The 275,500-nt window shown below is 42.7% G+C and overlaps 3 protein-coding genes and 1 pseudogene across 4 annotated transcripts; 1 reads left to right on the forward strand and 3 right to left on the reverse strand.

Annotated features, from left to right (window-relative positions):
• Positions 1 to 11,168: 11,168 nt before the first annotated feature.
• FAM169B (Protein) lies at positions 11,169 to 51,937 on the reverse strand. The gene is made up of 11 exons (XM_077786012.1): positions 51,815 to 51,937; positions 51,643 to 51,717; positions 40,862 to 41,027; positions 40,660 to 40,793; positions 37,899 to 37,998; positions 31,815 to 31,900; positions 30,262 to 30,436; positions 23,522 to 23,704; positions 21,036 to 21,164; positions 18,347 to 18,417; positions 11,169 to 11,491 (listed from the first exon to the last, which is right to left on the reverse strand). Exons 1-11 carry the CDS (start codon positions 51,935 to 51,937, stop codon positions 11,270 to 11,272), a joined length of 1,464 nt encoding a protein of 487 aa, XP_077642138.1. The 3' UTR covers positions 11,169 to 11,269.
• Positions 13,048 to 14,756, reverse strand: LOC110482960 (crooked neck-like protein 1 pseudogene; annotated as a pseudogene).
• Positions 51,938 to 58,245: 6,308 nt separating the features above from the next.
• On the forward strand, positions 58,246 to 68,282 carry PGPEP1L (pyroglutamyl-peptidase I like). Its single transcript, XM_077785809.1, is given in 6 exon segments — positions 58,246 to 58,278; positions 58,281 to 58,320; positions 60,002 to 60,054; positions 66,170 to 66,286; positions 66,748 to 66,977; positions 67,906 to 68,282. Coding segments are annotated over 6 exon segments (666 nt in total). The 3' UTR covers positions 68,099 to 68,282.
• Positions 68,283 to 76,051: 7,769 nt separating this feature from the next.
• IGF1R (insulin like growth factor 1 receptor) lies at positions 76,052 to 241,143 on the reverse strand. 2 transcript variants are annotated; one of them, XM_021552605.3, is made up of 21 exons: positions 240,738 to 241,143; positions 210,622 to 211,167; positions 113,959 to 114,271; positions 111,353 to 111,498; positions 109,759 to 109,903; positions 105,334 to 105,548; positions 103,265 to 103,391; positions 101,790 to 102,028; positions 101,159 to 101,326; positions 100,786 to 100,990; positions 96,365 to 96,651; positions 94,797 to 94,933; positions 94,338 to 94,497; positions 93,218 to 93,323; positions 91,802 to 91,872; positions 90,279 to 90,508; positions 89,890 to 90,000; positions 89,104 to 89,263; positions 86,815 to 86,944; positions 83,094 to 83,228; positions 76,052 to 77,067 (listed from the first exon to the last, which is right to left on the reverse strand). In XM_021552605.3, exons 1-21 carry the CDS (start codon positions 240,829 to 240,831, stop codon positions 76,701 to 76,703), a joined length of 4,092 nt encoding a protein of 1,363 aa, XP_021408280.1. In that variant the 5' UTR covers positions 240,832 to 241,143; the 3' UTR covers positions 76,052 to 76,700. The 2 variants fall into 2 exon arrangements, with proteins under 2 accessions (XP_021408280.1, XP_021408281.1); XM_021552606.3 differs by having other exon boundaries at positions 93,218 to 93,320; positions 240,738 to 240,886.
• Positions 241,144 to 275,500: the final 34,357 nt, after the last annotated feature.

The following is a 275,500-nucleotide window of genomic DNA, read 5'->3' on the forward strand; positions in this document are numbered from 1 at the left end:
TTCACTTTGCTTTTTTCTGAATGCGTGATGTCTCCACTAAGCATTGTTCCTTTTTAGTTTGAGGAGTCCCAGTGATGAATTCCTATCCATGTATTATTCAAATGAAGGCAACCATCTGAAATTCTCCACCTGAATTTTGAGGTATCACTAAAGATTTTCCTCCAATTTCTCCAGAGTATTCTATCAATTGCCAATTATCTCTGTAATTTTTCTATTTTGTTTGGCTTTTTATCCATTAAATTGATAATGCAGTATTTTAAGACCAATCCATACACACAGGACACATGCAGGGTGCTTATGAAGACACCTGAGATAAATCCAGGCATGAGCTCAATGAACAACTGAGATGACTCTACAGAGAGTTAGGAGACTGTGGCTGGAAGAAGAGGAACCAGGGAAAGTTAAGCATGATCAAATGGTCTGACTCAGGCTCTGGGTATGCATTTTCAACACAAAAACTGATACTGTCACACAGCAGGGCTGACAGTGAGGCTGAAGAGCAGCAGGTGTAAGTCCTGGCCTAGCCTGATGTTACTGGAGTGCTCTGCTGCACAGGAGTGACTCCTCACTGCTTTGGAGACTTCAGTATCCAGACAGAATAGATGAGACTTTTCCATCAGCAATGCCTTCTTACAGCAGCACTACAGCTTGCTTTCAAGCCAGGCCCCAGGACTCACTTGGGGGAGCTGTCCGAGGCCACAGAAGGCATCCTGCTGATCTCTTCCCTGTAGCCTTTTCACCCTGCTTCTGTCACATTGACACTTTCTTGGCAAATCTTCAAGGAAAATACACTTCTGACCCAAAGCTATGTGGACTTTCAATGCTTCTCCCACATCACAAAGAGCCAAACTGCTGGAACCAAGGAGTTCCCACCAATAGCAAATAACCAGGCTGAAGTTAAGACCTCACAACAATCCTTTCTTACATTAAATGCCCTACAATAGCATCCAGTCTTGAAGTATCAGTCAGCAAAAGTCAATTGAGAGGCTGTTGACAAGTTCCCCCACAGTCCTGTTCTGCGTGCCAGCTTCTGTGCAACACTGGAAAGATTTCAGTTCCAATAAAGTCTTTGTCAACTTGAGCAAAGTTTTTATTAGGCCAGTGAAGCATGAATTTTGTAATGCATGCAGGGTAGCACACTGTTGTTGAGGGGCAAATGCAGATTAAGACAGAGGTGGAAATTAAGAGAGTGGGGAACACACAACCCTTACTCACCTGATGGCCTTAGAGCCACTTGCTATTTCAACTGGTCACTGTTGAGCTTGGAAATTGAACCCTTTCCACTCAAACCATTTCCTGCCCTGCTTTAATAAAGACAGCAATTCCTGATGCTGGGCAGCTTCACCTCAGTGTTTTGTTCCACATCAAATACAGCTGGCTGAATTTAAGGGAGGGTGGCACAGAGCACTCCTGTTCTGTAAAGGTTTCTGAACCCTTCAGGATAGAACACACTACACATTTTAAACATAAACACACACACACTACACAAGTCAACTACTGACATTTTTCTCTAGTTTTCAATCTCTTGCAAGACACTGTTATTTTATAGAGAGCTGAAAAATACCCCTAAGTTGCAGACAAATAATAATACCCATTCAGCTCCATACTAGGAAACCCTACAAAGATTTTCTCTTTCCAACAGACCCAGCAATATCCTGCAGGAGAGATGACCCGCTGCTATCATTTTAGAGGTGCAATCTCTTATTTTTTCTTTTTTTTTTTCATCCTTCCTGCTGCAGAAAATTCTTCATCAGCCTCCTGATAAATACTGTTTCTGTTCTAGCCTGTTGTGCTACATGGGGAAAAGCAGTGCTGGGTGCAGGAAGTTCCTGGTATCTATTTTACACCTCCAGGAGTTTTCCAGCAGCCAGCAATAATATAAAAGATCACCATGGGCTGTGATATGACCAATTACAGCAGACAGCAGTTATTTATAGAAAAGTCAGCAGCACTGAGGCTTTAACACCAGCCAGCACACCCCTCTGCTTCTCATCACTGGGTGTGAGCACCAGCATCCTGCAACACCCTGTGTGGTGGGGAGTTTGCAAGGCAGTTACCTTGGTACCTGCCAGGACTGTGGAGACACATGGCATGTGTCCCACAGGACAGGGAAGGAGTAGCACTTTACACACACTATAGCTTGGAGCTGCCACAGCAAATTTCATTTTCATAAATCCCTGACCCCAGATGTCACCCACGTTCTGAAATCCTTGTCTGCCTACCGAGCAGCAGAGCACTTAGGGCACAGCACAGCCAGTGCAAGACCCTGTAACACACCTTCCCCCATCCTGGCTCTTTGCTAAGTGTCTCTTCTCTTCCTCTCCAGGACTTGCTACAAGGTCTGGTCAAATATTACAGCTGAAAGGAAAACAACATGTGAGCTACAAACCACTCTGGTGACCTTCCCCAAATATGATATAAACTAAATTAGTTGATTCAGCTTTCACTCCCTTGATGCAAAGGTGAAAAATTCACTGAAAAGGTATGAAAGTCACCAAAACGGAGGATGAATCACAAAAAAAAAAAAAAAAAAAAAAGGTTGAAAAATTGAAAAATTACCAAAAAAAACTAGACAAATGACAGTAGGCAAGTGGGAGATGTTACTTCCAGGGGTCAGATACTGCCTCATTGAATCTCTGCCACAGGACAGACAATGCTGATGGTCCCTACCATGCAAATGCCCATTCACAGAACTGACAATAAGGATCAGGACTGGCTGGGTCCTGCAGTTCATAGCTCAGGTACTTGACTCCAGTCACTAAAGAAATTGGTGTTCAAAATGGAATTTTGAATAATTTCCCTTCTGGAATACTTAATGTAGACTGTAAGTGTAAACCTGCTCTTGGAAGTTGAGGGGAAAAGTTCATGGCCCCTTTCTGAGGTGAGCATTTCTCGCAGAGCAGCTGCAGAATGAAATGCAATATTGCCATCTACTGCCCTGCCATGCAGCCAGCCCCTCTCTGGCTGACACAGCCAGCTGGAGATGAGATCAATGTTTCAGGACAAGGAATCTTTTAATCATAATGAAAATGTGATCTTGACTGATCCGAGGTCACATTACATTAATACAGTCTTCAAAGCTTTTTTAATAATACAATTAATGATTTCTGCCATACCATTAAGAGAATTAAAGACCAAAAAGCTTAAGGGGTATTGACCTATTCAGTTTCAGTTTTTAAAATAACCTCAAAGCAAGACAGACTTTTTTTCCTTTTTTCACTCCCTTCTTTTAACTCCCACATACATAATTCTTGGATGCATTTTTCTATTTGTGTTCACGGATATCACACTTTTACTAAAGATTTGGATAAGCCAATAGAGGGGATCTCCATTCTGATGAGTTAACCCCTTTTATCTTGTGAACCAACAGGTCAGCCTGGGACCACTTGCACTGCAGTAGAAGAAAAACAACAACATTAATTAGAAAGGTCAAAAACTACAGTTTGATGCCGAAAGAGACTTACTTACACAAAGACACTGTAATTCCTCACCCGCTTTCCTTCAAGTCAACATTCTCATTCTCTTCCTTAACCACCATCTCACTGAAGCTCTCACCCATGTCTCTGCAAATGACTTGGAAGCTTTAAAGGAATTTAATAAATACAATTAAAATACACCCTGGGTAATTTTCCCTCCAATCAGTTCACTCCTCAGCACCAGAAGCCACAGATGCAACTGGTATTTCTCAACAAGTGGTGCTATTAGATGGCCTCTCACTGTAGCCTGAGCATCCCTGGGTTCAAACTGCTCCCTTGGCAGCAGTGCACGGTGTGGGATGCTGGCTCCCAGGAATACCCAGGACATGGTGAGGCTCAAACCACCCAGAAGCTGTGATCAAGCAGCCAGGACTGATGTGCCCTGGTATGGCTGCTGAGCAAGCAAGGTCAGCATCAGAAAGCAGCAATATTGTGACTTTCACCCTGGATGAGCTCCAGCATTCAGGAAAAGACTTTAGCCAAACTGGCACTATATTGTTTGTCCTAACTGGGTTCTCTTCTGTGCTTCCTTGTTTTCTTTTTCTTTCTTTCTTTTTTTTTTTTTTTTTTTGGGGGGGGGGGCCTTTATCTATAAAAGCTATCAGTCCATGCTTATGTTATAGGACAAGTGAATCCCAGGATTGTCGTTTTGAATTGATTGCAGACGCTGGCATGGTTCTGTGAGGGAGAGCAGCCTGCTGTAAGGATCTGTGTAACTCCTGATAAGGATACAAGAGGGGAAAGCAGAACTGTGCCTGAGAAGCAAAAACTGCAGAAAAAATCAGAGGGCTGTGAAAACTCTGTAGCAACAGTGAAGAACACAGCTCAGCCCATGCCACCACCATATGAGTTCATTGTCCTGACCAGGGGATTTGGCAGAGAGGATTCTTTCTGATCAGAGTTATACCAACCCACTGCCATAAATACAGGGAATAATCCAGTATCAAAGCTGCCAGGCTTGTGCTTCCCTGCATTTCCAGGTCCTGAGCAATAGGATTCTGCCTGCCTCCTAGATTTCTAATACCAATGACCTTTTTGCTTGACTAGGAGAGGCAATACTGGTTGTCCTGACCCTGCTGCGTTGAGAGGTGAACTATCCACGCATGTGTTACGTCCCCTTCAGATCCCATTGCTGGAATCATCTCTGCACTGTAATTACACTGCATCAAAGAGACTGACTGGTCTGAGAGTAAGCCACTGCAAGGCTGCAACAAGTCAAAAATACAGAGGCAAAAATCAAGCACTTCTATTGCTGGGAACTGATGCCAGCTGTGTCTTTGGTAGAAGCCTGCCTTCCCCTTCCTCTGCAGGCCCACAGCACCACTCCGTGAGCTTAGGCCTGTAAGTCAAAAGCCAGGCAAGGGCAGAGCACAGCATGGAATATCCATCTGTGGAAGCAAAGGCTCTCTGAAGCTCTCAGTCTCAGTTACCTCAATGACAAGAAAGACACAAGGTCCCTCCCTCCCATGCCCAGCATGGCAGAGCAACGTGCTTTGCAATCTATTTGACAACTCATGAGGATATTACCTATCGAAGTGCTCATGTCTTTGATGCCTTAACTGTTCAGGCAGGACATGCTAAATATCATCTTGCAGAAACTTCTGATGTCTACAGGGAGCAAGACCCCTTCTTGACCTTTTCTCTTGCTATTTTGCTGGTTTTGTTCTGTGCTTCTCAGAGCTGCTCCTCCATCCCAGATGCACAAAAGGGGTCAAACTAGCAGAGGTGGCTTGTGCCAAAGGCTTTGGCTTCTACCAAGAGACACTTTAAAAGGAAGATATTTGTGCTTGTGACATAGAGCAAAGAGGGACAATGCGTCTTTCACTCCAATTGATTTACCCATCAACCTTCTACGCAAACAAGGATAAAAGCAGCATTTCAGTCTGTATTACAGCAGATGGGCTCTGCATGCAGCACAAGAGAAATAGCTTTAAAAAAGATTGAACCAGCCCCAAGATCTGGAGAGGGCGGGGGAATCAGAAGGCTCTTTTATATCGTGAGGCTTGAAGACAGCATTTACCAAAAGGCATCTTGGTTAAGATACTTATCAAAGGCCTGGATGAGAGGGGACATTCCAAGCAAGGAGAAACTCAGAAAATTAGTCAGTTCAACTAATCCTTCTAGGAAGGGTGTCTGTGTTCTCTCTCCCCACTCCTTGCAGAAAGCTGGGACAGGATTACTGGTTCCAGGTAGGATGATTGAAGGTATGCTGCACATCTGTATCTTTTAAAAGCAGCATGACATTAAAGCCATTAAGCCAAGGCCACTGTGCTGACCAGAGGGCACACACAGCTCTGAAGTTTCTCCTCTCATGGTCACTGACCTTTAACATACCACAGTCCAGAGAGGCTGAGCTATTAATTTACAAATCCAGTGTTGGTGAATGAATGCCGACATCCCCAAATGCTCTCATCATGGTGAATGCAACCTCTGATCTCCTCCCTGAGAATGCAAAAAAAAACAAAAAGAAAAAAGTTCAACTTCATCTAAGTGTCAGGTGGCTGGGAGAAAAGAATTCTTCCAGATGGAGTTTATTGATCTCCCAAAAATGGAGCCTTCAGTTTAAATTAAAACCAAAAAGACTTCTTAAAAGAAACACCACCAAAAAAAAAAACAACCAAAAAAAAAAAAAAAAAACCCCAACCTTCAAAAGAGAAAAAGTCAATAAAGCCTAGTGCAAATAGAGGAGATTAAACTGTGACTTCACCATCAAGCTGGACTACAAGAGGAAATAAATAGCAAAGCAAGCTAATTACAAACTCCTAATTTGTTTTCCCATGTACTTTAATTTTATTGCATGCTCATCTGTAACAAGAAACACATAAAGAAAGGCCTAAGACAGTAACAAACAATGAACTACAGAGGGATGCATTCTTTGTTTATGCAGTTGAGCAATAGAGTTGACAGAGCAGAAATTAAATTTGGAAACATTACTTTCCCCTTTTTCTGCAACATCCTTAATATGCAAATATTAAAAAGTACCCAGGTTGATGAATTTTACACTGTTTCCTCCCTTCTTCATCCATAGGAAAGGACACTAAAATGTGAATCTGAACATCCATGATTCTTTTCTACTTTGACACCTACTTGTCTGGCAGACTTTTGGATGGCTCACTTCTCAGGATCAAGTCATACAAGTCAAAGCAGTTATTGAGCACTAATTTCTATTCCAAACATCTAAAAATTTTGCACAACAGAGCCAGAATCATCTGCTGGGAAACAATGAGAAACAACATAGAAAGTCACACCCAGGGTTCCTGATGAGACGAGGGCAAAATCTAGGTGCAATTTGCATTTTGTGCTACTTTGACTTCACAAATGTTTGAAAAAATCGTCCTGGAGCCCACTGGAGACAAACGAGCCTGAATAACAAACACAAGACAAGCTTTACCACATCCCCATCCTCCTTCCCGGGCAAGCCAAGCCAACCCGGGATGTACTTAAAGCCCGGGCAGGGTCTCCAGCCCCGAGAGATGACGACAAAGTTACGCTGTGTAATGGTGCCATCTCGTGGTGCTGAGACAGGGGACGCTGCAAAGGCTACAATTTCACTGCAGATTATCACAAACCAGACACCAAAACAGATTGGTTAAGTTTTACCAGTTATGACCTTACCAAGGGCATGGTCATCCAAAAGCACAAGGGAATTCCGTGATGATTTACAAGCACAGGTCACAGCAGCCCCGCATTGCTCAGTGTGACCAGGACCAGAACAGGGGCTCCGATGATGTTTCTGCTTCTAAAAGGAACTTGAAAAAGTGAAATCTATCTGAAAGGACAAGAAGAATGCAGCAAGGTCAGGAAAAGCTGCCTCACAGAGGCAGATCAAAAAAACAGTGCTGTTCACTGATATCATGACAGACCACAAGCTCTCCATCCCCACATTTGAAAGCATATTGACAGCACCAGAGCCACAGCTGAGTGTTAAACAGAAAACCAAAATCCATCACAGGAGGCTGAAAGAAAATTAAATCAGACTAAGGAAACTGGATGCACTTGTAAAGACAAAACTTTAGAACAACTTGCCAACAAACGTTGGGCAGTGGGAAATCTGCTACATCTGAAAATCAAAACTGCCAAATCAAAACAATCCCTCTAAAAAATGGATTGTTTCAACCAAAACCAATGATTTTTTGACACAGCAACCATGCACGAAATTGTCTGGCTTACATTATGTGAAACATGACAGATTAACCTAATGAAATTTCTAGCCTTAAAATCCATATGTTTACTTGTATTGAGAGTGAGTCAAATCCTTTTTTCAGTTGGCACACACCCACCAGATGACTGCTACCATTAATTTTGATGTTTAACATCTTATTTGCAGGCCAGACTTCAGTGTCTCTGCTTGTAAGAACCGTAGATACAACCTCCCTCTCAGCACATCTGCCACCCCTCACACACACACACACACACACACACACATTCACCTCCTTGTCTCCTGAGCAGAACCAGCACCGTGTCTCATCAAAGTGTAGATTAAGAAAGAGATTAAATCTGAGCTTTTGAAAACTTCCCTCCAAAAACTGGAATGCTCTTTCAAGCCTTTGCCAACTTTTTCAGCATACTGAAACAATCCTATCCCTATGTAAATGCAGATTTGTTCAAAATAAAAGATCTTCCACTGAGAGAAAAAATTGTGTTTGTGCTATTGGGTGTGTTTTTTCTACTCTGTTCTATTAAGACAGTGAAAATACTGGATTTGTTTGTGATTCAGACCCTCTTAGGATTCTTCTGATCTCATCAAGCAGTGTTTCAGACTGCTAAGAATGAGCTGAAGGTCCTGCATTAATCAGATACCTTAAAGCACTAATATAACAAAATCAAAAAAAAAAAGGGGAAACAAAATCAATATTCAGCCTAATTGTTCTGTAAAACAGCATTTCTGAAATAACATGGAAGAAGTCTATGCCCTCCTGGAACCTGTAGCCCTGGAGTTTAGTACAGTTAAGTAGGAGCTCAGAATTCCTGGCTCTATTTTTCACAAGTTTTGATGAGAAGGATGATCTCTTTATTTGATTAGAGAGAACCAAGCACCTGCAAGCACCTGCCACCACAACCTCAGCAAATATATTTTTACTTACTTCAGTTGTCATCATGAGAATTTTTGGTACCTAGAAAACAAAAATGCTAACCAAAATCAAGGAAGGAGGTTTGTACAGAGGAAAGAAGCAACTTTTCTGTGAGAACAGCCAGAAGTGTGTCCCAGATTGCAAAGCAAGATGCATTCTATTTGCCATCTGCATGGCAGTTGTCCCGTGTTAAGTGGGCAATTGTTCCTTATCTCTTCCATAATCAATCCTCCCTCTGGAGAGACATCTGCTGATAATGGGCTATTGAAAGTCACTGCATGACTGATGAGAACTAGAACATCCCATTGGGAGATGCTCCACCCAGAGGAAGGAGCCAAGCATTCCTACCTGGATATAATCTTGAGTTTCTGGAATCATGGCTTTTTCTGCACTGGATTTTCCCAGAGGAACAGCTGCCTCTTCTACTGCAGGAAGACTACACACCTTTTTTACAGGATCTCTGCTCCAACAGAAGCACATCTGACACTCCAGGAGGACTGCAGCCACAATTCCAACAGGACTGTTACCAACACCCTGTCCAACACGGTGTCTGGCTGTATTCTGACTCTGTCAGTGTTGTTTTGGTTCACTACATTGTTTATCTTATTTTTTTATTTTTTTATTTTCTTCCCTAATAAAGAACTGTTATTCCTGCTCCCATATTTTTGCCTGAGAGACCCCTTAAATTTCAAATTTATAAAAATTCAGAGGGAAGGGGTCTACATTTTTCCATTTCAGGGGAGGCTCCTACCTTCCTTAGCAGACACCTGTCTTTCCAAACCTAGACAAAGTGGCTGATAATGTAGCTGTGGATCACTGGCTAATAGGTGAAACAGAAATTAATTTTGGAGATTTTGAAAAATTGATGGTTTTACCATCTAAGTAAAACTGTCTCCAGATATAGAATGGATTTAATCTAATTAGTCATCTGCCCATTCCAGACACTACCTTATATTTCTCCTTTATCCTCATATAAATTCATTTAGAGTTTCTGGGGATTTCTTAGATAAAATTTTATTGAAAGACTTAATCCAGATTAAAATTCTTAATGCTCCTCACGGACTGGAACAACCCCAGTTTTCTTTACTCTGCCATTATAATATAATGTGGAAACTGGGCATGAGTTCACTTTGCCAAGCCACTGCAAGTCCAGACCAGCTTTCACGAGCAGAGATATAATAATTTTCTATCATATTTCAAAGCAACTGATATTGCAAATCTTCACAAATTTATTTTTTTTAAGTATGTATTTAACCATACCTTTAATAAGAATATAGGCTGTTCCACAGGCAGACATGGAGTTTCAAGAAGTCTTCACAGCACAATCTTGGTGACTTTTTAACAACCTTAAGATCAACTGACTTGAAAGTTAGTCCTAAATGCACTTTCTCTGCAACAAGAGAACCATAGCAACGTGATTAATGCTGGCACACAATCCAGTGTTTTAATTCTCTTGGCAAAAACTTGTAAGTTCCAATTATAGCATTTCTTTTTTCTTTTTCTTTTTTTTTTTTAAGAGATGCTCAGGAAGGTCTGATTTCACTGTGTCTCAGGCATATGGTTTACAGAGCAGCTCAACAGGGAAGGAGTTACTTGGATACATTAATAAATGCTACATTAAATCACAACCTTAAACAAAAACAGGGTAATGGGGCTATGTGTGAGCAATTGTGCTGTACAGGGAAAAAATATACATCTTCACAGTGTACCTACAATGCTGGCCCACAGATCTGTCTCCCTGGAAGAAACAACTACCTCTCCTTTTCCAAGGCAGCCACTTAAGAATTACAGGTTGTTGGATCTGTTCAGGATAATCAGGACCCTCCTGCTGTTCACCTCTTTGCAAAGCCTCCTCTGTCACTGGACTAAAGATCTGATCCTTATGAGTTTCACCTGAAATTCATTAACACAACATTCAGGCTTTTGAAATTCCCCACTAAAAATAAAATTAAAATATTCTAACACAGAACCAGCCTGTGGTAAAAGAGCAAAATTTCTTTATCAAGCCACAGCATGGTAATCTAGTGAAGTATGTTATATTTCCAAGCTAATTGAATGCAAAACACAAGGAAAGAGCCTCTAGGAAATAAAACATGCAATATGGAATCTACTTGAAGTTCCACACCCTGAGCTTGCACACAGAATTATCACAGTCCCTGAACTGAAAGGCAGTTTAATGCCTGTAGCTTGTTCACTCTTCTTCTCCACACCAAACTTTTTCTGCATGAACGGCTTTTGTGTGCCATCCTGTCCACCACAGGGTTCAAGGCAGATTTTTCTGCTACAAAAACTCAAATGAAAGCAATTCAAGATCAATTGTTTGCTCTGAAAGGAAGGTTACAACTGTCATTCTGATACCAATGTGTGTTGTGGTATCTCTCTTCCATAATGCAGGATGTGGTTTCCATAGAAATATCTTCTTACATCAGTACCTACAAGCCCTCCAATTATTCCCCTTTGGACACCTCATGCAATCCAATAAAATCTTTTCAGAGCAGGGAAATAACTAAGCTCAGCTACTACTTAATTACTTTGTGAGAAGAAAAAGAAAAGCACACTTATTAAACAAAAGCTTTATTTAAAACAAAACATAAAATGAAAAATGCCTACTGCAAAAAAATTTCATCATACCTGGAGAAATTTATTCACTGTTCCAAATTAAGAACAGTCAATTACAATTTTTAAGATCATACTGAATTTTTCTGATTTCTGAAATAGTAATCATGGTGTAGTTTTAAATTGTTTGGTGGCCTTGTCTCCAACTAAGTCCCCAGGACCTTCTCTTTTCCTGAGTCCTTTATGTTGCTGAGCATTGCCTGCACTTTGTTCCAAGTCCTCCTCTTCAGGACCTTGTGAGTTTAGAGTCCCTGCTGCTGTTGTGTCATCTTTTTTCTCCATGGCATCTCCTGCCACTTGCCCAACTCCAGGAAAGCAGTCAACACCCTGAAATTAGAGACAAGACAGAAGGAACAGCAAATTATACACAAACAAAATAAACAGTGACTTGATCCTATCTAACACTTCTGTTGGCCACAGCTGCCATCAACATGCAAGGCAAGAAACTCAGCTGCATTTTTTGTATAGAACAGCTTCATTCCTGCTGCTCTGCCTCCCTTCCCAAAGTGTCAGCATAAGGAAAACTGGGAGCTCAGGGAGCCTTGATCTGGCTGGGTGGGCTCTGAAGCTGTGGCCACAGCACACAACAAGAGCATGCACCACAGGGGCTGGAGCCATCACAGCTCCCCTGCGACACTCAGAGCTGAGGGAAACAAACTGATTTAATTGTGTGTCAACCAAAATGTGCTGGGGAAACAACCCCTGTAGCTCTCTGTTGTGCTTCCACTCATCTCGCCTTTTTCTTTATTACTTGAAAAAGCTTCATTCCTGCGATTTGTTTTCTCAAATACATGGCTTAGGCTTCATTTAAACCTCATGGCCTGTTTTAAGCCTTGGTGAAACAAAAAGCTAAACATGGCCAGATCGGCAGCTCAGCAGTGAGATAAAATAATTAGGACAATAAAGAGTTAGGCTTATTCATTCTGAAGTCACACTCAAGCTTCTTCACAGAAAAGATCACAAGTAGAGTACAGAAAGTTATTCCATATGCAAACAGAATTCACAAACTGACTAAGTTGGAAGAGACCTTCAAGATCAAGTCCAACCCATGCCCTAACACCTCAACTAAACCATGGCACTGAGTGCCACATCCAGTCTTTGTTTAAACACATCCAGGGATGATGACTCCACCCCTCCCTGGGCAGACCATTCCAGAACTTTATCACTCTTCCTGTGAAAAACTTTTTTTGTAATATCCAACCCATATTTCCCTTGATGCAGCTTGAGACTGTGCTCCCTGGTTCCGTCAGCTGATGCTTGGAGAAAGAGACCAACCCCTCTTGACTACAACCACCTTTCAGGGAGTTGTAGAGAGAGTGATAAGGTCACCCCTGAGACTCCTTTTCTCCAGGCTGAGCACCCCCAGCTCCCTCTGTTGTTCTTCACAGGGTTTGTGTTCCCAGCCCCTCACCAGCTTTGTTGCCTCCTCTGGATGCACTCAAATATCCCAAAATCCTTCCCAAACGGAGGGGCCCAGAACTGGACACAGCACTCAAGGTGTGCCCTCACCAGTGCCAAGTACAGGGGGAGAATGATCTCCCTGCTCCTGCTGGCCACACCATTCCTGATACAGGCCAGGATGCTGCTGACCACCTTGGCCACCAGGGCACACTGCTGGCTCATGTTCAGTCAGCTGCTGACCCATACCCCCAGGTCCCTTTCTGCCTGGGCACTGTCCAGCCACACTATTCCCAGCCTAGAGTGTTGCAGGGGGCTATTGTGGCCAAAATGCAGAACTCAAGCACCAGAACAGCTTGGCCACTGCAGCTCTGTCCTTTTTTTTTTTTTTTTTTTTTTTTACTAAAACTCTTCAAATACATCTGTTTATCACCAGTGAAAATACTGTACAATGCCCCAGGAAAAAGGATGGAAAAGGCAAGGTATTAAGTTTGATGAAAGCCAATGTCCTTGTCAGGATCCATGGCTGCAACTTCGCTCTCCTGCTGCTGCTTTTTCCAGAGCTTTGCCATAGCCAGGAGTTTCAGGTTGGGCTGACTGGCAGTGTCTTCTGGGAAAATATAATCATAGTACTCCTCCCATCCAGCAACAGACCCATCTTCGGCCTGCAGCTTTCGCCTCTTCTTTATTTTCTAGGCATCCATTTATCTATCCTCTCCTTAGTGGCATCAGTGCCAAACTCCTCCTCAAAGCTCCTCCAGGACTTGAGCAGCATGACCCTCTCCTCCTTCTCCTCGCAGCTGCGCGTGGCCTCGTTGGCCTCCTCGTAGATCCACCGGCAGCGCGGCAGCCGCTCCTCCTGCCCCGCCGACAGCTCCAACTGCGCCGGGCTGATCCAGACTGTGATGTGCTGCGTGCGCTGCAGCAACCACCAGTAAAGGCTCCTGGTTTTCTCATACTCCTCTTGCTCAATCTCAAAGTCAATGTAGGATTTCCAAAGCACCTCTGGCATGTCCAGCTGGGGCTGGTCGATAGCCAGCTCACAGATGGCCCGGGCACAGTCGGTATCCCCAAGGATGGTTTCCAGCTCAGCAAACTTAATCCAGGACATGCAGTTTTCTGGTGCAAACTCCAGGAATTTTTCATACAACTTTCGGCAATGGTCAAATTCACGGAGCTGTAACTCCAGCTCAATGTAAGCTTTAAACAGTTTGTTTTTTGGACATTTACCTATGGATGTCCCCAAAGCCCTTCTGGCAAGGGGGTGGTTTTTCTGGCGAATTTCAAACTGTGCATACAGCAGCCACATTTTGGCAATTGTAAATTTCTTGTGGGGCAGGAGCTCAAGGCATGCCTGGTACACCTGTCTGGTTCGCTCTGCATCCTTGGCCTCTAGCTCTTCATAGAGTGCATAGTTAATCCAGAGGTATATGTACCTCTTCCAGTGGCATTTCTCCTGGATGGGGGGCACGTTGGTGATGGCTCTTTCAAACACCTCCCGCACGGTCTCGGCGTCTGTGTCACTCTCCATCAGCCGCAGGTAGTCAAACCACACATCATAGTTGTGGGGGTTTGCCTTCACCTCCTCCTCATACTGGAATCTCCTCTTGCTGACAATGATGTCTTCAATTCCCTTCCCGTCTCCAAACTTCTTCTCAAAGATGGTGTAATTCTTGAAGAGATTCTGGGCATCCTGCTTTGGAATTCTATCCAAGGCATACTTGTAGATAACCCTCACTCTTTCAAATTCTTTCTGGTCCTCCTCAAACTTGGCAAATGCCACGTACAAGTGCTCATCCAGATGCCCCTCCCCAAAGAACTCCACTACTCTCTCATACACCTTCCTGACATGGGCAAAGTAGCTGTGCTTCTCCTCAAAGAGCGTGTAGTTGATCCAGTTCTTCACATTGGGGTGAACAAGGACAAATCTCTCATAAATGCTTTGTGCTCTGTCCACCTCCTTATATCTGAGCTCCAAGTTGATGTAGAAATGCCAGGCTTGCTCCTCTGGCTGCCACTCCATCCACCGTTCAAACACCTGGCGTGACCCAGCAACATTCCCCAGCATCTCCTCCATGTATGTGTACTTGTACCAGAACTGGTTCACCCTAGGCAAGATGGTGATGGCCCAGTCCCAGATGTTCCTGGCGTGATTCACCTGGTGGTTCTTCATCTCCATCTCGGCATACTTCAGCCAAAGAGTGACATTCCTGTAGTCCACATCCAGGGCACACTCGTAAATGGAATGGGCTCTCTGGATTTTCTTCAGGCTTTCCTCCCATTGTGCATACTTTATCCAGTTACTGATAATAGTCCTGTTCTTCCTTATGTTATCTTCAAAAGTCTTCCTCTTCTGGAGTTTATAGTCATTTAGCTCTTCAGCATCTGTGATCTTCTGCTGCGGAGGTGGTGGGAGAAGCTCGAGCTCCCTCTCCTTTGCCTCTCTCAGAAGCTGCTCCGCTGTGATCTGAACTTTGGCGAGTGCCTTGTTTTTCACCTTTGCCACTTTGGGGATGTGCTGCTTCCCAGCCGCTGTAGATGCCAATCTTGCTGCTGCTGTGCGTGCAGGACCTGCCCCTGACTCTCCTCTTCTCCCAAGATTATTTGCAGCAATTAATTTTAAGTTCTTAACTAAGTCCTATAACCTTGAATTTTTCCTAAAGCAGTTCTTTAAAGTTAGAAATAATTAGCTCATGAAAAAAAATTTTACTGCTCAAGCAGACAAAGTCAGCATACAACCTGACACCCTGTTGCTCAGGGTGTTGGTAGCAGTCTAAATAAATGATGGCTGCAGTCCTTCTGGCATGGTTCTGTTGTAGCAGTGATACTTAGAAGTGTGGAATTTCCCCCTGAAAGTCCAGTGGTGGTGTAGAAGTGTCCAGTCTTCCTCTGGGAATGCAGTGGGAAAAGGCTGTTGTGGTGTTCCACAGCTCAGATTATATCCAGGTAGGAATGCTTGGCTCCTCCCCCTGGGCAGAGCTTCTCACAATGGGATGATGGAATTTTATCAGTCATGCAGGAAGGCTAAATGGCCCATTAGCAGAAGATATCTCCTGGAGAGAGGATGGGTCATGGAAGAGATAAAGAACACTGCCCCACCTGGTTTTAACAGATATTGATAAATATATTTGCTTACATTTTACATTGCAATCTAATACAGTTAAATATTACTTTTCTATGTTGTAAGATATATAGTTGTTTTCTTTTAAGAGATAAAACAACTCTGACTAAAACAGCTGTGATGAAACAATGAAAAACACCTGTTTGTGGATAAAGAAGATGCAGTGTATTCACCCTTGATTTTGTCAAAGATTGTATTGCTTGTTACAATCTCTGCTGTTTTATCTTCCATAGATAACACAGAAGAGTCAGTGATGATTCTACATTATTGCTGTTATTGATTGTAAGGTCTTTTCCTTTGTTTCATTTTACTGTCATAGGTATGTGACAGTTTAGAAAGGTGTTATCTCAACTTCCTAAGACTGTTACCACTGATATATCAATTACATTAAGTGAATTTACTTATTTTAAAATAGGCATTATTCATAAGGTATTTCTGTATTTATAGCCAGCTTCTTATATACTTTAACATCTCTTTGTGTAATTATCTAAAAGGCACATGTCATTTCAGGATCCTTCTTTTTTGTACTCTAGCTGCTTATGCATCTCTTAGACCAGGTTAGCTCTCTGGCTAGTCCCTGCACTATGATTTGACCCAATTCTGCCTCATAATTTTAAGTATTTTTCAGAGTTCCAAGAAAAGACATCTGAGCTTTGTTGAAAGCCTCCTCCAAACTGCTAGTCCAGTGGTTTTTCCCAATTATTACAGAAGCACTCCAGCCGTTTGCTGTGTTTGAAGCATCTCTATCCTGAAAGAAACTTCAGAGGGATCCAACTGCTAGATGGTTTGATTAGTCTTTAACTCCAAGGCCTTTACTCATAACTGCTAATCTTAAGAGCCTTGTTTTAAAATGTACTTAGGGAATTCCCTCCCAGTTGGAGCTTGAGTAGTGGCCAGGCCTTGGCTCTACCTGGATGGAGAATTTCCCAATAAACCCAGATGTTTTCTGCATCAAAACTAGATTCAAGTCACTTTGATTTGGCAATTTGACCCTTTTTATATGACAGCTGAATCTATTTTTAGAGTGAGTTTGGGAATTATTATCCAGAAATAACTATCAAGTCCTCACTAAATTGAGGTTTGTCAGCTGTTTGCAGACTCTGGGAGGATGGTACAGAATTTCAGAGATTCCTAATTACCTAATTTCTCATGTATTATTAATTATGCATATTATCTGAAATATTCTTAATTGCTATACCTGACTTATTCCTGATTGCTGTCAGGTTTTTTTGGCTACATGTACTGTTTTGCCTTGATATTTCTTCATGTTCATAACCAAAGACATGCATCCCATTTTTAAAAAACTAAAAGGGGAATTTAGTGCCTTAAGAACTTCCAAATAACGTAATACGTACATTAGAAATTTAGCCAACAAAACATTTTGAATAATGCAATATTTATATTAGAAATTTGGAAAAAGAGATCATCAAATCTAGATCACAATTGAGTGCGCCACAGCAAAGCCTAATTGATTCACTGACTTGAAGAGAGGGTGTGCTTGTGTTTTATCATCAGCAGGTTGAAAGCGATCACCTGTTCATTCAATCGGACACCGATGGCCTCTGAGAAAATGAGGCTCAGTGGAAAGAGAAATAACCAAACCACCATACAGTCTTCATGGCCAGAACAGGAACAGAAGTAGGACTACCAAGACACAGTTGTGTCTGCAAACTACAGAGCCCATTTACTGACAAAAGCCTGATCTCATCATCATGGTACTGTGCTCCTACTAATCTTCATCAGTCATTCCCTGTTCCAGGATCCAGGAGGACATTCAGTGATGTCAAACATCAACATTTACACCTAATACACTTTCTCCTGAGTCTCAACTATTTGGACTTTAAACAATGGTCATTTATTTCCATTTCCCTAAGAGACATTGGATATTATTCTTTTGTTTTCTCATGCTGTGAAAATCTGTGTCAGCGACATGATAGAATTTGATAAATTTTGTTGATTGTAATCAGTCTTTTATGTCTCTTATTCCATATCTAACAGATAACCAGTGATAAGGTTAATGAGATAATAGCCTCCTAAGAGCGAACTGTTTTAGCATCAGAACATATGAGCATTTTTTAAATTAATGAAAAGGGACGCCATAGACAGGCAGAAGAATTATAAAAGAAAGGCCTTGTGAAATCAGGCCCCACTCTGCTAAAATTGCCAAAGGTGGCCTGTCATTTCTTTTAAGTGCAGCTAAAAAGCAATTTACAAGTTCCTATGTGAAGTTTTTTTGAGAATGAGAAGTTTTTTTAACACAACAACCTGTTCTGAGGGTGAAGAACAAATGCACCTGTATAAACAATAAGATTTGTCCCATGAGAACCCACAAAGGAAAAATGCAAACATATTTAGAGAGAGAAAATTTGATAGACATATACAATAGCCCTTACTGTCCAATGAACTGAATTTCACTGTATTGCTGATCAGTTAGGTTTAACACAGTGCCTTCTGATATTCTTATAAATATGAACTTTGTGAATAAAGAATTGGCTTTCTGCATGGAGTCTCAGCTGATTTATTCCAACAACTACCTACATAGATAAATGAGTCAGTAGCACAACACACCTATGGAAATCTCTCACATTTAAACCTCTCCACTGAAAAGGGAAAAGGCCACCAATGGAAAATAAGGTCATAAGATAGCATATTAGTTACTGTACCTTATTCATCTGGTCCAATTGTCTGGGTTTGGTAGTTGGAGTCTTCTCCATACAAGAGCCCACTTCAGCCTCTGGAGAAATTGGGGGAATATTTTGCCCCAGAAAGAGATTAAAAAGGAAAAAAACATGATCATACTTCCATGGCTATTTCCATTAAAAAAAAAAAACCACCAGAAAAAGCCACCTGACTCTTACCTACAATCCCACTTGCCTTGTTTTTGTTAATTAACCAAACCAGTGTGCCCCATGACACTACTACAAAAACTTAAGGTGAACAACTATACTAGAAACAAAATGTCTGTGGATCTTGAAAGTGCTGCTAAATAGATAATCTGCTCACCTCTTACACCTGGAAAGCCTATATCCCTTTCTCCTTCTCAGAAAATACAGCTACTCTGACCAATTCTGATAAAGCAATCACTTGAAATTTATTTTAATTCTTCTCAGCCTGCTTGGTTTTGCATTAGCTTCACATTTACATGCTTTATGTATTTTACTAAACTACTTCAAAACAGCTCTGTTCACTGCCTGGTAGATTTAGCAACCACGACCAAACCATGTGAAATGATTTCTGTTCCTCCAATCAGTCCAAGAAATATCACCATGTTCCTGTTGCTGAGATTATTTGATGAAACTAAATCTCCTAAATTTTTCAAACAGTAAGAATAAATGACTTCAGCTATGTGTGACAACATGCTAAAAAGCTTGATTTTTATAGATATATGTGCATGTGCAGACAGAAATGTGCATGTGTGTGTACATGCCTATGTATCTGTGCACATCCAAACTGAAGTATCAGCTGCAGCAAACAGAGGGCTGTAGTTTATATGAGCTGCCACTAGATGCAGCCACACCACCTTGCAAAATTGAACATTCTGACCTCAGGATTACAGAAATCTGTTTTGGAATATGTATAACTGTAGATTCCTACAAGAACATTAATGGTATTCAATCCTGAGTACTGCTGTGGGGAAAAAAAAAACCATAATATGAGCAAAATATTCAATTTTTCTTCTCAGTGATTTTGTTCCAAAACACAGCATTGCATAGCATTGCAAATGTCAACAGGAATCTAAGAAATCAGAACAGAATAAGACTTGTCTATTTTCACAGTTGTTGCCATAGATCCTGATTGGAGCTGACAATATTGAATTACATTGTGTTTTGCTTTCTGCATAACGGAGAAAGTAGGAATGAAGACCTTGTTCCCAAGAGACACCCCTAAAGATAGAATCATGGAATCATAGAATAGTTTGGATTGGAAAGGACTTTTAAAGGTCATCTAATCCAACCCCCACCAAGGAGCAGGGACATCTACAAGACCATGTTGCTCTGAGCCCATGCAACCTGACCTTGTACATTTCCAGAGATGGGCTGCCACAGCTTCTCTAGGCAGCCTGTACCAGGGCCTCAACACCCTCATAGTAAACATTTATTTCCTTATATCTAGGCTAAATCTATCCTCTTTTAGTTTAAAATCATTATCTCTTGTCCTGTGGTAACAAGCCCAGCTAAAATCTTTAGCCCCATCTTTCTCAATGTCCCCCTTTAGGCAGTGGACAGCTGCAGTCAAGCCAGTTTCCCAGCTTCATGTGTATTTTTTGCTGACAGTAATTCTGGTGGAATGATATTTCCCCATTCTTTGGGTCATTCATCTATTTGTTTTTCTAGAAGATGGCAAAAAGAAGAAAGAAAAAAGAAAGCATCCTCTCCCCCAGGAGCTGCTGAGTTTTGATCTGATCATAGTTTTGTTCAGTTGCCATTAATAAACTTCACTTAGTGAGATTAAAGGTTTTGCTGGTTTAAAGCAAGAGGAACACAGATATAATGGCTTCAGAGGAACCCAGCCTAAGGCTAAAGTCTGACTTAACTCTCCTGTGAGTGCTGCAGACAAGATGAAACGTGGTGTCTCAACAGAAGGTTCCCGAGCCAAAACAGAGCAGGATGGATGTGGGAAGGCATGGGAGAAATTTGCTGCACTTCCAGAAAGAGACAATGTGTGCCCTTTTTTTGGAGCCCAGTGCTTATCACAGCTTCTGTGCATGCAGCAGAGGGGCCTGTCTGGGTCCTCCAACCACCTGAACAGATTACATCAACGAGATCCCCATATGAACTGTGAAAAGGTTTCCCCATTCTGTCACTATCTTTTGTGAAACAGGCAGAAAATGCTCCCAGCAAAAAGGATTTACCCTGTAGGAGAGTACTTGGAATCTTCCAAAACCCATAATGAAAACCTTTGTGTTTCTATCCAAGAATGGTATTGGCAGCAATGAAGGTAATTAAACACACTGCCCACTGGCCATACAATTTTTTTCTTTATAACAATTTCAGAGAAACAAACCCCTGTCTATAACCCAGACAATGTGTTGTGCAACAGGGACGTTTTGCGCTAACTTCTACCCTGCTCTAAGTGCACTGCAACAGGAGTTCCAGTCACTTTATGCCAAGGCTGTGCTTTGTTCAGGATCTCTCAGATGCTCTGTGGTTCCAGTTTCATTACCTCATAATTTCTAAGAATTGTCCTGTTTACTGTGAAAAGATTAGGAAACTGACTGCACACTCAGTAGTTTCTCCATGTGCAAACAACAGAGACAACACCTCTCCATATTCACTACCTAACCCTTGGTTACATTTCTTATCTTTATAGAACTATTACACAGACAAGTTCACACTGCTTGTTTTAACTCACTTCCTGTAGGAGATGACTCCATCTGAATTTTCAACCAGACATTCACTCGCTGGCCCCAATCTCCTGGTGCTTCCACTTCCCACAGTCGCTTCTGCTCCTCAGGATGAGCCTGCAGGAATTTCTTGCATACTGAAAGGAGAAACCAAAGGGTTAAAGTATGAATGAGTGAAAAGTACATTGGAAGAGGGAGCATGTTCTACCCCAGAAATTCTCTCAGACTGACTTTCATTAGTTCCTTTAGAAATCTTTCTTCTCCCTTCTCATCTTCCTCCTCTTTGTTTTAGCTGGAACTTTTAGTAAAAGTCTATGTGAAATGGCCTACACATTCATGAGTGCATCCTGCCATCTGCTTTAGTCTAGATTATTTCCTTGTGAGTGCAGAAATAAAGAACTTGAAATTATTGCTGAGCACCTTCTACTGGCACTGCAGCACAGAACAATGTCCAGACACTCAGTAGGTTTCACAGCTGTGTGGGGTTTTTTACCCTAACTATTCTGAAAGGAAAGGTGTTCCTCTATCTTCCACGTTTAACCATTCAGAATGCTACTTTATTTTTTGTTTACAAAGAAAAGCTCTGCTTCAGTTTGGTTTTGGGCCAAAATCACCCTCCTTTTTGCTACTACTATACCCTACTCCCCACTGCTAGGTTCATTTATTTCTTTGGATGTGGGAAAAAAAACTGGGAAGAACCAACAGAAAAATTACAGGATATGTGTGACAGATGTACAATCACTTTTAAAAAACATATTGCCACAGATTCCTATCACTGTCAGTACACAGTGACCATCCAAAAATTTGGATAAACAATCAAATTTAGATCTGCTTATGTTATCAAACTGAAGTATGTTCTATTTAGTGGTATACTTAGGATGCGTGCAATGTCAAGAGGAGGCACATACTCTAGAATAAACAGTTCAAAATATTTAAAGGGCATTTTTCAACTTCCCTTAACCACCACTCTATCAGTTGCATCAACTGCACTAAGATAGTGATCTGTAAACAACAAAATTACTATCATGCTCTGTCCGCTGTAGTTCATCATACTACAGAATGGGTAATTCATCTTCAACATTCAGTTGAGTTTAACAATGGGATGTCGAAACAAAAACCCTAATTCTGGTATGTAAACATTTGCCTTACACTAATGAGCAGATTGCAGACATTAATTTTATCCAAGGATATCCAGATTCAATTAATCATTCCAACAAAAGCTACTAAAACTAACATATATACTAAAATCCAGGTATCTGCTACACAGCTTTTTCCTTCCTTCTAGGTCTCTACAGCAGCTTAAATACCATGTCCATGTTAAATAAACTGTCCACAGCTTCAGAGATTTAAGTACTGAGATTTAAAGGTTGCATTCATTTGTCAAAGCATGAAAATGTGGTTCCAATGAAATTAAAAACAGACAGTGACTTCAATACACTCAAAATTTAACTAACAGTATTGGTATTTTTATAAAAGTAAACCTAATTAAAACATGATGCAAGTCAAATTTATTCACTACTAGCTCTAAGCTTAATTGAGACAAAAGCACAGTCTTCCAATATACTGCTAGTGTTAACACATAAGAAATGTAGCTTTCTCCTCCAGGCTTTCTAAAGTCCTGAGGTCTGCCAAAGGAAAAATGGATATTACTGGGAGAAGGAATGCTGTCAATACTATTCCCCCCTGAAATCAGAAGCATCAATACCTGCTCGGGTGTTTTTGAATACATTCCAGGGCACACAGTAAGAGAAAGAACAGATGGGGCCAATATTTTGTTGACACTTACTAAGAAATAACTAGAAAGCTGTAAGTCAATCAAAACATCTCCCCAAAAACGATGGTGAAGACTGCACCACACAGAGAGCAACCTCAGAAAAAAAGTACTTTTCTAAAGAAGATGGTTTTATAAATAATGTGAGCACAGATTTCTTCTGTGAATTTTACTAGCAAAACTAGAGTTTTGACCTGAAGACAGAGAAGATACATGACTATTTTGTGATCTTTTAAAAGTGACAAATGTTCAAAGACAGTTGACACAAAACAAGTGCTGATGTAACTGTATGACTGAGTAAAGCCTGGGTATTTGGCTTATTAAATGTAATTTCTTAAAAATGCAAGATTTACCACAGCGTTATGTGCACAGTGTAGGCTTGAAAAGGTCTTATGAGTCTTTTCCCTGTGGTGTCAAATAAAATCTGTAAGTCCCTGTCTAGGGCAATGACAGAGTTCTAAGAGAGAACAGTTCTAGGAACACAAGCTGTCAAACAGGGACCATGAGTTTTGTGCTTCTTGCTGTCTTACATAAATATTGGCCTACCTTTCCAAAGGAAATTCCAGATGGCTCCAGAAAAGGAACCAGTGGCAGGCTAACAATGGTTTGGTTCAGACAAGGGCACCGAACTCTTACACAGTGAGGACAATCTTACCAAGACCATATTGAAAATTATACATTATACATGACCCTTACCTAACGTGTCCACATCAAAGGATTTACCTTGATACATGGCAGCAGAAATAGGGCAGCTGATCCCCAAGGCATCCTCAGCCAGGAAAGACTGACAGAAATCATGCAACATTTTCATCCCTAGGCCACCTCTTCTGTACTTTCTCTGGACAAATATAGTATCCAAAACTGGCAGCAGGTAACACTGACTGGTTGTACCACCACACAGGCTCCCTAAAAACAGACAGGGAAAAACACATCCATTTGCAAACAAAATAGGAATTGCACCAGTAACTGCTGTGTGATTTCAGCCACGCACACTGCCCTGGTACCTTTCCACAAGCTGTGAGGGTGATCCCAGCTGAAGTGTATTTGCAGACAGTGAAACACTTTGCAGGAGGATGATTTTTCCATGAAATGGAGACGACCTGCCTAATGTGGCTGACAAGTCTCACTAGAGCCTTTTCCAGGCTCTGATTCTTCATCACACTATCTTGGTACACAGGCAATGTATACAGGAAAGCTCACTGCCAAGATTTAAATGGTCTAAAACCAAAGACATATAGATATTCTGAATGCAATGTTGGTATACTCCTTTAAAAAAACAATTGAGTGGTGCATTTTAAGAAAGCACTGTAAGAGCTCCTTTGTAAGTCACTCCATTTCCACTGAGTGATAATTTATAACACACATAGGTGCTTCTATTCCATCACTTGAACTACCACTGCCAGTGTTAAGCCAGAGGTTTCACCCAAGGACAGTTCTTGCTAACAAACACATTAAGTCAGTTAACTGAAATCACGGGGTCATGACATAATGATCTACATGTGGACAAAATACAGACTCAAGCATAAGCCTCCAAACTATTACAACTAGTTCTCAGTGAAAAATGTCCAAAATAACCCTAAAACATAGAACCAAGGGATTTATTTTGCAATCAGAAATCACAAACTCAAAGTGTAGTCAAGAGAGAATTAAGAACAGACATTCAGCATCCAAAATTTTGATGTTCACCCTAACTAACCAAGGGTCCTATTGCTGCATGCAGAATACCCTAAAAATAGAACTTCAAGCTATTTTACAGCATAAGCACTCAGTCCTGAAATGAATAACCAACATCAGTTCCCCAAGCACCTATATAAATGAGAAGACTCCCATAGGCAAACCTCACAAATTTATTTGAATTTTTAGAAAATATTTATGAAGATTTTATCCTGCTTCTGAGCACATGGGAGGTTAAATGGATACCCAGACGTTTATAACAGAAAATGGTTCCATTTTCATATTTTGCTGCTTAAGCCTCATCAGGACCTTCTCAGTTTGTCTTTCTCCTAGTGGACCTGACTCGGTCTAGTTTCCAGTGTTTTGCGACATGAAGCTTTCATCACTTCACTAAGACCTATTTCACAGTTTTAGCAACGCCTATTCCTAAATTTCAATAAAAGACTTCTACTTAACAGATCCTTTTTTTTTTATCCACATTCCCACAACTGTCTTAAACTGGGGTCTATTTCTGCTCCTTCAATTGATGTCCAGCACCCTTCACCAACACTGGACAGGCCTGGCTTTTATTACTCTCTTTTCTAGGATGCCAATTCACCACAGTATACATGAATATTTTTTAATTCTAGACCCTGATTTGTCAAGCTCACCATTTAGCAAGAATCCACATCTCATAGACTGAGCCATACAACAAGAGTATGTAGCTACATAACCATCCATTCACATCTTGATTAAGTTTGGTTCACTCCTGCTTAATCAAAGCTCATGCTTAACTTCAAACACATGTTCCAGCACATTGTTGGAAGAGGGTGGGCTGTGGTGGTGTTTATAACCTTCCAATATTTGTAACACATGATGAGTAGTTACTCTTTTTGTCATGAGCCAAAAAATTGAGTATATCCTCAGTCCCATTGTTAGCTGCCAACGCAACAGAGATGTCAAATTCCAGCAGAATTGCACCATACGTTCTAAGGGACACAATTTTCCTCATGAAGTCTTTAAGAATTCCTCCATGTTATAAGGGTTCTTTTCAGTTTATTATTATCTCATATAGTCTGTCTCCTATAAATCCTGATGAGAGTGCTGTGCAGCAATCCCAGGAGCTGAGTGATTTATGTCTGAGCTCCTAATTTTGTGTTGAGAAGATGACAAAAACTTGTCATGTCTAAAGGCACTATAAATAAAGAAACCATGAAGCCATTCTTCACCTTGTCCCTGGGAAACACATTAGGAGAGTCACAGCCCACAGGCATTTGAAATAAAATAAACAAACAAACCAACCTTTGGAACAAAGGCCACTTTGTCCCTGTTTCCCATCAAATAGCACGAGGTTACTGTAAGCTAATGGTGGCCCGGAGGTGGCCACTGGGTTCTCACACATTTGGTTGAAAGGTTTGTTTGGAACACACAGGCAAAATTTTGAGGTGAGGGAGGAGACAGGGAAAATAAGGGCATTGGTGATGGAGAGGGAAGCATTCATGCAGCCTGCCCTTTGAAAGCCTTTGATCTGCTTGGTTAGGTCACGAGTGCCAAATGACCAACTTAGGAGCCAGCAAAATGGCAAACAGATATTGCAAGGGCAGGAAAGCAGACAGCCATTAGCATTCCCAAAGAGCCACAAACCAGAAAAAAAAACAATCCGGTCCCCACATCCAACAGACCCAAACAAAACAAGGTTGTGCACGCTGACTATTTCCCTGCTGAACAACTTGGCTTGGCACACACATGTTTGGACAAGCCTGGAGCAGGCTGAGCACTTGTGTAAAGGGTGGGGAATATTTCTGCAGAGCAGAACCCAAGGTCAACCCATTGTGTGAGTTTGTATGTGAGAAGACGAACAAAGGTTCTGGCTTCAATAAAATTAAATGAATTCATGTCTGGACTGGTAGTAGTCATTTCATTTTCATTACAGCCAGAACCTTCAATCCACCTCAGAAATGCACATTAAAAATATTATTGCTAGCAAACAGAGGGAGACAAAAGCAATTATTCAACAAGATTTCAGCTAATTGTCTGTCAGGTTAACTTCAATGCTGATTTTTTTTTTTACCTTAAATAAATGTATGTAATCGATGAAAAAATAAAATCCTGTTATCTTTTTAAGGATCTCTTTCTCCAGAATAGCACCTGGGCCACCAAAATCAAAAGGTATTTCTAAAGGCTTGTATGAAGAAAGGTGTGAAATGAATTTGAGCTCAGGAAGCCACTTCCAAGGACCATCTCAAAGGCTCTGGTGTAGGAAAAAAGCTGAGATAGGACCAGGGTTGCTTTTTTGCCTACTCCATGTCTGTTTTAGAGTATTTGCCATCAGGTGTTCCCAAACTGAGATTTGTGGAGCATTTCTAAAGAATGAATGAGAAGCCAACAATGCACTTACTCCTGACACACCTGTATGTTTTACAGCCTTCTCAGAGGACTCAGTTTGGTTAAGGCTGGCTTGATTCACATCACTCCACACTTTTACTACTAAGATTTGTCAGGAGGGAAGGGGCAAGCTTTGACAATCTGACTCTTTTGTTTTTCATACCACAGACAGCTTGGTCTGCAGCTGGGCAGCTCATATGTGTTACACAGACAGTAATACATAACAATAGGGGGGAAAAAATGGTCTATAAAAAAGGGATTTTGTTCTGATTTGTTCTTAAAAGCACTAAGACACTCATTGCATCCTCCAACTTCCTCATTGATTTATTTGCATCATGAATGTTCTACATTCTCCTGGCATTTATGTGAAGGTGGTAAAGTCCATTTTCAGTAATTACTAGTCCTCAGTAAATAAGAAAGGAAAAACTTTCAGGGAATTACATGGTCTCACTGCACAAGAAACAAGTGTCAGTAACTGTGGTAATTAATCCTACATCACTACACAGAACACATTCTTTCTGAGGTTTTCACACAGAGCATGAAATAAATATTTTAAACAACATAAAATAGATCCCAAACCCCAAGTATCTATATGAAGGCTGTCTGCAAAATATTTCATTTTCAGGCTGCTGCCTGCAGAGAAAGGTACAGGAAGAGGGACTGTCATTTCCTATTGTACCTTTAAGTAGCTCCATTTAGTGAGGTCTAACTGCTCAGCTGTCTGATATGGAAGCTGCTGACATAGATAAAATTGGAGACATTTATCTTGGCACGTGACAAAGTGTCTTATCAGCCTCATTAGTGGCTTAGTACATCTCATCAATCTTTAGTACACCCAGTGGTAAATGCTGCATGCCTGTCATTGGACAGGAATAGGCACATTCCAGAGAGGCCAAGTTGATGATCTGTGCAGTCATGAATAAATTTTGCTTTAATAAAGGTGTCTAATGCTCACGAAAAGTGATAGCCTTGAAGAATGAGACTTTATCTACACAACAGGTGCAGGGTGGTCAGTGCCAGAAGAGGCCAAATTGTCTCAAAACCTTGACTTGCAGTAGTTACTGCATCTCTGAGCAAGGCGGGTGCTCGAGACCATCTGTGCCTCTTTAGCTGGACTATTAAAAGAGATCCAGTTAAGGATGGTCATAAGATGGATGGAAGCATGGAACTGAACCAAAATTACCAAGTTCACTTAGTACAGGCCACCTAGGAACTGGCAAATGGAAACGACATTACAGAATTGCCAAGATAGTTAATTGGAATCACTGAAGTCCACTGAAAATTTAGTTTGCATAACGACACATTAAATCTGTAGCAAAGATAGAACAGACTCACTGCTCCTTGGTCACCACTTCTGTAATTCACCCAGAAGACTTATGTTTGAAAGAGCCATGCTTCACAGACCTTTTCTGGCTTATTTGCCTCCACTGAAGCATGTTTTTTGTCATGCTGTAGATAATGAAAAATTCACAGACGAAAAATACAGTTGAATACAACATCAATATGAGAATCTCCATTACGCAGTGAAGAAAATCAAACTGGAAAGAATGGTCACATAATTCCAGAGCATGGAAATAAAGGGAATCAGAATCACATGGTGGGCACAAAGGAAAATAATTTTTTCCCAGGACCAGAAGCTGTAACAAGGGTCCAGCACAATTTGAAGTCCAATATAAAGCTGCCTCTACTAAATGTTCTGACCAGGGCAGCAAAAGGAAAAAGAACTTACATTATGATTTTAAGAAGTAAATTATGAAAATATGTAAAACAACCTTGTGAAATACAGCTTCTGAGGGAAGATATTTATCTTAGTCTGTTTTGGGCCTAATAAATCCAGGGCTCTTCTAAAAAATAGAGAGAATAGAATCAACCACAGCATGGCTGCTATGAAATGGAAATCACAGAACTTCAGAAAGAGGAATTATTTTCTAAATGCGTACATCAAATAGCAAAAAGCAGCAAAAACAATCAGCTCCAAGGTTCCCGAAAGGTTTGGCAAAAGACTGCAGTAATTTGTGACACAGGCCAAAGACTAACAAATATAGCTGCCCAGAGAAAAAAAAACACTGGCAAGAAAAGGCAGATGCTGACAAATCTGGACTTGAAGGATTTGTATTTTATGTGGACCTGGTTTAAAACCAAGCTGTGACTCTCAGCTTACTCAGAAAGAGTTTCAACTTAGCTAATACTCCACCCATAACAGACTACTGTGCACATTCATTTTACTGGAGCATGAATCATTACAGCCCCTACAAGTGTTTCTTTCCAAAAGCTTTGCTCAGGAATATTTATGGACTTAAAGGAAAATGCACTTGTGTTTGGCATTACAAACCAGTTCATCAGCATAATCAGAGATACAGACAAGGCTCCTTGATCATAGGCTGAGTCCTGATTCCTCACTGATGGTGCTGTACAAGCTCCACCTCTGTGTGTATCAGGATTTTTCCATTCCAAGGAGCAGAACATCCATTGCTGCTGCCTTTGGCATTGCAGCAGAAAAGGCACCTTCAGAGTGTCCTCTGGAATACAAACCAACCCATCTCTCAAGCTGCTCTCTTTCTCCCATTTTGGATGGATAGCTATTGAGTCCTGACTTGGGCAATATTTTACTTCCAAAGATCCCACCTTCTCTGTGTTTAAGCTGCTGGTATCAAGGTAATTCCCATGAGTTTTAAGCACAGGCTGGTAACCAGCTCCCACATGGGAGCACAGGCTCAACTGCATAACTGAAGTTATTCCAGTTAAGCCTTTTCCACTCCAGACTGGTTAACAGCAATTATTTGCATTAATACAGACTCTGTGTTTAATAAGACCTTTACTAAAGTTAATCAGGTATCCCTAAGGAATTAAAAACGCATTTTGTTTCTTTTCTATGTCACTTAATCAATTAATTATGAAATCAATTAATCATCATCCTTTAAACTGTGAGTACCACAACTGCCCAAAGAATTCCAGGACTGACCTAGTGCACATACCTTCCTCTACACAACGCAGCCACTGCTCCTCACACATCCAAGGATCCTTTCTCTTCTTGCCCCCACCAACCCCCAATATGTTTTACCACTGGGAACTGCACTCCTTTTTCAGGTATGATTCTTTCCAGGATGCAGTTCTGCATCCTGTGGATAGGCCCTACATTCTTTGTTCCTAGATGTACAACCTCCTACTTGGCTGCATTAAGCACATTTTATTGGAGTAAGCCAGTACCTCAGATCAGAATAGGGTTTGGAACTATCATGTTGAAATGAAAGTAATATGGATGGCTTCCAAATTCTGGGAAGGTTTGTTCCCCAGATTAATTCTGAGGGAGATTTCATATAAAAATGTAGATGAGAGACAGGATTATTTATACTGAAAGATAAACAAAAGGATTACATTTCTAGCTATTAGGAACCAGTGGAAATGTGTCTCTAAAATGACCTTACCTTTCATCTTGACCGAGTAAAAGGCAGCAGCCTCGCCGTTTCTCCAGAGTATCTTGGCACACTCGGTGGCAGAGTGAGGTAAAAAGAATGCATCATTAGCTGAACTCCCTTCCAGCATTCCAAAAATAATGCAGTTCAGAACAAAGAGGACAATCCTTTCTCCAAATGTCTGGACCTAAGAGAACAAACAAAAACAGACCAAAGAAAAATGAGGCAGAGAATAGTATTTTGCATCTCATAAAAGGTTTCAAAATCAAAAGAGGCTGGGAAGGAGGAGGTCAGGAAACACATACACTTAATTTGGGGAAAATACCTCCTGAATTGGTTCAGCTAGAATAACAAAAACAGTTTTTCCTAGTGTTTCACCCTCTATCCAGCGGGCATAGAATAATTTAGTAACTATTTATAAAGCTTGACATATCTCTTGTTGTCACAGAGAGGAATTCTAAAGCAGCAGAAGTATCTTGATTGCAGCCACAGATTTGGAACTAGGATCAAGGCAATCTAATCCTGCTCAAAAGTGAAATGAAGATTGGATTCACACTGTGGGCCTGGTCACCTGGCCTTCTTAGGAGACAACTGACAGGACAGGGAGATGAAGGAATATAAAGGAACAAGATTATATTGATAATTGAGGTAAAAACTGCTGCCAACAAGCTTCACACAAATGCTGAAAAAGAAATGAGAGTTTCCACATATAATGGCAATTTACCTTTTAGCAATGAGCTAGAGGGGGTAAGATTTCTCTTTTCAGACATTATTTTCATTCTCTGTTAATACAGAGATGCTTGAAAGCCTGAAGGCCTGTGTCCCTGCTCCAAGTTCTACCTTGCAAGGATTGGTATCTCAATATCCCTCCAGTTCAGTTACCCATAAAAAGCCTACTTAATTCTGCAAATAATTAAATACTATGTGTGACAGGAAAAGATGATAAAGGAATGGAATCATTAAGGACCAGAGATACCGAGAGCTGAATAGGAAACAAAACTGACAAAGCTCATATGCAGCAGGCATCTGACTTTTTGGTTGCAAATAGACTCCAGGCTACCCAAATTCTTCAAATTATGAAAAAGTAGTTCTATCTTACCAAAATAATTCATTTGGAAAAATAATTATGGATATAGAAATTACTAAATAGCAACCATTTCATAAAATGAATATAATATAAACATTAACCAAGGAGAAAAGAAAAATCAGAACAAGACATTGTTCCAAAGGGTAGTAACACCTCCCACCAGACAGTTAATGTGAGAAATTATTGCTAATGTAGTAATTCAGTTTATGATTATTCCTTTAGTAGGCAGCAAGGGTAAACTAAAAACCAAAAGAAAATAAATCCCACAGATGAATCATAAGCTGCATGCACAGAATTGTTTAGAGAGGGCTAATGTGCATGTCACTGTGTCCTGGAGACATGAAGCACTTGATGAGCCACAGAGCCGAGATCCCACAATTTCAGAGCAGGAGCTGTTTGAGACCAAAGACAATTCCATATGATTGCTCTGACTGGGAAGCTCCAGGGTAAAGGCAACAGTTCAAAACAGCATCCTCACCAAAATGAGCCCATCTCTAGCAGGATCAGCTGTCTTCACAACATCTTCCACAGGCCACCAACGCTGGCTCAGATAAACTGCCAAAACTACAACAACAAAAACAGGGGAACATGTTACCTGCAAATACAAAGTAGGTTCTCAATTTTTTCCACAGGCAGCCTCAGATCTACTTCTCCCTCCAGCTGACTCCAGTCTGCTCTGCTGTGAGACAGAAGAACAACAATTGTATTTCAATTTCACCTCTACGTCCCTTGATATCCAATTTTCAGCGCTGCACGAGGCATCAAGTGAAGGTAATTTTTCTCAGGAATTGATGTGACTTTGGTGTGACAGCCTGTGTTCCATATGAATAAAGCACTTCCTGCTTAATACTAAGTTCAGTAGCAAAGAAGGTTTGAGTGGCATTTAGGACAGTGGAGCTACCTGGATAAAGGTTACAGTTTTCAAGTTTCTTTCAAACTTTCCCCTGCCCACACACACATATTTGCATATATTTGAGTGCACATATTTGCACTCATGCAAGTCAAACACGAAAATTCTCATATCTGCTTTATCAAACAGCTTTGCAGCTCTCTCTGTGATTGAATTTCTATCTGTGGGTAGCTTTAGAGTACAGATTCCTAAATCTCTGCATGGACAGATATTCTCCAAGGTTCAAATGCACACAGAGAGGTTCCTATCAACAAAAGACAGACATAGACACACATAATAAGATAGAGTTTGCCCTAAGCAAAAGTGTTATCAGCAACCCACGTAAGTCAAGTCCTCATGTAGGTGTGATGCAAAACTTGCACCCCACTTCTTCCCATCCTTCCTCAATTTTTCACATTTGCAGGAACAAGTATTTAAACCCTACTCCTACATGTTCATCTACAAAATTCATTGCCTGCCAATAGATTTATAAGGAAAATACTTGAAGCAGCAACAATGACACTGAAATTACTTCCAAGCCTTGTTCAGAAAGAAAAGCTTTGACATGGGGTCATTCCAAAGGATAGGGAATAAATTTTAAGGGTTTAGGTGAGGTTTTGGAACAAACACATCAAACAGCAAGTATTTCAGCCAAAAGAACTTTTAGTATCTGTACAATGGTGACATTCACCTGAAGTACATTTCCATGATTTCAGGACTGCTAAAGAATATCAGTATTTTTAATATCTCCAAATAGGGCACCTACCATGTTCATTTCTGTATAGAAAGATAGACTATAATATAGGAGGAATGTTGCAAAGAGCAGTAAAGAGTTCACATGCCTTGAGTCCTAAAAGAGTGCTCCAACAACTGGCTCTAACCTACTCAGCTAGGGACAAATATAAGAAAGTTCAAAACCATCTGTGAGTTAGCAACAAATTCACACATGAAGAAATGAAATGATTTAAAGGACAGGATTCATCATTTACCTGTTTTAGCCTCAGGTTATACGATTGTCACTGATGCACACAGGTTAATTTCCTTTTTGCTCCAGACTCTATTAATCCTGCTGGTTTTAAGGCTGGAGATTCCGCTTAGCTAACTTATATTTCCCATAAATTATTAAAGCATGTGCCAAAAAGCATTACACATTGTGTGCTGGTTTAACAAGGAAGAAGTACTGCACGCAAGGGCAGATGCCTGTTTATAGCAGCAGACTCAATTCATTAAATATTATGCACTTACTTGCATGGGATTTTCATACTCTTTCTGTGATGGATTCAATCTGTTCCCTCAAACCCTTCCCTCTGCTTTCAAATGCAGCAGACACTGCTCCATTACACATCCATGAAACATGCAGCTACAAAGGGAGCTGAGTCACACAAAGGGGACATAATGGGCCAAATGCTGACTTTAATAAGAGCTGCAAAGGGGTTTGGCACACAGTTCAGACATACAAGACACATAGTAAAGGTCAGAAAAGTTTTTAAAAGCTTTGAGGAAAACAGGAAGATGCATAACCATGTTAGAAGGAGTTGCTTTTATAGAACATTTACTGTGCTATTCAATAATTTAAATGTGTGGAAGGGAACACTAGTTGACATAGCAACTGTCACATCACATTACTTGAGCAACCTTATCTATATGGATGCCTTCCTTGAAGGAAAAACATTTCTCCAGATTTCACACAAACATATGTACTTTGCTTTTTGTTATCATTTTTCAAGTCAACATCTGGTCCGCAGTTAAATCCATCCATGCTTCCCCATATTCTCATTTTCATTTTATAATCAACTTTGAGGAACACTACTTCAAATGCAAACATGATTTGTAAGACCACATGCTCCCTCTCTCTCCCTTCCCAGTCTTGTTATTCTTTCCAAAACATCCAGTTCACCTGATCACAGGAGATGGAGTTACTGCCAACACACATCCCCTGAACCCTGTGAATCATGATGTGTGTGACTACAGTGACCTTGCAACTGCAAAACCTGATGTGCTTGATGGTGCAGTTGCAAGGCCAGGTTGAAATGCATTTCAGGTCACAATTAATGGGGTTTACACATGCTCAGGTGTGTGGCTTGCTCTGTAACACCAGCTTGCTAAACCTCAGCACTTTCATCACCTGCACTCAGACAAACACAGAGTGTTGCAAGAAGCTGACAGGCAGTGGAGCACAGGATTCCACAGCACAGGGTGTTTGGAATCCAGGACTGAACTGAATTAGGCACCAAGCATAATGCAATTGTGATTATGAAATGTCTACTTTTGCTGGGCAAACATGGATCCCTTCCCAACTCAGGCCTGGATTATATTTTTACTTCCTAGGCTATGCTGGCCAAATGTTCCCACACTGGTGTGCAACTACTTAAATGAAATGTGCACATCAGGATTCTACACACAGAGCAAAGAAGAAAAAAATAAAGCAACATCCTGCTTGGCTCTTCTTTTTCCCCTGCCTCATCTGAACTGCTGAAAGACATCCCTCAGTTACAAACTAAATAAAGGTGATGTTACTTATGAGAGATGTAATTAGAGTTTATTTAATAAATATCTAAGATAAAGTAGTGGCACTTCCTGTAAAGTCAACTTTAGCTTAATCCTGTCACAGTTTCAGATTGCTGACAGACTTAAAGAGATCTCATTTGTAAGACTTCCATTGTGGAAATACTCTGATACTGGAGCAAGGTAAATCCTCTGAAATCCTACTCTGGACTGCATTCTGCAGCATTGACATACCCTGAACTAGCTGGGTCCCAGAGTTCCCTGTCCTTAAAATAGAATAAGAGCATTTCTCAGTCTTTTCTAGGAATGCTATCAAAACAAATACATTAAAGCTTGGGAGGCAGGCAGATTCCTGCTGGAATGGCAGCCATTCAAGTATCTCAGATAGATCTTTCCTGCAACCAGTTACATTTTCTTCTACAATTCAAGCTTCACTCCATGATTTGTTGCAAATGTCTTGTGATAAATGTTCCAAGGCATCTCACAGTTATTGTGAATTATTACATGCAGCATACAGAAAATGCCACAATAAGGTATGTTTATTTAGTGTTATAAAGATGTTAATCACCCATGTTATGCTCTGTAAGCTCTTACAATGCAATTTACATTCTCATAAAAATATCTGTATAGATATACTAATAGAACACAACACTCAGCCCATCAAAAATAAATTTAAAATGCTTCCAACCAAGACCAAGCCCTAGAGAAAAGATGCCATACCCATTTTCTCTTTGAAATATGCAGATCATTTCAAACCACAAGCTACACATCACTTCAGGACAACCCATCTTATCAAGATGATCAGAAATAAAACTCAGTGCTGGAATCCACCCCTCTTTAAACCAGTATTCAATAATTACATATCATCAAACTGAAACACAGTATCTGGGGACAACCAGGAAATTTGCTTCTAAGAGTGCTCCTGCTGTGGAAAAAAACTAAAATGCAGAGGCAGTGGACAGGTAGAGGAAGAGAAAATATCAACTATAGCAAAACTGTTTCCCTCTTCCATCTGGATGAAATTTGTTTCACAAGAAAAACTCAAGTCAGGAAAATAAAATTATATAACTTGCTAAATGTTTTCATTTTCTGCCCTTAAAGTCAAATGTCCTTAAAGTAACAATGACTAAGTTAAAATATATTGCCCTTCTCTGAAGGAATTTGTTTTGAAATAATTTGATCTGTTCACTGGTCAGAACAAAAGGTCATGTAGGTGAGCAAATCCAGGTGGAGTTGCACCATTAGCACAGTCTGCCACCCTAAGAGTCAATTCCAAATCTGCTGAGCTGTTGGAAAAATTTTAGGACAAAATACTTCTAAAGTATATACCCATATGTATAGGTATGCACACACATCCCAGCAGTCTTTAAAGAACTAATGAAAATTTATTAACACTCATCTGAAGGAAAAAAAAAAAAAAAACCACACCAGTCAAATTTGATGTATGCAGGAAGACTGGCCACATATTTATAGTATATAAAATCCAGAAACAAAGAACTTCCAGAAAATCCTTTAAATCACACTTTTTGACAGCAATATCAAAAGCCAGGTGATGTAGCAGGCTTAGAGATCTCTCTGCACCTCTGATTCTGGACTGGTAACTTGAGCTGAAATTTTGCAAGGGGTGGGGTCACAGCAGTCAGTTAGGCTGTTGTTTATAATATAATAAGGTGTTTATTCTGCTATGTTTAAGCTTTTAATGAAGACAGCTATCATGTAATTTAGGCTCCAATTGGACTTGACTTGTTCCTGTGAGAAATCATTTTTCCTTCTGTGCTTTTATCTCATTAATACTTCTTGTTCCCAATACTAAATGAGATCATGTAACTGAAGAGCTGTGCTAAACGCACTTTCACCTGCATCTATTTATTAAGTCTTTATTTCTGCACTGGATCCCAACTCCTCTTGTGAAGCCTAAACTACCTCAGTGTTGTTTTCAGCCACGTTCCTTTGAACATGAGTCAGGAGATGAGCACAACTTCACCAAGAGCCAGTCTGGCCTCTGGTGTAGAGGCTTCTCCCCTTTATCACACCAGTGTGTATCTCTCTTCAGAAAAACACTAATGGAATATATAAATTAGTAATTTATATAGGAATAATTCTACATCAATAGTTTTAGAGGGACCAGAAAGTCTTTTGACTACACCAGGAGCTTGGAAAGGTCTCCTACCTTCTCCTGTGGACCATAGTCCATTAGCAAAGGTCCACCTGAAATCCTGTGTAGAAGGAGCTGGAAAACTGCAGAGTTCAGCTGTAACCACAGGTAATCTTAATCTGCTTTTTGTTCCTCTGAAGACATTTCCTGCTTACAGGGTAGGACTGAACAATGAACACTTACACTAACAGAACCTGTTCCAGGAGTGCAAGATCATTACCTGCCACACTTAGAAGCGAACAGAGAATTTTGCTCTGCCTTTGCTTTGTTATTAAGAATACTGGCTATTAATGCCTTTCAGGCATAATTTATAGCTTACCCTTTAAAAAAAAGTACACTTTTAATGACAGATGTTGTTAGTTTGACGCCACATTTGGAAGCTGGAAGTTTAAGAGGTTTCATGTGTTCTGTATTTCCTAAGTGACACAGTGAGTCAAAAAAAAAGTTCATGTCCTTGTTGCAGATATGTCAAAAATTCTACAACTCATTGCTTCACAACACCAACAGTCCTCACTTAATCTACACACCAGTAGATAGCCCTCACACACCAGTACTGGGAAAAAAAGGCAATTAAACCTAGAACTGAAAAAAAAAATCATAAAATAAAAAAATTAATATTAACAAGAATCAGTAAGAAGCAATACAATTTTATACCTGTATTTTATTGTTTAAGGATTTCAGGATTCTATCCAAACCATAATGTGTTTAAATTTCACATCATTCTGAATTAGAAAAATATTATCCTGTTGAATAAAGTCAGAAAGAATAAGAGATTTACCCAAGGTGGTTTTTCAGCTACCAGCAGAGAATTTATGCATAGAATTTAAAAGCCCTGATTGTCAAGTCTTCCATCTAATCAGCAGCCCACTGACACAAATTCTTGACAGATAAACTGAAACCACTTCATATTCAAAACAAAACCCAGAATATTTAAATACATAAACAAGCAGACCATCTTAAAAGTAAAGAAATTACAGCTACTCAAATTTCAAAATATTTTGACCAATTCTAACCTGTCTCTTTATCCTTTGGATCAGTTAACAGCAACAGTTTGCAAGTAGGATTATTTCGGTAGACAGGGACAAAACACACACAGGAATCTTCAAGTTTAACCTAAAAAACAAACAAGCCCTGTAGCTCTTTGTACTGTAAAGCTCACAATAAGTACTTCACATATCAGATGCACTTATGTTTTATCGACATGCTTTGCTGACATGCATGGTACAAGCTTAGCACAACACCCTCTCAATCCTCAACTTCAAGGTACTGAAATACACATAATATTCTAATATTATCCATAAGGAAAGTTAATTTAAAAGAAATCAAGCTACTGATGTTAGTGAAGACCTTTATGCTGACTTGCCCTGGTTAGTACATAACCTGGCTTTGAGCACTGCCACACGCAGACAAATGGTGTTATGAAAGACCAGACACATAAAATGAAAACAAATACAACTTGCACTTCTTACAGCATCCTCCAGCTGAGTTTTTGTGGTGTTTTGCAAACAATGAATTAAGCCTTGGGGTACAGGGAGTATCAAAGCATTAGGGCAGTGCCTGGGCAGTTTATCTTCGAGGCACAGCGAGGGTAGATAATTGGCACAAGGTGGTTAAGTTGAAGGCAAAGCTAAAATCAAAATGCAGCTCTCAAGCTTCTGCTCTTAGACTAAACTTTTAAATGATGTGACACATAAACACAAAATTACTGTGCTCAAACAGCTCTATATGCATAGAAATGACGATTTCCATATGAATATTGCAAATGCTGTCATGTAAGTTTAGGTACAGGCAAAGAGCGTGCATGACTTAGCACAGTATGTACTGTACTTTCCAAAATCTGGTCCATTGTGTATGTGTGGGTGTGCCTCTCTCTCTAATTGCACCCATTTGTCAGTTTGCTATGAAACTCAAATCAGTCACGTGTTACATTTAATATTTCTTGATACATGGAAGAAATATGAATATGGATAATTCAGGATAACAACTCTAAGCTGAAACCAGTGTTCACTAGTTATGAGTGCCAGAATCCTGGAAGCATCTATGCAAACACTGGACTCCAGTGGGAAAGAAAAAAAGTTGAAAACTGCTTGAAATCTGTATTCATGAGCTTGCCTAAATCTGAGGATTCAGTTGCTCTTTGCATGCTTCAGACATAACAGCATCAATGTCATTATGGCACCTGGGAGCATTTCCATAATGAAAAGGCCAGGACTACTTCCAATACTGCCATGATTGTTATTTTGTTTGATAAGGTAATGTGCACTTTCACAGGTGTTAACAAGAGCAGCATGAGCCAAGCACAGCTTTGTGTGTGGCTGCTGCCAACCTGTGGGGCTCTCATCCTGACTTGCAGTAATCCTTGCTATTTGTGTCCTGAATGCTTGACCAAGCCATACCAAAAAGTTCTGTGACCTCAACAAGTGGGCTGACAGCCACTTAACTCCTGCTAAATGATTATACACTGCTGCCACTTGATACCTGCTTTAATTCACATGCAGAAGGGGGAAAAAATGTTTGGTAATGCAGACATTATTCACACACCAAACCCCCCATCCTTCAGGCTGTGGGTCTATAAGAGACTGCTAGCTGGGATCTTCACTGGGAATGAATGGAAGCTTTACCTTATAATGTTTGAATTCTTTTAAATTACAAAACATCAACATTCTTTGAGCTATTTATTACAGGCTATAAGGAAAAAGACAATACAGCAAGAACACTACCATTACTTATGCCCTTGACTGGCTGACTAGCAGATTCGATTATACCTGAATTAAATGAATCCAAAGAGAAATGTGTTGCTATGAGACTCAAATCAGTCACGTGATATACTTAAGGGCTGGTGACAAGCCACAAAATCAAGACAGTTGTGAATCAGAAGCCAGAAGTCCACCTTTAACTGATCTCAGTGTGTGTGGCTTTTGCAGGAACACACAGAGCTCTGCCTGGGACTTTAACCTCCTCTCCCTCCTACTGGAACAGCAAAGTACAAGCAGGCATGGAAGGTAAGGACACAGAAGCTCTAAACTGGGGGATCTTTGCATGTTCACTCTGTATTTAGCCCCACAGGCTCCACTAGAGGGCATTAAAAGAGTATTTAAACCACGTTACATTCCCAGCTCAAAGCTGAAGCTGATCCCACCTGGAACAGCATTCTTCTGGAAACTACTGCATCATATTTTCCTAAATTGCAGAAAAGCTACTGTATTCCAAACAATCATTTTAACTAATCCAATTTCTGCTTTGATAACATAATAACAGGTACCTCAGCACACCTTTTATGATCTACAAATGCCAGAATTAAAGGTTTCATAGGTTGACTGCAGTAAAAATGTTTAATAAGCCTGTTCAGTCATCTCTATTCCACCCAGGTGTCTTAGAATTCCTTTGGAAGAATCCACATCCAAAATTAACAATAAAAGTTTTGTAAAGAATGGAAACAAAAGATAGACTGTGTAAACTGCACAGCAGAGGCAGAATACAGAGCAGCACCATGGTATAAATCTCTAAAATACACTTTTGATTTAGTCCTGTAAGGAGGCAGGTCAAGATGCAAAGTTCACCAAAGTACTTCAAACCCTCTTCAACACTCTGACTTGGAGTTTAAGCTTATCTCTCATTTACAGCATGCAAATTATTTGAAATAATGCAGGACTTACTGATTTTTTTTTTTGCAATCTACCCATACCAGTTTACCCCTGTTAGCATATATGAGCACAACCAACAAACTAATTTGCAAGAATCTAACTAGCAGCATGAGAAACATCAGCCTACTACCTCTCCTCTTCCAGGGATGCAAAAAACATCAGGACTGGACAGTGACTTCTTCAAGAGTTTTTCATAGTATGTTTCAGCATCTGCTTGCAGAACCTCTGGATCTCCTGCTACTGTATCAACCAAGTAAAGTCGACCTGTGATTAAAATAAAACACAAGATATTTTTACTTTTTATATTAAATACGAAACCTAAGTCTTAAAACCTCTGTTTCCCCAGCAGCTGCTTGGTGTTCCTGAAGAAGCAATAACCTCCTTCTGATATAACAAATCAGACTCACTATCACCAGCCCAAGAAGAACAAGACAAGACACCCAAATAGTGTCCAGCCACTGTTCTATCACAGGAATAAAGTAGCTTCAATTTAAGGGGCTTTCAATCAACAAGCTACACCTCCAACTCTTGTAAGCCCAAGTGAGGACCAAATCTTCTACCACAGAGTTGTAGTTGGCATCTTAGTTCTGAATCCTCCTTTTTTAATTATGGTTTCGTCTCACATGGCACTGTCCTTAGTAAGTTAAATGTGAAATAACTGCACTGGTAGTAAAGTATATGGCTGAGACAAGGAAGAGTCTTGAAAGGACCAGTGCAAGACCTGTCTATACTAAGATTAACAAACTATGAATCATATAGGTACCATACTGAAAATGATACCTTTCCACATAAAAGTAGGAGCATGGGATTTGTAGTACCAGCTCAGACTATTCACCCATGGTCCCTCCACTCTCCCTCCAGCAGTGATCAGTATCTGATTCTTCAGCATACAGATAAGAAAATTAAAATGCTTAAAATGCTTTAAACACTATTTTCCTGCCCTTTGCAAGCAACCAGCTTCCATCTCAATGCTTGGCAGCAGAGCTGTGTACTCAGAATGCTGAAGAGAAGCTACTCTGTAGATGGGTTTCATAGCATGTTTGTTATGTGACAAAATGGGAGAGAAAAGAGCATAGCAGCACTGGCAAGTCAAGTTACATTATAAAACCCCAGGCAGAACTTAAACATCACTGAGCAAAGAACTTATGTCAGGAGAGAAATTAAAGATTATTATTCAAAACTTTGGTAATTCACAAAAGCAAATTTACTAGTAAATTAATCCTTTACAAAAGAGCAGCATGTAAGACTTGAGTTTAGCACAAAGAAAAATATTTGCCATGCTAATAAATACTGTTCATGAGGTGCTGCTTACAGGGCTGCCTCCTGCCATGGTTCAGCCAATGCAACTTAACAGCACAGTCGTGTCTCCTCCTCACTGAACTGAGCAATTAACTTTCTGCTACATAATATGCTTGTACTCTAGGTAACAAGGACCACTTGAAGGACAAAATAAGGTCACAGATTAAATAATGAGGCATTAGAGGAAACTTCTGACCAACTTTCCATCAATACAGCTTTGAATAGAAGTAATCTTTTCCTTTAAAAGATGCTTTTAGGTTTCCAGTGAATTTGTCTTTCCTGTGCAATACACTGAAAAGGCTGAAGTCAGTTAGGAGCATATGTTCCTATGCAAACAGAATAAAAAATTTCTTGTGAAGAAGAAAATTGTTGATGGGGAGAGAGACTGAAGTTGTTTTCAGAACAATATGGAACAGAAGTGTCACCTGAATTTCTTTTTATGTTAACTAATGTGCTTCCCACTTTTTCCCAGTATAAAGTGACAAAATAACATTTACCCTGCTGTATATGTCCCTTTTACCCTTCCATTGTATACAGGCACAAGAAAAAACCCTCAAAGTGTATCCATAACTATTGTTATTAGGCATTCAACTAAAGCCATAATTATTGCTGGATAACAAGATGTTATAAAGGTTGCTAAATCAAATGCAAAATAATATAACTTTGCTTTAGAATAAAAGCAGTGCCGTTCTCGCAGGAGTACTTCAGTCTGAGGCCCAATCAGCATCTTGGGATATCAAAATTATAATGTTCCAAGGACAGCCTTTTGACCTAATTGGAGTTACAGGATTTTGTTTGAATTTGATCTTACCTAGCAGCAACAAAAGAACACATGGTGGCAGCCAGCCTGCCAGGACCTTGCCAGCAGCTCCTGCAAGGGGCTCTGTGCACAAAGGGTTACCCGAGGGGCCTCCTGCTGCAGCCACAGAGGAGGGACCATAAAGCAGGAGAGTAAATTTAGAACGGGAGGCCTCCTGCACCAGAGAGATTCCTGACACTGGACTGACATCTCAAACAGCCAAAGCTGCTCAGCAAGGTCAAGGCATCCTCGAGGTGAATGATGCAGCAGCAATGACAGGGAGGGGATGACAGACAGGTACCAGCCTTTGTCTTCTGCAGGGCACCTGCTTTCAGGGCAAAGGACATGGAAGCTTTGCAATTCCACAGGGAAAAATTATCTAGAGACAAATAAATGAGAAACCCAACGAGCACATTTCCATTTCAGGCGTGCAGTAGAGATTCTAAAGTAAAAACTAGCAGCGCATCTGCTTCTCTCTTTTGTTTCCATGGAGCAGTCTGGGCCACATTCTCAAGCGAGGATGTGCAAGTACATCTCCTCTCACTCTGGTGATCTGTCATCAATTTGCACTAAGAATTTGATTTTTTGAAGTGAAAAGCTACAGCTAAAACCAGCTATAAATATCAGCATGCACTGCCCATACAACTCAGTCATCTTTAGGAGATTCTACCCTCTAAAACCTCAGCCTAAAACATTGTCCAACTCTGACAAAAAGGAATAAACCAAGGCCCTTGCTTCAATTTAGACCCCTAAATTCAGCTTTTTCTGCCCCCACTGCTATTCTATCCCTTGTCCCCTCTAGACAAGAGAACTGAATTTCATGGGAGTTTCATCAAGTGGACAAATATCCTTCTTGAAAGGTAAAAGTCAGACAAATTTTACTTCACTTAGGACCCAAAAAGATCAATATGTGGGAATCCAGATATATCTCATCAGCACACACATGTTCTGCATCAGGTAAATAAATGCAATCACAAAATGGAAGACAAAATTCTACCCTAAAGTAGAATTACTTTTTATGAATTAGAGACAGACCACCATCACTACAGACTCAGCAAGATTTCATTATACCAGTTAAAGTAAGCAGGAAATATTTTTCCATGGGCAAAAGAATTTATTCTCAGTACAACAGAAAACACATGGTGCATACAAGTCATATGTGAAATTCCAGAAGTGAAGCTACAGACTGTTGAAATGTCCAGAGGTAAAGGACATCCTTCCATCTAATCAGATACTCTGAAGCTTCTTTGCAAAGTTAATCTTGACCATGAAGACAATACACAATTTACTAAACAAGAGATATTTCCTAGAACCACGAATGGTGTGGGTGGAAAGTGACTGTAAAGATCACCTCATTCCAACCCCCTGCCATGGGCAGGGACACCTTCCACTAAGCCCTGTCCAACCTGAACTTGGACACTTCCAAGAACTGGGGGTATTTGCTTTCATTCTTAAGAATCTTCTATTCCTGCATTCACTTGTAGGTAATTAATATTGTTCCTTTAAGCCAACAAAGTTGGTAATGCAGATTTTTTTCCAGACTAGACACACCACTGGCTTGACTAAGATGCACTGAGGTATTGCTGGTCCTTCCAGGAAAGTCAGACTTGTTGAAATGCCCATTTCAGAGTAAGGGCATTTAGGATGCAGCCAGATTGTAAAGCAAAATACATCAACCTCACTGTAGATGAAGCATGAAAAGTGTTATGTCTGAAGTGAATTAATCATTTATCCTACAACTACTTTTTCATGTTCTACAAACACAGAGAAGGATACTACATGCATCCATTAAGAGCTGTATGTTTACAGAAGAGCCATCAGTCACCACAGGGCTTGTATCTGGATTTTGTACATTTGCACAGATTTGTGCATAATTTTACATGTAAAAATATGAAAAATACCTCAGTCAGATTTCTAGTGGTGTAGGCACAAGAGAGATAAAAACTTAACATTTCTAATTTTCAAGTTTCATTATTTTTTAATTCAGTTTTGCCATTTCTAATGCTTGCAATAGCAGCACTGGCTTTGTTTATTTGCTTTATTTTCATGCCAATATATTTCACAATAACAAAGAAAGAAAAAAAGAAAAAACAAAAACAAAAACAAAAAAAACACCCACCTTTAGCAGGTTTTAAGTGTTTCTGATGATATTCTGAGGGGTTTTGTCCAAGAAGTCTTTTCCTTTTTTTTCTTTTTATTTCAAAAACCACATTGCAATATGAGACAAACATGCACCAAAACAATATTACAGTATAACATGTCAATATTTAGGAGGGAGTGTTGTAATTAAACCATGCAACTAAGACTAGAAGTCCTAAGTTTTATTCTTAACACAGGTGTGTTTTTGTGGCCCTTAACAAATCACTGCATCTTCTGTCTGGTTCCTTATCAGTTAAGTCTATGTCTTATCTACCACTTCAAAAGGGTGTGAGGTTTTCCTTATAGGTGCCTCTGAAACTACTATGTAAAAAGACCAAGAAGTCACATAACATAAATTGTTCTCACTTCTCCATGGACTGCCACTGCCATACTACAGAAGCACACCCAGGACAGTGTCCAGGATTGAATAACTACTTTTTTTTGCCTTCTGAGCCATACACACATGACTGAAATGCTGTCTCTCACCCTCTCACGGGAGCAGGAGCTCTGTGATGAACAGCAGGGCTTCACATCAACTCTTCTTCCCTTCCCATGAGCCTGAACAGCTCCAGGCATGTGGTTATCGTTAGACAACCATATTTGTTTAACCTTTCAGAGGAAGGAAGAGGTCTTTGGCACGCTCCCGGGAGTGCACACAGAACCTGACTCTCACATCCTGAATTTCACTGAGCAAATACATGCCAAAAACCCAAATTCTGGTGGAAGTGAAAGTGCAGTATCATAACAGCATGTGGTGGCAGCTGAGCCAGCGGGCGAATGCCGAGCTGTGGTATCTGTCCAGCACAGCAAGGCAGCTCTGCACTACGTGCTGCACATCATTTATGAAAACACTTCCCACTGCTCTGCTTTCCCCCATTTCTGATAGAACAAGAACTCTTGGAATAGTCAGGATGTAGGTTTCAAGGTTGTATGTTTCAATCCCAAAATTCCATTAATGTATCACTTAGTATTCTGTCACAAGTCAGATGGCCAGAAGGGCTTCAGGAGACAAAGTAAATAAAAGTTTGTCTGTAAATAATCTTCAACTGTGGAATCAATACTTTAAGGCAGGGGGGGAAAAATAATCCTAATGCCACTCACAATCAAGAAACCTGTTTGATTAAATAGATGAGCTTTGCTATATATGTCATTACTACAAATTTTGCCACTCAAATGGAGAGCAAACCAAATCCTGCAATCCCACTCACCATGCCATTCCCACAAACACATTTTTACTACTGATTTCAGAAAAGAGAAGAAAAAAGCTTTAGGTATATAGATATTTTTAGCTGAACATAGATGAGAAAAAGGAAAACATCTTCAATTTTCACACTTCACCATGAGCTCTGAAGGCCTTCTGAACCTTCTATTACCAGGTCTATAAAACACATGTTTTTCATTTCCCAAAACTTAAGGTAATCCACAATTTTTGAAATGAAAAAAAAAATAGACAAGGAAATTAAATAACTGATTTAATTATTTAGCTTTTTAAATAAAAATATTTAGCTGAAACCACATTAATTAAAATGTTTTGAAGGCTAGAAAAGCAAGTGCATATTAAGGAGACTCACGTAATGGTGAGTTCATACTGAAGGGATATTTCCTCCACTCTAACCTGCAGTAGTCCCACAATGAAAGTTCCAGCAAATAAGTTCCAACTATATCTGTTTTTTCTCAGATGGCTCTTTAGCACTGTTACACTTAAAAATATAAAGCCACATCCTACTCATAGTACAAATAAACTAAAATACATCTGTGTAAACAGGCTACCCCTGTCCTATTACACACACAATGCACATCTGGACTGGCATGTTTAGCACAAAGTTTTAACCCAATGTAATTTAAAAAAGCTGAGGTATTACAGCCCAGAAACAGACTTTACAAATAAAAACTGCAGCATACTGTTAAACCATGGAAGTACTACCAGCTCTAGCTATGACATATCAGAATTCATATTTCTGCACATTTAACTTTGTTTTTCACAGAGCTTAGATGTAAAAAAGAAAGAGGCAGTTTACAGAATAATTCAGGGGAAAATGCTGGAGAAAAGGGAGATTCAGGACTGTCATTAATTCAGGCTTTGAGGTTCACATTTACATCAGGTTTTCCAAGGATATTATAATGATTCAGTGTGATTGTTGCTAATACCTCTGAACTTGTGAACATCAGCATCAAGTTCTTAATAAACTCTAACTTTGACTACTCAGGGCAGAGGTATGGATTTTGGAATTATAGAATGATTCAGGTGGGAAGGGACCTTAAAGATCATCAATTCCCTGCCATGGGCAGGGACACCTTCCACTATCCCAGGTTGCTCCAAGCCTGGTCTAAACTGGCCTTGGAGACTTCCAGGGATGGGGCAGCCACAGCTTCTCTGGTGTCAGACTTGTCTTTTCTTGCATATGGAAGCAAATACTCAAATGGCAAGAATTTGTCAACTTAATTATTTGCCTATCCCCTAAACAAAATCCAGAACAACTGGAAAGAGGCTGATTTGAAAGGAAAATGGCAGGAAAGGTTCTTTGGACAGCAGTAGATCTTTTATGAAGCACAAGTGTAAATGCAGATAGTGGCAATTCAATCCTCTACAAAGATGGAAGGTAGAAAGGAAGATGCATTGCTTCAAAAGCATCTTGTAACTTGAGGGAAAGAGGAAAATAATGACCCCCATTGTGATGAACACCGAATGGTGAAATGGCAGGAAATGACAACTGAGTTTGACAAATGGTCTAGCATGGAGATGAATTCATCCCATGGGGAGAAGCCAGACAGACTGACAAGACACTTTCTGAAAATGGCTGTGTTTGAGTAATTAAAAGTTATTACCGAAACACACATGGTTACAACCTGGCACCAGGGCTAGGATTTAAGTACCACATCAAATACATTTCCCCATTACTACCATTACCCAAAGGAAGTGTGAGAAACCTAAAGTCATGCCACACACAGCCCTTAACATCACCTCATACAAACCACAGCAGAATGTGGCACACCAGGAGCACGTGAAAGCCCTGCTTTGCTATCAGAAAGGATAATATTCCCCAAGCAAAGTAGCAATGAAAATATGAGACAACTGTCTAGATTTTCAGAGATACCAGCTTCAAATACCACATAATTTCAGCTGCAAATTCTTTACATGTGACACGCCTACTGCTCCCACCAGCAGAGAGCATAAGTCTGCCTAAGAAAGCCTAGCAGCCTTTCTCCAAATTACTTGCAAGGACCAATTTGCACAGCCAGAATAATTTCAAAATAAAGCAATTAATTTGAAGGGAGGGGGTGAAGGGGGGAAAAAAAGGAAAGAAACAAAAATCAAAATCCCTTCCCCCACTAATTTCCCCTTTGCTAAATTTATTACATGGCTGCAAATTAATACATCACCTGCACCAGCTATCACAAGGCTATCTCAGAACTTGCTTTAATAAACAGCTGCCAGTAGTGGAGGAAATATGTAAACATCGCTCTTGTTCCTCTGTGCCATTGTGTCAGCTATTCTACATGTCTTTGAAGGTGCTCCAAAATCAGCATGGCTCTGCTTTTCCCTTTTTCTCCTTTTGGGAGGAGGAAAAAGCAGAGAAGGAAAGACAGGCTAGCAACAGAGGGCTAACTCTGCGCTTGCTGTGCTCTTGATAGTGAGGCTCAGTGTGTTCAAAGTCAGTTTACACAGGCTCTTCTGTAAGGACAAAAGAAACCACTGCTGGTGGTTAAAAATGCAAAAGGTTTTGATTGCAATTGCTTGACAATCAGCCAAAGATATGACTAGGGAGAAAAACACAGCAAGGCAGCTATGACCAGAATGGAAGAAACAAGGAAAAACACATGGCTTGACTTCAGAGCAGAAAATTGACTTAGGCTTTGCATAAACGACAGCATACCTCCAAGCCTGCCTTATCCACAGTCTGCCTGGTATGGGAACATGTAGGCTAAAAGCAGAGCCTATTAAAAGGCATAATGTTTCTAAACGGCATCTGTTACGTCCTAATAAGCATTACTTAAAGGACACAGGCCTTAAAGTTGCTACCAAACGTGCACTTATCTGAAACTGCTGCAAGGCAATCGTTACCACAATGTCACATGACACCATTGGAATCCGAATAATAGAAAATGTTTCTATTTAGTTTGGCCTGAAATCATTATGCAGGAAAAATATGGAGGCACTTTCTGAGATTTTGAAACTGTGCAACTTCACAGGAATGAAACACCAGCAAGAATTACATCAGCAGAGCCATTTGCCATCTGTTGTCAGTAATACTATAAAGCCCAGCCACCAGACAGCAGTTTCAAAGGTTACAAACACAACGTTTTTAAGCATCCACAGACCTCCGGGTAACTGAGCAGGACAGTTTCCTTCAGAGATATGTGCAACCTGAGGGTCTGCCAATCATTCTGCAAAGCCAACACGCCAGGGCTGGGAATTGCCAGGCGAGACGTTTGGAAGTCTCTCAGTATGCAACCTTTACACAATGTGGCAAATACATACCAGCCTCATCACGTAGGTTCCTATAACACACTCACAGCCATAATGCCTGCACACCTCCCACTTGCAAATTGAAACCGGCCAGACTTTCTCCTCTGCTGTTTGTTTTCCCAAACTTTCCCTCAAGGGAAGGAGTGTGTTCACTGAAACGCTGCTATGGAAAGGGACTCTGGTTTGCTTGCTGGGTTTGGGCTGTAATTTTCCTTTGAGGGAAGTAGTTAGGATTTTGTTTCCTGATTTCTTTTCTTTCTAGAATGTAAGTACATATTTATGTTAAAGACAGCAAGGTTTCAACACCTTGCATTAGCTGTGGCAATGTTATGGCAACCCTTACCTCTTATGTACACACAGTCTGAGCAAAATTCTACCTGTTCCACACACGAGATTTTAGTTTCACTGTAGGAGTCTGGTTGTTAATCAGTCTCACCTTAGAGCTCTGAGAAGCTTTTTTACATGCAGAGGCCACGTTCCTGACAGTGCCTATATACTACCTGAATTTTGTGTTTCCACCTTCCAGGCTGCTGACCTCCTTCCTATAAACTGATTAACACGGATTTTATGGGTGGCAGGGAGATTTCCATCTTCCTAGAGAGACAGATGGAAATTTAAGGCTTCATTAATGCAATTACCAAACTAGATATACAGGTTTCTCACTCACTATTTCTCAGGCTCCAGAGCTGCATATACATGGTTGCTCACTGCTTCTGTTAGGTGGTTAATACATACAAACCTGACTTTCAAGGTGTTCTAGAATCAAAATGAATTTGCAAGAAGGCTGAATTTAAAACAAGTACCTCAAGTTCCAGGTCAACAGCTGGCCTGCTTCTTAACAGCAAGGTTTGCCTGGGACCTGTAAAGGGGCTTAGAAACCTGGAAGTGCAAACAATCTTTCCCTGTGAAAAACAGTTACAGGAATAGCCAGAGACCGAGTTGTAGCATCTCAATTACAGCACAACATGAACTGAAAAGCAGTATTTGCACAAGAGCTAATGGCTGGCTCTATGTGCTCTTAAAGTGTACTGCATACTCAACTCGCTTATTGACAACTGCTCCATAATTATTTTAAACATAGACTTATGCAATGACATAACTACACCAAAACTCAGACAATACTTAAAAACGTCAGTTGTCCTAAAAGAGGAAGGGGATGGAAGAACAACTATTCTAAAAATTCAACCTGAGGGTGATGAAAAAGGGAAAAATCTAGACATTAATCAAACTGCCCAACACTACAATGCTTCCTTGGACATGAAAACCCAAGTTCTATTCATCTAGAGATATTTTATTCAAGAAAATCAGTAGAACTGAGAGTCTTTCCTCACTGTCCCCAAAAAATAGCATTATTACAAATGTTTGATTTCCATAAGTGGTTGATAGGAGGGGGAAAATAGAGCAATCTGACTGCAGTGCATTTAGCCATGAGCAGCTAGAGGAACTAATGAACAACATCATTATTTTACTGAAGGGGATGAAGTAGGTGCTTTAGATAAATGGCAGCAACTTAAAATGTGTTTCAGAAGATAAATTCACTTTCTCTCCATTTACCTGCTAGCGTGACAAATTAAGAAAGAAGAGTATAAAACCAGAGCAGGAGGGAAAGCAGTGCAAAAGCTAACTGATGTGATGCAACGGGCCCTTATCCAAACAAGTGCATGAACAGAGATCGTTGGAAGTCCTCCTAGGCAAACACAAACCCAGAACACTGCACATGCCAGACTCCTCTGGAAATCCATGGTGGTGTATGTGCAAAAGATCCACCTGTGCTAAAATCACGTCCCTTACCAAGCACTGGGAGCTTGGCCATTTGGGAACTGACACGATGTCTGTTAATTTCAAAGCACTGTAACTCCACCAGGTACTGAAGGGCTGAGTTCTGCTGGGCAGAGCAGCTCTTCACCCACTGCCAGGAACACCAGCAAATCAACTCCTGCTGAAAGGAGACGAGGGGAGAATGGCTTTTTCACAAGGAAGTTCATCCTCTATGTCTACGCGCTTCTTGTTCTACTCACCTCGTCAATAGCAAAGAAAAGCTTTAATGAGTACTTTTAAAAGGAAGGGTACTATATAGTATATGTATAAGCAATATATTAGTATACTATACTTTGAACACTATTCTGCAGTATACAAAGTCTTTTACATCTCAAGACCAAAACAGTCCAACTATTTTTGTGTAGTCAAGAACCAACGTGTTTATGGCTCCTTTGTCCCTGTTAAACCCTGCTGCTTTTGTTAAACCCGGGTTTTGCTCAGTTTGGATAAACAACTGCCGATGGTGCCTTTGAAAATGGATATTTTTATGCAGTGCTCCTTAATGGCTGAGTACTTAAGATCTACTGAAGTCTTGCTGAAACCCCGAACACACACTGCAAACAGGAGGTCGGGGATCATCCTCTCCCCACCATCACCTGCCGAACCACAGCGGGCAGGACCCTCTCTGGGCAGGCTTGGACTAGCCGAACACCTGGAAAAGTCACCTGGACGCAGGAAAAGGGGAAAATAAACGCTGCTGTGGGGGACCCTGTGCGCAGGGCTCGGGCTGCCCGCTCCCCAGGCAGGGACCCGGCCTCTCACGGCGCGGTACGGCCGCGGGCAGAGGTCCCGGCAAAGCCCCGAGTGTTTCGCGGCGCCTCGGCCGCCCCGAGCCGCCTCCTCCCTCTTACCCACGGCGGCTCTTCCTCCTCCCTCGGCCGCCATCACTTCCTGCGGGGCGGCGCGGGCAGCCCGGAGCGGGCCGAGGGCGGCGGAAGGCGGCGAGCGGCGGGGCCGTGCCCGGAGAGGCGAGGGGCGGCTGGCGAGACCGGCTGTGGGCTCCGGGAATGCCCACGGGCTCCGGGAATGCCCATGACTGCGGGAATGTCCATGAGCTCCGGGAATGCCCTCGGGCTCCGGGAATGCCCATGAGCTCCGGGAATGCCCACGGGCTCCGGGAATGTCCATGAGCTCCGGGAATGCCCTCAGCCCCTGGGAATGCCCATGAGCTCCGGGAATGCCCATGAGCTCCGGGAATGTCCACGGGCTCCGGGAATGTCCATGACTCCGGGAATGCCCTCAGGCTCCGGGAATGCCCTCGGACCCCGGGAATGTCCTCGGACCCCGGGAATGCCCATGAGCTCCGGGAATGCCCTCGGACCCCGGGAATGCCCTCAACCCCCGGGAATGCCCTCGGACCCCGGGAATGCCCTCAACCCCCGGGAATGCCCTCAGCCCCCGGGAATGCCCTCAGGCTCCGGGAATGCCCTCGGCCCCCGGGAATGCCCTCAGGCTCCGGGAATGCCCTCAGGCTCCGGGAATGCCCTCAGGCTCCGGGAATGCCCTCGGACCCCGGGAATGCCCTCGGCCGCCGCTATCCAGGCGCTGCCTTCGTGAGCTCAGTTGCCCACGCCGCATCTGAACTCACAAAACTCCCGTCAAAAATTTCAGCTTATTTCTTTAAAAGGCACAGAACGACAAACCATAAACCTAGCGCCGGTTTGTGTTAACGCGGCGTGGCGTGAGGCAGAAGGTTTACGAGGGGAAAGGTTGTACAAAAGTAACATTTTTATAGCATTCTGCAGTGACCACTGTTACTCTGAAAGAGGCTTTTGGAAAAGCTAGGCAGCTGCCTGCCGTTCATTACCACAAACCATAAAACTGAGGTACAGGGACTAAAACCAATACACAGTTGTCAAAATTTAAAGTAAAATTCAGGATGGGATTCAGGGCAGCCTTAATAACCCCATAGTAGGGTCACTCAATTATATTTAAAATAATAGACACAAATATCAGAGTCATAGAGGTCTAAGATACATAGAAATAAGAGTACATTTGCAAAGAAATAAACTCATCTTTGCACTTTGAGCTCCCAGGTACGCTGCTGTGACCTGGAGACCCAACTCAACAGGGACTCCATTGCCTGTCAGCACAACAACCAAAAAAACCCCTTAGCACTGCTCCTCCTTTCAAATGCTTTAAAACACACGATAAATTTGATTTTTTTTTTTTTCCCCTGTACAGGACAAAGTTTTAGCCCATCCAGTGATGCTCCAAAGAGCAGATGTCGCATCACCCCACCTTAGAGACCATCAGTGGATTTCAGCACATGCTCGTGATCCCTCGAAGCTTTGTACATTCCAGCTCTTCCCATGTCACCCACACCCAGAAATTTGGTCCTGGGCTAAACCTGGTCCAAGGTCTCATTTGATACAGCAGGAAAGACAGGAAGCTGAAACCACACAAGTGCTGTTGGTGGGCTGACAATAGCTGGTAAAAGATTCAAGAGAAAAGATACAAAAGAAGAAAAAAAAAAAAATTATCAACCAGAAAACATGATGATAACTCTAATGGTGAAGATCAGCCCATACCAATAAATATCAGAGACTTTCTCCAGCCTATTAGAAACTTCCTGGCTAGCTAAAACTCATCCATTTTCTTATCACCAGAGGTAAGCATGTTATTGTTCAGCCCAGCAATATGTTAGTTGCAGCTATTTTACATATTAGCTGATAAACAGTTAATTAAATTGTGTGTATCCTGCTTGCAGAGGCTCTTTGTGCTGGTAAATGACATCTGAAAAAAGCAACCTGTTGATCATGGATTGCATGTGCCCTGCTAAATCCTTTTTCCCCATAATAAACAAAAAATTAAATTAAAAACCTGTCCATACACAGCTATTAGTTTTGATAATACTGCAAGAAGACTAGAACTGATACTGTAAAAGCCACTCAGCAGCATGTCTATATTCAACTCATATTCAGTTGCAATTTTCCCCATAAAAATAGGTGTATACCAATGGATTCAATTGCTGAAGAACTAAAATAAATAATCAAATGGCACAAAACACATGACAGTTCCTCTCCAAAAACAGACCCTGGCACAGCTTGCCCAGGGAAGCTGTGTCTGCCCCATTCTCTGAACTGTTCAGGGCCAGGTTGGATGGGGTTTGGAGCAACCTGGGATAGTGTAAGGTGTCTCTGCTAAAAAAAAAAAACCCTGAATGAAACTACCATTATATTTTTCAATTTACCATTTCCATGGATTTTGCTGTAGAAGAGGCCTCATTCCACAGGGAACAGTGAGCTTTACACTGAAATGTTTGTATCCTCTCTTTTTGTGACATCGCTTTCTATCTACATAAAAACCAGATTCAGACTTTCCTGAGGACCATTTATTTTTATTAGAATGGAAAAGAAATATGGAGTTTTAAATCCTGAAATTTCTATTTAAAGTCCCATTATAGTTTAGTGTTAAATAGCATAACAGCTTGATTTCTCCCTCCTCTCAATTAAGTGTTGAACAGCTGAGATAAAAATTGGAATATATTACAGTCCACTTCACAGTTTAAAACATTGGTCAGTGGCTGCCAATAACAAGAAATAAAATAAATATATGTAAGTAATAATAAAAGATATAAAAATTAAAGAGCAGTTTCTAAATGAAGGGCCATATTCTGTTCTTCTTGCCATTTACTAAAAAGCTACTCAAGCAGTGTGCTGCCAGCTCTGCGGTGTGGTCAGAATGCATTTGCAGAAAATTTATTTTTCTGTTACTCAGCAGCAGTTCAAACAATTTTTGAACGTATCAGATAAATGTGGAGAAAAATATTCAAGGTGATAACCAGGATTTTCATAGTTGAATTGCCTCCATTTCTTCTGTACCTCAAGATGACTGCCATGCCAATCACATCTGTGTGTAGCAAGAAGAAAAACAACCAGTGTTTAGCTGAGTCAGCTGTGTCTGTGACTTGCCTTCAAATAGCGAAGGCTTGGATTCTTAATTATGGATGGAGAGATTAATTTGCACAGACCTCAAATATCCAGTGACCCTCAAATCCATTGTTTTGGGCACAGATACCCATGGGAGTGCTAATATTAAAGCTACAATCATATTTTAACAAAAACTTCAAGAGCAGCTTCTGCTTCAACTGAAGAAATGTTAGGAAAGAAGAGGTTTAATTTCATTTCTGAATAATTTCTGAGTAAGGCTCAATTCAAATATTTCAATTCTTTTTTAACTGTGTGGCACAGCTGCAATAAATGCATTATTACTCCAAGTATACTGCCATCCACAAAGCTTGGGAACATGAGCAACCAATTAAATCAGTGCAAAAATTAATTTCAGTGGTCTCTGTCAAATTCTGGTTTATTTCAACCACTAGCATTCCTCCCACACTTGCACAAGCATTTACCAACACTGAATCAGAATCAGGTCTCAGAATCTTTACTTCCAATTCAACAAAGATCTCCTTAAGAAAAGGGAATAACTTAACTTTTCAAGACAATACTTCTCCCCACTACAAATTTCTACTAGCTTCTTCATAAAGACTTAGTGAATTAATCTTTTCTACTCTGTATTTTCTTCTACTCCCTTTTGCCAGCTGTAAAAACTTTAAAAATTAGTACTACATTCCAAAAAGATCATATCAGTTGTTTCAGAGTGCATGGAACTAATAGACTTACATCTCCCCTCTGGAAGAATATCTCATGAAATACCTAATATTTTACAGCATTCAAGCAATACCCTTCATATATATGTGTATAAAGCAGCTCTCATGTCCCAAAGAAAATAGAAATTCTCACTCTGGAAATTAATTAAGACTTTAAATCTTGCCTTATTCCTTACAAATTCTTTGTTCATTAGACCACCCTGTACTTAGATTTTTTTCCTAAAAAACCCAGCATAAATCAAAACTATGAGAAGACTGGTATGTCACTGCCCTGTTCAGAATCATAGGAAATGTTTTAATGACTGGTCAAACATAAAAATTAATGGATAAAAATCTTTGACATAAGAGTATGAAGGACTGTAAGATTTTAAAAGTAATTCAGTGCTGCCAATGGCAGATTCTGCCTTATTTAAAGCTGTTTCCTCTATTAGAAGCTCCTTCAGCCCCAGCAGCTAGCAAAAGTTAATTCTGCAAGTTGTGTTAGGGGAAGAAATGGATGGTGGAATAAATGGATAGTGGTCTTTTAAATAAATGGATGGTGGTCTTTTAAATAAAGAGAGCCCACACATCTTTTTGTGTTTCAGCACGGGACAATTTAAATGACAGACACAGGTCATCACTCCAAACCTCATTCAGCCACCACCCAACCCAAGGGATTTCTTCAGAGATTTTTCTTTTTTTTTCCCCCTAAGGTCTCTCAATTAGCAACTCTCTTGAGATAATATAGTGGCTTTCTATTCTTAGCTTATTTCTCCCCTCCCTCTCTCTCACACACACATACACACACACACACTTCCTACTCAAAACAAGACCCAGTGAAACCCTCTGCCCACATAGTTATAATTCCCAAGAGAACTTGCATATGCTTTTGTTTTGGGCAGTGACAATGTGCATATGTTTTGATTTCAGGCCCCCCCATTGGCTCTCAGGCTCCACTCTAATGAAGACAGACCAGCTATTAAACTCACCAGTTTCAGCAGGCTATAACCCAGCTTCTAGAGTTCCTCTGACCTTGCAAGTTGGAGTGAGATTTTCTAACATGTTGCCTGCTAAAGGATATTACCAAGTAAATGTTTTGGGCTAGCAAATACACACATTTTCCTGTTGGTGTTTTGTTTGAAAAGTGTACACTGCTTGGACTCTTTCATAACAAGCCTGAGATAAAGATCAAGAGTAGTAAATCAGATAAGTGCTGTGAAGAGGAACAGCAAAGTTACCCCTGAGCTTAAGCTGGTAAGAAAAAGTCCAAGAAGAGTGGAAATGGAGAGATAAGTTTTTGTAGTTGTCATTCCTCATCATTAAAGTGAGTTACAACTGCTAAAAACAGAATACCCACAGAGCTATAATCAAACTGATTCAATTAATTTTCTGTTTACTTGTACATAAACAAGTGATGAAAAATATTGCTGGATATTTTGCAAGAAATTTCTTAAAGCTTTTCCTCTTCTTCCTAGATACTCCACACCCGGGAATGGAAAGAGCTTGGGCAGTCCCAGTCAGCCAGTCAGTCAGACTTCTATCTTTAATAGAGACATAATCATTTCTGCCTTTAAAAGTTACATGAGTCACAAATCATCCCTGCCATGTGAAGCCAGACACATCACAGTTGGAAGAAAATAGGTGCCCCAAATGAAGTTTGCTACAGATACCTGAATTATAATACTGTTTGAAACTGAAAGACAAGACGATTCCACCTTCTGGAGCATAGATGTCATGGATTCAAATTCCAACACTGTGGTGGTGACTGGTAAGATTTGTATTTCATTCTTTGAGCCAGAGATGGTATGCACGCATGCTTGATCTTTGTCATAAACAGTTTCCTAGGGGGAAGAAGAGTGGCAAATGCTCATACTAACATTTCCAAATGGAAAAGAACTTGCTGTGCCTTCCTAAGAAAAATCAGATGCATGTCAGAGGAAACAGACTGCAGTCTGCCCTCCTTACTGCCGTCCAGTTTGGTTTGTTGTTCATTCTCTCCATGTTTTAATCTTTGTTGACATTATCTCTGATCCAAACCACATAGCTCAAGGCAGTGCAGGCTACTATTAGATAAAGCTTACCCTAAAGAAGCTCTGAAGCAAGAAAACCAGGTTGCATCACAATGTCATACAGTCAGTGTCCAGAATTAGAGCAGCACATGGCAACTTTCAGGGGCTCAGTTTCATGGCAAGGTAAGGGAGTTTTAAACAGGAGATGCTGCCTCATCACTGCTAAACTAAACCATTCCATTTAAATATACCAAAGGAACATGCCTGAACATGCAGCACAAGGGGACCAAATTTGGAGTTTCTCTTGTTGGCTCCAACAAGTGCAGCATCACAGAGGCAGAACCAGCAGCTCAGAGAGTGCTGAGCTTTAAAAGGTTAAAGCTCCTAAGGAATGCTGCTGCTCGCTGTTCCTCTTGTTGCCACTGGCTCATCTAAGGGCAATCATTACACATATCTTGACATGTGAGTTGCTGGATAATTTTCCACTGCAGGTCATCTGAGGATATAGGGACGAGGGTGAAGCTACATCAAAGAGATTTGCATCTTGCTGTTTTCAATTAAACACTTTTTTTTTTTTTTTTAATAGCTGCAAGATGGGCAGAACTAGTCTGGCTTGCTCCAGCTGTAACTGCAGATGAGCTGGATGGGAGTGCAGGAGAGGGCAGGAGGTATTTGCTAACCTCCTAAAAAGCTGACAGTCTGGTTCTCTCCTATGATATTTATGGCACATATCCTTGTTGGGAGGACTTCTTAGCACCCTGTTTGTTTTTTCCTCCCTTTAGATCACCATTTATGTCCAGAAATCTCCTTGGTCAAAAAGCTTTAGACTAGTTAAGACACATGTGCATCTTTAATCTACTAGATAGATTATCACAGCATGTCTCTGTCACATTTTCACCTGCTCAGAATACAAACCTGCTGGCAGGGAGCCCAGTTTATTTTATGGAGCCCAGTAACATTCAGCCAGTTACCTCTCCACATTGCTGTAGGTATTGCAGTAAAACACTAATAGATTTAGTTATTTTTCATAGCAATTTTATCCTAAGCAGTAGTTTCTTAGGACCACCACTGACAGAAGTGTTTCACTGTGAGCTACCTAATAACTTCATTATAATTCTGAATTTCTGCACACACAGGCACAGAAATTTGTACAACTACAGCTCCAAAATGGAGCAGGTGCCACCCGAATTTTGTTCTCAAAGCAGAGTGGGATTAATGAGGTTTTGTGTTTCCTGGAAATCTGAAATGAGCACCATTTTCTTTGTTCCCTCCCCATAGAAGAAACTCAAACCTGGGGAAAATATTGTCAAAAATATAAGCTTTTCATAACATTAAAGAGAAAAGATGGAGCCGTTATGAAATAAATACTAACAAATTAAGAAACACTTACAGTCTAGCACTAATTAAGCTGTCACAAGCTTCCATTTAGGCTTAATTGTCTCCACATACAAGTAGCTTTCACTGTGCAAAATGGCAATCATGTGCTGTCAAGTATTTACTTGTCCATTTAAGGATTTTAAATATTTAAGAATTATAGCATTAAAACCATTTCACAAAGTCATTTTCCTGACACCCAGTATCTAGGACTTGGCAACACTCTGGATTGAGAACATTAATTGAGATTAATAAAGATAGTGGGAGTTTTCCATCAAACTTTTTAATGACAAAATGCCCATCTGCTCAAAATTAAGTCTTTCCCCTTTTTATTAAAAAAAAATAAACTAAAAAAGAATGCATAAAATTGAATGTAATACTTTGGAGTCAAAGTGTTATTTCCCTTTTCTTCTCTCTTTTCCTGGGGGGAAAAGTGAAGACATTTTTCCCAGCATCACAAAAGAAGCACATTTTCCCAGATAGAAAACTGTAAGTTTTCATTACTTGTGATTAAAATTAGTCCCAGATTAAATAAATTTTACTCTTTCAAACATTTTCATTAAATATGCATATCTTCATCTTCACGAGTTTTAACAATAAGAATGATACATTGACTGTGACCCGGGAGTATTTAATACCATAACTTTTAACAGTGGTATTTCTATGGATGCTGACCCTCCCCCAAAATCAGCATTTACATGATCTGTCCTACTGGAGGTACATTTAACCAGCTCCAGTTAAGGCTCTCTCATAAGAAAGCCTTGACATGAATGAAGATTGCAGGATTAGTTCTTTGATCAGTGAATATACAAATTGAAAATGTTAAGTGTTATAAAAGCTAAATCCTATCTAAAAAACTCAACCTCCATAACCAAAAATAGGAAGATAAAGATCAAATATGTGTGTGCACACATCAGCACCTAATCTGCAATTGTAGAGTAAGCACAGGTTAAAACCACCTTTCTTTCTTTTCAGGTTTTGGTCCCTTCAGACAATACCTGGTTAATTCCAGCTGGGAAGCAGTGAAGGTAAGCATAAAAAAAAAAAAAAAAAAAAAAAGAAGGGAGGTGTTTTATTTTTTAGACATCCCAACACAAACTGGTTTTAGGATTTCCATTCCTTTTTCATGACTCATTAAACAGAATTGTGCCTCATGGAGCAGACACCCAACATAGAACAAAGAGGATAATTAAGTGAAATATTATTTTACTTGCTTTATTTTTTGTGCTCTTTAAGCACTTTAAAATATTATTCTTTATTTTAAAAATTTATTTTTACTCACGGTGCCTTCTCTACAACTATTGCATGTGCCACAGGTTATGTCTGCCTTCAGTGAACCATCATTTTATCCTGTGTGAGGTGATTTCCTTCTCACACAAGTGTAGCCTATTGAGATCTCACTGCCTGCTTCAGGAACACAGAACTTAAACTGTGCCAGCTCTAAGTGTGAGTTCACATTTCAGCTTTGGCTTCCACTTTCAAATGACAGTGAAGTCTACAGTTAAATTGAAAACAAGGTCATTCAGAGGAGTTTTTTCCTCCATACACCTTGATTGGCAGTAACAAGTCTCAGATGCAGTCTTGAAACTTCCTGCTTGTTTCCTGAATCTGTGTAGTAGAACAAATTTAGCTGGAGGATACAAAGGCATGATTGGATACCTGGCTTTCAGCATCAACTGATTCATTCTCCCTGCCGCAGACAAGAGCCTTTCCTGGCGTTCAGTTATTCTCATAAGGTACCAATGAACAGAGTTATTGTGAGAGGATCATCAACGTAAGTTTTTAGCAATCCCAAGGTAGAAAGAAGGGTACACAGTGAAATCTGAAACTAGTGGGGGAACAGTCAAAGTAGTAAAATTAAATTGGAGCATTGGTCCAAAATATATAAGAAATGACAGATAATATAGGTAAAATGGAAAGTAGGACGTGTAAAACAAACTAAGGGGACTGTGTTCTATTATGAAGGCTGAAACAAGTCCATATATTTTTTAATGCTTTTCGACACTGAAATGAGAAAGTCAGCTATAGGAAAGCATTAGTAATGACAGAAAGGTGATGGCTCTACAGGACTATAATAATAGTACAAATTTTGGTGACAGCTACTGAAGATCTGTTTTGAAAGTGAAGTGCACTCAAGTTAAGATGATTGAAAAACAAGGACCCAGTATGTTTTCCCAAAGACCAAAGCAATAGCAATTCCACCAAAACACACATCTTTTCCATTCTAGCTTTGCTGGGTGAAGAATGCTGAGTGCAGCTTGGTGTTTGGTAGAATAAATCTATTGCCCCTTCCAAGTCAAGAGGGATGTTATCCCTGTAGGCTAAAAAGAAACAGAAATATTTCTCTGATACCTTTCCACACCCCAGTCATGACAGGAGACCCATAAATTATCTTAACTCCAAGTCAACATGTACCCTAAACCACAAATATTTGTCAGTTGACAGTGTTCTTTCTCATTATTTCCTGATTCCTATTGGTTCTAATTTTGGGTGCAAGATCATCCTCTTCTGGCTGAAAATAGAGCATGTTCTTTATCTGCAAGCAAAACAGCCTCGAGCGAGAACACACCAATGGGATGAGTTTTCTGTAACAATGCCATGAGCTGGCTATGCCTGGGAGTTACGTAACAAGGACCACAGCATTCCACAGCAAAACAGATGTCAGTCCTTGTGTATGGAGGAGAACAAATCCATTCCCTCTGATGTGGCACCCTCTATGTGAAATTAATTTGTATTCAGACTGGAGATGATGCTTTGGTTTCCTACTCCCTGGCAAAGGTGGTTAATTCAGAGAAATTTGCTCCAAATCTGGAAGTACTTTGAATTTTGATAGGTTTCTCCACACTAAATAGCAATCTCACAGTATTGTTCCATTGGCCTCATTCATAGGAGTGATCTTCAGGAAGCCTTCCTGTGATCTTCAGGAAGCTTATGCACATGTATTAAAGATAACAAAATTTAGTATTTACATCTGGAAGTAATCCTGGCTTGGCTTGGGGTACCTGCATAGATCACCGGAGTGACATAAAAGCCTCCTGCCAAATCTCTTTGCTGTGAACCATGCAAGCGTGCACTCACATTCAGCCTCAGGAACACGCTGAACAGCCAGAACAGACATACTAAATATCATTGGTCAGGCTTAATGCCTTTGTAGCATTACCCAGAACTATCCTAATTATCACCCCAAAATTAAGTAGGTGCTTATCAAAAGCCTGGATAGCCCCTCAGTGATGATGTAATGCTGATACACACAGTCTTAGAAGTTCACATCCCAGAAGGGTCCTCATACCAAAAACATCTGAAATCCTGTAAAAATACATTTAACAGTTGCAGTGTCCTAATTCCAAAGTATAGCCTCACTCTCCATGCTCTTGAAATGGATCCTTGGCCAAAGAACCATGGCTGCCCTTCTATGAGCAATACTTGCTCTAAACTCACAACTGCTTCCTTAAGCTCCTCCACAAGATGCTGCTGATGTGATCAGCTGTGCCCCTGAACCTCTTTTCTTGCTGTAGAGAGGATCAGAGATTGATCCAATGAGCACAGCCCATTCCAATGCCTCATCCCTTCTATGTCCTCATTGGGCACACAGAAAAATATTATTTCTCTTACAAATTAACTGTGTACTACTACTGCCTTTTTGGTGAATAAGCCAATTTCCCTTGAAGTTCCCAGGAATCCAATGATAAATGTGAGTAAAACTCTACAAATCTCTATATCTACTGGTTTAAAAAGGGTATTTATCCTGAATTTCCTCTTTAAGAATATGAAGATGTAATTTTCCAAAAACTTGAGGAATACCCCATTGTTTTTGCATGGATCTAAGTTCTCATGACAGAGACTCTCACACATGGCATTCATCAGCATTGCATTCTTCACCCATGGAGATTTTGTTCCTCAGCAGGTACCCCTCGAGTGTTCAGGGAAAAGGGGATCAAATGTACCCAAAAGCACAGACAAACCTGTCAATTCAAGGACGTGGAGAAAAGCTTCAGCACTCTTACAGCACCATCACCTGGCCCAGCATGGTTGTCTAGCACCAGAAAGACAGCTGATCTTTTAGAAACCTGTCTCACTGAGTTTTTCATGGTTCTCATAACTTCATTCACCTGAAATACCCTCCTAAAATATGCACGAAAGCTCTGCCAGCAACACTTTTAACTCTGGAAGTGCAGGACATTCTCACTAAAGGAAAACACCACCAGGTATTTACTCTGCATTTTTTGACAAATCAAAGAGTTACCACAATGTGTTAGTGCTGCAGCACCACATGGGACCTTCAGAATCCTAGATCCCCTGATTTATTTATTCCAAGCTACAGATTAATGGTCCCACCTAATAACCCTTGGTCCAACCCTGTTGCAGTGTCTCCTCCAGAAAGTCCTGTCTGCAGCTTGGCAGCAAAATGACCTATCAGGCCACTCCACCATCAAGGTCAGAGTCCCCAGTTAATAGGGCACAAATGTAAGTTGAGTGACAACATTCATAGTAATTAAACTGTTAGTGCAAAAAACAGGTCACATTTCCAACTGCTTCTGGGAACTATGTCTGCTATCAGGAGATGAGGATCAGATCTCCCAGCACAGTTTTTCATCCTGCCACTGACCATGTGATCTTTGGAAATCTGTCATTTAATCTCTCTCCCTCTCTGCTTTAGTTTCATCATCTGTGAAACTAAGACATTGCTATTTAGTGCCTTCATTTCTGTGTTGGAACTTTCTTACATCCCTGAAATTTTAAGAAGGTTATCTACAGGATTAGAAAAAAACCCAACAACTTAAAACAACCAAAAACCCAAAACAAACACATAAACAAAACCCCACTAACCAGCCACACAAAACACTTTGTTTGCAATGTACTTGCAGTCTGGCTGGGCCAATTGAAACCTTCTGGTTTCCTTTCTGCACCAGCACAAGCAGTTCACAAAATTAACACATGCAACCACCTTCCCAGCAACCCAAACAGTGAAAACTCAGGCAAAATCAGTGATGTTTTCCAGTGTTTTCTAGAAGTTCAAGCTATTTCTAACACACAGTTTCCAACCTGAGGACAGTGCTGTGCAAATCACTTCTCATTGGACCAGAACACCAATGGACTTGAACTATGACCACAACTCACAACAGCTCAAGGTCAGCAGTGATAATGCTGGATTTCTTCTCCTTTCTAGAACTTCCCAAAGAGAAAATTTTCATGTTTTCTTTTCAATCACTTTTCCCACAAAACAGACCTCCAAATTTTTTCTCTTTCTTTGAAATTTCCTTTCCTGTTTCAACTACAAAAAACAGGCACCTGTTTACTCACCAGTGTGAGCTCTGGTTTCCAGGTGCAGTCACCCTCCTCTAACCATCTTCAGTCTCCCACCTTAAAAGCAAAATTGGTTCTGGTTAAGTCTGAGACATGGAGCCTTTTTTCATTTTGCTCCATGTTTACACATCTGGTCTAATGGGGTGTAAGCCCATGGCTGGGATTGTTAGACAACACAGTAATACACATTATTGACAACACGCTGAAATTGCTTAGGACATAGAGAACCATCTTCCTTTGACACAAATCCTCAGCCATTTGCTATTGGCCAGCTTCAGTTTGGTCCTGCACAAAAGTATTTCTGTGTGTTTCTGCTGTGACAGCTGGTGACAACAGAATGCCTCGACCCAGAGAGCACGAGAGGAGAACAGCATTACAGCTGGCTTTGGGTCTCCATGTTCTGCACCAAAGTTTGGGGTAGTCAAGTCCTCTAAGCCTTATAGTTTAAGAGAAAGACTCTCATTAAATGTAAAAATTTGAAATGCTTCGGAAAAGAAAATGCTAATTGTGAACCAGCTGGGGTTTTCTTGTGTGGAGGCTCAGGCACAGTACAGCATTCTTCAGCAAGATGATGCAATGGGCTCTCAAAGACTGTCAGCGCCCACAGGAAAAAAGGCTGGCACTGTTCTCCAAATGTGTTTACTTCCCTGCAGGCATTGTTTCCTTGCTTTTGTCAAATAGTTTATTGAGCACAGCTAATCAATGCTTCCGCTGACAAGAAAATTGGAACAGTTTATATAGGAAGCAAGTGTTGAAGGGCAAATTTCCCAGAACTCTGGGCCTCTCTGCATGGGTATCCTGAGTGAGAAACAAAAACCTAAGAAGACAAAGACACTGATTGCAGTTACAGGTCTCCTGGGCTAATCAGACACCTCTACTTTTGCCTGTGCCCCCTTAAAAACTTAACCTGTGCCCTCCTTTGGTAGTGGAACAGGGATTTTCAACCACCATTCTATTTTCTGGGACAAAGCTTCCCACCTCAGATGAATTCCTTCTGCATCCTGCCACTGCAGCTGCTTACCTTCTGCTGAGGCCTAGGCCTGGTTTGTTAGCCCTGTTCCACTGACAAAATCCTTTCAAGTCACTTCCATGTGACATTTATTCTCCAGACCATCTTCCAACCACCTAGCCAACCTGCTGCTTTGAAGGGTGCCTTTGTTCCATTCACCTGAATTCTGGGCATAATTATTTCTTTGGGAAATTTGGTCCTGTGTGGAGATTCAACTGTACATAATTAACAGAAGTAACATCTCAGTGACATTTCCTTTTACTAGAGAAACATTCTAGACCGAAAAATAAATTAAACTCATTCTAAATGTGACATCCTCGTGTTGACAGTGACGTTCAGCACAGCTTACCTGAACCTGGTCAAGCCAGCAGATCTCATGACCCTGGAGTGAAAAAGTTATGCTTAAGGTGAATTCTCCTTGGTTTTGTCTCTTGGCAGTGCAGTTTTTCTACCAGCTCTTACCTACAGCAAAGCCTATTTAGATGCTTTCAAGGGTGGAGCTTTTCTGAGATGCTGTCTCATGGCTCCCCAGGGCAATAACCCCTCCCACCCACTGAAGACAGCATCTCCTTGGAAAAGACCACAATGGCTCCACATGGACGGATGTGACATTAGGAAATTGCTTAGCACATTTTAGCCTCTTCCAGCTAAAAGAGAGGCAGCAACAATAAAACAAATCTCATTCAGAAACCATGGGCTAAGGTGTAGCCCTTTCAGGTGTTTTCTCAGTTGAATCAGCCCAGTTTCACAGTCAGAAATCCAATGCTTCTTTGCTGCGTCCTTGCCCTCCACACTCCTTCAAGTCCTCAATGGCTTTTTTGTAAACACAGGAGCTGTCCAAGAGGGGTCTTGGAGAAAACATCAATCTCCGGATCATGCAGCTGCCAGTGGTTTACCAAAAAGCAAAGGAGCAAGTCTGCAAGATCTGGACAACTCTTCAGCCACTGGTGGGTAATGATGAAGTTAAACAATTTCTTCCCCTCCCCTGAATACAAAGAAAAATTCTCCAAGAGAGTATTGCAAAACATCAAACAACTCTGGAAAGTGACTATTGAAACTGTGATCAAGGTTCTAAGCTGAAATTCGGAGCACACACTAATCAGCATGCTGGTTTAACCCCGTGTCAGTTAAACAGCATAACTGATGCTGAACAAATGAAAAGAAAATATCTACCATAAACTGAAAAACAAGTACTGCTGCTCTGCAGTCCTGACTAAACACAACAAAAACTACAGCCTAATTTGGTTTTTATTTATAATACCTTATCAAAATTTTCTTTAGACATGAGCAAGGCTCCCCACCTTGAAGCCAGTAATTCACATAATGCTTGGCACTTTTGCATCACATGTTTTTAAAAAGCAGGTCTCATTTCTGATTTCCTATTATTCACTCTGGTAGGAAAAACCAGCTTACAGTTCACGTTGGGCTGGCTTCGTCCACCACAGCACTCATCATCCTGGAGCAGTGTGGGAAGAACAAAGGCTACCGGGAGAGGGATGCTTGTGGTTTTCACCCAGAAGGTTCCTGCTGCGTGCTAGATGGCCCAGAAAAGATTGAATCTACAATTAACATGAAGACTCTCTGGAAGAACATCTCAGTGGAAGGGATTGATATCATCCTTTCCAGAGATGCAGGAAGGTAAATGTCATGTATCAGGGCCTCACAAAAACAACTCAATCAGCTCATTTAACCCTGGAGAATCTTTGCCATGAGCTCTCCTCCAACAAAAATCATTCAGAAGCAAAATCTTCAGAGAGGCACAAATATGAAACTGGGATGATTTTAAATTTTCTGTAAAGCAGCCTCCATGAAAAGCTACAGGCAGTAGATATTTTTCCATAGATTTATAAATTCCAAAAGAAACAAGTTCCAACATAGAACACACTGTGATGAGCAACTCCCGTAAACCTCAGCTATTAAGAGAGTCTGAAGGCAATACAGACTAGTAGCAGATTTTAATCTGTTTTTCTCAACCGGGAGGGATACAAAATGTAAATACATACACTGGAGAACAGCAATTACAGGTACTGTTAGAACCAGGCCTGTGATCTCATTATGTATTCTAGTAGCACTGAAGCAATTTTCTACTATGCTAGTCTTCATTGGAAAGGAAAACAAACCAGTAATTTTTATTTTATTTTAAATAAAAATCATATAATATTGGCCCTTAAATTCAAGATTTTGACCCGAATTTTAAAAGGTAGAATGATTAGAAAAATCTCTTTAGACAGAGAGATTTTATGACTTAGACAAAAACTGTGTTACATGGTTGTAATTTCCAGCAGGGTGTGTTACTTTTCCCACTCCACAAGAATGCCTGCCTTGTGATATTTTTTTTACTTAAAGTTCTTTGTGGGTGGGTGTCTGAGAAATCAAACCATCAGATAAGCAACATTTGTTTCTCAAACTTGGTTTATTCCAGCATTTCCTTTATTCACTTAGCAAATATGTTCTTAATAATTTCATAAACCAGATCTGGTTTGGCTACTTAGAATATTTAAATTTAATCAAGGTTTACTGAGCCTTAATTCAGGTTTCTGGTTTTGTTTTGTTCTTAATATTGCAGGTACCTTTGTGATTACACCTACTACATTTCTCTGTATTATGGCAAGGGAAGAGCTGCTTTCATCCACGTCCCTCCATTATCCGAGTCGGTAACAGCAGAATTTCTAGGAAAAACATTACAGACCATTATTTTAGCAATGTTAGAACAGTGTGGGAAACAAAGAGAGATGGATCACAGAGGGGAAAAATTATGATTTCTTAGAATGCAACTCCTTACCTCTGAAATGAAGTAGATATAAAGATTATTTAAAACCCACACACAAAGGATTTTATAGCCCACGTTATTTTCAGTGAAGTTTCCTTGCAAAACCCAACCAACCATTTGTGTCTCTTAGAAAAGGCTTGAGGGGGAAAAAAACCCAAATGATTGGTGGTTCATAGTGCTAACAATAAAGTTGTTCAGATTTCAGAAAGTGTGAAACTGGACTAAAAACATTTTAGATGTTTAATCCTGGTTCTGTTGGTTAAAAAGACATCAATAAAGACTTGCTGACCCCAGATGGATGCTCAGCTGTAAGGACTCACCATGGCATGGATGTAACAAAGATCCCCCTCAGCCCCTGTCTGAGTCCAGAGTTAAGCCCACAAAACACTTGGCTGTGGGGGAAATCAAAACACACTTGGGGAATCTGGTATGGGAAGTTTTACAGTTCTCTCTTACCTACCTGCTGTAGATGCTGCTTTCCACATCAGCAACGGGCTCTGACCCAGAGTGACCAGAGAACACAGAAAACTGGAAACCAGCAGGATCTATAATGCTGTTGGTAACTTGAGTTTCAACCCAAAACAGCCACCTCCCCCAAATTCTCAGTGCCTGTCACAAGGGAAAACCCTATAGTCCTTCCACAAAGCCCAGCCCAAAGGCAAATCCAACAGCTAACCTGTCCTGAGAAAGGCAATCCTGAAGCACTGTGCTGTGGGGAGGGCTAGGGCACGAGGTTACCTACAGAACAGGCACCAAAGGAGATTCCAAATTGTAAAATATAGGAGCAGACTCCTCCACATCTCAAACTGCTCCATACAGAAGTGCTGGGTACCACAGAGGTCACAGCACTGCCCTTCAGCACACAGGGAATGTCCACGCTCTCCTCTGAAATCCTGCTGCCAGCAGAAAAGGACAAGATGAAATCACTCAGGAGCAGCACAGCAGCAGCTCAATCTGGACACCTGGGATTTCTTGAGGGAAACAAAAGCCTCTTCCTCAAGCACCATCAGTAAAAAGCACAAGAGACAAACACAACAGCACAGGCAGCTGCTGGGGCTTCAGGCCACCTCTGAGCTTTGTTTTAGTCAACATGTTGATGCCAAGAGTCTGAGGAAGTGGAAACACCAAGCTAATCCTGGTTTTTTGAAACCAGGTGCTGGCTGGCTGAATGCCTCACATGGGGATTGCTCTGTAGGTAAATAAATAACAATGCTCACCTTATTCATAGGAACGGCCTCGTGCAAAACTGCTCAAATCTCAGCCATGAAGGATCCAAAAGCTCAGTGTCTCTGGATGAAAATACTTTTGATTTCAACCAAACAATGGCAGTACTAACTCTAATTAAGAGTAGCTCAATTAGATGCAGCAAGAAAGGGCAGAGGAAGACCAGAGCAGCTTTTCTGAGTTTTCTAACCTGTTCTTGCTTTGCATAAGGAGCAACAAAATCAGAAACAAACAAATGCATACAGAATTCTTTTATTTAACTTAAATCATGTAGTACTGAAACTACTAGAAAAAAGCAGAGTAAGAGAAACTAAAGGAGCCTTAGCTTCAGCCATTCAAAATAGACAAAGTTTCTTCTTTTCATAATGTAAAGAATCCCGAGTATATCGCAATAACAGGAATAAATTCTTACAACAGAATATACAAAAACATTTTGAAATTTTTTTTATCTACTGATTTTAATATAAACACAGGAATTTCTTTAGGAATAATTTATACACAGCAAGTCTTTTTATGTAGTAAATTGGCCATGTTATTGTTTAATTTTCTCTTAAAAAAATTTAAACAAGAAAAACTGGAAAATGTATTTGCAACTGCATCCATTCCTTAGCACTTTCTAGTTTTTTTGTCCCAGAGGTAGACAAACTCTGGCCAATCCTTTCATCTCAAACCTCACTGGTTCAGAAAACAGAAGAAGATAAAGGTGTCCCTGTCCACAGCAGAGAGGTTGCATCTTCAAGATTTTTAAATAACAATAAATAGGAACTCTGCCTTGCTCATTTCAACAAAGCTTCCAATGGTGCTCAACAGCTTCAGAAGCTGCACACAAGCATTTAAAGTGATAAGAAATTTGCAAAGAATTCTTCAATAGTAATTACCAAAACCACCTTTCCTCTTTCCCTGATGCAGTTGCATCCTTCAAAGCACGAGGCCCCCGTGGCACAGGTGCTGAGCGCCCCGAGAGCCTGGGGAGCAGCAAACCCCGCTCTGTTTCCCGACCAGTGAGGTTCCTGTCATCCGTGAAGGTAACTGCCCTAGACAGCAAAGTGAAATGACCAGGTAAGAGGATCCCACCCCAACCAGAGGGCTCTGGAAGACCAGGATACTGAAGATACAGAACATTTTCCCACCTCCTTTACTCACTTGCTGTATACTGGGTCACAAAGCTTGGGCGGGACTGGGGAGAGGGACAAGCCATGAATTGGACAAGTCAGCGATTCCTTTTTGGCATATTGTAAAGCTAACTAATAACTGGTACCATGGAAAAACTGATCACAGACAGACACACCCACACACGGACACAGAAAAGTGCCCTTAAATTATATTTTAGGCATTTATAAACTACAAACATTTTATAAAATTATTCTATGTACTTACAAAATGCAATGAAACATTTAGTTAGTTCTTGTAAACCAGATCTTCGTCAACTGACTACCCGTAATCTACTGGACTTAAAGCCCTATTGAAAATGCTAATTAATGGTTACTAATCAACAGAACGCATACCCAAAAAATATATATGAGCACACACACATATGCACACACACAAACTAGTGAAGTCCTAAGCTACTTGCAGAACAGGCCGGCTGTAGGTGAGACCGATCCGCACAGGCCAATGACCAACCACTGCCACACTCCTGGTAAGGAATTTACTGCTCCAGCTGCAAAGTCCAGAGGTTCATTTACAAGTACCAACAATCAGAATTGGGACACCTGAGCGCAGATGCTGTCCCACAGATAAAGCTCAGGATACTACCTCAAACTTCTGCCAAGCCCTGTGTCTCTGTAAATCCCCACTGCTGCGTCCTTTGTTGTCAGGTGTCTCCCCACAAATTCCTCTGTGCTGACTGACCCAGCTGCTCCATGTCAGAGGCTGTTCAGCACCTCTAAGCAACCAGTTCTGAACTGAGGTGCCCTTTGAAGCCCTCCTGTCTACTTGAGTTCTGTATCTTCAGCACCCCTGGCCACTTGTGTTGTTTCTACATATCATTCTTCAATCCTTGTCTGCACATCTACTCATGGGTTAAGTTGCAACATCTGGCTTTATCACTGGTTAGTAAGGAGTGGATCCCTTGCACCTTCCTCCACTGTTGTTCAGCCCAGTGATTGAATACACGGTTGACAAACAAAATAGGAATAACAGGAAACAAGTGTTACTTGTACTAATGGAATGAAAAGGGTTTAAATATATATATATCTATATTATAAATATACATATGCAGATATATATATGTATATATAGATATATATGTATGAAGTTACACCAACAATAGGAGCATTGTTCACTTAGACTTGGATTGAACCCAACACCCCTCAGCAGTTCCCAGAGGGGATGACAGCAGCTCCCTCTGGTCACAATTGTCCTGGGCAAACTGGGCTTTCTTTCCTTTAAAAGACCAAGAGGAGCATCAGTGCACCTGGCACCAGCTGGGAGGAGCAGGGGCAACACACAGGGAGGCTCCACACCTTGCCCCGTGCTGGGCTGCCACCTCTGGTTTATCCTCCCACCGAGGAGCACCTGGTTGAGTGCCACGGCTGTGTCTGCACAGCAATCGTGTTCCCTGCAACCAAACCACCTCCTCTGCCAGGGCACTGTGTGGTGCCACTCGGGAGAGACCCAGAGCCGAGCCCTGGGTCCCGCTGCCGCCTGCTCCCCTCGGCGACGCCAGCTCGTTATCCCACCGCATCGGAACATCTCGGTGCCGTTCCTCAAAATGCTGGTTTTCAGGGCTCGGTGGGCTTTTGTGTTTAATTTATAAACAAACTGGATTACTTTAACTTTATTCAAACATAGCTGAAGTTCTAAATAAATTTTCCATACCAGACAAGCCAGTGGTCTCAGGGAAGAACAACATTACAAACCATATTATGACTCTATCAAGCCAACATTAATTCTCAGTTGTTCACATGCACAAACAACTCGATTTACTGTCCAAGGGAAGTCTGCATGAAAAACCCATGTGAATAAAGCTATTCAAAATGCACAAAACACAACAAAAAAAGCTATGGAAACAAACAGAACAAAAAAGGAATTAAGCTTGAATTGCAAACACAGAATGCAATGGTATCATGAAGGTGGTTTGGTCCAGGAGAGCTGACTGCCATCACACACGGACACGAGGCCTCGTGGCTGTCTTCTACTGAAGTGCTTTTTGAAATGCTTCTTGTGATGCTATGTCATTAGTGTTTCTTCCTAATGCATTGTAAAACCACCTATGTACAATTCTACAAACCAGTTACTCGGACAGTTTTAACAAAACCCTCCTAGCCAGCTGAAAGATCTGAGGATCTCCAGTTGTGGTAATCAATATGTGCAAGGGAGGGGAACAGCCACTGCACCCAAAGGTCACTTGAACATCAGACATGGAAAACCAAATGAATCTAGTGAAAACTTCCAATTTTGCTGGTTTCTCAGGACTAGGGAGAAAGTCGCCCCAAAGCCAAACTCTAGTAATTAACCACAGCGCTGTGTATCCAAGAGGCCGGGTACAACTCCAAGTAGCCAAGCACCACATTACTCAGATACCACAACCAACACCTGCACGAACAGCTGCCAGAGCTGGAAAAAAGGAAACATTATACAGCAAGCTGATGGCAAGCTCGTGTTAGTCCTGTGTGCTTGTAAACCACTTACATGCTGTCAGAGGGCAGTTAAAATTTGATGGCTGGTCCATCAGAATCCACAGTTATAATGCATATAAACTGGGGAAGAAAAGGGAACTGACTTTTTACTGGCACATTAAAAAAAATCAATTCAATGTTAGTTTTGAAAAAAAAAATGAAAAAAAAAAAAAATCAGTGCTCTCATCAAACAGAAGCAGCAAAGATCAAAGCTTTAAATTTGATGTATCAGCCAGTGACAGGTTTTGGTCAAGAAAGCAATGCCATCCCATATGAGCCAATTTATTTTGGGGATCTGATTCAGCCAAATATCTTTTTGATGCTTGTGACATCTGAGCAAGAACTGGCAGGAACGACAGTCCATTCTACAGGACAAACAGAAAGAACATTCCCTTTAGTATTTCTTCTGGACCTTCAAACATTGTAAACATTTGATTCCTGTAAAAGATTTCAGGAAATACTCACAATTTCAAGTTCCTTTATCAGGTCAGCTGCATTTCCACTCATCCAAACACGCAGAATTTTGCTGCTGACCCAAGGGCTGCTGTGACAGCATATTAAAAAGCCTCTGTGTTTCCTTAAAGAATGGTCACCCTAAGTCAGACAACTCTTGGGTTTCTCCTCACAACAAATTTTAAGAAAATCTCCTCACAAATGTTAAGAAAACAGAGAAATCCCTTGGAATTGAGGCAAATATTCTGAGGTGACCGTCTGTGGCAGGCAGTGACTGTTCCCCTCCAGAACCTAGAGCATGTGGTATATGGAGTGAGAGGTTACCAGTATCAACGGCATTTATTGGCTGCTGAGAAATGTGAGATGTATTTTTTTATATACACACATATAAAAAATTAAGAGTGAGGTAGATAAATGTTTGAAAAAAAAAATCAAAAACTGTCCCCCTGTCATACTCTAAAACCCTTATCTCAGTATTTAAATTCATTATGGGGCATCTCTACAGTGATTTAAACTGATATCACAAAAATAAATAAAAAATCCTACATAGAATACCTTCTTAATTAACTTTTTTGTCTTTTTCATTTTCAAAAGGGAAAAATAACTATGGGACAGAGGCAAGAGAAGATAATGGGACCTAAACTACACAAGCAAAAAGCACTACAAACTTTTAAAAATCTCCAGTCAAAACTAGCAATCAGTATATTTTTACCCATTGTTCTTACTCGAAAGATTTGAACATTTCCATCCCAGAACCACCTCTTCCTGCCATCGTTTGGTTGGATCAGTGCTAAACAAAGGCCTAGACTGGAACTAAGGTAAGATGAGCGACTGCAGCGACTCCTTGGGCCTCGACTTCCTGACGGCCCCTCCTTCCCCTCTCACCAAGGCTTCTGCAACTGAACAAACAAGCTCACTCGTCTTCTTTTGTTCTGAGGTTTGGTCTGTGATTTAAGCCACAAGCTTGGACTTGTACAGGTTTCCATAGCTGCCAACACTTCACTGTCTGCCAGCCGAGCCGCCGGCCCCAGCTCCGCGCTTCCCACCGGCCCCACGGAAACGGCGTGGGGGCTTCCCTTTGCTTGGGGGGGCTTTTCTTCACCAGGGCTGGGAAGCACAGCCCAGGTGCCCTCCACGAGGGCTCCCTCCACGAGGGCTCCCTCCACAAGGGCTTCCCCATCAGGAAGGTGAAGAGCTGGGGTTGGCTGGAGCCAGGTGATGGATGGCTACCCTAGGAATGCCTGGCATCAACAGCTGCACCTGGCACAGCTCTTGTTCACAGGGTGGAAGGGGTGAAAGAATTGTTTTAGGGATCAGTGACCCAAAAGCCTGGTGTCTGCTGTTGTACCCAACTAATAATTTAAAAATAATACATGTGTGTGTGTGTGTGTCTGTGTGTGTGGGGATGGGCGGGTGGATGTGTGAACAAGCAGGGAGGGCAGGAGGGGTAGGACCCTTGTACAACAATGAATAGAAACACTGAACAAGAATGCACTAAATAGTTAACCTTTTGTTTCTGACCTGAGTTTGTATCACGCCTAGCACTGTAAGAGACTCGCGTGCTGTCTGGGCAGAGGTTAGTGGGAAGGAAGGAAAACTGGGGCTTAAAAACACCACACCACAGCACTGCCAGAGTGTTCCTGTGCGGGGTGTCCCTTCTTTCTCCTCATCCCCCTCCAAAGCCCTGTAGCCCACACAGCCAAGATGTTGTAAAACAACTAATGGGAAGGAAAATAAAATTAAAAAAAAAAATTTAAAAAAAAGGAGGAAATGTATTTATAAAAAGGCATTAAACAGTTCATGGCAAATCATATGAAAGGTATCAGTTACTGGGAAGGAGGAAGTAAAAGTTACACACTATAGTACAAAGCATAAGAAAATTTGTTGAAGTGGAAGGGAAGGAGGGCAGACCTGAAGGTTTTCATAGATTAAATCCACAAAGATAAAGAACAAAAAAAATAGCAGCTTTTTTCTGTACAGACATATAGATGAGTATCTGAACCGTAAGAAAGTTATAAAAGTGACACAAAAGACAATGTGTATGCAAATGATCCATGGTCTAACATAGAACTGCAAGACCCTTCGAGAAGTCTTAATAATAAAGAGAAAAGGTCAACAAAGCATCATATACTTGAATCCGGTTACTGCTTTTTTTTGTCTTCTCCAATTTATGTTTCTAGGTGTTTTTTCCTTGCAAGCCTGGGAAGGAAGGCAGGCTGCAACGATGGCGATCTCGGCCGCTTATTTTCAGGTTTTTCGTAACTCATTTTTGGCGGGCGGTTGACTTTTTTTGTACGAAATGCACATGTTTGTTTAGCTCACCACTGCCAGTTTTGTCCAGAATTCACTGGGATGGGGACAGGGGTGGAGGGAGGGCTGGTTCTTTACCCCATCCCTTTTATCTTCTCCATCACAAGAAAAAAAAAAATAAAAATCACATTTTGTCCAGTTTTGAAAAAGGATCTAGACAATTTGACTTTTTAATTTTTTTTTTTAAATACCAGTGCATGACTGAATAGAACATATTGGTCAGGATCTGTTTTGAACAGAGCAGTTGATTACTGTGCTCCTTCCATGACTACAAAAAAACAGAAAAGTAAGCAAAAAAAAAAAACCAAACTAAAATAAAAAACAAAGAGTTTTTTTTTTTTTTTTTTTTTGGCAAAATTTGGCAGCATTGAAAATGGTAACAGCCTTGGACGAATGATGGCCCTTTTTTATTCTTTTACATGTTCCTAAAAAGATTAAAGAGCAACATTAAAAATCCAGTCATTTTTAGTTTAGGGTTTTTTTGTGTGTGTTTTTCTTTGTTTGTGTTTTTTTTTTTATAAAGACCTACAGTGTTAGGCAGGTGCTTGCAGGGGTACTGGGAACCACCTGGCCTGCAATATCTTTGATCTGATAAAAGTGCTGTACGGTTGAACTTGCACGCAGATATGTTTCCCATTATGAAGCAAAAAGAGAGACAGAAAGAAAGAGAAAGGAGAGAGAGAAGAGAGAGAGACATCAGATCTCAAGTTTTCTGTTGCTATTAAGTGCTAACATTAAGAGTTTTAAAAGGCCAACTGTGTGCCCCATGACTGGAGTCCTTGACTGAAACAAACATCTGCTTGCATATTGAAAAAAAAAGAAAAAGACGGTAACTTGTTTACTGAAAAAAGGGTTCTCCCAAGTGCAGCTATGGCAGTTCTGAAGATCCACTGAGGTACAGTAGGCTTTTGAATATATTGTGATTTTCTTTCTTTCTTCCCCCAATGCCTGTGTGTGTGTTTTGTTTCTGCGAGGCTCCGCGGATCAGCAGGCCGAGGACTGGGGCAGCGGCAGGGCCCTCTCGTTCTTGCGGCCCCCGTTCATGTGCGCGTAGGGCTGGCGCTCCTCGAAGCTGGCCCGCAGCACCACCACGCCGGGGCCGTTCTCGGCCTTGTGTCCTGAGTGCTTGTCAGTGGGTTGCAGGGTGGAGGAGGGGTCTAAAGGAATGCTCTCCATGTTTTCAGTCTCCAGGTCAAGCTCCTCTGTGTCCGGAGGTTTGTTCTCTTCACTGTAGAAGAAGGAGACCTCTTTGAAGGCTGGGTCTAGCTCGTCTTTGATGCTACCAATGATTTCCAGGAAGGAGGGTCTCATTTTCGGGTTGTACTGCCAGCACATGCGCATCAGTTCGAACCTGGGCAGGGAACACACAGGAGAAACTTTTACTGTGGGGTTTTAGAGCCATGACTGGGTCAGACCACACGTTTTAGAGAATCATCCCACCCTGAGGGAAGCCAAAGTGACAGAACTTTCACAGGCTGAGATCCCCAGGGTTGTGGGTTCAATACCTACAACTCACCATTTACTTAAGAGTTGGACTGGATGATCCTGGGGATCCCCTCCAGCTCACAATATGCTGTCAATCTCTGTGTCACATTTCCACCTTCCTTCTCATCACCCGTTCACTCCCATACCTCCTGCCTCACCTGTTCTGCTCCCTCACACACACCTTCCACACCTTGTGTCTCGCGGGTACCTGACATCCAGAACCATTGCATACTCTTATTCTGACTTGGTATTTCTCTTTTTCCCCTAAATTACCCTGTGCTTACTCAGCCATAAGCTACATTGCACCTCTTGGAGTATCTTTTTCAAACAACTCATCCCATCCCATCAATACTGACTTGGAAAAAAAATTAAAATAGGAAATACAGGCAAGGTAAAGCACTGCCTTTTTCCCCTGAAAGAAGAAAATTACATTAAAATTAATTGTAATCCCCAGCAGACATTTGGCAATCTCAAAGACATTCTCTAATCTTTTTATTTTAAAATTAGGTTGTTTTCATTTACGGCCAGGGATGCATTAATATTTTACAGAGTGTGAGATCATCTGTTTAAGCACATCCATGATTAGATCTGTACAATGTCCCATGCTGGCAAAACAAAACCACAAAATGAAACTGTAATACAGACATAATGAAAACAGCATTTTCATGACACAGCAAAATTGGATATTCCCAAGAGATCGCCCTGAGCTTTAAACATAACACAAGAAAGGATTTCACCGTCTGTGAAGGTGGAATAGGGATGTCTTCTGTTAACACAGCACAGTAATAGGACAAATTTAAATAAGAAAAGGAAGATTAGCATTAATTCTTTGAGCCAATCCTCTGTGTACACAGCGCTCAGAGGAACACGCTGTGTGGAGGAAGTCACTGCTGGCCAAAACTACTACTCTGTGCTAGAGTAAGAATGCATCTAAAAATAAAATAAAGCCAAGAAAGATCTCTCAGTTAAGGTAATGCACATCTCTGACTCACCTGCCAGCACTGGGACCTGCAGCCCCAGTGAGACCCCCTTGGCTTGCTGGGGTTTATTACCCACCTCTGCCAACCTTCCCTTAAGCCAGGTCAACCAAAATTTTAATTTCAATTCTAGATAAAAACACCGTATTTCTAACTTCCACAGATTTTCAGGGCTCAAATGAGCAATTCTATTTGAACTTTTCATTAGCTCTCACTGCCTTGTGCCCTCAGTTGACCAGATCTCTGCATCAGTGTGAAAAAAAATTATTTTTAAATTAAACAGACAAAAACAAACAAGCAAACAAATTCACTCTCTTTTTGTATAGGACCTAAATTCATCCCAGAGTAATGCCCCTGTTGTAGAACAACCCTTTTAATAGGACTGACACTGAGCTGGAGAAGCCTGGGCTCTGCAGCCCATGGTGGGTCTGGAGAGAGCTCAGGAGCCCTGGCCTGAAACAAAGCCCCAGCAAAGAAAGCCCCTGCCCAGAAACTCGGGAAATTGGGAAATACTGTTGCACCTCCACTGTGTTCTCAGCTGACGTGAGCCAGCAGAGAGGGCAAGTGGCTGTGTTTGGGCTGCAAACACTGCTGAGTGCTTCAACCAAACCCAAAGCAATCTTCACTGAAGTGCATCTAAAGTGCCCAGTATCCCTGCCAGAGCTCCACTGGCACCGCTCCGCGTGAACAAACGTCAGCCACCTGAGAATGGCCTTGTGACACCCAGCAAGAGCTGGCAAAACCAGTCTGTGCTGGGAGAACTCCCCGGGTACTCAATGCTGCATTGTAACCGCACGTAGACACGTAAACACTGCCCAGCTCCTGCTTGTTTTTGAGTCTGTGAAAAGCCTTTCAGAGCAAAAGCGCAGCCAGGCTATAAAACTGCACCGTACCCTCGCCCACAAGGGTGAGGAAAGCTTGAGACATAAATATATAAAATCCATTTCTGTTACTTCATTGCTGTTTCCCTTCCAGCTGACTGCTGTGTCCCTGAATAGAAGCTTGGCTGGAGCCAGGAACTCTGGATATTCGCTGGCGCGGCGCCCCGAGGCCTAAGGGCAATGCTAAGGAGATACCACAAGCAGCGGAGTAATGCATGTGACATCAGCACAAACAAGGACATGTGATGTTTCTTTTAAGCCATTCCAGATTTAAAAACCCTACAGAGTTCCCATAAAAGGATTTTTTTTTTTCTTTTTAATTCTGTGTGTTCGCAGGCCTTGTTTACATTATCTTAAACAAAATAAAAACCTTTCCAATAGACAATGGAGGAATTTACAGGCTGTTAATACAACCTGAGCAGATTTATAAAGTACGTTCCTGACTGGTGGCAAGTGAGCTCCAGGGAGCTGGAGGCACCACCGTGGGTTAGGGGAATAGTCAACATCCCTCTGTGCATCTTTTGCTTAAGGAACTGAACAGAAACTGAGTTCTGTTTGTACTGAGACATTAAAAAAACCCAGAAAATGGAAAGTTCCTATAGAAGCTGCATTCCATTTGTGCTTTGCAATACACTTGATTTGGTGGGGAGAAGCAAAAGGACCTCCCCTCCCCTGCTGGTGCCGTGTGCTGCCAGTGCCTCTGCAGAGCAGACCCCGGATTCTGAGCAGGAACAAAGGGAAATCAGCACTGCGTAAATAGTCTACAATGCATGTGGGGGAAGCAATCCTGCTTCAAAAACAGAGTGGAATTCCAGCCTCCACAACTTTTAAAAGCCCCATGGGAACACACTGTCTGAGAGCTTCAGCTGTACCAAAGCTTGGTGCCACGCAGCCGTCACCTGATGAGCAGTGCCATAACAATGGGAGGACATAAAAACATCACTGAGTGCACAGGAAGAGGAGAAAAACAGCAAAGCTTCTCCTGGCACTGTCTTACTGAACCATCTGTCTTATTGCATGGATCTGTCTGCAGAGCCACGCGAGCTATGCCAAGAGGGTGTAGCATAAACACAACTGAGGCTTGTTTCACCCTGTACAACAGTAAAGAGCCTCCAGAAATACCCTCCCCTTTGTGCTTTGCCCTTTTCACAGGAATTCACTACCTCCCAGCCACAGGACAATCCCCTGTAAAATCCCCCTTTGGCCAAGCATCCTTTGCCCTGCACAGCCACACTGTAGAGAGAACCTTTCTGGCTCCATCTAAAAGCTGCTGACCCACTGTGCCAGGGTAGGGGAGCACAGGCACTGACCAGCATGATCAGCTTGGCAGGGATGGAGACACAGCCTGCCTGCACCCTGCAGAATTCATGGGGGGATCACGAGGTCCTGAGGGGATCTCCTGCTCTGTGGCTGGAGAGTGCAGGGCTGTGTCACCATCACATCACCTGCATGGCTAAAAGTAGCAGATTTGGTGACAGCAAGACTCTTCTCTCTGTTCTCATCTACACTTCCCCACAGCAGTTACCTCCTCCACCTGTTCTGGAGGTTTCTCTCTGTCAGCACACTCCCCTCTCTCCACAGACAGCTCCGCTGATATTCTGACCAGAATTTCACCTGCTTCCAAGCTGAGGAAGAACAAAGTTCTTGTGATTTTGTAGCCCATGAGACTCAGGAGCACAGAGCTCCCCTCCTCACCTGCCTTCAGGCAGCAGCAAGCCCAAGTGACCTCCCTGCAGCCAAGCTTTGCTTTTGGGACATCTGGAGTTAATATTAGGAGTCAATACTAAAGTATCACAGACCAATCTCCACCAGCAAGAATTTGTGCTACCTAAAAAGTACCTCCCACTAGCACAGACATGCCAAGAAACCTGCCTTTAAACACAATCTTTTAGCAACCTCCACAAAGAAGAGGATCCCTTGGTTTACAAAGGGTTCCATAAAGCACTGGAGAAAGCAGTGGCCTGGAACATGCTGGGATGCAGGGTAAGATCCATGTGCCATTTCAGGGCTCTTAGACACAGTTAGAAACACTCTTCTACCCATGTTCTGATCTTCCTGCAGATCCCCAGCTGAGAAGGAGGTTACTGGGCCCTGGAGAGGATCTCTGCCTACAGAGCAGCTCTGGTCCTGCCAGCAGGGTGTGGGTGAGGGCTGGGAGCAGTGGGGAGGTCACCGAGGGTGGCACAGCACGGTCACAGCTTCCTGGGCAGGGAAAGAAGTGAAAATGTGCAAAGAATAAAGCACCACAGGAACATAAGAGGTTTTTTGATTGCCAAGTGCATGTGCAGGAACAAAGGTGAAGGTTACTCTTGGAGCTCCCTACTGTTATTCCTACAATTGCCTACTTGAATTTCAGCAGATTTGGGTGTCTGTACTAAAAGAAAGACAAAACAAGCTGAAGGGGAGCAAAAGCAAGTCACAATAAGGTCATACTTTTTTTTTTCTTTTTACATTTGGGATAAAGCCAAGATGTTTTTTATCACTAAAAAAAAAAAAAAAAAGGGCAAAACAAAAAATCACCACTAATGTGGATGTGCCTTAGGTCGGAGTTCAGCCTCATTCTTTTTTCTGACAGAGCAAAGCAGCACAATTCAAAGGCAGATTTTTTTTTTTTTTATTCTGCACCTCTGCTGGGCAGAACCAGCATGTGAACAGCTTCTCCACGAGGAGCACCACAAGAAAGGCCTTGGCTCTTACACACCAGTGCAAAGATTTGCTCTGCCAGACTTTAACCAAGTTCTCCCAGCTCACAAGCCAGGACCTTGAAAGTGGATTCATCCAGTAGCAACAGCCCTGGAGCAGAGGAGATTCCCTGAGGAGGGGGAGGAAGGAGAACTGGGTGGGCTGCAGCAGAGAAAACTTCTGGCCTGACTCCCCTCCCACCCCTGCTCATACCACACACACCCCAGCTTAACAGGAATTTCTAATGCTGCATCTCTCCCCAGTGAGGCTGTTCTCACTGCAGAGGTGCTTTCTCCTGTGAACCCATCACATCCCTGTCCTTCCCCATTTGTGCCCACCCCATTACACAGCTCTGACCGTGTTAAACAATGTCCAGTCAATCCAACTGCCAGGAATTCTGCACAGCATCTCGAAAGGGAAAGAATGTGAAACCAAGGAATCACATGGCAGCTACACCTCCCCCTGCATATACCACCCACCCCCCTCAAACAACAAAACAACACTGCCTGTCATCTGAAACCACAGCCAGGCTCCGGCCAAAAAAGCTATTTTCCTAAGAATCCCAAGCAGCTGAGGCCCTTAAGTGATTGTATCCCTTCTGTGGGCCTCCAACAAATTTCAATAACTGCAAGATGCAGTATTTCCTTCCCAAAAGTCAGTTTGGGAAGTATATCAAAGCAATAAAGTCTGAACAATTGAAACTGCTGTACACAAAGGCCAGCAGAAGTATTTCAGCAATGTAAAGCTAAAAACTGAAGCTGCTGCACTGCACATCCTCTGCTGCTGTGAGGCTTTGGGTCAATCCTGGGGCAGGGAGAGGTTTTTCTGTGGAAAACCTCACCCTGTGCTTGCAGGGAAGGAAACTGTTAGCAGGGGGGATTGGTTTATCTTAATGGGACAAGTGCTGTGCCTGAAACAGTAGATCAAATCCAGCTTCAGATACATTGATTTATCTGTATGCTGAACTAAAAAGTTTAATTCCAGTGTTTACACACATTTCAGCTTGTCCCATGCTCTCTTCTCTCTTTATGCTCAACAGAATTACTTTAAGCAGAAGAGATATGATTTAGGCACAGGGCCTCCTGATTATGTAGCAAATGTCACTTACAAAGTGACATTTTTATTAAGCCTAATTTTATTCAGTAACACAAAGCTTGGATTTTGTTTGCTTATTAGAGGAGATAGCCCAACATGAGATTCTGGCCACAAGCAAAGTTTGCCTGGAATGTCTCACTACCATGAAACACTGGATTGACAGAGACTGAGCAGCCCCTCCTGAGGTAGCTGGCAAGAGCAGAGCCTGCAGGGCTCAGAGGCAGGAGCTGTGCCCACAGGGCAGTGGTGGCACTTACAGCATGTCGGGACAGTTGTCTGGCTTTTCCAGCAGCCCCCCTTCCATGACGAAGCGCAGCACCTGCTCGTTGGTCATGCCCTGGTACGGCTGCTCCGCCAGCGTCGCGATCTCCCACAGCACCACGCCGAAGGACCTGCAGGAACAGCACAGCTTCAGGGCTCCCAGCCATCCCAGCCAAGGGTGCACTTCTTACAACATGCTGAGCCTATCCACGGGTATTTTCAAGGTGTCCATGGGTGTTTTCTTTTAGCAAAGAATTCTGGTTACTCAAAAAACACGTGCCTGTGGTGACAGTCACAACTCCTCCCTCAAGAGACTGCTGACTTCAAACATCTCCACTCTAGTGGGAGAAGGGCTCAGTGAGGAAAAACCCCTTTGTGACATGCATGTAACTGTGTTCCTGAAATACAACTTCCAGCTCCTTCCAGATAACTACAAAGGACGGCAGAAGTGAAAAAAGCAGTTTGTCTAATAATAGGAATTGATTACTGGCAAAGGAAGATAAGCATAGTTATGTAATTGGGTAGTTTGAACATAAGTATTGACACTTTCTAAAAATATCTCAATTTAAAATTAGATTATTGAGCAGACACAGCTCAAATTGTCTGCCCTGCACTGAAGAGTCATCTACTTTTAGAGCTGCTGGGCAAAGAAGGAAAATCTCGATGCTGTGTGGTAAAATGCTGAGTCAAGCTGAGTGAAAAACACGCAGTTCCACTGGGGGGGTCTTATGAAAACAGGAGTCCAGTGTCATTAGCTGGTTATGGCCCTGTGGTTTTATCTTTCAGATATCCCTGGGATCTAAACTGGTTTGCATCTGGAGCCAGAAGCCACAAACTGCCTTGCAATTGTTTTCCTTTTAGGGGAGGGAGGGACAGGGGTCAACTCAACATTTGGGTGCCTTTGAAGCTTCTTTGATCACCGCAGGGATAACGAGGACAAGCCTTGCACACCTACTCGTCAGATTATCCTAACAAATAAACTCAGATTGCTCCTTCCAGGCAACTTCCAGCCTTGAAAGAATGCAAGATGCTGAGGATTTATTTATAGAAATCCACCCTCACCCTGAACAGTATTACATTAATTTTAAAATGTCCTCCTAACTACAACAAAACCAGCCCTGTCTAATTACCTCATTCTTCAGCCTGAAAAGCATTAAAAGAATGAGTTGCTAAAATAAAGCTCCACCCTTCAAACCTCCAGACACTCTTCCTTCCTGCAGTTGCCATTTCACCTTACAGCTTATAAATCCTGGACTCCAACCACTCAACAGGATTTTGTCTTATTGACATCTTGGCTTCTAAAACTGATCTCAAAGAACGTGGAACTACTATGTCACAATATCTGCCCAGAAAGGCAGGAAAAAAAAATCACAACCTTTTGTTTACTGTTTGATGCAAATAAATGGCCCCCAAAACAGCCAAGCTCCACAGTTTACACTGAGCAGCTTCAAATCTGAACCAATAAAAGGATTCAGGGAATTTTTCCTGGCATGAAGAGATCTCAAATGTATAGTGTCTGGTGTAAAAGTCACTGAGAAGGAATGATCCTTTTAGCCATAAGCAGATCAAGTAAATAGACAGTATTTCATGACATTGTTAAGTCAAGTTCCACTACATTTGGAATTTAGATTGAAATTTCTCTGTAGCTGTGGATACATGTTCTAAACAAACAGCAAATTTCTCATGTTGAGCCTGGTTTTTTGTGCCTCCAGACAAGTACACCAAATTTCAGAGTAAATCACTTCCAACAATTAAGATGCCAAACCATCCCAAGGAGAAACTCTCTGAAATACCCATGAGTACCTTGAGCCTCCTCTCCATAAGATAATTAATTTCCTCTCTATGCTTACAAGTAAAAATCCAAGAGTCAAGATTTTACTGCTCCCTTCTCTTCAGCTTTCCAATCCTGTAATCAGTAAACTACTTCCCAGGCCAGGGTATTCACTCAGATTGTCCCACTGATGAACTGCAGTACCATTTGCACAATCCTGCTTTGGACTGAGCAACCAACAAATGCCAAATCATGGAATCCCAGGATGGGGCTTGGGCTGGAGGAAAACTTAAAGCCCATCTTGTTCCACCACTTGCCAAGAGCAGAGACACCTTCCACTATCCCAGGTTGCTCCAAATCCTGTCCAGCCTGGCCTTGGACACTTCCAGGGATGGGGCAGCCACAGCTTCTCTGGGGAACCTGTGCCAGGGCCTCACCACCCTCACAGGGAAGAAATTCTTCCCAATATTCAATCTAAACCTCCTCTCTTCCTTGTTAGGGAAGCACTCAACATACTTCCTGCAACAACTACAGCACTAATTTACATCTGACACCTTATTTGGCATCACTTGGGTTTTATTGTTCGGAATTTAAGTTATTTTTAAAGAATAACATAACTTAAGAGGCCCAGGCTAAAAGAAAGCACGTGGAGAACACACATGGGACATCCCCAGTGCTCACCCCTGAGCTGCTGAAGAACCCTTTGGAGGCAATGGCTGGACCTGAAAATTCCTGTTGTGGGGTTGGAACAGGCAGCTCTGCCAGCTCCTCACTCCAGGCTTGCTCAGTTTGCACCTGGGGATTTTTTTGTGATATAGTCCAAATTTCTGACTGCTTTGTGAAGCCATTACAAGTCCCAAAATTCTTTTATTGGGGGGACTGCCAAAAGCATGCCTGCACTGTTCAATGAGATAAATGGCTAATACAGGGCTTCCCTTCCACTTAATGTGGTTGTTTTCATCTGCTTCCAAGTCTGAGGGTTACTGGATTCAAAAGTAAGTTACTAGCCATATGTAAAATAAAATTTAAGCATCATTCTAGTGCTTTGCTTTTTCACTTGAATTCCTCTTAGGAACTTTCTGTTCAGAGCTGGTGCTGTGAACTACAGACCACTGACTCCAAACTCCTCAAGCTGCTCACAGAAAATGCAGTTTACTCCTAAAACACCATTCCTACTGACTTGTAGACATTTGGAGGCAATCAGCTGCCAATTCTGTAACAGATCAGCAGTAAAAACATCTTGTTAGGAAGGCAGAGAAACCATAAAAGACAGAGGAGAGGTTTTGCCAGTACACAACCATCTTCTGCCAAGTCCTCTCTACCTATCTCCAAAAACTGAGGGGTGTGTGGGGAATTGTTCCAGGGGATTACTTCTCCTAAGTACACGCCTCTATTAATATCTGCATAGATACAGCAAGCATGCAGTGTGCTTTGAAAGAAAACCCTATTTCTGCATCTTGCAGTATATAAACCAAGCAAAAAAAGCTCCAAATAGAGAGGGATATGCACAAGAGAGAACTCCCCCAAAAAAGCCTGGGGAAAGTGATGTTATTTACATAGAAGGTTTTGATGGAAAAGCAGGTCAGCATTAGGTAAACCTTTCTATATTCTTGGAAACTTTTAATGCTTTTTTTGAAGGAGGACAATTTTAAAAATGACAACTTGCTCTTCCAGGTGAAGGTAATTTTTTTTCACTGCACAACTGATTTTACAACTAACAGCAGGAAACATGCTGCCACCTCCAGTTCTGGAAATCCATTTAATTCTGCTCTCCCTGAGAGCAAAATTCAACCTCCTGAGTTCTTGCTGAAACACGAACTCACAGAACAAGAGAGTTACCTCTGAATGGACAGCACATGCAGTACATTAGTTAAGACTACTAAAACAAGAAGAGAGGCTGGAAAGAAGGAGGTTTAAGCAGTTTTTCAGAGCCCCGTTTTTGTTACCAGACGTCGGAGTGCGTTGTGAAGACTCCATCTTTCAGTGACTCCGGGGACATCCAGCGGACAGGCAGCAAACCCTTCCCTCCTTTCCGGTAATAATCTGTCTCGTAGATGTCTCTCGTCATGCCAAAATCTAGAAGGTAGAAATATTCTGAGTTTGTGTGAGAAAATGATGAGCATTTCCCCTTCCTACAAGGCAGAGAATCACACTTGGATGTGAGGAGTCTGTGCTGCGTTCCCACGCCACTTGGCTTTGCAGACACTTCAGCTGCTGCCTCAGGGCTGGTGACCTTCCCTCCCAACACCGACAGGCTGTGCCACTGACTTCAGGGGTGACAAGTCTGAATGGTTTAAAAATAGGAATGTGAAAATTACACCATTTATGCTTAAGCTTTGCAATAAGATGAGTGTTCTGAAGGTCATATAATTCACTAATTGTTCCCCAAATCCAGTGATTTTATTTTTTTTTTTAAGGAGCTCCCTTAGTACTTATAACTATTGGGTTTAATTGAACAATCTCACATGCTGAAGGAAATACTTCTCTTGGTTTTCATTTTCCTATTTCCAAAGGTAATTCTCAGTTTCTGTACAATATTCCATTTCAAGTGCTACAGAGGATTATGCTGTTCATTTGTGATTAACACACCCAAGTACTAAAGACATACTTCCGGTTTATAGCCATGCTTAGCTGTAAATTCGTAAGCATTTGCAAGACTTGGATCTAAAAATGTTCATCCTCCTGACTATAACTTGGATTTATTCCAGTGGTTTTTCTCTCTACAATCAGCCTGAGACAGAATTTCTGGGTTTCACACTTGCCTATTGAATCCAGTCACTGTGTTCTCAAAAAGTTAATACATTAGAGGTCATCAGTCCTCTGACTGATATTAAATGCTGTCTCATGGCACACAGGACAAAATTCATTTCACCAACACAGACCTGTAATTGCCCCTTTTTTCCCCCAGGAAACTTGCACAGAACTCCCCCAGCTCTCTCAGTTATCACCAGTCTGTGGTGAGTGACCAACCAGGGGTACCAGGGACACCAGTACCCAGGGTGACTGTGACTGAAATCCCATCTGTGCAGCTCTTCCATCACTCCCACACACCAGGGTGACTTTATGCCGGCTGAATGGAAGATTCTTTCAAAATGTAATGCAAATAAGAAACAGACACGCAGTGAGCACAGGGTAGTGTGGCATAAAGCTCTTCCTCTGAGATCTGAACAGTCTGAGTTGGTGTATTCCAGCCAAGATGCTCCTAAACTGTTTCAGCATGAGGGGATTTTCAATGCTGCTACATAAACAAGAGCAATGTAGCACGTTTACAAAATGCTTTTGGGGTAACCATGAACATGTTAAAGGGAAGAAATGTACCATATCTTCAGTTTACAGAATTGTAAAAGAGGCTGATGGGGGCATGAGTAGAAAACTAAAATGGGAAGGATTTAGGCTGACTTCCCACGAACCTGCAGAAAATACACAAAATCCCCAAAAGATCTTATTTCCTAATTAACTGACTCAAAATGAAATCATTTTTTCTTTCTCCCAAATGACAGGATTACTTACACAAATTATCAAAATAGCTGAGTTAAGCTCAGAGAAAAAGAATTAGTTTCCTACAGCAGAAGGCTGTTGCTATACATGTTATTTTAATATGCACAACTCAAAAACAGCCAACAGCTTAAAATCACTCTCTCTGGAGAGAAGACTGAAAAAACTCATCTGACACTATTTTGGAGGGATGGTGAAAGGAAAAAAAAAAAGGGTGATCTAACAGCAGAGCAGAAGAAAAGCCATTCAGCTGTCTGGGAAGCAGAACTCCAGTTTAGACTGGAAAGCACCCAGCTGAAGTCATTCCACTTCCAACTCAGATATGATTTAAAATAATCCTAAAATTCTCATTCTTGAATCAATAAAAAGGAGGCAGAATTATTTTTGTGCATTGTCAGAGACATGAATGACACACCAGTGATAACTACACCATCCACCCAGATGTCTGCAGTACCTGAACCTAAATCACTGCTTCTTTTTAAACCCACATGCTGCACTGTTGGCTCACTGGAACAACAGCAAGCAGAGGTATTCCAGAGGTTTCAACTCAGTGTTAACCGCTCACAGGTCTTAAATCACAGCAAATCTTTACAAGGAACATATTTCATTCTGCAGATATTTCAACTAGAGCTGAGTTTAAAAAAAAAAAAAAAAAAAAAAAAAAAAAAAAAAAAAAGCCTTCCAAGACACTGATTTTCCAGGGTGATTCTACGAGCTGTGTCAGGGTCAGGACAGCCCACCTCCAATTTTGACTGTGAAGTCCTCGGCCACCATGCAGTTCCTGGCGGCGAGGTCCCTGTGCACGAACTTGTTGGCGTTGAGATAGGCCATGCCGTCGGCGATCTCCCCCGCCATCTGGATCATCTTCTTCAGCGTCGGGGGTGCCTGCCCAGGGTTGTTCTGAGCAAGATGAAGATCAGTTAACAGACCACATCCATTCTCCTGTGCACATACTGTCCTCATGCGCTGTTCCTTTAATTTATCCACACTGGAATTTCTAGATCAAGGGCAAAAGCTGCTGAGCTCATTTTCTACATAGGCTGCTGTGATTTCAGTGGCAAGTGACCTGTGTGTCATCTTTATCCTTCAGCCTCTGCATCATATGAGACAATTTTAGCTGTTAGACTGATGGCCTATGCATGAGAGTTTGCACAGGAGCTAAGATAACAGATATTTACTTTTCAGCAGGGGCAATGGGCAGGACACACAACATGAAACAATTATCCTAACATGTGTTCTTAAACCAGCCAATTTCTGTAACATCTTGATGAGAAAGTAGATCTGACAAGAGACCTAATGCAAATCTGGAAAAGAGGACTCGGTGGCTAAAGAAGGGACCTATTCCATGTGGCACCCTGGGCTGCCTCACGAAAGAGCTGCTGGAGATCATGCAACAGCTCATGTTTTGTCCTTAGACTGAAGGAGAAGGGCAGGAAAGGCTAATTGCCTGCTGCTTCCAACGTGAGGCTGTCTTGTTCAAGATGATTCAAACTGAAGAAATAAACATCCAGCGACTCATGACTCACCTCTGTGTCTGGCCTCAATGATCTCAGGTAACTTTTGAGGTCCCCACGTGTCATCAGCTCCATGATAACCAGTGTAGGCTGGCCCTGAGAAACAACACCAAGCAGCCGAACCTGGCAGAGGAAAAACAAATGTTCAGTACAAGTATAAATGTTAAAATTAACAGTTTAAACAGCTAATTATCAGTTATTCACGTTGATATGTAGCCCTGTGGGAAAGGTCTGAATGTACATTTGGTTCCTCTTTCTAACTGGGGTTTCATGATAATATTACAAAGCTGCGCAAAGTCAAAGCTAAAATCCCAAATTCCCACTTCAGTCCCAGAACAGCCTCATGTCCATGAGCACCAGGGCTGGACGAGTCACAGCCTCATCACATCTTTAGGACTCACCACATGGTGACAGTTGAACTCCTTCATCACCGAGGCCTCGTTCAGGAACTCGATCCTCTCGCGCATGCTCGCGGACTCATTGACCGTCTTGATGGCCACCCTGGTCTCTGGCTCGTCCTTCACCACTCCCTTGGCTATTCCCTCGTACACCATTCCAAAGGAGCCTTGCCCAAGCTCCCGACACATGGTGATCTTCTCCCGGGGCACCTCCCACTCGTCAGGAACGTACACTGAGGGGAGAGAACAGGCCCTGATGTTCCACAGCTGCCCGTGCTGGGACCGCTCCCTGCCCCACGACAGCAACTGCCCCGACAGCTCTGGGGCTCCAGCTCCACACAGAATGTTGGGACCCTGCACCATGTGTGCAACCAGGGCAGGGGCTGTCCCATACAGAGGCAGGGGGATGGTGGCATACAAATAAATCTGAAAGAAAGGTGGACTTGAAGCGGCTTCACTATGGTACTGACATACAGGGATAGAAATAAGCAACCTCAAAGCCAAAACCAGGGTGGGAAGAGGCTCAAATCAATGCTTTAGGTAAAATCTTTTATTGGAATCCTTGCTCTCCTAACTCTCCCAGACAGCATCAAACATACTTGATCATCTGTATCAGTTTAGTGTCTGCTGTATTCTCTATTAACACTGATTTTATGGCTAGAGGGAAGCAGACTCTGATCCAGCAGTTCTTTGCATGGCACTATTCTGATCCCTTGCACACACACCATTGCACCAGCAAAGGCAGAACTCGCTGCTGCTGCTGCAGGTCTTTGATCTGAGGCAGAAAAGAGCTCTCAGAAGGTGACTGCCAGGAGGCAGGACTGCCTCAGGCAAGAAGACATCCGAGTACTCACTGATGCTGCTGCCTATCAGTCACCAAAGGAGGGGACAGTTGTGTCACATGCTCTGCATGGGTGAAATGACAGGATGAAAACAGAGGATTATAGCATGAACACTGACAGACCTTTAACCTTAATGGTGTTGCTACAAAAAATAACAGAAAAATAATCTGCTGCCACTCTGGGTAAACCCATTACTCTCCTGGGGGCTTTTGGAAATACTATTCCAGCAAGAATTCTACAACAACAGCACCAAACTAAACCATAAACAGGAAAACTGAGGTCTCAAGGACACCTGTCTGGTGTTGTGATTTCTTCAAGTAGTGGGTTTGTTTCAATAGGGCAAAAACAGAGCTTAAAAAAGGCAAACATGAATGAAAGACCACAAATTCATTCATTCTTTTTTCATTCCAGTGAAAACATCACTGGATGAGTAGATGTTAATCTGAAAGTGAAGCTAGTGAATCTGAACTTGCCTCACGTGGATGAAACTACAGGAAAACAATTCAAAACCTCCCCAGTTTCAATAGAGAAGTGGCATTTACGTATTAGCAATTGTGGATTCCAGGGCTGTCCTAATAGGGCAAGTGGCTTTACAACATATCTTTTAGGGTTTCATACCTTTCAAAGTCAGACACCAAGAGAACACAGGGCAGTAAAGGCATCACAAGTTAAGGTCACACTCACCATCTGAGGCACTGAAGTACTCGGGGTTCACAGAAGCATAAAGTACTCCATTGCCCAGTCTGTCACTGTTCCTGTAGAAATATTGGGGTTTATTTCTTTTATCTTTAAATCTGAGTATATTTCAGACCATCTCTTCCACAGCTTTTCCACCACTTGCTCAACCACAGAATATTATTTACTGCATGTGGAGTTTTTCAGACAAAGGGACAAACTGAGATCTTATCTACCTGACATAATCAATGGGAACGCAGTCCGGAACAGTTTGTCAGGAATTCTGGAGTCTTCTCTATACCAAATGAGCAGCAGGAAAATGTAAACACAAGGTACTTCTAGCTGCCGGGTAAACTTCTTTTAAGAAAGGCAACTATATTTTTATACAACCAGGAGAGAATGAGAATGCTCTTTACCATCATCAGCTCTGCGACGAGAGTGAAGTTTCTTAGCAAAAGTGGGGGATTCCATTCAACTATTTCCCAAGTGTTTATAATACTTTATTTTAAAACCACACAATACCACACCTCCCAATTTTACTGGGGTGATTTTCAGAATAATAAATATAATAAATGCACTTTGAGAGATTTTGCAGGAGACAGGCTCACTGAGAAAATATTCTTGCATTAGAACAACAGTTTAAAACAGGACAAAATTATCAGGAATTTCACCTAGGAGAGCCTAAGGAAGGCAAAGCAGGTGTTGTAATCACCAGAGACAAAGCCCTGCCTGGACAGCTTGAGCAGAACTGGTACCACTGTCTGCAGTACTACCAGCAAATTAGAGCTGGAAATCATGGGATACCAATGAGCATAATTAATGTGAAAGTAATAAAAAACATCCACAGCTAGGAAGTGGCAAGACTGAACATTTGTACTGCTATTAAGTTCTCGTTATGTATTTCAATGAGATAAAAAAAAAATAAATCATTAGCTACAAAAAACAAAACTGAAGAAAACAAATTACCAGAATAGTCCCAGTGATAGCTCTCTTGGCCAGAATATAATTTTTTGGGTGGATGTAAGACTTCAAAAAACCCTCCAGAATTTGAAAAAAATCAGATTAACTTAAATGGACCTAAATTTTCATAATTTATATTGACACATATTTCAGTCAAATCTTCTTGTTATACAGGTCCAGCGTGTACCACCAGTGCCTCACTGATATGTTCCTCACAAGCCTTCCTCTTCCCAGTCAAACATGATACTGCAATAAAAACCCTCTTCATATCTCCAGCAGCAGCAGCCAGATGCTGCTAACCCTAAACCACCTCCTTTTCCATGCCAACAAGGCAGAATCTACCTCAGCCTCTCAACTCCTCTGAATGTCATTTCTCTTTTTAATTTCCAACTCGCTCCATGGGCACGGATTTGAAAATAAACAATTCCCCTCCTGCAGCTTTAAACACCAGCACATGGAACTCACCTCTTTTTGTTAACGACATAGAGCATTACCAGCAATGCCCCAAGGATGAACAGCAGAACAATAGGGAGCACAATTACCAAGTGCAGGAAGTTTCCATAGTTTGCTGCTGCAACCAACAAGAAAACAATTGTATCAGGGTTTCTGTAAAACCTCTGTTAACAAAGAAACATTCAAAACCCACTCAGTGTATTTCCATACAGGGAAGAAATCAAAGTTTTCATTTTCTTGTCTGATGTGGAAAAATGCACTCGGAAACCCTCCCTGACTGCAGATGAGTGAAACAAGAAAGCAGACACTGAAAGGCATTAATTTTGTACAGAACAGTGTCTGTCTGGGCTTTGTTTTCACAAGTTATGCTTAAAGGACTTGCATTCCTCAGTGAACAATATCCAATTGTTCACTTGAACATTCACCTTTTTTTCCACCTTTTGTTCACCTCGCAGCTGCTTATATTCAGAACATACATGCGCTGCTCTTCACTTCAAATTGTTCGAAGTTCAGCAACCAGAAAACCAAAAAGGTATAAAAAGGTGTTGCTGCAGTTTTCTGGGGATATACCTGCTTTACAACTAAACACAGAATGTCTTAAAGAGGGTCTCTGTGGTCATGTTCTTCCAAAATATCAATTTACTCCCATTGTCAGGACCAGCATCACCCTTTGATCAGGACACTTTTTATCAAATGTCACTCAGAACAGGTCAACCTGCCAGCCAAAAATCTACACAAATGATTTGTTTCTCCAATTATTTTGCAATTTTAAGCAGGTTTGCCTTTTTGCCACAGGTTTTGTACATGGCAGCTCCCAGCTGTTGTAGCTAACATCACATTCCCAACATAGCTGCACATCCCAGGAAGCCACAGCAGGGTGTTCACAGTCACACCTGGCTGCACCTCTCACAGACACCCAAAGCTGCAAGGAAAGGACCACACCTCACATACCCCTCCTGGTTGTCAACACTTGCCAAAGAAATGGACCAGAGAAGAGCTCCCAAAGAACCATCAGCAAGTCAGAGGAGAGTTCAGAGGCAAGAGGCTCAGATACCCACTTACATCAACATCAGGAATTATTAAAAAGACAATTAACCCCCAATTTGACAGAGACTATAAACATTTGTCTTACATTTGGGCTGCACATAGAAAGAGATGGGCTCAGTCCAGGACCCATTCCCAGCTAAGGAAGTGGCCTGAACTCTGGCAGAATAGTTTCCAGGGTTCAAGTGAGTTAGTTTAGCTCCTCCAAGCTTCTTGTATTCCTGTCTGGAAACACATTCCCGCTTCTCCTAGAAAAAAAAAGCAATTTACACATGTTATTAACTTTATATTATGGAGAAAGCAAAATAGCTGTAGGATAAGCTCATTTTTATAACTAAAAGCCCCACCTGATCAGTTTTACTTCAAACACCATAAGGAGATATGTGGAATTTAAGAACTCAAAGGAAATGAAGGAAAGACATGATGGCAAGTGCTGGGTGCCTGAAATCACAATTTCTGTTTGTGCAGCACTGCACAAAAGCATGTTAAGAAAGATCCTTTTTTGTGTATAAATTAAGAGTTATGAGCAGTAATGTCAAATCCTCACCTCACCATGCTGCCCATATTTGATTTCATACATCAGGATCAGCCCATTTGGATTTGCAGGCTCCAACCACTTCAGGTAGACAGTATTTTCCTCTTTTGCTTCCCATGATACCGTTCCTGGAATGTTGTCTGCTCCCTCTGTAAAATATTTACAGGTGATGTGAGAACAACACCTATGACTGAAACAGGAACTTCAGCAAGAGTGGAGGAAAATGGAAGGTTCACAATATTCTTCAGGTGCAAAAGCTCAGCAACAAAAGCCATTCAAATCCAGGGAACAAACTCCACTGACCAAGGGCCTGCTGGAGATTAGCTCACTCTGAACTACTGGTTCCCAGAAAATCAGTGCAGAGCACACAGCTCCACCAGGCATGGGCTCTGTGTGCCAAAAAACCCTGGTTATTAGCACCTGATTCTTCCTTCCTAACCCCCCCAACATCAAAACAGTGCAGGGAGCTATTCCCACCAAATGGCTGCAAACAGCTGTAAACACACAACATCTGCCCCACTGACAGCCTTTTCCTAAAACTGTCATAGGAAATCCATCCCCATTTAAAACAGAATCTCAGCAGCAATTCAGGAACTGCTTTATCCCTGTTTAGTTCCTAATAATTTTGCGTGACTTATTAAAAACTTAACAGGACTGTGAAGCACGTTTCAATCTGGACTGAAAAAACACCACCTTCTCAAAGATCTCAAAGATAACACAAGAAAACGGGATTGTTTAGCTTTTAATTTTCAGAGCATGAGAACACTTCTTTCCTCTTCTCTGATCTCACAGATTTCCATATTTCCTTGAAATAAGCAATACTTTTTGCCTTTTTTACTGACACAGCTGGATCTGGATTATGATAGCCTTTCCTTCCAGAAACAAAACAAAATTGCTACCATTCTGCATCCAATATCCCCAGACATCTGCTGGAGTCAGAAGCTCGTTGCTGGATGCATATGAGCTTACACTAAAATCATCTCTATTCTTCTCAGAAGTACAATCTGCAAAAGTCCCAAAGACGAGCACAGCATTCAGTGCTTCCTATTTGAAATAGTCTAGAGGCCAGGGAATGGGCACAAAGAAACACAGTATTCCTCCTGTTCCCAGGCTGGACAAATGCATGGTCGTTCTGTGACAGAAGAAACATTTGGCAAACATTCCCACCAGCAAAACTCCAACATCTGCAAACAGTTCTGAGCAAACACAGCAAAACCAAACATTAGCAGAGAAATGTTGCTGTGGCCCTATTCAGCACACAGGGAGCTGAGGAACAAAACCTTTCAGCCCACCATGTCTGGGGGTCTCACTTCTATTGCTGGGAAACAGAGCCTCTCCTAATGATCCTGGCAGTCAACTTCTCCCTTTCTCCAGCTCCTAGCACAGACTCAAACACATCACTCGGTACACACACCAGTCAAGGATGCAAAACAAAAAAATCTATGCAGCTCCAATTTATCCTACTGCATGGAATTTTTTTTACTGTACCCCAACGTAATTCTAAGTGGTTTGGGAGAGCTTGTCCCCCCCTGAGCTTGCTCTCTGCCCAGGAAAGGCAGAGCTGCCCCGTGTAAGCATACCTGAGGGCATCGTTCTGGCAAACACGAAGTTGGAGGCGCTGCAGCCGAGCGTGTCGGCCTCGTGGTTGCAGCTGTGAATATCGATGCGGTAAAGAGTGAAAGGCTGGAGATGGGAGATCACAGTCCTCTCCTTGCCATCCACCTTGGTCTCAAAGAAGGGATATTCCACCTCGCTCTCCTCCGTGTCAGAGGCGTTGGTGAAGTGGTCGGTCCCGGTTGCGTTCCGGCTCCGAGTGGCCAGGGTGGCGTTGGCGATTCGGAACACGTCCCTCCGCTTCCGGTCAGGCCTGGGAGCAGACAGAGGTACAGAAAAGGGCTCTTTAGAGAAAATCCACTTCTCCAGCTTCAGGAAAACTGTGCCAAACACCCCAGCCAAACAGGCAACAGCTGATAAAAAAGCTAAATAAAGGAAACTGCGAAACAAGAGGAAAACTTTCTCTAAGTCTGAACCACCATATGCCAGCACATCTCATGTCTCTCTTTTGGTCAGGAACCAACCAAATCTCTGAAGCTCACTCTGTTCCCTAAGATGAACATGCAAACTTCTGACCTCACACAATAAACGAACCAGCAAAGAACAGATTCAACATTATTCAACAAGCATCCTGGATTTGTGTTTCAGCGATGCTGATGTTTAAAATGAAAATCAGATGCTAAAGGTTGAAAAGGTTAGGGGGGAAAAATTGTTTTGAAGTTTGCTGGATTAGCAAAGGAAGATGAGCCTACTGAGAGTTAGCTTTGCAGTTGTGATGAAATTAGAATGCATTGCACTGACAGGAGAAACCTTGGAATGCAGCTGAAGGCCATGAAGGTTCACCACCACTCCGGTGGTCATCTGTGTGTCTCTGCTTCTCTCACCCAAACAAAAGATCCTGCAAATCCTCCCACGTAAGAAGACTTAGTACTAATATTGTGTAGAGGCAAAAGTTCAATGAGCAGCTTTGCCTTTACAGGCATTAGGGTGAAATTTAGGCAGCGTTAAAAAGTTGAGGATTTACAGCCACACCATTGCCTCCTCAAGCCCAGGGAACTGTCGTAGTGGACAGCCCCAAGTGACAGGACAAGGATCACTCTCAGAACCACATGGATCAGGTAACCAACACCCTGTGGCCAGACACTGGACCTGTCCCTTGGTCCTGCCCCAGATCTGAGGCTGTTCTGTACAGGAGCACCAACTACACAGGGCAGCCTGGCTTTACTGCTCCTGCTCCTTTGACTCCAAGGGCTGCAGGAATGCCCACGACCAGAAAGCAACACCCCAGGGGAGATAAAGGAGAAAGGTAGAAGAGTCACACTACAAAACTTATTTGGGCTTGGATCCTACCCCTGAAATCATTTCACTGCTGCCCCATGGAACAGGTACCAAGGGCATGAGGTCCAACAGCTCTACCAGAGAGCAAACTACAAACCAGGCAAATGAGGCCTCCCTCGAACACACAACAGGGGGAAAGATGACTCAACAGGAGAACTTAATTCACTGTCAAATATATCATCTGAGTACATGCAGCCACAGAGCACACTGCAGAGAGAGCCAAAAACAGGCTCACTCAGTTTTGAAACCTTCTGGCAGAAGTTGGATGAATTTTTTTTTTAGGAGCTCACTAGAAAAATTTTCAAAATCCCTTTACTACGTAGTGAGTAGTCGTTTTGACACTCTAACCACCATGTAAACCACGTCACAGAAATAAACACAGACAAGAAAGAATTTCCTAGGTTAGCAACAAATTGTTTAAGCAACACCCAAGTGAATATCTTGTCAGTTAAGGTAATTTCATAGGACATAAGCATTTGTGCCTTGTCTACACTGGTATCTATGGAAGTTACTAAACCTATTCACCCTGCTTACAATGTGTATTGATTTACTGCTTTAGCTCAGTGGAAAGAACAAACTTCTCATCAGGAAAAAGTTGGATTCCTAGCCCTGACCTGATGAACATTTGCACACATTCTGTGGTTAAAGCAGTGAAAATAAAAAGTTTGTTTTTAATCAACCACAAAAGCATGTGCCAATGCAAGAACCCAAAAGGCCTGACTTTTCACTGGTTTTCTGGGATGCATGGAGCTTCAACTATTTGGTGGTATCTGGGGGTGGAAGAGGCTACAGCCCTTCCTTGTCTTTGGAGGAAAAGATAAAGGAACACAAAACTTGTTGGGGAAAACTATAGCCATGTCAGGAAGAGAAAAGAGCTGCAGGGATAACCACAAGGCAAAAGTAATTAAAACATCATGAGATTTGAGCTCGGTGCTTTTCCATCATGCAGCTTCCTGCATTCATGAAATGCAGAGATAAAGACAAAAAACTAGTATCCAAGGAAGTAAGGAAAATTCTCGAGATAAAAACTTGAAAAATCATTTATTCTATTAAGGGAGAAGAAGGAAAAGAAATGCAAGAGAAAAATTAAAAATAACACTATAAAAAAATCAATCAAATAAAAAAGATTTTTTAAAAAAGTTGGGCTCTTTAACAGCAAAGCTCACTCTTTCTGTATCTCATGGCAATTTTATTGCTCAGACTACACACAGAGCCTGTCCCATCCTGCTCATTTGGGAAACAAAAACCTTGAAGAAGAAACTCATTCCCCTCTGGTAGTGAGTGTTTCTTCAAGACTAAGCAGAATCCTGTCTGAAATGCATCACAGCACTAATACACATGAGGTCATCCAGAAGTTGCACAAGAGATTAGATCAATTGACTTCTTAAACAATCTTAAAACCTCCCAGTCAAATACTTTCATGCTGTATTACACACAGCAACTCTTTCATAATAACCTGGACACAGGTAGAACACTAGAAATAAATACTACTATTGAGGTTTACACTAACACATTAATTAACTTCTCCCTTGGGAAAGAGAGAAAAAAATGACATAAAGTAACAAGCTGCTTAGATTTGTCCCATGGAGATGTCTCACCAGCTCATAAACTTTAATTTCCCTGACATACAGTCTCTTAAAAGTTGCTTGGCTATGCAGCTATTGCTGAGCATTGTCCCTTATCTGCTCCTGCTGTTACAAAACACCCTAATGACAGTAATTTAAGAGAAAAGGACAAGCTTTCAGGAAATTCTCTATGAACTGATCAGTTTATTTGTTACTGAGTTCAAGGTTCTGTGAGTTTTCTTGGAGGGGGGCAGGACTGCAAAAAAATTTAGGAGAAGACAACACATTCTGATTTACAAATGACTGGGGAAACAGAAAAACTTCCTTTTCAACAGACTTTCAAGTTGTTTACACTTGACTCATGGCTTTCAAAACTCCTCGCTGTGCATTTCATGAAGTCCAAAATCAGATGTTGTGATTTCCCATGGCTCATGATTTCCATCATGATCAGACATGGAGGCTGCAACTTCCCTGTACCTGATCTTGGCTGCTGCTTCTCATCATCACTGCACAAATGCTCAGTGTGACCCAAACACAGCTCAGATAACATACTTCACACCTCCCAAGAGAGGCAGGATTTAGCTCCTCATTTTTTGGATAAAGCTAAGAAGCATTGCAAATAGCAAGGTCTCAAGGCCAACAAGTCAATCCAACACATCCTTGAATAAAGGTCCAAAAAATCACAATGGAGAATGATATGAACCAGCATCAATGAGCAGCAATGCCACACTTTAGAGCTCTCAAACACAGGATTTGACCACAGACTTCCCCTGCCAGGAGGGAGAATGAGACAAGGTGCACCACTGAGGTCTAACAGTGCATTAAAAACTGTAACACAACAGCTGCACACTGCGTGCCCTGCCCTGCATCCAATCCCCCAAAGGAACGACAGCTTACCTGAAAGATAAATTGGAAACTCAAGGATCAAAATCACCAATTAATTCAGTAGGATCTACTCTGTGTAGAGTATCAGCAGCACAGAATCATTACAACTCTACTTAACATGTAAGCAGGTGTTTATTCTGGGAGAGTGGAAATATTTAATACCTCTCTGCAGTGCTGACCCAGGAAACACACAGGCCCTTTGCAATTAGTGCAGTGAGAAAAAGGAAACCAGTTTCAATTCTGTGAGGCAGCTGTGCCCTTAATTTCAAAGATAAATTCAGATTAGGAGCACAAGCACTTAAATGGTTATTTAGAGAAAAATCACATCTGAAGCCCTCTGTCTGCCTCATGTTGCTCGTCTCTGAAACCCTTACAGACAACGAGCTCCTTAAGTGACTCTTGAGTCTGAAAAGAAACCATCACTGAAATCCTTGATCAATATAGGTAAGAACCCTTACTTATGGGCTAGAATTGAAAGAAAGAAAGGAAAATTGGCAAATAAGAGAAACTGCAAAGTAAGGCTGGGGATTGTCTCACATGAAAGGAAAGTGTTTCAGTTGTTTCTGTGTGCTTTCATGTCCAGGAAACCTCCGCTCTAGGGAATGTTAAAAGATGGAATTATCAGCCCTACTTCCAAAGAAGCGTCCAAAACCCATTACCTGGGGACAAAGATGGAGTTATGAAGGAAGTTCTCAAAGACTTTCCGGTACTCTGCTTCCTCCTTCTCCGCCTGCTTTTCTGCCTCTGTCTTGGGACAAGCACAACAAGGTCCTTTTTCTCCCCCACAGCCCTCTGGCTTGGTGGGCTCAGTGGCTTCTTCTGTATCAATGGTCCCATCAGCATATCTTCGAATTGGGACTTTATCTTGAAAGAAAAGAAACAGAGCTGGTTTCTTTCTCTCCAGATCATGGACACAGCAACAATTCCTATTTACCCATCCCCTCTACTGGCTGTTATTTAGCTCTTGCCAGTGAAGAGCCCTGGCAGGCAGAGTCCCAGGCATTTCAGCACAAGAGCACTCAGCTCGCCTACCTTTGGAGCAGTAATTGTGTCTGTACAGGTAACTGTCCTGAGGCTGCTGCTGCCAGCGCACAATGTAGTAGGAGAGGTTCCCATTGGGAAGAGAGGGAGGATTCCATTTCACAATCAGCTGGGATGAGGAGTTGGATGCTGAAATAACATCCAGGGGAATGGATGGCACTAGAGAAGGAAAAAAGAATGAAAAAATAAAGATATTTAAATCTAATATAACCCTAAATGTATTTCCATGTAAGCTGTTGAGTGAATCCAAATGCATTTCTACAGTGCAAGGAGAAACACCACCTAATTTCAAATAAAGGATTTTCTACTTATGCCAACAGTTAAAGGTTCAACTGCAAACAAGTCCCAACCCAACATTGTACTTAAATTAATCTTTACAATGGAACAAAGCCTGTGATTCTAACTTCATAAACCTCCCATAGTTCCTAATGAAAGTGATATCTAGAAAAACAGTTTTAATTCAAATTTTAATCCTACTTTCATAATTAGTGAAACTGCTAGCACTATGCATATCATCTGCACACAAAATTTTATTTCTGTATCAACAGCAAAACTTGCACAATAATGCACTAATCACACCTGCAGCATTATCAACCTCTCACCCCAGAGTCCAGCATCTCACCTGCAGCATTGGTTCGAATATATATAATTTCACTTTTTGCTCCATGAATATGATGATTTTCCATCATTGTGAGTGTAACAGCCTTGACATAAATGGCATACTGAGTCCAAGGTTTCAACCCCTGCAGCAGAATTCCAGGATTGTTCTCCTTGTTTGGTGGCAGGTCAACATCAACCATGTTCCAGCTATTGGAGCCACAGGCATCTTGCCCGTCATACTCTGTCACATTTTTGAATGGTCTGAAATATTCAAAGAAAGTAGCACAAATATTTATTTTCTCCCAAAGATTGTCATACACATATGAGAGTGCCTCACTTCAAAGTTGCTCAATGAAACAAATAAAGCCTACTTGTTTTCCACAGCAGAATATACCAGGAAAAAAAAATCTGTATTTCCAAGAAGTACAAAATTCAGAGTTCAGTTTTAGTCATGAGCAATAAAGCAACATTCTCCAAGAGAACACTATATTTATCTTTTTTTTTTTCACTCAAAACAGTCAGTGAAATGCTTCAGACATATTTAGACTTTAAATAAACATATATTAAACAGAAGCAACTCAAAACAGTTATTGATAGTGGCCAAGCTTTTTACCATAAAGAACCCAAAGTTCCAAGACTGGCCTTGACCAGTCCAACGGGCTTTTTACCCTTTTATTTCTACACAATACAAACACATTTATACAGTTCTACTTTTCAGAAGTTGCAACACTGGTGCAAGAGCATACAAACTCTTGTTATTAATATCTGTAATCTTGCCAGAGCTGGCTTCTTTGTAGAACAACACAATGACCTTTTTCAAGTGATGCTGGACATGAACCATTTGTGCTTCCATGTCTTACATCTTTGCTCCATGTATCATTATCAGCATTCCAAACCTCCCTTTCACATCTCCACACTGCTTGGACAGTTATTTCCGTGCTCATTTGTTGTTTTTTATTATTTTAAATCTGAGCCATTACAAGGACATGCTAAGGCAGAGGCATCTCCTGAGTAATTTGGATTTCTCCAGTAACTGCCCCACACTTGCATTATCAAGAGATACTAATGCAGGAAATTACCAAAGCTGTACAGTCTAAATAACCCCAAACCCTGAGCAGACAATTTATCCACGTGGCAGGGCAAACACCTGACCTGGGACGCCCTCCAGTCAATACTCTGACTACAGAAAGCAAGTATCTCAGTAAACATGATTATATAGGAGGAGCTCCAAATCAGACCCCTGAGAAGAACCAAGCCATCCACCTTTCTCTTTTTTCAAATTTGAAACTTCCTGATAGATTTGCAATCCATTTGTAGGACTCATTCAAGCCAGTCCTCTTTTTAAAGGAGGCTTGTGCTCCACCAAGAAAAGAATCAGAACAAAAGCAGGACTTGAGGAAGAAATACACAAACTGGATGAGCCATCCCCACTGTAGGAACAGAATCTTCTGCTCTCTCTTGGACTGCCCTGGTTCATCTCTGATGACATCTACTTACGCCTCTTTGTAGTAAACGGTGAAGCTGATGAGGTCTCTGTAATCTGGAGGGCGATACCGCTCCCATGTCAGTTTAATCCGGTTCTTGAGCGTCGTGTTGGAAACAAAATGCAGAATTTTGCTTTCACCTGCAATGCAAAAGGACAGGACATGCCAGAGTTGGCATCACATCACCTGTCAGTGTTTTTTGCTTCTTAGATATTGGTTTTAGCTAAGGAGCCTTTCCAGTAGCACCTATGACACCACAGGATACCAACAGCCTTTGCAGAGCTTCCTCTTTCCTCCTACTACATTTGAGTGCGTAAGGGAAAGCAGTGGCCTTGGCAATCAATTTAAAAAATGCTTGAGCCACTTGTTATTAATTTTTTGAGGTGGATTTTCTTTTAATACATCATCAGAAAGCTCTTGAAAACTACTTCATTCTCTCCCTGAGGGAGGAATGGAAGCCCTGTTTATCCACAGGACTGGTTTTGGAAGCCCTGAATTCATCATCCGGCTCCAAAGCACGTGCAGAGCAGTCACTGGCCTCTGTGTGCTCACTCTCCAGGACAACTTTTGACAACTACCATTTGTTTTTCTGGAGACTGGACAACATGGAAAAGACAAAGGAGTTTACATTCCTATTCATCAGAGGCTGGACCAAGAACTCCAAAACCCAGTTCATATACAGCACAACCATTTGATGGCAGCAACTTCCAGCTACTCTTCTGAACAGACCTGGATGGAAGCCCACAGCTTTGAAATGAATGGCTTCCCATTACCAACTCACTGAGCTTTCCAACCCAAAACAAAATAGCATTTTAAAAACTTAATTCTTGGATGAAGAAATTGTGTTCTGTCAACTGTGAGCTGGTTTCTAATGTTCCATAGAAGTTCTGAAAATAAAGAGGTTTTCACCCTCGTGTACACTGGCACTGTTGGTGCTATCTTTGCAAAGGCAGTTGAGCTTTTGTTGATTCTTTTGCCCTTCTCAGAGTCAGAAAGCTTTCTGTACTGGTTTCTTAAAAAAGCAGGCAGCAGCTGGCACTGGCCTCAGTGGTAGTAAGGCCTGGCTGTGTGTCTGTAACTCCTCCAGGACTGCAAGGCTTTGCCCTATTGAACGTGCAAAGAATGGAGGGTGCTTACAACAAGGATCTGGGCCATCTGCGTGTGCATCGTGCCCAAAGAGACATTCAGCAGACTACGTGTCCCAGTTTTGTAAGCACCATCCACAACAAGGGGACTTGACTTATACACAAGATCCATTTTAGTTTACTCAGCTCCAAAAACTCTACGAAGCAACCAAAGGAAAAATGCATTGCCAGTTTTAAGGGTTTGAGGTGAAACTTGTAGGCATTCTTCATTCCTAGAAGAGAGATTGCTTTAAAGTGTCCTGTTACACCTGCAGACCTGATGTGCAGACCACCAAAGCCAAGAGAGGATTTTCCAATAACCCTAACCATTGTAGAATCCAAAATTAAATGCAGATACGCTCAGGCTTAAGAATATTTCAGAACATTAAAAAGTGTTCTCAATTCAAAAGCAAGTAATTTGAAAATGAAGCAGAGCAAACTAAGTTTGAAACAAGCATTTCTAGCGACCAGGTACAATATTTGGCAGGAGCTTAAATGAAGTTGAATGTAACAGACACAGTTTGTTTTGGTGTCCATGGAATTGTTATTCAGCAGTTTAGTATCAAGAAAGAATAAGTATCAGAGAGGGGAAAACCCCTATAATGATGCACAAAGGAGACAGAGAAATTGCTCCTTGTTGGAGACATCAAACTACTGGATTTCATTTCTCATGCTTCTATTGTTATCTGCTGCTGTCACAAAACAGGGCATGTGGGAAGAAGTCATCTCCTACAAGTGGGTTTTACAGATGAAATAGGTAACCACATCATTTTCCACTCATGTAGAGGTACCTTCACAGCTACAGTTTAAAGCCTGAACAAGCAGAAGGCCTGAAAACCTCCTGCAGATCCTAAACTCTAAATACTGCAATGGTCAGCAATGTGTCAGCATGTTGGGTTTGCTCTTGTGACAACCGCCTATGCAGCTGGCATTGGGATTTTTTTGTTTGTTTACTTACAAGAGGCTCTCTCCCCATTGTTCCTTGGATTTATATCTCCTTTGCTCTGTCGTCCCTTGGTTCCTGAAACCTCCTCCATACGGTAAATCTCAGAAACACACAGTTTAGGATTAAATGCAAAGTACATTTTCCCCTCACTGATTGTCAAGTTATGATGGTTCCAGTCCCACAGCTGCTGAAGATTGTGGTTGTCAAGCACGTAGAAGGAATAATTCCTAGAAGGAAGTTTTTGAAGAAAAAATACTCATTTTAATTCACAGCTCATTCCAACAAAGAATACCTTACTACAAGAAAACTTTGAAACACTCTATTTGTTTCAGCAAAGAGCTTTCTTCTCTTCCATGGAGCAAGTTAACCTTGACTGTTTAGGGGGCGAGGAAATGAATGTGACACAGGACTCCAAAGGTGACACCACACCATCTAAACCCCACTCCAACGTGTTTTAGGAGTTGTATAGGAGTGCTATGAGGAACACACAAATTTATGTCTTCTGAACAGCAGGTCTCTACACTGGATTTTCCATTTGGTGGCAAATGGGAAGCAGTAACCTTAGATACTTTATGGAAGGAAAAGCCTTCTGGAGTTTTGAAAATAAAACAGTCATTAACACAGCTCTTGCTTATGTTTACAAAAACAACTCTAAAAGTTTGCATAGTGAGGCTTCCCAGCCTCTCTGTTCTACCTCTTGGCCCTATAAAGATTTCCTACATTGTGCCAAGAACAGTTGCACCTGCACATCAAAACCCAACAGCAAACAGTTGTACTGACTGCAGAGGATCCACACTTCAGAGCACAGAACTAAATACAGGCAGCTGTGCTGAGCCCACTCCCTAAGCACTGCCCTGGAATAACATGCACATCCTTTATTTCCACAGATACTGTACACAAAGCTGTATGCAAAAGGCCTATTAAATATTATGAAAGCCCTATTAAATATTATGAAGAAATTCCTGGTACTACTCAATTGGGCTGAATTGGGGAAAAAGCCATACATGCAACAGAAGCAAGATTGTAGGCTCTACATCAGCTGCAAGACAACACCTGCAAGGACACTGATACTTTAGGATAGTAGAGACAAGAATGTACTGGGAAATGAGATAAAGGTCTGTGTAGCTGATGAACCTAAATCAAGATAACCCACCATGGCAGCATTTATTTCACTCTGCTGGGAAGTTCCCCCATCATTAACTACAGCAACACAAAATCCACTATTAACACTATGAAGCCCATCTTACATTGCTAAGCTCTTGTCAACAGAGCTACACCGGGCTTTCTACAAACCCTTCCAACAGAGTTTCTGCAGGGAAATGTGCAAACCAACCATAGGGTTAATAAAAATCTGCCATATTATTACTCATTTATGGTTCTCCATCAATTATTCCATTTTAAATTTAGCATTAATTCCTCCCTCACCAACCTGAAACAAAAACTGTGCATTCTGGCTCCAAACTGCACAGATTTTCCATTTCTTGTAATGTAGAGTGTATTTTCAGAATAATGTGAAAGAAAAGTTGTTTCTCTTACTTCCATCTGTCCCCTAATTACCCAGGACTTGATTTCTAATGAAGTTGCTATACCTGGTACCACTTCACACAGATGCTGAGAAGAATGTGCTCAGTTAACAAAGAAGCAGAGACATGTTTGTGCTTTAAATGCATTCTGCCAGGAGAGAACAAGGATGTTGAAGTGCCTGTGGGATTTCACAGACATCACCAAATCATGTGTTGATTTGAAAGTACCACACCTTAGTGAAGTTCAGTGTTTCCTTGTTTGAAAAGCTAAATATAAGAGCTTCTGAAACCTCCATACAAACCCAGCCTCACATCTCAGTGTACAAGCTACCCAACTTTTTCAAACTTGACTCACACACAGGCAACTGAGAAACCTCCCCCAAAATCAGGGCCGAGCTGAGGAGCATCCCCATGGGAGCCTGCACTGCAGCCAGGTGTCACCACAGGTCTGGAGAGTGTCATTCATTCCCCACCCACCCTCGGCACAGGGTGCATGCTCTGCTGGAATGCTGTGGTTACATCAGTCCTTGCTGCTCTCCTGAAGACTGTCTGAATTCACCACACCCTGACAATAATGATCTCAGGAAAACAAGCCATAAATTCCTCAGTGAGGAACCACACAACAGGCCTGACAGCTGATGCCTCTGCTTCAAAATGGTGTAGAAAACAGGGGGGAGGTTGTTTTGATTTTATAGGCTGTCCCCCAGTTTGCTGCAGAGGTTGAAGCACAACATCAGAGCAGGTCAGTGCCACAAATGAAACTCCTCCTCAGTCATCATCTCACTTGCTCCTGAAGGCCACACACTGCTCATTTTCCAGTACCCAAGCTGGGATGCTCTGGGATGTGCTGCCCATACACCATCCATACACACAGCAGTGAACACAGGGATCCCAGCTGAGGATGGTGGGGCCTGGCAGAGTCAGCACCAGATGAGAGCATAAAACCCTGCAACAGACACTGAGACCCCTCTGGCAGCACATCTCCACCTCAGTTTCCCTATTTGCAAGGAGAAAGTACTTTCTTGCTGTGGAAGCACGTTCACTACAGACATGGTTTTCAAAAGAGGCAATGAAAACTCTAAACACAAACAAAGCAGATTTCCCTCTAAACTTTCCACTTTCTGTGATAACCAAGGCAAGCAACAGCAACTGAATAAGGACCAAAGAACATCTGAAGTGCTGTTTTGTCAGTCCAGTTCAATAAATAAAAGGACAGTGGCTGTGGGGTCAGTCACGAAATGAGCAACAATCATAATTGACCTTAAGTTACCCTCTCTGTCACCCCTAAAGGCACTGCTGACACAAACAGCTCTTGTTCCAGCAGCCCACTGCTTTCCAGGTTAAGATCCCACTCCTTGTTTTTCATAGTTCTGCCCAAGTAATTGTTCAGGCTCAGTCCTTCCTTGTCAGGTGCCTACTTCCACCTAAGTATTTTTGGACATGTTATTTAGACTGTGGTAATGTCTAAATTATGCCAAGCATTTTCCAAGCAAAGAGACTGCCCCTGGCCCTTAGTATGTCACTACAGTCATTTCCTAACACAGGGGAATTTCAGCACAAGCAGCTCTTTACCATAGATGTGTTCACCTCCCCACTCAGCCCCGTTTTCTTCTTTAAAGCTGCACCTACTTGCTTCTCTGTTTGGGAATCTGACTGGTAAACCTCCCGTCTCCTCTCGGTTCAGCTCTGTTTGCTGACAGACAAGGTACTATAAACACAATCACTACCTGAGACACAAAGCTAAACTCAAATTCAAAGAGGTCAAGGGAGAGAAGCAAAGACAAGTCAATAACTGCAGTGCCTGTGAGGGCACGGCCAATCCCACGGGATCTGCAGTTGGAAACAAACTCCACGGAGCCAGTGCCCTTCCTGGCACACAGCATGCTCTGCAAGGACAGCAGGCAGAGCTGCCCTCGCACTCACGCTGTCAGATGCTGGAATTTTAACTATTTAAGGCTGACAAAAAGACTATCCTGAGAGAAGGAGGAAGGCTATGAAAAATCCCTGTTGCTTTAACATTATACAGTCAGGGCAGATGTCAGACATGAGCAACCTTTCCAATGACCCTCACATTTCCTGTTGTTCTACAATTTCCCCCAATTCTTCATTTAATAGTTCTGTCATTATGGAGGGGACTGATTTCTTCCACAGAACACTGGTTTAAACTTGGGATGGCTACTTGATTTGGGATGAGAAAGAGCAAGACAGTTTGCTGGAGGACCCTCGCCACACCTCAGCATACACACTCTGCAGGAATAAAAACTTTTGCCTTGAGAAACTTTCACCATAACAGGAAAACAGAAGTTATGTGCAGCAATAAGCATCACATGGTGAGTAATTATAGAAGCAATATAATCCACAGCAAACATTTCAAGGGATCAACTTTTCCTGACCAGTCTTCTGCATGCTTAGTAGATAATCCATGTAATGCTAACATTTCAGGGAGCTGCAAACAATTGCAACTTGCACTGTTTTTCACTTCCAGTTGCACTCCCTGGCCAGTAAAACTCATATTTTCTTTCAGCTGAGTTCTCCACAAAACCCAACAGTAAAGAACTACAAAGAAATCCAATTGTTTCTGAAGATGCTCTTTTCTCAAACAGAGCAAAAATAACAAGCAAAACTGCTTTATTGATGTAAAGAATCTATCTAGAAAAACCTAAAGTGAAAAGCAACAGTAAAGGTACCATAAAATAATTGTCATATACTCAATATAACATGCTGATTTGGACAGTAATGCAAATGAGCAATGCTATGCAGAGATGCTCATGAGGAGAAAAACACTGAATAGTGAAAAACACTAAATTTATGGAAGAGGCAACTCCATAAATGAAAGTGAATGGGTTTTAGGAGACTTATTCTCCACAGCTTTGTACTAAAGTGAAATTGCAGTCACAAATATCTGAACACTTACCCATCCACCTGTTCCTCTCCCAGAATGTACCGCAGGTTCTTCAGGAAAGACAGGGAGACCAACGCATGGGAATGACGAATCTTCACATATCCTGTTACTGTCTCAATCAGACCCATAAAATTCTCCAGTTCTGAGGCAATGTTATCTACAGCGAGAAAAAGATAATGGTTATTTTAACAGAATTCACAGCTTTGACTAATATTCTGCTTTGTGCAGCATTAGCTCAGTAAAAGAAAATGTTTGTACTTGCTACTTTTGAAAATGAGAGACACTGGTTTTCCTCCCCCAAAACAGTTGCCTGTGCAACCAGATGGTTGAAGGGCAAAATAAAGCCACAGAGTAACAGTGGGAAACCAGTCTTGCTTTTCCATCCTGGAACACCTGATTTTTCCATGGGCATTGCCCTCTGAAGCCAGCACCAAATGGTGAGCCAGCACTCTGGCAGGGATGAAAAGACCCTTGTGTAAATGTACACACCATGAGATGGAATTGCTCTCTAGATGTGGAGCAAAGGTCAGGCAGAAAGCTCCACTGGAAAGCAGAGAATGAGATTGAAGATAAACAGGAGAGGGTATGTTCCTCATCTGCTCTGGGCCACAGAGCATTGCTTTCCATGACCTGAAAAGGTACAAAACTGAACCAGTTGATGAAACAGCAAAGATAAAACCATCAGGAAATCCTTCTGCCATGGATCATGTTCCAGACAACTCACTTTCCCAAGCCAAATAATTTGATGCTCTTTGGCACTCTAAAATAATGCTTAAATAAAATAAAAAAACCCACATGCTTGCCTCAAGTAACTGGAACATCTCCCCTAAGGGAAGATTGTACCTGTAGCAGTGTTACCACAAATTTAAAAATCTACATGCTGCTGTAACTAAACCCTGGAACTTTGATTCAGCATGAGGTAGGGAATCAAACAGATCCCAATCTTTCAATCTTATTCATCAAACTAAAAGTGACCTTCCATAGGGACATACAAGTCCAATAAAAACTAACAGCAATTTTTACTCTGCTTTTAAGAGCTCATCAACTGTCAACACCTCCCTGGCTGATGAATCACTGCTCTGACAAATTTAATCCATTGCTTGCTCAAGACATGTGACAGAAGTGGCCAGCTCACTAATGCTGACCATCTAGCAGCATAGTGTTAGGCTTTATAAGAGCTCTCAGCACTCTGGATTCCCTGTTCTAGCAAAACACCACACCTTGCCTCAAGAAGTGAGGCTCTGCAGTCTTACAGTGCCACATGACAAGTTATTTACCTATCCAGACACAAGGATTTTAAACTTTTCCACCTTCTTGGGCCTTTATTACTCCTTTGGGACCACTGCTTGTCTAACTGCCTAATCCTGGTTCCTTGTCCTGCCAAAAAACCTAACAAAAATGCCAGCTTTCCCCAGGAGCTGAATACCCAATCCACCCGCGTGGGGCAGGACAGGGCTGCAAGGGCCAAACCAAACAGGAGCACTGCTCTGGGCCTGGAAAGCAAACAGCCTGCTGAGTTTTTTCATGTTCTTATCATTACGCTGACGACAGAAGGAAAAACGTGAAAAGCCTTATCGGGGTTCCGAAAGGGAGGGCGATCACTTACTGCCACGGCGGATGTTGATCAGCAGATTTCCCTTGAGAATTGTGCATCCCTGCAACATTTGTGCTGATGTCACTGAGTCAATGGTCTTTGTTTTCCCATCCTCACAGATTTTGGGGCAAGGCCCCTCACAAGGGCTGCAGAACATGCTGTGAGGAAAGAGGGGGATATTAAAAATAAACAGTGATATGCAACTCTGAATACACAGACTGCTCTGAGTTGAATTTTGGAAGATAATTCCCTCTAAAGCTTAGGCAAATCCTCCAGGCCAGAATGAAAGCTGCCATGCTTGTTCAGGATACTCTTGCCTGCTGCACTCCAGAGAAGCTGGAGCATTGTACCTCATACAGCGGCCCATACCCATGGTGTGCCAGCTTCTGGAAGGCTCTGTGGTCCTTCCAAAGTCAAAGGCACTTCAGGTAAAACCCAGCGCCCTTACAGCTGTGCATTTCCTCCAACTGAATTGCTCCCCTCCCATTTACAAAGGCAGCCTCAAAGTGCAGGGAGGTTTCATGCTAATCCAGGCCCAACCTCACAAAATAGGCCAGCCAGGAACTGGAGATGGGAAAATACTGTTCACATTCTTATAAAGTTGTCTGTGTCCATGTCCATAAACCAATATTCAAAGCTCTGCACTGGGGAATTCCATGTTCCTGGCCATTTAACTCAGAAAGACAGGTGTGGGGACAGAGCGAGGAGGGATGTGGAGAAAGTGAGCAGTCAATTAGTCACTACTTCTTACAGCTTAAGAGGCATTAAAGCAGCAAGTTGAAGGAAAGAGAAGATTGTGTCTTGATGCAAGGACAACTAATTGGCAACAGAAATCGGGAGAGGAAGGCCAGAAGTCTAAGCAGGTTCAAAATGAGTGATACAGATGGAAACATCAAGAAATACACACCCCCAAACACAGAGCAACCAGACTGCCAGAAGCTGGGAGGCAACACTGAAACACAGGCTCATTTCTCCTTATAGGCATTCAGATACATTTTTAGCAGACAAACTCAAACAGCAAGAACTCAGCCTTTGGCTGCAGGAGCTTTTTAAATGCTCCATGTTTTTTCCTACATATTCATCTCAAAGTTGGACACTTCATGTGTGCACAACACAGGCCCTCTGATCACTCTTCCTGGTAAATGTCTTTCCTCGTTGAAGGTAATTTTTATTTTCCAATTTATTCTAGCCATTTTACTTAGTATTTCACAATTACTTACTGCACCTAGTATCACTTTAGAGAGGAAAAATAAGAATTACAAAAACCCAAACCCAGCTCCAAAGACAAAGGCTTCTGCTGACAACACTGACGGACAGAGGCTTACTATTAATTTTTTTAGAAATAAAGTGAACCCATGTTCCTCTGAGGCGTAAAGAAACGTGTAAATTGGTAGCAGTTTTCCATGCATAAACCATAAGAGAAAGAAGCTCCTTTTCTAAGTAGTAAGCTCCTATTTCAAAATCCTGCTCTTTAACATGCCACAAACCACTAAAAGCTGCAGACACAAGAAAGAGGATTCAACTAAATGTACAAAGAATGCTGGAAATGCTTTCCATTTGCAACTATTTGTTAACAGCACCTCTGGGGAACAGAACATTCACTAGACTTGAGTTACAGCTCCTTTCAATGTCTGCAGAGAGCACAACACCGAGATAAGACAGGATGGCCGCGCACTCCAGCGTAAGCGGCTCAAACAGCTGCTACTACAAGCTCCAGGAGATAACAAAAGTTGCATTTCTCAGGTGAATATCTGGATTTGGGCAAAGGCTGTGTTAAGTTGCTTGTATCCAAATGCCAACTGGAGACTGCCTGGAACAGATGGATGACACGCATGCAGAGACACACAACTGCTGCATCACCACAATCACCTTTCCAGAAAACACAGCAGCCTACAAAGATCTTTTAGCATAATACTGAAGCACTACAAATTTTAGAACACTGACTATCCTTTACTGAAAGACCATGATTTCCAAGGGACAGTAGGCAACGAAGGCTGCTTGCTTAAGCCACTGGAAATTACAAAAATCACAAGCAAACATTGCTCCACCTCTTAGAATTAAATAACAGGAGGAGAGTGACACTCTTACAAGGAATTATTCTGTGTGATACTGTTGGCTGCTGCATGATTTTTGTCACCATCTATATGATTACTTCTTTCTAAAACACCATTTTTATCTCCTGGAAATAGTGAGAAAAGGGAAATGAAATACACTGAAGAATACACATGTCTAAAATGCAGGCACACATAAAGCAAATAATATGCACGACAAGATAACTCCCTATGGCTTGTTCTGTGTCATAATGGTCATCAGCCAACTCCAACCTTGGGCTTCACATTTGCTTTGTTACTCTCTACTTGAAGACCTGGTTCTGCATTGCATGAGCTCCTCCAGCCCTTTGAAGAACCACAGCCCACTGACATTGCACAGGACTGCACACACCCATCAGGTGGATCCCTCATGGAAAGTTCTAAGCTTCTACCAGGAAGCCACCTAATCCCCCACGGAAATTCCCCCTCCTACATCCTCCCCTCTACCCCAAATAGTTTGCACCCCAAGCTGGCCCTGAACAGGGAGTGGCAAGCCCACAGGGGACAGGCAGACGGAAGCCGCGTTACCTTTGGCTGCCGTTGCGGATGAAGCCCGAGGGACACTCGGCCATGCACTCGTCGTTGTGAATCACGAACTTCTCGTACTCGCTGGCGTCCGTGGCGGGGACTTTGGAGCAGAACTCCCTGGTGACACAGCGCCAGCCCTCGAACTTGTAGGTGTTGGGGGGGCAGGTGGGCAGGCACACGCCCTCGTAGTAGTAGTTGCGGCAGGCCACGCACGCCGTGTTGTTGTCGGGCGCCGTGCAGCTCCCCAGGCACTCGGGGTGGCAACACTCGTTTTGGTCTGTGCAGGCTCGCTTCCCACACGAGCTGGGGCACACTGCAGGACACAAAGAAAAGGAGCATCAGCATCACCTGCTGAGGGTGTGGCACTAAAGGAAAACTCTGCTCTATGCGACTCTGTGGTGATTCATTCCGTGAGATCTAGAGCATCTCTAGAAAAGAAAAACAAACCCACTACTGTAAAAAAATTATGGTTTTCTCAGCTTTAGTTGCCTGAAAGTATCTTTTTCTCAGATCAAATTTATGACATGAACCAAGTAAGTAAAAAGAAAACTGCTGAAAGCAAGATCAACATAAGGATAATGGAAACAGGCAGTACTGGAACCTATTCCATAGCCCCAGTATTATGGACAATTTTTTTTTTGGCATGCTGACTTATTGTCTTTCTAAGCATTTCTTGCCTTTCCTATCTGTACTTCAAATTGGTCTTTTATTGGCAAGAAAACAAGCTTCCTTCAAAACAACTTAATTACACTTGTAGAAGGAAGCACTGATCTGTGCAGCACACATGGTTGGGCTGACCCCAGTGCAGCATCCCAATGTTGCTTATGTGTGCAAAATGCGGTTTAATAAAGTATCAAATCATCATCCACATCAAATACCGAGGAATTACGGAGCTACTATTTTCCCCTGAAGAGCATAACAGTTCTGCCTTATCCTCAAATTCTGGGTTCACAGAACAAAATATGAAAGGGAGGGAAAAAAAAGGGGTACAAATTTATGGAGACATTTGTTTTATGTGAAAGCGTTTCAGCTTGGAAGACACGAACAAAGAGCAGAATCCTCAGCAGCCGAGCTCACCACTGCTAGATCAAAAGAAGTGGCAGCATTATATTTATGTAACAACAGGATTTTGATTACAGCACTCTATGGCCTTTTAGCCACACGAGTCGTGTGCCAGAGGCTCTGGAAACACACAGATTGCAAATCTGGTTTGCATTAAGTAGCTGTTTGCCACTTTCTAACTTAGCTAAAACACTGTATCAGTAACAACAGCAGCAAACTGGATTTCAGTGGTGCCACTACAGAGAGATCCAAGTGAAGCAACAGACATTTAAAGTGAATGATTTCAGCGGAAAGCAGAGAATCAGGAGAGAAGTTAACATCCCAAAATGACCATGCAAGCAGCTGATGAAATTCCACACAAGTTCTTCACTGTGATTTATCTCTCAGTTTGCAGCTACAGTATTGTTTTAATGCAGGACTAAACACTCTAAAATTTTAACGCCCTCCTCTTCCCACTAAGTCCAGGCTTTGCAGTTTTTACAGTCCCATTCAGCAGAACTCCACCACCTTGACACAGGACAAAATGCTCAAGACTGCTATTAGGCAATAATAATAACAACAACAATAACAATAATTCCCCCACAAAAACAAACAAAAACCCACAAAAACCCGCTTGCTCACAGCTCTGCATTCAGGATGTTGACATCTTACACTGACTTCTGATTATAAAGAGCCATTTTCTGACAGCTTTAAGTAGTGTCCACCTTGAAAAGGACTTGTCAAAATGCTATTGAAGAATTTTGCATTTCTTGTCAGAATGATTCTATATTGACTCTGATTAATTTTAATCACCTTGTTTTGAAATAGATGGAGGGGGGAGACTGTGAGAACAAGGAGGTGGGACCATAAGCACTGCTGGTGCCTGCTCAGGGACCAGAACTACTACATGAAAACCAAATTAAGAAATTTTTTGCAGAGCCTGTAAGACTACAGAGAGCAGGAATGTAGAGGCAATCACTGCTAAATAATTCATTGTCTGAAGATGCTGATGATTTTTTTTTCTTGAAAATAAAACAAACTATATACACCAAACCCATATATTAAAATAAAACATGCATGCAGGTGTGTATTCTCTTTTTGACTGTAATCTGCACCAGTGCAAAAGAAGTCTGCCCAGATGCCACCTTAGTAAGGCAGCACAAATTGCCTCGCACCTTACGCTACACAGGACTTGCATCTGGCACTACTAAGGGATTAAATAAAAAAAATAAATCAGTGTGTCTTGCTAGCAGATGGACTGCTGTGCTGAGTGGGTGCCAAAACTCAGATTTCATGTGGTAGCTACATTTCCAGTTCAAAGCCCTACTAAAAAAAACCACACACACCCCACTCTATGCCTCCACAAAGTTCATTACTGGATGTATTGATCAAATACATGATGTCTTTGTTTTCATCTGAACAATTTGCTGGGAAACAAACACTGCTGCACTAAGTATTGGGATAAACATAGATTAAGTTTATTTCATTCCTGGGAAAGACTCCTGTATTCCCTTAATGCCTCTGTCATTCATGAGCAGTCTGCTATAAAAATAGGATTCCCTGCATCTCCTGCTAAATCTGCTGACTCTGGTCTATGGAAATATAAATTGGAGCACAGAAGGATGCACAAGTTCACATGAAAAAGGCAATCAGTGAAACAGGTTTACAAAACTATTGTAATATTTTAATCACAACCATTTTAACGTGAACTTTTGAAAACTTTATAAAGATAATTTTTTAAAAGCTCAGCAACCTCGCTTTTTGCTCAGTCCTATTTTCTGCTTGTTCTTGCTAACGTTGGCAGAGTTTTCAGCCTGGAGACAATACGGGCATCCTGTTTCTTTGAAGAGGCAGAACAAGAACTTCTGTGTGTGTGTGTAGGACATATTATCAACAACAAAAAAAGCCTTATCTGCCTTACATGCCAGCTCCCTCAGATATCCCTGTTCTAAAAACCTTACTAAACAACACATGCTGACCTCACAGTCCAGACCCATCTATTCTCCCCCCACCCTCCTGCTAGTTGGGCTCCTAGATTTGCACCAAAACATGTAAAATGCAGGTTCCAAAGACTTTAGCCAAAAAAAAAAAAAAAAGTGCTCTGCAATACACTCAGTAACTTTTTGACTTTATTCTTACATTAGAGGTACAAACAGGAGAAAACAGTGGGCTGACATTTGGGGACAGAACTTATCAGCCAGGTACAACAGAGTCTCAGAACATGAAGGCTGATGACGATAGACAAAAAAAAAAAAAAAAACAACCCTCGGAACAAATCCTTGCTGACAAGTCCAAGGGCAAAAAATGCTTAATTGTCATCACATGGAGATACCAAAATAATGGAAAATTTCAGAGACCTTGGAGGGCAGCCATGGGAGGAGGAAGTCAAAGCAAGATGTGGAGAAGGGCAGACCCTTAAGCACTTTAATAAAGACATGATGGAGGCCTGACTAGACCAGCATCCATTTACATTTTAGGAGTGAAAGAAGTGTCAGATCTTCAGAGAAAGATAGTACAAGAGTATCAGTAACCACTAATCCAATTTCCCAGAGCAAAACCAACAACAGAACTTTCCTTTTCTATCCGTACTTCACCTTCTGATTTCTTCAAATGAGTTTTCCCTGCCAACAAAACATTCACTAGATTTTCCAAATACTATTAAGATACTGTGATCACTGATAGAAAAAAAAAGGCAAAACTTTTCAATCCAAGATGCCTGTTTACTAAGCAAATCAGATTTAGACCTGACATACAGCAAGGGGACACCTTAAAACAAAATGCAAGAAACATCTTAGAAGCTCAAGGAGCCCCAAGAAAATCTGACTCAGAGACTCATTATCCTCAATTAAAACCCCCAAGATGCTAAACCAGAACTGCAAACACAAAGCAAGGTTTGGAAATCCTCAAACACAGCTCTAGGGAAAAAAAAAAAAAAAAAATTAAAAAGCAAGCAACAAATCATCTGCCTGCATTTACAACAGCTCCCCTTTGGACAGGCTCAGGCTGAGGAGGTGGCAGTAAGTTTGTCTGACATCTAATCCCTCCCTGCTATGCCGAGCGTGCGCCACGCCAGGGCTCGCTGCAAACGCCCCGCGTTGACATCATGGCCATCGCACAGTTTGGGCAGACAAAGTGTTCTTATCATCTCCAAGACACCATGAGTTCAGCCATGCTGGAGCACAAAAATCAGGTGAATAAACAATCAGTCACAGGGAGTGAAAATGCAGCCAGAGGAGGAAGACTCCTGGCAAGCAGAGGCGCCGGCCTCGGCCAAGGATGGCACCGCGCCAGTCACATGCGGGCAAGCAAAAGGTTGCCAAGTGTGGGATAAATATTTTTTAAAGATTCTTTCTCTCCTTGTAAAAAGATATTTGATTTTTTTTTTTTGGTATACTCTTTTTGGCTTTTTTAGAGCATCCTTCAGATAAAATAATGTTTCAGAAAAAAAAAAAAAAAAGGGGGAAAAAAACACCTCGTTTTGAGCAGAAACTAGAGGAGGAAGGGAGTGTTTTCTTCTAGCCAACTACTGAAAAAAAGTAGCTGTCTAAATTTATCCACAAAGACAGAAAAATATAGTCACTTTTGGAATGTTAATCCTTCTACATGACAGGATTTTTAAAATATTGCATTTTAATGGGCTAAACTTTGGTACGGCCTTTCAAACAGCTGACTTCAAATGCTCAAACAGCCTATACAAGACCTGATTTCTTTTGCCCAATATTCTGTTAGAATAGAGAGACTGGAGAGACATTACTCAGAAAATCCAGTTCCAGTGATTCATGGTCAGGGCTGGAATCAGAAAGTACATAATAAAAGGAAATACACATATTAAATACATGCAGTAGTGTGTTCTGATCACAGAAATATGGGTAAAAGTCATCTCCAAGGCACTGAAGAGGCCACTCAGAGCAGTGGTGTAAATCTTTATATTATCACAGAAACAACTATTAGCAGCTTATCAACAATGGTGTAGTTTCTCTTTTCTGTTCCATCTCATATTCAGTGAAAATCCTGAAGGTAAAAAATGCTGCCATGTTGAACCACTTTCTAATAGTTAAAGCACAAAGTCTGGCAGCTTTTGACATTAACTGCCAGGTCTCAAAAGTTCAGTTCAACCCAGCACTGATCTAGGATCTGAAAGAGATCATCTCCTCCTTTTAAACCTCCAGTATGTAGAGTCATGTCCCCCAGCAAAATACTTGGATACATACACACACTAAGAGGGCATGAAGTCGATGGCCCACAAGCTATGTCTGACTCGAGATCAGTCATGTATTTCCACATTTAAATCCTAGTCACTACCAAGCCATTTTTATCCCTGGGACCTTTCCAAGGATCCTGAAATTATTCTGAAGTTGTTCAGGGAATTATTTTCTTCCCACTACACCTGGTCAGCCTCCACATAAGGCTTTTTGGTCTCTTGCTTTTTGGTATTTCTGTTTGTCATAAATGCCTTTATCCCTGCATGAAGGAGTGGGTGTGATGAAGCATCCAGAACCTCAAAATAACCTCAGTGGATTTGCCCAGCCTGATATCAGCCCACTAACTGCACAATTTTTAATCATATGAAAGATTGATCAGGGAATCTGTTCTTACATTCCCCTCCTCAGGATTTTACAGGTGAAAAACAATACACAGCCAGTTGTGCAGCAGCTGGAGCCAACTGCTCAGACAGAAGCACCTGTAGATGATTCTGAAGCAAAGGAAGTGGAAGAAAGGAGTGGGAGACAGGTTAGGAGAGGAAGGTCCAGCACCATCCAGCACCTGGAAACTCTCAGATTCCACCAGATGCAATGAGGAAACGTTCATCATCCAATGAGCATATTCCAGTTGGATGCCCTGGAGTTTGATGACCCCACACATCGCTCTTTTGGCCACCTCTCATTCATTCCTTACCCTAGAAGTTGTACCAAAACAGCCTCCAGGCTTCCCAGCTGTGATACAAAACAACATGTGTGCCAGATCCATTTTATTCAGAGCCGAGGACTTGGGGACACTCTTTGGCACCACAAAACTCCCAAATCCCTTCAGTTTTCTGCAAATGAAGCAATCAACTCTGCTAAATGCTCCAGCAGTGTTACAGGAACTCCCATCACACCGAAATGAGAGCGAAGTGAAGAAAACAACCACCTTGTCCCACAGTCAACAGGAACCCATGGACAGCACAGGTAGTGTGCATCTGCTCCCAAGTGCGTAAGGAAGGCGCAAACAAACACGAGTTACTGACTAACCCAGGCAGCACAAACTGCATTCTCTTTCAAAACAGTTTATGTTGCCCAGCACAGCCCAGACTGGCATCATTGCAGCTGGCACTCGGGAGAATGAGGAAAAAAACAAGTCCATTTAGTTCCTTCCACGCCAGTATGAATTCAGCACATAAACAAACCCACGGAGGCAGATACACAACCATCTCTGGGGATTTGGGGCCAGTTGCACTCTATCTTCAACACTGGGTAAACAGACTGGCCAGGAATGTTTTACCATCAGTACTGCACTGTTCCAGAAACATTTCCTCTATGCACGAGGAAATTTCCCACTGGAAGATGCAAATCAGAACAGTAACATTGATCAGAGTAGGGATGAAGGCAGGAACATGAGGGTCCCCCGGGGTGGTAAAAGCTGCTCCCCCATCCACTGCCATCCCCCAGCACTCACTGTCACAGATTTCTCCACTGAAGTTCCTGAACTCTGCAGTAACAGATAAGGAAAGCAAAGTGCTGCTGAAGAACAGCTCTGAGGCAAATTATTTTTCTTTTTTCTGCAGATTACGAGCGATATATTGGGGTTTTACTTGTTCTTGCTTAAAGCTAGATTTAATCTGCCTGTCTTCCAAATGCTGCAAGTGTAAGGCAATAAGCTTTACAGGATTTAATTAATATACTGCAAGCAAGGAGTGCTGGTCAGCCATCTCCTGGCAAAAGCCCAGCTGGAGGAGGACTACTATTCACATTCCAGATTTATTCTAAAGGAGGAAGACAGGCTGATAACATTATCACACTGGCCTAAATTATGTAGTTCTCTTAATGCTGAAGGATCACAGCAGTTTAATCCAGGGCAAACAAGAGTCACTGGTTTGGAGGGATTCAGCTCCTGCTCCATTTCAGGAATGCCCTTTTGCTTTCATGCCTCTACACCCATCAACAGCTTAACCATTCTGGCACCAGCAATGAAACAGAATGTTCGTCTTGGAGGCTGAATCAACACGGCTCCAGCCAAAGGCTAATTACACTAAAATTAAAGGGGAAAAAAATGCTTCAGGAAAACTGTTCATAATACACACAGTGGGGCAAACCTAGAAAGTTTTTGTTCATCTCCAATTCAGAGACGACAACAACAAATGACAAAACCTGTTGAATTCTAAACATCAGAAAGATGAAAATTCAAGGAAACAGCCAGAAAGACCAAGAACATTCAAACTGCTTTACTACAGAGCAAGATTTTTCAAGCTGTTCACCTGTTATTGAGATAGGCCACTAAAACCAGGATTAAGATCCAGATGTTCAGGAGCCTGAGAAAAGACCAGGATGATACTGGAAGGGCAGAAAAAGATGGTTTGCAAAGTTATCAGAGACACCTAGTGCATTTGTTTTAAATAAAAACTACTAAATCTGGGAGTATGGCATCACTTATGATATTTGTACATTGCAAGTGAAAGGCACCCTGCTAACAACAGCAACGATGATCCGAACAATATTAAGGCAATTATGCCAAAATGATCACATAAAGTATTTCCTTCAGGACTTCCAGAAATACAAGAGTGTAAGCAAATCTGACAGCAACTGAAGATTGTGCTCTAGAGATCCACAACAATCAAAGGGTGAGCTCTTTCCTTGGTTTTAATAACTATGGAATATATTTTTCATTCTAAAACATCCTCTATTATAAACGCAGAGGGAATACAGAAAGTTCCAAAATTTCTAAGACAGGAAGATTGTGCATTAATCCATTTCTTAATGCATTTTAACAAATTTACAGGCAACACTGACAGTGGGAAAGATACAGCTGACTTTAAAGCTGTATTAGAATTACTTTCCTCTCATACACTACAACCATGGATGGAAGCGTCCCAGAGGGAAATGGGAAAATGTTATCTTTTTAGACTTGATGCAAATTGCTTTAATAATCTGTAAATCACCCTGAACTATCTGGATCTAAACTTTTAACTCCACCCTCCCTGGTCTGATCTGCAAACAACAGAACTGCTGCAACAGTTGCCTGTGTGCACAGGAAAGCTGGAGCTGGGCTGCAGAACCTGCTTTGGGAAGTGCAAGGATGCTCCCAGTCCATTGCGGCACTGGGCACGACCACAAACCCAAAGCAGGGCCCAAGTGAACTGCTGCAAGTTCAGCAGCTCTGAATTCCCAGAGAGCTCAAACCAAGCAAAGGACTCAAACACCTGAGCCAGAAGGCACTGGGAGAAAGTGCCTTGGGTCAGCAAGGAGCAGGGATGGAACAGCAGCAGCTGGGAGTGCTCAGTGCTTCCTGCTAACCCAAGTGAGGGATGACAGTGTCATCCTGCCTGTGCTCAGCTCGCTATCTTTAAAAACCTCCTCCGTTGTGAGACTGAACTATTTCAGTTCTTCCAACAGCTTGATAAATAAACTGTTTGACTGTGACATCCCCCAGAAACTGCAAACACACAGGAGATACTCACGGGACAAACGGCGCGCACAGCGCTGCCGGCCGCGCGCTCACGCACAGCTCAGCCTTGGATGCTTGAGTTGTCTCTGCTGATACATTTCCACACGCTTTTGAGGAATTCCTGCTAGCATGACTGGGAAAAAATAATAATGACATTGCTTCGGACTTTCTAAATCCTTCCCTGTAGTAAGGATTTGTGATCAGATTAGGGAGTACCAGAGGTTTATTTATTTATTTGTAGGAAGGACAGCCAAGGTGAGCTGTATCCCGGGATCTGACAGGGGCTCCAGGCTGCAGCAAAGCCAGCTCAGAGACACTGCCTGGCTGCTCTGAAGCTGGAGACGGCATCAGACAGCACTTATTAAAGTAAAAGAGGGGATTCATGTTTTTGATATTGGCACAAAGTGGGAAGCACGCTGCTTCCCACTCTGTTTTTGCTCGAGTTTGGCACGTTTGAGCTACGCTTTTCTTCTCCGGTACCTTTTTTTGTCATCTCAAGTCACATTCACATGAACATATAAATACGCAGATCCTTACGCTCTGTGTATAGCGTACTTACAAGGATGCTCTCAAAAAAGAATATTCTTTTCACACACTAAAAAAATTATACAGAGTTATTTTAAATTCAGAACTGTTTGTATATTCCTTATAAGTTTATAAAACTCTCACTGTCCTCCCATGACTAACGAAACTGGAATTGAGAGAGTATTCTATATTTATAACTCGTCTGGTTGCTCATGCCTATGGCCCTATTTCCACCCTCCATTACTGTACACAGAGCTATGTGAGGTATTGTGGGTTCCCAAACTTCACCGATTTCCTAACAAGGCAGGCCTGTGTCCCGGAGGAACAAGCTGGGGGCTGTTTCATTCGAGCATTGGCCGAACTCAGAGGGAGAGGCCTTGAGCACTGTGGTTTTGGCAGCTCATCTTGAAGCTGGTATTAGAGGCCGTGTCTGGGCAGTGACACGCCGAGCTGGCACCGGGCTGGGGATCGATGCTGTGTCTGCAGCACAAACCCTCTGGGATTCCTACACACTCACCCCAGTGACTGCAGCGCTCCGCTGAGCAGCTCCTGGGTCACCTACAGCACAGACACACCACAGACACCAGGCTAAGCCTGACAGAATCACTGGCCCCTCAAAATCCAAAGGAGGCAAACCCTCAAATTTTATCCAGAACACCCTTGAGAGCATGGTGTGTTCACTGATGTTGGCCCACTACAGACCTCCAGTGGCTGGCAGAGAAAGAGACTCTATCAGGTATCTAAATGCAGCAAAATAAGGAAAAAACTGGATTACATACAAATGAGGGCTGGGTGGCATTCCTTATCCATATGAACACCATAGACTCATGCAATCATACCCCTTCTTTTGAACAGAAACACTTTTCTAGTTCAAAAATCCCAGCAAGAAATCTGAGGTTTTGTCATTGCAGAGGCGCCTCATAATTCATGCATTTTTAAGTCATGCCAGGCACCTGAGGGACACAAAACTTTTTAATTCACAGCTTCTATATATGCTCAATATAAATAAATATTTATCCAAAAAGCAGAGGGAAAATAGATACAGACATTTTTTTAGAATTCAAAATATGTTGGTGGTTGGGATTAGGGTCTAACACTTATGGAGGTGGATTCACTACAAGGCCAGGATGGATAAAGCCTTGAGTAAACTGGTCTAGTGGAAATTGTCTCTGCCCATAGGAGGAGGTTTGGGATTACATGAGTTTAAGGTCCCTTCCAACCCTTGACATTCTAGGCTTCACTATTCATTAGAGTACTAGAGCTATAAAAAGCCCACAAAAAGCAAGAAACCCACAACTCTTCCAAAGAGGTTTTGCTGAAAACCAAGTTCAGAAGAATTTATCTGGGGGTCTAAATGCTTCACACACAAAAGCAAGGCAAGATCTGGACTATGGTTAGAAAGTTTAGAGCTCCAAAAAAGCATTACCAGGAAAGCAAATGGTGAACATGGACTACTTTGTGTAATTGAACTGAGAACGTCTTCCCCTAGGAAAATAAATGTTCCCTTAGAATGCTGTAGCTGAGAGAGTGACAGCTCCTAAATCCTCCTGGAAGGCAAATCAAGAACACCTGCCCCTCCTTCCCTTTAATCCCAGGGTCACTGTCTCTGCTGTGGGTAGGCAGTGGTGCTGCAGCTTTTTTCCCCTGAATTTATTCAGCCGCTCTCTTTGCTTTGCAATAAAGCTGTCAGGATTAACAGGCAGCTCTGGTGAGTCAGATGTTCAAAGAGAAAACATGATCTGTACCTCTCCCCATCGCTACAGCAATTCTACTGGTGGAATTGTTTTCCATCACTTGCCACACAAGACAAACTTTTAAGAGCTATTAAACACTCCTCCAGCTTAGCAAGAAGAAAAATTATCTAAATTTATCAAAGGAGCTAAAGTTCACTACACTTTGAGGAAAGGATTTAAATATGGATTATGCTTTCATCCAACTAGACCACTGAGTAAAATCATAAAAAGGTTTTTAAAGAACTAAAGAGAGCAAAGCTTAGTATGACATTTAATTTTTTTTAAGTTTTGTATTATTTACATACTTTAAAAAATGTTTATGCTGAAGTACAGCAATGCTGTTTTTCCAGAGCATGTGATAACTTGACAGACCCTTTCCTACAGTTTTTAAAAATTCTCTTTTAGTGTTAAAATTCCACTAAGGATTTAATTAATTCTGCAGAGAGCTAGTATTAGTTACAGGAGAAAACCCAGGTTTCCAAAAGAAACAAGCTTTACAATTCAGTAATATCAGTATTTACAGGTTCTTCATGCAGAATGTGCAGACTTCAGACAGACCATAAAACTTTCCACAACCTCGTTTACCCCAGAAATTATTGGATTTATAGGACACCCACAAACACCTACAAATGGAAAATTTATCGAATTCTAAGCTTTATTTCTCAATAATACCATAGTAACAAGCTGCAATTACCTTTTCTTCCAGTTACAGGTCTCTCTGAGCCAGTAACTGCAGGTATCTTTGGTTATAGAGGTCAAAGGGGTGAAAGCTTCACCACACTTCCCATTTTCCACCTCCTCATGATCCTACACTGTGTTTTCAGAGGTACATACTCCTCCTTCTACTGATCTATTCTGAACACACCAGCCATGCCATTCCTACATTCTCCAGTTGTATATTTACAGAACACAAAGCAGAACAAGAACAAAATATTTCTGGCCGTGCTGCAGATATCAATCCCGTATCACCCCCACAAACATTTAATGCTGATGATGAGAAATGTTGTGACAGTTATGTACCACCTCTGGTCCAGCTGGTCCTCACTATAAAAGGGGACCAGTGGCTGCTTTTGGCCAGCTGGAGGGGGGACAGGGCTGTATTGCCATCACTTAATTTGAGAACCACTTTCCTATTCCATCATTAGAAATGGTATTTCTCTTCCAATGTTTACAAGTGCAACATAAAACAACAAATGGATGCGTCTCTATTTCAAGAAGGGCAGGCTCACCCTGCTTTCTCTGCAGTTATGTGAACCTCAACTTCCATACCCATTAAATGAAGTTTTCTGTAAATTATGCAAACACTAGCCAGAACACACTGTTTAAAAATCACACTGGTTAAAAAACAAACAAATCCCAGACAAATTCAAATTTGCAGACAGAACCTTCACTGAAAAACAATGAAAGGGAACTACCAAAAACAGTAGATCCTGCTTGTTGATGGCTCTGAAACAAGAAACTGGGAGGGGAAAAAATAATTAGTATTCCAGGATGTCCCACGCACACACCCAAAACTAAAAGCATTAAATTGGGTGGGAATAGAATAGCTGATCTTGCCTGCAGTCAAATACAGAAGTATCATTTAAATTGCAAATTACAGAGCAACAGATTTTTGCACAAAGTTCAAGGCTGTTCTATGGTTTGTTTTTATGAATTAGGAATGACGTGGGGAAAAATTAAGGGGTTGGGCCAGCTACTACCCTTAATACATATTTCAGCTTAAATATTTCTCAGATTCATTTGATGCACTTTATCCAGGCACCAGGGCTCGTTAAAGTGATGACAGAAAGCAAAGCAGCTTCCCAGAGATCATCCCCAAGGATGCAGCATCCGCTGCTGGCCGCGCTGCCGCTGGAGGATTAACTGCTGCAGAAGGATCTCCAAACTCCTAATTACTCCCTCCTCCCCACATCATGTCCTTCCCCACATGGGAAACTTTTAATCCATTTATACCTTTCCTGGGCAGCTCTTTTCAACCAATAGTTCATCTGACAAAGCTTCTGCCTCCCTTTCCCAGGTTTTAAAGAGCTTGCTCCTACCAGCATCAGCTTCTTGGCATTGGCTCCCACAAATTAAACTTGATGAATGCTTAGTAACAGAAAAATACATACTTCACATTCATACAGTGCTTCTTAATCAGCAGTTATCAAAATGCTTTACAAAGTATGAAATCTAATCAAGTGGCTGGTTTTGATGCAAAGTTTGGGGGGATAAATACAATTAAAAAAAAAAAAAAAAAGCTGAGTTGCTCCATGTTACAGCAAAAGGCAGAAGATTTAGGAACAGAAGAAGCTGTTTGACTTGATATGCAAAAGCCTCTGACACTACGTGACCATAACTTTCTTTTAAAATGCAACCAGTCCTGAATTACAGACTTCAGCACACAACTACTGAAGGCTATTCAGAGGGCCTGGGGCTCAAGTATTTTCTTGCCAGGCTGTTAGCATATAATAGAGAAAAGACTAAGTGATCTTCTAAAAATTATTTTTGAAATCAGCTTGCTTTGGGATTTTCTACTAGTGAATATGTCAGTAGCCACAAAAAAACCCCACATATTTCACTCTAGTAATGGACCCCAGCCTAGTCTATAATGTAAAATACCCTTGAAATATCCAACTTGGGTCTTTTGAGACAAGGACAAAGACTCTGGTGAAGATTCTGAAGGCTTTAAGGAATGACAACAAATGGCAACACCTTCAGCATGGAAAGAAGTGAGGTAGTCTGACCAAAGAGTATTGAGCCAAAGTCTTTACAGTGACACATGACAGATCACAGTGTCACAAAAAAAAAAGGTTGGAAAGGACCTCCAAGATCATCAAATCCAATCTTTGACCCATCACCACCTTGTTCACTAAACCAGAGCACTGAGTGCCATGTCCAGTCACTTCAGGGATAGGGACTCCACCGCTTCCCTGGGCAGTCTCTTCCAATGCCTGACCAGTCTCTCAGTGAAGAAATTCTTCATGTCCAACCTGAACCTCTCCTGGCACAGCTTGATGCCATTTCTCTTGTCCTGTTGCTGCTTGCCTGAGACAAGAGCCAAACTCCCTCGTGGCAGGGAGTTGTAGAGAGCAACAAGGCCATCCCTGAGCCTCCTCTTATCCAGGCTGAACACTCCCAGCCCTCTCAGCTGCTTACTTGGTCCAGACAAGTCAGCACCACATCACTTAACCCTAAAATTCAGCTGAAAGGCTCATTAAAACCTGCAGTAGGGTAAAGAATGTAAGCAGAATCTTGGGATTCTTAAGAAAACGTGCATCAAGTATCTTCTCCAAAGGTTTCTGTCTTAGATATCTGAACTCAAGGACTTTTTGATTTTTTTTTAAGGTTTCCTAATTAATAAGCCAAATGGCTTTACAAATTAATTTCACTTTTTAAAATACATTTTTTTTCTTTGTTTTGTCATTCTGGATTTTTTAATCACACATGCAGATGGTGCCACCTGGGAAAATTTACACACTTACATCATTAAGTGTCTTTGAATTAACTTCATGCCAATAATTGTTTTTAAGACATAACAGTGCCAAATTTGTCACTCGAGAAAAGTTAATCTAATTATTTTCCTGCTCACTGGAGAGAGATGGTGAGTTCTTCCATTGAGAAACAGACACATATGGACAGAACTTAGCCACTTCCCGACCATCTTCTTATCTCTGGTCCCCACTTGACTGTCCAATGTTTGATGGAACCTCCACTACACAACCAGTGTCAGCCACAACTGGATTTTCTCAGCCAGCAGCCCCAGTACCCTGCAGTCACAGCTGGATTTAACAACACACCAGTGGGGATGTGACAGGACTTCACCCACGGCACAAAGATGGAACCTGGAGTCTCCATGAGCTGCCCACAGCTGCACTGCTTGGGACACTGTCCAAACCATCTGCATCTGAACCTGGAAGATTGCTCCAAATGGCCTTTTTTTAAGATTAACAAATGCATCTGCCTTAAAAATTATAATTTAGGGGATGACATTACCAGGTCAATGTGTTCCTGAGCACTATCTTTAAGAAAAGACAATTTAAAAAGCATTTTGTGGCTGTTGGTACAATGGGTAACAAAATCCAAATAGGCTCAGAACAAATAACTTAATAGCAATGTCTGTGGAAACCAAAATCTTTTTAAATGCAGTTTGAAATCTGCCAAGTTACACTTAAAATAATCTGTACAAGGCCACAGGCCCCTTTGGCCAGCTTCTGATTCCCTCAGATTTCACCTCACCTGCACAGCTTTGCTCACCTTTCTCATCGTTCCTGGGTAGATGAACACAGGATCCTGTTCCCTCTGCCATCTCCTGCTCTACATTAGCTTTCCCTCTGCTCCCCTGTTAGCCTAAATTATCCTTCCGGAGCTTGCACACTCTGCAGCCTCTTCCTTGAGCTCTTAAATCACTCCTCAAGCCTTGCTCCTATCCAGACTACTAAAAATGCAACCTCATGAGCTATTACCCACAAAGCATTAAAAAAGTATCCTCATGAACCTGGTATTCCACAAATCTTCACACAACCTACTGGGCACCCTATCGAGAACCACAAGCTACCAAGTTGATGCACATGTGAATCTAGCTTTTGTTGATTTATATCAGGGTTACCTTGATAAAACAACAATGTTGACATACATCCAACAAATTACAGCTGAGCCCCAGTATCTAAGGATGAAGATCTCAGCTAAGAAGTATTCAGCAGCTCTAAGTCTAATCTCATGATCCAAGTTATTTTCTTAGCGAAGTCCTGCAGTGTATATGGTTTCATGGACAGCATCCTACTCATTTATAATGTGCATGCTGTCAATCAAAAGACTTAATAATTGAGCTACAATCACATTTAGAGCTAAATGCTTTTGAAGTCTAATCATTCCAAATCAAGGCTCAGCAGGCCAGTCCAAAGAATCGTGTCACATTCCAGAGCGCTGCGGCTTCCACCGGGTACACAGTGGGTCTAAGTAATTATGTGCCAGAGAATCCATTTTTAATAAAAACTCTACTGGTTAAATAGGGAAAAAATATGCACAGAACAAATTTTTTTAAAAAATTGATGTATAATCATTATTTTAGCTCACTTATTATTTTATCTCTACACGTTCTCACGTGACAGTAAGCGTGGTGCTTGCTCCTGTTAGTGTCTTGCTGTCAACAAAGAAGATCAGCCTGCACTGCAAACACCTGCATTAGAGAGGCTTCTTACAGGTTCAATGACTCTTTGTGTATCCTAAACCCCACAACTGAAAAGAGCCCAAAAAATAAACAGGAAAAAAGGGGAGGGGGCGGGGAAGCAGCGCCGTGCGCGGTTTCATTCAGCACCGCTCCCGAGCCATTCGGAGGAGGCGCGGCTCGGGGCCGGCTCCCGCTGCCCGCAGCGCCGCACGCCCACGCCAGGCTTTGTTTATGAGTCTGGAGCAGCATCACGAGCATCCCTGCCCCACGGGATCCACAGCCACCGCCCCCACGGCACGGCTCCATGGAAATAGCCCTCCGACATATCCCTTCTTCCCAGCCCGGCACACGCAGCCCGTGCGCTCCTGGCGCCGCAGCGCTCCGGCGCGCAGCTCCCGACTCCAGCCTTCAAATCAAAGCCAAGCTGGAGCAGCAGCCATTCAAAGCGCGGAATAAAAGCTCTTTTAAGAGCTCACACGCACAAAACAAAGGGAAATTTAAAGGCAGAGCTTATCATAACCTCAGTCGGATTCTGCAGGTATAGATTTCTCTTCATAAAAATCAATAGAAGATGATTTTAAGCCGTTTGATTTCATTACTGTGTATCAAATCTCGGCTGTGAATGGAACATCTGAATCAATCTGCAAAGCCGCTACAGGCTACGCTGTCACAGCCTTTCACGTGCCTTCTCTCTACCACTCTCACCACAAAGACAGCGAGATAAAAACCTCACACTGGAGGATATTTGATATTTCTAAACAAGTACCAGCAGCAGACTGGGTTTTTCGCTTTAGCCCTCTGATTTTTCACACTCATGTTGCAGGTGGAAAAGAACTAAACACGAACTGCACACAACACACTAGTTTGCTGCAGTGGTGACTGGAGAGCTAAAATGTCCTGTTTCCAGTACTGAGAGATGAAAACATGTTGAACTAAACAAATGCACATGTGCATTCTTCATGCTGAGGCTGTGGGGTTTCACCACAAAAGAAACACACTATAGAACATTTAATGCATTAAAAAAAGATGGCACAGTGGATTTCTATGCTGTGCTCTGAATCATGACGAGAGGCTTGTTAAAACCTGAGCAGACACACAAAAACAAATGTCGTGGCAATAGGATTATTTTTTATATCTGCTTTAGTCAATATGTCATAATATAAAAACCTGGAGTTTCAATCTCTGGACTTCTCCGAGTCTCAGCACCTAAATTATGTCCCTTTAGTTAAATTGCTGCCTTCATAATCCAGTCAGCACATCCCAAGCTCCACATTCAGAAAGGTTGTGATCCCATTTGTTTCCCACTCGTAAGACTGCCAGTGAGAGGGAGCGAGAGGCACGGCACAGCCTCCCACACGTATCCTGAACACCCCCAATCCATATGCGAGTCACTCCAACACCCAGCTCTGCACCTCAAAAGCTGCACTGCTCACAACTTCAAACAAATGTCTCATCTCTCCTCCATGCATCGTTGTCAGAATTACTTAAAGAGTGAAAAATGGGAATAATTTGCTCCTTTTGAGCACAGACTACTCCTGACAGGATCAGTGTGAACAACTTGCAATTTGAGAAAAAGAGAAATAATTCAGAAAAAGTACTGTGAATAAAGTATCAGGCTTTGAATCTGTTAAATAACTGCTATGAAACATATTACTGATATTTTTTACACTTTTTTTTTTTTTAATGGCTATTCTGGATTACTGTAAGACTTCTTTGTTCACTGAATACAGACACTCCTATTACCTGCCTGGTGGATGGTACCACACCCCCTCTAAATCCTCCAAATCATGTATCTGCACATGTATTGACAGTTTAGGGGAGGCAGGACTCAGCAGGACCATGGGGGGGTTGTTTGTTTTCTGTATTCAGAATCAGAAAGTGAAAATGAATGCAAATACCTCCTTTCTTGGCAGCAGGCAGCGCATTGTGAGCATCTCAGCCTCCCAGACTGAGCACTGCAGCTGCAGAGCGGAAGAAATAAATAAATAAGAGCCCAACCCTACCAGTGAGGTATTTCAAAGGACAAAGGATATAAAAAGAAGAGCTGCAATAGAGATTTCAGCGCAGCCACAAGTGACACATCCCAAATTCCTGTGCGTTGTAGCTGCTCTCGGATTACTCCTTTATTTTTAAGCTCCTTACAATAAGTCTTGCTTATCAGTCATTCACATCCACCCCTCATTTCCCACCCTGTTGTGATCTGCTGTGAAGGCCATCCCCCATCCATCACCCCTTGGTGGTTGTTTCTTTCACCGCACAGACATCCCATCAATTTGAAGATCCAGGTAGCAAACCCCATGGGCTCTAGATGCACTCGTATTTTAAATGCACTGAATAATAATTTATCCTACCGCTTTTCAGAGCTGATCTTGAGGTGATGGACTTGAGGTGTTTGGCTTTGTTTTTGAAATCAGCTGAGCAGCCCAGATCCCTGTGAGTGATGCAGGAGCAACAGGTACTGTGACCTCCTGCTCTGGGCTACAGAACCCAAAGAGATGGAACCAGCTACTCCAGTACTCTCAAAGTTTGCATTTTGTTTCACTTGGGTTGTCTCACCAGCCAGGAACAAACATCAGCTGGGAAGTGATGTGACTTTTCCCCTTTCTGGCACAGTGAAGAAACAACAAACCCGAAGATGCAGGTCACAGCCTGGAGCCTGCACAGGTAAAAGGACCCATTCCCAAGCTCTCAAAACCCCAAGTCTGCTGAGCTCTGAAGGGAACAGGAAGCCCATCAGCCCACACAGCTCAGGAAGACAAAGTAAAAAACATATTTAAGCTTTTCTTTTTTTTAAAGCAGCACTTCATTCCTGACTTCTGAAAACTAAAAATTTTGGTTTAGAAACTGTGGCAATTAGGATGGTTACCTGGGGTAGAAAGGATCTATTTTTGCAGACATAACTAAACAGAAATTATTTTCTTCAAAACTTTTGCTGTTGATTTTGAAAGCCAAAAATATGACCACAGAATAACACTGTGCCTTTTCACAATCATTGCAGAAATGTGATACTTTATATACAGGCACCATACAGCACAAGAAAACCATTTTTCTGGTAGAAGAAGAAATTACATGCCTGTATTATTTAATCAGAAGAGAGCTTGGGAAATCAGGAGATTAACCTCGGTGATATAATTCTGCTAGCAAAATTCACTCAGTAGAAATATTAATTGCTACACTTAACTTGTTACAAGTTGGGCGTAATTCCCTAGAAGCATTTTATCAGATCCACAATAGTCCACATATTTGAAAAGATCTGCTACAAAATACGTTGGAGCACAAGTGAAAGGGATAAACACCAATATAATTCTTCAGCTTCTATCTAAAGACCTGTCAGGTTTGCTTCTCAATAAACACGTGAAGGAACTCTTCATACCCTGCCTGCTGCTCTAAGCCATGCATTTCACTCCTCACAGGAAAACACATTTCAAAAGCCACTGGAAAACTGCCACCTCGTACTACCCATGATTTGAATTTAACTTAAAAAAATTAGTTAAGTACATCTGTCCTAGAAAGGAGAGCTATCACAACAAAGCAAGATTTCTCCATATACATGTTGCCTCTGGAATCTGCTGCTTCCCCTGCACCACGTGCATCGTTTCTGCAACACGATGAAATTCAGAGCGAACAAATAATTCCAGCAGGAACTCATAGAAGTTTCACAAAAGGCAAACATTGTTTTTTGAAAATCAAATCCTAGTTGTGAAGTTAATCTTCACTACAGAAGACTACTGGAACAGTAAAGCAGGGGAAAAAAGCCCTTACTTGAGCAAATACGTATAGAAAGGTGGTTAGCTGTGGGGCTTGGAAACTTGAATGGTCTAAGGATATGGCAAGAGATTTTTGCAGCAGAAAATCTTTTAATAGATACTCTTGGAGAGGGAGGAGGGAAGTAAATTTTGGAGCACACATGTAATTTTTCAGGTCAGATGCATCTGTTCCATTAACGGATTTCACTAGCACTGGTTTTCAACACAGTTTTTCCCTAGCCAGAAGTTAATGCTTGTCCCATTTGACCCTGGAACAGAGCAGACAGTAAAATATTTAGAAGAGTTGATGAAGCTGGTAACAAGAATAAAGTGCTTAAAATGAGAGAGTGCAATTAAGCCACCAATAAACTAGGTCAAATTATTGGAGTGCAGAGTACCCTGAAATACAGTAAAAAGTAACTATTATAATTGTAATTTCCATCCCAGGTCATTTAAATGATTAATAGCAGGAGTTAGAAAAAAATTAATTAATTCCTGCTACTAATTCAATTTTGTTGTATTTCCTTGGGTTGTCTGGACTTCTAAGCTTAGTACTCAAAGTCCTGTATGCTTGTATTAAAATAACCTGATGGACTTGTACTTTTACACATTTGTTGGGGCCTAAATCTCTTTCATATTATTCGTATTTACCAACACCTGCACTGAAACTGTATTTCCACCACGACCTGCATAGAGGTACCTGAAGAACAGAGTTGTTGATGTTGGAAAAGATAAGAGTCATGTAAGATAAGAGTCCAACCATTAACGCAGGGATGCCAAGGCCACCGGTAAATTATGCCCCTAAGTAAGGGCAGGATGCAGCCACACTTGGGGATGCTGCCATGCCTGGAATTAGCGAGGATCATGGAGCACACGGGCGTGGAGGCTCTGCCGGTCACTGCACCAGCGCTGGCCGTGAGCAGCAGCCCCAGGCAGAACAAACACCGGGTGCTCCGGCCCCCTGAGCGCCACATCCGCAGCCAGATGTGCCCCACAGCTGTCTGCACATCCCTGTGCCCCTGCCAGGCAGAGCTGGGTGGCAAACACCTCCAGGAGCCCAGGGAAGGTCTCCAGGCGTGTGACAGGGCCAGCGCCAGGCGTGTCCCTGCAGGAGCGGCAGCCCGGCTGCCTTCGCCGCCCGTTCCCACGCACTGCCAGCAGCCCCGACACGAATGATTCCCATCCACTACTCCTCCATCACACCCGCTGCGAGCTCTCCGTGCCGCTGCGATGGGGGAAACCTGCCTCGGGTCACGGCAAAAGGTACAAATCCGCTTATTTTAACACGACGCTGCCACGCTTCCTTCTCCGCGCTCTCCCGAGACGGGGACAAGCACGTCCCTGCAGAACGCCCGAAGGCTGCCTTTGCCTGGGGAAGGGAGGTGGAAACACCATCGTTTGGGTCGCCCTGGCACGGCAGAGGCTCCTGCCCCTCTCTGCAGCCGTGCCCGCCCCAGTGCCCTCGCTGGCAGGCAGAGGAGCTGCCCGTCCGCAGTGCCCCCTCCGCACCCGGCGGGAGGTGAGCGGCGAGCGCGGCTCCCGCACAAAGGAGCTCAGAGCACGGACCCTCCCCTCCGCCCTCCGCCCCTTCCTTCACCTTCCCTCGCCTCCAGCCCTCCAAACAGACCTCGGCCTTTCATAAAGGGTGGAAAAAAAACCCCCAGAATAACCCACCCTACAGCAACCCCATGTTTTTCTCTACAGGGCGACTGAAACAGCTCCTGTATTAATGAGGAGAAAACCAAATTTAGAAGAGGAGCAGCATCCAAATATAGGCTCCAACACACCTCGCTCTTGAAAAGGGTCTCACTGTTTCCCTCCCGCCCTGAGAGGAGCCATGGGCTGAGCTCACAGCGCCGGGGGCTGTGCCTGCCCCGCAGCTCAGCAGCATCCTGCATCCCACCGCAGCATCCCCACGGGAATGCAGCATCCCGCTGCCCCACGGTCACCGGAGCCCCATCCCAACATCCCCCAGGACAGCAGCCCGCCGCCGCCCGGCCCGGCACAGAGCTGGTATTTTGGCAGATGCCAATAATCCTGCTCCCCAGGGAGGATCCCTGGGACTGGCCTGTTATTCCAGGCTGAAAGTAGTAAACAACCTCCCAGGGGCTGGAGACAGAGGTAAACCCCAAAGATGCCGTGTCCTTGCTGGAGCGAGTGCTATTACAGGACAAAAACAACATGGAGCTTCTCAGGCTGTGCTAAAAAAAAAAATGTAAGGCAAAAGTTAAGAATGCTGCTCCTATAAGAGGAAAAAAAAATTAAATCAAAGTCATATGTTTCTCCAGAGGATTTTATGAGTTTGTTTACGACAAACTGTGTTCATGAATGTTCTGAGATTCAGAAAATAATTTTACTTATTTTCTACCCAGGTAGATTTTATAAAGATCTTTCTCCTCCTTTTACAAACATCTACTTTTTCTGCCAAAGGGACAAAAGAAAACAAGGTGGGGAAGGAAATATCAATGCACTCAAATCAGCCATGGTTTTTCCTACACATATAGAAACATGCTAGCAAAACCAAGGCTTGGTATTTAGCTTGATAACATACAGATGAGAACATTCCCAATAAATCTGCCCCACAGGGGAGGATTTTAAAATTTGTTAAAAATGCTATTTGACCACATTCTGTTGCTATATTTGAGTGATGTCACACTTGTTGCAAGACAAAATGTGCCGCTCAGAGTCACATCTAAGGCAGCTCTAAGCAGGATGGGGGGATTAGTTTGGCCTCTTTCAAGAGAATAAATTATTGCTGAAGATGTTTACACAATGCAGCTCCATGAGCTGAAAGGTTGCTTTCAGAAGAGGCCCAGGCCCTGCTGGAGGAATGCGAGCACAGCCCAGGGCAGGCCGAGGCTCAGCAGCTCCATTTCAGCCTCTGTCTCTTCCTTCAGGTGACTATTTTTGGGAGGCACAGAGTTGTGTGTGTTGGGGCTGGAACCAGCCAGCTCTGAAAACATTTGGAGTATTTTAGACACGACAGTCTCAGCATCGTATTCTAAAAGCAACCTGCACTGTAGGAAATGTTGAGAGCAAAAAAAGGGGAAAGTGCAGCAGCAGTAAATAAGAACTGGAATCTAAAAATCAGATCACAGTGAAAAGTTGTCCTTCTTGCTACCACTGCACAACTACAGCAATCAAAAAACTCACTGTTCTACAGTCACAGAGCATCATAAGGGAGCACAAATTCGGCCTCCATTTACTCCCCTATAACACAGTATTCCCTAATTTTTACACAGCTGTATGCAGACATCCCTACATGTCACACATCAAGAAACACTAAACACAAATTTAAATGAAACACCATTGACATTTTGTTTCCGTCTTCTCAAAACAAAGAATAACTAGACTGAACCCTTTGACAACACTCAAAATCTGTGTATTAAAAAGAGAGGGGGTGGTGCAGGGAGGAAGAAAACGCTCTCAGATGTGTGCCCAGCTCCTCACTACTGAATCTTTTGTCCAAATACACAGTAGAAAATAAAGAGACATGGGGATTGTCAGGGTGCTGAGATTCAAAACAGAAGGGCTTGGGAGGAGGGACAAAAGACCTGCTGTAAAAGCATCTGCAAAGTAAGCAGGAACTGCAGTCCACCCAGTACCCACTTTCATGTCTTGCCATTAAATTCCTCATGTAGAGATGACAAAAAAACCGTGCACTGACTTGAAGACTATGAAGAACCTACATTAAACCTCATGGTTTTACCCCTGCTTAAAATTAGGAAATAACTTCAGGATCTTGACCAACAAAGCCCAAGGCCCCAGGCTGCTGTACTGAGCACAGTGGATGCCCCAAACCCTCCAGAGCAGGGAATGTGAGCTGGGAATGCAGAGGCTCCAGTGAAAAGCAGTCTTAATAACATAGCAGCAGCTAGCTTACTGTCAGTAGGCTTAGTAGAGTTTGCACTTCCTCTGTGTTGTGGGGGCTTTGTGTATGCTTGATTTGATTTTTAAGGAGGACAGAGCCACCAGGAAGGCTGAAGCAATTCCACAGACACTACACAGCAACAGCTGCACTGGGAAAGAAAAACAGATGTCAGCACACCGTGTTTCTATACCTAGTAATAAAATATTTATGGATCATTCTCCTTTCTTCCCTCTCCCAGTTTCCTCTGCTCTGCTGGACATACATTCTCTGAAAACTCACTTTCAGCTGCCTAAGCCTGACTTTTGCTCCACTTGGCAGTGTTCTGTTTATGGTTGGATTCAACGACCCCAAAGCTCTTTGCCAACCTAATGACTCCATGATTCAGGTATCTCTTGTTTCCCAGAGACCCACTGCTGAGTCCCCACAGCACACTCTGTGTGAGCCATCACCTTCCATTCCCAAAAGCCAAAGCCACTGGAGCCACTGTCCTAACAGGTTCCTCCACCAGGAACCTTGGAAAAGCAGGATGACAGTTCCTGGGGATCAGGCAAGGTTAGACATGCAGAGTCACTGGGGAGGAGTGACACTGTAGCAAGTAACAAAAACCTGCAGAGTTTCCTGCATCCACCTGGTTGCCAGCAACACTAAGCACCTGGCTTTGAGGTGTAACCTTTCATTATGCACCCTACACCAAACAGTACAGCTCCCTCCCTCATCCCCACACCTCCTTTTAAAAGGGGAGAAAATCTCCCTTTGCAAGAGGAAAACTTCTTTAAAAAACTTAAAAAATAAAACATCATTTAGGCAAGAGAATATTCAGAATTTATGGCTTAGATTTGCATGCCTGCAGGCAAATCAGAGGCAAGACATCTCTGATCAACGATGCAGTTCTTATCTCCTGTAGACAAAGCAACACCTCCATCAAGCATATGGATCATCAACGTGCCTCTTGGAAGGGACAGGGGAGATTAGGTATCACCAGTTATACAAGCTGCACTTTACAAATCCCGTGTCAATTAAAAGATGCTGTGTATTCTGAAACTCCCACACTCTCCATGCCTACACATCTTCTGTAGGCTGTATTGGCAGTGAAAGTAGTGGCATTTGGCCCAATAACTGAGAGGATGCTAAAGCTTAATTCAATCCTCTTCCCTGCACTCTGGGTGCAAACAAAACTAACAAACAGAACATGTCAAAGCTGGCCAAAAAGTTTTTCCAAGTACTACATCATTCATGCACAACAAATGCTCCATCCAGCATTTTCTGTCACATAACAGGAAGCTGCAGTGCTGAGGCCCCCCAGAACACCTCTCCTCATCCTTCACACAGTTGCATCCTCCCTTGGGACCCAGAGGGGTGACCTCACCAAAACCCACCCTAGGGAGGACTTTAAATTGCAGATATTTTACTGAAATACTTAAAAAAAAAAAAAATCCTAACACTGTAAAAATGCAGGTTACTCACATCTCAAATACAGACTGCAACTCTGAGGCCTTCAGCTCAAAAAGGATGGAAAAAACTAGAAAAGGCACAAAGCAGCATAAGAAAGACCCAGAACTATTCACACATGCATGAAAACAAAGACTTGTCTTCAGTACTTCAGCCTGAAGAAAAAAATAGAATTAAAAACCAGTTACTGTCAGAATAATTGCAAGCAAAATGCTTAAACCCACATCTAATTCCTACTAATAACTGGACTGCTCCTCCACATTCCTTCTATTACCCAGAGATACTGTTAATGCACTGAAATTAATTCTGCTTTTGAAGCACTCCGAGTATCCAGACCCCAAAATCTTGTGGGTTGCCCAAACTGTCCAACATCCTCAAGGTTACACCTTACACCTCCTCAGAAATTGCCTCTTCACTTGTAAGTTTACCTTTTTTTACTGAAGGATCTCTCAAATCCTATTTTCATGTTCTTTTGCAAAACATTCAGATGTTTAGTTCAATTATGGTTTTTTTATCCTGCTACAGTTAAACTAAATGTTCTCATTAAAAAAGAACACATTCAATTATGAAATCTGCAATTTTAATTACAATTTTCTATCCCCATCTACTTTGAAACTCAAACCAAACCAGGACTGTTGTTTGTTCATGTCTGAACAATGTTTTTATTTACCGTGGATAAACGGAGCCTTATCTAATACCACTTACATGGAGTTATAAATTGATTTTTGATTAATGTTTAATCAAAAACAAAGAGATCCATCTGTGCAAAAAAAGTAGGAAGCAGAAAGCCCTGTCCATAGGAATTCCTTCTGTGTCAGCTCTCCCAAGCTCTGTGTATCAACATGAGATCCTTCCTCTTCTGCTGCTACGAGGATGCAGCTCTGTTGACAGAGCACTTTACAATAGCCAGATAGCTTCCTTCAGGAAACACTAATTTAAAACAAGATTATTTATTTTAAATACAAAAGCTCTACAACCGACAACATGGAGTAAACATTTTAAATCTCAAAGGCTCATAAAAATTAAGAGCATTAATGACAATCGTCCCTACTTCTGGCAGGCAGCCAGCTGCCAAAGCAGACAGTGAGCAAAGCTCAGGTACCTCCAGGTCCCTCCTGCCCAGCACTGGCAGCTGGCAGGGCCACAGGTGAAACCAGCATTCAAATCCCATGCTTCCCTGAGGATGAAATCACAGTTCTAATGAAAACTGAATATTCAAGTCTTCATTGGAACACACGAGACTTCTCCATCAAGGGATCAAAGTCCAGGGAAGCACCAGCAGCACACAAGATCAATACAGTGTAATAAAATAAAAAAAACCCAAAAAAACAAGAAGGATGAACATTTCTAGCTGTAATCAAAATAATAAAAGAGGTTATCTAACCTCAAAAGGAGTTTCAGTCTCTCTCTTTCAAAGCAGAAGCACATATTCCAGTTTGGTGGTGTAAATGCCCTGACAACATGTCCTTGGGAGGGATGGAGTGGGGGGAGTGATGCCAAGGCAATCCCAGGATATTTGGGGAGATCAGAAACATCAGGAAGGCAGTAAGTCTTTAAGAAGCCAAGGGTGAAGTGGCTGCTTCCTCCTCTGAATGGAGCCTGAGCAACACCTGAGTTAATCTCCAGGATCTTTTGTTTCTTTCTGTGTCTCTTTCTTGTATTCATGGTAAGAGCCCAGAAAAGCAAACAGTGCTGCTCTAAAACATTTGGTCCCCAAACCTCTTTTTGACAAATGTAAATACACACTAATTTTTTTCAACAATTAAGAACTCCCAAAGGAAGATGGAATATTAAAAAAGTGACAAGAACAATCTTAATTATAGCTCTGTTAACACATTATGATAATAAGTACTTGTTCTTTATCAGACACTTGAAAAAAATTATTATTGTTCTGAACTATACAAAGGCTGGTCTAAAGAACAAGGATCTTTGTCTCTTGTTGCCAGAAGAAACAGCATTTCCTGAGGCCTGTTTCTGCCTTCAACTAACAGTTTTGATTTGGGCTTTAGAAAAATAACTGCATGTCCTCAGCTGGAGGGAAAAGAGTTCCCTTCTTCCCCCTCTCCCAGATGCTCACAGGAGAGCAGCATCACCAGTGGTAATAACACTGTGTTTCATCAGCCTTCAGGAAAAACAAAACCAAACCTCTGGCTGTCCTGGCTCAGGTAAACAACAGGAGTTCATTACAGAGTTAATACTTGGGCTTGTTCTTATTCCTCTTCCTCCTTTGCACCTCCCCTCGAGCCCCCGGACTAGAATTACAGCCCAACAATAGCCCGATTGTCGCCCCCGGCAGCAACTTCCAGCCCAACAATAGATCTTCCCCTTTTCTCTCCACCCAAAGGAAAATTAATAAGGAAAAATTTCTCTGATTACAGGGTAAAGAAAAACATTTTTAAGGGGGAAGACAGAGAGACCTGTGTATATAGCATGAGGTTCTGAGCTTCCTTTGTACAGAAGAATGTGCATTCCCTTTCCCAGGCTGCTTTGTATCCCACAAACCCTCCTATGCAGGGGAAGAGATGGGGAGGAAGGTTATGTGCTCTGGCATGAATGGCATTTCCTAAGAAGGTCACTTTAACCACCACTTTAAAGGGTCCTTCCTTTAAGAAGTGTCACCTATTCCCACAAACGTGAAGGGGAGAGCTGTGAGCCCCCTTTATTTCAGTGATAACCTGGAAATGCACATGCCTGCTCTCCAAAACAGAGCTCACAGGAATTCACACTCAGAGGGGAGAAACAGGCTGGCTTTACAAAGCAAACATTGTTTTTTGTGGGGAAAGAGTATTTACACATAGGAACAAATATGTTTTATTTCCCACTTTCCAGATGAAAAAATACATGTTACTGCACTGCAAATATTTTGGTAACATGTGCCAAAAGCCAAAAACAAAGAGAGAAGCCCTTCCTTTGGAGAGGGAAAAGAATCCCCACCTACTAGAGCCATGGCTGCACAAAGTCCAGCATTAGGCTCATGATTTGTTTCTGCCTGCTAAGGAGCCTAACATTTATTTCGGCATCAAAGCGATAACAAAGATTCAAAGCTGCTTTCTAAAAAAGTTCTCAAGTATTTAAAGAATTTGTTTGTGCTCTGCCAAATATCCCTCTGTTCCTCACAGGGCTCTACCCCTGCAATCAGGGCAACATCTGTTGGTTTTGGGTGACAAGAGAAGAAATTGGGTATTTTGTGATTCTGCACTGCACAAACTGCCCAACACGTCGGTCACATTGATATTAATTTCAGGTTCTGCCTGCACAGTATTTACTCATGCAACAGCTAGTTAAAAGCTCTGTCCAAGTGGCTTTAAGTATTTGAGATTTATCTCCACTAGTCAAGGTTTATTCTCCTTTAGTTTTAAGTACTTTACAAAATCCCTGCTCTCCATAGTTCTGACATCTGACTTCTCCTCAGTGAAACTACTAAAAAAGGTTCTATCACTTGGCTATTGCAATAGGGAACACTTAAAAAAGCAGAGTTCTTATTGGTTTCAACAAGAAAAATCTTCTTGATGTTTGGTAAGAATATACACACAGAAGAACCCAACACTAGAAGTGTGTCAGCAGAGCTCCCACGTTAGCTGAAGTCCCAGTCCAAGGTTATTTCCAATGACTAAATTCAAGGTTTGAGTTTAAACACAAACTTGCAGCTCACCAGGACCATGCTCACCTGTGGATCAGGCCAGGATTCCTTAGTCTTGCTCAGCAGGAGCCAGGCACTGGCAGTGTGCAGCTCTTGGGCAGCCCTGCTCAAATCCTGTTCAAGAGTGTTCCTGTTCCACCATCTCTGGAACCTTTACCTGCTCTCTTCAAACAATTTCTCCAGTGATACGTAGGTCCTGAAGCTGTGATTTAGCTCCTAAATTTGAGGAAATGTTAAAAATGCAAAAGCCATGCTATTCCAACAACCAGCAAGTATCTCTGTAGGAGACAGGAATTCTATTGCCTTTGAAAAAATTCTGCATTCACCAGAAAAGCATTTTAGCAGAGATTATTTTTTTTTTAATATAGAATTAACACTGACATCGTTACTTACAGTCCTTAAGGAGGATTACTAACATCTCTTTGCTTCATTTCCTTTTTGGTTTATGCTTAAGGACAAATATTTTGTTTATAGTGAACTGAGCACACATCCAGCTGATCTCTCTGAGTACTTCCTGCAAGTTCATTTGGCAAAAAATCTCTGGACTGCCAAAGGCTGCCCCACAGTCCCTCAGATACCAGGGTATGGCTGTGGAGTTGGACTGGAAAATGAGACACACCAGCTATTCTTCTTTCTCCATGAAGGCATTTATGAGGTGAGGATGTCATGCAGAAATCCAGTATCTACAACAGCTCATAAATAATGCACCGTTTGACACTTCTATCACAGACACACTTAAAAGGAGGAACAAAAATGTACCACCCGTGGCTTGTTTATGTAGGTAAAGTTAAAATTAACTTCAAACTCCATTTCATTTTATGGTTGTGAATAATCCTCACCTCTGCCTGTTCTTTCCACAGTTGTGATTATAAAGGAACATATGAGAAAACTGCATTTTTGCAGCTTTCTAGAGCTTAACCCTCCCTGCCAGCTTCTCTAACCTGCCAGGGAAGGAACACACAGGTGAAGTGAAATGCTGCCACTACACAATGTCTCTCAAAATAAGAATATTCGTCCACGAGAAAGTGATCTTTCTTATAATTCAGTCCTCTGTCTTCTGGAATAGATTGGTGCTAATGCCCAAGCAGAAATGTACAAAAAACTGATTAAATTCAATTGCTATGATGGTTAACAATGGTATCTCTCCAGAAATTCCAGTTTCTTGGACAGCTGAGGCCATTTGAAGACCATGCAATGAATCTCTTAACCAGTATCTGCAATTCTACAGCCAAGTAGAACACATGGATTTCTCCTGTAAATCTTTTATAAAGGCAGTATAAAAAAAAAAAAATCAAAGCAAAATCATAGACCGCCTTGCCCAAGATCCCCAGAGATGCCAGAGCCTTCCCAATGCTCTACACCCATCCCACAAAATCTGTAATAATAATAATAATATTCTGGAAGGTGGGGAGGGTTGCTTTTAGAACTGCTGAAAATAACATGTTGTGATTGCATCTTGCAGCCACTGCATGCTCAGAGTGAAAACACATCCAGCTCCTCCTGCCTGTCCCAATACCCCTGTAGGTATACGAGTTCCCTCAGCACCTCAGAGGCATCCAGCCCTCCCAGAGAGAGCCCCAAAGGCCATGGGAGTGGGGACATTTTCCAGCAGAGCTCAGTGGGTGACAGCCCAGGCAGGCAGAGGCTGGGCTGGGACTCAGGTACTGCACTACATAAACAAAACCTTCAGCAGGAGGTGCTGCAGGAGGCAAAAAGGAGAGAGAGCAAAGATAATGAATAAAAATAGCACAGGAACACTTTTGGCTCACATGCCCCACAATCTATACCAGCCTTACTCTTCTGTCAAGTTACAGCCACCTTGGTTTCTAGGCCAGGGCACAGCCAGCTCCATTCCTCACTCACATCATTCCTGTACAGCCCAAGAAAAGCAGCACCAAGGAAGAAGTGGCCAGGAAACCCAGCCCATCCCCAGGTCCCTGACTGTCCTCCCTGGCTCACATGTAGCCACACTTAACAATTTTTAGCAGTCTGCTGGGACAGCTATGATTCCTCACTTCAGTTCATTTAAGGACCTTAATTGTTTGTTTTGGCTCCAACCAGCAACCGTGTTTATGAAAAACAGGTTAAGCTTTTGGCACCAAATTGTTTTCAGAAACCCTCAGCCTTTGAAATAGTGCCTTCTTAAAAAAAATGTTTTTCTACCTTGAGATGCTGCATTTCTCTCCAGAGAGACATTTCACCTCCACTGCTCACTACACTGGTGATACCTTTTTGTGTTCCCATTAATAACTCATTTTCCTCAACAGTTCACAACTTGATCTAAAAGATTCTGTCTAAACATGTGACATTTCAGAGAAATCTGAAGTTATTATTTCCAAATAAGAAACCACTCTATGTGGCCACTCATGAATTTGAAATGTTCGTGGTAGAGTTGCATAAATAAGGTGGACTTGTACACTGTGAGTACGTCTACATGAAAGCAAGATTGTAGAATTTATCCCTTTAATTCAAGAAACTCTCTTGATGCCCCACTGCATCCTGTGTACTGCTACCAAAAACTGTACAACAGGACAGTTCTGCAAGACAAGAATCTCTCCAATCCAAAACTGGCCACAAGATTCTACACTCCTGTTTGAGTTTATAAAAGCATATTTTACTCCACACTCAAAAGGCTCAAATGCCAAAAAATACCCAGAAATCACATCCCAGAGTGAGAATCCATCATTCCAGGGCAGATCATGCTTATGAAGGCCCATGTATAACTGCATTAGGAAATCCTGAGTACAGATCATTCACTTGCTTTTTTAGTTCATTAAAAATCTCCTTCCATAAACTTTTATTTGAGTTAATGGTTTTCTACAGTATTTTGTTAGTCTTAGTACCTCAAAGACTCATTTGGATGTAGAAGAAGGGTATCAGCTGTTACTGTTTTCCCCTGAAGGCGCAGTCAGAAATGAAATGGCTAGAAGTCTTAATAGTGCAAAATTACCAAAAGCTCATATTAAAACAAGAAACACCTATTTTTCCACCAAAAAGGGTGGTGAAAAGAGAGTATCAACACTGAGCTTCATTGAGCCAAGCTAAGACTGTAAATGGCCTGATGTCATTTCTTGTCCATTTGAAATGGTTTTCGTCTCCAGCTTGATCATATCCAGGAAAAAATTTCCAATAGACTAATGCCAATACAGCCACCCTCTTTTTGGGTTATAATTGGTACATCTTATAAGGTTTAAAAGCCACAAAATGTTCCAAAACAGCCTGGAGTCACTAGGACAATGCTCTCTTGGGAGAAAATCACTCCAATATTCTTCAGTCTACTTCCTAGAGAAACAATCTGAATTAAAGCAGCCACCATCCCTCTACAGGCTGCTCAAATCCCAAAGTGCAACACCAGAATCCTGCTGACTGCTCTTTCCAACTGTTTGGAATCCAAGGAGGCCAAGCCATCCTGCAGCACTCAGGTAAGACACAGAGCTTGGGTTGGGCAGCTCCGTGGATCACCAGGGATGTCACTTTAGCCACCAACAACAGAGAAGTGGGAAAGAGGAAAGAGAGAACAAAGAGCACAGACAGATCCAAGCCCTCTGGGTAACTGTGTCTATCAATTTAAATTTAGTATCAGCTTACTCAAAGTGAGTCCAACCTCAGAATGCAGCTTTGGTCTAACAACTGACATATAAAATTAAAGTTCATGCAATAGAAGGCTCTGGTGGAAAGGGAAGCTGTATGATTTCAACTCCTCCAGCAGTGCCAGCCAACATTTTCTAACCAACCGCCTACAGTTTGACCTCCAGCTCCTTTATTGAGTCTCTTAAATGCCAGTCTGGGTTTTAAGAGGACAAAAATCTCACCACTACCTCAGTTCTTCTATCAAAGCATCCTGCTGGCAAAGAAGGGGCTGCTCAAGGGGAAATACAGAGGGTGGAGAGGGAAGAATGTCCAAGCCATCTGACAAAACTGGAGTCATCTCCACCACCAGCTGAGTTAGCACCACATCCCCCAGCCCTGGTGCTACAGCAGGAAATTTTCACAAATCAGCACACTGAGCTACTAGAAGAGAACCAGGCTATCAAGTAAGTCAGCAGAAGTCAAACACATCAGCAATAGTTCAGAAATTCCTGACATGGAACCCAAAAGGCCAGTCTAGAACTTAATGCAGACTTGGAGCACTGCTGGTGCACTTCCCAATTCAAACAGCTCACAAATCCACCTTAGGAATGTAAAACTCTATTAAAGGACCTCAGCAGTTTGGTATAAGTTCATGTTACCATTCCACCAGGTTTACTTCAGAGATAAGCAATCTCCTATATCAGGTTATTATTTCTATTACCATAAACAATCCCAACTGTGCCCTGTGTACATCTTCAGAAGGAACAAGGATATACCTACACTTACTGATTGTGCTTGGGCCACACAGGCAGCTGCATTTTTATATCTTCACGTGCCCTTGGCTCATTCCATTGTCATGGAATGCACACTCTGTATCTCTATGCACATACAAGAGTCCACCCCAACAGGCATCCATCAGCTGGAATATTTTACAGTCTCTTTTGCTGTTTTGGAACACAGTGATATCTGTAAAATATGGGAAGCATCTTCCTAAGCTCAGTATCAATGCTGCTAAACCACTCAAGATGAACTTAAATGCCTCATGTTATTTTAATTATTTTTCTAAAACATCTTATCTTTATCTCAGTGCTTGTCATTACAACAGGATTCTTTACCAGAAAAGAATAAAACTGCGAGAAGGACTGAAATCTTAAATCTTTACTCCTGTTGGCCTAATGATACAGTTCTCCATACACCTGGCAATGAAAAAAATAAATTCAGAGATGCTTTTTGATTTATAGCTCCAGTGTGGTTTCTCAATAATACAGCTATCTTAGACTGCTGCATACATTTTAAAAGTGTTCCAGCTCCTTCAGAGATGAATTACAGTAGCTACATCTTTAACTGAAGCTCACATAAATTTTTTTTTCCCTCCAAGAAAACAATTACAAAACATTAAATCACTTTTATAATGCACTATGAAAACAAAAACCTTTAATTTGGGTTATGATCTGAATGGTTCGTACAGGACACTTGGGGTACTTCTGTGCTTCACTCCCTGCCTGCAGCAGCTCCACCTGCTTTAATCTGACCATTTCCCAGTTTATAAGGACAGCACACCTCCTGTAGAACTGTATCTTCTCATGCCCCACAGAAGGGATCCCAAACACACTTAACACCACCTTGCCCAAGCCTCGTGCTTGGCTCTCATTCCAGCAATAGTTCCAGGCATCCCAAATTGGGTCACATGGCTGTCCTTGAAGGTGATCAAACATCTCTTGTACATGTCGTGGGAAATCCAGTGTAGACTACAATAGGAAGGACATTCCAGTACCTGGACTGGAGAAGATTATCTATCCCTGAAAAGCTAAAACCATCAGAGTCCCCTGACACTATTTCCCCTTATCCCAAATGCAGATGAAGTCTATGTAACAAAACTTACAGCCTTCCTTCCATCCTCCTCCTCATTATGCTTCTGAAGAAAAACAAAAATAAAATAAAAGAAGGAAGTACTACAAATTATAATAGAGGACCTTGTCTATCTGGTAAAACTAGACTTTTGTTCTAGATCTGTTCGTTCGCATCTTTCTTTCCTGGCATCAACAACAACCTCATAGAGTAAAATCATTTATTTCTTTTAAATCTACCTCAAACTGTAGATACAGTCATTGTTTTGAATATCAAAAAGGGTGCCTCAGCTCTCTGGTTTGAAAACCTATTAAATTTCACTCAGAAATAATAAACAGCTCTTACAGCCTCCAACAGCTTGAACCACCAAGATGCTTGACACAGCCTCTGCAGAGTGGATAGGAGAGAAAGAAACAACGTGAGCAATTTAGAGCTCATATGTGGGATTTGCCAATATAAAAAACACTTAAATGTGTAACACAAAATAAGTATGGAAATAATAATGGTGTACAATACACATCAAAAGTAGCAAACTCATGTATCCTACCCAGCACACACAAGAACAGTAAGTGCTGTAAGGAAAAAAAAACCCAAAGGAAATCGCTTTGCCTGCTTGCCACGTGCTCCATGGAAGAGCTCCCACCCAGCTCTTAGGTCTTGGGAAACTTTGGAACCTCATGAACTGCAGGAGTGATGGACTGTGTTTTATGTGCACTTAACTCTGAAATAATGAACTTCAGCAGGTTTGCTTCTCTCTGTTCCCGGTAGTGAGGAAGGGACAAGTGGCCAGAGGAGGCTGCTGGTGCTGCCAGGCGTGTGACATCAGCTCTCTGGATTGGCTGCCAGTGACATCATTTTATTATTCAGCCTCATGTTTGCATTTCAGCTTCCCCCTTTCAGGGACCTCCGGACCTCACACAGCTCCTGGGAGCCGAGGGAGCGAGGCCGCGCGTCCGAGCCGCCGTCCCCACCTCGGAGTCCGGAACAGCCGGGGAGAACAGGCCTCTCTGGTTGTTCTGGAGCTGGGGAAGGCGACGGTGCTGGGAGGCCAACCAGGGGTCATGGGCTTACAGCAAGAGCTAAAGCAGAATCCTTAAGAAATTTGTTGCAGAAAAAAACCTGGAGAGTGGCAAATGGAAACCACATGCAACGCATCAGCAGAGTTAACAACACCCCAACACACAGGCGGAATTGCACATGGATATAACAGCGTGTATGGTAACAGTGCAAAGACTGCTCATCCACAGGATCCATTCTTTTGTTAACATCCATAAGGGATCCCCCACAAAGCAGCATCATCCCTGTTTACCCTCCACAACATGAGGCTGCCTTTGTTCCAAGCTCACATCCTGCTTCCCCTTACCCGCTCGCCCCTTCTGAACTCGGACGCACAAGAATGTTAATTTCTCAAGTGATTTTTGTAAAAGCACAGAATGCAAGTAACTTGATATTTTCTCCATCTTGAAAAATATTATTTTATAGCACATACAAGAGTAGGAAAATATATCTGGTCTACAACAATGCTTTGGGAAAATAAACTGAAGAAAGGGCTGCTCTGCCTCTGGGTACCTACTACCCAATATGTTTTCTGTTCAGCACACACCAGGATGTGTGTGAGTATATCCAAACGCATATATCTGTGAATTATTCATGTGCACACAAACACAGATCAATCAGGCAAAAGATGAGTTTCCAGCAAGTACAAAAACACCTAAGTTAATGCTAAGCTTGAGTGACTGCTCTCAGGCACGGTGTACTGCACCCGCCTGCTCATGGATCCAAAAGTACCTACAGAGCCTGCATCTGAAAAACATGTTATGAGCAATTTACACAAAACCAATTAAACACAATCATGCTCTCAAAACTAGCTCATCTACAAAATGCATTTTCTACTCAATCCCAGCAGCGTGAATTTGAAGTGTGTATCCTACAACCCACACCATCCCACGGAAAGAACACAACCCTGAAGGACAGCAATCCTACAAGTCCCAAGCCTCTGACCCATTCCCAGGGATATGGACAGGCACCCTGCCATGCAGGAGTGGGGCTCAGACAGGCTGCACTGCTGTCCAACACAGCCTACCAAGAAAAGCTCCTTGTGCATGACAGGCACTACCACAAACCACTGTTTAAATTCAAGCCAACATAACTTCAAGTTCTACCTTAATTCACGTCCAGCATCACTACCCTACATCAATTTTACACTTTATTATGCCACTATTTCTCCTCTATTAAGAGAACATCTGTATTTCAGGATAACACATCAATGTGTTTGGTTTTATTTCAAAACTATCCCCCAAACTCCTGAACTACTTTTAAGGCTGCATCTTCATTTAACTTTAATATATACTGCTTCCTTGTGGTGGTGCATCCCCCATTCCTCCCCACAGCAACCTAAAACTCATTCATGACATTCCTACCTTGGCATGTTTTACCATGACAATAATTCAGTCCTCTTTAGACCCAAGGAAGCTGAATGCTTTTATGTGCAAATGAAATAAAAATAACTATAAAACTCTTCTGACTTCAACTCCGAGACAGCAACAAGATGAGGGAAAACCACTGGTGAATATAAGAAAATACAGAGTGAGATTCTTCTTTTGTTTACCATGTGTGGTTTGGAATATGGGATTTCACTAGGGTATTTTCCAGTGACCGTGATATCTGTGATCAAAATTTTCTTCCTGCCATGTAAGAAATGACTTGTAAATGCAGAATTTGGTCTCCTCAACACATTTGGAGCTGGGTTAACAGGGTGAAGTCCCCATGGATCAGGGACAACACAGGTAGAGCTCTGCAGCAGGCACAGAGAGCTGCTGGAAGACAGATCTGCTCTCTGCTACCATCACAAGGGAGCAGGTCATGCTTGGAGCACCACATTGAGCCCTCTGGTTCAGAAAGCTTTCCCTGACTTCAGCAAAACAGGCTGCAGTAAAGCAGGACATGTAACAAACTTTGTTTATCACACACTTTCTAGAATGCTCTAAACCACCAAGCAATCCGTTTTGCACAAAGCAGGGCATTCTCATCACTCACAAGAACATTCATTCTTCCTCCACACAAAACACTGCACCTGAGCATACCTTGGAGCAGGGATGGCCTTAGGGAACCATGCTAGTTTCCAGGGAAATTACACTTCTTTAGCTCCCCTGGCAAAAGGAAAATGTTTACTGGCAGGCCTGATACAGCTTTTTCAAAGAATTACAAAGTTGAGTTCTCCTCAGTCTGCTTTTGGCTATGAGACTGTGAAAGTTTCCAGACTTTTCCTCTAAACACCACAGACCTCAATGAGCCTTCCTAACATTCCTTCAACCAACCAACCAGCCCAAAAATGATGCAAAGCAGAGGAGGACTGGAAGAGTCACCACTGCAAAAGGATTCTTCCATCACAAGCCAGTGGCAAGAACATGCAAGATATCTCCTCAAACATAAAAAGAAAGCAAGCTCCCAGTTGATGAAATAAGACTGACAAGCATCAGTCTTAGGTGGATTTCTTTCAGAAATCATGTTATAGCAACCACTGGTCACCTAAAACAGTTTCTCAAGCTCAATTTAAACAAACATGGCCTTTAAGAAAAAAACCTGGCCTTTAAGAAAATGGTTCTGAGATTTATTTTGCACAGTACTGGCACAACAGGCAGTATTACACCTGTTGAACATTTATTTGTTGCTTTTAGTATTTTCTAGTTTAGCTCTCTTTTGCAAATGTGGAAAGGCTTGCATTTATTAGCAAGAAACTACACTTCCAATGCCTTCTATGTCACCTGCAGAGAGGGCTCAAGCTGAGAAAAATGGGTTCAAGTGATGCCATTTATTTTGAGTCTCTCCATCAAGATCAGCTTCTGGATCCTCCCTAGCTCCTTCCTTCTCTCACTACGCCTACACTTCCAGGGAAAACTAAGGAAAATCTAACACCTCCAAATGCTGCCACATATAAAAAACATACTAGACAAAACGTGAAGGACATGAACTAAATCCCAAGAAGGAGCCTGTGGGTATCTTTTATTTATAACACTGAATGAAATTCTGTAGAATTGGAGGTGGGGGGAGGCTGTTTCCACAGCAGGACTTCCCCTGCAGCACAGACTGCAGGCATGGGCACTCTCTGCTGCTCAGAAAGAATTTGGAACAACTGGACAGGAAGAACAAAAGCAAGAAATACTAAGCTCCAAACAAGAAGAGAGGTAAACTCAGCTTCCCCCACCCACCTTCCACAAAAACATCAAATATTTCCTTTCATAAATAATTGCAATAGGATGCCGTAGACTTTTCCAAGCGGACAATAGCTGGATTGTGTAATGTTTTGCCCCAGGCAGGGCCCGGGGGGAGGGGGACACAAAGGCTGGCTTTCAGGGCTTGGGGCCTCTCACTCCTGCTCCAGCAGCCTTCCTCCCTTCCTACTCCCTTCCTACTCCTTCCCTTCCCTGCTGGCCCTCGCTGGACCGGCCATCGAGGTTGCTGCTGCACACGCAACAAGAGGCAGCAAAAGCAAACAAACACAACTTATGAAGCCCCTCTGGCCCTGCCACAGACCTCACATGGAGCAACATCTCTTTTTTTCCCCAGGAGGGGACACTGGGGAGTGATTTGGGGGTGCTGGTGACAGCCACGGGTGACCAGTGACAGCTGCACCCACTGGTCACGCTCCCCTGGCCCATCAAGTGCCACCAAAGGAGCCCAGCCTCAGGCTGGGTCTCAGATCTGAGGGCAAAGCTGAGCTGGGGATATTAAAAGAAAACAATCAAAAGACCTTTCCTCCCTCCCCATAAGGTGTTTTGAAAGAGTCGCCCATTCCAGTTGGGAAAGCTGAGTGCTGTAATTCCTGGACTGCTTCACCATCCTCCTGCATGTTCAGGATTGGAACACCACCCACCGTGGCACCATCAAAGGAGCCCCGGTGCTCCCCAGTCCCCAGGCAGCCACTGCTCCCCTTTCCTGTGCCAGCCCAGAGCCCAAACCAGCAACAGCTTTGCCTGTCCCAGGCTCTCTGCAAACTATTTCTTCCAAACAAGTGATTGAAGGTGCCTGCCCCACCTCGGAGATAAGCACACTCAAAAAAATTACATATATATATATTTTTATCACCTGCATCAGGAAGTACTCAGGCTGGGAAAAGCCAGAGTAACAGGAGTGCCCAACCCTGCCTGCCCAAAATATGCATTAATTCTCCTTAGTAGAGCAGCCTGTACTTGTAGCACCTCAGCACTGTCATCTCACCAAAGCCACATGTTTACTGTAATATTGTTTATATATAACCAGGATATTATTCTGTGTAAACCAACTATAATAGTATGATGTCAGCTATGAGACCAAATGGACTCTTCTTTACAACAGAAACAAGCAGAGGACACTTGGCCAGTTACATGAGCATGGGTAGTTGTGCCAAGTTTGCAATAAATCAGGTTGTTTTGTTTGAGTTTTGAAGTGCAGCAAAAAGACGTCAATAAATGCATCAGTGCAGGTAAAATGATCACATTTCAAAACACCCAGCACATCAGGTGAACAGAAAACAAAGGACAGGTGCTGGCCACAGAAAGTAAACCTAATTTATGACAAATTTATTCAAAACACCTGCTGCAAAACCGACAAAAATAAAATCACACAGAATATAGAAGAAAAATATATGGTCAAAAAACTTTCCAAGGTGCATCTAGAAATAGAGACACTGCTTGGTTTTCCATAGGCTAAGGCATAAAGAGGCACATAGAAAATGGGGAAAATCTAATGGAGCAAAATCACTTTATCATTGACCTTACCTGATCATGCTTTTAGAAATGTGCTTTGAGACAACAGAGTGCATTTGAGCAATGTTCTCCTTTTCTACAGAAGTAGGATTAAAATCATGTGACAGCCACAGAACACATCTAAACATCCAAAGAGTCCCTCCCTGTCCCAAATCAGAGCTCTGTGACTTCCCCTCTGCCAGCCCCAGCCTGGCAGGGCAGCACTGGCTCCTCTGCACTTTGGAGCCCCTTCAACCTCTGCCTGTCCACCTCAGCACTTACCAAGTAAACTAACAGAGACTCAACCAAACTTCACTAAGGCATGTAAGAAAGAATAAAATTAATGAAGCACCTTCATTTTTTGAGTCAGAAGTATTTGCCCCACCTCTCTACACACAGATACCTATTTTTACCTCCAGACTCATTGCTGATAATTTGCAGAGATTTAAGCCACCACCCAGCAACTAACATTTCCACAATACGTATCTGTAAGAGCTTGGTCTGGGGTTACAGTCGTTCTGTGTTTCCCTCTTCTCAGGCAACAGAAGGTTCTGACTGAAGTTAATACATGTGCAAATGTATTTGAGAGACACAGTAACATCATGTATACACCAGAGAGTGAAAATCCTGAGTATAAATCAAATTAGTTCAAAACTGCTTTAGAAGCTCATTCCACAACCTATTTCAACCAATCTCTGTCATGACAATATCCAGCCTGGCCTCAGTAAATCCCTCCATTCAGATCATGGACGATTTTGGGAGAATGGTCAATCACTGGTACAGCCACATTTTGATTTATTGAGGGCTTGGGCCATCCAGGCCTTGTGTGGATCAGCAGAGCCAAGCACCAGAAAAGGACATTTACACCTACTCCTACTGCTTTTCTACACAAATATTACACTTTGAAAAGCATTCATGAAAAACATGAGAACTTTAAGAAAAGCAGTTACTTAGTTAACCAAGCATTTATTTCTAATACCAGATGTCATACTTCCCAAAAACTTTTATCCTGAGAGCCAAACTGTAATACTTGGATGTGAGGCACATCTTACACCACCTTGGTTAAGGACTGGGATTCAGTTCTTTAAATGAAAGGCTAAACCTGTGCTATTCTTGACTAGTGGGAGTCTGGGCTTTACAAGGCACCTTATCGTGAGAACAGGCTCTCTCAAGATTCCCAAACCCAATTTCTAAACCAAAAAGATTCAGATAAGTATCTGAGCATTTGCAATGCTTATCTGCTAGCTGTTCTCATTTCTGCCTTGATGTTTTGTAGGGCTCCACAACAAATGTTTGCCTAAACTCTAAAGAGAATTTAATGGCTATGCAAGTTAAAATTCCTCCACACATAGAGATAATTTAGAGGGAAATCTCCCATGTTTTTCTGGAGAACGTAGAAACTACATTTACCTTCTTTACATGTGGCGCAGTCTTTGACAACACTTAAAAGTCTCCTACCTACCCACATGACCAGTGTTGGGGTCTTCATGAAGTTTGCCCATAAGTCACATACACAAACTGCCAGAAAAAATAAATTATTTTCCTCTGTAACTTCATTTTTTAGTTCAACTTTCAAAAAGCTTATTTCTGTGATCTTGTAGGATGAGCCATTTACTTAACAAAGTAAGGAGTTTCTCACCATCCTCAAACAAGCACAGCCCCTTATGCAGTGACCTGGGGTACTTCGGTTTTTTCCCCAGTCCATCCCCTTTTGCTTTACTGAGCAAAAACACCTTCTAACATCAAGATATAGTATTATCCCAGGTTAGGATCATGTGTTTAGGCTCATCTGAATGTGGAAACCCTGCTTTGCAATGCAAGGTAGTATTCCATAATTACACAGCAAGGCAGGTACCTTGCTAGTAAAAATATTCCGGGTACAAAAGCAGAAAGGCAGCGCAGCAGCTCCCACCCGATCTGCAACAAGAGCTCTGCTCTGTGCAAGCCTGGCAACCCAAGGATTTCAAAACCACTTCAGACCCACAAATTCAGTGCCAGCTGGGAGAGGGCAGATCGCATGTTGAAGCTTTATAACGAAGTGAGAAGGTAAGATACAGCAACTTCTGCAAAACACCTCCTAATGACAGCCCACACAGCCATTACAGAGGCCAAACATATCAGCTTCCCACTCAGCAAAGCTGCCAGAACTCAACTCAAAGCAGAATTTATACAAACGGAACAAACAGTATCATATTCAGCTATCGCTTGTGACTGCCTTCATTTTGAGAGCGAGAAAACCAAAGGATTCTGAGCTACAGATAGAAAGGGGGAAAGGCCTTTCCCACCCTCACAAACAGAACAATCCTTCTGTTACCCTGTTTTGAAACTTCTCAATACTCCAAAGCAGCTCTGCAGCCATAAGGACTTGCAGCATTTCAAGATAGTAGTTTTCTTACCCTAAAAAAAATTCCAAGCACATAACCAGAAGCTCTTCACATACACTCTCCTTGCTTTCACACCCCAAATGCCATAAACATCATTAGCATCTTATTGCCTGTTTTCCTTTTACTCCTCTTTATTCATTAGATCAGAAGTCTTTAGTGTGAGAATATTAAAACACAGAGGAACATCAGTATCACACACAGAGAGAATCCTTGGGAACTCACACTGACCTTCTAAATGTGAACTAAATCCCTGCAACAACACTAAACATAAGGCATTACATGTAGCAGGGCCTCACTCTCAGGGTTTCTAAAATTTAAGATTGGGACGGAAAAGCTTCTGTGAGTATGAAAATAAATTCCTGGTACACTGGGTGTTCATCAGAGTGAAAAGGCATCTAATACTATTTCTTTTTTACTTTGAGGGACAAGCTTACATAACTTAGGATTTCCAGTACTTCCTTCTTAAATTGCATGACATGATATTACTGGAATCAACAAGTTAGATCACTTGTCTTGCACATCAAAATACATAAAAAGATACCAGGATGAAATAAAGAGGGTGGTGCAAACAAAAACAAATACCCTATGAATAAAAGCATTACCTAAGAGCCAGCTTCCCCTCTCAGTATTTTCAAGAAAATTCTAAGAGGATTTGCAGAGTTAAAGATAAGGACCAGAAGAGAGATAACAGATGGCAATGGAAAGAAAGCAGCATGTAATAACTTGATAGGGTACATTCAGTACTCCAGTACGTTAGAAGAAACCCAGAGACAACTTCCACGTGCTGTTACTTGGTTCCCTATTTATGAACAGCAGCATCATCAAGGGCTCAACACGTAATATTTAGTTTTGTATTTACTGGTCTCTGTTTCAGCAGGCCAGCCCAGTAAAGAGAGACTCTGAACATGACCTGGCCACCAGCCTGGGCTCCTCACCCTGCACAGAATCCATGGGAGCAAGGCTGCAGTAGTAACACAGCACCTGCAAACACCCAAGGCTGAACAAAGGCTGCTTCTGTGGTGGGGCTGTTTGGCTGGGGGATTTTGCTGGGTTTTTTTGTTGTTTTCCAAGGCTGCACTTCAGAGCTCTGTGTTTTCTGAGAAGCAGCAGACACAGTCTCCCAGTCTTGCCAAGCAACCAAAATATTGCTGGTCAATAACCTTCTCTGCTACCACCACAATTGTTGCTTTTTTGTTTTGCTTAAACTTCCCAGGCTACAAGCCAAGCCTTTCAGAGACAGTGCATTGCCTTGAAGGTAAAGGTTGGTGATCCTGCATTTTTTTTACACTCCCAGCCTCATGGCCCTGGTAAAAGCACTGCTGACAAACACTGTCTAACCTGTTTGTCCTATTCCACCCAGGGAGGAGGTCAGGCTTCTATGCCTGGGCCCCCATGGTTCTCAGCTCCAGAGGTGGAGGTACCTCAGAAGCTACCTGAAAAATGGCAGTGAGCAAAGGCAAGAGAATGCTTTTGCGTGTCTTGATCCAGAAGTCAGAATTACTACATAAGAAAAACTGAACAGGTCTGAAGTTGTACCTGGAGAACTGAAATGTGAAGGTATTTTGCATCCCCATAGCAGGGATAGCAACACACACAGAGGCAAAGCTGCCCAGCTGTGAGCTGCATGTGCTCAGACTGTGGAGGAAGGAGACACACAAGGGACACAAACTGCCATGAACTGCTGCAAAAAAATCTGCTAAACAAGACTCCCTCAAAACCACCTTACAGGAGCAAACACCTAAAACAGTATTGAAAAACTACAAACTGTACAGCCCAAGGCTGCCAAGGCACTTTGTACCACCCTTCCCCTGAGTGTGCTTTGTGGAGTTTTGTCTTTCAGTGAAGTCAAGGTGCTCAAATTATGATAAAAGACTTTCATCTTTGGCCATGAGATGTCAAGTCCCCAGTACAGTTATGATTTGAGAAGGACAAACTGCAAGGTTATCATAGATGGGGCCAGTTTCAAAGCAAGTCAACCCAAATGGTAAGGAATTACAGTTCTGACCTACACCCAAGCCCATCTTTTTATTTGTTGGAGACACAAGGGCATGGAGTCAAGCTACAGTAGTTTAAAAAACAGAAACAAAACAAAGAACTAAAAAAAAAAAGAAAAAAAAAAGAAACAAAACGCACAAGCAAATAATAACCCACCCCACTGTACCTCCCTTGGCAAGTACAACACAATCTGTAGATCTGCATGGCCAGAGGACAGAGATGTACCAGCCAAACCTGCACCCCATAACTGCACCTGTCCTTCCCAAGGTCACTTCAGAAAGCTCTCCAGGCTGCTCTGTATAACTCAAGCCGCTCTGCAGGATCTGCTCATAAATAAATATATAACACACACATGTATTTAAAAACCTAAGTACAACGCCAGCCATTTCTCATGTTTGTTGTGTTTCTGTTCAACCAGCTGCACACAGACTTGCTTGGTAAAAAATACAGCTGTGTAGAAATCCCGTTAAGGAGAACAGCTATACTTTTAATTACCTCCAAGGCACAGATTCCAGCACACAAAAACACAGAAGGGCAATGTTTTGCTTTGGTGGTGGGGTTGGGGTTTGTTTTTTAATTTGTTTAAAAAGTGCTCAGGTCAGTGGCAATTAAAAAATTCCTGCAGTAGCTTAGAATCAACTAAAGCCCAGAACAATCTGTAATAACATCACACAGTATCACCTTATTTATCAACCCATAGCTCATGAACCACAGATAAAAAGTTTCTGCCCCAGACATAAATAAGCAAAGACAAATTTACGTCATGCAAGAAAAGCTCTGCAAGGAAAGAAATCAGTGAGACAGGCAGAGATAGAGATAACGTGTTCTTTGGGCTCAAAATACCCAACTGCTCTGGAAGCACTGCAGTAAGGGTGTATCCTACAGCAAAAAGAATTCCCATGGAGATCACAGGGATGTTTTAAAACCAGATGCAGACAAGATGCAGCAGGACAGAGTTTCTTCTCAAGTGTATGAACTGAAAAGTGTATTCAAGCCTGTAGTTTGTGCAGGATTTTAATCTGCAGCAAGGTCAGAGCTCCATGTACCTACACAGGATTCTGCATGCAGCCAGCCTTGGCTCTCTCCATGTGATTTCTCTTGGAAGAATAAGAATAGTCCATCAGTCTACCCCACAGGCTCACTTTAAATCTTTAATTTTCTTATGTTCAAGCTGCTCAAATGGAAATCTCGCCTAACAAGCACAGAACAGAGGCTCAGCTCATGCTAGATATAAAGATTAAAAAATCCGGGATTTCCCCATCTCCTTTCAGCCTAACTTGGCAACAATCGAATTTAATTTCAAGAAAAGATAACCACAAAATAAAATAATATATATTTTCCACATACTAAAAATAACTGACAATTGTTATGGGTTTGTTTGTTTAATAATATATTAATATGAGGAAACTAAGAGGTATTTTCCTTCTTTGTTTCAGCTCAGTTTCACTAAATAGCTTATAAAACCCCCAAAGAACATGTCTGAAACTGCAAAGCCACAAACACATCCCTCCCCACGTCCTAGTCCCTAATGTGCAACTAGGTAAAGCTCAGGGAAGGAGAAGGGAGTTTTATTAGCAGAGGGCTCAGAATTGGAGGGCAACCACTGAACGTCGCCTGGAGCTAAACCTCTAAAGTTCCTCGTTGGCGAAGTGCGCCTGCCTTTGATCCGCCGAGTTCAGAGTCCGCTTACTTAACCTCCACAGGAAGAGCTCACTTATGTGGTGCAAGATGAGCTCTTTCCTACACTTTCTTCCACACTTCTAAAATCTGGCACACTGACAGGCTTTGCACATTTCCAAATATTTAAAAAAAAAAATAGCTCAGCAAGAATTTACAAGTAGTGATATCGCTGACGACAACCCACAAACCATCTACCTCCCAAAATGTGATTTTTTTAATGAGCCGGGTCCACAAGAGATCACAAGTTCCAGCGTCAAGGATATCTCCTGAACTAAACATGATAAGCCAACAATCTCACAAAGTATTTTAGTGTGTACTTTGTTGAGCATCCTACCAAAATAATTGATACAGAATTGCAGAGAGAGACTGACAAGGTCCGTCCAGAAGAGATACCCAAAGTATTCCAGTATCTTCCTTGTTTATAGAAAACTTAAGAAAAACTGTCCCGAAGACATTTCCCGACACATTTAGAGCAGGATTTTGTAGATGCCTCTGCACCACTTTGGTGGGGTCATAGTAAACATGCAGCCTACACTCACACAGAAACAACATGTTGGTTTGGTTGACTCTCAGGAAAAACAAATGGAAATAAGATTGTGCAGTCTGGGTGGAAGAAGAGCCAAGTCTGCCTGCAACTGCTCCAAGTTTTCCATCAGCTGGGTCTTGGAGGTACAACTCCTATGCCCAAACTATGCCCCAAGTACCCAACTCTCCACATGAACACTTATTTCTGCACTGTAGTCCATTATCTGTGCATTGCTCATCATCAAAAAACCAACATCATCTGCAGACATCTTCTGTAACAACCTGAAGCCTCATCCAGTCGCTGTGAGCCAGCCTTTTGTAGTCCCAAGCCTCTCAAGTCATCTCAGCTTACTCATCCCTCAAGGCTTTTCTTCAGAGAGGAGTCTGCACTAATGGACACGAGTCACAAAGTGGCCCTTAACCCACCAACACTAAAAAGGAGACAGATCAGAGGGAACCAGATTTTATATCATTAGAAGTTTATCACTGCTTACTTTGATATCACCAGAATGCAAACTAGTCTGGCTAGAATTTGCTTTGGGGAGGTGAGCACAGCTCTGCTCAACTCTGTCTGCCCACACACATGGGGAGTGGAATGTAAATGCAAAGGTAAAGTGCCCACCCAGTTAAAAAATTATTTCAGAATCCTAATATTAACAGGAAATAAACAGGATTAACCTGCCTCCCCCACCCCTGAGACAATTCTCCTACATCCAAGTAATGACCTGCTGTGAAGTGACTTGCAATGCTTCCCATCTAGGCTAGGAAAATTAATTTACAAACAGAGTATTTCTGGCAGTTCTGATGAGACTGATTACAGAAAAATGATGCACTCATGTGAATGAAGTGGGAAATGAGTAATTATCATGGAATCCCAGAATAGTTTAGGTTGGAAGGGACCTTGAAGCTCATCTTATTCCAACCCCCTTGCCATGAGCAGGGACACCTCCCACTACCCCAGTTGCTCCATCCAACCTGGCCTTGAACACTTCCAGGGATGGTGCAGCCACAGCTTCTCTAGGCAAATATTTTTGAGACTTCCAAAGACACGATGAACAAGTGCTAACACCAGAACTTCACTGGGGAAAGTGAAAACTGCAAGAGAATATAAACTCAACCCAGCACATGCTGCTTAAAACTGTTTTGAAACTTATGGCTTAGCAGAGGACATATTCTTGATGCTGGAACTTGTGATATCTTGTTGACGTGGTCTGGGTCTACAAAAAATAAAATTCTGGAAGCAGGTGCTTTGTGAGTTGTCATCAGCAATATCATTACTTGTAAATTAGTCAATATCTTAAAAAGAGACATTAACTTGCACACCTTAAATTCGAAAGCAATGCTGCCCTGGCTTTAGAAAGGTTACTGTTGGTTATTAAGTTTCTAGTCCTAAACTGCCTCTACTGTTACAGCTCAAAGCAGCAGCTTTAACTGAGTTGCCTGTCTCTTTGTGGGTTTGTTTTGAAAGAAGCTCAATTATGCTCAGGACAATGGCCTGTCTCTTCATTTTGGGTGAATAGGAAGCAAGGGTGCCGTTGTCACCCGGCTTCAATGCAGTCACAACAAAGGGCTCTGAAGTGCCGAAAATAATGGGCTACCTAAAGAGCGCGGGAGGAGGAAGGAGAGGGAGCTCCGCACTAGCCACGGTTCCCCTCCTGGTAGCCCAAGGGCTGTGCGTGCCAAGGGCCGGGCCAGGGGCTGGGAGGCAGCGCAGGGAGCTGCCACCACGGCGGCCCCGGGCCGAGGACACGGAGGGGACACAGCTCTGAAGGCACAGGGGCGGCTGGCTGGGTTGGTTTAGAGAAAAGGCAAAACCAGGAGCCACGAGCTGTGGTGTATGGGTGGGCTTGGGGGGAAAGGGAACAGGGGCGGGAAGGCAACAGCACGGAAGCGAAGAGAGCCACACGGCAGATTCCGCGAGAAAACAGAAGGGACCTCGTGGTAACTCGTTTTTTAAAAAACCAGGACATAGTACTGCTGAAAGGCAGCGGGTGAATGAAAGGCAGCGCAGGCTGCTATTGTAGCTGCAGTCCCTCCTCCCCTTCTGGTGCCTCATTCATAAATGGCTGCTGGGGCTGGCGGCACAGCCGGGCTCGGCTGCGCAGGGCACAGCCCGGCCTGGCAGCGCCTCGCCGCTGCTGCTCCACACACACACACACAGACACCCGCTGCCCCTGCTCCATAAACACACACACAGACACACAGACACACAGCCGCTGCCCCTGCTCCATAACAACACACACACACACAGACACCCGCTGCCCCTGCTCCATAAACACACACACACACACACACAGACACACAGCCGCTGCCCCTGCTCCATAAACACACACACACACACACACACACAGCCGCTGCCCCTGCTCCATAAAAACACACACACACACACACAGACACACACACCCGCTGTCCCTGCTCCATAAAAACACACCCGCTGCCCCTGCTCCATAAAAACACACACACACACACACACACACAGCCGCTGCCCCTGCTCCATAAAAACACACACACACAGACACACAGACACACACCCGCTGTCCCTGCTGCATAAAAACACACACACACAGACACACACCCGCTGTCCCTGCTCCATAAAAACACACACACACCCGCTGTCCCTGCTCCATAAAAACACACACACACACAGACACACACCCGCTGCCCCTGCTCCATAAACACACACACACACAGACACACACCCGCTGCCCCTGCTCCATAACAACACACACACACACACACAGCCGCTGCCCCTGCTCCATAAAAACACACACACACACAGCCGCTGCCCCTGCTCCATAAAAACACACACACACAGACACACACCCGCTGTCCCTGCTGCATAAAAACACACACACACACACACACACCCGCTGTCCCTGCTGCATAAAAACACACACACACACACACCCGCTGCCCCTGCTCCATAAAAACACACACACACACACACACCCGCTGCCCCTGCTCCATAAAAACACACACACACACACACACCCGCTGCCCCTGCTCCATAAAAACACACACACACACACACACCCGCTGTCCCTGCTCCATAAACACACACACACACACACCCGCTGTCCCTGCTCCATAAACACACACACACACACACACGCTGTCCCTGCTGCATAAAAACACACACACACACAGACACACACCCGCTGTCCCTGCTCCATAAAAACACACACACACACGCTGTCCCTGCTCCATAAAAACACACCCGCTGCCCCTGCTCCATAAAAACACACCCACTGCCCCTGCTCCATAAAAACACACCCGCTGTCCCTGCTGCACACACACACACCCGCTGTCCCTGTTCCACACACACACACACCCGCTGTCCCTGCTGCACACACACACACACCCGCTGTCCCTGTTCCACACACACACACACCCGCTGTCCCTGCTGCACACACACACACCCGCTGTCCCTGTTCCACACACACACACACCCGCTGTCCCTGCTGCACACACACACACACCCGCTGTCCCTGTTCCACACACACACACACCCGCTGTCCCTGCTGCACACACACACACACCCGCTGTCCCTGTTCCACACACACACACCCGCTGTCCCTGTTCCACACACACACACCCGCTGTCCCTGCTCCATAAAAACACACCCGCTGTCCCTGCTGCACACACACACACACACCCGCTGTCCCTGTTCCACACACACACACCCGCTGTCCCTGTTCCACACACACACACCCGCTGTCCCTGCTGCACACACACACACACCCGCTGTCCCTGCTGCACACACACACACCCGCTGTCCCTGTTCCACACACACACACCCGCTGTCCCTGTTCCACACACACACACCCGCTGAACGAGCCCAGCCGACCCATCGAGCCCCACTGGGTGTGCGTGCACAGAGAAACAAATGAACAAGACTTCAAGAAGAATTCATCCCCCCAATCTTGTTAAAAGCAATGAAAACGCTTTCCTTTGCATGCCCAGCTTAGGTAATTCTGGTGTTCCCTGTATTTGAAGCTAAGAATTCCTTCAGAACATTTTAATTAGGAACAACAAGACTCAAACGTGCCATAACAATATCAGTACTAATAAATCATGGGCTATACAGTATCCTACTGTTTGTAGCTACAAAGGGGAATTTCCAAAATGCTTCATTCAAAAAGAAAAAAGGAAGAAAAATGAAAGAAAATGCGCACAGAAGTGAGGCAGATGCATGAAGGAAGGTAAAGAACCACCTGTTATACTCAAGACTTACACAGATGAAGGAATATTAAGAAAACTGTCTCTAGGTATTGCCCAAAAACTGAATAATTAATGATAGATGGTGAAGGAAGCCAAGGCCTGACCAAGGACCTTATTTCATTATCAGAAAATAAATTAATTACTGAGGCTGTTACTTATTTCTGATTCTCCTGGTAAACAAAATTCCTGCTAAAAAAACAGCAATTCTCCTGCTAAATAATAAATCAGGAGTTTAATCCACTTTTTAAAAAGCAATTTAATAACAGACTTACTTCTACAGCCAACTTTCCAAGAAGATAAGTAATTCCCTTAAGAAAGCAGTTTCTTATTCCAAAATTAGAATAATTCGACAATGTAAAAGATGACAAATAACATCTCTCTTCCGTTCTGCTAACCCTCCAGAGGGGCCCCAGCCCAAGCAGCAGGCAAGTGGGAGCAGGCATCTGCCCAGTTCACCAGCAGGAAAAGGCAGCCTGCCCTCCTCCTTTTCATTTTACACTGGGTAGGAAGAAAGGAAGGATCACATTTACACTAGTGAAAAAATAAAGGCCTTGCAGAAGTAACTCAAGATCCCAGCTACATCTTTTATCACCAAAACAGTTTTCTCTCTAGACAAGAAAAAAAAAAAGGCCTTGGATTAACACAAGCTCAAACTTGAATCAAACAGATTAAAGATGCAGTCATTTCCATGTCAACGTTTCAAAAAGTGCCCACAGAATACTGTAAGATGGTGCAAGATCCTCAGCACTGATCCAGCATCTCACAGGCATTTCAAAAGAGAATTTCCAAACTCCCAGCCAGGTTACCATTACCACACCTGATTCACCTGGACGCCTGCAGTTACCAAAAGGAGTTTACTCCACTTATGCATCAATCATCTAAGATTCAAAAAGCACTTTAAAAATGCAGGCAGTGTCCACCCTGTTCCCACCCACATCACCCTTCAGGTTCCCTCTCCTCTTATCACACACTTGTGAAGCCTGTAAGTTTTTTAATCCATAGTGTGGCTTCTGAAGAACCAGAACTGTTACCAGAGCCAAAAGCAAACCACAGCTGGCATCTCTCCCCCGAAGAACTATTTGTGAAATATTTTGCAAGTTGTCTAAGTCTAAAGCATAGTTCTGGAGAGAAATTCCCACTGGCACTTGATGAGTATGTTGCTCCCCACAGGTGTGATCACTGGAGATTTTCTACTCCCAGAAAAAGAGCTGAACCCACAAGCCCTGCAGGAGAGCGTGAACACATCAGCACCAATTTTCTATGAGTGCCATTTCCATTAACCCTGGTGGAACCATTTTCACTACAACAGCACTAACAAGGACAGAAAACTATTTGTAACACAAAACTCTTGTGTTCATCATCTGGGTCCCCTGCAGGACAGATAAATCAAAGGGCAGCCCCCATTCAGCTGCTTGTTTGGCCCAAATCATCTAGAAGGAATTTTTTGTTTGGCCAAGACACAAGACAGTTCCACATTCTCAATGCACAAGGCCACATGCCCTGAGCCACTGTACACTGGCCACATTTCCAAAGTACCAACTACCACGAGCATTCATGTTTATATTTATGTATGTACATATGCATATAACATACATATACAGACATTTTAGCCTGCTTCACAGCACAGCATCCCAGGAAATAACCCAGAGGGAAGGAAATTCCTCAATTTCCCTTAAATTTTGTGGCTAGGGCCTTAAAGTACATCTTTTGCAGAGGTATGATGTGATAATAGAAAGTCCCTGGAAAGCTTCAGAAGGGAAATAGCCCCTTCAGGTACCCCCAAACAAGCAAAAAAATCCAAAAACCCAATCCAAACTTTGGATTATGATATCCTTTAAAGCTCTGCAATACCCTGCCATTTTGAATCAAAAGCAGATCAAATTTTGCAGATGAACAGCACACTGGGTTGTTTTTGCAGCCTATAAACCACAGCTCTTCCTCCTGTTTGTGAGTTAGATCTTCTCATATAGCAAATATGGCAAGCCAGACAAGGTTCTCCCTCTCTAACCTCGATCCTCCATGACCTCAAGCAGCACGGACATGCTTTTTGTCCACAGATGTCCATGTCACCTGTATCCAAACACCATGAGCCACAAGACACACCCCAACACTCTACAGCTGAAGTAGAACTTCTGGGACAAAACCAGAAGCCACAAGCTGCAAGTGCCAGCGATCGTATCTTGCAGGAGGAAACCTGCTCTCAGATCTCAACAATCTACCAAGACCTAACACAACATTAAGTGATGGAAATAACTTGTTCACCTTAAATGAGAAACTCTAGAGGAGACAGCTGAGTGCTTAATATACATCAAAACCATTACTTTTGCAGCCAGCCAGAAAGCCCACATATTTTTCTATTTTCTTCCTGGGGGTGTCAGCTCAAAGTCTCTTACATAGGCTCAACACTGGCTTATGACTAGTAAAACAGCTTTTATACATTCCTCTTCCATTTAAACATCATTATGTACTTTTCTGCAACTTCACCATGATCAAAGTCCTCACAAAACAGCAAAACAAAGTGACAAACAGGATGTATACTTAGAACTTCAGCTGTGCTGGCAAAACACACAGTATCATTTATGTTCCATTTCAGATCAGTTTGTCCAAAAAATAACCAGTACAAATCATATTATGTTCATACCAGCAGGAAAAAAAAAGGTAAGATACACAAAAAGAAGCAGAGCAAATGAGTTTTCATCTCTGTCACCAAACAAGAACAGACTTTTTCTGTTAGCAAAGATAAAGCAATTGGAGACAAAAGTAAGGAATTAACATTTCCTCTACGCTAGCAACCACCATCCGGAGGTTGTATGGCTTGGAGCCAGGCTGTCCAGCAAAACACTGGAGAGATCTCATGCAAGAGTCAAGCCAGTATCAACTATTCCCTGTGTCCCAACCCCAGAGAACAGTCCTTGAGTCACCACTGGAACAGGAACTTCACTTATCTCCATTTTATCTCAGCACCGGGTCACCCATTTTATTGCTGTGTGGACACTGATATTCTTGTACTTCCCATTTTTTCACTCACCTGTCAGTCCACTCCTCATCACCTCTAGCCCATATTTCAGCACTGTAATTGGGACTGCAGGTGTCACCACTTGATCTCAAAGCATCTCTGTGGGGCACAGTTAGAAATTCAAGAGTGTCCCAGTACTTTCCACAGTTGATACTGGAAAGAGAGGCAGGACACCTTACAGAGCACACATTGATTCTCATATGGAAAGAACTGGTGCTGACTTAAGTTAGTTCTCAATTCCCTGGAGTACTGAACCAGTATCAACAGGACTATTCACAAATATGAAGTGCAGTATAGTCTTAAAGCATTTGCTGAAGACAAACATTCATCAGTTATTTTGTTTCTTAATTGAGGTTCTCCATAAATGGTTTTGCTGTGTATGACACAGAGGCCAAACACAACAGCAGGGGTTTGTCTCTCTGTGTAGTTTTCTAATACTGTCAGAGAGCTGCTTTGTAGCATCATTACATTTACCTATCAACTTCCATATTACTTTTTTTGTGCTGTCAAATTCTTACAGGAACTCCTTGGACATCCTTTCATCTGCACTTCCACCAGATAGAAGATGCTCACTTCTGCCTCCCCAGTTACCTTCTAATTTTAGCAAGTCCTCTTCCAGACCCTCTTTTTCCACATTGCCCACAAGTCACCCAATGTGATGCACACAGTACATGTGCAGACAGTTCAACCCTGATTTCTACACAGATCTGGATGCACCTACAGGAAGGAGATCCTAATCTGGTGTAATATTTACTTCCAAAATGGATTTGGTACTTCAGTGTGCTGTGGTAACAACAGCCACCAAAATGGAAACCTCACCAGGGCATGGAACCTGTTTTCGTGTTTAGCTCAAGAATTACCCAATGCACACAATAGTTCTCATTATTATCATAAACCAGTTTTACTCTAAGCCGTCAGCTCCAGCAAGAGTCTGTCCAAGGCGGGGGAACCTCCCCAAACTTATTTGGGTACAGTATTTAGCTGACTTAATTTGAAGCTGCTTTTCCCTTCCAAACATGCACGCCTACTCAGCAAACGGTAACCACAGCTGACTCAGAGGAGGAGGACAGGCTCCTCAGCTTTTTTCTTCCTGTACAAGAGAAAAACAAGAGGGCACAACACTCACAGCCTCCCTCCTTCCTCCCAATCACAGCCAGCTCAAACAGCACTGCCTCTAAACAGAGCCAGGAGAAACCTCTTTCTGGGACACAAGCAACAATAAAACCTCTGGTCTCAAGGCAAACAAGCATCCTCAGTTGAAGCCTGGGGAGGCTATGGGTTTAAAAAGCTGTGTGGAAAGCCAAACTCCGTATCATCCCTCTTCCCACACACAGGGACTCAAAGGGCAGAACCAGGCCATCGTCTCCTCTCCCCTTTCCAGGCGCCTCACGCTCCCTCAGACGAGGCTGCAGTGCCTGGAGCAGCTTAAAACAGACACGGGGCCTCAAAAAGACGGGAGGAGGAGGCACCGAGCTGCCCTCCCTCATCCGGCACTGCTCAGCCCTTCCTCTGCTTCACCCCTCCTGTTGTTGCTGCTTGTTTTCCTGACTCCGAGCACAGAAAGCGCCAGCCTGCTACAGCCGCACCCTGGAATAAAAAAAATCATAAACACGGGCTGATTTACATGCATGCATTACTTGAATAAACACATCCCTGGCACTGAAAAATCCTCTGGTACAGCAAGGCACCAGCTCCGTCCAGAGCGCTGCTGCACAGACAGTGCAACATCTCAGTCAGGCACCTGGAGCAGAAAAGGCACTTCCACATTCCCAGTAACAAGGAGCAAGAATCTGCCCCATGCACACATGAAAGAATCTGCCCCATGTACACACGAAAGAGGCAACTCCAGAGAAGCATTACAAGCCTTAAAGATTGATAAGCACTCAGTCTTTATGCAAAAGAAATGTTGATGTTCCCAAAAGCGCAGGAAAATACCATACAAATCCCACAAGCACAGAAACCTGTTGTCCAAAGCAATAAACACTTTCAGTCAACAACATCAGCCCTACCCTTTCTAAGGAATCGAGACTGCAAATGAAGCACAGACCACAGCTTTTTCTGAGGACTTAGAAGTGTTTTCTGTGTGCAAGATTTCAAAACACTCCTGAGATGGCCAATTTCATCTCATAAAGGGGAAAGTAGAAAGACAGATTTCCAGGTGCTTGTTTAATTATTGATTAGACTGAGGAAAAGCACCTTACAAAGCTTTGATGCCCTGTCACACCAGCCTCATTCCTCAGAGCAGCTGGTCATTCCCTGCAGTGCTGCAAGCTGGACACAAGCTTCAGAACTGAGCCTCTCAAGACAGGACACATTTTCAAATCAGAGTTATTCAAGCTTACTCACATACAGTCAATACTTTTTATACTTTTTTAAAGTCACTAGAAATTTGCTTTTCCTAGCTTTTTAACTTTGCAGTGCTTTAAAACACACAGCAAACACAACAGAAGCACAGCATTCCTGTATGGGGTGCAAATCCATTTCAACCCCACTTGGCTACTCTTCTAAAGGATTCTTGGATTTTAATATCCACTGAAAAAATGTACAGCTACTCCTGACAGCTATGCTTAGCTCCCTATAGTATATATATGGGTAAACAGCAGAGCCCTCTGCTCAGGGGCTACAGAGGAGGATTTTCATAAGGGAACTCATCATTTGCCCTTTTAACACAATGGGACACTGCCAGGCTGTGACAAACCATCCCCTGGGACCATCCCTTGGTCATCCTGATCTCCAAGTCTTGCCAGCTCACTGACCGTCCCCACCAAAGCACAGACTGTGACAGCCAATACACCACCTTCCTCCAGCTTTGGGAGCAACAAAACCTTTCCAGCTATTCTCAGGAATCCTCCAGCAGAGCACGGAGTGGTGTGTGTCAGGAATGGAATGCTGAGGAAGGATCTGCACAACGTGACATGAAAATTCTCCTGAAACTGTAGGATATTTGTATCAAACATTCCTCTACAATGAACTTTGATTTCTCTGAACCTCCCTTTGTTTTTCACACCTGGATTTAGAGTTGTCTCTACCCAACAGAACCCACTCCTGACTGCTCTCCTGAGTGACAACCTTTCTGGATTTTTGTGTTTAAGGTAGGAGGAGATGTTTGAGTTAATATGACCTTAATTACACTATGAGCTGCTCATCTTTATCAGCTCAGTTTCTGGCAGCAGCAGGTCCCCACTGAGCAGACGCTCCCAGCTGTTGGCTTTGCTGCTCCTCACCATGCCGAGATTATGAAAAACAGTTATAGTTCCCCCACCAAATGAATACAATACTACTAGGGAAAAAAACCTAATTTAACTGACAAGCTGCCATTACAGCATTCATCTTCCCCTCCTCTTCTGCCACATGATAGTACCAGTAAGGATTTGTTTGAACTACAGAAAGTCAGAGAAAATGGTGTCATCACCAGATAATATAAACTATCAGACTACCTGTTCATTTCAGCTACAGAAAGAACTTGCTCATGGGAAAGGGAACTAATACAGAGAATACAAGTTCACAGCAGCCAGTGGCTCTAAGATGCACAGCCATGTGTTCAAGCTTTTCAAAAGCCAAAACCATCCCAAGCTCAGGTCTCAGCCTTTCAAAGGCACTTCTGTGTAGGACAAGAGATGGGAATGAGTAACTTGCCTAACAGGTAGGAAACACATTGATCCCATATCCAAAGTACCAGCACTGCTGGCTCGTCACACACTGCCTGTGTGTGGTTTCACACATAGTGAAACTCAGGTTGCCTCTGTACCACCAATGATCCCTAAGCTGAATTAAAAGGATTTATTTATTATTCACTAGTGAACACTGCCAGCTCTGCAAGGATGGCATTCCTAACACAGGCTCATGCAAGGGTAGGCATGGAAAAGGAACTGAAGATCAAGTCCAAGACAGCTAAAATCTAAGGTTATTTCCTGCAGCCAATTAGGCTAAAGATGCAGTTAAAGGTCTGCTTTTCCTAAAGTGCAAGGTGTGGTATTCATTCTTGAGCTACCATCTAGACTATTGTAAGCTGTGATACTCTTTTTAAGATTTATTCACAAATAACAGATTTGACTGTCCTGAAAATTTTTTCCACATGCTACACTTTATTATTCTTCACTTCAAAGCTCTGGAAATTCAGAAGCCTGAAATACATTGCAGTTAATAGCACTTCCAGTTTCTTAGATCTAATTACAACCTGAGATACCACTGCAAGTTAACTTCTAGTCAGTTCTGGCTCTTCTCCCACCCAAAACAAAGTTTACGCTTGCATTCTTAGTTCCCTGACTACATTTGCCTATTTTAAAGTAGCAGAAATTATTTTTATTGTTAAAAATAACTACCATAAATCAGTTGAAATTGCAGTTAAAATACTTGACTGTATGATAACTAGACAATAAGAAAGCAATGACAGACTGCATCTAAACCCAGCAGAAAAAACATGCATCTATCCACTTTTTTCTTTGCTCTTTTTTTACCTCCTTTCTGAAGGAGCCAGAAATAATTACAGAGAACAAATACGTTATTCATTTATATATAACATCACACATATACACAGAATATACTGTACATACTCATACATGATCACAATATATTCAATCTGCAAATTAAATAAATGCAGTAACTTCTATTTTGAATTAGTCAGCAACACACAAGTGTAGCAATGAGACCATCAAAGGTGAGCTTATTTTCCCTCAGATGAGGGGAAAGCTCTGATCACAAGTTATCAGAGAACCTACCAAATGCAACAAAATTTATAAGTTTTAACAATTAGAAAAGTACTGAGGTTAAAAGCTGAAGAATGCAAATGCCATCCACTCTTTAGCACTGAGAGGGATCCCAGAGAGAAATCTGCTTTGAGCGGGGGAAAATTCAAACAAAAAAAAAACCGTTCTCTGGGTGGCAGAAGTTGAAATGGTTTCTAAACTGTCAGGATGAGGAAAAAACAATAAAACTAACACCAGGAAGGTAAAAGAGTTACAACTAAAGGATGGACAAACCAACATCCCGTAACTGTGACTGGCCAGTCAGATGGGTGGGGGAGAAAAACTTCCCCCATCTTAGAAACAGGAAAAGTTGTACTGCAGACCAGTCATCAGGAAACCCTAGAGGAAACGAGCAGGTTTATCTCACTGAGCCCCTACAGACTTTTCAGGAAGTACTCCAGGAAATAATGAAAGGCTTCCCTGGCCAGCCGTGGCTGCCAGCAGAGATCCAGCAGCCAAGTGAGGTCTAAGCAGCGAGGGGCAGGGGTCCAGGTGGTAGATCTGAAGCCTCCTTCCCTCTAGGGAGCAATAAAAGAGGCTTCACCATGTGGGATGCACTCCATCCCCTCTCAACAGGCTGATCTGGCCAAGGGCAAAAACCTGCCACTGATTAGAACAACGATCTAAGCCAACATACGAAGGAATTAAACTTGAGGGGGAAAAAGAAAATTCCACATTTACAGTCTATTTCCATCTCTTTTGGTAACATGAGATGCAGGCTATTCCAACAGCAAGCAAAAGCTTTCAGTGGAGTGCACAAAACATTAATATTTTCTGTTGTGTGGGTTTCACAAGTCTGCTGTGGCCTTAGGGGAAACTCAAAACCACTGCTCAGGTACTGCACAGCTTTTGAGTCATCCAAACCCTGCAGCCACCTCTCCAGCAGCACTGACAAAAACACAGCGTTGGGATAACTAAAGCCATCAGGTGATGCTTCCAAGCATCACCAACTGTTGCTCCAACTGCTGCTCTGGCAAAGGGTTGAGATGGCATCTAACACGTTCAGAGACATTTAGCAGGCTCTGGGAATAAAACAAGGCAACCTTGCCACTAAAAGCAGAGCACTGGATCTCACACACCCAAATTTTAGGTGGAATCAAGACACCAGTGAACAAAGCACAAAGGCTTAAATCTGAAAAACACTAATTACGTCAACACCTTTATTTTTAAAACATTCAAGTTAATTTTCAGAATTGCTTGCTACTGATGTGCATATATACATCACTGATTCAAAAAAAAATTAGGAAGACCAAAATGTGTAGGTACATATTAAAACCTGTCCTAGGCTGAGCCCCAGCAGGTTGAGCAAGGGGATTTTCATCCTCTGCTCTGGTGAGACCCCACCTGTTGTGCTGCCTTCAGCTCTGGGGTCCCAAACATCAGGAACAAGTCCAGGGGAGCCCACAAAGATGTTCCAAGGGAGGGAGAAACTCTGCAAATAGGCTGAGACCTGGGTGTGTTTCTGAAGAAATCACCCATTTTAGTCTACCCTGGCAATGAATCAGTATGACAATACACTATGTTGGCACTTGTTGTGTCGGGATTTGAAGAAATTTAAAGGACAGTCTATCAAAATTAGTGTAACTCCACAATACAAGCCTGGAAGGGAAGCACTGAGATCATTTTATAGCTCAATAAATGTGACAAAGGATCTGCTTCTACTACAGCCACAAACTCCAGTTCCTGGGGAAAACTCCAGATGCAAAAGCTACCCAGGAAGCTGCAGGATCCACACATTCCAGCCTCTGAACCACAGCACCTCACAGAACTCCACGGGGTCACCGAGCTGCCTGAGGTACCAGCATTTCTGTGAACCTCTAAACGCAGAGCTGAATCCCTCCTACTCCATTCCTCACTGCATCCTTTTCCCAAAATGAACTGTAAATCTTCTGTACACTCAGTGAAGGAGGAAAAAAAAAAAAAAAGAAAAAGGGTTTATATTCATCTCATGCATTAGCTTTTTGTGAGCTCTGTTACAAGCTGTCCATATAGCAACCAGAATTTACTCTTTAACCTTAACTCCTAGCAACATTTTTAAATTCTGGTAGCAGCATCTTTGATGCCTAAAGATTAGGCTGACTTTGGCAGTCTGTGGAAAACATATCTATGCATTGCAAATAAATGCTTTTCCATTTCTTCTAAGCAAATTGCACAAATTATTTCTGAAGTTGCAGGTTTTTGTTTTAGGCAAGCAAATAGGGGGAAAAAGGGTTTACAACATCATAATGAGAAAATCCAGTAGACAGACTACCAGACAACCAGACACCAGAATAAATCCTTGATAAAGTCTGTTTGTTCAAGTAATTCATCAAGAACTGAAGGAATTTGAGGAATACCTGCTTGATAGATCAAAAAGTCAAGGAAAATGATAACAGAAATATTTAACTGTTTACATCTACTTTTTTTTCAGCCTTTTTTAAGGAAAGCCCTGCTACACTGCATGAAGCAAACTGACTCTTAGTGTCAGCTATGTTCTCTGCAGACACCCTGTAATTCCTGGGCCTCCACCTGACTGCACGCTGCCTCCTCGCACTCAGATCATGCTGTGTGTGCAGAAAGTAAACCCAGGGCTGCTGAAACCTCACTTGCTGCTTCTCCAGAGCTCTCCTGTGCTCTCAGGCTGGGAGCAGCCACAGCTCCAGGATGCACTTGGGGAGAGCATATCTGGTGGTTATGTCAGAGGACAGCAAGTCTGGCATCACACTTCTATTTCAAGCGGTGCCAGGGACTGTGACCTTGAACAAGTCCCTTCACCAGCTGTTAAGGTACAGACTTCACTGTGCAAGGAAGAGCTGTGATGCTTTAATCCTTTCAGAAACAAAGGGTTGCATGTTTTCAAGTACTGGATTAATCATTCTCTAGATTACTTATTTTCTTATCTCAAATGGATACTTTATCCTAGGACAATGAAAATTCACAAGGCTCATTGCTCTGAAATACTGCATTCATAAATGCTAGTGTTAAAAACTCTTGTGTGTAATTATTTACCTAGTTTTAATCAATCATCACAACTGACATTGACTCAAAATGCATTCTGTGGCTTTGCTTCATGACTACTTTTTCCCCCTGCTTTTCACTGAAGTGAAACTTTCCTGACCCAAAAAAAAAATCACACTTCTCGGTTTCCCCTTTCAGTTGTAAAAGCATCCCAGATCAGTGCTCTGGGCTGGGGCTGATCCTTCTAGGGATGAGGAGATAAGCCAACAATATTTTATTAAAATAGAAAACATTCTTATTCATATCTGGCCATTCCACTGCCTTTTTTCTTAAAATTAAGTAAACAGGACTTAAATTTAGAGCTAAAACAAAGTTGACAGTGACCCTGTTATAACAACAAGACTTCAAGTGCTTTACAGTCCAGTGCCAGTTCAAAGTTTAGATTCTGGCCAACTGACTGTTGGAGAAATAAATTAATATTTCATTACATAAATAAATTTCAATAAACTGTTCTGGTTTGAACTCCACATCTTTATCAGGAACACGAGGTAATGCAAACACTCTTTTTCCATAAAAAGAACATCCATAAATTCAAAAGGAAAGAGTAGGTTTCAGTGGCGGAAAAATATTATTCAACATCCCAGTTAACCACAGAATGTCACTGCTGATCTGCTGGCAGCACACTGGCAGACAGGTACTTAATTCTTAGAGGGGTTTGTCTCAGCCCCTTTATTCTATGTACATTGGAGCTGTCAAATTGTTAGAAATAAGTTTAAAGATCATTTATCCAACATGCAATTTTATTTGATCCCCCCAATCAATCCACAACTTTAATTTCATTTTAACCACAAAAGAGCAGAGAACACTTGTCTTTACAACAGGGCTTGCTCACACACCTCTGACAGCACACAGACTTGGGTGGCTTCACCCGCCATTCCAGACAAGGCTCCTTTCTTCATTTACCAAATTTGCATGGCGGGACACAGCTTCCCTCCAGGATTATTTTCTATTTCCAGGTAGCAAAGCTGTCCCTGAACAAACTGCACTATTTCACAGCTATCTATAGCACATAGCAGGCAGCAAGTAATTTTAATCCCAAATCCTCTTCCCGCTTCCTGACACCAACAGCTTTTAGACACAGCATCTCTGGCTGAGAAACTCTGATGAAACAGCATCTTTGGATAAAAACCCCTGGATTATTCCCTGCAGCAGAACACTAACCATCTCAGCTTTGTCAGGCTCTCCTTGTGCTCTCACAGTAGCAGTGAGGAAGAGTTCACCCCTAAAAGCAACACCTTTTGTTTGCAGCTGGAAAACCTGAATCACTGAGCCCCAGAACCCCAGCTTTGCATGAATGTCTCCTGAAATCCAGTTGGAAATCCAGCTCCACCTGAAACCCCCAGCAGCCCCTTTGGGATTTCAGGTTTTACACAGCACTGCAGGGAACAAGTGCCAGCAGCAGCTCAGTCTGTTTTGGTGGGTGATCTGGCAACGTCTGTGACTTCCCCACAGGTTCCACATCTTCCTTTCTTGCTTTCATACCACCTCTCTCCCAGCAGAAAAATAAGGTGTGGACAGATTTATTTGCCAAGTTAAGTATCCATAACTTGTTCCACGCTCCTAATCCCTCCTCAGAAAACATAACCTTCATAAGTGAGAGTGAAATATATGCAAGAACATGAACCAATGCAAAACACCTCCAATTTTAGATGTTCAGCTCATATTAAACTAATCAAGCTTATTAATATTTTAAAATTATTTCAGTCACTTCATTTTAAAAGGGCTTTTTGCAGTAAGTCTGGTGAAGTTTTGTTAAAATTTTTGCCCTACTTAGTCAAAGCTTAATAAAGAGTATTTTAATTCTTTTTAATTTAGTAACATTTACAGAGCTGAGAGGTGCCCCAAGAATGAGACTGGCAGAATGAAGAGAGTGATGCAATTTATACTTTTTTTTTTTTCTTTATTCTGAGGAGTTCTGTAACTACATTTATTGACTAGCCAGTGAGTGCAGTTCTGCAGTGGTCTATTTTCTTGTACCAATTACTAAGAAATTTGAAAGTGAGAACTGAGCTTTACATCACAAGTTCTCACACTCCCACTGAGCAACTACTACAACTGAAAAAACTGCAGAATCCCAGTATTCCAGAACAAGCAGGGGAAGAGAGAAAGGAGAGAAGAAAACGTGAAGACACACAACAAGCTCCTCTGTCCACAGAGTGGCAGAAGCTACACTGAAATCAGTGCCACAACTCTTAACCTGTGTTACTAAAATTACATCTGACTGGGGAGGAAGATTTGTTTAGAGAGGGGAAAGGTATTAAAAAATAAAATTTTTCTCAAGTTTTCCTCCAGTACTCAGAAAAATATTCAGCATTCCAAGAGATTTCTGACTAATACATCTAGCTTTATGTCCCCTCTCATCCCAGCAGAAACTGTAATATTTCATGACTGATACAGAGGGATGGATAGAGAGATGCTCCAAGGATGGCTGTTTTCAGTAACAAGAGAACAAATTTGGATCAATTTCTCAATTTAAAACGATTTCCATGTTCCCAGGTTACAATCAGGACAAGTCTATTCCATGTTCCCTTATTAGCCAGCCAACACTAACTGAATGCAGACTTAGAGACTTCACTCCAGGCAAAAAAGCCACATACAAAGAGCTTAAGACCTCCAAACATTCAGAGCTGCAGACCAGGTTTAGCCTTGTCTCTCATTTCCCTGTGTTTCAAAGTGAATCTTAACAATCCTCTAAGTGCTTAAGAGTTTCCCAAGAATGTGTTTGTTAAAAATCAGAGCACTGAAAGAACTTTCTAGGGATTTTGTCATGTACTTTGACTACCTCTAAGTTAATAAAAACATTCTGTCTTCAGTAAGACTCCACTAGAAGATTTTTACTAAATCAGAGGGACAAAATTATCGAAAAGGAAAAATGGGCTTTTTTAGCTCATGACAAATAATTTGTGGGAAAAGTAGATCACCTTTTTCCTTGTTCTTGGAAAAAGAAGCCTGAATGCATTCTCTATCATACCAATCCTACAGGACTGAGTTGAATACAGAAATCAAGGCTGACATTATGGATTGATGTCTACAATGCTCCAGTCATCCTCCTCTACAGCTGTGATGGGACAGATAACTTTAACCTGGATGGTAGGCAGCATAAAAAAGGAGATCAGAAACCCCAACTATCTTTTCTGGAAATTCGCACCCTCTAGGAAAAACACATGTTTAATCTCCTACTCTTTTACTATCGACAGACTTCCTACGAGTACATGCAAAGGCCCTGTCTCCCATAGATTTAAACATTACATTCTTGTCCCTTACAGCCTCCAGGAAATCTGAGCAATTTGTAGAAAGCATTTCTACAGCTTCCCTCCTCCTCTACTCCAACAAGCTGCTGCAGCACTAGAACCAGTGCAACTCAGCATGCACAAAAGATAAATGCTCCCAAGGATATCAAAACCACTTCTCCAAATGCAGTTAAAGGCAAAGGCAGAAGCCACTGCCAGCCTGAGTGCACAGATGAAGGAGGAGCTGCAGGAGCACTCCCAACCCTGAAGAAGCCTGAGCCAGCCCCGCTCTTCCCATCACTTGGGAGGTTTAGGCAAACTTGACAGACTTTGCCTGGAGGAAGTTAGCACTCCAATTATTCCACCAGCTCTTGAGAGGAGGTGGAGCAACTGCTGGCACAGGAGCAATAGAAAACAGCTGGGAATCAGCAAAGTCTCAACAAGCACAGGATGTAGATGGACAACAGCTAAATTCATTTACTGAAATGACTTAAGCTCTTTTGTAAGCTTTAGCCCTGGCCTCAGATATGCCAGACGATACCCTGGTTACTCAATCTCAGGCATTCCAGCCAAGGGAGAAGCAAAATGTCCAATACCCTCCCCTTCTGCATCTCCTCCCACCCAACCCCCCAAAAACCCCTCTTTACAGACTCAAGGCAGGTTTAGGGTTTCTCCAAGGGGAGGGTGAGGGGGGAATTAAAAAAAAAAAAAAAAAAAAAAAAAAAGAGTTGGCAATTCCTTCCATACTACTTCCTAAGAAGGACTTATTAAAAAGCCTTTAAAAACCCCATAAGCTAATAAATTATTACATCAGGGAGCAGTAACTCATTATCTTGCGTAGCCAAGTCAGAAGTAGCCAATTTAGGCAGCCGAAATTTCCATTGATAGTTAACCCTCACTTCCACAGCCTTTGGAGGGAAACAATATCTGTGCCAGACAGCAGGAGCTGCAGAGGTAATCCAAGCTGGGCGTGCAGTCCATCTCAGTGAGAACAAGCTCAGACAACTTGAATTTCCTCCAGCTCAGCTGCAACCTGTCATCCTTTTTACCAACACACCTACTTGACCCTCAACCATACAATCATCATTTTAACATGCTGCACAAAGCCTTAAAGTGACAGCTTCATTTGCTGTATGTAACTGTTTTTTTTATGTGAACGAAATGGTTTAGTGGTTATAAGAGACAACATGACAATAGTAATCCCACCTCAGTATGATTTAGAAGCTCCCAATATCAGAGTATTGTTCTGCCTTCCACAGTTCAAACTCTTGAAATGCCCTGTCCAAGGCAGACTTGTGCTTGCAAAGTGTTACAAGAAGATTACTCCTAGATGGAATTCCAGTAACAGCACCAGTTTTGCTACACTTATGTCCTACTTCTGCCTGACATGTCTTAACTAAATTTAACCCACTAATCCCAGCACACCTGAGACAGACAGCAGCCACTAACACTATCACTCCTACCTTAAACAGGAACACAAACCACAAAGTAAGATTACACAGATTAAGTGATTGACTCGAGGTCAGAGGAAGTATACTGTCTGTCCCGAATGTGAGCTGTGGACGAGGTAACCTCCAGCCCCGACCCCTCTGGCTTTCTGCATGCTGCTGCACCATCTCCCTCCCTGTTTCCTCTCCCAGCACTGCCAATCAGTGTACAGACTTGCTCCTGCATTTCAGCAGGGCAGATTTAGGGGCTGTGGCTGCCTCTGTTCTGTTCCTTGGGCCAACACGAGCTCGGAGGAAGCATCTCACAGCTGCACATTTGCCCTCAACACTCACCACAGAGCCAAGGCCAGCTCTAACGCTGCACAGCCCCACAGTAATTGGCTTTCCACAGCCAGGGAGACTTCATGTCTCCTTCTCAAAGCACATCTTTTAGCCATGCAGCAGCCTGAGGCACCAAACCCTCCAGCCAGGCTCCCTGTTCCAACCAGCAGCCGCCCAGGACCAAGGAGAGAAACAAGGGAACACTTAACATGGTATGAAGGAGCTCCCTGGCAATTCCACCAAGCAAGCAGATTAAATGAGCTTTTTAAACCATCAGTTAAAAACAGGTATTGGCAACATCTTCCAGCACATCAGTTTGCTGTCCAAAAGGGCAAAGCAAACCCATTTATTTCCAGTGGCATGAAGGAGGAAAGAACTCAGTCTGGGGCAGCACTCGATGTAAAGTGATTGAATCCACAACCAGCACTTCCAGTCACCTCAGAAAAGACAAGAGACCTCCACATCCACCACACTATTGACCACTGCAAATGAACAGCATCTGGGCATTGTGAGCTGCCCTGAGAAGTCTCTGGTTAGGACAGAAATGAAGCATATGCAATAATTCAAACAGAATAACATCAGACAAGACTGATGACTACTAGCCTGGAACTGCTCAGCCCTCTAAATTGGTAGTCTGTAGGGTGAGAGAGGGTAATTAAAATATAAAAGATTCACTAGATTAATTACCTTGAACACAGTATAAAAATATTTGTATGCATACTATATGTCTATTTATTCCTGAATATGCAAAAATCCCTGCATACATTATCCCCTCCAAACAAACACCCCCTACACAGAGCATGGGACATCCAAGAACATGAGTGTAAGTCTGTGAAGTTCTCTTCAGGACTTGTCAAAATTCTTCATACTTAGAAGGTTATACTAGGCCTACAAAAAGGAAAAGCTGTGCCCTAGAACACATGCCAGGTGAGCCCCATTCCTTAGCCACAGGTGCAACTGGGGACATACCCTGAAGCCCCTGTTCAAAGGCAGTACTGAAATATGACAACCACATGGCAAATTAAGCACTTGGATATGCAGGAAAGGCCCTGCTGGACAAGATTCATAATGAAACCAGAATTTTAAAAGACCCTTCTTATTTCTGCTTGAACTCACTGGAATGAAGACTTCAAAATACTTTCACTGAGAGCAGACCACATACACTGTATTCCTAAAGGAAAAGGCTATATATTTTATTCACTACCATCCTTTTTGTCTCATCTCTTTTTCATTCTATTTCCTGCCAAAGCATCAAAATCACAAAAAAAATAGGTCCCTAATACTGAGTTCATCAAGTGAGTTCAACAACATCACCATGCCAGATGCTTTTGACAGTGCTCTCTACAAGCAATAACTGAAATTACCAAGATTGGTCAAAGTAATAAACCATGGTTCTGAAAGTCACCAGAGATAGAAATATTTTCTCATCTTATTAGTTGTTCCCATTTTGCTTTTCACAGAACACCACAAATATGGCATTTTTTAAAAATCACTGATTTTAGTAGTGTCTCATTTGTAGTTGCCATGGATGCAGTATTTTGTTCTATTCTGCATTAATAGTTTGACTGTTAACTCTCTACTCACACATCCTAAAAACGTGGAGCTGCTGGAAACCCTGGTCCTTAGGCATAAGGAAGGTGGGGCCATACAGGATTCAGCACTAATTCTAAAAATTCATGGTTCATCTTGAACAGATTATTGTGGTGCAGACACTCTTAGCATAGAATTTTAAATATGAGGACGGAATAAACTCCAGTATTAAAAATTCAAGGGCCTAACACTTTTCCACATACTTTTTATTCAAATCTGCCGGAAGAACCAAAGAAAAAAAAATACAAACAGCTTTTCTCTGGCCTGATGCATCTTGGTCCAACAGCTTCCTACTGATTTCTGTAGTTAAACAGTTGACCCTTGCCAGGAATGGGACCCAAAGTGAAAACAGTCATAGTTTGCCAAGTGAAGCAGAATCCACAAACAAGCATCTCACACTGGCTACAAACTGCTTCCTTAGAGAGATTTAAGAGGGAGAAGGGAAGGAAGGCATATTGGGGTAGGGCTGGGTGTTCTCTGAAGTACATTATTTACAAATCAGAAATTAATGCATAAAAATGTATTACCAAAGAGAGGGAGACACAGAATTTACTCTCCAAAGCCTGCTATATTTTTCCAATTCATCTCCCCCTAGTTTTACAAACACACTTTGGCCTAATGAAATAAGTTTGCCTAACTTGTGCATTTCCACTGCAGAACACTGTCTAACCAGAGAAAGTTGCCACAGAAATAATGGAACTTCTCAAGATTAAGTCTTTTCTGTGTACACACTGTCAAGCTGTACAAGTTCACCAGAAAATAATGTTCATTATTTATTATATGCAACACTAGGAAATCTGTAACACTTACAAAGACCATTATGATGCCATTAAAAATATTTCATGTTCAGCTTTCTAGGCATTGTGGGCACACAGCCATCTCTACAATAATTATTATATTTATCACTATGTAAACTAACTGTAATGCTTCATTAAGATAGAGAAAAATGGTATCAGAGAGGTCCCTGCAAGAGCCAGTAACACTCTCCTCAGTGAGATGGAGGTTTCCTGTCTGCAACTGCTTGCTGGGATGCTCTGGGAGATTTTATTCTGGTAAGACAATACAGCAACGTGTTAAGGAGGGTCCTGAGCTACCATGTATGGCCTGCAAAGGCATTTAGGGAATAAATACACATGCTGGACTCTCCTAAAGACCACAATACAGAGGTTTTAGCTTGCGTGGTGAACTGCTCATACAAAGCTACATGTCTTTCAAACCCAAAAGTCCTTGAGAGATGCCTTTTAAGGTCACTCAGGAAGCAAGAGAAGTCTCTATTCTCTAAATACATGCATGTCCACACTGTGCTGGGAAGGGAATGGGTCTGGACCCCAAAGGGTTAAAAATTAAACCAATGGGCATGGAAAGCCAGAGTTCCCTGCTATCTGCTTGACCTAACAGCCTGGCAGGCACAGGCAGCTTTTGTCCTCACACATGCATCTCGTTTGAATCACAGGGCTCCTTCTAACATGGAAAAATACTGACGTGACTTCAACGTAAGCTATAAGCCTTGGAGAGATTTCAAACATGTTTGACACTGATAGGGGACTAATTGTACAAAACTCCAAAGATCCACAGGGACAAAGAGTTGCCGACAAAGGCTTGCTCTCCCTTTTGAGTTTGTGCAACCAGAGCCTTCCAACAGAGACATTTTCCAACAAAAAAATCCCACCAACACCACAGTGGTGTGTTCTCCATTTTCCCTCTGTCTCCCCAGAAGATTCTGGTGTAGGCCTGAGAGCAGACTGAGCTCTTTGCTGCTGGATTTCCAAAACCACTTAACACTGAGTCTCTTTCATTGTAAGCGATGGGTTCAGCCACCCAACCCAGCTGCAGGACACCACAGTCTCAGTGCCTGACCTTACAGGATGGACATTGTCCACACTGGTTCTACCTGTTCTATTAAATCAATCAACTGAGGGAAAAAAATGCATTGCCTTTGGAATTTTGTGTGATTAAAAGGAAATGATGAACAAAACTACCAGAGGCAGGTGCCTGAATGACACCAGCATCAGTTGACTGTGCCCTCTGCACTATTACAATTTAAGTCAGCACAGCCACCACAGGATACTGGATATGCTGGAATTTACATTGCTGTTAATGGCAGAGCTGTTTACCAGTCCCACATTCAATCATCAGAAACACACAGTCTCAAAAGCCCAAATCTTTTTTACTTTTCTACTTTTTTTAAGGGTTCTTATCTAAAAACTCTTATCCAGCTTCTAAAGCAGGATTCAAACTGCCAGGGAGTCAGCAAGAACTGCAGTAATTTCCATTTATGACCAGCAGAATCTGCTCTCAGAATAAAGTCAATGCAGCAAGATAAGACAGAGTGGCCACCCAGATTCAGATCGACTGGTCACTAAAGCCTTGTCACTACAGATAAGGGTCATTAAGGAAGCACAAGCACACCAGAGAAATAGGGATTTGCAGCATGAGGAATTTCTGAGGAGTGACAGTTTTAAACTTCTAGAGACAGGAAAAACAGGAGGGGTGATAAGTGCTGCAGTTCTTCTCTGCCACACACAGTAAACAGTGCAAACCAGCCCGCATTGATTAAGCTTTTCCAAGCTGCCTGGATTATCAGAGAAGGATGGGCAGATGCTTCCTGCCTCAAGTCAACCCCTCTCATTACTGTCAGATGGGAAAAAGGATCGACCTCAGTGCATTTCTTACAGAGAGCATTACACTGCAGAACAGCAAGCCTCCACCTCAGCAGATAAAAATCCCAGATTTACCTCCTTTAATTCTGCGTGAAAAGAGTTAGGACAGGAGGGTGTTTCTTTTCCAGAGGAAAGACAATATAAATCTCAAGCACTTTAGCAAAGAGCTGAGGTACAGCCTCACAAACTGACTCCACAGCCTGCTCTCCCTGCTCAGAAGGCACAGACCAAGAGCATCCCAACTGCATTTGGGCCTCTCATGTATTTCCTTACTCAAACCCCAAATGGCATTTTACAGTCAAATCCTGTTATTTACTGAGGAATGCAAGACCTAAAGAATACAACCAAAATTCCATCAACATTCTTGCTTTCAAGGGCAGGATTAGAGCAGCAGCAACATTATGGGTCTTTCTACAGCCCCTCCATCAACACTCAGGCATTTGCACAGTGCCTGACCTGCAGCCCCGCAGCAGCACACGCCACGTGCTGAATGAACTTCTGGACAGGAGAGAAAAGGGCCACTGCAGTGTCAGCTACAGGCATGACAGTCCTGCAAGAAAGCAGTGCTTAGCTCTTATAAACGAGGAGGAAAAAAAGACCAAACAGCAGGCTCGGGTCATAGGTAAAACACAGCACACACAACAAGCTCATCATCCACTCCAAGACAGAAAATTCCACATGTCTCTGCTCTAAATCCTGCTGTCTAGGGAAACTGCAACACCCTATATTCTAAGCAAAGTACTTGATGCCAATACCATGACAGGGTTTTTCCATCCCTTTATTATAAGTAAAGAAGAAAAATACTGGAAGCTTTAGAAAACTTTACTTATTGCAGTCTAAGTCCCGGGGATGGGGACATGAGAATACACACTGTACACATTACACAGCTCCCCAACCACGCTGCTGTCTCCAAGGTAAAAGAATAATCACAGTGACCTGTGTTACTGCTGACCTGCTGCTAACCACAGACACATTTCTTCTAAGGGGTGATTATGAGGGCTAAAGTAGCCCTGTGTCTCACAGGGCTCCTGCTATGTCACTGTTAGTTCACTCTAACACTGAACTTGATGGAGTCCCCTCCACCAGATCTCAACAATGCTGCAGAGCAGGGACATCTCTACCTTTGCAGCAGCACGATCTGAGAGGGAAAGGAAGCCCAGAGTAATCAATAATTCATGGAACTATGAGACAAACTACTCCTCTTTCTGTAAAAACGCATGAGTGGGAAAGCAATTTGCTTCAATTCTTCATAAAATTACACCGGTGGATTAATTGGTGCGCAGTCTAACCCTATAAATCCAGTGCTGGGGCAGGCAGGACAAGCAGCCTTGGAGCACAGGACAGGCAGCAAGGCTCCTTCCCTGGCTGGAATGTGGCGCTGGGCACTGCAGGAGAGCAGCAAAGCCTTGCCAGTGTCCTCCACCTTCCCTGCCTGACACACAGGGAGCTCTGTCTCCTCCCAGAGCAACGTCCCTTGTCCCCCGTGCCTGCAAGGTGGAGTTGGGTGCCAAAGATCTGCTCAGCACCTTGGGCTGTGGTTGTCTGCCTTGGCAACACTCAAAGGAGCTTCTGAGGCCTGGGTGACTCCAGGGGAGATTACAAGGTTCATGCACAGCAGGGAAAGGCAATGATCAGCACTTGAAGCCAATGAAGGGGAAGAAGCTGCTGCACAAAACAGTCACACATTTCTGAACATGCCATGCCCTCAAAACATCCCCGGAGTTCACAGATTCTGGCTTTACTCGTAAGCTAAAGTAAGCATTTATCTGAGTGCTCTACCTTCCATCTGCAATGCCAATTCCACTCAGTTCCTGACATAAAATACACTTCTCCTAACATAAAATGCCTGCCACAACAGAGAAGGCCTGGGATTAGTCCCATTTCTCTGATGGGGCTTGCTGATGCTGACCTCAGAATGCAGGACAAAGGAAATGGAGCTCATAACTCAAGCTTGCATCTACTGCCTTTTCTCTTTTCACAGCAGACATAGTACCAAAAACACTAAACCTGGGATAATTCCCACCCACTGGAAGAGAATGATTAAGAAGAAATTTTCTCCTTTGTTACTGGTAACCAAAGTTACGACCATCAGTTGTAGAGGAAAAAAAAAAAAAAACCACCCTACTTAGAACAAAATACAAAAAAATTTTCTTACACATTCTTATCATAAACCCACACAGGTCAATCTCCAGCAGTCCCCAAGGAATCATGCTAATTAAAAAGACACAAACAAAACTACACCAAAGGAGGACTTTATTTATTCTGATGCTATCATAATAAATTTCTTCTCCAGGGTGCACTGATCTTCAAACAAACATTATTCTCCCTACCTCCTCCACTCCTGCCACTCTGAAGTCTTTAGTCAAACATCTTAGCATCTGATAGCCAACACATTTACATTCAGCAGCAGACATCCACAAATAGTTTGGATTTTTATACATAAGAATTTTCAGGAATTGGAATTTATTTCTTCTCACCAGAAAAATCCAAAGGGAGTGTGAAATAGGGATAGCTCTGAAAATCACACACACCTCCCAAGCTAGACGATTAAGTCAGCATTTCTCACAAGCAATTCTTTAAACTTATGTTCATGATATAGGCAGAAAAAGGTATTTTTTACTACAGCAAAATAAAAGATATTTCTTTGCAAGATAAAAAAAAAAAATCAGACATAGAAAAACATGGTAATTATGTTAAAAAAATTAAAATCCTAATGAACTTCAGGCATGATCTTCAAGCACCGGCACAGAGAAGATCTCACAGAAAGTCCCTCTCTTGGAGCCTTCTCATAGCTACCAGCAGAGATAAACCTGCTGTAAAACCCATCTTCTCACATCTCACCCTTAAACCACTGAATTCCAGGCTCGGGCTGATATCACACACTACAGAGGTCCAAGCCAAGTGCTGCCAGGAAAGCTCCCCATGGCCCCAGATAGTATCACTTTAAACCCTGTCCACTTGAAGCCCCTGATTACTGTGTTATTCCAGACCACAGACCAAAAAGGCCTCTAAAATAATCAGGGCCAGTTCCACAAGAGCTTTGCAGATTACAACCCAGACCTAAAAACATGTCTGATAATGTACAGGAAGCAGATGTAGTATCTGCCATATGAGGAACCAAGGCATTCCACTGCTAGATCCCTCACTAAAGTAGATTGACCATGCTAGAGGAGATTTCTGAAGTGAAGGGGGGAAAAAAAGGAAAAAAAAGGAAGGTGGTTTCACTCCATTTCCTAACACTTCTAAATCACATTCTAAAAAAAAAAAAAAAAAAAACACATACCAGCCTTCCCCCTTACCCCCATCACACATGGATCCCTTGTTCCCAAAACACTGATGGCTCAGCTGAGATCCTCACCTCTCCACACTCAGCTCTCCATCATGATACTCAGGCAGAAACAAAGTCCCAAGAAGGCAGAAGACTGACCCCAGGCACTCTCACTTGTCTCAGCCAGATGCACAATCAAGACCAAAATCCCCAGGCCCTTGAGGTGCACTGCACCCTCCACCCCACACCCAATTTTTTGCTGTCCTGAGGAGAAGCCTGAAATTAAGATCCACATTCAGAAGGAGGCTGAGCCTTCTGGCAAACTTCACACATGAAAAGCAGGATGTGTTCATTCCTTAGCAACTGCATGTTCATTGCTATCCATGTGGAAGATACACAGGGCTTTGCTTTTTGCTAGAATTGAAAAAATGAATGGTTTTGCTCCCGAAACATTCCAATTTTTACCTGCTAAAAGCAAGTTCCAGAGACCTGTGTTGTTTCTATGATACTGCTGGGACTAGAAGATGGCTCAGTATGTGTTTTTCTAGGCACTGGAAGACATGTGAGAAAGGCCACCGAGGGAGGGTGACAGGAGACAATAGACAGACAACTCGTGAACTGGCACATCCCACCAGGTGGATGACACACACTTGTACCAAAAGTCTCCCTGAGAGCCACGTGGATCCCTGGCAGCCCCTGGATGTCTCTAAAAGGTATGGATGACATTCTGTCCCCATGTGACAAGCCTCCAATGCCATCCTACCTTTGCAGCTGAGCCCCACCAAGTAAGTACCCAGGAGGACAGAACCTGCAGAACTACACTTTGTGAGCCTCCAGAATTCACCACTTCTCCCTCCTCTTGCATGGCAGATGCTCTCCAAGCCATTCCATTAAATACTTCAGTATGAAATGGATGGATTTTTTTAGCTATTATTATTGTTGAAAATTAGGCCTGATTGGTTACTTGACCAAAAAAAAAGAAAAAAAGCTGTTTTGTTAACACAATACTTAGAACTCAAAAAGGCCCTAAACACCCACAAAACACATTCCTGCACTGCAAACTTGGGATACAGCTGAAAATGGTTCCCATGTCTCTTTGCAAAGCTTATTACAACTGGGATTTAACATAAAACCTGGCTTAAAGTGCCCCAGTTGCCCCAAGGACTAGGGCAGCACCTTCCTTGTGTCACTGGAAGTATTTGCAGGGCTGTACAGAGTTCTGGACCAGGAAACTTGATCCAAGTTAAAAATACAGTTTATTTTCTGGGACCAAGTTATTTTTAACCAGATGGAGTTCTCTGCTCCCAGTCACTGCTCGAGTCCATAAACAATTGTACCAGCACAAAGGTTGCTACAGGGCAGGGAAGCATTTAAGCCAGCCATGCTACTAGGAGGGGGGAAAGAAAAAAAATAGAAAAAGAAAAGCACAGCTGTGCTTGGGATTGATGACTGGCATCTTCGAGGTATTTTTCCTTTAATACCTATGTAATACCAATTTCATTGTCACTACAGCAATCCACAAAAAATGCTTGCATTCCCAGATCCTTCTAAAGAGATATCCAGAGCTCCCCCAACACTACACCCCCTCTGAACATCCACTCCTCTCCCATCATGAGTCTTCCACTGCCTAGAAAAACATGTACTGAGCCATATTCTAGTCCCAGCAGTGTCATAGAAACAACCTGTGGCTCTTTTCAAGGTGAGATTCCTAGAATTCAAACTGGGACCCAAGAGGAAAAAACACAACCAAAAAACTCCCCCAAAAGTTCCAACACACACAGAAAAAACCCCACCCACTCATCAAGACTTATTTCTGACTCCACAGGTTTTCGTTTCCCCACCACCTGAAGGTTTTCTTCACAGTGGTAACAGCTGAAGGATTTTTTGTGTCAGCCTCACTCTGCACAACAAATGGGAAACCCATCCCAGCCCCACGCTGGGAACCACCAGCTCATGTCCTCCTGCCCAGCTATGGAGAGGAAAATCAGCTTCAGCAAGGAGATACTGATGCAAGTATGGCCCATACTTGGTACCAAAGTAATCAGCCACAGGCCTGAAGTATTTTCAGTTTCAAACCTAGACCTAGTGGGGAAATATGTCAGCAAGAATGTAAGTCACCGCTGAGTGCCTTCAATCAGCTTTTTCATGGAGATTATTTTGTTTTAAAGTAAATAAGGGCCATCTTTTTGCAGGTGCTGGTGTTGAGCACACAAGGAAAGTGTATTTTCCCTCTTCATTTGATACTTATAAATAAGATTAGATCATGGATCTCCAAATAGAGACATAACACTACACATCTTCATTCTTACAAAGCCCAAATGCTTTGTCTTACTTTTTTAATAGTTCTAATCTTGTGCCTCACTGCACTGGTACTTACAGAATAGATCTGTGTGCAGCAAGAGAGGCTTGCAGCTTTCAGTAATTCAGCACGTTACAGCTAAAGATAATTCCCAGATGAAGTTTTCTTACTTCCAACACAATCCCAAAAATCCACATTCAATGCTGACTTACGTAGGTGTGGTCACAGACAGCAGCTGAACACACGCAGCTGCTGGAGCACCATTGCCTGTCATTACCCTGCATCCAGGCACAAAATTAAGGAATTTATCTTGTGGTGGGTGTGGCAAAATGGAAAAAACAATGGTGAGGGTTTTTTAATTTTTTTTATAAAATTGCTTCCAAATACAAGGATGAAATTTATTTGTGCATTTCAAAGAACAAGAAATTTTAAAGGCAATGATGGGTGGATGAATTAGAAAAATTAATGTGGATTAGAGCTGAAACAACAAAAGATGTTTTTAGCTCAGTAAATGCTTTTATGGTTACTTCAAAACATTGCCAGTTTAAGTGTGACTAATTTGCAAAATATTTAATTGTCTGAAAAAATGTATTGGTTTTGTGCAAATATGAAATCCAAATACTTCACACACATCTACTTAAATGCATGCAAGCACGGCTAGTTTTCTTCCTTTTACTGGCTTGATTTGCAATTACTTTTTTAAATTAAAAAAAACAACTTCATAGATTTAACATCAAGCACTTCAGGGCTTCAGATCAGGTAAAATGCAAAGGTAATCTCTTGCAGAATTTTAACAAGATCCTAACATAAAAGCACATTCCAACATGAAATCATTGAGTATTATGTGATGTGGATAATATTTTTTTTAAATGCAAAACTGTCTTGTCTCAGAGCACCATCCTGTAGTACAGGGCTCAAATACTTAATAAAAGGATTGCCCGATCTAAATAATGTTGATTAAGTGGTTTTTATTTCAAAACATCCCACTATGCTTTGCAATCTGTATCCTGTTTTCACTCACTTCTTGGGAGAAGCTGCCCTGAAAGTGATTAATAGTGCATCACACTTAAGTCCACAAAGCCACGATGACAATATCAAATTGAAGAGCAAAGAAAACACCAAAGAGTTGTGTACTCTGAACTGCTGACACATCTCCCATAATTCTGAGAAAAAGTACCTTTGCTGAGTGCTGATTCAAGCAGTGAAGATCTGCACTGAACTCTGTAAAACCACTGTTTGGAACACAACAATACCTCCAGTATTAAACTGCAGCATCAGTAATCAAAAATAGAATCCTAATGCCAATCAGTCAAGCTCTTCCAAGGCTTAAGTTTTCTTTGAAGTTCTCCCTTCCAGGACTGAGCAGTCCTGACCCTCCTTGTGTGTACCAGGTCTGTCAAGGCAGCAGCCCAGGGTAGCCTGTAACACAAACAAATCCACAGTGCATCTAAAATGGGGCTCTAAAAATGCAGAAACTTGGTAGATCAGCACACTGGTACTTACAAGTTTTGGAATGCTTTGCATATTTTTCAAGGTTTACTGTTTTTGGCAGGGGAATTTAATAGTCTTACATACAATTCTGTAAGTGTTGCCTAAAGAAGTTCACCACTTTCACGTTGCTGGTGCATGAAAATGGTAACATACCACCCTACCTGCTTTAGAACAGGGAGGAACAACTTAAATAGTAATTTCTTCCTCACTATCTGAAGTTTTCCTTTCATGTAAGTTTCATCCAAAAACCAAAACAAGCCAAATATAATTAATACATTCACATAATTGCCAGTAACTCTCAAATTGGCCCAGTTTCACTACAACTTGACTGCTTTCAACAACCAGCCACCTCCAACCCCTCTTTTTTCGCTTGAGCATTTCCAGAAGAATCTTCAGTGTAAAACAAGGACATGGAAGATTACTGAGTAAACTGCTGCAGGTCACAGTTCAATACTGTCCAGCTCTAGACTTTGGCAGAGCAGGCAGGACAAAGAGCTGGGTCTGCGTGTGTGAGACAAGCAAAAAACACCAAGCTACAACCCAGGAACAGTGACCCCGACTCCTCATCCACAACAAACTGTTTGCCATCTATGAGCTACAAAAAATCCCATTGTTACTTCTGCTTGCTTGGGTTTGCTGGATAAAAGCACATTGATAAAAACGCTGCTGGCTGAGCTCCTGTGCGGCGCAGCTTCCGCCGGCTCTCCGCGCTGAGTGCAGGACGATGCTCAGACAGAGGATTAGGAGCCACACAAAAGCCATGTGCTCTCCAGCCATACACCCCAGCTACAGAGACTCCAGACAGGGCACAGAGAGCACTGACAGTGCCCCAGCCAGCTCCCAGGGACACGGGGCTCTAAAAACAGCCATTCCGAATTGCAACGAGGGCTTGGGGAAACACATTTGTTTCTACAACTCTAACCTGACCAAGTCAATGCTTTCAGTCAATGCACTTCACAGGGATAAACCCCTGGAGGATTTTTTTTTAAAAGCTGGAGTTTCCTCAGAATTCAAGTTTGCTTCATCTTTCTTCTAGCTGCAACAAATTAAATGCTCGCTCTCCATCCACACTCCAATAAATCCCCAACTCCAACAGGTGGATAAAAGAGTCAGAAAAACAAACGCATGCCACCATCTTATGTTAGTCCGTGGACTGTGGTTACACATAAAATAGATGCCCAAAGGGGTTTTTTTAAGTTTCAAAATCCACAGGCATAGCAAGTTCCTGGAGGGGATGGCCACTGAACATCACGTCCGTGCCACTGCCACTAAGCTGGCGAGGCACAAGCTCCTGGCTGCATTTCCAGACGAGCAGCACATGATCCTCCTTCCACTCCCACCTCCTGGGCACATGCATCTGACCAAGCCATTTAAGTGTCCTGCATCTCATCTTCCCCACACAGGAGCATCTCTTGCCCCCTGTCCCTCCAACAGCATTATCCCACAGGCAAAGCTGCTGAGGATCGGGATATTCTCCCTCACGTGCAGATCTAAGCCTCTTCTCCCTCGAGCTGACTTGACCTTCACCTTTCCAAGCCATGCCTTACCTTCTGAGAAAGGATCCTCCAAGGAAGAGCTTTTGGTTCATTCACAAAAATTGACATAAACTTCTGTCTTTCTAACATTCTCCTACCACAACATTTAAATTTCTGTATTTGTTCCCACAAACCAGTTATTCCTGAGGGAAATTGTTCCATTTAAAACAAACAAAATAGCCTCTTCATAAAGTTTCTGCTTGCTAAAGGTTTATTTTATTACAGGAAAACCTTTCCAATTTCTTTTATGTCCCAAAAAACAGTCATGCTCCTAGAAGGCTCAAAAGAACATTCCAGGTGACTTGAGTTCACTATAAGAAGACACATCAGTGTTGGTTTGCTCCTTGAAAATGAAAATAAATATACACCAAAACCTTATACATAATATATTGCTGAGTGATATCTGGACCAACTAATCTGACCAGAGCTGTCATTTCACGTGCAGTGATGCTTTTTTTGTGTTGTCTGGAGTGGCCTCAGGAGAGGCCAGATCAGCCAGCCAGGCAGGACTGTGCCATGGGTGACATGTTTATCAATCAACAAAACAAAGTCACTCTTTTTCTGTAGGCTACCCACCAACTATCACTTACACACACATTTAAGTACAGAACTGACCTATTTTCCTAGGCCAAATTTGCATTATTCCTTCATAACTGAACTTGGCTGCAGAAGGATGCTAAAAGGAGACGAACAGTTTTTACACCACTGTAAACAGAAGTCAAAAAAAACCCCATGAGACATTTCAACTACAAATTCAAAAAAAGAGGGTTCATTTACATGAGTTTTCAGGCTGTCATGGCAGATGTTATTTTTGAAATGACTGTTCTCCCTCACGAGGAGGAAAAGTACTGTCAGGATGCACACACATTGCAGGCTTCTCAGCAAGTATCAGCACAGCAGTTCATGTTCCCAAAGACATACCTGCACCAGCATTTCAGCAGATAATGGATTTCACCTTCCCATTCACCTTGACTACACAATTCTAGATTCACAGTGCTTACACTCCTTTTATGCCTAACTAAACTCAGCTTGGAGAAGAGAAAAGCGTTTGAAATTTGTCTTGTTCTTAATGCAGATACAATTAAATGAAATAGGTAAGCTCCTAATAGAACTGAATCATGAACAAATGATAAAATATTTAATTTATTTTCAGTCTTTTAGAAGAGTTAGAGTGATTCATGCAAGCTGCTAACAGGTAACATTGGCTTCTCTCACTGAGATGCATTTTAAAAAAAGCTTTCCAGAACTAATATAGTTAATTCTCATTAGCTACTTCTCCATCAGTAGTGACAGAATAACTAATATGATACCAACCAAGATAATCAGAATATTATCTAGACAGACTGTTTTTTACCTTACTTAAGAAAAAACTTAATACATTCTGTTCTTGCCTTACATATATGAGTGGAGGCATGAAAGAGGGAGCTAAAAATTAACAGTGAAGTAGGTATTCCTTCATGGGTACTTTTTCTTCCTCTACAACACCTCAATTCTCTAGGCAGCACACTGGAAGAAAAATCTGTAAGCTGTCCTGTTGGGTATTTATACTCAAGTGATGTATTTGAATCTGTTTTGCTTTATGTGCTTCACATGTGCTTCCAAAACAACTCCAGCATAGCCACCCAAACAGATTTCTTTTCCAGAAGCAGCAAGCTGAAATATGTAATATATAGTCCTATACATCACTCGTCCAGGGAAATACAGGAAAAGAGGGTTACACAGTAACAAAAAATGCCTTTAACAACAAGATTTTCATTAATTCTTATGTTGTAGACAAAAGGTACCTGCAGCCACTGACAAACACTGGTACACCACAATACTCATGTTAAATAAGATTATCCTCCTTATGGGGCAGATGAGACATTGCAACTTAAGTGACTGTCCCATAAACTAAGCTCAATCTCACACCTCAAAATGCAAAACCCATTTCAAAGAGCTGCCCACGCAGAGATGTAACACAGGGAGACACAGACACAAAGCATCAGGTAAAGTCCTTCAAAATTCAGACATGTCAGAGATGATCAAAGGTTTAAGAATACTGGAAAAGAGAACAAAAAATCTGTTTAAAGATTTTTCAATGTATTTTACAAAGAGAACAATAGCAATAAATTACCTTACTTCTCTTACTAGGGTTAGTTACGGCAATTTTAAACCCATAATCACAAATTTCTTTATACAGGAAACATTCAACTGACATGTTTCCCATCATTATCACAGTGTTTAGCATGTAAATTGATAAAGACACGAAGTGTCTACAAACATTTATTTTTAAACTGTTTGGAACACAGTAAATAATTAAATGCTTTTTCTCTTTGCCCACAGGAAAAGGAGAATGAATACAGGGCATAAGAAGCACTGCTCAGCATCTTCCTAAAACTAATATATTTAATATATGTCAAATGTGCTGGGAGAAATGGCTTCGTCTTGCAGAAAAGCATCTTAAAAAAAAAAAGAACAAACCCAAATTAAACAACCCAATAAAAATACAGTGAGGCAAGACAAGACATTCATCATTTGTCTGTTGATATTTTAATAATACGAATGATCTAATGATTGAGCTTTTGAAAGATACAAGATAAAACTAAGTTATTCTTCCAAGAAAGGTATGTAAGATTTCTTTCACAAGCTTCAAAATCAGCTGCTCCAGCTTTCTACAATTTTGTTTTAGATGCTAAAAGCAGGCAGCATTATTTTCCCCCTTCTGAAATCCAAACTTTCCAAATGGAGCATGACAAAAGCTGAAGTCCTGAGTTAACTTCCACAACAAGCTACAGGCACGCAGGGGAATCTGGTGTGCCGGAGCAGTTCTCAACAACATTGTTATCAGAGAAATGCTGACATCCAGCATTTAATCTACCAGCAAAACTGGAGTCTGCATTCTCTCTCACCAGAGCCTCCAAAGCTCATCTGCAGCACAGACTGATCCATGCTTTAACAAGACATATTAGAAAGCAATTAAATTTATTTTCTGGTTGATTTCTGGATTCAAATAAAACATGTCCCCAGGCTATAACCAGCAAGAAATTCTTCACTTACAATTAAATTACTGGTTACTTTTCTGCACTCCTTGTTGGGGTTAAATGAAAAAACACCAAAAAATAAAAAATAAAAAAACAAAGTGCCTGGGGTTCCACAAGGCCTTTCTCTTACCATAAAACAATCAAAGCTCCATGGCCATTTTCCCACCCAAACAATAAAAGTAATAAACACTACTCAGACATTCCCAAAACTGATGGATTAACAAAAGAGGATGAAGGGTGTGGGGGGTAAAACGAGGTCTGACAACAACAAACTCTGGGGAACACACAGGACTGGGGAGATTCCACCAGCCCAATTAGAGCCACGTGACCCACGTGGGGTGGAATTGCTCTGAAAAAACAAAAAAAATCTCCAAAAAAAGCCCACAAAATCCAAGGGGATACACACACAGGAAGAGACACGGCATCAGCCTGGCACTTCCACCTCCTTTTTGTGCGTGGAGCACGAGCCAGGCACAGCCCAGGTGCTGCTCCGTGCCCAGCCAGGGGGATTGTCCCACACTGGGACACACCTGCAGCACCTTTCCCATCCCTCTGCACTCCCAGGGCAGCACAGCCACATGCAGATGCTGCGTTTGGAGCTTCTGCCACAAAGCACAGTGAAATCACAAGGAGTGCCCACCACTGGCTCCAAAAGGAGGGGAATGGAACTCAATTCCACAGCTAAACTGGGGATTTTTTTTTCTACCTACCTACAGAAATAGCTGCAATAATCAAAGGCTCTCTGACATCTAGGATTTTTAAAAAGGAAAAAAAAGCAACAGAAAGACCCAGCGAAAACTGCTGTCAAAGCCAACTTAGAAGATTAATTATAAGGTGTCTGCTTAAATAAATAAATCCAGTGTAATTGCAGAATCTAGAAATTACTACTATGGATTATAAAAGCCACTTCTGGTTGGCCTGCTCTAAACCAACCAATTTAAAAACCCATCAGATATATGAATGGCATAAAAGCCTGGGTATAAACAGCCATGTCAAGTGCATTGTCTGTCTTCAAGTAAATTATATTAATGAACCAAAATTGTTTGGTTGTTTTTCACACCATGAGACAATGTTTACACTTGGCAAAATCCTCTGGCCTAGATTTTCAAATAGGACTACTGGTTTCAGGCACCTCACATTTGATTTGTCAGACCACCCACCAGAGAGCTGTGAACCAGAACACTTCTTAAGAGAAATAAAATCTGTTAGCCAACCAGGGTATGGCACCAACAAACCAAATTTCACCTTTTTTTTTCATTCACAGAAAATGTTGATAATGCATGTCAATCATTAAAATGGGAATCCAAACATTAAGTTAGAGTATGACGCCACTGCTTCATAGGAAAAACACACTGATGACTTAAGGAGCAGGGAACAAGATAAGAAATCAGTGGCAAGACTGCAGCAGTTCTGCCAGTGACAGAAAGTTGATATATTCAAAAATCCTTCCTATAAACTGGAGGATGATTTATTTTATCCATCTTGCCTTAGGATGAAGAGTGATGCATTCACAGAGAAACACCCAGCATTCATTTAGAAACTCTGGTTTGCAAATGCATTTTGACAGAATGTCCAGAGAGTAAGAATATGAGATGCTTCCTTAATTAAAGTTCACTTGATGAGGACAGGCCTCTAAAACACACCCCAGTCTAGGCTTTACCTGAAGCTGCTGATACCTGCACCTCTGTGTCTCAAACTAGCAAAGAGTTTCTCCACCCGAGGCACAGCCCAGAGTAGCAGAAATAAAAGACATAAGAAATCAAGCAGCCCTCTATACTCCAGCTACAAAGCAAACCATCTGGCCTAGAATATTTTTCTCAACAATTACTATTTTCTTGCCTAGTCCTACACAATAGGTAGTGAGGAAGCAGACTAAAGCATGTCAAAAGAAGCCTTCCAAAGGAAATGCACTTAGAACAGACCCTCAGGAATACTTTCCTCACCTGGAGACAAGACTGCTACAGATGTAAGAGTCATTCAAGTACAGATAATGATTTATCTGGAAGTCGTTTTGAGAAGCAATTCCCTTGTATAATTAAGGAAGCTTGGCTCAGGGAGCAGGGAGGCAAAGGCAAACAAACAAGTTTGCAATCAGAGTGTAACTTGCATCCATGTTTGTGCTCAGAAGAGAAGGGCTTGCTAAACCTGAGTTCCTGGTCCCTGTTTAACTGGTTCATCACTTGCCCCTGGCTGTCCCTTCAGCTCTCACATCTGCAACAGCACAAACACTGTTTTTATTATTTCTGCTAATCTTATATTCTATGTATTACATACAACACTAAGTGTTTATTACTTCAGCATGTGGGTAGGTTAAACCACACCTGCTTCACAAGAATGGAAAAAGAAATTACTAGTGCAACAAAGCACTTAACAAGTAAATTAAAAGAGTTGAGTACCTCCTTCACCTAATTCTACTCAGGTACACATTACTATAAGCACATTTCTAGACTCTTCCTCTGTTGGTGCTGCAGTTACTATACTTCAGCTATCATATCCTAGAAAGTTCCTGTTTCCAGACTCTCTTTCCTACAGTACAATGACAAAATCAACCTTCTGTACCTGCAACCCCTTGTAATACAGTTCAAGGTCTCTCTCCAGATACTTCAAATGCTCCATGGAAATGGCTCAAGCTACCCAAGAGATCCCATCTCACTGCTGGGAGTGCACAGCAGCAGCATTTCACCAGATAGTCACTGAGTACCAAAAAACCCATCAGAACTTAAAAGCACAGAAAGCTGAACCTTCATGTAAACTGACTCCAGAAAGCAAAATGACCAAAGATTTTACAGTTTCCAAACTAAGGTACAAACACATTCCCAAACATATTTCAGCTCTCTCACAATTAATTTTTCATCCACAAGACACACCCATTCACCCACACAAAGCCAAACAAGCCCAGCACAAACCCTATAAATTTAATCAAGGAAGGAAGAGTAAGCATGAGATGTTTATTTCTATTTTTAAATACTTGGGAGGTGCCTCAATACTCCCTGCCTACATAGATAACTAAGTAGGTGCTCCAGAACTGTGAGATCCAGTGCACGATCTGGCACGAGCAGGCACATCCAAGTAGCAAAACATGAGAGAAGCACAAAAGGTGATTAAGAATGCTATTAAGAAAGGCTTTTGAAATAATTGTTTCCTCTAAGCCAGGACAGACACTAACTCAGGGTGTTACTGCAGAGAAGAATACATATATATATACACACATATATACATCCGTATTCAAGCACACCGAAATGCTCTAAGCAGACTATGGTTTATAAAGAACAAGACAGTCTCCTCCTTGTTCCCACAGTTTGTTTCTGCCTCAAGCAAAGTTGGTTGCCACTCTGGTTGCTCTCTCCCTCACCCAAATGGTTTGCATAGCAGATATGCTGAACAATCAAGTTTGAACCAGGCCCTAATCCTGCTGACTTTTCTCGCAAAACTGCTGGAAAGGAATTCTTCCTGGCAGCTGCAGTGCCTCTGCTCATTAGTTTACCAAGCAGCAGCAGAATGAACTGGACAGGCACATCATTTCTGTGCTGCTGCAGAGAACAGAGATAAGGGCCAGGCAGGCAAAAGGAAGGCTCCCAGTTTCCCAAACACATAATGGGAAGGAGAACAGAAAAACAGAGGTTTGAGAAGAAAGAGAGCTTGCAAGTACCCAGGCAAGTTACTGCCACACTTGCTGCTGTTGTGGGAACCTCCTTTCCCTTTGCTGTAAGATTTGAGGGTGAGGATGTCAACCTTTTAGGTTTTTTTTAACTCCTTCTTTAGGGCATTGTGTTTAACCAGGCATGGCACAGTTATTTGCACCAATTCCAGTGTCTCCTGGATACTAGAAGAATGAGTAGGATAACATTGCAAAATAGCTGTCCACTTGCTCATGATGTTCTTTGTCCAGGCAGCACCCTCACATACAGGTCAGATCATGCAGCCCACTCAGCACGTAGAGAGATGCAAATGTTTTTGCTTCTTGCTATGCAATTTCCTTGAAGTAACCCCATTATTGCACACTTAATGTAAACAGAGCTTTGCACCATTTATGGCAAAAGGTGAGCTCTGTGTTGTTGAACAACATTTCCTCCTCCTCCCTCATCCCAGGCCAGCTACCATGTCAATAAATATTTAAAAAGTAGACAAGAAAACCAAGAAAGCTTCATAGCTTGATGTTTTGAGTTACTACACATATGATGTTGAATTTATCTACTGGAAAGCATATGGACATTGTATCCAGAATCCAGAGCATGAACAGCACAGGACAGGTACAGCACATTGATCTGAGTACCGTTAAAACAGTGCCATGATTAAAACAGCAATGCTGGTTCACAGAAAATGTTCCTTTTAGACCAGGCAAGAAGCTAGAGCTGGAACTTGTGATCACCACAGACTTCAGGGGCCTCCCACTGTCACCAGGGACCTGCTGAAAGATTTCCATGGCATTCTCCACTCCAGAAATGCCCTCTGACTTCCTTTTCTCCCAAAAAGGTCATCTGACAGGTGCACATAACTCTAATCATTCAGAGTAGCATCCTAAGGGTAGAAAATAATAAATTTTTTGCCTAGGAAGATGATTTTTTTTCATCTTTAAGATGTATTCCAATTACTAATATTCTCCTGTAAACCACTTGATCCTAAAGCAGCCCTTGAATTTAAGATCTCTCTACAGCTGGTTTGCTGGAAGCGGTATTTGTTTTTCCTGCCACCACTCTCTTCATCTCCTGGTGCAAGGTATTACTGATTATTTTAATTTCTTTTCTACAGAAGAGAAATGGATGCACACAGACAAACAACTGCAGTGAACAGAAGAGGAAGAAGGCTTCATCTCTGAATTAGGGATTTGCATACTGGTTTTATCTGTAACACCCACTGCAGTACTTTATCCCAGACTCTCAGATCTCAAAAGACAGAGCAGACAGTGACTCACTGCAATTTCAGTTCTGTATGTAGCGCTTCACGTGGACCAGTCAATTCTGATTCTGCCAAACAGCCTTCACAGGCACTCAAAGTAAACCAGCTTCTCTAAGAAAGAGCTCCTATTCATGCGCTGCCTTCATGAGGAAAGCTCCAGAGATGGAAGGGAATTTAGTCAATGTTTCCCCTTTGTGCTGTAATGATTTAAGATTCAATTAATACAACACAGGGAGGCACTAATTCCGAAACACCTGCCTTCGTGATAACTGGATTAAGACCTCCAAACTTGCTGCACTCCTACCAGTGCCAGCCTGCCAAATGACAGCAGTTGTCAATAGCGACCAACTGGAGGCTGGGGTTTCCACTAAATCCTAGAGCACTCTTTAAAGAGGATTCCCCACAAAAGGGAAAGGGAAAAAAATAGAAAAAACACCCCACTTGACAGCTCTGAATTTGTTTAGCCAGAAGTCACAGCTCCTCTCCTGCACGCTTTGAAGGCTGGAGACTGGCTCCTATCAGATCCTTTCAAATCCCTCAAAGAAAGGGAAGAGACAAAACCAAATAAAGGGGATAGGGCATCCTCAGAGACAGAGCTACTCCCTCACTGATCAATACACTCTGGGCTCTAGAGAGAACAGCTCCAAGAAAGATTTTGGGGCAAAATGCTGGCAGGGTGGGGAAGAGCAGGGCAGCTGGTTGCATTGGGAGAAGAGCCAACAGGTTTGGGCTTCAAGTGGGGTTTTTCTCCTCTTTTGTCTGCCTCAAAACAGGGGTTTTCTTTGGATTCGTTTGGGCAGCATGAAAAAAAAAGTGTTTCAGAATTAAGACCATGCTGGTCTGAAATCTAGGGAGAAACTTTTGAGGCTGGTGTGCCAGACCAGTAATTAATAAAGTGAAACATTTTCCTTACCTTTTCAACACTACAGAAACTATTTCAACCACACAAGAAGGAGCTGAATTTTTTTTTTTTTTTTTTTATCCTTTACACTCCTTCATCACCCTGACCTATTGGAACCACACTTGAAAGCTCGATCGGAGCATTCAGTGATACATAACTTCCATTTTAGTGAAACAATCCATCTGCTCCATGTGACTCAGAGCCTGCTTTAAGAATGCAATACTGTTTAGGCCAACGGTTGCACCGCACAAAGTGTTTTGTTCACATGCATTCCTTTGGGATGACAGAGCCTATCCACGGCCCTAACGGTTGGGGCCTGTGGTTTTTTTCCCTCATCCGCTGAATGCTGCAGTGACTAAGCTGACAAAAATTCCTAGCCAATTATAAACCCACTTAAAGAGACAGGCAAACCCCCTGCAACCTTCCCTTGCTATCCTATACGGGAAGTTTCTATACATAGAAAAACATCTCCTCCTCCCAAGGCCTGCGTTGATATAAAAGACTTTCTCTGCGCGCCCAACACTTCAAACATGCTTCCTAAATGGCATCATTTCCCAAAACCATAACCTTTAATCATCCATCTATATCCCTCACACATGAACTGGAAAAAAATAATTAAAAAAAAAATTAAGCTAAATTGACCCCATAATTGATTGAAAATTTAGAGAAGCCATTAATGGGGGAAGATGAGCCTGGACAGCCATTCAGCAATGTTCATTAAGGGGGGAACAGTTAAGTGCCTATAAACCCAATATTTTGCAAGAACACATCAAGAGGGTCACATTTGGTGTACAAAGTAGAAGTTTGATCCACCTAAGAGCATAAGTTGAACTTTAACTAGCAACAACGGAGAACTTTTGAGTTGCCCCTCAAATCCCTCTCAGCAATCAAATTCCAAAGAAAACACCAGCCTTTCCCAAGAGTCATGTGCTGAATTCATCCACTGTCAAGGGCTACACAAATACATTTAATAATTAGCCCGGGCATATAGAACTGTGCTTTGGGCAGGTAACTACACGCTCACTTTGCCCAGCAAGAAACAGTAAACAAAAAAAATATGGAGAGAATGGCATATGGTTTCCAGCTTTAAAAAGCCAGGCTCTGGGGCACCTCAGACTCTCCCCATTTTATGGTGGGCAAACTCGTTGCTAAATCATTTTTAGCACTCGCCTGATAGCACATGCACATTCCATTCCCAACACTCAAAAGGAGGGGGAGGAAGCGACAGTCGACAACTGAACCAGGCTGAGTTCACCTCAGAAGAAAAAGGCAATTCAACAATCTGTATTAACATATTATTATCCAAGCATCTTTATATTAGAAGTTAATTCTCATCGACTTGAAAAGGAAATCCCAATATTAGTGGGAGAAAAGGCTAAACAAAGACTTCTTCAGGACTGTTAAACACTGAAAAACTTGCCACATAAAAATGATTTATGAAAATGCTTAAGGACAATCAATTCCTACATTAATGTGAAGGAAAAACAGGAAAATGGCTCTTCCTATGCAAAGTTTTTAGAGAATATGACTCCTATCCAGATTGAGCCTAAGTTTCCCCTTCCTTCAGTCAATTTCAAATTTAATTGCAGATCAGCCATCACAAAATACGTATTTCTACACATTCCATGAAAATGGGACAACTGGACAGGTGAAGGACAGATCACTTTATGGCCCTCCACCAAGATAAGAAGACTGCAGCTCAAGTCCACCCCTTGTCTGACATCTATACAAGCATTACCTGCCAAAGCTGAAACCCCTAGGAAAACTCACAACCCACTCCAAGCTGGACTCATTGCATGGATAAGGGCCACAGAAATCTGCAGAAAATGCTAAGCCAGGCTGAGTTTGCCTTGTCCCTGTGACATCTGCAAGAACAGAGCAAAACCACAGCTTTCTTTTAGTTTTACACTTGACATTTCCCTGACATTTTCCCTATAACACTGCTAGCTGTTCTCAGCTCCCGGTTGTTTTGCAAATTCATCATAAAATGAAAGCCTTACATTACATCTAATTAGCTATCCAATACAATTGTCTATTCTATTAACAAACATTTGTCTAATATATATCAATGGCGCCTGGAAATCCACGTTAAGCACATTAATGAAAGATCTGGTTCAAGTTTGGATTTGTATTTAATTGCATAGATTTAACATGCCACTGCTGCATAGGAAAGTAAACCAAAAAATTCTCTAAACAGGGCATCACTTTCAGTCTGCTCCAGGATGAAAACAAATCATTAAGAACAGCAGAGTGCTGCAAGCAAAACCAAAAGCATTCTGTTTCCAACCCTAGCTAGCAGCAGATTATCAAGTTTCTGAAACATCACTAACACACAGTACCTCTAAAAGAAAATTTAGGATGTGACTGAAGTTTTAAAGTACTTCCTTTTATTTTTCTTATTTTAAGTTCAAAATAAATAAACATCATCTTAGAAATCCTCACTGGATGTGACTGCAGCCACTGTTTCTCTCTCCCCCTCTGCTCCATAGCCTTGGACCCCTTGGGCTGCAGAGTCATTCCCTTCTCCCATGAGCTTCCACATAACCTGAGGTTAGACCAGGATTTATTTTCAAGCACTCCCCATCAGAAGGTTGTCAGGCACACAGTGTGCAACCTGGTGAAGCTTTTGTATCCTCCTGTAAGGAAGAACTGGCACTCTTTTCTTCCCCAGCCTTTACCACACAGCATCAGAGAAACTCAACTGAGGAATGAATATACACACACAACCCAGAAAACCAAGGAATTACTATTTCCTATCAGTGACCTCCCAACTGCACTTCTACAGGGCTTTTTCTGACACTGAAACAGTTTCTTGGCACAAGACAACTCAAATAAATCTATTAGAATGGTCTCTAATAAAACAGAGTTTGTATTACCCAGATTAACTGGGCACATACATTTAATCACTCCACCACCTATAAGGAATTGTAGTGCCACTGAAATCATGGCCTCATTTACTGTCTCATTCCACAATACATGGATTACCCCTTCCCATTATCTCAAACAACGCAAAGAAAATGAAATTTCTCCAATAGCATGGATGGCCACTAAAATGTAGCTCCAAAATTTATTCCAAAATGTGGGGGAAAGTTCTAAATCTTTTCGAAGTATTCTTAAAAGTTAGTTGCTTTCTCTTTTTTTTTTTTTTTTTTTTTTTTCTTTTTGGAACATGTAGCAAAGCGCTGGACTGAGCTCACTGCATCATCTTTTCATACTGGAAAATGAAACTCCCAAATTTAAAGACCTCTCAAAACAAACAAATCTCTGAGCCAAAAGAAACTAGGAAGCCACGATGAGTACTTAACATTATCACATAGTTTTAGGTGGCTAGTGCAGGCTGCAAGATTCTTCCCAGGTTATGCCATTTTATAATAGAACAAAGAAAAATGGCAAGTATACATTTGTTTAATTTTAGCCCTTTTCTCAGAATATAAACCACTGCTACAATAATTAACTGCAGATTGGCCTAAACTGCTCTGCGGCCATTCCAGCTTACTAATTAAATATGCTCTCACAGCCATAATAAAAATTCTGGGAAACCTCTGGCTGGAGAGCAAACTTCTCAGGAGGGAAGCAAAAGTCAGCAAAAAAACTTCATTCAGAAGGAAAACACTAAGAAAATCTTTTTAACGTACTCCAGATTTTTCTAACTCAGTGACACCAACTGTGCCTTTTACAATTATTATCTTTTTTTGACTATTTATTCCTTTCAGAAGATGTTTATTTGCTGGAGAGTTTGCATACCACCAAATACAACCAACAAAAAACCTGTCCATTTCAAAATATGGTCAGGTTTATATGACACCTAATTTTTTTTAAACCAACAAAGGTAGTATTAGTGTTACGCAGACCAACACCTAACATTTTACCACATCTAATTTGCTTGCTGAAAGAGTAAAACTTAAAAGCATGTTGTCCTCTGCTGACATATATAATATCTACTATATTTCAGTGTTCAAGGGGGAAAAAAATGCAGCAGAAAACAAAAAAAAAAAAGGTATGCAAAGATAATTTTAAGAAAAATAAGATAATTTGATTCATCATCTCCGGCTCCCAACTTCTTCCCCTCTCTTGCTGCCTACGCAGTTCATGTATGTTCACTGTTTCTAAAGGACAGAGGAATACAGTGAATACTCCTCAAAGAGGAGAAGACAGGGAGAGAAAAGGGGGGAGAAAAAGTGCAGCACATGTTTTTCAGCACTACTCTGCTGAATCAACAGGGAGCAGATTCCCAGCTGGTGCACACTGTAAGCACTGCACAAGTCAATGGAGCCATGTCAAACGACACCACTCAACTGCATTATCTTCTGAGCTCCGTGTAAACAAACAGGAGCAGATTCCGAATATTTGTGAGAATACATCATGTTACTGTCTCCATATGTTTAAACATTTTAGTAGAAGGCACATATGGACCACTCTTCCCACTCACTGTCATTCTCTCCCTCCTGCTCCTCATACACTGTATCTTCTCGGGCCATTGTCAAACTAATTCAAAAATGAATAAGGATACATTTTCATTAAAAACATTTTGTGCTTAGCTGCCATCTGCTTCATTGGCCTCCAAATCCTCACATGCCTTTTCCATGGTCCTCAGTTTCACACATTGAGAAGCTCAAAGTTTTCTCCTGTTGTATTCTGCAGTGAGGTCTACATGAGCTATTGTTTCATGTCAAATTCATCTCTTGAACCAAGTGCTTCATGCTTACAGCCCTCACCATGCCTTCTTTCTCTACAATGCCAAATTACATATCCTTTTTTTAATGCCTAAACTCTAATCTTAAAGGTCCCACACACACTTCAGATACTCCCTGTCACTGTTTTTATGAGAAGCATGGCTATTCCACCCCCTCTGGGAAACATGGGAGCTCCAATTTGCTCTCACAAGGGGGGGACCCAGACAGTGCTCTCGTCCTGACCCACAGAAGCAGCAGCTGAAGCCAACACCCCTTTCCTGAGAGAGGTAACAGCCTGTCTCCATCATAACCAGACCCATTGTCTTTTCTGAGTAGGAAAAGTTTCAGTAAGTGTTTGACACTGAGCACCTCCAGCTTGACTGGGGGAAAGAAGACAAATAATTAAGATAGGGGGAAAACCCAACAGGGCACCATAGGTCTTATATACAGATCACTGCTATTACTTTTTTCAAATAGTTTGCCCAGCTCATTTCTTACAGCCCAAGCAATAGCAAAAGTGTCTTAGGAAGCATTAGCTGGACTTGCTTGAAAAAAAGAACACAAAGGTTATGGTAGACCAGGGATCCTGAACTTCCAGGCAGGCTTTCAAGGGTGTAATTTACATTTGGTTACTGCAGGCTTGGAAAGGTCTAGTGACTAAGGCAGCAGACCTCAAAAGTTAATCATCAGCAAGAGGATTACAGAAAACAACCCAAGTTTTCTTTACAGCAGACCACTGGACAGGCAGAGCTAGTGTGTCATCAGACACAAGCCTTGCAAGGGGTACAGCGGGAACAGTTTTTCTGGTTCTCACATCAGTTGCTGAGCAAGATGCAGGCAGCTTCCATAAACCTTTCCAGCAGTCACAACTGCCAGAAAAAAAAGAAAAACATAAAAGGCCATAGTCTCATTTGTATGTCTGGACACTCAGTTTTTATCTTTTCCATCTCCACCTGTGCCCCAAAGCACTGATGCAAACAAACAACTTCAGTACTCTCCTTTTATCTTGAGGGATTCTTCTATGTGGCCTTGCAACCCCAGTGAGGCACAGCTGGCATTTAATACACCAACATAAAAGTAGGTGCAAGTCGGAGAGAAGAGAGCATGCCAAGCCCAACACAACATGCTGCAGCTCCAAAGAGAGCAAACTCGTATTGCTGCTGCCTTGGGGCACTCAAAGGTAAAGGAATGTACACTACACAGAAACCAGGGCAACCAAACTGGCAGGAGAGCTGCTGACGCTTTATGCTGAGCCTTAAAAATACCCAGAAAAATCTAAAAGTTACAGTTTCTTTGTAGCTTGCTCTTTTATACAAGTGTCCATGGATTATTCTAACTCGGACACAGCATATCCTTCCCTCCCTCCTCCCTCAGCATTGTTCCTGCACAAGTTATATTGAAGGAAGCACAAGCTTCTTCCTTTGTTTGTGAGCAAGAAAAAGAAGGAAAAAAACAACTTCCACTCAATGGCAAAACTAAACAGAAGCCAGGCTACTTAAAGTACCAAGTGTTCCCACACAACATTTACCCACCAACTTCAGATCTTTCAGCGTAAAACCTAAACAAGGACAAGAGAGATTTAATACACACTCCTCCAAAGACACAGAGCAAAGAAAAATAAAAAGGCACAAAGTAACCTTGAATGACAGAGAGCATTTTCAGCTTGACATTACTGTGACGCACAAGGAGAATGTCAGGGTTAAATTAGATACTGTACTAGAAAAATATTCCCTGGAAAATAACATAGGTGTCGTATCTCGACCTGTAGGAAAACGCCAACTGAACCACTCAGTAACTGAAAGGTCCTTCCTTTTCTTCTTTTTCATGTCTTGTGTGATTTCATACTGCAAGAGTCCTCTCCTGATCAGGAGTTCATTGCCAAAGTGCCCGAGCAATCTAGCAGGGGAGACAAAAAGCTTCCTTTGGAACAACTGCACTTTTGTACTTCCCTTGTTTTTCTTCAGAGCAGGAGTACTTTGGGGTTGTTTTCTTTTTACATGAATGGCCTGCAAGTTTGAAGTCATCTTCCTTCAAGTCTGTGTCTTAACACAACAAACAGATTAGAACAAGCCCAAGTTTCTCACTCTGCTTATTGATTAGAACTTGATAATTTCTTTATATGCTGTACATCCTAAGATACTCTAAACCAAATTGTTTTTCCACACAGTAATGCTCTTAACGAGCCTTTCAAGGCTGTTTTCCAATACTTGCTTTCTTCTTCACAATCTCCCATGAAAGGAGATGAAAGCATATATGGAAAAAAAAAAACCATTACCTACACCCTTGTCTTCAAAGTCCTGCTATCACAGTCTATGACCTCATTTTATTTAAACAAATTTCTTCTCATGTGTATTTGGGATCCAAATTATTTTAACAGTCCCTTAGATGCCAAAAAAGTTTTTTTTTGCACATTACTTTTGTCTACTCCAAATAGGCAAAGCACACAACAGAAAGCAAGTAAGTCATTATATCTCATTAAATACACTCTTTTTACATCTATTCAAACCACCGAGGGCAATGAGGTTGCACAGGAGTCACCTTGGTCACCCTCTGTAGACAACAGAGTTACACTCTGTTAATGAAGACATAAATTTGGCCTGCAGGACTCACAGAAACACTCCCCTCACCCTGGGCAAAGCACAAAGTCTCCCAGTAACAGGCTGAGGGGGTTTCTTTGCTCTGTTTAAAAAACGAACTTTATTTCCTGTAAGTATTGATAAAAGCACATACTCCAAATGCCTTTTGCAGAGGTATTTTTGGCATGTGTTGACTGAAACTGCCCCACGAGCTACTTTAATTGCAGTTCTAATTGCACAGGAGGACTCCACAAGCAACTGACAAGCCACTTTAGAAAAACACAACATGCCCAGATGAAGGTAACCCGAATACAGTCCTGATTTCTCTCACACTGTGGTGCTTCCTATCATTACGGCAGCTTTGGTCAAGACTGCATGTGGAATTTAGGAACTGTTCCTCCCAGTGACGACTGTTGGTAATTAAGTCCTACTGATACTGCAGGGCTCAGCTTTCGTAAAGTTACAGGATGAACTCAAAAAGCCATGTAATCATGTTACCTGAGTAAACTATGTGTTTGTTTACTCTATTTTTAAAAAGTGAGAAGGGATCAAGTTTTGTTTTTGCTAATACTTGCTATCAGAAAGACATAAACCTGCCAGATAAGAACAAAACAGGCAAGGGTAACCTCGCTGGAAGTGAAGATATTCATGGACTCTTTGACTCTACAGACTGTACTGTGAAAATTAATGTCCGTAAACAAGTCCTTACGTACAGGATTTACCATTACAGGAATGTCTGGAGGTGCACGCCAAGAGAAGCAAAAAACAAAGTCCAGTTAACAGCTTCAGCACGCACGGCAACAGCTCTGGCACACACGGAATGTCACTGCAGCAGGAGGAGATGGCACTCGATGGCCACCTCCTGCCAAATCCTCAAGGCAGGTAAAGCTGCCTCCAGCTTTGCTACAATGGCATTGGTTCCATACTTACACTTCCCACCTTTTCCAAGAGGAAATAACTTGGGGAGTTTGTTGGGCCGTGTTTTACAGTTGCCGATTTGTGTTTTCTCTTTTTATTTTTAATTTAAGTGAGACAAACTGTGGCAGCATTCTCCTATGAAAATCCTGTGAGAGGATGTGCTGCCACAACAAACCTTTACTGACTGGGGAAGAATCTATTTGTGTGGCAACTGGGTAACTCATGCAAACTATAAACAACTAGAATAAAAGTTTCAGTTGCTGAAGAGCTTAAAATAAACCCACAAAACTAAACATTCAAAAGAGGTAACAAAAACAGGATATCTCCTCAAATCTTACTTTTCTGGCAGTGGTTTGTGGTCCAGCAGCGGTAGTTGTACTCATTGTTAATAGATGTCTTCTCACACAATGGCTTCTCTTCCATTGTTCCCGGACACAAGTCCCCACATTCCTTTGGAGGTTTATTCCCAACTATGTAGTTATTGGACACTGCATCTAGGATGAGAGACCAGTCCACTGTGGAGAGGTAACACAGGTCAGAGTTCTTCTCGATCCGGATGGCCCCACGGGTGATGTTCCTCAAGTTGTGAAGCCCAATCTCCTTAAGATTCGTCATTTCAAAGATCACCAAGGCATAGTTATAGAAGAGGTTCCTGCCACGAATGACTGTGAGGTTGGGGAAGAGATCACTGAGGCTTTCCAAGCCTGCCACACGGAACAGCAGCAAGTAGTCAGTGATGACAGTGAGCTTTGGGAAGCGGAAGTTGCGGTAATCCTCCGCTTTGGAGATGAGCAGGATCTGCAGGAAACCCTCGATCACCGTGCAGTTCTCCAGGCGCTTCAGCTCATGGATATCATTGCGAATGTCGACATTTGGCCCGCAAACTGAAATGGAAAAGGAGGAAGAAAAGTTAGTAAATAAGCTGCAAATAGTTAGTAAATAAGGCATTCCTAAACCTTTTGAAACTGGAATGTAAGAAGGATATTCTGATGGCCATAAGATTTTTAACTTTTAATTAGGTTGCAGTGTTAAAATAGAAAATGAGTGCTTGATTTACACCTACATGGAACCTTCATTTCATTTAACCTGTCACGCTAAGCACTGCCAGGAGCACCACGGGGATGGCAGCTCTCCCTATACTCTGCAGCACACAGAGACACGTTGGGTTATTATTGCTGATGACAAGAGCTGCATTACACTGAGGAATAAAAAGATAAGCCAAATGCTTTTGCACGCCCCGCTTCAAATTAGATCATGAACGTGTGCCCAGAGCAGGGCGTCAGCCACATCACTTCAAACCAGTCAGGTGAAACAGAAAGTGATCCAGTGGTCATTACGTTACTATTTCACTCCCCACCCTGCTTAAGACACAGGCACACAAAGAGGGCATTTCCCAGAAAATTACAACTCCGGCCTCAAATCACTCTTTCCTTCCAGGGTCACACGCCAAACAAGCCCTAATTCTTGGAATGCTAGTCTTGCAGTAGGTCAGCAACAACACTAAATCCACAGAAAGCTGGTCAGCACTTCCTGCTCTGTGACTGGGAAGAAAACAAAGTGCTTGGACTTATAGCATTGAATTCCTGTTTGCATGTTCCAGTAAACCAAGTTTCACTAATTTTGGCACCAAGATATAAAAAAGTCTCTTGAGTTCTAAGAAACACAGGATAAATTTATTTACAAGAACATGGAGCATCACAGTGAAGAATCTTTCCTTGAAAACAGCAGATTGAACTCAATGAACTCAATGAAGAAAATAATGACCAAAAGGATTATTCCCAAATAAATCTATGTATTAAGTTTTTCCATATTAGAGACACATCTCAATAACAACATTAAAGGCACTAGAAGACATGTGTGTTAATAATGCAATATTTAGACACATACAATCCACTTGGACTTAAAACAAAGAACTACAGAGTGTAGAAAGCTGTTATTCTTCAAAACCCTCAGAGCTGGTCTTCTTTGGAAAACATGCAAAAAAGATTCCCCATTAGAGATACTAAGTTGCTTGTAAGCAAACAAAGCAAAATGCCCATTTATTTAAGCAACCCAAACCTCAAATAAACACCAAGCAATTCAATTTTGTGGAAAGGTTCTCTTTTAATGCATACTAGGCTTAATTATTTTAAAAACCTCTTTTCCTCAGACAAGAGGAAGGTCTAAACAAGCATTGCAGCCAAAAAACTTAAATTCTAACCCAGACAAATTGTCCAGAGATTCAGAAATTGCACTGACAATAGAAAGCAGTCCTTCCATCCCACAACACTTATCTAAGGCTAATAACTTAAGCTAACAAAAGATCCAGAGCATGAGCATGCTAAAACCACAGCAACTCTAATACCCAACGAGGACTTAAAGACTTCTAAGTCTTTAAAAGACTAAAGGACTTTCTGGTTAGAGGGACAGCATAAAAAAATAAAATAGAGCGAAATCTTTGTTAGGAAACAGATGTTTCTACACAAACTATTACCTAATCTTCCTTCTGTAAAGATTCAAGCTGAAAGCAAAGGCTATTAAATGTGACTTGCTGCACTGAAGTAGCTATGTGCAAGAAAGTTCATTCCCTAGACCTTAAAAAAAAAAAAAACAAAACAAAACACCAAGACTAATGTACCACCAGGAACACTTGGTCCCCATGAGCACTGAGACAGGAAATCCCCATTTTTGTACATACTGATTTCAGAAAAATTGGACTCTACTGCTGGAATATATGTCACAGCTTGAACTTCAGGAAAACATTAAAAAGGGTGAATGGGTTGGCACTATCCAGCTTTAGAAGCCAGATAGAAGAGGGAGAATATTAAAGAACTCCAAGGTAGTAGATCTGGTAAGAGATGCACTGGTTAGTGCAGAAGTGAGGAGTTCTCCCCTGAACCTGTAGGAAAAACAACCTTGAGCCTTATTAAACTCCTTCAATGAGCTGGTACCCATGTCTTGCTTTCAACTTCAGAAATCATGTTCTAAAGCCACAAACCCTCCATCCACCACAGGTACTGTGCCCTCTGCCCAAAGGGTATTTACACTCTGACAGTGAGCTTCTTTTGTTTCGAAAAGGCAAGTTAAAACACACACAATGTCCCCCATTAAACCCTTTTGGCTTCCATCTCTGCCTGCTGGCAGGCCAAGGTGAACAGTATGGCTCCTGCTATGGCAAAGCAAAAGTAGCAGAATTTATTCTCCTGCCATAAAAGTTTAGAAAGCCTAACTGCTCCAAGCCCTTTATTTTGTTAAAGAAATAAAATTTGCACTTGTGCTGACATTTTGCAGGCAAGGTTCCAGAGTGATGGGTTTAAAAACAGCTGAGTTACAATACCCTAAAGAACAATTTGTAAGAGAAATGGCAGCAACCGTTAACTAAAGCATTATATATCTGTTCGTGTCTCTGTTTGAGGCTGGGCTTTCAAAGTCGTATTGCTTTTAGCTTCATGTTTGTTTCAGCTCAAAAGTTACTTAATTTTAGATATTTAATGCTTTTATAAATCGATGAAATTTCTAGAGCTCCGTGGCAAAAGTATGCACTCACTTGCCTCAGTTATGAAACATCATCCCCTCAATATGGAAAAGGATGAAGTGCAGTGGGGTCCCACATTAGAAATTGATCACAGATGAGTGGCTGTTGACATTGCTGATTTAAGAACTTACTAGTTCATCTAGTGAGTTATGTTTTTCAGAACTTTACACATATAATGAGAACTGCAGAGACACAAATGTGAAATAGGACAAGCATTGTGGGCCATCCTGACACTTGGAAAAATCAGCTCCCATTAAAGAAGATATCTTTTAAAAAAATTTTCTTTTGGGTTCACATTGTTCACCAGAGTTAATTATACCACAATACATCATCTTTTTCTCACGTTTTTCTCTCTGCTCTGAAAAGGATTCTATGAAAAACAAATTAATCAGAGCTCAAAGTCAACTCCAATTTCCATCTGGCTGTTCTGTGTTTTCTTTGGATGCCATTTGAGAGAAAGCGTATATGGACTCACAATATAAACTCGTCTGTCAGACACAATGAAGTGCACAGAAAATGCTCTTTAGAGCATTTATACTCCATTTAAGAGTTTTGAATATTCCAGTTTAGAGAACTTTTTTAATATGACTAGGATAACTTGCCTTTGTTTTACATTTAATTCAGAACTGGAAATTAACTATTATGTATTTATTTTGCTCACTAACAGCACATAAAAATGCAACAGATGTTTATTACCCTGCCCCGCTAGTTCTGGGTAGATTATAAACACCCAGGATAATTACCAATAGTCAGATTCATGCTGTTTTCATTCAGCTGCCTACAGATTTCCAAGCCTTTCCTTAAACTGCCTATCATTTATCAGACTCGGCCTAAAACAAGAACCTAATTCAGAGTCAGACATTTGTTCTTTAAAGGCAAATGTATTTATTTGTTTAAAAGATAACTCCCCAGTATGGTAAAATACCAAAGTGAAGCAACGCAGTTTGTACCTAGACAAACACAAATGCCTCCCTGGAAACAGCTCTTTAGTAAAGGAGTCCTGAGAACAAGAAGCCCTGTTGTGCTCTTTTTTTTATGGGGAGGATCCTATGGGCAAACTGCAGGGCATATAAACTTCCAAAGGCAATAGAAATACCCACTCCACACCCCAGTCATCCAGACGATCTGCAGCCCATTCCTAGTCAGAAGAGAGATCCAAGCCGACTCATGTAACTGAGATGGGGTCAATGAACTACCAGGAAAAGTGATTGCACGTAACAGGTTCATACGAGAGTAATTAATGCTCCTTGATCTGGCAGAGCCTCCTGGCAAGTCTCTGTGTAAGTGGTGCCCTGGCTGGGAGCAGAGCTGGGCTGTGAACACACACAGCACCACTGCTGAGGACAGGCTGGGCAGGCTCCAAACCAGCTGTGTCACAGAGTGCAGTGATCCAGCAGATTCCTCTCGACCTTAACTATAATTTGCCAAAGCTCACTTGGATCATTAAAACCATTTTGACACACAGAGCTGCCTTGTCACCTTGAGAAACACCTGCTATCTCATCACCATCTATTTACAAACAGTCATTTACTCCACACAGCAGCTCTTCACTCTTTTCCTATATCCACCAGTTACTTCAGGTCACTGGTGACTCCTGAAAGGACTTGGCTGTTGCCCTTCAGTGTTTCGAAGGAACCCTTCTCTTCTTTCTACAAAACCTCATGCTAGCACAGACAAAGCAGCAGAGAGCTTTCTGTTCAACATTCACCCTACACTACAACTTCTGCTGGCTACACCACATCCCATCTGGACATAAATTCATCACAGCTAATTCACTATCAATACCAAGGTGTTCATGGGCAGCATTGACAGCTCACACATTCACTGGTTTTCATAAGAGAAGGATTCATTTCCTACAAGGAGCAATTTCATCATGGTGTAGTTACAAGTTTTGTATTCCTCCAGGTTGCTCCATTTAGTAGTTCTAAAGAAACACAACTATGTTAATTTTTCTTGGAAAAAACCACACTCCTTGACATTTTAAGCCTTGCCTTTGACACTTGACTTTTTTGGATGACATTAGAAGGCTGTACTGCACTGCACAGTCTCAATATCCTCCCAACTAGCCAGAAGTTAAAGATGGAGCAACCACCACTATCCAGCCCTCTCAACACCACAAAGTCTCAGACAAAACAGCACCAAGGCAGCTCTGAGTCAATCCAGCACATCCCTTTCACAATCCTAAGGCCTTTTCAGCACAAGTCTACCCCAGCTGGATCAGGTTTTCCCTAGCAACAGAGACTTGTTCAGCCTGAGCAGTCCTTTACGTCTCTGAAATGAGAACGAGAATGAGGATAGACAGCCTGCCATGAGCATCTCACCAGCAACCTCAATATCAGTTCACATTCACCTTTTTTCTGCTTTCTGATTTCCCTTTGTTTTCCCCCTCCTGAATTCACTCCTGTGAGAACTGTTTCCTTTACTTCACAGTAGAGATGCAAAGTTAATCTTAAACAAGGATACCTCCAGTGTTTCCGTTTTACAAAGAGCATCCCTTGACACTGGTTGCTGAAAACAAGCACTGAAGGTACAGAAATTGATTTAATTCCACATTGTTTTCCTGACCAGGGGTTGTAACACCCATTCTGAGGGCCAAGTCTGTGATCCACAAGGTTCCAAAGAGTTCTTTTTTAAGGGAGGGCATGAGGTTGCTCAACTTCTCATCTACCCTGAAATTCTGCACAGCTGGTAACAAGCACAGTATGTCACCATCAGTGCTGGATGAATTCCCACACAAAGAAAGAACTACAAGGCTTAATACAAGAACACAATTGTGGCTGGTTCTACTTTTAGAGAGTAGCTTGCTTACACCACCACATCTCACTTTGCCAATAATGGCTTTTCTGAGCACACTCCACTCCAAGAAGAGGTTGGCTTTCCCAGACAGTTACTGCTGCTCTCTGGTCAGCACGGAGCTGATGTTACTGAGTGCAGAACATTGCTCTCTCCCAAACTGCTCTAATGAAAGAGGCCTGACCACATCACCCCGCAGTAATGTCAGCTCAGGGCTGTGGGTCTTTCTGGGAGATCAGCACATCTTCTGAACAGTGTTGTTATTTATTCCCAACAGAGCCACTTCCTTTTCATCATGTGTTTTTTAGTTTTAATCTATGGCAGGTCCTTATAAAGAAAAGAGTCCAAAACAGCTACTGAATGTGGCTGTGGTCCAGCTGCCCTCATCCCAGATTCCCAGCATGCAGCACATCCCTTTTCAGGCAAGCATCTCCAGAGTTCCCATCCCTCTCTCACAACAACAAAACATGTTTATTGCACTGAGTGCATTTAGATCTGCATAATGTACCACGGGCTGCATATTGACATGTTTACTATCTGCTGGATCAACTCAATGGAGGGGTTAACTGGCACACTGGAAAAAATCTTAGGGATCCGAAAAACTTCCTTGAAGACACTAAAAGGTTGAATGATGCTAGGAGAAAGAAACTGAACTTAGGATAAAGCAAATCATCAGGAGTTATCCTACATGACTGCCATTGGTTAGAAGAGAAGCAGAAGGACACATGACTGAAAACAGAAGGAATAGTCTGAAAATGAGATGCCCATAAAGACTAGAAACAGAGGAAAGTATAACTTGACCTTAATATCTCTCTTCATTTTTATTCCCACGAATTATGCATGTTTTAAGGAAGCCATCAGGACTCTCATATAGCCCTAAAATAATCCCTTTTAAGTGTTATTCAGTCATCACTGACCAGAGAGTCACTGCAGCCCATGGCCTGGGCCTAAGCCTTCTTTGTTCCTGTAGTTTCAATGACATGGAAGGCAAAGCTAGAAAGTCTGAGAAGGAGCAGCATAACAACCACAATTTCCCTTCGAGCCCATGAAAAGTTTCAGTACAGTTGCACCACTTGCAGACGTAAGGAAAAAAAAATTACTACTGAAGTCTCAGGATTCTTTAATTGCATACTCTGCAAAGAAGAAATTAAATGTGGAGTTCACAGAAATCAGTGGTTGGAGAGATTGCTTATGACACTTTACATTAACACAGGATTCCACCACCCACTGAGCTCTTGGTTTTGCCTCCGTAGTGACACTATGAATGAGATATATATTTTAGTGTCTTTAATGTACTTACACAACCTCCCACAAAATTTCTGTACTCTCTAAGCTCACCTATCCTGTATGTGTCACATCAATCACTAGATCTCTTCCCAGGGAAGCCAGCTTCTGTGTTACCTCTTGGGATGTCAGAACCAGTAACAAGGAGGGAACTAAATCTACATCACGATTCAAGCTGCTTCCCTACCCACTGAACTATTTCTCTTTACTGAATATGCTACATAAACCTCTTTACATTTACCAAGATTTTATGAAGCTACATCTCTCAAGGTGGGGAGGGGATAGATAAAAGGCACCCCACGACCCAGAAAATGTCAATCATTTTAGAGTTTGCTAAGCAATACCATAATTGAACTTAAACTTCTGTATTTCCAGCACTAGCACAACGCTGCCATCTTTGGCTTTCAAAACATGAAAGGGAATACTCAAACCCAAACAAAACCCCACTGTTTCCATTTGAATATGAGTCCTGAGAACATTCTTCATAATATATCTAAGGCCAAGAAGGAGGGCTTGGGGTTTTTTTCATTTAATTACAAGTTAAGCTTTAGAGGACAAAGCCAGACCACTAAGATCTTCAGAATACTCACAGGACTCGAGACTATATTGCAATTTAGCTTGTAATTTCTGAGAAACATAGTCTATTATCATTAATTTACCTCATGCTACTCATCACTCCTATAAACCTTTTACAGAATTCTTTTCACCCAGATTTGGAAAGAAAAAGTGGTGTCACAAGAGGCCAATCAAATTTGGTGCAAATACTTTAAAAGGCAACTAGATTCCCCTTCTCCACACACATTCTCCTTGTCTCCCACAGCCCTTAGAAAAACACACACATCCTACTTTAATCTTCTCTTCTGCCACTCTACTAACTATATATTCCAAATCCAAGGGCTCCTGTGTTACCACGCTGACCAGAACAAAACATTCACAAAAATAACCCACAAAAGGGCGACAACCCACATCACAAACTCAAACTGTCTCTGCCTTTTTGCTCTTACAATTTTCAGCTGTCATTGGCTAAAGATATCTCTGGCATTGTTGCTTTCCATGAACTTCCTCCAACTTCCCCATAAGTTTACACAAATAAAATTTCAGAATAAATCACGTTTTTGTCCCTCATCTCGCTTGGGTCCTCTCTGCCAACATTTTACTTTGAATATCAACAGGAACAGCAGCTTAGCAAAAATGGAGCCAACAAAACGAACTGAATCCCTTTAATAACACTGATTGATGCCTTCTCTACACAGCTCACCAGAGCAAGGAGGTCTAGAATTAGCCCAGCTCACGTGAAAGCAGCCTCATGACAAGTCATCCCCAAATTAATCCTCTCTGACCAAGGCTGCTCTGATACACCACATCCCCCAGGGGTTCCTGTGAAGCCACATCCATTACCTCCTGCTGCTGAAATAGCACATCAGCTGGCATGGATTCCTGCTCATCCTCATGGGTGCACAGGGCAGGAATGGAGGGAGGGTAACATCCAGCCCAGAACCCCCAGCTACCAAAGCCAGCAAAAGAAGCAGCAAAATTTTAACCCCGATCTGCAGTACCCAGGTTATGGGCAATGCCTGTAAGAGTCTCTGCTAACTCGAAGATGAACCTCACCAGCAAATTCCTCACCCATTAACACCCCGTAGGTGTCAAACACTGAAAGCCATTGTTTGAACCCTACAGTGGCTGGAGCTGAACACTCTAACCCCTGGCAAGCTGCTCCTGTGCTTTTATAGGCAAGGGAAAGCTGTCAGAAGCACCAGCTGAATGCAATTCCAGGATAATTCCCTGCAACACTGCAGAGTCACAGCCTGGTCGAGTTTGTGAGAAAATTGTCAAAAAAAAAAAAAAAAAAAAAAAAAAAAAAAAAAACCAAAAAAAAAAAACCTGCAGAATAAAGCAGGTAATGCCCAAATCTCTAAAGATGAGCCCACTCCTCACTCCTCACAGGAGACAGACTTCAAACCTCTGCACTTTTTATTATCCCACACCTTGACAGCGCCATAAAATGAGCACGTGCCATTCTACACAAAATGTGTAACATACAAGTGAGTAGGTGGCACATTATGATCAATAACTATGAGAGTAAAACATTTTTAATGGTGCTAATAATGTTTAAACCCAATGCCAGCAGCTTCAGTCTAATGCCTGCTAAAGCAAAAATGGAAGACTGAAATTACAAGCTGTTTGTAACACTGAATTTATGTTTCACAATCTGTGATGACAATAGAGCTTAGCAAAAATTGTCTCTCCTGGGGACTGTTCTTTCCACCTTTAAAAAAAATAGTTGTGCACATGATTTTATTTATTTGTTTTTAAAACAGTTGTCTGCACATCCAAGTGACTCAGCAATTGGCTGACAGAAACCTATGGGATATGTACTTAGGTAGCTGGGATATGCAGCCAAATTCTTCCAGAATGAAAATTCATCATGTGGCTGGGCTCAGCAACTCACATTTAGGAAGACTTTACCATGCCACCCTGCAGTAATCTAGGAAAGCTGTCACTCTTTAAAAGCTTTTGGGGATTTTTTTTAGTATTATTATTTTCCAAAAATGGCTGCCTAATCAGGCCAGATCATTCAGGCTTCATGAGAAGCCAACTGACAAAACAATATCATAACATACAATTGCATCCATAATGGTCAGCAAAGGATTTAATAGTGAGTCATAGATCCACAGAAAAATTACAAGTCTGATGCAATTACTCTTAACAATAAGCAACACAGGGCCCTACTATGCTGTGCTAACCAGCTCTTAAGCAGTCAAACACTGAAATCCTATATTCTCTGGCCTTCCACAGCAATGTTTCTGTTTTAACAAACTAAACTAAGACTTCCATTAGTCGCTTATTTCCAACAAAATAGAAATTTAACATGGTGCTAAAAAAACCCAATGATCTAACTGAACAGAAGAAAAAGTTAATGCTGTCAAACTTCATTTAACAGAACAGGGAGCTCTCCCACCCCTCCCTTCACATGGCAGCTACACAGCTCAAAAATCACATAGGTCATGCTGTAACCTGCTTTCTCAAGGCAGTTAAAATATGACCAACTTGCAATCCCCAAAAAGGGCTTTAAAGGTATTAAATTACATATATGCAGGTACTGTGGGGCTTTCCAGCCATGAGCTAACTAGGTTGAAAAAATAACCTTCCTCTCCAAATACAAGGTAAAACACGTGGGCTGGCACCAAAGACAAGGTAACGTAGTTCAGGCCTTATCAACCAAAAACACTTGCATCAGAACACAATTTAAGGCAAATGTGAACCAAAGTAGCTATATCAGGAGGAGTTCCTACATGAACTCACTTTCCTGGTGAATTGGATGCTTCTGACTCACTTTTAGTATCACAAACCCAGCCCAAGCAAGGGAAGTGTCCTTTGTTCCACAAAGGCAGCATTCACACGGTATTTATTGTCTTGGAGGCACCACAGCACAATAACCATGGAAAAACAGAACCAAACACCTCTGTGATACCACTCAAGGAGAGTCCCTCCTCAAACAAAACATCCTTAATGCACACAGGTGAGAAGCTACCAGGCAAACAAGGTTAAGCATGGGAAACCAGAGCTCATTAGGCACAGTCCAGGAGTTTTATTTCTCTGAAAATACAAGAAAAGCTTGAGTATAGGATTTTCAACATATCTATGCAGATGTTCTCATCAGCAATTGATTGAACCTTACTGTAAAACAGTAAAAATAAAAAATAAAATAACCTAAATATATATAACTTGTTAAAAAGATAAGAGCCAACAGTGGTTTACTTCCATCTGCTTCCCACACTTAAATTCAAGGTGACATTTCAGACCATACTGCTTCACATTTACACACTGCCCAAGACATTGGGCACACGCAGTTTTTAGACACTGCCTAGATGCACTGTGGGTGATGCACGATGCTGCAATTCTGGTGAGCAGAACAGTTTGGGTATTTAACCAGTCAGGCTCTGCTAAGTTCTATTGCTTGGCAACTGCAATTCCTGTCACCATATCCACTTTCGTCAGAAGAGCACTGGAATGGCAGAGCAAGCAGGAAAATTATTATTCACCCTCTGGTAGGTGCTTCTGGAGAGCCTGGGGTGCAACAGGTTACCCTGATGCATTTCTAACAAATTCCCTCGTGAGAAAGCAGGGGGTCCAAGAGGGTGAGACAAATAAATCCATGGCACCCTTCATTCAGCAGCTCCTCATCAGGGATTACCTACTCCAGCCCCCTTCTCAGCCAAAACTGGGGGGAAGAGTGTTGCAAGAAGGGTGTTGCAAGACTTTGGGGGGAAGAGGATGCAGGAAGTTACAGGAGATGGGACTAGGACAAACCAAGAAATATCAAACCTGCATGCTGCTCTAGGCAACCCCAACTTCAGGAACCTCCCCTCACTGGGATCTGCAGCAGCACAGATTTATTCCAGAAGGTAAATCAAGGCACAACCAAGATGGAGGGCTCAGTCTTCATCACTTGTTTTACCCTTTACCTCATATACACACCCCTCTCCCACCTAAAGGCACAGATGAGCCTGACTGTAGCTAGCTCTCTGGCACTATTTCACTATTTGTTGTGGTCATGAAGAAGATAATGTAAGAAATTAGAAGAAATTTGAGTCAGAAAAGATAGATAACATCAAGGAGAGAAAAACAACCGAGTGAAAGTTTTGCTTTGTTTTTATAGTGGATATCTACAGAGGGATGTACACAAAATGAGATTTTAACTCGGGTACACAACTTTAAAGTCATCTTTAAAATAAGCTTGCTGCATTCACCATGAAAAAATTGATCTAAACATGCTTTTCTAGGTTTAACCTGAACTGATTCTTGAAATGCACCATTTTTTGAAAGATCTCATTCTCTCAAAAAGCAATTTTCACCTTAGACAGGGGGGACACAACACACTAGAAGTTTCCAGACTCGAATTTTCTTAACTGCAATAGAACTTAACTGCCATGACCTAGTTGATGGAATTAAAATATCATATCCTCCCTGGAGGAACTATGGAGTGAACAACTGCTGTCAAAAGGTGGTTTAGCACCACAACACCTGGAACCTCAGCCTGTGAGCAGGTGTGTTTCTTCGGCAAAGTATTAACAAATGTGCACTACTTAATATTTAAATTATTATAGAAAATATATTTATAATTAACCAGTGATAAGAAATCTTTCCTTAGAGAACTTTGATTAAAAATTAAACAGTGAACTTTATCCACTGCAAGAGATGAAAGGAGGAACTAGACAAAGGGAAGCAAGAGAAACCACATGAACCCTGTAATATACTCCTAAATATATAAGCCTAAGTGACATATTCTTTAGTTTCATTGCATTCAGAAACCTTTTTATCATGATAACAATTCAGACACTTTACATTCTGCAAGATAGACAAAAAAATATTAGCTGATCTGAATAGCTGCCATCTCCCAAACAGAGGGACCGCCAAAAAAATAATTCTGAATGTCTCCTGATGAGAAGGAAACTGACACACGAACAGAAGCTGCTTACAAGACTTTAGAATTAGGCTTCATGACTGCATCAAAGCAAACCTCTCTCTGAACCCAGACTACATTGAAAAAAGTTTTGGTGAGACTGTTTCCTTCGGACACAAGGAAGGTTTCTCTCCAAGCTCTGAAATCCCACAACTAATTATAGCACCCCACATCCTTCCCCACCATCATCAACAGCAAAACCAGCTGCCAATCTGGGAAGTAGAAGAAGAATGTAATCTCTACTGTGCCACTACAGCCACCCCAAAAAAGGCATTCTCCTGCCTGTAGTTATGATTTGCCTGCCCAAACAACATGAAGTCCCATCAGCCAGAGAGCTCCTGCCAACACAAGCCGTGCTGCCGGGGCGGGTGCTCGGTGGCACAACCGCGCCAGGTAACAGCGCCACATCCACGTCCAAACACAAAGCTTTAAACCAAGCCAGAGAAAGAAAAACAGAAAGTAAGAGGAGGGGGGAAAAGCACAAGTAAAAAGGTTTTGGACAAGAACACCCTCCTTTCCAGCTGCCAGCTTGAAGGTGAACTGGTGCGGGAGCAGAGGTGATGGACAGCCCTCGGCCTCGCCTCACCCGTCTGACAGCTCGGCCGGCCTCGCTCCACTGTTGTGAAAGAAAACCACGGTATTTGTGCAAGGCTAGTTGGTTCCACGTTAAGAAAACACATCTGAGCCGACAGTGCTTTGCTTTACCACATGCCAGCTTCATTCAGCTTCAGAGTCAGAAACCAGGACTCGGTCTCCTCATTGCCTCCACAGTTAACCAGCAATTTAGGACACAGAGAAAGTCCTGAACTCAGAACCACCCCTGATCAGGGAAAGGGCCACACTGCCTTTAACAGAAAACTTCCTAGTCCACTTTAGAAAGCATGAGTGCCCAAAGAAGGAGGTCCCTAAGTGACAGGAATGACTGTGCTGGGTAACGCTGCATAAAGACGTGAACAATGGAACAGATAAAAACAAAGAAATTCAAAGAAAGAGACCGGGAAGCAACCTTTCTTTTGGTGTGAACTTGTGCACACCCATGTAAGCGAGATAAGAAACAGGAATAGGGCTTCATAGAGACCGTTAATTTATTCAAATGTCACAACAAAAAGAGAATACTGTCACCAACAGACCCTGGGAGCTCCAGGCAGCTAAACCAATCCAAAGGGTGACGGTTTATCAGAAAGGAAAGGCTGGTCAAAGGAAGTAATGAAGCAGATATCTATCAAAGAACAAAAAGCAGATCTGAGCACAGAGCCAGAAGCAAGACTGCACCAGAACTTACAAATGAAGTGTAAAACACCAGACTTGGCAATCCTGCTGCCAAGGAATTATTTACCACCCCACGATCAATATCACAATACACACAGAGACGAGTATTTTTATCTCAACCTCCATTTGACCCGGTGGGAGCTACAGACACTTTCTCACACTAATTCACATATTTCAAGGAGAGTCAAGATGGGAAAAAAGGAGTTGGAAGCATTTCAGGTTCTGTCTTATTTCAGCCCATTTTCACTGAATCATACCAAAACTATCTGAGGGAATAGTTCAGAATTGATTTGTGCTACCCAAGACCTGATCAGTAAAGCAAAATATTCAAGGATCACGGGAAGAGGTTTTGTTCATGCATTGAGCCAAATCCTGGTTGTGATGTCAGTCCTTTCAAGTCTTTGCCCTTCCTTCAGTGCATCAAAAGCATCTCTTAAAATTCCTCTGAAAAGCCTGGACAAGTGCCTGAACTTCCAAGATCTATTCTCTATAGCCTTGAGCAAGAGTGATAGGAAATAAGCTTTCCTTCTCAATGGCTACTTTTAAGTTTAAAAAAAAAAAAAAAAAAGGGCAACCACTATTGGAAACTGCAGCTCAGAAAATAGGGAAGGAGGGGAAGGCAATGGAGGGAGGAAGAAGAGGTCTCATTTTCAGAGAATCAACTTGAAAAGTCCTTATTTCAGTGAACTGGCAAATAGTGTGTTAGACATCTTGCTTCTGAAACATAACCACGCTAAAGGGAAAAGGGTTAATTATGTCCCTTATGCTCCAGAGTATTTCAACAGGCTACATATTATGTTCTTCTGAAGGGCAAGTTGTTATTTTATTTATTGTTTAAAGCACAAACATAAACATGAAGTCTCCAACCCTAAGGTGGTGATTACTACTTTTACCTAAGCAGAAATGCAGGGCTGCAGGCTTTCTCTGCTATAAAGCTTTTAAACCTGCTCTGTTCCTCTGACATTTTCCCCCCTCACTCTTCTCTGATAGAGATCACAAAAACAACTAAGACATCTGACATACAGGAGAACATCCTGCTGATTAAGAGAAAACAAGAGCACATTACTCTTGAGAGGATACAAAGCACCACTTCCTAATGTGTTCTACTCTGTCAGCACAACAGGCTTGTCATTTCAAAGGGAAACTGGTCATATTGATTTTTTCCAAAACATAAGTATTAAAAAAATATTATACATTTAATTGGTCTTAACAAAGTCTTCTTGTAGTGGGCACATCAACAGAGATCCTACAAGGCAGGATATAAGGTATCAAGGTGTGGCTGTAAGTATTTGGAAGATTCTCTGCAGCATTGGGAACTACCAAGATCACTGCTCATAAAGCTTCTTGCAGCTCCTTTAAACCTCAGTACTACTGAGAGGTGTCTTTAAAATGTGGCAACTCTTACTCCTGAATTCACAACACCCTGAACAAACATCATACTTTGCTGAAAACCAGTGTCCTTTCCATGCCTCACCAAATTTCAACCACGCAAATCAGTGCTCCCTGTTTGCTCAACTTTTTCTAGAGGAAAGGAAAGCTCTTTACACCCTCTCAGAGAAATTTATTCCTCTCGTTGTTCCTTTGCAAAAGCCAGACCAAGTGAATCAGCTCCTCTGACTGAAAACCTCACACCCAGCCTGTCAGGAAGCAGTCAGTATTTTTTTTTCCTGTTGTGTTTACAAATTCAAAATCTGAGCTGTTCTCAGACAGCAGGGTCAGCTATCTCTTTTTCTGCCATTCCCATTTTTCGTCAACCTTCATTACGGCAACACTGAGAAAAACTTGTACATGCTTTCCAAGGAAAAGGTATATTTCTTCTTCTCCTGCTTCTTTATTTCTTTTTTAACACAGTATATCAGAGTGTACAGCCAGGACAGGTTTCAGTGGTTCAAAGACCATCTGAAAAGTTAGACAGAACACAGGTTGTTACTTCCCCTTTGAGAATACCCCTTCAGAACAATTCTTTGAAATCAGGATTTTGTGAGGGATGCAGCAGAGGCGCATCCTCCCACCTCCTCTTAGTCCTCCAGGGAACTAAACTAAGTTCTCTCTTCCTGAAGTGATAATTCAAGGCTTCTTTATAGCTTGTTTCCAGTATAACTCAGAACAGTGTGCATCCTCCCTTTAATTTCTTCCAACAAATCCTGTTTCAGCAGAATTTACTCTCACATATGCAACGTGGGCAGAGTCTAGTAATATGACTTAATAGTTCCTAACCAAAGAAAAAAAAAGGTTTTGCTAACAGTAAGTTCTAGGAAGGAAAAAGAGAAATTTTAAATCTTACCTGCACTTACCAGCATTTCTAATTACTATCTGTCAAAAGAGCATTCCCATCACAAGAACAAAGCTGCAGAATGACAGATAATTTGCCATCCATCAAAAGGTAATTGCAAACAACGACAACAGACACACAAAATGTTCTGTGTCCCATCCCACTGCTGCCCCTGCATCCCCCCTCTGCCACTGTGCCTCGCTGCAGAGGAGCAAGGCACTGCCACAGCAACAGCACTGGAGCACGGGGATTTCAGGGGAGAATGAATGGTCTGAGCCAAGCAACAGAAACACGGGGACACTAGAAAGAACTCCAGTACTGAGGAGACAAATGAGAACTTTAATCTTTAGTTTCTATCATTAGCCACTGAAAACGCCTCTTCCCCCACCTGGCTGTGGGGTGAGCGTGTTCTCGTGTGCAGATTACCATTGCTGGGAGGTAACTCAGCCGGCCAGACCATCACACACACACCTGTTCTCACTGCAGACACCCCTGTCCTGACACCCAGGGCAGCGTTGAGTTACTCCGGAGAGAGTCACTTCCACATTCCACCCTCCAACTCCCCTCCAAGAAGCGATCAGTCACTCTCAGCTTTCACACTTCAGTAATTTCGGAATCAACAGGAAATGGAGATCAATTGTGATTTTACTAACTCAATAGTGACTCATCATTCAACTCCCTGTAGCCTTCGAATTCATCTGTGAAGAGACGTGATAGCGAGGCCAAATTAAAAATAGCAAATCTGGCTCACTCACAATTAACACTCACTTGTCCATCAGATTTGCCCTAGATTGCGAAATTTTTGGGATTGCGACATTCTGACAGTTTTGCGTCAGATCCAAACGCACTCACAATTTGCCTTTCTCAACTCAACCAGGAAAAATAATCAATGGGAAAATGTATTATATAAATCAACTGTGCCACACCCTCTAACATCCATCCACCACTCATTTTGAACATGTCTAAATAAGAGTTAACTCTGCCTATCGGTGTTCCCAGCTACTGACAATGAATCTTTTATTCTTCATATTATGAAAACACTCTCAAATCATTAATTTCTTTCTGCTTACACAACCTTCAAGCCAAAAAAAAAAACCCACATTTGCATGAAATCGAAAGTCAATAAAAAACAATTATTTCATTTACAAAAATAGAAAATCATTTTATATAAACCACTTAAATGCATTCTTCTAAAAATAAACTTAATTACAAATCTAACATGAAATTGTAACAGCATATATTAGGGCAAATGCCTACTGTAATTTGAATAAAATAAAAATAGTCAGCATATAATTTACACTAAAAAAAAAGTTGGGGACTGGTGAATTTGCTGTTCAGCGCTCTCTTGGAGCCACCCTTTGATGAAATGCTCAGAGAGCTTTTACCTTCAACAGCTACTTCTGCAGTGCCTCATTTCAGTTTACTCCAATGGTTCAGTTCAATGAGCTCTTAATCCCAAATTAAGAAGGACTCCCTGCATAGAAACCTGTGAAACAGTCAGTGGGCAAGGTCTATGAACTTTTAACTTTTGAGAAACAATGACAAACTATTTTCTCTGTTTATTTTATTTTAATCATGCCTCTCTTTCACACTTGGAGTTTTAATTAAGTCTCAAAACCCAGATCTTCTGCATTTCAATTAAAATTCCATTTTCCATCCAAATAAAAAAATAACACAAATGAGAAGTAATCTACCAGAAAATACATCATTTGCCATTTTGTCACTTAAAAATGTGAAAATTAAGGATCTGAGCCAATGCATCCAAGGCATCTAATTATTTACATGAATTTGTAGAAACACATTGCTATTCACTAGCAAAAAGGTCTGTACTTTCAAAAATGGTTGTTTGTGAATCAGAGTTCTAACAGCTGTCAGTCATTACAAAAATCCAACTAAAAAATGCAAAATGAGATTAAAACTGTGTATTCAGAGCAAGCTCTTCCTGTTTGCTGTTATAAGTCACTATGAAAAGCATTTACTTCATCTCAATAAAAGAAAAAGCAATACATACTAGCAGCGCTCTGAGGCCTTCATACTAAGGAAGAAACAAACTTTGAAGGACAGATTGGACCAAAATTCACAACATTTTCACCAGAAGGTTGCAAAGCCACAGGATCCCATCCCCCTGGCCTCTCACAGTTCACTTCCATGAGAACAGAGGGGAATGCACACAGCCAGGCTGTGCAGACATCCTAAATGGAGCAGCCCTCCCTCTCCCTGCAAAACTCAGTAAACATGGCAAGACAATTACATCCTCAGCCCCTTCGCTCTCCCCTTCTCCCCATGAAACAGGATTCACCTCCTCCCATGTCAGCAGCTCTGGGAGAAGCTGCAAGGGCATTAAACATAAACTCGAGACGCTGGGAGCAGGGACAGACATGCTGAGCTCAGAGCAGTGTTTTGGTCCTGCAGTGAACAAGGGCTGTGGCCCACACGTGCAACAAGCAGGAAACACTACAGAGCTGCACTTTTCTGTGAGCAGCTGCTCCTGAAGGAAGAGAAATCCCATGGAATGAGCACAGCATCCCAGCACAACCCACCTCAACTCTTGTTTCACTCTGGCTGCACGTGACAGCAGGTAATGCTCACAGCTGCCTGTGAAAACCTGGGTGTATTTTTAGTGTAATATACTATCTTCTTATCAGTCAGCTGATGCCAACACCCCCATTCTCACACTCCTGCTCAGATGCAGTCATGGAACGCCTGGCAAGGAGCAGCTTCCCAGTGGAAGTGCTGTCACCTGGATGACAGAGCCACACAAGCATCCCAAGTCACGTCCCTGCTGCAGCCACGAAGCCTTTAACCACCCCCCAAGGACAGCACTTTCAGTATTTCACAAATGGGGAGGGAAATGCAGACACCCGGAGGAGGAATACAATTTCTTCCCAACCCTTCAATACTGGCAGCTCCTGAAGCACGAGATGTGATCACTCCCTATTTTAGCATGCATGACTACCAATGCTCACACAAATTATCTGGTTCCTTTTAAAATCCAGTATTTAAAATTACAGTATTTAACTTGAGGCTTTTCTATCCAGCTAGTGGATGGATAAAGGTGAATGCACCAGTATCAACATCTTGCTATGCTTTATTTGCTCTTTGTTAAAAGGAAGACCCTTGCTCTGAATTTATACTTTTCAAATCAGTATTTAAGCAAAATTAAATCTGGAAAGAAAAACAAATGTGAACACAACTATGCAGCATTATGATTCCCACATCTGATTCCCACATTCCAACTCTCTTTCCCTTCAACACTGCAATGTATTAGAGACAAATTTAAAAATAAAGTCACTGATATCAACTACAAAGACACCAAGAAAATCCTCAGACAATGTTGGCTTAGCCAGTGGAATGTGTAATTCTTGCTTACATACTATCACTTTCTTTCATGAAAAATACTGGAAATATCTTTTTGCCAGGTTAACCAACTCTGACTTCAATCTTGCTGACATTTCTTAAGTAGAGCTGAATAATTCCATTCATATGCAAATGGTACAATAAGTCGTGAGTAGCAGCATTTGCAGCTCCCTCACAGAGATGAGCATTTACTCTCCCCAAGCCTCATCCACAGTGATGCACCCAAAATGATATCGGGCCCTAAAGGTACAGCCTCAGCAATTTACAGAAGGAATATTTTTAGCCTTGATGTTTGTTGGTTTTTTTTCCACTTTGTGGGGTATTTTTAAATATTAAGGAGATGAAAGAATCGAGAACTGAGATTGCATCTGTTGCCATCACAATTTAACCACAGTCCATGTATTTATACAATGGAATCTCCAAAATAACACTGCATCTGTTAAGATGACAGTGATTTTCCATGGGCTGCTCTGTGTTGTAGCAGAGTTACTCTAAAGCTGTCACTTTTGAAGTGCTGATTGCGATCCACCCCAAATTCTTTTCATAATCTTCCCCAAACGTGATGAATTATAAAGCTGATGTGTTCCTCGGTGTGGCTTGGGAACAACAAAACCCTCATACATCTCATCAGTGGGCATTTGGCACTGAAGTCTCACAGCTAATGCAACATGTTTATTTAAACAATGAACTACCCAAAGAGCTCACAGCCCGTGTACAAACAGATGTGTGTTTCATGTGTGCTCTGCTGCAGCCCAGAACCTCCAGCACACACACTCCACTGCACTTCTGTGCCTGATTCCTGCAGGATAACAACGCCACTGACTTGGAAGGGCCTTTGTTCCTTCACTGGCCACTTCACAACCACAACCCACCTAAGAATATCTAAGCATATCTAAGCATGAATCTTAAAAGAGACTAACACCAGAATTTGAACATTCAGTATGTATGTCATGCCTGTTGTTGAGACATAGTAAAAAGGAAAATATTTGTCCACGTAGTCAGCCTACTCCAGTATTACAAAAACATAAACATTTTATTAGCAGTCACACAAAAAAAGAAACAAACAAACCTTCAGTTACTTCCAGGCAGGACCCTGGCAGGCTCAAGTCAGCCTCTAACCAAGCCAAATTTCAAGTTTGAAATAACCAAGTTGCTTTTCTTACACCCCATTGCTACTCTTTTCTACAGGGACAACTGCAGACACCCCAGCTCCACAAAGGGTGTAGCTGCTGGGAATACCAACATTACTTAGTAACACAACATCTCCACATCCAAGGTGCAAAAGCAGCAGGAATAACAACAGACCCTTTGACTTTTTGCATCCTCCTGCACATACAAGCGGTCACACATCCTACTGGTCTCCAACTTCCCCCAGTCTCCAGTCTCTCAGGTCTGAGGAAGAGAAGCAAAGTGCACAGAGTAACTGTAACTTACACCCATCTCTGAACACAAGTGGATATTCACTCATTCCTTACATCACAGGAGACACAGTGTTTGCAAGGGACCAATAAATTTACATCCGCCTCACAAACGAACAACAAAAGCTTCAGCCACAATGAACTGAAACATGATGTAAACTGCAGCATCACACACTACTTCCTCCAGCTGGGGTTCAGAACAACCAGAGAGAAACAACAGCTAATCCAGTAGTGGAAGCCAGGCTCTATCCCAATTCCAGTAGGCTCCCCCTTCCATTCAGTGGAACTCTGAACTCTTAAAAGTTTGTGTCATCACCCTGCTGAGTCTCTCTATAGTTGGTTCTTGGCTGAAAGAAAGGTAGAACTACCTGAAAGCTTAAAAAAACCTAATCCATGCTATGTTAAGTCCAGCAGTATTTTGGAGAACACACCAAATCCCCAGTGGGACACATGGAATTTGACTAAGGAAGACAACTTAACTACACATCAAAAATCGCAGAAAATAGAAAAAAAGAACATAATAAAACTAATTTCTGCCCTGGCAGAGCACAGGGACAGGGCAAACAAGGAATTTCCATTGCCATTTCAACTCTTCACACTTCAGTCAAGTGTTACTCTGAGGTCAGCTGAGCTGAGCAAACACGTGTCTGTTCCTACCGTGCAGGGCTGGTTCCTCACTCCCTGCCCAACATGAACAGAGTGCACTCTTCAAATCTTTCAAGGCTACTCTCACACAGACAGACCCAAGGGGATGTGAGAAGAGCAGCAGGGAAATAAAAAGTACTACTTGTAGAAGGTCAAAATGTGGAGACAACTCTAAACTGAAGCCAATGGACATAATAAGGAAAGCAGCCCAGCGAGATGCAGGGATAAAGCCCTTCCCTGCAAGCACAAGCCAATTCTCTTGTAAGAAGTTGGTTATAGACAGTTTCCAGGGGCAGCTGTCACCAGATCTTTCTCCAAAATGCTGTATCCCTTTGACTAAGGCTTAAGATTTGAACTATCCCTGTCTACAAGAAGACCTTCCACTTTCAGAAAATCCTGCAATCATTTTTATGGCTGCTCTATCACACATCATTATGGGGGCTTTTTCCCCTACCCCATAAATTCCTTTGGGAGCTTGCTTCTCAAGTATAATGAGCTGCCTGTCTACAGAATCAGGAAAATCAGCACTGAGCCAATTTCTGTTTGGGGAAGCCACTTCTGCATCCAAGAGACCTGAAATTCTCTTTCCCCACCACTAACTCTCTCCAAACACAATGGCTCAGCTCCGCTCCTGCAGACTTTTACTGGAAGACTTCTCAAGCTGAGTACCACAATCCATATACAAATCAGACACCGGGTCCCACTAAGTACAAGCACCTTGCTAGAACAGCTCTTACAAACCCACAGCAAAGCTAACAGAGAAGAGGAAATAAAACAAAGTGATGCCACCCTAACCTCAGCAACACACAGCAATCAGCAGACTCTTTCAACTGCTGTGCTTAAACTTTTCATCCCATAAATGCTCTCCCTGTTGCAGCAGAAATGTGTCTGTAACTAAAAACAAAGCGAGCAAAACATCACCTTGGTCCTCCCTGCAGCTTCGTCTCATCTGTCTTACACAAGAACTGCCACTACACCATAGTTTGGAGATAATGATGTACTTTCACTGGAGAATCACACACTCAGCTGCAGTTACCTACTGTATTCCAGTAGTAACAAATGGGAGAGATACTTCAAAGAGCACATTATCCCAGCTCTAATTTATGCATGCTCCCTCTTACCATCAAGCCATTTATTTTAAACCTGTCAGATATACTTGTAACATAGCATCATGAATAATTTAGAAAGTAATCTGTATAAACCAAGTTTATAAACTTAACAGCAGGTACAGTACCTTTCATTCAAGCAGACTGCTCTCTGATAAAGTACAAGGGATCTTTGACTACTTCAGCATGTATTCATTTCATGCATCCTGAACTTCAAAAAATTCTTCTTTCCTGCCTCCAATCAAACCCTCTGCTATTTGAACAGTATTATGTAAGGAGCTCACTTAAATGAGTAGTGTAATAATTTGCAAATTGTTCATACTAAAGGAAAAAAAAACTACAAAGCTGCTGGAAACAGTCAGTAAAAATGACCCATCACCAATTCAACAGCAGGGGAAAACCACTCATGTAAAGTTTGTCATTAAAAACTCTTCACGTTTCCTGCATCTGCCTGATGTTGTCACTTTCTGACACTGCTCCCAGCACAGGCAGAAGGGATGTTCGACAAAGAACTCCCAAAAATGCCCACCTGTTAAGAGAAAGTGTTTTGATCAGTTGATGCTCACACTTCCAAGTAAACAGAGCTATCTTTACAGCATGTAATGGCACCAATAAGGGGCTGGAGATAACATTCCCTGACCGGTCACAGAGCTATTGCAGCAACGTGTGCCTTGCTGGCAACACAGGCAAACAAACTCATTCAGCCAGGAGACCTGCCCCAAACACACACCTTCACAAAGCAAGGATTCATCGAAGCAGGACACACACACCAAACTTATAAACTATGGTGGTAAAGCACATACACGTGCAGTACAACCGTTTCCTGCTTTAAAAGATTTATCTGTATCACATACACATTTTTGAGTCAACAATGAAACAAAGTCTTAAAACCCAACACGGTCAGCACCTCGGTGACAGCAGGAATTACTGCTCTAAGTTATTATTAAAGTGACTTTGTGCTGCTGCAAAAGTGTACATTTGGTATTCTACCCAATTATTTACTGGTGGATTGGTCCTCTAAAGGAATAAACTTAGTACTTTATTGGGGCGTGAGATCCATTCTCCTCAGACAGGTCAAAGAAAATAGTCTCATTGAAAAATTATCTGGGAAGTCCCTGAAATATATAAATGTTTGTTCCTGCTCATACCATCAAGTTTACCAAAAAAGAAACAGACTAACTAGAAATGTACAGGGCTGGATACTCCAAAATAAATAAATAAATAAAATTCTGTTACATTAAAGATTAATTAAGGAGATGCATTCTGGCAAACCTGGGTGAGTTGTTAAGGTTTAACTCACCCTTATCACAAACAGACTAACTGGAAATGTACAAGTCTGGATACTCCAAAATAATTAAATAAATAAAATTCTGTTACATTAAGGCTTAGGAGTCATATGCAAATCAATCTGTAAATAAAGAAACAACGGTTTTGCTTTTCAGCACATTTTAAACAATCTCGTGCCACAACAGCAACTTCCTGAGGATATCAACACTGAGGAAGTTAATTGGTGTCTCACAAGATATCCTAAGGGAATGGCTCATGTTTTGCATTTGCAAAGGTTAGAAAGCAAAACTTTGTGATAAGGGCGAGTTAAACCTTCACAACACACCCGGGCTTGCCAGAATGCATCTCCTTAATTAATTAATAAATCAAACTGTTATCAAACTTAATGAGCAAAACCAAGAAGTCCTGTCTAAAGGAACCAGAATCTATCTTTGAGCTTGAGGACTCGGTACAGCTGTTTGCAGAGCACAGAAATGTATGAATGAACACTGTGTGCTGCTGATCATTTGCTGGTCCTCAAAGTTTCTCTCAGACAGTTCTGGACACAAAAAAAAAGACAAATATAGTACTCCAGAAATCAGTCCAGATTGTACCTGTCATGACTTGGCTCACAGGGGAAAAAAAGCAGCCCAAAAAACCACACACAAGACAGGCTGGCTAACAACCACCAATGTGTCTTCATCAACTGCTGTTTGTTGAGTTCTGCTTTTGTACAATAAAAAAAAAAAAAAAAAAAAAAAAAAAAAAAAAAAAAAGTGAAACTATTCTAAGTGGCTTTCATAAATCACAAAAACTAATCCAACTAACCTACACAAAGAAGCTGTCTATACAATTTACAGTGATAGAAAAATTATACATGTCAAATAGATCAAAATACTAAAACAGTATTTCTGCCTTTCAAACACATCACTGCATTCCCAAAGTCTTTCTGCACACAAACTCTTAAAAGCAGCACATTCCATTAGCACCAAAGCCCAGAAACCCTAAAAGCTTAGCTCTGTCAGGAAGATCCAAACTAAACTGCAACTACAAATCTGCAACAATTTTAATTATGAGACTCCCGAGACAAATACCTAAACTGTAGTTTTTTTCTAAAATTTAGCATCCACAGTGGTTTTCAATAATAAACTGCAGTTTACCCATTCCTATGCAGGCACTCACACACAAATAAAAAACAGCTGCTACTTGATAACATCCGAAAGCATTTCCAAATGTGAAAGCTTTAAACTGAGATCCAAGTAAGAATGTATTTAATTTCATAGACCAAAGTTCCAGGAATTTTTTCAGCTTTTCAAGTACAATAATGCTCATGAAGTTCATTAACTTAACTACAGATAATTCAGATAAATATACTAACTTCTTAAAAATAATTGAATTCAGCACATTTTGTAAGTTATGAGCTTTAGAGCCATTACAGATGATGAGCTAGATAAGTTGTTTGCTGTGTGGGATCACAAAGTTAACATCCAGTGTGAGAAAAACAGGTTTTCTGCATGTGTTATTGCCTCTCTCTCTCTCTCTCAAAGTTCAGGACCATAAACAAACTTCTCTACAATTAAGTTTGCGGTAGCTCACAATTCACACAGATGGAATATACACAATATAATTAATCATTTAACAAAACTGCCTCTTCTACTCTCACTGAGATAATCATTCCAGTGATCACTGGTAAAATCTACCTCAGAGTAAAAAGAAAACAAAAATTACTGGGGAAGAGAAAAGGCATTAGTTAAACATGAACTGAAATTATCCTTTAAAGCTAATAGTTTCAGCCCTGAAATGGATTTTAATTTTAAATGTTAGATGCTTAAAAAAAAATTCTCCTCCAAGATCTCCTTAGTACATGCCAGTTTAGCAGAAAATTAAACAGGATTTGAAACAACTTTTCGCATAGTAACACATACTGATAGAAATTAATTATTTACAAATGAAGACAGATTAAAAAACCATCATGTGGATGCTCTTTAACATTAGATTTTGTGTGTATCTTTCAAGATGAAAACAATTTCAGCATCACTGGCATGTGCTTTAACTATACCCTAGAATTAGTTTGGAGGAAAAACACATCAGGGAAAAGCTGACACAAAAATTAACACAGTAGTTGATCGTATCTGAGCAATTTCCCTATTAAACTAAATAAATCATGTCTTCTGTTGTGCTGAAGTCAATCTAATTGATCTGTCTTCTTGCTCTCGGCAGCCCTTTCCTTCCCTCACTTCTCAGAGCATAAGAACTAAGTTAAATTTTCTTCACTTTACACACACAAAACCCCCCAGTGTTTCTCCCTCAAATGTTGGTTCAACACTGAAACTTCCAACACACCCTTTTTCCACACCCATCCCTCTGCTTCCCCACGTTCAACACATTTTGCCTGATATTAGCTAAGTCCCTTCCATTTCCTAACCCTCTCAGTTTCTGACTCACACAAGCCTTTGCTCCAGTTCTGGTTTGCAAACCTGAAGTCCAACCCAACACAATCAAGAAAAGGTCCAAGGACTGCCAGGGTCACTCTCCTTGCCCCGGACTCCGGGCACCATCACTCTCTGCACACCTCCCTCCGCTCCCCTTTCTGCTGAACTCCCTGATGCCAGCTCCTCACTGGCTCTGGCATTGTCTATTCACAACCTCAATTCCAGCAGGAATTATCCAGCTCCCAGTTACCAACGTTCCCTAACCACTGGGTGTACAGGAAAATGCTGATGCAAAAGCGAGGTGTGTGTAACGCTGACACTCAGCAGGTCATGAGGGCTTTACTAAGCAACCTGGGAGAGAGATTAAGCATCAGCATGAGCTACTGTTCATTATCAGAAACACAACATCCAGCCTGGATAGACAAACAAAAGCCCTGCGCTAACATGAGCAGACCCATCAAGATATCCATCAATCTGAAGTACTATCACACCTAAAACTATTATTTTCCTTCTAAGTGTTTAACCCATTCCCTCCTAGACATTCCCTCTGTAAATACACAGAAAGCTGAAAATCAAAATCCCCATCGTGCTCAAGGGAGAAAAGGAAGAAAACATCGTGTTTATGCCTCATCCTAAACACACCCCCAGCATCAAACAGCCTCCAATAGTTGTAGCTTTATGCATCAAATGCATAGGTATAGCATCCCAAACTCTAGCTTAATGAAAGGTCTTCTCATTTCCATTTTTGTGCCGTTCTAACAACTATCTCAGGGAATTCTCAGCATTTTTAAAGTACTTTTTCTGAATCAGAAGCTTTCCACTGAAGTTACCTGCATTTTAAAGAGGTTTCTGTCACATAACTACACACACATTTTATATAATTTAGCATTAAAGGAATGGGTCTCTCCCCTCCAGTTGTAACTCCTTTGTATTCCTATTTAGGAATGCCTTGCTTGTTTGACCGAAAATGGAAGTGCCTTTTAGCTATGACACAGTATATATGAAAAACAAATAAAAATTAAGATTAATCTTCCTTCCACTATTATGGGGAGAGAGAAGAATATGAAGAGATGTAAAACATCTGCTCTGGAGATCATTTTTCCCCCTAACAGCAAAATTCTTTCAGCAATAACTCGTGAAAACAAAGGCTATTAAACTGTAAACTACAAAGGCAATCGATTAGAGGCAGTATTCAGCTAAGACAAGTTTTTCAGCATATCTTCCCGTATTTAAATGCCTGGATCTTCTTCAGAAGATATTTCATTTGGGATGTTCATTTTAGGTAAGTGGTAACCACAAACACTTCAGAGGACTAGAACCTAAAATCCTGACATACTCTTCCTGCGTTACTTCATTGTTGGGTGAGCATTTTTATTTCAAGGTACTTTGTACCAGGTAAGACAAGGAAAACAATTCTAAGTGTGTATCCTAGCAGTTTAAGGATGCATCAAATCTCCTCCTCCTCCTGTTCTGTTTCTCCACACTACTGGATCCTTTGTAAGCCCTTCCCTGAAGAAGGGCACGGGGGTTTTGTTTTTGAACTTAAAGATTAATCTCCCTTCTTGAAAACAGCTCTAGCCAAAAAGTTCAACTCATGGAAGTAAGACTGCAGCTCTCCAGCCGTAGCTGGCCCAAAAGCCTAGACTGGGCCTTAATTTGCAAGGAGTTAACAGGCATTTACTGCCTAACGAAACATAATTATTACTCAACATGCATTACAGGCTCCGTCTATGTGCTTCTTGCTCACTTATCTTTTTTTGTGTACTTGGCCTCACTGCCAGTGCATCCAAAGAACTTCCCTTTCTTTTCAATCTGAAACCACTACTTGTAGAAAAGCCCTCCTGCCTCCTGAATTCCTTCCCTTTACATTTAAAATGGAGAAATCTGATCTCCTCGTTCCTTCCCTCCAACAGCGCATATCTTTCTGAAAGGGAGAGGCACACAACAGCTCCAGGAGTGTATTGAAAAACACACGGCAGAAGAAATTAAAGCATCAGGATGCAGTACAGGAACATCCCTGTTTCTGCAGACGCTGAAGGAGAGGGAGCACTGTTTAAAATGGTTGGGCTCCAAGGCACATTTACCATCTCCCCGTATACAGAAATACTCCAGGAAGAAAAGGGAAGGCTAATTTCATGCAAGAGATCCTCAATCCAGCGTGAGCCCGACATACCAGGAGAAAACCGATCAGCCCCGGGATTAATCCGGCGATGATTGCAGTGTAATCAATGGCAGCGCAGCCCTCCCTGCCCCCTCGATTCCCCCTGCGCCCGAGAGGGGCGGGCACTGCAACACAATCACAGGTTGGGAACGCACAAAAACAAAGTCGGGGCTCTGGCAGCTCCCGAGCGAGGCGGGCGGGCGCGGGGATGGGCAGAGGCTCCGCGGCAGGAGGGAGCCGATCCACGTTCTCCCGGTGCTCCCGGGGAAGCGGCTCGCACGCTGCTCCAACCTCGGCGCTGGCTGCAACACGGCCGCTTGGAAAAATGCATCCCCCTCAGATCGCAGCCCGTTCCGCCATCAAACCTTTCTATTTACGCACAAACGTCAATGTGCGAATTAATTCCCTTTTTAAAATTAACGGCAGCCCGTGACCTTTAGATTGCGGGATGCCGCCGTAATTCCGCACACAGCGAGTGAAACCCCTCCTCGGCGGTAAAAGGCAAGGCGTTCATTTCCAGGAATTCCTCACTCACTACAGCAGGTTCCTGCATACAGCCTCTAAATATTGACAGAGATCAAGCTCCTTCCATGAGGGGGAAAGCGAGCGGAGTCCTCCCCAGCCCGCGAGTGTTTACTACGCAGCTCGCAGCCCTGGCTGCGGCGCCTGAGCGCTGCCCCGCGCTCGGGGGGGACACAAAGGAGGGGCACGGCCCCCTCCGCCGGGCTCGGGGCTGCGGCGCTGCCGACCCGTGTGTACAGCCAGGCAGCCGCCTCCCGGGGAGGAAGGCGGGCATGGCAGGGAGGGAGACGCGCAGCCCCGGGTTGTTAAACGTGCTGGAGGAGCAGACGCGTAACAGGAGGAAAACACGCAGAGCCCCGCGGGCAGGGGCGAGACCCGCTCGGCGCCGCGGCGGGAAACGGCGGGAGCGCCCCTCACAGCCGCGGGCAGGGAGCCCTCGCACGGGCCCCGGGGCCAACAGGGACCCCCACAAGGACAGGGAGCCCCTCGCACACAGCCCAGACACGCAGGGAAGCCCCTCACGCACACACACGGCGAGGGAGCCCCTCGCACAGGGAACCCCCTCGCACACACGGGGAACCCCTTCGGCAGCCCCCTCTCACACACACACACACCCAGGGAGCCCCTCACGCACACACCCAAACACAGGGAGCCCCTCACGCATCCCCACACACGCAGGGAGCCCCCCCCATCACCAGCCCACTCACACACATTCATACAGGGACCCCCCCTCACATACACGCGCAACACCCACATACACACACACACGTTCACACAGGGACACGCACACACACAAGGGAGCCCCCCACACACAAACACCGGTACCCCTCACGCCCCCCCAAACACGCACAGGCAGCCGCCGCCCTCGCCCCCTCCCCGGCAGCCTGACTCGGGGGCTCCCTCACCGCGGGGTGCCCCGCAGCACCCCCGGGCACGCACTGTACTCACTTTCCCCATTTGTTGGCCACAGACAAAGTGCGGCGAAAACGAGCAGGAACCCCCAGACGACGGCGAGGGACCCTCCTCCAGCGCCAGACTTCATTCCTCTTTCTTTAATTGGACAAAATCCCCCTTTCCGAAAACAAAACAAAGCAAAAAGAAGTCCAAAATTGTTCGCTTTCTTTCCTCTCCCCGTCCTCTAAAAATAACGAGCGGCGGAGGAGCAGCGGGGCAGGGTAAATAAATCCACGTTGCCTCAAGAAATGAAGGAAAAAAAAAAAAAGGAAAAAAAAAAAAAACCACGACCCTTCGGAGCGGCAAACCGGAGGGTTGTTGAGGTCCCTGGGTGTTGATCTTCCGGAGCAAGCACACCAAAAATACACAGATATTCACGATGTATTAACGGCAACAACAAGGCATGGAAGCCCCGGGGCGACGCTGTCTCCGGGGCGGCGGGGCGGGCTCGGGGCGGCGGGCGGGGGGCGCCGCCGTCTCCCCTCAGCGCTGGCTGCGGTGGTACATCGTGCACAGGAGCCGCAAACACGAGGCACATCGGGGCTGGCAGTCGGCATCTTCAACCTCCATTTTCAAACACCGCACACACGCACACACACAGAGACACAAAAACTGGGAGGGCCGCGGAGGGAGGGGAAGGGGGGGGCGCGACCCAGACAATCCTATTACAAAACAACAACAGCTCCGCCGTCCCCCCGCGCGGGGACGGGGCTGCCCCGGCGGGATCCCCGCGGCTCCGCTCCCCGCTCCGCCGGGGAGGGTGGGGGGGACACCCCACGCACAACCACCACCCACAACAACACCGCCGCCGCCACCACGAGTCCGGCTGCCTGCAGAGGCTCGAAATGCAGAATTTGGGTCGAAAATGAATTAAAAAGGCTTCCCCCCCTACTCCTCCTCTTCCTCTCCTCGGCGCGGCTGCCACAAGGTCCTTCTCAAAAAAAAAAAAAAAAAAAAAAAAAAAAGAAGAAGGAAAAAAAAAAGAGAAAAAAAAGCCGAATCCAGGACACACACACAAAGCAGCAGCAGCAGCGGCAGCAGCAGCGGGGCGAGCGGAGCGCTCAGCACCCCGCCTCCTCCCCCCGCAGCTCTCCTCTTCGCATCCCTCCGAGCCGCCTTGCCATCGCGGCGGGGGCGGGGGGGAGGAGGACGACGACAACAACAACAACAACAAAAACCACCCAGCGAATTTGTAAATCCTTTTCCTTTTTTTTTTTTTTTTTTTTTTTTTTTTTTCCTTTCCTCCCTTTCCTCCTCTTTTCCCTCCTCCTCTGGGTGCGCGCGCGCTGCGAACCTTCCCCCGGCGCTGCCCAGCCCAAGGCAGGGGGAGGGGGATCCGGGAGAGGTGTGGGGGTGTGGGTGTGTGTATGTGTGTGAGTGTGAGCAGGGGGGGCTGCGGGGGGCGAGGAAGGCGATCCGGTTTGCTGAAGGTCAAACCCCAGGAGCTTGTTGCGAAGGGTCTGTAATTCCTCCGGGGAGGGAACGGGGCGGGGAGGGAGACCGGGGGGGGGGGGAAGGGTCTGCTGCTCTGCTGCTCCTCCCGATTAATTCGCCGCTTGCTTGCAGCAGGGTTCGCAGCGCTCTGCTGCCGCGTCTGCCCCCCCAATCCTCCTCCTCCTTCTCCTCCGCGCTGCCTCCCTGTGCACGACGGAGAGCGAGCGCTGGTAAACAAGAGCTCGGCGTCGCTCCGCCGGCGCTTCTCCGCTCTGCGGCCGCGCGGGGACGGGGCTTGCGCCCGCCCGCCTTCCCTTCCCTTCCCTTCCCTTCCCTTCCGCGCGCGCTCCCGTTCCCCCCCCCGGCTCCCCCCGCCCAGGCGGCGGCGCCGGCGGCGCGCGCGGAGGCGGCGGCGGCGCGAGCGAGCGCCGAGAAAAACCCGGAGCGGAGCGGAGCCGGACCGGGAGGATGCTGCACCTCGGGATGCTGCGGGGCCGCCGCCGCTCCTGCCTCTGCCCCGGCCTTCCCAAACCGGGAAACGGCAGCAGGAGACCTGGGGGATATGCAGCGAGCATCCTGCGGGGCGGCGGGAGAGCCCACGAGCGAGCCCTGCCAGTGGAAACACTGCTATGTTCCTGACAAATAAATAAATATATTCAATTAAACATATAAAAAAGGCAGGGATGGGATTAGGAGGAAGGAGAAATCCATAGCTGTGATTTTTGCATGGCGTGTTTGTTTATTTATGGCATTTAATGGAAGCTGCTCCTCAGTTTCATACTGAGGACAGGGCCAAGGGCTGAGCCCGGAGCGCTGCTCCCAGGGATGCGGGTCAGGAGCGAGGGACAGGGATGCCAAGGCTTGGCCCAGTGCAGGCGACAAACCACGGTGGAACACGCCCCAAGAGCACGCCCCCATTCACACTCGCCATCCTCTCCTCACACGCTCACCATCCCCATCCAGCCCTCCAGCATTGTCACTCCGTTTCTCAGCTGCTCACTCGTACCCCTCGATGACATTGGGCACCCAGGCCCCAAATGATGGGGACATGGGATGAGTTGGAGCAGAAAAGGTTTGGGCTTTTCAGACTCGGAAGACATGGGCCGTGTTCCCGCTGTTTCGCTGGAGCTCGTAGTAGCCATGCTGTACGGCATATGGGTGTCCTGAGTAATCACAGATTTGTTGCAATACTTTGGCATGGGGAGATAGCAAAATGATGCTGAAGTATAAGAAAGCAGACATCTGTGAGCATTAGCTATATTCTAGGCTGTTGGTTGTTTTTTTTTAAAAAAAGTACATTAAGAAATTCGCAAATGTCACATTATTAATGCAAATGTCAAAATTAAGTTTTTACATTTAAACCTGAATTCTTGAGCATCTTGTATTACAATATCCTTCATTGACACTACCCCATCATTTCCAACAACCTTGTACTGTACGTGTTTTTCTTCTTGTAGTTTTCCCATCCATTCTTCTACTGTTTGCCTTGTGAAAATGGTCCTGTTGTCTGAATTACTCATTAGCTCTTGTACTCCTTAGGAAAGATGGAAATGTTCAATTCTGTGTCACAGAAATTGAAGGGAAGATCCTCACTGAGTACAACAGGGCTAGGATTGCCACATGAGCACACCTATGCAGGACTCTGTCAATAATTCAAGAATAACTCAAAACTATAACCCTCCCGAGATTCCCTGTAGGAAGATCAGACATTTTCACCTGAAACCATCCTGGACTGCCACATGTGTGGTTGGTTGATTTTATCAACCACACACAGGCTCTCATGTCCTCAAATTGAACCAGAGAGATCTTCATGTGCCATAAATTTTTACTGTTGCTGGGTACAGCTGTGGCTGCTACGGGCGCCGGTTCTGAGCAGAACAAGTGTCCTTTCTATGCATGTCATGGCATTGATGCAGCATAAATTGTAACGTCTTATTTGCCAATTAATGTCTTGCTGTGTAAAGACAGAGCTGAAGTGGGAACTGCGTGTCTATCCTTCATCATTCTGCTGTCATAAAGAACTTTTATTTTTGTCAAATAGCCTTTCTTTCGTTACTTTGGTGAATGGGGTGTCATGGACAAGCCCATTGTACTGGGTGATGTACAGGCAGAGAGCAGAAAGATGTGCTGTGCCCCAAAAGAGCTTCCAGTCTCATATAAACACAGCCCTATAGGTGTTGTAACATAGTTTATTTCTGGAATCTTTTGGATTCTTTTAAAAATTTAAAAAAAATATGGTAATAACAGCACATTTTTGAACAGGAGGTGTTTGCAGTGCTCTCCATCCTCCTGAGCTCCTGATGTGAAATTCATAATTTGTAGTTATCTGGCTGGATTCTGTCAGGATGTCTTTATTTTATTCTGTGGAAGTATGCGGGAGGAATCCCTTTTTCTGTGAATGCCCAGGTGCCCATAGCTCTGGTCTCTTAACCTCTTAAGAGGAGAACTGTGCACAATCTTCAGCTTTCCTCATTCTTTTCTGTGTTGAGCAGCTTCCAGTGCCAGCCAGGCACTTGCACATGCTCAGCTTTAGAGCACCCTTTCAATCAGATCTGGCTCTTGTATGTTGGCATATTTCTCCAGGAAGGCTCCTGTTCTTTTCAGTGGATATATTTAAATCAGGATTTTTCAGTGTGTACAACCACACCATGGTTATATCCTTGATGATGAAAACCTCAAGCACACTGTCCCTGTACCATGTGTAAAATTAAAGTTATAATTTGGACAAATTAAAGTTAATTTTCGTAACAAGGTGCTTCACGAGTAAATCATAAAATGGTGTCTCCTCTTCTCTGTCCTATGGGTTCTACAATCATTCCTCCTCTCTGTTTGCACTAGGCTTTTGCTCCCCCTTTGTCCACTGCTGGTTTATGGTCCCCGAGATAGATGGACAGAAAGAAACACCTGGTTACACACACACATTTTACCCTCTAGAGCGTGATGCTGAATGCCACCAGCATACCTGTGTCCTGTTTAAAATACCACTTAAGTGGAAAACTCAGGAAATGTGGCAGTGGGGATGAAACAACGTGGTTAAAACAGCCACTGACCCCGGTCTCTCAAAACATATATCTGCCCAAGGCAAATATCCTCACACTCAGCCATACTTTTGTTTTAACAGCAGCCTCACCACTGCTTTCTGGGGCCACCACTGGGGAGGAAGAGGCCTCATCATTCCCCTGCCTCGGTGCTCGGACTCCATATAGGCTTGACTAGACTTTATTTTGGCTTCTGCAGCACATTCAGGGCAGCCTGACCTCTTTACCAGACGCTTGCTTGTCATAACCTTTATGCATCTGAACATTTTGTATTACCGGCAGAAGGAGCTGCTGAAATTTGTTCTCCTGCCTTCTCCAGCCGTGTCAGCTCCCCGGGATGAAGGTCAGCCATCACAGAGCACTGCCTGAGTCTGCTCCAGGGGCTGCTTTTTGGAATGTCTCTGCAGCTCCTGGCCCCTGCCGTGGGCCAGCAGCTGAGAGCACCCACTGCAGCCACCTCGCCTGCCCCAGGAGCTGCTGGTGCTGCCAGCTCACCTTGTTCAGCCTCTGCTCCAGGCTGAACGCTCTCCTTGCGGGGAGGTGCGGGTAGGTAAGAGTTCCAGGTGGGAATTGTGCCTGGGTGAGTGATACATCTCTTACACAGCCTGGGGAGTGGGTTTTGTACACCTGAAAGGCAAACAGAAATCCTTGGAATTCACTCTTTCCCCCCCTCCAAATCTCCCCTTATAAAAAGCATTTTATGGACTCATAACAAGCCAGGCAAAATGTGGGTTGCCCCTTTCTACCACGTTTTTCACTTTTTGCCAGTTTTTGCTCTGTATTGAGTCACACCCTGTACCAATGACCTTCACAGGCTCCCGACTGCAGGAGGATGCTCAGTCTCCTCCCTGCAAGGGGACAGGAGCGCAGCACACCTCAGATGGATGCTGGCTGGGCAGGTTGAAATTATTAACTCCTCTGTCTGTAAAGCCTCTCTGGCCTCTGACCATCTTCTCTTTCCCAGATCTGCAGAAATAGGGTAGAAGGGAACATCTCACTGTAACATTGAGAGGGCTGTGCAGAATCCTGCAGCTGCAGGAGAACAGCCTCCTAGAACAAAGAGAAGGAAAAACAAAAAAAAAAAAACAATTGGACATGTTTGATTTCACATGTGTGAAAGATTTAACTACCAGAGAGCTAATCAGACCCAAATGAAGGCTATTTCTTTGGCTCTGAGTGATTTCTGTTTCTCCTGGCCCTAAAACTACTGCAAGCAGGAGCTGAAGATTGTTCCCTTCTGGAGCAAAGAAAAAGCAGAAGGAAGAAAGGGTACTGTTTATTACCTCTTTCCCATACACATCCCTCCTTCAAACCAGGGATATGCAGTTACATGGATGATTTAAGGGCAGCAGCTGAGTAGGAATAACTATAAAATTCATGTTTTAATAACAACAACAATAATAAGCACACAACAGCATTTATAACCCTAGTTACAGGCCTGAGATATCATATCCATAGCAACTGCAGCAAGCGGTGAATGCCATATATTTAGAGTTCCCGTGCACCTGCCTAAAATAGCCTCTGATAAATTATGCTGATGTTTGTGCCTTTTTGACAGGGTTTTAAAGGGCTGTCGATGCACTCTGCAGCCACGCCGAGCCTTTGTGGCACGGCACAGCAGCAGCCAATCCCCTTCCCTACCAGATTTCACGCCTGTGTCCCCTCTTGTGCTTCTGGGTGTGAGAAATGAGTGACAAAAGGCACCTCAAAGGTGAGCAGAGTGAGCCAGAGGTGCAGGGACCAGCTGCTCCCAGCGGCTGTTGGTTCCCCACTCCAGCTGTCAGAACCTGCCTCCCGTTAATGGATTGAATTAATAAACTGTTGCAAGTAATTAGGGCTCTATCCTGCTCCTGTTGCAGGCCGTGTTGAGGTGATCACGCTGCATATTAATGGGGTGTGTGTAAATAGTTTACAAAGAGTTAATGAGTGGCTGGGAGGTGTTGGTGGCCAGTCAGTTGTGGGGATTGGTGCAGAGTCCAACAGGTCAATTGGGTGCTTGTAACCGTGGCTTATGAGCATCCACCAGGCCATCTGTTGATGTGCTTATTGCATTTTATAGCACAAACTCCCCATGTCTGCAACGTGCTTATAACAGCTATTAATCTTGTATCGTTAACTCTTTCAAAGCAACATGTATTTGAACTTTAACATCACCAGCAAGGATTTCACCAAGCTAATAAGGAGAGGGATCTGATTTTCACCCCATGTGCTGTGCAGCAAGGGTCTGTCCCTATTGTATTATGTGATATTTGCATTGGCCACTTTGTGTTTTCACATCTTAAACTTAAATATGGATGTACACAAGTCCTGTGGAACATGAAGCAACCTGGTCTAGCAGAAGGTGTCACAGCCCCACGCAAAGGGGCTGGAAAGACACAATGTTTAGATGATGTTTAAAGCCCCTTCCGACCCAAACCATTCCAGGAATTCTGTGAAGCAGGCCCAGGGAATATGTGATGCTGTGAGAGGGATGTGCTCGTATCACTACCTGGAAGAAACTTGCTGCATTTTCCAATTGATTAGTAACATCATCACTAGATCTTATAATGTGTTTATAGGCAATTAAATGTCACAGTTCATTTGTAAGGAGAATAATTATTGCTGCTGTGAAGAAAGAAGCACAGGTGCAGAATTGACTCCAGTGACTTTAAGCTCACTCCTTAATTCTCCTTACCTGCAGGAGAATTGAAAGAGCCCAAAATACTCTATTGGGGGGGGGGGGGGGGGGGAGTGGTTTTTTTTAAGACCTTATGTATACAATAATTTATTTATGACAGATTTTAAAATAAAATTCTTGTTTGTCTCTAAATTTGCAGTTGACTCAAAATGGAGCTGAATATATGAAAGTTAAGATTATTTGTTCTAGTTTTGCAGAACATATAAATGGAACCCAAAATAAAGTAATCAGAGGATTATTAGGATGAAACAATGGAATTATAGGCTGTAGGTATTAATTTATATCAAATATTTGATAGAGTTTTATATAGAATAAAAGGACCTAAACATTATAAAATCACAATATATACAAAAATACATGCTTTTATTTATCCACATTTCCGTCATTTCAATTACATGCTATCATCAAAACACCTTCAAACCTAAGGAACTCCAAACTATCTTATATTTACAAGAAGAAATAAAATGTTTATTCAAAAAGATTATGGAAAAGCACAGCCTTAAGACTAATAAATTATATCTCCAGCATTAAAAAAAAAGTTTCAGAAAATGTTCAAGAAAAAACCCTGACTCCTTCTTGGCTGAAATAAGATTTTTGACTTCCTATAAAATCCAGGGCTGGGCAGGTATTTTTTCAAAGACATCAAATTATGGATTGGATCAAATTGGATTTTAGGGTAAATTAATGTGCAACCCTGAATAGCTGCATATACATCTAAATCATATTGCAAATGCTTTAAAGCTGTTGGAACATATTTCCAGGTGGTTTGGGAATGTGTAAATATTAGCACATTCTGAAGGCTGGTTTTAAAAGGCCCTTCATACTCGATAGGTCTTGACATCAATTTTCCCCTAATTTGCTCTGTGTGTGTGTGTGCGAGTGCTCTGTGTGACCACCTTGGATTTTAAAAGGGATGACTCATATGGGTTTAGTGGTAGAAGAAGGAATATTGGGCTAGAGATGGAGGGCATGGAAAGAAAGTTGTTAATCATAAGCAGCTTGGAAAAGAATTTTTTTTTTTTTTCCAGGACATGCCAACTACAAGAAGTTACAATATTCCTTTGAAAGATGGGTTTCCATCAGATCAGCCCCCAGGCACTCACTGCCTTTAACCCCTTCCTCTGTCCTTGCCCTTTTTCCATGTGGGAGTGTTCAGAGTGAGCACAGTGCCCATGAAATTTTCTCCTTCTCCACACCTTGTTTACAAAACTACTGCATTTAAATAAATTAGTCAAATATAGAAGGTTCTTGGTTTGTGTATCAAGGAAATGAACTAGAAATATGAACTTAAAATGCTTTCAAACTTCAGGTTATTTCAGGCTGAATCTGGATACAGAACACAGGTTGTGGATCTAATGCCGGTTTTATTTAGAATTTTGAAAGAATTAAAAATGACTAGTTTTGTAATGCAGGGCCTCCAAGATTATTTCTGTTGTTGTGCTCTTAACTTTCTCTACCTCCAAACCTCTTGCCAAGAACACGTGTGCTTTCCGAGGAGACTGGTGCCATTATACAGCAATTACTCAAAAAATGGACTTTGAATCTCACTTGTTTAAATCCCAGTTACCAGCCAATTATAACCCCAACAGAGACAAACTGGCTCCTTTACATAATGCCTTTGTTAACTCCCCTGTATTCAGTGCCACGTGGATACATTCAAGCTACTGCTTTTTTTTCTGGATGGACTCCTCCAGCCTGTCTGGACTTTTATTCTGCCCCTGGAGACAGTCACAGCTTAAATTCCATCCAAATTGGGAAGATGTAGAATAACAGCTCTTGAGACCAACCATCAAATAGTTTATATAAATATAATATGCCCTCCTTAGTGACTTAGGACCACTTTTTCTGCAAGTTAACAAACATTTGGGATCATTTAAATATTTATCCAAATAATTTGGATGGACCAATCAAAGCATTTCCCCTCGTATCTCTCCCAGCCACACACTCCCCATTTTCTTCTCCCACAGCATTTCTGGAACTGGTATTCATGCAAATGAACTGGGGGAACACTGACAATTTGTCCTTCAGCATCGTGTGAGCTTCTGGATTTGTTTTGTGTGGGAGAGTTGTCATTTGTCTGGAAGTTCCCATAGTGAATTTATTGGTCTTCTGACGTTCCTGGCGCCAGGTCTGCATTCCCACAAAACAAGCCAGAAGAAACTTTGGAAACAGAACCTTTATAGTATCCACATATTGGGCCATATTCAACTCCAAAGTCAGCAGGTGCAACTCCCATTGATTTCAGTGGGAATTCTGTCTGCTAAGGCTGGAGCTGAACTTGGTCCATAGCATATGGCACCTTTCCCAAAAACTCTCTTCACTGAATGCTGGGAATGAAGCAAAGCTTAATACACTTCTCTGCTGTCCCTAGGAAAGGAATCAGTCTGTCTTTTCAACAGACTGTAGAGAAAAAAATACCTGCCAGTCTTGCAGAGCTGCTTTTGCCATTGTGCCCCAGTGTGAACATCTGACATGTTCTCCTGAGCTCACACTTCCCCTTGTCTAAAGATGGTCTGTCCAAGATAATCCTTTTCTTTTTTATGTGAGGCTTAAAAAGCAGAATTCATTTTGTCTTTTTTTTTTCTTCATGACACAGTGTTTCTTATGCAACGAGTTTTAAACATCACTGTAAAAACCTTCAAATGCAAATAATTTCAGAAAGAATCTCTCCTGAAAAGGAGCATGATTTTGTCTGAAGAAATGTTCTTTCTGCTAAGTCATCCTACAGAAGAAAATAGCATCAGATAACATTTTATTTAAATCCCTGAAAGAGGAGGGAAAGCTCTCAGGTGCATTTTTAAGACCCTCACATTTTGGGATGTGTCGCTGAAACTGAACATATGCTTAAGTATATTCTTAAATAAGACCCTTTGAATGAGGTCTTACATAACTGTATCTTCATACCAGAGGATTTGCATTTTGTAGTATTTGCAACAGCAAGTGTAGAAAAATTAAAATAGCATTATAATCTCCAGGCAAAATTATGTGTGGGTTAAAGCATGAGATTCCGATTCGTCAGCGAAATCTGGTGAGAGCAGATTTTTCAGGGGAATGTCCATCATTGTAGGGGCAGGTTCTTATCAGGCAGGGCTGTTCTCACAGGAGTTTGGCATAGATTAGTTTATGTAAATTCAAGATAAACTGCTGAGTGAGATAGGAGGATGCCTGGCTACTTTCCCCACCTTCTCAATCCAGATAGAAATAACTGAGACGAGGCCATGTCCTCACCTGCTTGAGTGGAGTTGTCAAAATGTTCCTCCCCTCATTTAGTCCCACCACACTCACTGTCAAACATGCCTTTGAAAAATCCTCTTGTAGGCTTCTAGCTGGCAGAAATCTACCCGTGGACATTTATGAAATGTTATTTTCACTTTCCAACAAGCAAACCTGCAGGTGGTAGGCATGCTAGGGAGATTCAAGGTGTTTTCTCCCTCATTTTTCTTTCTAGGTGGTGGCTTTTCCTTCACTTCAAATACTCACAGTAACAGCTATTGCTCCCAAATCAAACAAAACCAAGCCATAATTGTGGGACCTTCTAAACTGCTTTTAGTCCAAATTTTTGTCATTTATAGGTAGACCCCTCAGAGCAGATTTCTGGTGTAACACATTAGCTCTGTGGTCTCAAGGACCATCAAGAAATGCATGGAAGTTGCACCCCTGACCAGTGTGTTGAGGGGAAACCAAGGCAAAGGTCTGGAGAGCAGAAGAAAGGATTTCTACAAAGCATCTTCTTCCAAGGAGCCAGAGGGCAGGATTGTCATTCAGCAGTGCCACTTGGTGCATCATGCACCTCAAATATACTATATAACTCATAAAATATATTGAAGAAATATCAACTTCTTCAACAAACACAGAGGAACCATAAACAAAGTTCCCAGGGGAAAAAACTGTGAGATTTCTGAGTTAGAAGATTGAGCAGGCAATACTAGAAGATGTGGTCTGTAAAGGAGCCTTCCAAAATTCTTGCTCATGGTCCTAAACACCATCCTGCATCAGTTCAAACCAAAGATTTTCCTCATGAGAAATATTTGTGCAGAGCCTGAAATGGGGAGAAAAGTATTTCAAAAATTACTGTGAAAAGCATCTGATTTTACCAAGTCTGAAACACCTCAGGAAAAAGCTTTGAAGAATATCAGCTTTTGGGGCTGGAGGTGTCATTGCTCCTGAAGAACAAGAACAGGTCTGTATAGCCACTTTTTTTCCTCCTGGATCCCAGGTATTAATCCTGGCATTTAAACACTGAAACCTCCTGGTTTCTCCACATGTCCCCACAAGCCACTCTGGCTTTAGTGATGGTACAGGAGTTTTATCCCTGTGCTGTAATTCTGTCCCTTGTAAAGCCCAGCACTGTGGAGAAGGCACAGTAAACTGGAGACAATCAAAGTCTTTGAGGGTAATAGGAGGTTTTTATATATTTTTGTGTGTTTAGCAGCTTATGGGGCTGTATAACTTCAGAGCCCAAATGCAGCAGTGGCCTCTTCAGATCACACTATTAATATCAGACCAGGAGCAGTGCTGCTGCTCCTGAATTCTGGCTCAGCAGGGGGAGATTTCCAGCCCTCCCAGTCCCCAGGACCAGTGTCATCCTCTCCAGTGGGAGCTGGGCAGTGCTGCCTGGGATTGCAGTGCTGTCAGTGAGGCTGAGGAGAAGCTTTCTGCAGTGGTGCAGGTGTAGCCAAAGATGGGAATTTGGCTTATTTGCTGCTAGGGATGACCTACATTGCAGTAGCAGAGACATTTTCAAAGGGAGAATAAGTTTTCTTTGCTCATGGCACCCATCCAGGTTTTTTTCTCTAAGAACAAGATCTCCTCCACACTTTAACCCCAAGTCAGGACTCAAGGCCACCTCCATAGTGGCACATCCCACAGTGTGTACCCAACACTCCAGATCAAATCAACATTTTGAAGACTTATTTTCCATCTGCCCCAATAAGACCACTCCTCAAAATCAGCTTGTCATTGTTCCTGCAAGGGAATAATCAAGATTTGAGCTATATTACAATCCCCTCCCCACTGAAGTTAACATGGATGGTGCTCTTCTCAGCTCTGGCATTTGGCACTTCTGCAGCCTCCGGATTCTTCTGAGGGTCCAGAGAGCAGAACTTGTCTCCATCTTCCCATCTGCTCTCTGAAAATAGCTGGAAATTAAGGTTAAAAACTGCCTTGCCTTTGGGCTTTACTTTCCTCTGCCTCTCTATAGGAGTCACAGGAGCATCATGCCTAGAGCAGCCTCCTGGCACTACACAAGCCTCAGCAGCTGATCACAGGCTGGTGTGCCTGAAATATTTTCCTGACATTCCATTCCTGTGGAAGGACTCACCAAAAAAAAAGAGAAACCGAAACCTAAACCAATCTAGAAACACCCAAAACCTAACAATCCCTCCAAAAAAATCAGCTGGAGAAGGTTTCTGAGGTCACTATTGGTGGGTAGGATCAAGCTCAGCTTGCATTGCCTGTGTGGTTTTATGGGACGCTCCTGCACTTAGGAAAAGTAGGGGTTAAATTACTCTTTTTCCCAGATTTTTTTTTTTTTTTTTGGAAGGATGACTGAGCAAGAAGCAGCACTGTGACTGCAATGCATCCCTTATTTCCCATCAGTAAGAGGTGTGTGAACAGCAGTGGGAAATGACAGGAACAGTGTTTGTACAATGCATTGCCACTTTGGAAAATTTGGGTGCTGGTAATAAACTGTCACATATGCAGGGCTAACACAAATTAAGTCTGTGATACACCAAATGTCATCACATTTTCAAATTGAGAGCATCTTGCTCAGAAAATCTTTTTAATTTTGAGTTCCCAGTGCCTTGAAACAACTCCCCAGCAGCAGACATGTCCCAGCACCTGAGCAGTGAGCACAGGACAGAAGGGAAAAAAAACCAGTTTTTTTCCCCATTAGTGGTATTTTGCTCCTTCCCACACTAATTGGAATTCAGATAATGTTAACATTTCCATTCTTATGTTAAAATTAATAGTAGACTGCTGGTATTTCAGCTAGACATTAATTGTATAATATTCATACGACAAATGCTATTAGTTTTAGAAATCTTCTAGATAAACTTATATAAATTTGTCACCACAAACCCATGAAAAACTTTCATGCATATTAATTAGGGCTTTTCTATAGTAATGCCAGAATCCTGAATAGTCCAATGTTAGCTGCCTACTTCTAAATAAGAAGGGGAATATCCAGCTGTGTTACTCCATTCTTTCAGTCTTTTTTCCCTCCTAATTGTAAGCCTGGCATTTCTCACCAGTGTGTAACACTGAAGAAATTCCCTTCATACCAGGACTGTCTGCCACACAATGTGTTGTATAACAGGTTAATATTTTACAGCTATTATCTGACTGCTATTTGAATTTGAGTGATTAGAAAGGGAGAAGAAAACACACACAAGTCTTCTGTAGAAATGGAGTGAACAGCTGGGATGCACCTCCCCAAATCCACAGGAGGTAGCAGAGGTTTCAGCCACAGGAAACTCCACGAGCCCAGTTCCTCCCAGTGAAACCTCACTGGTAGCAGCCTAGCAGCAGTTTGCAGGGGCCAGACCCTGAGCTCAGCTCAGGGGCCTCGAGTGGGAAGGAAAACAAAATAACTGCAGACATGCTGGAGGAAAAGTGCAGCTTTGTGTTACCTGCCAGCCCTGCCCCACCGTGGCATCCTACCCCATCACTGCCAGCCTCGGGGCTCTCAGCTGCCATTCACATTCACTCTGAACCAGGAATTGTCTCTTCAGATGTCCTCTGTACTCCTCACGTTTTGGTCCTGCAGAGAAGCACCCCCTGCTCCCTTCCTTTCCCATAACACAGAGATAAACTCATTTCCCTCTGGCTGGGACTGCTGCCCACCCTCCACACCTGCACGTTCCTTTCACAAACCCCTCCCTGTGCTGCAAGGGAGAGGAGCTCCCCAGCTGGCAGAACCCATCAGAGATCCATTGAAGTCACCTGTCTGATGATCTTCCTGGATATTCCACTGTAAAAACCTCATGGCAGGTTTTATTGTCATCCTGTTTGCATTAGAGGGCAATCCAGATGTTAGGATCATTACTCAGTTGTCCCTTGAAGATTCTACCGACCAGGCTTTCCTTCCAGCCCTCCATTACCTCCTCAGCTATTCCATGCCTTACCCAAACAAGTGTTTGAAGGTCAACTTATTTTCAAGGCGAGCCTGCAGTTCTAATCCAAGCCTCTTTTCTAAAAGAATGCACCAGCCTGACTATGAAGCACAAGCTGGTTCAGTAGGAAACACACTCAAGAAAGCTCCTTTAAAAAACCAAAGCAAACTTGAGAGGTAAAACTACTTATTTTAGTAATGAAATGTTACATATTAAAGTAAATAAGTACTTAGCAGTGTACAAAATGCCAGAAACTCTTAGACATCCACTCTTTACTCATGACCGTTAGAAAATGACTTTCACAAATGTTCTGCAGTGCTTTGTGTAACCTGAGTTTCCCCATTTCCCTTCATTGTATCCCTTTGTGCAATTCAGATTTGTAAATCATTCCAGGAAACTTTATATTAACTCACAAGAGCCCTCCAAGACAATATCCTGTAATTTCCACTGGTCTGAGTCAGACCTAGTCATATCAGCTCAGAAATATCCGTGACCTTTAAGTGTCATTTTCCTTCTGGTGATCACAGAAAACCAAAGTAACTCCTGGATAAAGTTTTGCTTCTTGATTTGGAAGAAGGAGGTTTTGCCCATACTTGCAGCCCAGCTGAATTCACACTGAATAATTTCATTATGCCTCTGTAAATTCCCCTTACAGCTTAAAAGGCACCGGGTATTTTTCTTCCATTGATTACAGCTGAGTAGTCTAACGCAGCTGCATTTCAATGGAAGTGAAGTGATTCCTTTATATCACAGCTATTTTGCCAAGAGCATATGGTGTGAGGTGGATGAAAAGGAGAGTATTGCAGGCAGCCACAGCAGAGCTTCATCCATCACACCCTGAGCCTCCCAGAGCAGCATTTTCCTGTCTCCCCATCCCTCACCACCTCCTCCTTGCCGGGATGTGCAGTGACAGGAGCACTCCCAGTGTCCCTCAAGCAGCCCAGACATCCCATCCTCTGCTTGGTTCCTGCCCCAGCTCGGCAGAACCACTTGCAAGAGCCAGAAAAGCTGATGCATCATGGCTATAGAGGAAACATCAGTGAGGGTGGCTGTGCCTTCCCATCCTCCTTCATGCAGTGTTTCAACCAAGCAGCCAAGGTAGGAAGGGACTGGTGGCACAGGGATGCAAAAACTTCCATCCCACCGGGGAATATTCACCGGGAGTACAGCCTGGGCAGTGAATCCAGCCTGCAGGGCAGCCCTTCAATCCCACAATGGGATCCTGTTTTATTTCTGACAGCCTCTGCTAGAGAACGTTCACTGATGCATCCATAACCTTCTCCCGACAAACCTGCTGCTTCCCAAGGAAGGCAGAAACTCATCCTCTTTTGTTTTCATCCATTTTCACAGTGTACTTGTGCTGAGCTGACTGACGTGTGAATAAGCCCCAGGAGAGTTTTACCTAGGACACTTCTACTAAATATTGCTGGTGTGGTAGGAGGGTGCAAACGCAAGGGAGGCATTTGGAACAGACTTGTAAACAGTTGCCTTGGTACTAATTAGAGTGTTACATTGTCTGGTGGGATCCACTCCCAGGAATGTGCAGAGCCTGGATTAACTTTTCCAGAGCCAGGGTGGCAGACTGTAAGCAGGCAAGATCAGGAAATCGCTTCTAAGAGGAGTTGGGTTACTTTTGAATCTCTTTTCCTGAGGGCTTTTTTACTGGTTACCAGAAAAGATGTAATTTTGCCCAATATCCCAACAGCTGCACCTGCATTATCATGTGGTCCAGGTTCTTTTTACAAAAAATTGTCATTTATCCACTGTATGTGGGGCTGCTCATGTGAAAGCAGCGTGGTGCAAGGAACCATCTCCAGAGGAGGATTTCCAAGTCCTGGGGTGTGCTGCTAAGATCTTTTTTGACCTGTTTGGCAACCTCAGCCAAGACACTTCTCCTGTCCTTGCCCATCCTCTCTAAACTTTATTTTCCTGGTCCTGGGCTCTGCAGGTGCCCTTACCTGTATGGGAGCCAGGCCCACCAAGGTGCTGCTGCAGCTCAGGGGGGAACAAGCACAGAGAATCAGGTCTGAGGAGGTTTCAGGACTGTCTCATCTTGGCACAGTTTGAAGCACCCTCCTCTTAACACTGCCATGAATTCTTCCACAGACCTTATGGTCAAAATCATCTTGTTTTCATCTTCTTTTTTTAATGTTTCTTTATTCACCTAATCTATTAAACCTGCTTATTATGAGCATCTGTTTTTCCTGTGGATCTTCCTCCATTTGGCAGTGGAAGTGAGGCTGTTCTGTTTCTTCAGCACCAGTCTCTGGCTCGGGACTTGAACACAAGAATCACCTGCCCACCATTCATTCCATCAGGGAGTATGGTAGTTCTTCATCCCTGAATGCTCTCAGGAAAAAAGGATCCAGATTTTCTCCTCAGACAGTATTTCCAGGAACATTCTGGAAGTCTTTCCTAGAAAAAGGACTGCTGAGAATACAAATGCTGGGACTTGAGGCTGGATAGAAGATGTTGTGCACATAGGAGATACCCTGGAAAAGGAAAGGAAATGCTCTCATCTCTCAGCAGAGAATCAGCACACAAGGTGATCTTTCCTGTGCAAAGGATCAGACCTGATTTAGGATATATGGGAGATCTCATTAGCACAGTCTGGCCATTTATTGCACATACTAATCACTTACTTAATGGTATTGCTATTTGATTATTTAATTACTGTAGCATCCCTTTTGATCCCTCCTTTGTACACGCTTAAGTGTAACAATTTCCAATTAATTAAATGGCTCTGGATCTCATATTACTCTTTTAAATAAAAAGAAGAGAGGCTGAAGATAGCTATGTGAATTAATTCTGGGATTGCTGAGACTTTTTTCAGCCTGTTTGCTCAGTTACAGAGGATTACTTCCAGGTTCTGAATTCAGATTCTTGAGTGTACAAAGTGAAAAAGTGCAGGGAACTAGCACAGCCCACAAAATCAAGAGATGAGTTTCTGTGGGGTTTCTGATAACCCTCTTTGTGAAAAATTCTAGGTGATATTATTTCAGCAATTTCCCCTACCATGGTTATTTTTCTTTTATAAGGACAGCTGAATTGCTTGTATTTAAAGTGATTTAAAAATTTCAAGACTACTCCCCCCCAAAAAAAAAAATAAAAATGCAGTCTAAATGTCATGCAAACCTGACACCAGAGATCTGACTGCAAGCTCATCTAGCATAATGTCCACTAGAAATGCCCACTGGAAATTTAATCAATTCCACAATAAATTCTTCTTTTATTAATGAGTAGCTGATTGGATTTGCTTTCTGTGACTTGACATGTGTGAGTCCACCTGCCAGTTTTTGTGGCTTTAACCACCAGGTTTGAAAGGCTTTTCCCTCTCACTCTCTTTACATCACTATGAAAAAAAACAAAAAACAAAAAACCAAAAAAACCACCAAACAAAAACCCAGACGAAGAACAAAAGGAAACTCCCCGAGTGACCGCACAGTGGAAACACTGAAACCAAACACCCTCTCCGCAAAGTGATATCGAATGAACCAAGTAAACAACCTGCAAAGAAAGAGATAAACCCATGCTTCTTATCTCTTTCAATTTTTGTAACCTTAGACATCAGTTTTGACCACAACAAAAAATCAGGCGGAAAGGCGAATTTAAGAAACTCCTATAGGAATGGGAGAGGATCCGGCGGAGCCGCTCCTGACGCATCCCAGGAGAGGCGGCTCGGGCCGGACCGGCTCGGGCCGTGGCCCGCATCCCGCCGAGCCCCAGATGGCCGAACTGGGGATGCTCGCTCGCCCCGTCTGCGGCGGCTCCTTTCTCTTTTCCTCTTGGTGTCGAGTGAGTCACTAGGCAGGAATTGCATCTCATGCGGGCCATATGCAGGGAGCTGCAGAGATCTGACTCAGAGATGTAAATCCGTGTCGTGGGGAGGCACCGGGGGGTTCGCCACGCTTTATTCTTGCCGTCTTTTTTGTTGGTGTGGAGGTAAAAAAAAAAAAAAAAACACACCTCAAAACACCTCTTTTTTGTGATTTTAGGGATGTTTAGTGTCAATTTGATGGGAAGCGTGCGGAAGGCGCGCCCGAGCCGGGATGCTCCGGGCTCAGCCGCCTGCAGAAGGAGCCCAGCGCGGAGTTCCGCGGGTCCCAGCGCTCGCATTTCTGCCGCCGGGACCTCCCACGTCCTCCGGAGCCGCGGAGGCACGGAAATCATTTTGCTCTCGTGTGTGTGTGTGTATATGTATGTATGTGTGTGTGTGTGTGTGTGTGTATATGTGTGTATGTGTGTATATGTGTGTGTGTGCCTGAGCGTGTCAGCCCCGAGTGCTGGGGCAGCACCAGCCCGGGCCCAGGCGCTGCTCGGGGCTGCGAGAGGCGGCCGCAGCTCGCTGGGGAGCGGGGCGCTGGGATGCTGGGATGCTCCCGGGTGGCTCCCCCCGGTCTCTGCCCCGGGACTGCCCCGGGACTGCCCCGGCTGCTCCCGCCGGGTCCCGATCCCACGGGTGAGATCCGCTCCGGGTTTTGGGGCGCCGCATACTTTGCCCATGACATAGGGCGGGGGCTGGCGCCAAGACGCGGGGTGGATTATGCCGGAGGAACCTGGAGCCTCACAGGGAAATTCATTCATCCAGAGAGAAGAGAAGGAAAAACCCCAAGAGCCCGGGCTGAGCCCCGCTGCAGAGAGGTGCTGCTTATCTTACACTCAGCTCTGCCCCGGGTGCTGATGCCAGCGAGCTCTGCCTTAGTCCCTTTGCTTTGCTTTGATTATTCATAAAATCTTCCGAGCTGGGATGCTGAGGGGAAATGAAATGAAAGGTGTGTGGTGTGAATTATTTGGAGTTGTAAAGCCTTGAGACAGGACCACAGGTGGGCATTCCCTTGACATCATCTTTCTTAGCGTGAGCACAACTTTCCCCAATGCCTTTCCCATACAAAATCATCCTTGTGATCAGATGGAAAAGCTACCATGGATTTCATCTGGATAGAAGGAACCCAAACTAAAGTATTAGTAGCCTTTAAATGTAAAAAATTAAAACGGACCTGGGGAGCAAAGAATTTTAAAAATAAAATGACATTTCTTTCTGTCTCCCCTCTGAGGGCTGGCAGAGCTGCTTGAGGCCGCTCACATTGCCCAAGGTTGGGTCCTTGGGACTGCAACCACTGCACGAACCTGTGCAAGAGCTGCTCAAGGCTGCAGTGTTGCATCACAGCTGTGAAGTGCAGAAGGATTTTGCATAACTCTCCACTTTTAATTCTGTTGTTACCCCACGCTCTGGGTGTCTGAGATGGCTCCTCCAAGGAGTGCACGAGCAGAAGCTCTCCAGAGGCTGGAGCAGACAGAAGATCCTAATCTGGGTGGTGAAGGGTTTGTGCTCTGGGGCTGTGCAGAAACTTGCTCGGAACCAAATGTAAGCTTGGAATTTCAGGACTGTCCTAATTAATTTTCTGCTTCTCCCTGATCCCCAAAATGTGAGCAGACCCCCATGCAGCAAAGACAGGCTGCCAGCTGTGTGCTCTGCCAGGGGAGCCCCTTCATGGGGAACTCCAGTGGCCTCATTCCATAAATCATGACAAGGAGCTGCTACTGCAAGGCTGAAAATCCAGTGGTGGATGTCAAGTCCAGAGGGGTGAGAGGAGCAGGTACACCATGAGCAGGGCAACAGGAGCTTGCAATGCCTGTGCACCTCCTTCCTCCCATCTCCTGCTCCTGGTCCTGCCAGGGAAATTCAGATTTCATTGTGCCACTCTTGAGAAAAACAACTTCAGGCTGGGGGCCGGCAGACAGGGCTCAGTGAGGGCTGGGTGAGGCAGGAACGATGCAGAAAGAGAGGATGGGGGGAAGAGCAGGAGCTGCAGGTCTGGGCACAGTCGTGCCTCCAGTAGGAATTTTGCAAGTCCCTGTCTGCACAGTGTTGTTGTTGATTTTGCCATCTTTGATCCAGGTAAACAGGACTTGTGTGCACAATGAAAACAAACAAGCCAGGCTGGAAAATATCATGAGTCAATGAGGCTCTTTAGGTGCCTCCACCTTCCCTAACCCCAAGTCAGCAAATGCTGAAGTGCTTGGCAAATCCAGGGAAGAGCCTGGGACTCAGAGCCCGGGGCAGCTCCAGCCGCCCTCTCCTGCTTAATTAAAAGAGCATCAATGAAATGTTTAAGTACCGGGCCATCAGAGCTGCCTGATGAGTACTGGACTGGCAGCCCTGGCAAGCAGGTTCCCTCTGCTTCTGAACCTCCCGCTGGCCGTGAAGGATGCTCCCAAACGAAACGTGGCATCAGCAGGACACCATTTATCGCTGATTATCACTTGCTGCAGGGAGCAGCTCACTCCCTGCGCTCCTCCTCACCTCTTTCCTGCAGATGCCATCGGCCAGAGCTGACACTGGGAACAGCCCAGATCTCCTTTCAGCCGGAGCCGTCTCTCGGGGTGACTCAAAAGTTTGGTTCTTTCTTAAAGTTCTCTGCACCAGGCTGAAGAGGGAAAAAAAAAATTAAAAATTAAAAAACAAAACAAAACAAAACAAAACAAAACAAAACAAACAAACAAACCAAACCTAAAAACCGTTCTCTGTTTTTGCGTTTTACTTTGGCTGGATCACTTCCTGCATCACGCTGAAGGCTGGAATTGATGGTCTGGAGGTCTTTTCCGACGCTAATGATTCAAGGATTCTGTTGTTTTTGTGATGTAGCACTCACACTTTCTGGCATCAAGACAAATGGTGGCAAATTCCCGGGAGCCCCGGAGGGGCAGGGCACGTTCAGAGCCACCCTGGATGCGTTCTGGTGCGAATGGGAGGAGGCTGGGGTGGAGGCAGCTCTTCCTGAACTCCATCTCGGAGCCCTCTGAGCTGCTCTCTCAGCTCTGCCCCCAGTACACCGCTCCGCTCTGCAGACTGAGATGCTCAGAAAATTCAATAATGTATATTTTTAACAGAGCACAGAGCGGTAACACCATATGGGTGCTTTAAATTTTGTTCTTGCAGCCTTCATCCCCTTCTCAAAAGGTGCTCACCCTCTCCCTGGTTTAGCCAGGGGGACCTGATATCTCTGAGCAACATTTCATGGTTGGACTTGATGATCTCAAAGTCTTTTCTAACAACGCTTAACAATTCTGTGACTCCATAGTTGCTCATAAACATATTTTTTTTTTTTACTTTTAAATATTTTTTTTAGCTCTGACGACAAGAAGATCAAGCACATACTTATCATTAACCCTTTTCTGTCTGTTCTGAAAACTCTGCTGTCCTTCCCCACTCCCTGCAGAGGCAGCAGTGGCTTCTTGGTCTTGCTGAGCCCATGAGGCACCCTAGGGGAGATCCAGGAAAAAAATGGGATTATTGGGATGGAGATTTAAAATGCCAAGAGGAAAAAGAGACTGGAGACTGCCCCAGGGTACCAGGGGTGCTGTCACCCCAAAAGCTTCTCCCTCCCCACGAGTGCAGAGAGTTTTTTCCCCTCACAGGATGATTCTGGCATCCAAACGGCTTAATGGCAAATTATTGTTGTTGTTATTATTATTATTATTATTATTATTATTATTATTATTATCATCATCATCATCATCATCATCATCATTACTTCAAAGTAATCATGAGTGTTGGGTATTTGGGAACCTACAAAGAGAGCTTAGCCCCTGAATATATTTTAAATTATATGCTGTGTAAAATGAACATGAGACACTGAGCAATTTCTCATCTCTGAGTGGTTTTAAATAGACAATAAAAAACCCCAAGATAGTAGATAATATTTTATTGCAGAATATAAATTAATCTCTGTTTAGCTAAGCAGAGAGCATATCACTCAAAAATTAAATGCTGGGCACCTAAAAATAAATATAATTGTTAAATAACATAACTAATAATAAGAATGTCCCACAGAATTATCTCTGTTTTCATCATATGTAGCTCTTTGATTATTTAACTGTTTTATTTTCTTGCTTGAAAAAAAAAAAAACAACATGATTTTATTTAGTTATTTCCATGTTAAAACACCTTGCCCACAAAACGAAATTATTTTTTTAAAAGCATTGCTGAAATTAAGTTACACTATTTCTACCTTAAAAGTACCATAAGTAAAAGTAGGAAGATTCCAGTGGAAAGAGACCAATATAATTGTTCTTTTATTTGGCATATTTTATTTATGCTTCAGAATAGTTTTGCCATTTCCAATGGAAATATTTATCTGTTCATTTCATGAAAAGGGATTAATTATAACTATTTTAACATTTTTAATAATAGTAACTTATTTTAATATTTTCTTTTTAAAATTAAAATTTTTAAAGCACAGATTTAATGTAAAACATACAAAGACTACAATCAATTTCTAGAATGAAACCACTTTACAAAGGATGTACCAGCCAATTGACCTGAGAACTGTATTGATCATTCTCTTTTTTTTGTTTTTTCAGACTAACAGGATATTTTTGTTTTCTTTGTTTCCTTTAAAAAAATCCTGGGGTTTTCCAATTTAGGATTTTTCAGGGAATATCCACTAAGTGGAATTAAACCTATTACATTTTCCAATAGGCTTCTGCAGAGACTTTGTGAAAATCAGTGCTGTACAAGGATTGCTCACAAAGTTAATTTTCCTCTGAGTGTAACAGGGATTTATCTGAAAACAGGCATCAGGCTTTGCCTTGAGATAGATCCAATTTCCACCTCATGCTACGAGAGTAAATCAGGTGTAAGCACTGCACCCAGTGGAGCTGTGTTGGTGTAAAATCACTGCAAGAAACACTGAAATGCAGCTTTTCCTAACAGCAATCCAACTGGAAACCTGATTTTCTCTGATTTACTCCCTGGAATTTGTACCCATTTATATTTAAAACCTTCCTGCTATTTGCAGCCTCCAAATTTCCAGCCAGCACCCACTCCTGGGACATTCCCCAGGGTGGTGCTGAGGCTGTTTTTACAGGAGGCAGATTCTGTGTCCCTCCTGTGGGTAACCAGGGCCGTGGTCAAAAACTCTGATTTGGAACTCATGGCACAAGGAGTAACCAAAATATGAGTTGTGGTGGCTCTCATGGTGGCAGGGTCTGTCCTGTCCCCAGAGGAGATGATCCTATGATCTGTGCCTGTTCCACTTTAAAAAAAAAAAAAAAAAATTAAAGGAATATTTTAAAGTGGCAAACACTGTATAGTTTTATTTATAGATTTCCCCCCCCCCCCCCGCACCCCCAATTGCATAAATTGATTTGCAAGTGAGGAGTCTGAAACTTTCTTAAAAGTTTAGAGTCTTAAAAATTAAAAAAACTTGTTAAAAACTTCCCTTTCTTCCTGCTCATACTTGAGAACTGTCCTTACACAGCACTATCAGCCTTGGTTTGGATTATAATCATTGGGATTAAAGATTTTAGTGGTATTTTCCAACCTAAACGAGTTCCTGATTCAATGATTCTTAGAATAATGTCTGGAAAACCCAGCTCTGAAATGTGATGCCAGTGTCTCAGGAGCTGGGGAGATCCAGAGCCAAAAAGATAATCCTTGAATTCCCCAACCTGATTAAGTCACGGTGGTTTTCAGGAACTGTTTGGAGGATTGGTAAGATTTGCTTAAAGTATTATTTTGATTTTAAGTTTATAATGTCAAAACCATTTGCTCAAATGAAAGGAAAACGAAACCATACGTTTTCGTAGGATCAGGCAACATTTTCCCATCACAGTTTCATTTTATGTATTTTATGTATTGTCTATATTCACAGAGTCACAGAATATCCTGAGCTGGGAGGGACCCACATTCAATTTAACATGATACATTTCTTATGTATTTCATATATTCAGTTTCTCATATGATAAATAAATATTTATATAATATAATAATAAATATATTATTTAGGGTTGCTTGAAAAAGGGAAATATTAATTCCAGCACACTGCATTACAAAAACTTTTAATAACCTGAAAAAATAAAAGTGTAAACCTAATGCTTTTTTTTATTTGGGGTGGTTTTGTTTTGTTTGGTTTGGTTTGGGGTTTTTTTTGCAAGCAAATTAGTAACCTTTCAACCTGGTATGCATTTTTCTCATTGACTCTTGTGTTTCCTGATTGCAGCCATGACCAGGGTCAGAAACAATAAAATTCAATGAGAAGGACAATTCCCAGAGCTTTCTGAGCCAATATTCTATGTCTCAGAGGTTGGGATCACTCAAATAAAGATCAGGGTGATATCAGAACTTTCAGTTCTTTATCCAAACAGCTGAGGCTTTTCCAGATGCCCCATCACAGCTCCATAATCATCTGGAGTTCTATCAGTGATGCTCATTCCTATTTCACAGGCTGTAATAAACACAGCAAAAATTTGATGAGGTTCCATTTGAGGTTAAATGTTTCCATGAGAGAATAATTTCTGTTTATAACAAGAAAAAAAAAAAAAAAAAAAGACCACTGCTCTATTTTTAAAACCTAATTTAGAGCTGGTATCCAAAATATCAGTCACAACAGAACATGAATGAGGCAGGATTATGCTCCCTTCTCCATGGTTTTTCATGGAAATGAGGGCACCCTGAGCAGGGGGAGCTGCCAGCCTTTGTCCTGCCATCGCAGGTGGCTCCTTTGTGTCACCCTCAGCAACAGATTGCCCTGCCCTGCCCAGGGCACAGCCTTCCCATCCACGTGTGTCACTTTGTCCCTAAAAATTGACTTTGTCCCATGGAAAAGGCAGAGCATCCCTTCCTCCTCCCTCCCAAGGGGTTTGGGCCCTGGGGTGTCACTGCTGGGATGTCACTGCTGGGGTGTCACTGCTGGGGTGTCACTGCTGGGGTGTCACTGCTGGGATGTCACTCTGCTGGGGTGTCACTGCTGGGATGTCACTGCTGGGATGTCACTGCTGGGATGTCACTGCTGGGATGTCACTCTGCTGGGGTGTCCCTGCTGGGGTGTCACTGCTGGGGTGTCACTGCTGGGGTGTCACTCTGCTGGGGTGTCACTGCTGGGGTGTCACTGCTGGGGTGTCACTGCTGGGGTATCACTGCTGGGGTGTCACTGCTGGGGTGTCACTGCTGGGGTGTCACTGCTGGGGTGTCACTCTGCTGGGGTGTCACTGCTGGGGTGTCACTGCTGGGGTGTCACTGCTGGGGTGTCACTACTGGGGTGTCCCTGCTGGGATGTCACTCTGCTGGGGTGTCACTGCTGGGGTGTCACTGCTGGGGTGTCACTGCTGGGGTGTCACTGCTGGGGTGTCACTGCACACGAGGGAAGGAGAGGAAGGACAAGGGGATGAAGTGATGACACAAAGGTTGGGAGGGATGAGCCTGCACTGCCAAGGAGCTTCCCCAGGGCTGTGGGCACGTGGGAATGAGCAACTCCTGCCAAGGGGTGAAAGCTCCAACCCTGGGACTGCCTGGTGCAGCAGCAAATTGGGCCATTTGTCAGTGCAAACAAGTGCTCAGACACACATCCCATTGCCACCGAGCTTGTGGCTGCTCGGAACGGGAGCTCAGCAGGGTCCTGATGAGGAAGATGATGCTGCTGCACAGCCCAGGGAAAGCAGGACCAGGAGCTGTCATTAATTGTCCCTTGCACCGCTGGCTGGAGCCTGGGCTGGCTGATGAACAAAGCCACCCCAGCCCTGGAGCACTGACCCTCCCGTGGGGTGAGAGGGAAGGAAATGCATTCGTCTCCTTCTGCAGCTGGGCAGCAGCAGCTGCAGCACACATGCAGGTGATTTTCCCCAGGGTCCTACCAAAAGTCCAAGATAAGGCTGAGGAACCTCTGGGGCTGTGTTCACCTGCTCTTCTCCCTGCCTTGAGCTGGCGGCTGCATTTCCTGCCCTCTCCTTGACTTCAGTGGATTTTTAGGGCACTCAGGGAAGAAAACTTCCATAATTACAGGCACTGATGTGTTAAGAGCACTCCAGATGCTTTCCCCTGGTTTTGCATCGGAGGAAGCAGGCATGCATAGTTTCTTTTTTTCCCTAAATCATGCGGTTATTTGGAATTTAAGCATTTCTGCCTACGGAGATGCTCATCCTGTTTTTATGCTGTGTTGTTTTTGAGCCATAGGCTGCAGTCTCTTGTCAGTAAGAAAACAATGGAATGACTTGCTTTTGTTTCTTTTCAGACGCAGAACACGACACTAGAGCACTGCAAAGTGCCTGTTAGAAACATGGCTTTGCTTGTGCAAGAGGGTCATTAACATGTTTCAAGGCCAGGTTGGATGAGGCTTTAAACACCCTGGTCTAGGGGAAGGTGTCCCTGCCCGTGTCAGGGGATTAGAGATGAGCTCTGAGATCCCTTCCAACACAAATAATTCTGGGATTCTCTTACTCCATGGCTTCGAAAATTCAAGCAGGACAGCAAGGAGTGCCTTTAACCTTGCTGGGATGGACAGAGATGTGTCCTGGGCAGCCCAGCAGGTCCCACCAAACCGAGGGAGATCTGCTGCTGCCAGGACTTGCAGGCCAGCATGGCACAGATTCCTTTGCTGCTCTGCAGCCACCTCAGACACGAGGCTTAAATCCACCCTCTGCAGGAAAAATCTACATTAGAGCAGCTGCAAATCACCTTTTCATTGAGGAATGAAGAAATCTCAGACACCTCCAGCAACCTGACCCTGCAGAAAGCAGCAGCAGAGGGTCCTGGGGGAGGTGGGGAGGAGGGGTCCCAGGGGTTTCACCGGTGGCTTTTGGGGACACCACAGCGCTGGTTATGGAGCGCTCACATTGAAGGCTCCAGTTCTGGGAGTTTTGCTGTTGTGGGGCCAGAGAAGCTCAGAAATGTGAAGCCAAGGAGGCAGAATCAGACAGGCAGTAAGTGCCTTTGAGAGCTGGCAACCTGGAAACCCTGTGCCTGGGGACAAGTGTGAAGCTCCTTCCTGTTGCTGAACAACAGGGCTAAGGGGAAACTCAGGATTTTTCAGCCCAAAGGTAGCACCACCAAGAAAATGAATAAATTTAATATCCCCTGCAGTGTGTTGCCATTCTTCCTCCCAGAGACATGTAGCTGGATGAGACCAACTTATGTCAAAGCTTGGAAAAAATCAGGAGTTACAGGTGTTAAGGCTTCATTCTGGGAAAATAAAGCACATTTGGTACAGGAGAGGTTTCCAGGCAGGATGTAGCTGCCAGGTCAAACAGGCTGAAGGAGGCAGGGAGGGAATTGGCACTTTTGAGCAGTGTTTAAATGTCGTTAGATGCGACTTTGTTTTAAACAAGACAGGTAACTGGGAAAGTTACACCCAACCCAATTTGGGACTGGAGAGATCCCATCTGTTCTGCACAGCACCCCCACACTCCTCTGTGTTAGCTGAGGACTCAGGCCCCCAAATCCATTCCCCCCCCAAAAAAACCCCCCACACACAAGCTCTTTCCCCTCTCATCTCCCAGTGCACACCAGTATGTGCTGGGGCTGGATCCTGGGCTCCCACCAGGCCTGGCAGAATGGGAATCTTCTACAGAGAGATTTTACACTTCCAGGTAAAAAGGCTTGAAGAGGTGGGAAACAGAAAGATCCTCAGCAATTTCCTCAGTTTAACAACTTTTTAATTGGATGGCATTGATTATTTCAGAGATGAAGTGTATTTGGAATATGGAGACAACACAAAGGCATGAATGAAGATTAAGTCTTGCTTCCAACCCCAGAAAATGTTCAAAAGAGTTACCAGAGTATTTGAAAATATTTTTAATAGTTTGGAACAACTAAATTTAGCTAAGCTGCAGATAGGCCTCTCTTTATTACAGCCAGAGTTACTATGGCAACATGCTACAATTATTTATCGCCATGACGATCCACTGGAGATTTTTTAAATGCATTATCTATTTTTGTTTGCATTGTCATTCCTGCCAGGGGAGGGAAGACACCAATTTGGTGCTCTGTGAAATGGTCAACATTTCACCCCAGCCATGGCAGGGTGGAGGCTGGGGGAGATTTTAAATTAAGCGGCAGGAAAAGCCATGGAACAACCTCTATCAGGATTATTTTTTCCCCTTTTTTTAGTCAAAAATAGGTTACTGTTTCTAACTGACAAGTGAATAAGAGCTTGTTCTTTGCCAGTCTTCCTCCTGACTGCTCTTTGATAATCTGAGATACCAGAAACAAATGGGAATGAATGAGTTCTGCAACACCCAGGAACTGTTATTATCTCTGCCACGGGGAGAGGGAAATGCAGACGAGCTATATTAGGCAACTTCTCTAAGGTCACATCAGCAGGCAGCGATAAGGATGTGATTAGGACCTGCTTCCCTGGCCACATCCTCCAGTGTGGCGGCAGCATCACGAATCCAGTGCTGCTGTCACAAGTGCTCTGCATCTTTATTATGTACCCCAGGTCAGGAGAAATTGGAAAAGCCTGTCAGTCCCTGGTTGCAGGAATGAGGGAGGGATATCTGCAAAGTGCTGCCACTGCATTTGTTTGGCTGTGACAGCAGAGGAGCTCCACCAGCTCACCAATGCTGGGGGGCTCTTTTTTGGGTGCCAGGTGGGTTTTGCTGCCCTTGCTCAGCCCACACCAGAGGTTCAGGTGCTCCAAGCTGGAGATGTCTTGCCCTGGCAGAGGCAGAGCAGACCTCCCTCCACGCCTGGACACGGTGTGTGGGTAACCCTGTCTGGAAGCACACCACCATGTCCCTGTTCCCTCTGCGGGATGATGCCTGAGCGGAGTGGACGTGCTTGAGGAAAGGTTGGTGGATATTGTTCTGACACATCCCAATAATGCTCTGCTGGTCTCGTCCAGGGTGATGGTTAAGTAATCCTAAGGAGGACATGGAAAGAGCTCCCTTTGTGACTCTCTGACTAATGAAAAGCCCTTTATATAACGCTGCAATCAACTGCATGGGGCTGCTGGGACGGGTAATTGGGCTACGAATGGGCTCCATTTATGGGACATTATGTAATTTACCATTCTGTCACCATCCGCTCCCAAAACTGTGACTCTTTTTCCAAGGCTCACATTTCCAAGCAATCATCAAGATTTGGCCCTTCACATCTTGTGTCATGAGCAGGATCTTTACAGGTGCAGCTGGTTTGGATTAAACTTGACTCTCCTGTGCACTAAGGAGAGCGAGAGGCAGCTCCTGGTGGGACAGTCCAGGTTTTGGCTTCTGTACAGCACATGTAGATGCAAAATCCTTCTTCTTAGAGGGGGTTGTGGGTTCAAGCAACACATCTCATAAAAGCAGCTGTGGGACTTGCTGTGCCTGTGCCTGAGGGGAGCCAGGCAGACATTCCCAGAGGGTACTGCTCTATTTATGAGATTATTTCCAATAGTCTTCAAGGGCTCTTGCTGTAGGGGTAGGGCAGCACAACAAGACCAAAACCAGGCTGAAGAGCATGAAAAACAAGGGAGGCTTCCTTGCCAGGCCTGTTCCTGACAGGGGCCCACCCTTGGCACACTCTGTGGCACAGACACTCCTCTCTGTCAGAGCTGTGTGTGCCTGCAGATCCCCACATCACATCCCACAGCAAATCAACAGAGCTGCATGGACTGGAGCAAACCCCAGAGCACTCCTGCTGTCATGTCAATAATCCCTGAGCAAAGTGAGCTTGGGAACTGCTGCTTTCGACCAGAGACATTGACAGTCATTGATTTAATACTTTTCCTCCACCTTCCAAGGCTGAACCAGTGCTGTGGAGATCCACTCTGCTGTTTTCTCCCCTGACTAAATGAAGCACAGGTCCGACTACAAAATCCCTGGGGTCTGCTGATAAAAGCCTCAGAGATGTTTGCATGAAGCCTGAACACAACCAGCTCTGTGGCTGGAGCAGTTGGTGGGTAATAGCTGGGTTACACAGAAAACCAATCTGTTCTCCATCTGGCAGTGAGAATATCACTGGAAGGAAAAGGAGGCAGGACCAGAACTATTAAGACCTCCAAAGTTCATTGCTGCTGCAAAAGTCCACAAACAGAGAGAACAGGAGCATCTGCCAGCATGGTTTGAGGCCCTGAGGATATGGGAGGTGAGCTGGAGACTGGGTTTTCCCTGATTCTGCAGGTTTGTAACCAGGGTGGGGACAGGGTGAGCACCGTCCCTCTGATGTTGATGCCCAGGGTGGCTTGGGGGTCCTTTTGCAATGCACACCACGACCTGACATAGAGGAGCTGAAGATATAGCTAAATTATATTTGATGTGTTTTTTAGGACAAGAGAAAAGCTTTGAGGAATTAAAGCCTTGTACTAAGCACTGCAAATATGCAAAGTAAAGGGCAATTTCTCTTCCCAGCTACAAAAACAGGTGGAATTGCAACAGAGAGGTGGAAACACACATATATTCAGTGATTTTTCACAGGTCACACAGAGTGTTTTCATTGCTCAGACTATTTACCGATGTGAAAAACAAAATTCTGCTTGTAAAATCAGAAACACACATTTTGGAAAGGTATTTTCTGAGAATTAAATCTGGTTGGCATCCTGAGCCAGTCCTTGCAGAGGCTATTGTGTGGAATGCAGGAGGACAGATCTGGTTTTAGGCCAGGTCTGTGGGATGACACTGAGCCTCTGATGTTTCCCAAGTGATGAATTATTTCAAGGAACAACCTGGGCGATAGCAGCCCCCCCGTGTCACGGCGGCAGGGTGAGAGAGGAAGACTTTTAAATGTTAATTAGCAGGGAAGAGCTGTCTTGCAGACTAACCACAAAGATCTCCGGTGATGGCAGGAGGCAAAGGAGAGCAGCAGAGCATTTCATTTGTAATGCATGGTTTTATTTCACCTTGGAGATCCTCTCATTGATGGGTTTGGCAGGCAGATAATGAGACTGCATTGCTGTAGGGTCCCTGACTGCAAGGTGCTTAAGCACAAAGGAAGCCCCCAGGAAACCTCCTGGCAGGGGGCAGGAAGCCTGGCACTGGGCAGGGATCACGGGAAGAGGCAACAGGAAAAGTTGTACCTGCAGACAGGTGAGAAAGAGCAGAGGCTGAAGGTGCCCAGTCCCAGCTGGGCAAGGGGAGGATGAAATGGCAGAGGGAGGATGAGGTGATCCTACAGAGGTAAGAAAATATTGAGCTGGGTGATGGGGCCAGTTTGAGCTCAAATGCTCCTTTCCATTGCTTCCTTTATCCATGTGGATGCCTCCTGAGCCAATCCCACCCCTGTGCCAATGCCATCAGGCTGGGAGCACTTTCCAGCCCCCCAGCCCTTGCCATCACCTTTTTGGTAAGTGCTCAGAGGTGCTGTGGCTCTCCCACATGGGAAAGGGATTTAGTGCCCTGAGGAGAATGGATGGGGCTTTAACTGGAATGCTGATGTGCCAAGTGCCACTGCAACTGCTTGGGGCAGAGCTCCATTCCACTGCTCTGCTTTGGGTTCCTCCACTGGGTCAAGGGGGTGACCTCTGCCCTGGCTGCCCCATGAAGAACATCAGTGGGGTGTGGGGTAGAGCCATGCTCCCTCCTGAGCCAGAGGAAACACCTCTGCCTTTGCTTGGGCTGGAAAACACACCCATCTCCAGGCCCTCCTAGACTGGAGGAGTGACTCCATCACTCCACCACAAATTATTTCATTGACATTGTAAGGGCAAAACACAGTGTCAGACAAGAATGAAGCCAAATGTTGATGCCTGAATCTTTCTCTCTGATTAACCACAAATTAAAAAAAAAAAGTAAACCATGGGCAGAGGAACCAGCTGATAATGTGTGCTGGTGCTGCAGGGACAGGTGACTGCTGCAGATGCATTTTGCTCAGTTACACAGTTTTAAAAGTGTTTTTTATCCCAGGATGAAAAGGGCTGTATAACAGTAAGATTTCTTTGTCCATCTGTCTGTCTGTCCATCTCCAGAGCACGGTCTGAATGTGCTTATTCCTGCACTTAAGGGGAACTGCAGTTACAGCACTCCTGCACATTTAACACTATTTCCAAGTCCCTCTTGACTTCCTTTTTCGTCCTTCTTCAGGGCTATGTTTAGATTCCAATTTCCAATCTCCTGGTCTGAGATTGTTATTAAAATGCAGCACTGGTAATGCTCCATGCATCCCAGGCACAACAAACCACTGCAGGCGGGCACAGCACTGGGGAGAGGAGGGCTCAGAGTGACCACAGAGTGTTTAAAAATCATCCAGTTTTGCTTTGTGTAGATCTAAAGGCTATTCCCACGTATTATAGACAAATATGGAAATGGGGAAGGGAGGGATAAGAGTGTGATCTGCAGAACCAAACAGAAGGGCTATAATTAATCAGGTAATTGCAGTATTTGCATGGAGTGTCTGTAAATATTACCTCTAGTTCTAAGTATGGTACTTTGGACCACGTATCTTATCGTGGAACAACCCGTCAAATAGCAAACACATCCACTTGACTGGAATATAATGAATATTAGGTCAGCCAAATGCAAACTGACTAAATTAATTTGTAGTTGTGTACCAAGTGATGTTGTACGATAATTTAATGAAACCCTTCAAATAAATATCCGCTGGGGAACAATGCCGAGGAGCAAGCGGAGTGTGCAGGGAAGGATTGCTGGGGGGGGTGTGGGTACAGAAGGAGGTCCTGGAGAGCAATCAGGACTGAGGGGATCTCACAGAGCACAGGGGAGGATGTGAGGGCTGAGCAGGGACCACGGTGGTGGCTCTGCAGAGAGCCTTGGACCTCAGAGCTGCTCCTGAAGGAGCTTAGATGGGATGCCCAGGGCTGGGCTCAGCCTCTGGAGCGAGTGTGACGCTGGTGGGAGCTCCGTGGGTGGCCTTGGCCCCCGTGGGGTTGCCCTGATGCTGCTGGGTTGTGCCGCTCCCCGGGACAGCTGCTGGCTGATGGGAGGGTGATTTGGAGCAGTGTGACAAAGGACATCTCGGTCCTGTGGGACATGCAGAGCCAAGCGAATGGGTTTGAGTCCTCCTTTAAATGTTTTGGTTCCTCAATCAGATCATCTGGGGACTGAAAAACAAAACATTATTTCTGCCTTTTTCATATCCCTCTGGTTGTTTTTTGTTTGGGCAAGGGCAAAATAATCACTGAAACAGCTCATTTGAGGAGCCACAATGTGTTGATCCCAGTGGGAATCTGGGGGCAGAATGAGCCCTTTTTGAAGGGGTGTCTGCATGGGAGGGATGCTGCCCATTGCTCCAGCACACACGGGACTGGAATTATTCCACAGAAAAGCACAGCTGACAGATGGGGTGCTCAGAGCAGACTCTGAGCAGTGCTGTGGGGCTGGGGTCACCCTCTTGCAGGAGAGAGCCCAGGCCATGCAGAAATCCTGCTGGGAAACCCCTAGAGCACTGGAGGTCACCGGGGACTTAGCGACCTCAGCAGCAGCACAGGAGCTCTGCAGGATGGAACCCTGAGGATGAGAAACTAGTGGGAAATGCTGATCCCAATGGTGCCATTCCCCTGAACACCCCACTGGCAGGTGGGGACCCTGCTGTCCCAGATGCTGCTGGGGTCTCAGCCTGTAACCCTGCAGAAACCAGAGCCCTGGGCTGGAGCTGCTCTGTCCCTGAGCTCTCCAATCTCCCAGCACAAAGCTGACTCCACAGCAGCCAGAGCTGCTGTTCTGTGGTCACAGCAGCAAGAGGGGGAATTCCTCTGACCAGAACAGTCCTGGTGCTGCATTCCCAGGGGAGCAAAGTAGCTAACTTAGTTATATTGACATAAGAGATGCCCTTGAACTGGGATTATAGGACATATGCTGAATTTATTGGGAAGGGGTTTATTAATTTGCCCGCATGATGTGTCACAGGACTGTCTGCTAAGTTTACATCAGCTATTCACAGTGATATCAGGTGCCCTTTATCAGATTCTGCATCAGTCACCTCGGAGTGAGACCACAGAGGAGCAACTGCTAAGGGCTAATAAAGACAGAGTGCCAGTGATAATGGCTGCCAGTAAACCAGAGGGTGTTTGGGGTGTTCCATGTCAGCCCAAATCCAGGCAGAGAGGAGTCTGAGACACAAGTGGTGGAAAGGTCAGGCAGGGTCATGCCAGCACAGACTGAGCAGGAGCTGCTCAGTTGGCCTCTCTGATGACCCAGCACTTGTCCCAGCAGGACAGGCTGCAGCAGAGGCCACAGAGGGCCCTTGCTCCCACTGAGGAGGCTCTGCTCCCCTGAGAGGTTGTGAGGATCCTTCCTGCAGCTCCAGGACTCATTGCTGGAGCAGCCAGGGGGTGGGAGAGCAGATGGCTGTGGGCAGAGGCGGGCTGAAGGTTGAAGAGTAACAGGCTCATGCCAGGTATGAGCTGCAGCCGGGGCCAAGGGGTGGTGGGGGAAGTCAAACACAAATACGGAGACAGGCATTGCAGCAAGGCAGCACTAAATGCACCTCCTGCCACAGAGGAGGAACCAATATTAATTCTTAAACTCATTATAGAGAGAAATACCCTCCCGTATCACTATGGGATGAGGTAAGCATCAGCACAGGATAAAAAAATTAAGCACATAAGGATAGAGAAGGAACTGAGGAGCTTTTTCAGCAGGAATGCACTTACCCCACGCAATGGGGGTGTCCCTGTCCCCACACAACCCAAGGCTCCACCATCACCAGAGCTGCTGCATTTTGGCTGGTGGCTGTGGATATCCTTGGCAGCTCCAGCCTCTACATTTACCCACTTGGCAGGAGGATTTGTTGGGTAAGGCTGTAGCCACGTTCCTGAGGTGGCCCTGGGAAATTCTCCTCCT

This window comes from Lonchura striata, chromosome 11 (assembly GCF_046129695.1).
Source record: "Lonchura striata isolate bLonStr1 chromosome 11, bLonStr1.mat, whole genome shotgun sequence".
NCBI lineage: Eukaryota > Metazoa > Chordata > Aves > Passeriformes > Estrildidae > Lonchura > Lonchura striata.

Bases quoted from the DNA above. Each gene is read 5' to 3' on its own strand.
- FAM169B (XM_077786012.1), bottom strand. From the start codon at position 51,937: ATGGCGGCCGAGGGAGGAGGAAGAGCCGCCGTGGGTAAGAGGGAGGAG. The intron at 18,418-21,035 runs GTGAGTTAAAAC...CAATTTCTCCAG, and splicing joins GGAGTCATCTCCTACAGGAA to AGGCTGAAGTGGGCTCTTGT. The intron at 11,492-18,346 runs GTACAGTAACTA...CTCTAATTTCAG, and splicing joins AATTGGACCAGATGAATAAG to GGTGTTGACTGCTTTCCTGG.
- IGF1R (XM_021552605.3), bottom strand. From the start codon at position 240,831: ATGAAGTCTGGCGCTGGAGGAGGGTCCCTCGCCGTCGTCTGGGGGTTC. The intron at 114,272-210,621 runs GTAAGATTTGAG...TGTGTCCTGCAG, and splicing joins CACAAACCACTGCCAGAAAA to TGTGCCCCAGCTCGTGTGGG. The intron at 93,324-94,337 runs GTAAGACAAATG...TGTTGGTTGCAG, and splicing joins TTTCTATGTGCAGCCCAAAT to CAGCAAACTATGGAAACTTC.